The sequence below is a fragment of the Falco biarmicus genome, chromosome 4 (genome assembly GCF_023638135.1).
Source record: "Falco biarmicus isolate bFalBia1 chromosome 4, bFalBia1.pri, whole genome shotgun sequence".
NCBI classification, from domain to species: domain Eukaryota; kingdom Metazoa; phylum Chordata; class Aves; order Falconiformes; family Falconidae; genus Falco; species Falco biarmicus.
In genome coordinates this window covers 52,654,326-52,942,683 of record NC_079291.1, presented here as the reverse complement: position 1 = coordinate 52,942,683, position 288,358 = coordinate 52,654,326, and the positions used below count along the sequence as shown (strand labels likewise).

The 288,358-nt window shown below is 39.6% G+C and overlaps 2 protein-coding genes and 1 long non-coding RNA gene across 6 annotated transcripts; 1 reads left to right on the top strand and 2 right to left on the bottom strand.

Annotated features, from left to right (window-relative positions):
- Nucleotides 1-172,405: 172,405 nt before the first annotated feature.
- On the bottom strand, nucleotides 172,406-248,634 carry LMBR1 (limb development membrane protein 1). Of its 3 annotated transcripts, XM_056334927.1 has the most exons (17): nucleotides 248,312-248,633; nucleotides 233,347-233,419; nucleotides 230,810-230,849; nucleotides 228,543-228,682; nucleotides 221,939-222,042; nucleotides 201,897-202,023; nucleotides 201,398-201,466; nucleotides 198,960-199,024; nucleotides 197,797-197,869; nucleotides 191,325-191,405; nucleotides 190,216-190,292; nucleotides 189,913-189,990; nucleotides 188,964-189,037; nucleotides 188,639-188,729; nucleotides 187,047-187,113; nucleotides 182,695-182,856; nucleotides 172,406-180,088 (listed from the first exon to the last, which is right to left on the bottom strand). In XM_056334927.1, the coding sequence occupies exons 1-17, from the start codon at nucleotides 248,372-248,374 to the stop codon at nucleotides 180,006-180,008; spliced, it is 1,467 nt and encodes a 488-aa protein (XP_056190902.1). In that variant the 5' UTR covers nucleotides 248,375-248,633; the 3' UTR covers nucleotides 172,406-180,005. The 3 variants fall into 3 exon arrangements, with proteins under 3 accessions (XP_056190902.1, XP_056190903.1, XP_056190904.1); XM_056334928.1 differs by lacking the exons at nucleotides 228,543-228,682; nucleotides 230,810-230,849 and having other exon boundaries at nucleotides 248,312-248,634; XM_056334929.1 differs by lacking the exons at nucleotides 228,543-228,682; nucleotides 233,347-233,419; nucleotides 248,312-248,633 and having other exon boundaries at nucleotides 230,810-230,839.
- Nucleotides 248,635-249,670: 1,036 nt separating this feature from the next.
- On the bottom strand, nucleotides 249,671-269,701 carry LOC130148716 (uncharacterized). The gene is made up of 3 exons (XR_008821632.1): nucleotides 269,626-269,701; nucleotides 262,542-262,643; nucleotides 249,671-250,897 (listed from the first exon to the last, which is right to left on the bottom strand). It is a non-coding gene; the product is annotated as an uncharacterized LOC130148716 (long non-coding RNA).
- Nucleotides 269,702-272,069: 2,368 nt separating this feature from the next.
- NOM1 (nucleolar protein with MIF4G domain 1) lies at nucleotides 272,070-287,264 on the top strand. Of its 2 annotated transcripts, none has more exons than XM_056337028.1 (11): nucleotides 272,070-273,077; nucleotides 273,825-273,949; nucleotides 274,937-275,132; nucleotides 277,107-277,430; nucleotides 277,960-278,070; nucleotides 279,334-279,501; nucleotides 280,087-280,208; nucleotides 283,738-283,870; nucleotides 284,239-284,370; nucleotides 285,102-285,211; nucleotides 286,210-287,264. In XM_056337028.1, exons 1-11 carry the CDS (start codon nucleotides 272,103-272,105, stop codon nucleotides 286,385-286,387), a joined length of 2,574 nt encoding a protein of 857 aa, XP_056193003.1. In that variant the 5' UTR covers nucleotides 272,070-272,102; the 3' UTR covers nucleotides 286,388-287,264. The 2 variants fall into 2 exon arrangements, with proteins under 2 accessions (XP_056193003.1, XP_056193002.1); XM_056337027.1 differs by having other exon boundaries at nucleotides 272,070-273,082; nucleotides 273,827-273,949.
- Nucleotides 287,265-288,358: the final 1,094 nt, after the last annotated feature.

The window sequence follows — 288,358 nt, the reverse complement described above, 5'->3', positions numbered from 1 at the left end:
TACACGTTCAACCTGCCACCTAGGTCAGAAGCAAAATCTGTCTTAACTGCCAGCAGAAAAATAAGTTAGCAAAAACCCCTTAAAAGACATCATTAAATTCTGCATGGTCTTTTTGACAGTAACTGCTAGCAACAGGAAAACTATTGTCTGCCTCTTCTGTCAGGTAAGCGGGGTTTTAAAGCAAAATACTGACAAGTTTATCCCTTGCCAACGCAGCTATGTAAGAAGTGGAACAGAATGTCTGATCCTGGTGAGTGTGAAAACAGGCTTACACTTAATATTCTGTAGGCAGAATCCTTGTGAATGCTATGGCTAGCAATCCTGAAAAATATCCTACGGTATCGTACCAGGTACCTTAAAGTGAAATTACTTTTAATTATTAATTTGCCTTAGTTCAGTTTATAGAAATTAAACAAGATCAAAACCTAGAAATTAATCAAAACATTGACACTGAATTTTTAAAATCAGTTGAAATTTTTCAGTCTGCTTCAGAACTGAAGAGTATTTTTCCCTGACCATCTCAAATTTTCCAACACATAGATTGGTCTACATAGAGTCACCTCGGTGAGCCCTTCCTAGTGGCTATACTGAACCAACCTAATGTCATCCAAGGGCAACAGTCACAGAGCTATATGCTGACTATTCTTATACATTTTTGGTGCAACACTTTGGAAAGGTGTATTGATCTGTATCTTGGGATAGGGTTTATGTGACAGACATTTTGGGGAAACATGGTGCATGGCTGTCTCAATATCTGAACCTCATAAAGACAAATCTTAAAATGAGAACATAGATATCTGCTGTGTCTTCCAAATTGGGTTCGAAATTTCTAATGCCCACAAAATTCTTCCATATATATGTACTTCAGCTTCTGTATTTACTCACCACAGCCCAGTTTCGATGGCCTGCAGATCACACTATGTATGTTCTACCTAAACAGTGCATGAAAAAGAATCTGAATTATTTCCCAGTGAGACAGTAACATAAAATCAAATACAATTTCTCTTGTGCTGCAAGGGCATATACATATATATACATATATTTCTTTTTCTCTCTTACTTTCTTCAACTGTCAACTCAATGAGACTTTGTTGGTTTGACAGGCTACCCAAGCATTGCCAAACACGCAAGAAAGTCTGCCTGGGTACCTGGCAAACATGATCATGTGTAGGTTTTTTAGAGCAGGTTGGACAAACATCTGTCAGGAATGACGCAGGTAGACGTTATCCTGCCTTAGGGTGGGGAGCTGGACTAAATTACCTCCTGTGGTCCCTTTCAGCCTTTTATTTAATGACTTCATTGCCTTGGGGTAAGGTGACACATTGGGTCTGATCTTTTTGCCCGGAATGTCCAAAAAATTTTACATCGGTTACATGTGGCTACATAACATCATAACTTCATACCTTTCTGGCCACCAATTCTTTATTCCTCTGTCTTTCTTTTATCAAGGGACTATATGCAAACTCACACACTTCCTCAGACTTTTTATTAAACTATTATTAAACCATTCAAATGGAAATCATAATGAAACAATATGAATATTAGGAGCTGAAAAGAACCTTTGGCATTCCACTTATTTTGCAGTCTGTACCTTCCCTGCTGGAGTTTGCTGTCAGGAAGACTATTAGCATTTAGGATTTTGACACATCTTGCAATCTGCAGTGTCGTGTAGGTGTTCCAGCATTTGTGAAGTTTCCTGGCTGGTTCTTACAGTTTGCTTTGCATAGCCAGAGGTTTGTATTCTGAAATACCAGGAGACAGAAGACTGCAATTGGGTGAAGGTAGCTATTTGTCAAGGGGACTCTCTAAATGCTGCTTCTGCCCTCTTTTGGAAGAATTCATGCATCTCTAATGTCAGGAGTGCTTTAGGTGCTTAGCGCTGGGAGCAGAACCCCAGGTTTGACCCTGCTGGAACACCTTTCTCCCATCTCTTTGCAGTCCACAGCTGTTAGCATTGTTAGCACTGACTTCAGGGACTGCAGCAGGTTTCACTTACACCAGTTTTCTTATTGAGTTCAGCTACTGCTAATACAGAATTGCCACGAAACATCATGACTTCACAGAGTGCCACACTGCAAGCAGGCAAAAGAAAAAATAATAAAATGAAATTTTAAAAACCCATTTTATTCAAGAGCTAAAATATACCCTGTTTATTTCAGTTTGTAAAGTACCTGTTCATGGGCCTATCTGCAGGAAGGAACCTGCATCACACCATTTTCTGATGAGTGTTTTCTCTCTAACTGGTCTGCAGTCTGTTCGCCTTCAAGCACATGGTTATGAATATTCAGTTCTCACATATAGTGCCTGGTATCTGGGCTCTCATTCTGGGACTGGATTATTCTATCATCTCCCTTTTCCTTTAAAATACCTACTGTCCTAGGAGAAAAAAGGAAATTAAAGAAATTTACCATTCAAACTCATACAAACATCGCACTACAATCGACTGCTTCAGATTAAAGTCATAAAAGCCCACCTATACATCCTGTCCTGAAGGGAAATATACATTCCCTTTTTAAGAAACAAATAAGTGTAGGTTCATTTGCACAAGAAAGCAAGTTTATTTTGTTCTTTAATTCTTGATCCAACTCCTGATTAAGTAGTAACTGTCATTTCATTGAGTTCAACTACCCTTTGCTTCAGAGTACAGCCATTTTGTTAATGTCTGTATTTATTTCTATACTTGAGTCTTGAAATATGTCCAGTTCATGTCTGGTAAATGCTAAAACAGAAATATAGCAGGACAGGAAGACAGATTTTAAATGTAATATAGCTGCCAACAGCAATAGGTCAATTACTGTCTGTGTGGAACCGTTACTGTATGTTTATCCCTTTCCATTCCCCTTTATTTTGTTTCTAGATCACTGGAGAACTCACATCTATTTCTACTTTGATATTCGTAAGTGTTTGCAAAGTGCTTTTTGAGAACAATTTAAAGCCTACAAGTTCTCTCTCACTTGCTCCCTGTAAGTATTCACCAGACACTCTCTAGACTGAATTAGATGGGTAATCTAAGACATGTTGAATTATTTCTGCTCCCTGGCAAGACAATTTCCATTATTTAAAAAGAGGTAATAAAAAATTATTATCAAGTGACACGCTTTGCCTACCACTTGTAAATATTCATTCCTGGCTCGTATCCATGAATCCTACAGAATACACAGTGATTTCATGATCATGTGAGCAACAATCTGAAGATTCTCTAATACCCTGGATCGCAAGGAGCAGAGGAGTGAAGTGATTATATTTATGTGTGCTTTTTTCCCTCCATTTGTCAACAAGGTCTGCTTTTTAAAGTGTGATAAAAAGATACACAGATGCTCTGTGTGCTTATTTTCAGTATTCCCTTACATTCTAAAGCACTCACTGGAAAGGCACCTGCATAAAACAATATCTCAAAGAATGGTCAATAACGACTGAAAATAGTGTTAGTACAGGTGTTGTATGAATATCTTTGATCTTGAAAGCTCTGCTTCTTTTAAAAGCTTTAGGAAGAATGAATGTGTTTAAGTCAAAGAAAGAGCCTACGAGTATTGTTTTCTAAAGTAGACAGGAAGAAAAATCACTGACTTTACTCAAATACCTGCTACACTACAGCAAGAATAAAGGCTGAAAAGAAGCTAAGGCTTTTTATACATATAAAGAAATATGAGTGGATTAATTCAGCTAGCACTGCCTCACCAATGGCAAAAAGCATCATACATTTTTTATAACCCTCTGATGAGCTACTTCTAGGCAGCCTCAGAAATGTAATTTCTAGCATAAACCTGATATAGATATCCTTCTCTAGGTTCATATCTGTTAATTTTCTAGTAGTTTGCATAGTAAGTTAGCAAATGTGATTGCAACCTGAAATGCTGGCGCTGTTCCTGAGGTTGTAAGTGAGATCCACAAAGGATCTGTACATTTGCAAAGATCTCTGGGCTCACATGAAATCTTCTTGAGGCTGTGTCATAGCCAGGAGCTACATGGTTCATTTTTTTGGAAGCAGCAGGACAATACAGGTGTGAAAATAGCTGCCTGGCTTGTAGCAAAAGTCATGTGACCACTTAAAAGCACATAGCCTCAAATGTTAGAAGGCTCCTGGATGACCCAAGGTGCAGGTGTCTGTCCAGGGAGAGTCCTATTTTCTAAAAGCCATGCCCTTGGTAGGGGCCTGAGGTCAGGCATCTGACCACTCTGGGAAATCCACCTGCCTGTTTCCCCATTTTAAGGTAAGAGCACAGTGTTTAGTTCATGATTTTTGCAGGTAACTCAGCCGCAGAACACGGTGCCACCACTCACTGCACAAGTACTGCAGCACAGGGGGGTTATTCGCTCGTATCCTATTCATTTTCAAACCCACACTACTGCCTTTCTTCAATTAGTTCACCCTTATGAGTGGAGTAAAATATCAGAAGTTAAAAGAGCCAAACAGTGTGTAGCCAGTGGAGGGTGAGACCCTCGGGGCTCGGCAATAACCCGTGGCTCCACAACACGTCCCATCTGAAGGCTCGTTTGCAGACGGAAGTTATCTCTCCCTTGAAGAATGAATTCAGCTTAATTCTCACATCTCTTGACAGCAGCCTTGGCCAGAGAATAAAGGCAGAGGCCTTCTCCTGAGATATTTGATCCTTGATTTTAGTAGCTGAGATCAGGGACCAAACCCACACCTCAGACCAGTGAGCTGAGAAGGGTTTTTATTCACTTCGATCAGACAAGAGCACAATCTAATTCACAAAATGCAGAGGAGTTAAAAATAAAAGGCAGCTATAACGACAAGCTTCCCTGAGTCTATTCTGCAGTCAGACACTGGAAAAGGGCCTTATACATACAGATGCTGTTAAAAATTTGGATATTGGTGCTTCCTGAGAAGCATAACAAAAAATAAACAAGTAAATGGCGTTAGTTGGAGTCCAGCCCAGGTCAAGAACGATAGTCAGAGTTTCAGAAGAGAGGCAACGTTTTCAATCAGGGATAATGTTTATTAGAAAAAAATAGACTGATTTGGTTCACTGCCATAACGGAGCAGCGAAGTGTGTAGAATGTCCCTGTGCTGAGATCTGGCAGCAAATTACAGTGATGTTAGTGGGAAACGCAACCAAGCCAGCATCCAGCTTCTCAGCTGAATTTAGCCGCTATGGAAGAAATTTAGAGGGAAGGAGAGGAGGTGGGTGTTGAAACACACCAGCAATGATTCAGCAGCTTGTGGAGCTGGCTACTGGAGACCCCCTTTTAACAAGTCAACTGTATGATGACAATTTCATTTAAATGAATTTACTGTTATTATTTTATTCATATTTCTGCTGTAGGATGGAGTTACAGCTTCAATAAAGCTTAGAACAAAGTTCTACATTTTTAACAGAAACAATAACAGAAAAGAAGAAAAGGAAGGACTTTATCACTGAAATTTGTTTCAGAAGGAAAAGCAGGTTGGAAAACAAGAAATCAATTAGTTAAGATTTAACATTAAGTAGAACTTTCATCTATTTGTTTTTGTTGCCTTCAGAGCTGATATTTAAAACCTGCACTCCTCTCTATAGTTCAAGGAACTCTGCTGTAAGTTTCCCTTAGGAGAGACACTGCTTTTTAGAATCCCAGTAGTAACCCTGCTCCATTGTCACACTAATTCCCAACAATGAGATCCTCAGCCTCAATAGCAGGAGAAAGGTTTTACAATACCAAATTTTCACAAAACTGAAGTGGCTAAAAGCTACTGTAACTCCACATTCCCTGAGGTGTCTTGTGAAAACATTCAGAAGCTTAGCACCGTACTTAGCTGGGGGTTTTTTAAGTTTTGTCTACTCAGCCCATGTCTGCATTAAAAAAAACATTCAGCATCTCGGGATTACAAGAGCAACAATTAAAGTAAAGCCTAAAAGCTGACCTCTCTTCAAAACCTTGAGCTATTGCTGTGCAGGAAACTATTTTATACTTAGGTGCCAATCTTTGCATAAGCCTTAAGCTTCCCATAAGCAAACAAAGACTAAAGAAACATTCGTCTCCACCAAACACCAGTGGCAAACATAAACATAGGGAGGTTTTGTGTATCTGGTGAAAAGATGGTTTGGGAACGGAACCATAATTCACTCTAATTGCCAGATCTGACTTCTGCTCTTTCAGAACAAAAAGATAAATTTGAAGCCACACAATCTCTTTGGTCAACTCACCTACACCAGACATCAGACACTCTCATTTTCACATAGTCTCGTGATAAGTTCAACTTGAAAGTGTCCTTTAATGTCCTGGAAGAGAAAAGCAAAGCGAAGAAATATCTCTGACACCTTAATGCTAGACCTTTTAAAGCAAATGGTATAACAACTGAAGTTGGAAATAAACCTTGGCCATCAGCATTTCAAATCATGCCTTTGTAAGATAGAAACAAATTTTTATTTAAAAGTCCACTATAAAGTAGTTGCCAACTGCTTTAGTAAAATTGCCTCTTACTAATGAGACGGAAGCTCATAGAAAAATACTTTCACTGAGATATTATGATCAGGGAAAGCGTCTGCTGAGTTGCAGGTGTCGGTGTTTGAGAGCTATGAATTAGCTGGATGACTGGGGTACCTCGGTCCTTCACAGGGTGATGATACTGGGAAGGAAGGAGTTAAAAAACAAAAATACAACACATGGTTTTTAGGTTAATACAGTGGTGATCACCCACAAAATTTAAAGCAATCTGCAACTACTGGTAAAGTCAGGTTGAATTTGACAATTAAACCTGGATTCCCCACTCTTCTGCCAACAAGAAAGTCAGAATATTGCATTTCAACATCTTTAAATAAGCCATTTTGCTTATTCACCTGGCAACTTTTGCTGGTTTTGGTAACTGAAGAATTAGTCATTCACAGAGATTGAACTGGGCAGTGTTCACTCAGAGAAGGGAGCCCCCTTCATGGGGCTCAATCTGTCCAGGAGGTGGATCCACAGCCATTCTCATGCCCCACCGAAGAAGCCCTATAGGGGCAACTCCCCAAAATGACCAATTGCTGTATCTTGAGAGGCTGCATAATGATGTGCACCAATGTAAGCTGTAACAGAAAGGAGCTATGAAAACCACAGAAAAAAATCCAGGTAAAATCCAGTGCATCCCAGTGTAGTTCTAACTTAACCTGACTGGAGAAGGAAGAGGCAGAGATCAGAGAAGACAGGTGGCCCAGCAACAATACTTATCTTTCAGCTACTTCGTATAAAAAAAGAGATTGAAAAGAATAAATTGGACTTGGATATGATTTCATTTTTGTACTGTGAGTAGCCCAGGATTATAAGCAAGGTGCATTTATATACAATAAACTATCCCTGATGGACTGTTTGAGGAAAGGTTGCTTTTCCAAGTTATGGAGGAACAATAATTAGCATTTAGATAGCACTTCAAGTTAGCAAAGCACTCGTAGGAATAGTACACCAATATTAGGTGAAAGAGGTAAAATGTTTTGAAGGATTGCTTCATTCTGGAAAGTACTGTTCGAAATCAAAGGCTTCTATAGCACAACTAGCATATAGGATATCTGGCATAACATCTCATTTTGTTTCAGTTTTGTGATGCTTGTCTTCTGTATTTTTGCTGCAGGTAGTTTTTAGTCATATCAATCAAGCAAAGGAAGAAAAGATACTATAAATAACAACTTTTAGGTATGAAGCCACAGTGACCAGAGTAGGAAAACAGTCCTTTAACATGCAGTGTATGTCGTATGTGTTTAGTACATTTAATCTGGATACACAGTGGTAATTCTTCCGCGTATCACTCCAAATATCTGAGCTGGGGGATAAACAAGTGGGCAAAGGCTGCCCACAGGAATTTCCCCGGAGGCTGCAGGTTATTATATAAAACAGACTTTTAGGCATATTTTATAGCCAAGGAAAAGGAAACATTCTCAAAGGGCAATTAATCCCCCTTACTTGAGGTAGCTGAGGATCCTGGAAGTGAATGTGACTGGGAGTACCTGTCGCTCCCCACTAGCCGGTGAAGGAGCCAGATAATCTAGCTGAGGTGCCTAATTTGTGGAGAGATAAAGTCAAATCTAAACATTTTGGTTAACATTCTTGAGTTCTTGTTTGAGAACACGCACACACTGTCTTTAGCATGCAAGGAGGTGCTAGAAAAATTATCACAAAAATACAAGGTTTGCTTTTTTTTTTTTTTTAACTCGTATGATGACAAGCTCTCACAGTTCCCATGAAAAATCATTAAAATTGAGGATTTAACTTGGTTTTGCATGTTTTTTTCTGTCCACCTCATCCATGATATATGCTTGTCTGTATCAGATGATCCTTGTCACTAACTAAATCAATGCACAGATTTCCTGGTACTTCTACTTTAAACCAGCTCATACTGCTGTTACAACATGGCTTGATGCAACCATCTGCTGTGTTCAAATTGATGGAGGACAAAGGAAGGGTCAGGGATGCTCCCAGTGCCTGTCCTCACTCCAGAAGAATGACTAAGAGATTTCTTGTTTCTCCCCAAAGATTTTGCCCTGTTCCCTCTGTTCCTCTTGCATAAGAAAAGGAGGCAGAGCAGAAGGTAGTGCAGAAACGGTCACCAGCTTCCTGGGATCTCAGAGCAAAGGTAACATTTGATATATATTAATTGAATTGCATATATGATTTCTGTTGTAAAAGCTTCAGTATGAAAACCACGATACAAACATCTAAAAATTTCACAGAAAAGGCTATCTTTCTCAAATGTGCTAAAACATATTGAAGCAGTCTGGCAAACCAAGCAAACAGATAGCTAATAGGCCAACAGGATATCAACATCTTTCTCTTGACAAGTGAACAAGTGTAAAGGTAGGCAGGAAATGTGAGAAAAGCAAGAGGAAGGAGGAGAAAACACTCAAATGAAAGAAACAACAAAGGATGCCAATAAGGACATTTCCTCCCTCCCACTCTCCCTTTCAGAGAAGCACCCTTTAATTTTTTACGAGGAAGTTACCAGGATTAGAAGTCATCCTTTGAAAACAAACTAGGATGTTTTTGTGCAGATCTACCACCCTTCACATATCTAAACTGATAAAGGCTAGAACACTAAGAAATGTGAATATCGACACCTTATAGACAGTCGGCTGGCACTTTTTAATGAACACGTATGTAAGTAGACTGCAATTGCAGGCATGCTAAATTTAATCCTAGGAGCAGGGTCCCTGGGCAAATTTGAAGACCACTTAGAACTGGCTAGTCACAAACCATGCATTCAGTATTTTCACACAATCTGCAAAGCAAAACGAAATAGCTAGACAGAGTGGGATCCACTTACATATTAACTCTGTGTGTTACCATCTAAGCACATGCCCATGCTGCTCATAGTGATGGAGTCTGCAAAGATGGCAGTGGCAAAGTGGTTGCATTGAGATTGCTCACCACTTTCCACTCTGTAGCTTTGCAGAGAGACGTGGTCTATGTACCTGAGCATAACATCAAGCTTGTACAACTTTTCTATGACTGGACACTGAGCAAGTATCTCTAGCCAGAGGTGGAAAATGTCATATCACAGCCTGTGTGATGTTAGCTTGAAGATCTTTGCAGAGCGTCCACTGTAAAGTACAAGCATGACAAATAGATTGAGCCTGGATACCACTCCTCAGCTAGCTAGCATGACCTGGACATGCTTTCATCATATCTGCTCACATGTGTGGAATTAGACACTGTCTGCTCTGAGATTTGTCAGATGAAAACATACCTGTCTATAGCAAAGCAGACAGTCAAGGCTTCCCATCTCACTTTACCAGATAAAGCCACCACACTTTCGGTTGTGGAAACCCCAGTGTGGCACTCAAGTCAAAGAACACCAAGCTCAGAAGAGATGCTCAGCTGTATAACAGAACAAGGTCAGGCCCACTGGCCCCATCTGAACAAAGGACATTTCAGCAGAACATCCACAGACAAACATGGCTGGATGTGTTAGACAACCTAAGGTTTTCCTGAAATGGCCAGGATTCAGTACTTAAAGGTTTAATCCAGTGCTTAAATCTTTGCTAGATCGAATACTGGAATGCCCTCAGAAATCCAACAGTGAGTACACTACTATCAAAAGCCACATTTCAAGGATAACCTAAAATATTTTTGGCTCAAATCCTTGCATTTGCACCCAAGTTTTAGAAACTTAAAATGACATCATCAATCACCTTTTAAGCTGTTTCTCCTCTGTTGTACTCAGGACTCATTCTGGACTATGGAACCCCAAATAGGATGTAATTTTGGAAAATAAATGCCTATCTGCATATTTACATATATACAACTGTTTGGAAATGTCCGTTGTTTTAGGACAGTCACAGTTTCTGGCTGTCTGATCTAGCATCTTCATTAATAAGGTCAGAAACCTTCCTACTCTTCCACTTCACTCTTCTCTTGCTAAATCGCAAAATACGTTGACCCAAAAAGTGCCATACACAGTGCAGATTGCAGAGCTGCCTCAAGACTGCTCAGCTTGGAGTGGAGCGGTAAGAACTGGTATCTGTCTACAGTCATCTTTACCAATGTACCCTTCTGATGACATTCACCTCACATAATTTGAGTTATCTAAAAATTATGTGTCTAGTTCAAGCTAGGCCAAATCTACAGCAGCAAAGACAGCAACACAGCTATGATTAACAAATTAACTTCTTGAGGTGCTGAGTTTCAACTGTTGAACACTGTTTACTTAAAATTAAGGACTATTTTCATCCTGTTGTCTTTTTTGTGATATCTAGATAGCTTTGTAATTATTTTAGCTGAATGATCATGAACTTGTTTTGTAAAAAAACATCTTGAACCCATTTAGTCTTTAGGTACTGTAAATGTATAAATAATGGATGGCATTGCTAAGGAAGCCCATCAGCAAAGAAGATGATGCAGTCAATTTCATATCATTGGCTCTTGACTCAAATGTGGAGTTTGCTCAATTCTCCTCGATATTTTTTTACCAAATGAATCTCGAAGTTGGAAACAAAACAAAACAAAAGAAGAAGAAAAAAAAAAAAAAAGAAGAAGAAGAAGACAGAACACCAGCTCTGGCTGTGTTTACTTGAGAATAAAACACATTACTTGTGCCATCCATTTGGGTATGCAGACAGCAAAATCTCAGACGTCTCCATATAACTAACAGCAAAGACATTCACTGTGAAGTGGTCACAAAACCCAGTGTCAGAGCTGCGTGAACATCTCAGGTCTGTGGGAACTCCAGAGACTGGAGGTTGGGAGTAGGGGTCAAGGGGAATGTGGGGGTACATTCAGAAAATAGGGCCCTTCTATGGACAGCATTGCAGCTCTACAGTAAGCGGAAGATTTCTTGCACAACGGCTACAGTATTAGTTTTTTAATAAACAGTTAAAAGAGAATGAGTGTCTGTATAGAACAGGTAAGTAATTAAAATTCTTAACTGCGCAGTCAAACACATACAGCAGCACATTGCCAACTACAGACAAAAGTAGGGCTGTACAAGTCTGAACATGCACCTATTTATTAAATCTTATTTAAAATACTGAAGTAAGTGCAGTGTCTGATGAAATATTAAGGGTGCTTAAACGTGCCACAGCTGACAGAAAGCTTTCTTTTTTTTTTTTTTTTTTTTTTTGTTACTGGCACAAGATTATTTTGTTTTGCTTTTTTCTCTCTTTCAAAAAAAGGACAAGGTAAATGATTAGAGCAGCATCTAAGTACAACATAGGCTTTTCATGCCTCTAGTTTCAGCATGGGGCTTTTTAAAAGAAGTGCTGCTGATTAACTGAATAACTTTTTGTTTTGCTGGATGTTAATCCATAGAATTTCCTTTGTATTTCTAAAGACAGGAGCGTTTGCATACAATATGACATTGTGCTACTTAATATCACTGCATAGCTGTGGAATTGGCCTTAAGTATAATTTAAACCTAAACAAACTATTCTTTTGAAGTGGATGTCCTGGTAGTGTTTCTGGCAAAGTGCAAAAAAGGACATTGTATTATAAATTCTTTGAAATACAAAGATCTTACCACCCCCCGCCATTCCTTCAAGAAATAGTAACCGTTAATACTACAGCTAACAGTCCTGAACCTTGATATTGCCTTGCCATGGCATAACAGCCCTACTAATACTGTTTTGGTAAGTCTTCCATGACCTTCTTTGCAAAGCACATTATTCCCTTTGGATGGCACAACCTCCCACCACAGGCGCACATTTCCAAATAGCTATCTACTCATTACCAACCTACTATGCACACCAAGAAGTGAGTTGACCACTGCAGAAATTCCGTTCTACTACCTTCACCTCTCACCAGGCTTCTGCCCCTTGGCTGTCCTGGGTTTTGTGAGCTCAACCCAGAATGCCACCTCCTTTTTGACTTTGTGTAAAGCTCCAAGAACCCAGAGGTCGTTATCATACAACAGATAATAGTCTTTTCTGCTTTGGTAAGAGTAATTTCTTTTACACTGATCACTAGCTATTTCATGCCTCTATGCTTACAAAAGAGCTTCCAGCCAATGTAATGGTTGTCTTGGTGCGTGCATGCACACACACAACCTTCTATTTGCTCTTCCTTGCTACCTGACAAATCTGTAACAAATTATTCTTGATAAGGTTATTAACACATTGCATTTTAATGTCACGGTTTCGGTCACTGCATAATAATCACTTAGGTCCCCTCTTCAGTCTTCTAGTTACACTGCCCAGTTTGCAGGCTATTAAGCATGGGTGTAGTGCAAATTATGCAAGAAAGCACAGAATGTCTCTTAGGTCACTTTGTGTCCCATCCTATTTACTGAAATGTGAGCGGTCAGCCTTCTCGCCCATGCACATCCTGAGCAGCAGCTCCCACCAGCAGGAAAGGTAAGGAGGGGGAAAACCCTCAGTGAGCTCTGTCACATTATGTCACGGCCACTGCTGCTGGGAGCTGGTCTTATTTTGAGGACACAAACCCAAAGATGAGGCAAGGGCAAGTTAAGGTGGAGCAGCAGGATGGGGCTCAGGGAGGAGACAGGGATCTAAGGGATGGTGGAAAGCAAGCCAAGGTAGAAAAAGGGGGAAAAATAGAAATGGGAAAAGAAGATGGTAATGCCTATCCAAGCAGCACTGCAAAACAGTGATCTAGAGCTCCTTCTCCCATGACTGCCTTGGCTGGATGCAGAGGTAAGCATTACACCACACAGGGAAAGCTTTAGAAGAAGCTATGGCTGAGCTGAATGATCATTTCAAACCCATTAACAGAGTGCAAGTCTGAGGGAACCATTTCCACAGCTAAGTAGGACTCATTTCTACTCTTAGTGTGGTCCAAGGGAGTTGTGGCCTTCAGCACAGAACACCTGAAAGATGTTGTGTTGAAGGTCCTAAGTGATACCATGTACACCAGCACCAGTACCTTGGCAGAGCTGTCACTGAAATGCCATCTAGGAAAGGTGGTCCTAGTTCACCCCTGACATGCAGAATCACCAGCGGGCATTGCTGGTCCACTAAGTCCTATCCATAAAATTTGCCTTCGTTTTCCATCTTCATTCAATGCTTTGGAAGTCTGAATGAGCTTCTTAACAGCCTTGATCCCATACCTACTGGATTGAATGGAAGGATTTACTTCGACTGCAGCATGTATTGGGGCAGATCTTAATGGAACGCTCCACAGACTTTCCCAATTTGTAACAAACAACCTAGAAGACAAGTATTTACCATCAATCTTTTAGATGCCATCCTAAGATGAGTAAGTGATTTATAACTTATGCAGTTAATTATTTCAGCCCAGTGTACTAAAAGTTTGCAGTTTTCTCATGGTTGTTTATCCTTTAGATTAAAAAATATCTGTTCGTTCTTGGATTGTTCCACTGGCTTGCTTTTTATTGGGGTTGGGAATTTTGGGATTTTTTTGAAATTTGGGTTATTTTGTTCCGTTGTGACTAGTCATAAAAGTCACACAATCTGTGTAGTTTCAAATTCCAGATTGGGTAAGTGCAAAAGCACCCACATCTTCAGTTTTGAAACAGCTTTTATAGTTGGCTTTTCACAAACATTTCTACAAGACAATTGTCCATTTTAAACTGAAAATTAACTTCCTTTCCAAATTGCTTGATTATAACTAGCTGCCATAACAGCTGTTACCCAGAAAGTGTCAGAGATATACCACATTTTGTGTTTTAATAGCCTAATAAAAAATTCAGATTTTACAAAGTATTGAAGTGAGAAAGCAAAACTGATATTTCACTCTTGTAGTATGTTCAAGCACAAGAGTACATTTAGATTGTCATATGAAATATGAAATAGGCTGAAGATAACCCAGTTTTAACAGACATAGTAATAGTGTGCTGATGCTTGTAATTGCCGCCTCCGCTCAGAATCTGCAGTTTCAAACTCTCCTCTGCAAAGAGGTAGACTCAAAATTTCTTTTGTGAAAAACTGAAAGCTGAGAGCCTCACATAGTAATATAATGCCATGACTTGGAAATTTCAAAAAACGAGTCCACATTGAAATGGTGACAATTTAAAAAAAAAAATAAAATAAAAAATCCACTCTGCAGGAAGGGAGAAATTATTATCTAAGGTAGGTTGGCAAGACTTGGAGAGGAATCAGGTCTGCATGCAGGTTGGATCTTGACAGATGAGGGACTACCAAGCCACATCTACTCCAGTAAAACAATGTACACAACACGTGCCTTGATGCTACTCAAAATCGAATTTGCCGTGGGCCTTTTGGCAAGGATACTGGGCTTTGTACTGAAGAAGCTGCTTCTGCACCCCTCGCCCGTGCACTAGGGAGGGGGAGGCTTGGGTTGGTGGGCACTTCGGGGCTGGCAAACCCCTTGCCTCGCAGCCAGGGGGCAAATGCCTGGAAATTTGGGAGGCTGGGCTGGGCACAAGGAAAGGGGAGTGGAGAAGGGATTGAGAAGGTGCCACTGATCTCCGATTTACAGCAATCGTCACTGTACTTCACCATATTAAACAAAAAAATCCGGCTTGCCCTCCAAAGACTAATATTTTCTGCCTTCTTGGTAGCTTTGCAATGGGCAGAGCAGATACTGAGGCAAACCTAGCAGCATGTTTGGAAGGAATATGTGATGTTTCATTCGTGAAAGAATATAATATTGCTTAGACAATATGCCTGTAATTATTCATATTGGGGTAGTAAGGAGAGACCCTACTCAGAGAACCATGTCATGGTGGGTGACATGTGTTTTTTAATAATGCCAACAGTTTCTCCTCTAAAGATCTCACCATTTTAGTATGGGATGAAAACAACAGGTGGATACAACGAAGAGGGAAATAAAGGAGTCGGGATAACGGTGTATTTATCATCTTCAGTAGAATAAGTAGCAGCACACCAGCTGCTGGGCTATTGTCAGATGTTTTCCAGTCACCACAGAAAAAGTGAGTTTTAAGGAGGGGGTTGAAGGAGAATAGATTAGCAGCCTTATGGCATTATTATGAGGAGATATGCATATGCATAAGGAGTAGCTCTGAGAAAGTAAGAAGGCTCTTGGACTAACAAGCGCTGAAGAGAGGCATCATGGGGACGCCACAATGTAGTGCATATTGAACCTGCTTTCATATGTAAACATACAGCGTGCTACAGTCTCACAAGATCGCTGCAGCCTTTTATTCAGCATCCCAATGCTGTGCATAGTGGTGGCTGCTATGCCAGTGATACATTAAATACAATCAGTTAAATAAATATAATTTAACATGTCTCAGCATTTGAATAGTGAACATGGTGGCAGCATGAGAAAGAACAAGGAAGAAAGCGGTAACGATGACATTCTGGGCCTATTGGAAATAACAGCCCATTTGCTATTAAAATCGCTGGAAGCTAGATTTCACTCTAAGCGTTTTGGGAGGGTTATAAACCTTCAAGCTTCAGGGCACAAGGAAGCCTGCAGTTGCATGTAGGGAAGGCTCTCCTTACCGAGAGGTTATTTCACAGGTACCTTTTGCAGGTTTTCCACCTTCCTCTTGCACAGGAATGTACAAACCACAGCAAGCCTCCTGCTTCCAAGAAATTTATTGACATAGCTGCCTCTTAGCATAGAAACTTAGGAAAACATTTTGGAATAAGCTCCACAAGAATTAGGTGAAACTTCCTCCATTTTCCAGAGAAACCTGATTTATTTTTTTCTGTCAGTCCTTTGCATCAATAATATTAGGAAAATTAGGTGTTTTTTTGATGACAACACTTACTTTAGGACAGTGAATGTGCTTCCACACGAAACTCATGGGCCATGTCAGTACATGTCCATGTACTGCACATAACCTTTTCCTTTGAATTGTACATGTGTTATGAATATATTCGCTGGGGCTGCAGTAGATGCTGAACACTAATATTTGCACAGGAGGTTCTGTTCCTGCATTTATTCTGAGTGGGCAGGCTCCTGCCCTCCTTTGAAGGCATATAGGAGTGTGGTTCAAACAAAATGTGCTGCAGACTGAAATCACCTAGCACAAAATAGTATATGAAGGCTATTTGCTATACTGCCTGAGCCTGAGACTGGATCGTATCTCTGCGGGAAGCCATGGGGACTATGTTGTATTTTCATTATGTACTTAAATTTTAAATGATTTGAAAACTGCATTTCAAGTAGAGGGAAAATTTGCTGAATGGCGGCTTCGCCTACCTTGGGAAATCTGTGAGCTTTCCAGTATTTCAGATATTTCCACAAGCAAATAGGAGCTTCTAGAATATCTTTTATGATTTATCATCAGCAGTGCTCTGTATAGAAGGCCACTGGAGTGCCTTGGCATTCTGCAAACACCCTGAACAATTTAGAAATGTTATTTTGCCTCCTTATCAATAGATGGAATACATTACAAAGCCCAGCCCTGATAGGGAGCTCCTGCTCACACAAATAGTGGACCTAGCACTAAAAAGAGAAAGATTTTTAACTCTTTCCACTACCCCATTACCTACCACACTAAGTGCTGCTACGGGCAGCTAAAAAAACATCGAGAGATATCTGACAGGGTGACCAGCACCCACTGAGCCCACGAAACACACCGTGCTGGGCAGCCCACTCTAGGGCTCATGCCACTCCCCAGGAGGCAGATGCGCAGCAGGGAGGGAGGGCAGGGGTCTGCCCCCTTGCACCACCGGTGCACCGGCATGAGACCACAACTGCAAACTGAACAGGGGTTAACCTGCACCATTTAAAAACTATTTTCTGGACTTCTGTATTGTCTAGCTGATCTGACCCCTGCTGTGTTTCCTAGCAGTTAAAACACTTTTTCAAGGAGTTTGATTCAGTTTTGTGTGCATCTTTCAGTTTACTTCCAAAACAGTATGGCTTGCATTTACCTCTCCAATACACTGCCAGGGCGGCTGATGTATTGAACAGGATGAACTATGACAGGCTAGGGGATTAGATATCTCCCTTTATGTTTAGGAATGTTACTTAATTTCCCTCCAACAGGCTCAGAGGCAGAGTCCTATAGAAGGCTTGAGAAGGAAAACTGAGTTTTAGTGTGGACAAAACCAGTTCATCCCCATGTCTTGCACCGCTTTGTTTTGTTTTTTTCTTTTAAGCAATGCCATGGGCAATATCAGTGTGCAGCCTTATCAGTTTCTATGTGTTAAAAGACAGGGTGGATTTTCAAAGGATGGGTAGGAATCCAGCTCCTGTTGGCTTTCAGTGGGTGTCTTACCTCTTCAAATAGCCTTATAAAATATCCCCCTTCAGGTGGAAAACCTGTTGGGAAGCGAGGCACATTCTGTAGTCTCCTACACACAGTTTTATGCCCCTTTTTTAGCTGATTCCTGCCTGGCTGGGGCCAGAGCAGCCCAGCGTGAAAGGTGCAGAGTTGTGTGGCTGTGGCCTCGAGCACAGGCTCTGCTTCCAGGCAAGTGAAGGGCAAAGTGGGATAGGGAAGAAACAACATCCTTAAACCCCCTTTGTGAAATCCATACCAGCTACAGTGGGTCTCAGTTTGCGCAGAAAAGTCTTTTTGTTGTTCTACTGCCATGACCTCTGTCTGTTTGCCTGTCTGTCCAGCCAGAGACTGAAAGCACCAGCTCTTCCTGAAAGCCTAGAAAGTGCCTATAACATTGTGGGTACTACCACAAACAAACATTAGTAAAGACAAAGTCCTATAAGATGTTAATAGGAATGGAAAGGCAAATAGTCTTGCAAAATGCAGGAGATCGGACTCAATTATTCAGAGTCTTTCCTGGATCTCGTTGTTTGTCATTCCATGATAAGGGATATATTTATCTTAAAAATTCTTACTAGTCAAACAGAAGAGCTTTGCTTTCCCAAAGGAATGATTTTTCTCCATCCCGCTGCAAATGCCACTGCCTCCCTCCCCTCTTCCCGATACACACAGCTCCTGGTGCGTGGAAACAGCAGTGGGACATGTCAAGTACATTTTTTCTCCTTAAAGCACGTGTACCTGGGAGGTCACAATCTTTACAAAGTCAAAGTTTTGTGTGTTTGAGAGCTTTGCCCTACTACCATGTAATTGAAATCAAGCTTTTAAAAGCTCACAGCAATGTGTTTGTTCTTTAACCTCACCCAGCGAAAAGAGAGGGCTTTGCTGAGAGAACCCATTGTTAAGCTCCTGCACTTACCTGATAAGGCACTGATACAACCAGTAGCAAAGAAAGAAACTAATAATAATAATAATAAAAAAAAAGATTCACATGCCTTCCTTCCCCAGTACATTAATGCCCTGCCCAGATTAATTTCCCAAGTTCTTAACAAATGAGCTGCAGCATCTTTAATCATATTAAAATATTGTTATGAGACTTATTTAATAACAGGCAGATGTAATGAGTTCTTACATCAGAAAATGGAAGGTTTCGTGCCATTTGAAGGTCTGTTCATTATCCATTCTTACATTTTAATGATAGATGTGTCTATTACTCAAAAAAGCAGTGGATCTATTGGGGGATGCTGTGAGAATAAATGACTGGAACAATGCCTAAACCATCTTATGTCATCTGCCATGCATATGGGACACTTCTGCTGTTATGTGAAAAACTCTGAGCACAGGGGGATGCAGCACAAAGATTTAAATGGACCAGGGCTGAGGTGGTGTGTCTCTGATTTTGAGCACATGACATGCAGGTTGTGAGAGTGTATACAGCAATCAAAGCAATCACATCTTTCCCATCCAGGAACCAGGAGCCCATGAGTGAACTTTGCAAGCGTTCGGATTCCAATTTTTTAAATTCACGCCAAAGGCTATTCACAAAAACATTTGTGTCCTCAGCAGAAGGTTTGCAGAAGCATGATCCAGCTTTACCAAGTCACACCTCTGGTGTGCCACACAATTTACAAACCCAAAGAATTCCACTGGCATGAAAACACTTTGCAAGCGTTCAACCATTCCCACCTCAGCTAGCTTGCCGATCCACAAGTTTTCCTTTCCTTGCACAATGGTGTCTCTGTGAAAAAGGAACAGGATTTTAAAATATGGTTTCTATTTGCTTTGACCTTCGATAACACAAAAAGATGCCTCAGATACAGCAGTGAAAATCCTAGAACGATGGTATCTTTAAAGACAACAAGTTTCCAAGGACACTAATTGAATTCAACGGGCAAACATTTTTAGATGGAAAATTGCTAGTAGCCAAAAGGTTTTTCCTGGGAAACCACCCAAAGGTAGAACTTTGAGCTGACTTCATCAAAGGAGATTCTCAACTGTGAAAAATGATAACACCCCCATGGCAAGAAGTGCCTCAAAATCAAATAAGCTTTGGAACAGTAGAAACTGGAACATGAGTTTGTTGTGATACAGCAAATACGCATGTGCTGCATCTGCAAAGAAACTGTGAGATAGTCTTTGAAAGGGGAAATTTCCACATCAGTGTAAAGTTCTCCCAAAAAAGTAGAGCACACTAAGAACCAAGATGTTTTTACTGAATGGTAAGCCAAGCCACTTGGAGTAATGACAAAAGTCTATTCAAAAAAACATTTCTCTTAGCAGAGGTAACTAATAGAAAAGAAAGACAAAACCTAAAAACAAAGCCACTCCCAGTAGCTTGACCAATATTTATAACTGCAAGCTGCCCCCCACGTCCCTTATTTAAGGGCTAGTCACACTACTGAAGTGTTATCTTTTTACCTTCTTGGCCAGCAGGTAAGGAGCCATCGTCAGAGCTAGATCACTCCCTCCCAGAAAGCCATGATGGAGTGATGCTGATTTATGCAGCCAGAGAGGTATGCAGGGAGGCCTTTTTAATTCATGACTTTATTTGCTGTTTTATCATGGTGGCAGTCCAAACACAGCACAGAACGGTCTGGTTCTCACGAGGATGCCATCTAACTCCCCAGCACAGAAAACAGGTGGATGCAATAACCATCAAGGCTGTTTTGAGCAGCATATTAGGCAGCAATCACTTCATGCCACCTGTCTAAGTGTTATCAGGGATTTTAGTTGCATCATGGCCTAATGGTAAATAATTCAGCAGAAACTAAGAAGCACATACAAACACAGACAAAGCCAGAAATGCAAAATGAAAGATATCAGAGGAAAGATCCATTGCTAGATGTGAAAAGTTATCAGTAAAACCCTATTTATAGGTTTTTATGACCAGCTGAAGCTCTGTCCCTGGAGGTAAAAGCTCTCTGAAATGTCCCCATGTGGGCAGAGCAAACAGAGCCATTCTAACGAGTGAGGAAAGGTTAGGCTCAGGGATGAGTATGAGTGAAAAATATTTGGCTAGACTCCTGGTACAAACTCCCACGCAACGCTTTGAAAATCTACCCCTCTGTGTCCTCAGCATTGGTTTTCAAAGTACAGCAGCCTAGAGACAGATGTGCCATTATTGTTTATGGTTCAAAGGCAGAGAACTCGTTTGGTGGGGAAATAAAATCCATACTAATAGAGCAAGTACCAAAAAATGTTCTAAGAGGGAATAAGCATGTTCTAAGGTGTTTTAACAATCTTCTGGCTCCTAGCCCAGAACTCAGTTGGAACAGTTGTATTCATCTCCAGGCCACCACTCTTTGAACTTATGGAAACCTATCGTTATATTTAGCTAGTTAAAAGATATATGGCCAGCGCATTGTAACCCTTTTGTCAATGACTCCCCATTACAACTTTTAATTTTATTGCTTTTTAACCACAGTTGCTTAATTCATGGGTTCAGCTAAGAGGGACTGAAGGCAATTGATGGATGGTGTGACAATGGCACTCCTGGCTGCTGTTAAGGCACTCATCATCTTAGGAAGAAAAGGCGGCTTACACCACTCTCCTCAGTGGTTGATCTCAAAATTACACATGCTCTGAACCAGCTCTCTCTGTGCTTGTGAGACTATTAATAGATCTGTGGTCAATAAGGCAATTTGCAGGCAGAACATCTCCTTAGACAGTGTACACACGGCATTGCTGCTGGCCGATTTGAGAGCTCAAGCATGAAATTTAGCAGTCTCTGTGACTGTACAGGAGCTTATTTGTATGGGGAAAATAGAGAAAATCACTAAAGAAACAACAACAACAAAAATAACTTGTTCAGCAAGCCCACACCTAAAATTTTTCAGTTATAATGAGCTTCATGTTCTTTTGGCTATATGGGAATTAATAAGTAAAATCTTAATGAAGAGAGAATAAAGCAGAGGAGTTTCATAATATTCATAAGGCTGGCATTCCCTTCCTCTGTGATTGTAAAGATCAGCTCTGCAGATAATGTGCCAAAAGGTCAAGCAATTAAAACCACTGAAGCTCCTCCAGCCTGCTAATGGGTCTGGTAAAAGAAAAGTTCAAGTAAGTAAGAAGCCGTAAAAGTATCATAGCTGCTCTGCTGGGTAGACTAGGTTTCCAGCAACCCCAAAACAGCGTTACAGATAATAGGTGACAGTGAGAGCTTAGAGGGTAAGGGAAAAACTTTCTCAGTTTAGCCTCCCAGTTTCCAGTGGCGGTCTTGAACAGGTGATTTCATCCAGACCACTTGTGTTCTGTAGCCTCCAACCAGGACTGGAATGGCATCACAGAGGATGTAATGAAGATGAGGTTGAACGTGCCGCAGGATTGAGTGGCCGAATTATTTCCACCCTCCCTATTTTGAGTGCAAAGTATTGGCTGTGCAGTACCAGAGTCCGCAAGCATATACCCTCAGTCGGTCATGCAGGACCAGATGCCAAGCCCACAGAGGGCAATTGAATAACTTCCTCAAGTCATGCAGCTAAGAGGATTTCCCTGCAGCTCCTTGGCACTGTGTGTAAAAGCAAACTGAGAAGTGGAACATCAAAAAGCACATGCGCAAAGTCAGAGCACATTTGTGTTCAAATGGGTAGCCCTTAGGTTTTTATTGCAGCATTTTATTGTTATAAAAATAATTTTAAAAGTCCAAAGAAAGTGAGAAGAACCAGAGGAGAAGCACAAATTTTAGTTAGGGTGCATCAAGCACGTGGAGCAAAGCAGCTGAGGCTGGAGTGTTGAGGTTGTTTCAAGCAGATATAGTTGGAGGCCGTTGTCACAAGAACTTCCCTCTTTCCTCTCTCACCTTCCTCCTGCTGAGCGCTTGCATAGTGCCAGGACCAGCATCCATGCAGGCAAGTGATGAGACAGGGGAGTTCCCTAAAATTGGTTGGGGCAACAGGATAATTTTCAGCCCTCACCAGGGTTTGCATGAGTACGGGCAAAACGAGGCAGCTGGAACTTGTCTTTAGAGGAAGGAACAGACAAAAGTGCACCTTTCAGCAACAGCCCATACGCAGTTTTTCTTGAAGCAGTCATGAAATCAGAGCTTGTTCTTCATTAGACTTACAGATCCCTAGAGGGAAGAGTATGGTGTGAAAGGAACGTGCACTGTAATTCTTTCTGGTGGTTTACTGTCATTGCTCAATGAGGACAAGCTATTTTGCAGTCACCGTACACTGCTTGCCTTGAGAGCTGAGCCCACCACAGCACTCAGCGAAATGGTTATAAATAGGAGTTGGAGGCAGTCCTTTAATTCAGTGCCTAAGTAACAGAGCAGTTAGACATGTCGGCTGTGAAGACTGTGTCTGAGTGCCAACACCATGTTAAACTTCACATTCCCTGTTTCACTTCAAACCAAAGGGATCATTAGTTGTGGGCTCAGCAACTGCAGCTGTCTACAAGGTCTCCTGAACTGTGGTTTCCTTAAGGAAGCTTGGAGGCATCTGGATTTCATTTTCCTTAGGCCCTGGAGAAACCCAGCGAGATGTGCAAACAACCTCTGCAATAAAATCAGGTGTGAATGTATATCAAAGAATACAGCAACATATAAACATTTTGAAAGGGTATCAACACATTTAGTGCTTTCTATTTTCAAACGTTTAATAAGTTAACCCAAAGCGTTCCTGAAACTGCTTGCAAATATTTCTGCATATTAAATGCTTGCTCACTAGCCATCGTCTGCTGCACTTTCTAAAGCCCCTAGACAGCAGGTATTAACAGCTATGACAGGGATTTCACATGCAGCAACCTTGAGATTTAACCCCATGCACACCCCACAGTCCAGACTGTGCTCATCAGAAAGGCAAATTGAGGTGCAGGGAAAGGTGGACAGTGAAGGCATTGTACATATTCCAGCTCCCTCATACCCTTTGACTGCTGTGCATGCTTACTGAAAATCAGATTCCAAAACTCATGCGTGTTAATTAGTCTTTTTCTGCAATGCAGCACAGCATATGGCAAATGTATCCATCTCTCCACAGCTATCACTAGTAGGCAGCTGAGACCTGTCCTTCGAACCTTAAATGTTTTTCTCTAATTCTTCCATCCCTATTCCCTTCTCACTTCTCCGGTCCCACCTCATCTTCCTGACCTTCCTTCTCAATGCTGAGATAAGGACCAAGCATGGTATACCAGCCAACGCCATGTCATGATTTATCCCCCATTCAGCTTTCCTTGTAAGCTATCATTAAAGAAGGTGCCCCAGCAAGAGTTAAAAAAATTAATACTATCACTTTCTATCTGTCTACATATATATTAATGGATCAGGTTAGGAAAACAGATAAATATTTCAGTCCCTGTCCCACGCCCAAACCCTGTTTTTTCAGGAGCTGACAGCAGTGTGAAATCATGTTGGAAGAGAGCCAGAACCCTCACCTTTGGAGGTATGGGGTGAACATATGTCCTTCCTGGAAAACTTTCATTTTCTTGTGGATTCTTTCTAACCTGTCCGTAAGTATGTATCACATAATCCAAGTGGGAACAACATTTCCCTCCTCACAGCGTCAGACTAATGTATACAAGTAATTCAGTTCCTCCCTTCTCTTCTTTCCCCCCACGTGCTGTACACAGCAGCCAAATTTCTTCCTCACCAAACATCCCAGCAAACTGAGCAGGGATATAAAGAGCTGTGCAGCTCAACAAAAGATGAGAATATTCCTATGAGCTCTTAGCTCCTGTTTAACTAGCTGAGAGAAGAACTGCAGCAAGGATCTATTCTCCAATATCATTCAGAGCAAATCTGGCTATTTGACAACAGGCCCCTAATGGGGAGCTGTGACAGAATAGGTATTCAAAGGAGACGGGATTTGGAGTAATCACATCAACATCTTGTGGTGAGGAAAAACCTTTGGTCTCACCTGGATTATGTGCACAGCCTATGAAAGCAGAAACTGCTTCATGATTTTATAGCCTAAAACCAATTTTAAAAATACATAACAAAGGACTGTAACAACTCTATCCAAGTTAAACCAATGAAATCTGCTGCTACCGCACACTGCTGAGCCCTAGGGAAAGCACCTCCAGAACCCAGGATTTGAGTCCGAGACAATTAAAAAAAGGTTTATTCATCACAAGTCTGGGAGCACAGGGTGGGATTCAGCTGCCTAAACATACGTGTCTAGTGCCATTTTTGATGCCTTAGGGTATCGCATCTGGCCCCCAGCTGCTGCTCCAGAAGGCAGCAGGTCTTTCATAGATCATGTGTCATATCTGCCAGTCCTACGTGGATGTCTCAGGTGGCCTCAGGCACCGAAAATGACGCGACATGCTTATGTTTTGGCACCTGAATCGCTCCCGTGCTGTCTATAAGTAATTTCCGGTTCTCTTTATTGAGGGTTTATCCTTCTTCTGTTGTTGTTTTCCCCAGTCCTCATTAAATCATGGAGATTAATTGTCTCCCTTCTTCCGCACTGGCCGGCGCAGGCTGCCTCCATGCAGAAGGCTGGCAGGAGCAGCGCTTTGCCCCTTCCCGTGCTCCTGATCCCGAAAGAGCAGAGTGCCCTGCGCTCCCAGGGGCTTTGGTGGGAGCCGAGGCAGCTCAGGGCATCGCTGCAGCCCTCTGCCTAGCCCTGGGCTGACACGGAGGAATAATTCCCACATGAATCGCATGGGACAACATGGGCTTTCAATGCCATGGGGCTTCTTCTAGGGACAAAACTTTATTTCGGTCTGTGTTAAATACGGTTTGGGCATCTGCTGGTGACAAGCTTGACTTTCTGTTGGTAAAAGATGTCCCTTTCTCAGCTTTGTTATCAGATTCTCACCTTTTTGAAAGAGTAATGTTGACTAACCCTCTGTAGGCATTTAAGCCATCATGTTCTCCTGAAAATCTTGCTTTTAGGCGATGGATACACACTCTGGTGCAATCGGCTGGTATTGCAGCATGGGCACAGGGATTTCCCTCCTGCTCCCAGGAACATAGATTACACCTTTTGCTGCAGACTATTTAGGTAAGCTGTTGACACACAGGATAGTAAAGGGGCGGTATGGGGAAGATCTTCACCACTCCATTCAACCTATTTTTGTAGAGGGAATTGTTTTCCAACAGGGACTTTATTACATTACGATAAGGTAAGTTATGTGTGTGAAGCAGACATAACGGCAAAGATAGTTATTGACTCAGAGTAGCTTTTCATAGACTATTTCCACTGCAGATAGCTACAGGACAGTGAGTGCCTCCTCTGATCTGCTAGTTAATCACAGAACACAACACATCAGTCTCTGCTACAAATAGAACATGTTCAAAAGCAAACCCTAACACATCAGTGAGTAAACCCTCCATAAGCTGCTTCCGTATAATGGCGTGAGGACAGCTTTGTATCACCGCCTAGGAGTGCCAGTGAAGGATGCCGATGCATTGATTTGCCCAGACTGAAACAGAGCAGTGACCGCAGGTGCTTATTTTGCCTTTCTGCAGTTCATCAGTGTCGTGCAACTGTTGGCTCCGTCAGCAAATGTGTCAGCTCTTGGAATAACAGCTACTTGTGTAGCTTAGGTACACTGCCAAAAGGTAAGTGTTTTAAAGAGTAAAATCATAAAGTATTACAGACATAAAGCCTGTGATAGTAAAGGTGACTCCTCAGCGTTATGCACCATAGCAACACATTTTACCAAGGGCAGGAAAAGTCAGCTTTGTTTTCACCACCATCATCAGTGTTAAATATTGCATCCTCTGCAGTTTCCTTTTGGATTTAGGCAGATGTTTTTCCACACTCTCATTTTTGCTCTCTAGTAAACACAGCATTCCCAATTAACAATTATGAGTTGCTCTTTCATGGCACAGACCTGTCCAAAAAGCATGCAATGCTCCATGACCGTGCTCTGGGCAGCACCGTGTGCATATTGGTGTAGAAGCATGAGCTTAAGGACAGTTCAGAAAAGAGGTGGGAAGCCTGGAGAAAGCCAAGCAGAGGGGTTACAACACAGTCAAGGGCCAAGAGCACATAACTCAGAGGGAGAGGCTGAAGGAGCTGGGTTTCTTTAGTCTGGCAAAGAGGATAAGGGGTGATATAATAGCAATTGACATCTACTTGACAGAGAGTTACAAAAATGACAGAGCCAAACTCCTCTCAATGGTGCTAGACATCGTAACAAGGAGAAATGGCCACAGACTGTGGCTTGGCATGTTCAGGTCGGATATTAGGAAAAAAAGAGCACTTGAAGTGGGGTGCAGCAGTGAAACAGGTGCCCGGAGAGGTTGTGGAAACTCTATCCTTAGACGTTTTTAAGACTCTATTATAAGTCATGGTTGAACTCATCCTCAGCTGGCAACAGTCCCACTTCTTGTGGGAGGTTGGATGAGAGACCTCCAGAGTTTCCTCCCAACCACTGTTTCTGTTTCCTGTTTCAACACTTCACCTTTATGTCTCTGCAGGGACTTACACCTTAAAATTAATTTGCACCTTCTGGTTTTTTCACATTCTAAGTGAGCCTCTCAGCCCTTGAGATTTAGAGTAAGAAGGTCAGTGTTACTTCTTATTTTAGGTGTGGTGCCTTGCATGAATCTCCATAAGGTGGGCATGTTCAGAGGATGTCTTCCAGGGCTTTGCTGTGAGGGTGGGCTTGTGCTCATGTATAAATAAGCTGTCTTGCTGGATGTCATTATTAGGACCAGGATGCTTCTAATATGCCCAGAAGCAGAACTTCAGGTGGCTCCTGTTTTCAAGCACTTGCATCTTTAGGCAGTAGCAGTGCAACGTTCATGCAGTCCAATTTCTGAATTTGGGCAACTGATGAGCTTTTCAGCTATGTGTGATTTAGCAAATAATTTAACATGAACTCTTAGGAATAAATCAGTATATGAGAGCAGTTACAGCTGGGACCCTCTGTCTATGCCATACATGTGGTCTGGTAATTTTGCCTTGAAGAAGATGTAGCCTGATCCTCTGATCTAAATTCAACCACACAGGTGGTTTGAAGCCATCTGAAAGGTCACTCATTGGTTTGGACCTTCATGTCCTCATTGGTGGTTGGTGCATGTTAAAGGCACATGATGGAGCTTCCAGGTTCATCTTTGAAGAGAATGTGGGTGGTGTATAACAAACCCACCCTGCGAACTCCAACAGCAATGAGTGTGTTGCAGCAATCAGCATATTTGTCTCAAATCCACACCAGATTTCACTTCCAAAGCCCATCTCCAGACAGTCCCTGTTTGCTGCATTTATGGCAAGAGCATTCTCAGAGCAGAGAAGCATAAAAGCAGAGTGCACCTAAAGCATAGCATTTAGGTAATACCTAGTGGTATGTAACGTACCAAGCATTGTATTATGTGGCATTTTTTTCTTCCTAGTAAGTACAGAAAGACACACTTTGTTATTCATAATAACAGACCTTTATGAGTATTCTGTGGTATCAAATGGGAAATGAGAATAGCTATACAGTATCAAACCCATCTAGCCCAGTGTCCTGTCTCTGATGTGGTCAGTAGGGAACGGTTGCATGGATAGATGAAATACAGAGTTCTTCCCCAGCATATTTCATCCTCCCAGTCATTCTGGGTTATGGTCTCTTTGAAATGGTGATTCTATCAGGGCTGTCATGCTTAATAGTCCTGAGAGAATCTATTCTTCATTAATTTATGAAATTATCTTTTAATTTATACTTTTGGCTCCCACAAATTTTACTGTTGAGGTGTACCAAAATTTAATTATGCTTCCTAAAGAAAAAGCCTTTCTTTTCACGTCTTACACCTGCTGCTTTCCAGTTTCACTTCATACTCCCTAGTCCTTGCATTATGAGAAATCGTGAAGTAGTCACAGAGGAGTGCTGTGATGACTACACTGAAGTACTCAAGATGAGTAATTTTGAGTAATCCGTCCTTTGATTATATGATATTAAAGCAGAAGGAAAACCAGACCCTGCGAATAATTTATATCAATTTTCTGTTAGCTTTGATTTTCTGAGGAACATATTCTACAACTAGATCCAGGCTGACAGTGAAATTTCTCTCTTCATGCATGTCTACGCAACGCATGTGCTGGGCTGGTTAACTATTTTGGAGTGTTACCTTGGCATTATAAGATAAAAGAGAGCAGAGCAAACAGGAATGATGAGGATGTTGGTGCATTACAAACAAATCGCCAGAATGGCTTAATTTCATTTCAGAGCTGACACTGTGAAGTCATGCTGTAAAACCCTCTGGTGTCCTTTATTGTGCAGCTTTGTAAATACCACAAATCTTATCGACTCTCATCCCATTCTTGTAAGGTATATTTATATACAAGCTACTATTCTTGGTGGTTTTCTTCTTCCTGAAAAGCAATACAAGTTTTAAAGCATCCCTCTCACTTCCACACCAGGATCTGACCCTAGAGAAGGCATGGCACTCTTGAAGCAATACTAATAAGTACCAAGGGTCATGGTGAAACCTCTCTTCTGAGGTATCACCCGTATTTTGCAATTTTTTTCCAGCACAAGCTGAAAGCAAAGCGCATCCACATGACGATTAAAGGCCAGAATGATTCATGCCTGCTCTTTAACAATAAATTACCTATGGATTTCTGAAGACCCCAATTCAATTCTTCTTATAATCTCACAATAAGCACTGCCATCTATGCCCTTCAATGTTTGACATAAATTATTTGAGGTAGTATGAATTTCATCTTCGTTGATACAAGAAATTACAAGTGGCCTAATGGTTAGTGACAGAAGTTGACATATCAAAGGATTCAGAGGAACAGAAACAAAAAATAAATCACCATCCCACTGCCCCTCCCCAATACTAAATTCCTCGTTTTACAAAGACCATATAATCCTTTCATTTTCAAACAAATACCACTGTATCACTGTTATTCTAGCATAAGCTAGCATAAAGCTTACAATGAGGACATGTTTAATGTGCTTTTTAATAGCCCTGTTTGAAGGACTTCTTTCTGACATCATATCGCTGGGCGATCCAAAGGGGATTACATGTGTCAGCCCAATCAATTGGTGGTAATTGTAACACAAAAGACCTATCTGAGAGTCACACAGGCACAGTAAACTGTGCTTCTATATTCACCTACCTTGTTAAAAAAAAAAATCCAAAAACCACACCAGCTATTAAATTAATTTACACTAAAAGCATGTAATAGTTATCTAATCTATTAATTTTTAGTTTAATATTAACTAGGGTGTCTCCTATGACAAGTATGTGACCTGTAGAGAAAGAATGGAGCAAGATCACCCATGCAGTCTTTCAAGTTAACAAAATAGTTGCTTGAAGGAAAGAGGTGAAGGCATTCTTTAGCCTCTGCCTCGTACTCTAAGATTTTATTTGTTTTCATACAAGTATTGACTTTATGTGGGGCCAGCCCGGCTGTGCCTGACGCAGCATGTTTCTCTGCAAACTTCAGACCTTCCAGCCCAGCCCGAGGGATGGCGGAGGCCACACTGCCACTTGCAGAGTGCAGCAGGCGCATTCAAAGCTCACGTCGGCTGTTCAGTTGTTGAGCGGCACAAAGACGCAACTGTCATGCTTGTCAAGAAGCACTGGGTACCATTGGCTGGAGGAGTGCAATCAGGAGCCCTCGTCACCTCCAGAATGGCGATCTGTGCGCAAGGTCTAAGGATGTCAGCATCCTCTTCCCATCTCCATCACTTTGCTTGGCTTCTCTAACCTGGGGTTCAGGATAGGAAATCACCAGGGCCTGATCCTCAAAGGCGCTGGGAGCTCACTCTCTGTTGCAGCCATGATGAGACGCAGGTATTTAACTCCTTCCAGCAGCAGCTCCCTATGGCTTCACTCTGTTCCCAGCTCCGCCTGCAGCACACCCACCGCATGGGCCAGAGTGAGCTCGCAAAACCAGCACAGGTATTCTGATTTATATTGCTTTCACTGAAGTCAGGCTGTCCCACTTATCCTGAGCATTGCAGGATTAGACCTCACACAAGTCCAAAACCCCTTTAGCAGTCAATTAGTTCTAATTATGGCAAAAATCATTTGCCCCCTTCTACTCCCCTCCAAGGAGAGGTTTTGGGAAACCATCAGGAAGAGTGAGATAAATATACAGAACACAAATCATGATTTCACCCTTTTGAAAAAGTGCATCTAGGAGGCTGACATGATTTATTGATCCCGGTGAAAGTAGCGTTTCTGGCTGGAGTGCTCAGCTCCGGGGGAGTGGCTGCCACGGGCAGCGCGTGCACCTGCAGTGTTATCCGGCACGTCCCCAGCACTGCAGCGATAACATATCCTGCACAGTTCCTGTGCTGCCATAAAGTTGGCAGAGCTGCAGGTTAAATGCGGTACCACAGAAGTGAAGAGTTTCAAAGAGAAATTAATTTCCTAAGAATACTCGGTCACCAACTAATCTCTCCTATTCCAAATAGTTTTTTAAAAAAAGCATGTTTTATTTATATGCAGCTTAACTGCCAAGGCTTTTTAAACACCTTACAAAACAAAACAAAAAGCTTTAAAAGGAACCAAAGTGATTTCACAGGGCAAAACTTTCCAAAGAGCCAATGCAGCCCTAACAATGAAACTAACACTCATTTTTGCTCTGCCATTCTTGGACAGAGAAAGCCAACAAAGTGGGTTAGGAGTTACAACCTCTTTATAAGCCAAGTTAAGTGACCTTCTTTAAAATTATACACTTTCACATGTGCAAAAATATACACTCCTCTGCACTGGCATTGGCTAGGACAGAGCAGTCACTTGCGGTGAGTGCAACCACTGGCGATCTCTTTCACTGGTGATGCGCTAGCACATTTACCACTAACTTGCCTGTAGTGCCGAAAAATGAGAATGGAAGTTAGGTGTACAAGCACAACCTCTGAAAACACATCTTCCACTGCTACCCCAGTATGGTGAGAAGTAAAAATATACTGTAATTTTCAAACGACTAAGTTGATTCATATCTCTGAAAGCCCTCAAAGATTCCCATGGCACAGCAACCTTAGATCATTAATTCAACAAAAAAATTATTGGTTTTTTGGTGACCCCATCACCTGCAAAAGTACAATCTGATGACATTGTTCCAGTGGAAAAGGGAATTCAAAATAGAATCCAAGTATGGGCGCAAATGGGCCAACATACCAAGTGTACTGAAGAAACACTGAGCGCTGCTGGGATTGAGGGATACCAGGTCCATACGATCTGAACATAGAAATCAGAGCCACTGAAAAGCATTGTACCTGAAAAGCATGCATACTGAATAAACCAGATTAAATAAATGAGACTGAATAAACTTGTCCGGTAAAAGGAAAACCGAGAATTTAAAATTGGTTTTGTTCGTTCCCTTTAGTTAGATGGTAAGTTGTCATATTTCTTCCTACAGGTTCCTTCGTGGTGACAAGTTTGAGTGAATGGTGACTCTGTTCAGTGTTCAGGATTTGAAGGTGATGTCTCTATCAGTTGCACATTTTTCAGGAAGGAAACTGGAAGTATGGTGCAACAGTCAAAATTATTTTTATGTTTGTCCCATCTCCATTTAACTGTGTCATAGAAATTGCTTTTTCTAAAACTTGGCTGCTTTCCCATCTTGTCAGACTTTCCTTCCATGGACACCATCGTTCACCCCTCCAGAACCCAAATAACTGAAGAAGGAAAAATCATGCATTTTATGAAGACCAAGAGGAAATTTTTAAACTGTTTGTTCACCAGCTGCACAACACCAACCCAGCTCAGCTGGGCAGAGTGCAGAGAGCGTGGAGAGAGCAGCCCTTTCACAGCAAACAAAGATTTCTGCTAGGCCTGGCAACTCCCTTCTCGTTTCTTTCTGCGCATCTGTAGGGTGGGCAGATTACTGCCTGGACCATGGTTTGGGAGAAAGAGGATGAGTATGGGTCCAACCTTGACTACAGCCTCAAGGGCTACTGCAGTGTAGAAATAAAAATATGCTAGGGGAGGGGGGAGAAGGGCTGTCATCCAATTTTAGACCATTTAAAATGGAATTACAAACCCTTGTGGAATTTCAGCCTAAAATGTCAAGGAGCAGATTGCAAGACCAGCTATTCACAGCCACTAGAGTTTCGTTCACCTGCAATTAGCAAAGATGCAAGAACTATATTCCCACTGTTGGCTGTGCACATACAGCGTAAAAGCCAGGCTCCTTTTCTCCACTGACCCCCCAAGAACTGGGTTCACGGCCCTGGAGAGCAGCTAATCTGAACTGCATGTTCTTAGCTTGAGATTTGGTGCTGTGCTAAGCACCATGCCACTCTCAGCCAGCACAATAAGCGATTTAATGAAGACCATGGACTAACCATTTCAGCACTGTGTTTACAGGTCAGGTGTCCTTTCTTCATATCTTGTGGAGAAGGCTTTAATTTCTCTTCCCCACATTGTTCGTGTGCCTGTAATTTAGTTGCCAGCGACAGAGCTGTGTGTTTTATTACAGATGGCTGTACTAGAGACAGTCAAGATAAAAATTTAATAGTGTAAAATTCCTGCCGTTTCCCACTAGTAATGTAGCACCCAATCGTTACAACAGTTAGGTGCAAAGGGAGAGATTAACGTTATATCTCAAAAATCAATCAAAATCGACCTGATTTTTTGATCTAAATGACAAACATTATATTTTCTTTACGAGCATACAAGGACTGTCAAGCATCTTTGTCCTGCTTAGAATAGTTTCATTTTAACTTCCTATGAACAACAGGGCTAGGATCTCAGCAGTAGAACTTTCTTACATTCTTCTCTGTTGATTTGGTAGTGCTCTTGAGTGATAAAAATCATGATTTTCATAATAAGTGGAGTTAGTGAGGTATGTTTGGAATTTGAAAGATGTGTTGAGCTCATGGTGTGCATCTCATTCCAGTTAGGCAGCCTTTTGCAAGCGAATGAAAGGCTCAAATGCAAAGTACAAATTATTCCTTGTCCTTCACAAGTGCCTGACAGCACTGATCCCTTTGAGACTGCAGCACATCATTAGTTTCTTTGCAATACCAGTCCTGGCTGTGCAGTTGCCACCAAGGTATCTTGGTATGTTGACATTAGCAATGACATTAGCTAATGTCACTAGAACTCCAAAAATGTAGAAAATAAGACTGTTTTTAATCTTGGCAGGGTAAAAGGGCATAAGGGCTTTCTTTTTACTGCTCTTTAGAGATCTGAACACTTATTTTCTACATGGCAGAATTTCCCCACAACATGATGGGTCAGTGTGCTGTCTGTGGTCAACAACTGAGCATTATTTTACACAGCAAAAAGGGGAGGACAGGGAATACTGTGGTTAGTACACCACAGTACAATTCAGAAGACGTATGCACAGCTCCTGGTTCTACTGTAGATCAGCTTCTGTCATCCCAAGAAAATTCTTTTTCTTTTCAAAACCTGACTTCACACTGTTGTGCTAATGCTTTCTGCTCCTTTCTCCTAGTTTTTGCATGTCTGGCTGAGCCAAATTGTAGCTGAAGCTGAAACTGAACTTCAGATAGGTATATTTTTCCTATGTACCTCTTTATACAAGGCATCCCTTCCTCTAGGCACTGCTGTAGTACAAATTATCATTAATAATAATATGTGCTTTGCAAAGAATCTTAATTCCATAATTATATGGTTAATTATATCAGGAAAATGAGTAGTCTGAATAGGTCTTATTTTGTCCTGGCTAGAAAAGTATTTCTCAGACTGCCGAGCTTGCCTTTTCTGTCACAGGAGATGTCCAGGTAGGAACCATCCATAACCCACACCACACAGTAAGATGTGACACTGTCCCTACACAAGATCTGGATGCAAAGTGGAGCAGATAATTCCCAAGATAAATAGCAAGTAAGAAGTTGCCGCTGTCATTACCATGGAAATCCAGCTAGCCTACACTCCTTAAAAACAAACCATGAGCTGGACAATGTGCTTTGGCTAATAGCTGGAAATTAAGAACTATTACACAGCATAAAAATGTACTTTGACTAGTTTCCCTTTTCCTACCAGACTCACATAGACTCAGCTGCCACCAGCTGTTCAGCTGCCAAGAGTCTGACATTAAGAAAGCTGGGAGATGGCAGACCTTGAACTTTTTATTTCCAAGGCTGCACCTGTACCTACCTCACCAGCATTCAGAAAGGTTAAAGAGAGTTTGCTGTGATGTTTCCTACCATATTACAAGCACCCAGCTGTGCTGACCGAGGTTTTACACCTCTTCATCACACACAGTGGATGAAATGGATAAGCTGGAAGAGAGATAGGTGGCAACGAGTGTTAGTGAGGAACACTGGTCCTCAGCCAGTTCCCCCAAAGCCATCTACTACTTATTGAATATTAAAGGAGAAAGGACCAAAGGATCTGACCATGTAAGAGGGCTGGAAGTGGAAGAGCTGATAAAGATTTGGTCTGAATGAGTTTGGGATGTTTGCATTCACACCTATGGCTTTTAGGCATAAACTGAAAGACCAAGAGCACCAAGAACCATGGTGACGTTCAGCAAATTGAGCAGGGAAGTGATTTTCACCCACCGGTTAAGAAGCAAAAAAATGCAGACCAAAAGAGATCACCAGCATCCCTACTGTGTTGTGTTCTCAGCAGAGAGGTGACCAGGCATTGGTAGACCATAATTCAGAAGCTGAAGCTGTCTCCATTGTGAAGAGAGGGAACATTATCCGATCATATTGAAATGAAACATAATTTTATAAACAAGTAGCCTTATCATAAAATAAAACCAAATAAAATACAATAAAAAATACTTCTCAGACTTTTTACTATCAGAAATAAACTTTAACTATCCATTGTGATATCTATTGTCACAAGAAGACAGATGGTGTTGACACAGCATGTGATTACTGAGACAGATTTTCTTGGCCAAGACAAATATTTTAATTGAAGAGAAAAGAAATATAATTTTAATGTCTTTTTAGCACTGCAGTGGTTTGAAATCCAGTGGGGAAAAACAATTATCTCATTACTTTTTATCCCTGCTTCTTTTCCAAAGGAACGGTGACAAAAATCCATTAAAACTGTGAAAAATCCAACCACTGCTAATCTAATGTTTCCTCATGTTTCCCGTATTCCTGGATTGCAGAGGTGATGATAGTCAGATACAGCGTGAGAAGGGTGTGGAAAATGGAAACAGAACATACCCAGCCCTGCCTTAAAACATAAGGCTCTTCACCTGTGCTCAAAGGGAAGATCTAGGAAACCTGGCAGAGGAAGGTAACACATCTAAAGTATTCTGGCTGTCATGTAAAATTTGAAAGATATATAACACTGTTACAAAACTTCTGCATTGTAATGACCTACTTTCTTCAATTCTATTGGTTTCTGAAATTGTCTACAGACTTCTATTAAATGTATACTGGTACCTTCTTGGGTTTTGTTGTGGTTGAATTCCCTAGGATTTTCTACCCAAAGGAACATACAGCTTTCAAAAAAGATGCGGACCTGCAGCTCACATCCCTTTGCCCACTCTGTTCTGATGCTCAGAGCAAGCCTATCAGAGTGTACTGAAAAAGAGAAGACGGGGACGGTTTCCTCATCCTCTGCCACAGACTCCCATAGATGCCCTTATTCAAGTCACATAATCATATGCATCAGTTCATAGACTGAAAAGATTCATAGTGCTATTGTGAGGCTGCAAATGCATGTTTGTGCTCTTGCTGGCCGCTGAGGCTGTGCTAAGGAGCAGTAGCTCCAGTTGTCTCCGCTGCAGAGATTCCTTCTGCTTCATCCCACCGTGTCCCGTCTAGCAGCACCTGACAGGATTCCAGTCGGAGCTTGCACTTTCAGTCAAAGGCTTTCAAGTTTGATCCCTCCAAATCTCTGAAGTTCACCTGTACAATTACCTCTGTTGTTCAAAGCAACCCAGGGCTTAGATGGAAATAAAGAACACGAAAAGATTTCCCAGGGTACTCTTGGAAACTGAAAAAAACCCCAAAAAAACACAAATGGGGAAAAGGAAAAAAAAAAAAGGAAAAGAAGCTGTATTACACCTTGGAGCTGTTGCAGTGATGGCAGTTCATCTGACATTAAAAGGCCAAATTCTGTTCTTGGATGGCTGCGGCCAGCCTGAGCTGTGCTAGGCTACCATAGCTCTCAGCATACACCCCATGAGTCCTGATCATTCCCATGTGCGCAGCAAAGACAGCTTCTGGGACCCCTGAGGATCTGGCAACTGAATTTGCTCTAAAAAATCCCTGAGGACCTTTGCTGGCAAGCAGACACACCTCTCCCAAAGTGTGTGTCACCTTTTCAGCTGGAGGCACCCCCTCTGCAGAATTCAAGCTCTGTCAAACTGAAGCTCCAGTCCAGTGTTTCGTTAGAGATGGACTGATGTAAAGTTATCTATTTACAGGACATATCAGATGTTACACTGTATGCTATATCACAAGTAGCACCCTTTCCTTTAAAATTGTTACCGGTGAACCACAGATTTGAAATATTGCCTACACCTTATTCCTTTCCCAGCTACATTTGTCCCTTTTCCAGCTTTGACCTTACTTCCTGCATTTCTCTTTCTTCTCTTGCTAATTAGGGATATTTGTATTTCTTAGGAGGTCATCTGATCTTGCTGCTTATTTCCCACTTGGATTAAAACTCTTAAAAAAAAGTTTCAGCTTTTAAAACACATTTTACGAGATACCTATATATATAACTAACCTCTTAGGATCAGTTTTGACCTATATCTTTTTATTCTATCATAACAGGCTTATCTTTACCTGATACTTAAAATATTCCTTTCACCTGAGTGATTCTGTCATTTACATTTTCTTTCTCTTTCTGTCTGTTAAAAAAACATTACAAGGGAAAGGAAAATCGTCTATTGGATACAGCCTGTTTGCACTGGGCACACATGTTTATGAATCAGATAAGACCTTTGTGTGTCAGGTAGGTGGTGGCACTAAAAGCTTTATATATCACGACATCAAAGCAGCGTGGAGATGAAAGAGCATATTTTTGCATCATAAACAATATTTACATATTGTGATATTCCAAGAATCTTTCATTTAAACAGGTGGAAAAACAGGGAAGCAAGCACACATAAAGCAAAGTCTTACTTGTGGTTGATGATTAAATTTTATATGGCTTTGATATAAGCACTGCAATTAAGTGCAGTGATGAGCAAGGACTTGTTTTGCTCTTTATAGGGTACACATTGTTTACTAATCCCTGGTTCATATGATAAATCCATCATCATCAGGGCACAGCTGCAAATAAAATTTTAAAAGGACAATTTTCACCCTATGGAACAAATTTCAGACCTTTTTATCTCTCCTGTGCACTCTCTGTCTCTTCTTCCCCTCCTTCCTTGAAATGTGCTATTCTTTTAAAAAAGCAGCTTTTAGATATTCAGAATTTCCGGACAGTGGTAGCTATTTTATGTAAGAAATTCTACCATTTGTCAAGCTTCAGATAACATATATGCAACGTAAACAGCCTGGAGTTTCATTTACCATTTCAGTCGAAGGTGGCTGTTAAAAACGGGAACATGCTCAATCACTGCAAATCAACGCACTGTAATTTTCACTTTTCCTGATTTTGAGCATTCATCACCACTTGCTCATCACCCTTGAAAAGAAGGGCAAAAAGACAAATTACTTTAATTAGGAATTAGTTATGAGAGAATGAGGTGTTCTAATTATATCTAGAACCTCTTAAATAGTTTCACTGAGGCTTATGTGATTTCTTAATTACTGAAAGAGAAAAGCCGCACACAAATTGCACCAATTTTTGAAAACAGAAATGCTGTCATTCATTTGATATTATGGATTAGACTACAATGATCGGTGGTAAGGCAATAACACCTCCAAGACATCACATGCATTAGCACAGGATAATTTTTTTTTTTGTTGAAACATTAGATAATCACCTTCTTCCATATCTCAAAATACATAATTTTATACACTACGGTGTGAAACCATAGATGTGACAGTCTGTAATGATTTATTTATGAGACATTATTCTTTGATGCAAGAATACATTAGGTTATAGATTCCATTTCCACAAATATAATATGTCATGCACTGCATCTGAGCTCCCGTAAGATACTGTAGGCTGTGAGGTTCATTTTGTATAAATAAAACTGTGTATAAATATACATTTTATGACTATATCAACAGCCAAAGTTGGACAACAGTTCCCCTTTCAACAGATCCTTCAAAACATATTTTTCTCAGATTCATCTGAAAATATATATCAAACTGGTGATAGGGTCTAGGAGAATGTGTCAAGGACAGCATTCGCTTATGAATGCTTTGAATAGTTTTCTTTGTTATAGGTGTTGAATGTATCTATTTTATCTATTTCAGGACTTTTTAGATTATTTTGGAAATAACTATTGTGATTATTAGCAGCGTTTTTTTCAACTATACCTTCTGTTGTCTTAATAACATGCCCAACTACATCTGGATCAAATATTGGATCAGAAGGTGCAGCTCAGATTTTAAACCTCTCTAAAAATGACTCATTATTTCTTTTTTATTATTATTCCTCTGTTCTATTACTGAAGGGAAAGTCCCCAAAAGTCTCAGCACTGCCCGGACTCTTCTCCCAGCAAAGACACTGGGCAGCATTTATCACATCTGCAAGCCCGTTTAGGCTGGATCAGGACTTGATGGCAAATATCTCTAAGATCAAGGGTGAGGAGGGACTGCAAGGTCCCAGTGTCTCCTCTCTCATGGAATAGTCCTGTTTGAGCAGTGGCTGCCTCTGGCAGATGGAAAAGCTCATAGCAAAGTGATTTGTGCAAGGGGAGGAAAAGGGGGCTAGGAAAAGGTCAGGCACATGCCATGCATCTTACAGAAATTCTTCAGTCTTTTGAAAATTTTTTGGAATGCGTGAAGAATTCAGGATTCAGGGTCAGGCCCACATTTACTCAAAAGATCTCTAAACAATTAGTTTTCTTTTTATGTGTGTATATGACTTGTGCTAGCAAAGCCTGATTCAAGGGATGTCAAGATCAGCTACTTCCTTTTTCACCAATTGTCATGATAAGCAATATATTCAAATGGAGGCATGTATTTTCAAGCCTAACGTAAAATAATCTTTATTCTTTCAACATGTCTAAGGTCTAATAATTGCAGTCATTGATTCTAAATGGCTAAAACTGTTAGAGAAATATTTAGGCTTTAGAAAAAACAGATATGCCTAATAATAGAGGGGGAGATGTTCAGGTTCCCTCCTTCATTGGAGCTGCATATGCAGTATAAAAAAACTGGTGAACCTGAAACGTACAGTTGTGCAGGAGAAGGCACTGCAAGGAGACACAGTCAGGAGAGAATGAGGGATTTGCAGCAGCAGCTCTGACATGGGGACAATCCCATAATTAAAAATCTGGAGTTGACTGCAGACGAGAGCTAACGTGGCTGAATGAGGCAGCCGTGTGCCATGTTTGTGGTACGTACGTCTGTGCCGGGTCTGCAGATGGGGATGAGAGCTGATTATGAATTACTTTATCTCATTCTTTTGTTGGAAAAATATCTTTTTAAAACTGATTTTTTTGCAGTAGAATTCTGATTTTTATTTTTTTGCTTTGCTATTTTACTAAGGGGGGGGGGGGGAGTTGCCTTCAAAACAGCTTCATTTTTAAATGTAAGTTACTGTATCCATAGGAAAAATATCACTAATAAAAACTGCACTGCATAGTTGTCTAATCAAAATATTGTATTTATTCGTTATTGACTCTAAACTTACTGCAATTTCTGTTTTTATTGCAGTTCAAACAGGAACATTCTCCATACGCAAAATATTTTCCAGTTACAGGAAAATTAATTCATCTCACAGCTTAAAAGCCTAGAGGTGAACCAAGACCAATTTATTGTCCCCATTAAAAGCTTCCTATGACAAACTTCCATCTAGCCATCTCCTAGAAACTTGTACTGTGACTCCAAGCTCTTTGGAGTTTATACTATGCATTAACTTAGTTTTGGGGTCGCAACCTCTCTGTTACTGTTTACCTAAAGACCTCACACCTAAATTTTGTGTTTTCCCAATATGTCAATCAGGCTAATAAAATCTATTTCTTCCTCCTATATAGATCTTGCCCTTATTCATATCTTTAAACCCTCATTACTTCATTAATGCCACTATATTAAATATTATGAACCTTCACGGTGCAGTTTAAATTAAAAATAATAGTAATAATTCATTGGAAACTTTTTTTCTAGGCAACATTTTGGGCTCATGAGGAAATTTCTGTTTTCCCTTGAAGGAAGTTGTTACAAGGATGATGTCTTATTCATTAGGTTATCTAACTGTACACATAATTATAAAGTGTTCCCCTAAAAGAGGGTCATCCAAATTCTCTGTTTTATACTTTGGAAAGTATACATTGAAAAGTGTAAAACACAAGCATGGGATACAGAAAATTAAAACCAAACCCAAGGCAAATAACTGCATGCCACCACACACCACCTGATACTTCAGGAGCCCCACGCTGAAGGAAATGGAGAGGGGCTTTGGGGAAAGGAGGCCAGAAGGGACCACCTAAGTATCTGAGGGTGAGGAAAGCAAGCTCAGAGGTGGAAGCTGGGGTTTTCAAAGAGGGGAAGGTGAGTGTGGGAGTTGTGAGAGAGAGGTTTGAGGAGCCTGTGAGAGGGAAAGAAGGGCTGGGAACAGGCAATGGGTCACAGAGATGTTCCATGCCTCTCCATCTGATCCTTCAGTGCATCCCCAGACAGGTCACCCACCTCCCTTCAGGAGTTCTTCAGGAGTCAGTTCACTATTGTGTCCCTAAACTACTTCTGGGGTCAGTTATCTCATCCCACAGTACACACTGTTGCCGCCTACCCAACAGCCCCTGTTCTCACATTTGCACTTCCCATAGGGGATGGAAAAAGGAAGAAGGAAAAGGACACAGGGAGGAGGTTCAGGCCCCATTCCTATCATGAGCAGCAGCTATGGGCTGTAGGAGACCTGCTGTTCCTGCTCCGTGAAGGGGAGATGAGGAAGATGTGGCTGCTGTAACTCATCCTTGTGCATTTTTATGCATGGGCTCCTCCTGTGAACAAAGATGCTTCTTCCACCCCATGGAAAGAGGATGCTCTACTGCTTTCTTCAGTCTGCTGTACTTCAACAGAAATTGCCTGTGTCACCTCTATACAGAGCCAGCTCAGTAACGGGCAGTGGGTGGTTTTCATCTAATTAAACAGAGGTACATAAATGCATGTATAGAGTGCATTTAAACGAGTCACCCCAGGCTGTCGGTGTAGTCAGTGAGAACCTGGGCAGGCTACGCACAGGAACCTTGGGTGTGATCCATGTCATCCTAAAGTAAATGTCTATAATCAGTCAGGCAAATTGCACCCTAAAAGCACTTATTTCTCTTCCTTGACTATAAAGGGAACCTAGAGTGATTAGCAGAGCTGTAGACATCTACTTTGTAGGTGTTGAAAGATAAATGACACGAGTCCCACCCTCACATCTGTACAAACATCTGAAGAATTCGCCATAATGGTGGTGGTTTAGCTGTGGCCTGCAAGGTGTACGACAGCCACGTGTGGAGGTGTCTCTGGCTGCTCTCGGAGGACTGCTCAGCATCAGCAGTTTGCAGAGGCATCTCAGGGCACCTGTTGCTGCAGTCATAAACAGATGATGGGTAGGAAGGATCCTAAATGTCAAAAGGCTTGGAGATTCCTGAAAGGGATTCAGTTCTAAGACTATGCAGGACCACATTAAGGCATTTTACATTTCAATTCCAGGTAGAGATGTCAATATGTTGATCAGAAAACAAACATTTTTCTTCTTGAGAAGTCCAAGGCAATTTCTCAGATGGAAGAACAAATTGCTAGTACTTCCAGGAACCCAAAATGGAAAAGAACAACCTCAGTCTTAGTCCTCGGGACTGCTTCAAGGATGTGACCAGGGGTGCATCCTGCAGCTGTATCATCCCCTCTCTGAGGAGCTGGGGCCTGTGTGGATACAGTGAGTCAGTCTTACCAAATAAACGGTAGAAAAGAAAACCCTTCTCATGGAGTTCCCAGCTACTGCCTTTCAAGCATCATTAAGTAGTTTACAATGATCTTTTCCTTTTTCCTTTTAAGCCTACAGTCATGAGAGGCTCTGGGAACCATCTACCAACTGCTATTTTTCATCCCTTTATTTTTAATTTCTCCAACAGCTTGTACCTTGATAATCTTCCCCCCAAACAAGAGCCTTTGCCCGCGGCTCCCCACTGAGCCCTCGCAATGATGTCTCTTCATTTAGATGGGGCACTCAATAAAGAGAGACATAAGGCACTCCCTTCTCCCTGGGAACCGCATGCATCGACTCCGGAGCATATCCCAGCTCTTGCCAGCACAGTAAGTGAAAGATTTCATCGTAATCATTTTAATATCTTTCAAATGGCTGCATGGATGGATAGCAGTCCTGGAAGAATATACACTAGAGGGTAGTCAGGGAGCATGATTAGTATTGGGAACAAGTATTTTTCTTGGCAGAGGACGAGCGTGCCATTTAATAGATAGTGAAACACGGCAAGAATGCTGCTCAGTAGCAGATGCCAAACATTCTCTTGTGTGTATTGAAGAAAATTAGTTTTGTTTTGATTTGTTTTTTAAAGCATAGGGGAAGGGAGGGGGCTTCCCACTGTCTGCAATAGCACACATGGTAGTACCTGCCTCCTCACTGTGGTCACAGCATCTGGGAGCGTTTTCCATGTGTGATACTGCTTCTCCCAGCCTTGTTTTTCAGGGTTAATAAACCATTTGAAAACAGTGACCTGGCTTTGGTTTTGTTCTACAATCCTGTAGAGCAGTGCAGACCTCTGCCACACTCATCTTTCACACCTTTACATGCACAGCATCTTGTTTTCCAAATCAGCACCTTTTAGATGTGAAGATTTGCAAAGGAAGGGTATTTCTGAGCAGTGTGTGTACTCCTTTAAAGCAAAGCTCTGTGTTGACAAGGTTTTAGTTTGGCATGTTTGAATTCATCCCCATATACTTTGGAACAAAGTCTTCAGGTATCTGAAGAGAAAAAAAACCAACAGTTACTTAATTTTCAGATAGTGTCTGGTGGGCATCCAGAGCAGCGAGCTTTTGATAAATATTTCACAAGGGTTTGTAGTGATTGTGCATCATCTGCTTTACACTACAGACCCAGACAACTTCTTGTCCATGGTGTTGATGACTTTTAACCTAAGGCATCTCAGAGCACAACATGACATGGTAGCCCGCCACTGCTCCTTTGGATTAATTGCAGCTTATGCCAAGAAGTTACGGGTTAGCTATAGCATTATAAAATATAATAGACCTGCAATAATGCACGTTAGAGATCCCAGGTATATATTTATCAGTAGTATCTAATACACCTTGATTAAACTAGCACAGGCTGTGAAGGATGTCTCCTTGAAATCACTGTGGAAAACCACTAATGAACCACAGTATTTCGAAAGCCATCACTGGGACTTTGCCATTATATTAATTTGCTGACAGTATCTTATTTCATATGAAACGAAGGGCCAGGATGAAAAAACCAGCCCTTGGCCCAGGATGGGGATTGCCTGCTCAAGTGCAATGCAGCTGTTCTGAATCACTCAGGCAAAGCGTTTCACTCTTGTCCCGAGTTGGCTTTCTCAGCTGTGGCCTTTTCCTCGTGAGGGGACAGCTAACTATGCTTTCCTCTGAAACACAGATTAGTGGGGAAATCTGGAGAGCTAAACAAATCCTTCTTCCTTTTGAACTAAGCCCAAGAGAAACATCTGGGTGAAAGAAGAGCCATAATAAAGCTCTTCCCCCAATTCAGACTCTTCCAAAGTTTGGATACAACATTTCGTTCTTCCTTCTTTTCTTCGGGCTTGTGAAAGTAGAAGTGTTTTCTCCTCCTCTTGATTTTACATGTTCAGTCATGCTACCTGCTACACTCGGAACACATCCTTTCATGAAATTTCCTCCCACCTCTCTGCACAAAGCACTCCCACAGCAATGCTTCCCCTTCTTTTCCTCCAGAATCACTGCCCTCCCAAGAATGTGCATTACTCGCAACCTGCGGCAGCATTCTTCCTTTTCTCCATGTTAACCTGTGTGTTCCTCAAGGATGCCTGCCTTGCCACATTATTTCATTACCAGAGAAGTAAAACGAAGCCCAACTGAAGTTAATGGCAAAATTCCCATCATCTTCAACAGAGCCAGGATTTTGCTCAAAGTATTCAAATGAAGCCTCGGTTGGACGTCTGTGATGCAGATATTTCTGTGTGCAAGGGCAAATCACATCTGCTGTCTGCATTTAAAGCACATTGAACAGCTGATATTTTCAGCACCGTGTTTCTTTCTAAAATAACCAATTTCATCTGACAACAATGTAGAATTTTATATAGCATGAAAAAAACAAATTAAGAAACAGCCTAATTTATAAAAAGGTTTAATTTTTTCTCTTCAGCTGGCAAATCTATATATTTGCAGATATCTTATCTACATGTTGCTGTTTCCTTGAGCACCTCAAACAATAATTCGAAACATGCCTCATGGTAACATTGTTGGGTATTTTTCTCTCACCCACGTACATACCTACAGAGGTTTAAAATACAACTTTTGAAAAGATTCGAGATTGAAGGGGGAAAATAATCTTATTATGCAACAATTTATTGTCCTGCCAAATGTGGGTGCCTTGGAAGCTTCAACAACCCGCCAACACACCTGTGTACATTGGCATTAAGTTAAATCAATAACAAAAACCAGGCCTGCAGCCAATTACCTGTCACATGGAGATTCATTTTAAGTGGAGATTTTACAAGCATAACTTGAATCATATCTGAGTTCTAAGATAGTCCACATAAGATATTTACAAAGATGTTTGAATTTAAAATAACATTTACCAAAAAGCCATGTATAAGAATGTTATTAAAAAGCACTCAATAGCTATAATAACAATTGATTTTCCTTCACAGCAGAGTAATTTACAGTAATGCAGGTATGAGAAAAAAATAAATAAATGCATTTTTCTTTAAATTACAGTTACTTGTGATCATCTTCTTATATCAGATAGGTCAGAAAAATGTCATTCTCTGCTTCCAGCATTTCATTGCCTTGATGCATATACTTCACATACAAAACATTTATTGCTTTGTAATGATTTTTTCAATTAGTTCTTTGGTTGCTTAAGAACAATCAAGATCCCTATTTATTTTTTTTCCCAGTACATGAAGAAGTCATTGACCAGCATTCCCTCATTTACAATAGCTGGAATCCAGAACAGGTTCGTGAGACACATGTAACTAATGTGCAGTGCTGGCTGCCCTTGCAGAGAAGGGTGAAAAGGACTCAGAACCACGGGTCTGCCCCTTCCAGCCCTGCGCACACAGCATACATCAAGGCACACCGGGATATTCTCCACTGCCAAAGACAAGTATCGCAGAAACCTGTGGTATGTCTTTCCATGACCCATGCAAGAAATCAATATAGCTGGTATGCTAGTTCCCCTTCAGCACAAAGAGGTTCTGCTATACTCTGGTTTTCACGTGTAAGGGACTTCATCTATAGGACATTTAGCAAGATTCAGATGGGATGCAGAGCTAAGTCTTGTCACATAGCAGTTTAAGAATGGTCTTGGTACTCAGTTTGCAAAAATGGGAAAGGCACCAAATAACAGTTGGTGACAAAACCTCTGCCTGTGAGATGCTATATGTGTCTTCAACTCCAATCAATTTCTATAGACGTTGAAGGTGCAAAGTTCATGGTGTAATTCATCTACTTGCCTTTCTACTTACTTTTCACGACTGAGCAACTCAGACAGTTACTGTAGGTTTTGAGCTGTTCTCTGCAATCCTGTATGCTAAATACTAATTGCTTAAGGTCTATTCAGTTATTTGTGTGAATCATGGTGGATTTAAAAAGCAATAGCTTTCACGTTAAAGACGTTACTCATAAAAACTATAACTGATACTTCACCTAGCACCCATTTGCCTGGAATCCCGAAGGCTGGTTTTAAACATGATGAATCAACAGTTCTTTTTGACAAAGCACTGTTTCTCCACCAGGGTCACTGCGTGTCATCAGAGCAGAACAGGTTTGAGGATTTCAGGACATGCTGTGACTTGAGTTGCTTGGAAGGGAGGACATCCTATTACTGCCCCTTAAAGACTCTCCCAGCTATCCTCCCACTGTTTCAAAGTCAGCTAATTTGATAAAAATGCCACCTGGAAATTTATCTTATAATGAAGCACTAATATTCACTATTCCACTAATACCATAGAATTTTGGGGGTGATACAGTGCTCATTAGATGCTGGTATAACTATGGAGTACAGAGAGATGGGAAATCTTGTTTTGCAGTTGGTTTAGGGGTTGTGTTACTTTTGTGAGCTGGGAAATTTTTACTTCGTTACCCTAAGAATTTTATCAAGTTTAGATCTAATCTAGATTAGTTATCAGGAAGAAATTCTTCACTCTGAGGGCGGCGAGGCACTGGCCCAGGTTGCCCAGGGAAGCTGTGGGTGCCCCATCCCTGGCAGTGCCCAAGGCCAGGCTGGACGGGGCTGGGAGCAACCTGGGCTGGTGGCAGGTGTCCCTGCCCATGGCAGGGGGGTGGGAACTAGATGATATTTAAGGTCCCTTCCAACCCAAACCATTCTATGATTCTATGATTCTTAAAGAAAAATAATGATAATGTAATGTTGAAGATATATTAAACAGGATCACACTGCAATAAGTGCTGTATCTACTGACCTGAAAGATCATTTTACCTTCTTTTATACACCATTTATCACTTCCATAGAAGTAAGGATGAAAGTACATAGACAAAATGAAAATGTCAGTCAGAAAGGCTCTGCATATCAGTGCCCTAACTTCCGTTTTTCAAGCATCATAGAAAAAGAGATCTTAAAATTAGAGATATTAAAAAAAATAATTGAACTGTTTGTTTGTTGGGTTGTTTTTTTTTGTAGGATGTGGTAAGAATTTTATCCCAAGTATTAAAATTATCATAAGCAAATTTATTTCATGCTTGTGAATTTGAAGAAGGGAACTCAATGCTGATGCTTGGGAACAACTGAAGGTGCTTACTCACTGGGATGAGGGGTAGTAGGTAGGCAGTAACTGTTTACAGATGGCTCCTGAAGTGAACATAGATTTCATCTGAAGTAATTCAGAAGAGGTAGGAAGTAGGACGCAAAGGAAAAATTGCATGGTTTAAAGCTGAGTTTAGACAAATGTTGGCACAATGGATGTAAGAAAAAAGAGTAAAAGAGTTTGCATTTCTGATTGCCAAAAAAAAAAAAAAAAAAAAAGAGGACTTGTCAGGCACAACTCATGACAGGAAAGGATGTTATGGTTCAGAGTGGGATACAGTAAAATGTGATCATGAGGGAACCAGATTAGAGATGAGAAGAAATGAGGAATATCTGGTGGAGTTGAATAGAAAGTTAAAGTCTAAGCATTGTGCATAGGGGAGAAATTAAGTAGAAATCAGCAGGAATTAAGCAGATGTTGATGGCAGCAATGAAGATGTGGAAAGAGAGAAGAAAAAGTACTGGAAGCAACAGGAAAAAGAAATGCCCAGACAGGCCCTGCATAGTCTGGGAACACGAGACAACAAGAGGGTGTACTAAGAGAAAAAGAGTCCTGGAAGCAAGGCCAGGTGAACAAATTCAAGCCTCTGGGATATTCAGGATCTGGAAGGAGAGGGTATGAAAAAATTCCATATATCATTACAATTTTTACACCAGGAATATTGCTGCAGAGTTAATCAAAGTGGCTGCAGACAAAAGGCAATCCATGGCTGGGGTGAATAGCAGCAGGCACAAGACTGCAGGGATGTGTGAGGAGAGTGAAGGTTTGGATGAAGATTAGGGAAAAAGAATGAGAAGATGTGGTGGACACTGGAGAGAAGTGGAAGTAGGAAAATAAGGAAAACCATGAGCAGCCAGCACAGAGGAGCGGAAGCAGATGACAAGTGCTCTACTACAAAGCTTCGGTTTTGTTCCAATGAGCGCACCACTAATTATTAAGAGGATTTTTTTACTTCATTATTTATTCTATTTTCCTTATTTTCTTGTAAATGTAGATGTCCTCAGTGACTCTGGATTACCACAAAAAGTAACAACTGAAAGGACATTTCCAATTGTTTGCAAACCACTGGTTTCCCTGCCAAACCTGACTGTACGTTCTCAGATTTTTTTATCATAAACTCTGTGTTTTATAAGATTGTCTGCCTATTTGGGGATTCTCTCCTGAAAATTGTGTTATTCTTTAAATATTTAGATGAAGGAAACCAAACACATTTAGATCTTTCCTCTCAAGCTGACTGATTCTTCAATAAACATTTAGAACAGTGTGAATATTTTGTAAATATATGTCATTTGCACCTTGAATTGACTGTGAATGGGTAAATACATGAATTCATTTTCCTGTTCTAATATACCCAAAGCTTAACTCTAATAGAGCAGTTACCTCAGTTACTTTTTCCTTTTTCACTATTTCAGATCTTAATTAGTGTAGGTCATTATTGCCTAACCATTATCTGAATAATGATAAAATTTGCTCCAGGATCAAGTATGTCTCCATCTGTAGTTGGTCTTTCACTCGACTTTACAGCACCTGGATCCTGTTTCTGAACTAGGACTACACTCCCAAAGACCTTAGTTTCCAAAACAGTGCCGAATTGTTTCATCAAGGGATGAAATGCAGTGTATTATTGGGGTTCCAATTTTTATAGCATTTCTTGTAGGTCCTTTCATCTCAAAAGCAACTGTACTACTTCTTGTTTGCCCTCTGCATATACTCCCCTAGCTAAGAGGTGCCTCTGCTTTTCTGCCAGGCAAAATGCCTGGCTGCTATTAGCCAAAGCATAAACCTAGGAGAACACAGGAGAAAAAAAAAATCCAAAAATTAAAAATCAAATAAAGATAAATCTTTTGAAGTTGATCTTTTTCCAAGGGAAAAAAAAAATTATAAGAAAACCCTTACAGTTTCCTTTCACAGCTTTAACACTGGAAATAATTAAAAGCCTACATCTCATTACCAGGTAGCTTCTTTGAAGCCTCTATTTACTGAATGCAATAAATACTTCGGAGTTATCAGTATCTGTTGTAACCTAGCAGTATTCTCAGATAGAGGATTACTAATTAATTAATGGAGAACTACTGAGTCAGAACTACTTCAGAGAGTGCCCCAGTTAGAGTGTTAATACTGGTGTAATCCAAGCAGAGGGCAGGAATTTATCCTTGAGACCCAGCTCAAAGATGGCACTGAAATGCCAATGGCTCCTTCTGCCATGATTCAAGTTAAAAGGGTTGAGAGCTTTTGCCTTTGAAAAAAAAAGCCAACAGATAAAGATGCTTTAGTTCAAATATGCCAAGGTTATATGTAACACCCCCCAAGCTAGAAAGATTTCCTCATTGTTAAATCAGACCTTGACCTGAGCTATACTATAATACACACCAGTCAGGTACAAAATGGGTTTCAGCTCTTAGATTAGAGGTATCTGCTAGGCAATTACACAAAAAATTATGGTCAACATTATGCTTATGGACTGGTCCAGAGCTTTATTTGAAATCAAAATTTCCTAGTTGTTTTCTTGAAAACTGTTATCGAAATGATCTTCTTATCCTTTCTGTTCATTTGATGCTCATGAAGCAGGTGCAATTTGAAGCACGATATCAGCTGCAACTAAAGACATTTTTAAATAGCAAATGCTTCATGTGTCATTCCTCTGTAAGAGGCAGGATTTGATTTCAGTAGCAGGTGGTATAGTAAAATTTTTGAGTGAAGTACCTGTATGTGGACAAACACAACCATGCACCCTAAGAGAGGCAAAAACAGGCAGAATATTTACAATTACATGTTAAAAAACTTGGAGATGCTTTCCATGTTTTGCATCCCTCGGAACAGTACCTGTAATGATAACACAAATGTATGTGTTTGTATTTATATTTGTGTGTGTATAGTGCACTGAAGTGGAAAAAGTCTGGGTTTCTGAAGTGAAACTGATATTTAATTTTTCTTGTGCATCTATGCTGGGGCATAATTTTCAGTATGATATAGATATCACCAAGGCATTTAACATTAAGCAGTCAATGGTGAAACTACAGACACTTTCATATAAAACACCATGGAACAAAGTTATTGCATTCTTCAATATTCTTGTTTGAGACCACTTCTGACTTTTACGATCACCCTAAATCAAACTTAAGTAATAGAGAATGTGTCAATACAACTTTCCCTTTAAGTATTGCTAAGGAGCATGCAGGAGCCCACATGTTTGCTTAACTGGCCCTGCAACCAACACGGCTAACAATAAAACCAGAAGTTCAAACTCAGTTCCTTGCTTTCAAGTATGCCCTTCAAACAGCAAATACCAGTTTATCATCCCCCTAAAACAGGGTGCATGTTAACCAGGAATAAATCCAACGTATCTACACCAAGGTGCTTAGCACACAAGATACCAAATCATTTTACTGATTTTTTTTTAACACGCAATTTCTACCAACAGTAACAAATATCCATGACATATATGTGTGTGTGTGTGTGCATGTGTAAGTGTGTGTCTCAGAGACATACAACCTCCCCCACCCTGTATTTTCAAGGACCATAATATGCCTGCTTCCTAGTCCTGCAAATACCCTTGAAGTGGAATAATGTTTAACAGAGGGCAATGCTGCGGGAAAACTGCCAAAGAAATGAAGGGTGGGGGAAGTCAGTCAAAGCATTCTGATGAATATTTTTGTACCTCCAAAGACACAACTATTATACAAACATTGACCTATTTGTCAAGCAATCACAGTTTACTATTGCTTAAAGGTCACAGAAGTTTCCAAGATTATTAAATAATGCATGGAGCCAAAGACCAAGGATTTTATTTAAACAGTGGAGGTAACTTTTGTTAGTGAAGGACAATACAATGACAATGTCCCTTTATTTTCCCTTGAAATTTTGTAGTTTGCAGTGTAATATAGTAATGGCCCATTTCAGCTGAAAGAGGGAACTCTGCTGCGGAAATGGGGCTCAACACAACAATAAAATATTACCTGGATTTTTCTCCCCTTTTGTGTACATTTGTCAGTACATGATTTATATTTTTTTACAGGCATTTCTATGGTGCTAGGGAGTAGCAGCCTATCCACATACATAAACAAATGCAATGATCTGTCCCTATTTGTCTTTCCAGCGTGGGTTACGAGTCAGTGCAAAAAGTGCTTTGCAACAATTTAGAGCATGTGTTGTGCACACATGGACAAGAATCAGTAGAGGTTTGTAAAACCCAACATCTACTTAGGCTCCCGTTAAGTCAGCCTCAATCTAATAAACACTGCACCTACTGCTTCCCAATGGATGCAGTTCCTTCAGTCTTCAGTAGGTCTTCCAGGTCACCTCTTCAGAGACCTTCAGAGACGCCTAGCTCTAGCTATTCCCCTGGCCCAGGGCCCAAGGAGAAATAAGGCTGTGCACATACAGCCCAGCATGTTTTCTACTCCTCTGACAGGCCGTAAGTTTCTTCTAAGTGACAGTCATTGTCCTGCTATCATTGCCCTGGAGCAGAGCCACAGCTCAGGGAGGAATGCCTTAGGAAAAAATAATATCTCAAATAGCTCATCATCAAATTATCCTTGTTCCCTGCCCAGAAATACCTCTCAGCGTATTGCCCCTCCAAATGTGCCATCTTGATGGTCCATTATACTGCGACACTCTGCAATGGCCTCCAAAACAGGTAGTTATCCAACCTCTGCTGGTGCTTCCCAGCACTATAAAAGGAAAGCTAGCAAGGGTCCCTCTGCCTTGCAAGATCCACATCCTTGATTCATCACCAGTTACAACACAGAAATCAATGTGGTCCTCAAAAGGCAGAACATTCTGAGAAAAATGCCTTTGCTAAATAACCTTCTACCTTTCATTACTGACTTCTACATCGCAGGAAATTGGTTAATCAGGTCCATCATCAAGAAGAAGTCTAAGAAGTCTAAGCAGCAGCCAGAGCACTACCTTCTCATAGGAGCAGTCCCATCTGATGCAGAGGATAGTGCTCCATGAGCACCAAGCTCCAGGCAGCTGCCTTTTTGACAAAGAGATCAAGAAAGACATGTTTCCCCATCTCACTAAGCAGCTACAAGGCTGTTTTGAGCTCTCCAGTGGGCTGGACTGGGGAACTTTACCAAAAACCAAAAGTAAGACAATATAAAAGGTTTTGTTCCATTGCTGATATAATCAATAGATCTCTTTACATTTAAAAAGTGTAGCTGTGTATAAATTGGAAGATTATGAAAGTGAATAATTACTGACAGAATATCTGATTTAAACAAAATTCCAAGAGCAGAGTCATGAATTTCAATGGATTCTAGCACTAAGTGTAATATTTCTGCTTGATGGTGCTTGGCTACTGTTAGTTCATTTTTATGAACATTTATTTTTGGAGGAGTTATCATTAATGGTCTGCTTGATTGCCAAAGTGAAAGGGTCTTCAGTGACAGATTCAAGAAGGGAAAGAAAAAGAAGAGTCTTCAGAGGTCTAGTGAGAACTAAAATTTCAATCTCATTACTCTGCAAATCATGGCTGTGAATATAGACTCCTATCAAAATGTCTATATGTCACTTAAAATAAGAGGAATAAAAATGTTATCTTCTTTACATGAAAGACAGCTAGCTGCCAAGAAACTTTTGGTCACATCATAGGGCACTTGAGGTTATCATAAAGAACAAAAATATTCTTTAAAAGAATCACCAATAAAAAGACAGTATCTTTGGACAATGATTTCACATTACACATGTAACTACCCCAAAATCACAGAATTATGGAATGGTTTGGGTTGGAAGGGACCTTAAAGATAATCTATTTCCACTCCCCCCCTGCCACGGACAGGGACACCTGCCACCAGCCCAGGTTGCTCCCAGCCCCGTCCAGCCTGGCCTTGGGCACTGCCAGGGATGGGGCACCCACAGCTGCTCTGGGCAGCCTGTGCCAGTGTCTCACCACCCTCAGAGTGAAGAATTTCTTCCTGATAACTAATCTAAATCTCCCCTCTTTCAGTTTAAAGCCTTTCCCCCTTGTCGTCACTACATGCCCTTGTAAAATGGCTCTGTCATTCCAAGAAGCACCATTTCTCCTGGAAATCTAGTCATTAGCTCAAGAGATTTGTGGAGCTGGCAGGTACCTACAAAATTGGTGGAAGTTTTGCTAGAACCAGAACCTTACCTCTGACCTTATGGCTGAAGCAAGATGCCTTCAGAGGCAGGAGAAGAAAGAATTTGTTATTAATGAGACTGACAGTTATAGAATTACACCTGGTAAACCCAAAATGGTCTTGAGAGTCACTTTCCTTCTGAAAAGGTACAGGCGCTTGAAATGGCGTGCAGTAACTTTATTCCTTATCCCAGTGTAACACAGGAGGTTAGCATTCATTTGTATACCCTGCAGACTCCTCAAACAAACCATTGCCCAGGGCACCGTCTGCCAGACCCACCCTTGCCTTCCCTATGATCTAGGGGAGAAAAGCATGAAATTAAAGCCAGAAAGTTCACCTATCTGGATGCAACCTAATGGGACTGCAGTGGGCATGTCTATTCTGGCAGCAACGATCCCCATACCAGCTCCCGCCTGAGTGCAATGCCAGGAGGAGATACCGTATCAGGTCATGAAGGCAGGAGAACCCTATTCCTAGGCTGTTGCACCCAAACAACAAGTCTTCTCTCTCAACATCCAGCAGTAACGTGTGGCACGGGCCCGATGCAGCACCACGCTCCCAAGGAAGGGTCGTACGGCTGTGTGTGGTACCTACACCTCACTGCCACCAGCTCTGCAGTGTCTCATCTCGGCAAAGACAGGGATATGTCTAAGAAGGTAAACTGATGCAGGGGAATTTAATAAACCTTGAACCTACATGAAAATAAGACCGGGCTTCCCTCATTCTGTGTTATCCTCAATGTTCAATTAAAAAAAAATTCTAAAAACCCAAGCAATCTGTAGAGTATAAATCATGACTTGATAAATGTAGGTCCTTAGAAGCCAGTTGTGTAAATACAGATACACCTGCAGGCCCTGATAACCAGATTAGCAGCAACAGCTGCCAGACCACGCAGCAACAACCAAGAGATATTGTTGTGTCCTGGCCAACGAAGTTTCCAGATTGACTCTCAGGTGCTTCCCGTGCATCACTGTTAGTGAGAACAATGCATCATGAGAGTAGATGATCCTCATTGATCCTGAGAAATTAACGTTTTTCTCCTCAGATATATACAATGAGGTTTAACACTAACGTTAGTACCTCCACTGTACAAAGGGATTGGACTTTGCTAGCAGCTGGGAAGGATTTCTGAACAGAGAGGAAAAAAAAGGCATCTGGGTTTGGTATGACCTCATATTTAAAAGCATATCCTTATTGGATAAGAACCCAGATCGACTGATGCATAGGTGTCCTGCCACACCTGTTCTTATTGATGATTAGGAACTAAAATTAACGTTTCAACTTGGCAAAACTCCACTTGAATCACACAACAAAATCTGATGAGCCTCAGAGCAACTAGTGATACAAGCTAGACCTAAAAGCACACAAAGGAGGCACAGACCTGGGTGGGGTGGGGGAAAGATAATGTCTGTGTTTAGGAAAGAAGCTGTGTGTCCCTACAAAGCTTAGAAAACAGGTCTGATGTTACTGATTGCACTTCAGCACTGCACTTGCTATTCTTTCTAGAAATAGGGAAAGCCAGTTTACATTTTACAGAAAATACTATAAATTCTGGATGCTTCTGCACTGTTGGGGCTGTGGAGCTGAGCAGGACCTAGCGCGGCTCGGTGGTGTATCGGGGTTGACGTGGTGGGCAGAGCCAGGGGTTGGTAACAGTGACCATTGGCCCCATCACACCAAGCCATGGACCAGGGCTAGGGGTCACCCAAGGGCCCCAGCCAGGAGCAGAAGAAGATGGGTCCAGAGAAAGAGCTGGAGACCCTCACTCCTATGGCATTGCTGGGACACGGTCTGACAGCCCCAGGCTGGGCTGAAATGGAGCTCCTGGGCCGTGGGCAGGGTGGGTGGAGGCTGGGCGGGGCCAGTAAGTGCCCTTAGGGTCCTAACAGCTTTTCTTTTATAGGAAAATATTTGAACACTTTTATAACCTGGTACATGTGAGAATCCTCCCACAGAAGACCCAGGCATGAACTTATCTTACATAATGGAGGTGAGAACTTAGACCCAAAAATTGTGTCTCTAATCTCTAGTGATTCAGAAGACTCCCTTCTTGGCAAGAACATCTACTTCAACTTAAAACAATGCAAAAATGGTACAAGTTAAAATGCTGACAGGATAGTAAAAGCAGATAGGACACTCGGTCAAAGCAAAATAACTGAAAGAATTGCAGGATTATTGGGTGCTGGATGTCTACGGTCTTTGTCTGAGAGCTCTGGGGTGGAGATCCCTGAATATGGGCTATCCTCCACTGGTGAGCTGGTGTGAGGCCAGTTCAACCCCCACATTTCCAATCAAGTGTCACTGCACTACAGACATGCTGCTGGAGAATAACAATTAATATGCAGCAGAGAAATTACTTTATTATAAGATGTATTATAACATGTTGTAAAGACACATAAAAAAATAATTTTAAAATACTTAAAAGATGATGCTAGCTTGTTGTGGCCTGTTGCAAAGCGTTTATAAATTGGAGTACTTACAATAGTTCATGCATGTCTCTGCATGTTAGAACAGCACATCAGAGGATTTATTTATCGGAAAAAAACTCAAACTCTGCTAAGTCATTTTCATTCTTATAAAGGTTACTGCCATTTACAATTTTGCCAGATTTTATAAGGTGCAATACCAGATTGTCACATGGGAAAGGCTTGCAGATTCAAGTCCTTATTCTTCCCTCTAGCGAGTGCTGGAACCAGCACATTTGGGACACAGAGGTTACGTCAAAGCCTTCCAACTCTTTGAAGGATAATTACCATACCTGCATAATCACATGGTCTACCTTCTATGCATTCATGTTAAGGAGAGGACATTAATCTAACAAACGCCCAGCGGCTGACATTTTTTTTACATATATCTAATAGTTTTCTAAAAGATATAGCGCTCCACCTAACAGCTGCAGAAAACTCCTTGCCACATTCTCAATTCCTCTGTGGAAATGGCTGCATAATATTTTTCCAACCTGCCGTACTAGGTAGGAGTGTTCTGCTGCAGGATATGATGTTGTTGATTGTCACTTTCTCTTGTTTCAGGTAGACAGTCTAGACCACTAGTTTATGATAGGTTATATAAGAATTAGAAAAGGTAGCCAATAAACAACACCCTAATAGAGAGATTTATACTCCAAAATGTTTGAGAGTACTTGTAAGTATGTCGAGGTCATCTAAAACAGCTGTCTGGTTCAAGAGGATGGTGTGTGCTGACATTTATGGTCTACGCAAGACTCCTCTCAGCAAACAAACCACGAAGACAAGTGTATATAGGAATACCTGCAGCTCTTGGTGTGGTAGGCTTAGAGGAGCCATTTCTTTCTTCATCATCTAGCTCATTATCCAAAAAGACTGTAGTGCCATGCACCAGCAATGTGCATGTATTCCATGTCCGTATAAAAATGTGATTGATGGGCAGGGAAATGGTCAAGTCCAATGGCACATACCAACTGGCCCTTTCCTGACAGCTGTCCCTCTTTTGTCAGTCCAAGTTTTCAAAGCTGGAATCATATGGAAATCTCAGCAATGCCTGGATGTCCAAAAAGCATGGTGAGCCCTGTGCTCTCTATCCAATACACCAATGGACAAGAAGCTGTCACCTCTCACAAGTTGCAGACGCTTACTGCTGCCATTTGTGCCTTTGGCTCCTTCCACCTGGATTGACAAGGTCTGCTCCGCTTTGGCCCTTAGTAGCCTGGACCTGCTTTCAGTCTTTTTCTGGGTGTAATTCCAAATATAAGGCTTTTTCTCTAAACTCTTCACCTGCCTTGTGTATTAGAACTTTCACAGCGCTGAGCTGCCAGGCTGGTGAGCTTTGGACACTAGAAGCAGGACACCACAGGAAGGGAGTGCACTTGGGTGCAACTCCAAGCATACTCACGTACCCCAGAAAGTGATGGGACAGGAGAAGTGTTTTGGCGGAGGGAGCAAGAAAATAACAGTGTACAAACAAATAAATACAAGACGTAATTCTTGGTCTGCAACCAAAATCAATAGCCATATGTAGCTGGACTGAGATCAATTTATGTTCCCATGTTTCAGAGACCTATTGACAAAACCTGCGTTATTGTAATACTGTGTTTTCTTAACCTATGTCCAGAGAAGCTTATACCTCATTAAAAAGCTATCTATAAATGGATAATACCCCTAATGAATTTTATTACTTACTGTAAAATCAGTAACATAAACAAAGCACATTAAGTAAGTCCTTTTACCTACAGAAAGCATATCACAACTATTTTCCTCCAAGATCTAATTAGATTAAGGTTTGATTTTCAAAACAGAAGAAAATAAGCCTTTTACCTGGGGGAGATCTGGCTATAAGTCAACAACATACTTGTTGTGTTTTTTGTTTGGTATTCTTGTTTATTTGTTTTTTGTTTTATCAAATGGCAAATTTGCCCAGGTAATAAACAAAAGGAGCACACTAGTAATAGTACCTACTTAAAAGTAAAAACTCAGCTACACATGAAAACATCAAAAGACCAATTGTTTGCATTTTTTTAAACAATTATATGGTTTTCTTTAATGTTTCGTACTGCACAAATATTTTTACAAACATGGTTACCAACCCAGTAATATGCATTTATGCATGCAAATGTTAAGAAGCCATGGATCCTAATGTCAGTCTCTTCATTTCATATGCTTATGACACCTAAATAAATTCTAAACTCAAATCCATCCTATACAGTCCTTGAAACAGCATTTTGATTTTGGGGAAATAGTGCTTTGGGTTAGTGCAGCAACAGAGGCATGAAGTCACATAAACTCTTTGAGATTCAGTTTGATATCTGTAAAATGGGAGATTAAATTCCTCCAACTTCTGAGCATATTACTGATGTAAGAGATCACAAGTCCATTGAAACCACAGAGAGTCCCCACTGTGTTTGGCAGGGCTTGGGCCCTTACTGTTTAAGGAGGACAACAAAAGGAATTTCCTTGGTAATTAATATGCTGCCATTGCAGCAACAGACTGACGTGACAGGGTGAAGGATTTTGGCATGAGTCTGATCCAAAGATGATACGATATCTGGCTCCACACTCTGGTCTACATGGTGAATGCAGTGATTGACTTTGATTGTGTCGTTCTGGGACCTTATCATCCATGACCTTAATTAATGGACTCTTGGAAAGCTGTGCATGCTACTGATGGGGCAAGCTCTGCCTGTCCCAGCATTTCACCCTGAAGGGGGCTATAAGGCTAAGCTCTCTGGTTGCCCATTTCTATGAATGCATCACTTGAGCACTTGAGTGGCTGCTTTAACCTTTTCCGTGAAGAGGAAGACATTCAGCTAGCCTTAACACGAGAAGGAAGCAATAAAGAACCTTATTGATCTTCTGGAGGGAGCCATCTTCCATGTCCGCATGTCCAGGTTCCAGCATATCTAGGAGCTTTGTAGCTCATCACTGGGTCTGCACTCACATGACTTGATTAGAGCCTTTATTAGCCAGAGTGCAGCTCCTCCTTGCAGTTTCAGTCCCAAGCTACCTTGCATCCCACTAACTGGATCACAGGAAAAGCCATGGTGGAGTGGTCAGCACCACCTGTCTAAATATGCTTGTAACACTCTCAGATGTGTCCAATTCACATCCAGTGTGCCCAAGTCATTTTTACTGAGGTCCTCTAAGCAGTTTCACCAGATTCTCTTATTGCTACTGAGACAGGACAAGAATTTTTTCTTGAAGTCTGCTTAAAAGAAAGCAGTCCTTCAGCTCTGGTAGGAAAAGAATATTGTCTCCATAGCTGGGAACTGCTTCAATGTGGTCTACCTATCCCCTCGTGATGCCAGAAGCAGTGTGGCAAATGCACAGTCCCCTGCAATGCTGCAGGATGGACTCATGCCCGGGACAGTGAAGTACAGTGTGTGTTTACTCAGAGTCCAGACTTCCTCATTACTCCCACATTATCATTAATATTCCAGATCTCCTCAAAGTCAAAACACCGGAACATCTTTGTTCTCATGAGAAATCCAACAGCTCAGTGGGGGGAAAACACCAGCTGGGGAGAAATCCAAACTCGAGGTGTTTAGCTGAAAATAAGCTCTCCTTTCATTTTAATTTACTCATCATATAACTGGGGGGAAAGGGATGTGGGAAATATTGGTGAGTCGTGAAAAAGGAAGAAAGGCAGATTCCGTACTCTGCTGACTGAAGGAAAGGACGATATGAAGGGGAAGAATTTCCCTGCACTGCGGCTGGTAGGGAAATAGGAGTTCCTCTCTACGGAATATTTAGAGGGGGAAATCTTTTTTTAAACTTTTAGAAGGTGGTAATGTTTTGAAGTGCTTTTCAATAAAAATGTTTTATTTTTGGTCTTCAGGCTTTAGACAAAGTCTGAGGAGGAAGTGATGGAATAAGTGAGATGGAAGAAGCCCCTGTTAATGCTCCAGACTTCCTAGAAGTAAAAGTGACAGAACAACCTTGTTCTTACGATAAACCTAACAGGTGACAGTAGAGGAAATTTCAGCAGAAAACAAATCAACCAACTGTAAGATAATACTGTATGGGGATGGATTCTTCCCTCAGGACACTACACAGTAAAGAACTTAACATCTTGTTTTATTCTTGCTGGAGATGTGTTAAAGCAGCGGTCCAAAGCTTACAAAAAAGAAAAAAAATAAAAAAGAAAGAGTGGTTTTGGAGCAGGTCTCTGCTGCTTCAGTTTTCCTGTTTATCTGACCCAAAACAGAATCCAGGCTTTTCAAAATCACTGTCCATACTGAGCTCTGGATTTCAGAGTTCCACAATGATTCCTCCACTCATTCCTATTTCCAGCAGAACCAGACATTTCTCTAAAGCCACGTACTATGCAGGTACCCTGCCATCTCAGCTTTCCTGCAGTACTGTACTTCAGGCTGTAAATCACTCCCACTGCCCAAGTCTCACTGAAGAGAGGTTTCAACCCATAATGTGAAGCGGTCTGCTGCTTTTCTTAAAAGCAAGCATAAAAATAACATTTGAAAATTGTCTATAGCGTATCTGCAGTGGGGCAAGAGTGCCACTCCTGCTTTCACTGTTGCTTTGTATCAGCACCCTTCACAGCCGCACACAGCGTGTGACCCCCCTTGCATTCAGCTTTGTGAAGGAGAGGAGCCGGCATAACCCAACAGGGCTGGAAGGAGCCCCATGACATCACCTGCGCTATCTTTCTTCCCCAAGGTATCAAAAGAAGTAATTTAAGGGCACCCTGATAGATCAGAGATAGCCACCCAATTTGTTTGGAGAAAGTATATGAAAGCTTTCCTACTTCAGAAGACCAAAGACCCAGGCTAAACCTTTCCGAGCAACAGCCTTATTTCCTGGCACTTCCTTTTCTTATTCAAACTCTAAACTACAAGACCTTTCTCCACATGACTTTTGGTCTAGGAATCATGTAAAAGAGAGAGGCATTGAACCATTTCAAACTTACAGAAACTATCTGTGCAAGACTAAACTTAGGTGAAGATACAAAATCAGAAGTGGGCAGTTGTGTTCTTGTTTATCCCAATCTCACCCCACCCACATGGCAGCAAAACAGGCACCGTGCCGAAACTTTGCGGCAAGAGGCTATTGTGTGGGCTTAGAATCATTTTAAAATTGATTGTCAGCCTGTTTCTTGGCTTCCAGCTATGAAGTAATACTCTAACTAGAGTGTGGTACGCTGAAGGACTTGTTACAGACTTTAAAGCCATCTCATTTTCAATTATGAATATTAAAAAGAAATGCTCTCCTTGACTCCTGTGTAATAATTAATACTGCAGGTTTTGGTTTGGTTTGTTGTTCTTTTGAGGTCTATTTTTAAAGACATTTTCATAACTTATTCCTGAGTTAGTTCCCAAAAAATAAACACTGTTCCTGTTTATATCAGTGGGGAAATTCCCAGTGAAAAAACTAATGAGACCCAAGTTAATGAAAACAACACCCCCATTTAAAACAAAGCCCTAGCCTTAAACAGTCTTCTAGCATTGCCTACTTGTGTACATCCAAGACAAAATTTTATAGCCTGCATGTTCCAACCTTAAAAAAAAAAAATCCTGATTATTTATTTATGCCCTTTTTGTTTAAGAAGTTAAATCCCCAGAGCATCTCAATTTAGATCAAAAGCAAGCTACCAAACTTCACCTGGCACACCTGTGCCGTGTGATTTCTTAATTACCTGCCTAACATTCCCAGAGCTATGAGGCAGAGATGCAGGACTCGTTTAGCACATATTCAGATCTCTGAAATGCACCTCATGTAGCAGAGCCTTTCCAGAACGCCCCAGGTGGTAACCAGCACTAAACGATCCTGCATCTCCACAGACACTTGCCTTTCAGCAAATTGCTTTCTCACAGGTTTTAGAAGGCAGGGAGCTAGCATGGGGTGAGAAATCTGGGGGAAGGGAGGGTTACATGAGTTTCTTGATGTAGGTTTTCCCCTGCCTAGCAGATGATCATGGAGTAGCCATATGCTGGCAGACTCGAGCCTCGTTCCATTAAGACCAAAGATCAGGACTAGGCTTGTTAACTGTGGTAGCTACAGGTTGTTGTCACCTGTGCTTGCTCTGCAACTTCCTAGAGACCAGGGGAGTGTGGCCACCTGTGTTAGGCACCAGACAAGCCTTCAGCTGGCAGTCTTGGGTACGGAGAGCACCTAGCTTAAATAGACATACCCAAAACCAGAGAATGTAGCATGACAAGGCTGATCTGAGGGAGCACACATCAAGTTTTTGCTGAGATAACTCTTCTTCTGGGCTACAGGATGCTTCTACACAATGATATCTAGCTCGTGTTAGATGTGACTGTCACCTTGCTCAAATGCAGGACTGGCCATTGACATGCTCCTTGTCTAGCTGAGGAACGTGCACACTTGATCACAGGTGAGCTCAAACTCACCTGTAATGTCCATTTTGCATATGCACCAGCAGTTACGTACATGCAGAAGATCAGTCATGTCTTCAGCCTCCCTGACACCAAGCACCTGTAATGGTGTGCGCAGTTTTGTATTTTAATAGGCAATTCGCTATAATTTCTCATTTACAGTGGTTTGGATAGCAATTAGGCATTAAATGTTACAGATACTTTGGCAATAGTGTGATTTTATTAATTGCCCAAAGCACTGACTCTCTTACCCTGAATGTAATTTAAGCTGCTAAGAGCTGATGGCATCTCTGTTGGTACAGTGAAAATATACAGCTCTGGCAGGAAGCTAAAGGTAAGCATTAGTATTAATAGTTTATGTGTCTCTATAATAGACAGAAGCCTCAGTAGCATCAAGATTCTTTATACATAAGAGATAAGACAGATGACTTGAACAATACACAAGCTAAACAGATGCAATAAGTATGACAGCAGCCTTTCACTTACAGGCAGGTCATTCTTTGTGACCCCCATTAATGGAGACAGAAAACATTAAATTTTATTACAAAAATGTGTGTCTTCTTAAGAAAGTTTTCAGGCGAAAACATTTTTAGTTATTTACTTCAAATTTCAATTTTTGATGAAGAAATATTTTCATTGCCAAGAGAATTGCCAAAAAATTGCGAAGTCCCAGCTGGGATCAGAGACACGCTGAGAAGGCCTGGTGAAGGACCTGTTTCAAGCAAAAAGAAGTCTCCAGTCATATCCACCTTACTGATATGACTACAGGAGCACATGAGCAAGTAGATTTTATTTTGCAAAGTCCTCAGTGAAAATTTCAAATAGTTTTCCAAGGGACATTGCAGGGCCTCTTACAGTTAATAAAACCAAGGAGAGGTTCAGACACATGAAGATGTGGTTAATCAGGAAACTACTTAATATTCTACAATTAATTTTAGCACTTCAGTACACTCTTGAAGACTCAGCCAACAAGATTTATCATTGTACTTTGAAAGTGGAGTATTTTTCAGAAATACTATGAAACATCCTGGGATATGGAGATGTGTTTTAAAAGCTGTGCTTCACAGCAAGTCACTTCCCAGCTTCCTCCATGCAATGAAAAAATAACCTGAGTTATCAACAAGAAATCTATCTGCTAAAAGTTAATGAGGAACATCTGTTGGTCTACTGGGGGAGACAGTGGAAAAATGGGTGGGAATTTCCAGCTTTAACGATGCTGCCACTCCCACAATATTCAAGTCAAGAGAAAAACCTGTCAGTAGAAGGTCAAAGTCATTAGTAGATTTTTATTTTTTTTATCTACAGAGAGATAGATGAGATACCCATAATTTCAGAGACATTATTTAGGATTTTCCAAAGTTCTCACATTAAGCTAATTTATCATACAGAGCCTATCTTTTGGAGCTGTGTTTTAAAGGCTTGTGAGACTACTGTGTACTCAGGGCTATAACTAAGCAAGGGCTCAGACTGACAAAATAATTCAGTTTAAAAAGCTTCCTAACATCAGCCAATTCAAAATAACTGGCAATGTCCCATAGGATCATGATCCCAAGCCTATTGAAAGGCACATTACCTTAGGTAACAGAGTGGGAAAAGTCCTCATATTTGCTACTGACTAAGGCCATACACATGAGCCATCGCTGCTGCTTAACTGATGCATGGTGGTTTGTTAGATTACCGTAATCTGATTGCGATTCTGAGTCTTAAGAAGTCATGATCTAAGACAATTACATCTCTAGATGAATGGTAATGCAAAATGCTTCCAGCACACAGAGGTGGTCAACAGGTGTGTTAATGTGAAGTTCTGCAAATACTTTTAGAAAGCCTGATCTGAAAAACACTGTAGAGAAAGTATTTTAATAAGTGAAGGTGAGAAATGTTGATATGCTGTGTTTCAAGATCTTAATAATTTTAAGCAATTCAAAACCTTTTTTATTTATCCACCGTTTATCCAAAATTTAGCCCTTTCAACCTGTAAACCAAGTTTTCATCTCATTTTTAAGTAGTATTGACTACAGTGTGATTAAGACTAAACCAGAAAAAAATCCCTTGCTAGCTTTCCAGCTTTCTTTCTTACCAAACTACTTATTCAGGAAACAAATAGCATCAGCAGATACTGTTCACAGGCATGACAATAGGTTTTCCTACCTCTGGGATGACTGTTGAAGCTTACATCTGTAAAGATAAGACTAGGTTTAAAAACCCTCTTGAAAATGTTTGTGGGATTCAAACAAGTAACTGCAGGGATTTTTTAAGCAGACAAACCATTCTTATTCATTAACATTTTTGCATAAATATCATCTGTCATCATTGGCTGTTATTCCTATCAGATCTCATTAATATTCCACGGTTCCCATCATCCTGTACTTCTGTGGATTTAGATTGTCATAAAACTGAATAAATGTGAAGCCGAATTAGGCACAATGCCTATTAGTTTCACAGGTATTGCTGGTAGCACCAACAATTATTGAGGTGACTTGATTCTTCCCATTTTAGGCTCCCGGGTGTTGCAAAACTTCAGATGACGAGGTTGAACTCTGACATGTCAGACACCTGTCTGAACTTGAAAAAACCTTCTTTGGAAAACTTCAGCCAAAACAGTTCAGCTATTTCCAAGAACAAAACCATGGAAAAATACCTGCCTTGTCCATGTTAAAACCCTGTGGTAACCCCCGTTTTTTCAGAACTTTAATGCCTGTATGCTTTGGACAAGATACTTGGATTTTGGCATTAAATGTAGTTTGTCCCTGAAACACAACCTTTATAATTTCTGTACAAATGTACTCCAAGGAACTATTGCAACCATTAGAAAACCGCAGGTCACACCTGGCCAGTGGACACTTCTGAGACCTCAGTCATTCCATGAAGGTACATCCACAACACGAATATTTCAGGTTGGAGCTAAAGAGATCTGACACTGTTGCTGCTCTGAGTAACTACAAGCTATTTCCAGTCATTTTTTGGTACTCAATGTACAAGAGGACAGTTATCCCATGATTTCAACCTGCTTGGTGGAGATTATGGAAATAGCTCTCTGAACTGAAAGTGACGGAAGAACCGAGAGAAGATTGGGGCCAGTGAAGAAAACCAAACTAAGGAACAGACTGGAAACCTAAACTGGAAACTGATGTTTGTTTGGGGAGGTGGAGAACATCAGGTTAGAGCTTACTGCCAGTTGTGTAGGAGAAAGCACAGTGTGGGGAGACAAGGAGAAAAGGGACTTTGAATTATGGCTAAGAAATACTATTAAAACCATGAAGATCTGAGGGAGGACTAAAGATGATGGAGCAAGAAGGCTGGGACTTCCCCAGCAATAGAGAAAGCTGAAGGAAACTGGAGGTGGCTGGGCAAGCAGCTTAGGAATAGTTAAGTGTTCCTGACCCAGTCTTGTTTGGATAGGCACAGTAAAAGTGATTGTATCTAGAAAAATAGGACAACATCAAACTCTTTTCCCAAACTTGGAGTGGAAAACACACTCTGGGGGCTTTGCCCATCCCCTGCTGCTCTGAAATACCTGCAAGATCCACTAACAATTTGTCCAGCCTGCCTCATAGGAAACAAGTCTCTTAGTGTTTTCAGCAGGACACTGGTAACTAGTGATTATTAATGTTGCTACTCTATTAACCAAAATTAGAGAGCTCTGAGTGGCCAACAGGGACCCCAGCCCCGCTGGCTCTCCTGGGGGTCACTGTGATCCTGCATAACAAAATGCCTGTTTTGCCAGTCTACTTTTAAAAAAAAATAAGAATATGGGAAACTACACACCTCAAACTGCGTTAAAAGAATCTTGCAGTTGCAATCAGGTGTAAGGAAGTGCCAGAACGAAATTGCCTCTCCAGCCTTGATTCAATCCCTTTTTGCATAGACATTACCTTTAATAGCATGATCATATACTTCTCCCTCCTGCCGGTCACAAAATGGACAGCTCTGATGATAGGTGGGAGGGTATAACAAAGGAAGATTGCTGCCTATAGGATATGGACTTCAAAAGCTAGATGTCTTATAACAGCAAAAAATAAAAGAGTATTCAGAGAGAGTCATAAGAGACGCACTGCGGCATGGCCATTCCCCAGGTAGGACCTGGGCTACAGGTGCCGCATCGGGGAAGGTGATGGAAAGTGGTTACAGCTCACAGCTTCTCTCACTAAATCTGCTCCTAGGGCTTACCAGAAGAGGGAGGATGGCTTCACCATTGCCCTTGAGAGCTGGTTGTATTTCTGCCGTTCAGCTCCCATGCAAAGCTAGGCAAGCAATTTAAACCATGCCCCTTTCTCTCCCAGTTATAAATTTTACAGCTTCATTTTCTGGGTCCCTGACTAGATACTGTGGGGACCCTGCGCTGCAGAAATGCTGAGCACTCGCCGTCAACTATCACATGAAATACAGCTCCACGCTGTGGGAAGTGAAACTCTAACTAGCAGAAACTGGGCACTCAAATTCAGCAAGCATTTCTGGCCTGCCACCATGCCCCACCTGCAGAGTCAAGCTAATGCCATATCTCATCTGCTGGGCTGCTGTGAAAATAAATCCATTATTTTTTGTGAAACTCACAGACAGCAGAGAGCTGAAAGCCTAGAGAAAAATAATAATGCTGAATTCAGAACAGGAACTGGCAGGAGGGAGCAAGAGAAGACTTGAGGTCACACGATGAATAGCAAAAAGAAAATTAAATACTACTTACTCATTAAAGGAACACAGGCCAATCTGTGTACTGAAAGAGGAAAGGAAGCAGCAGGGGGACCAACATGTAGATCTATAATTAAGAATTACGGGGCACTCATTAGACCTGAAGTAACCAAATTAAGACTGCAAAGGTAACCTTAATTCTGCTATTCCTTGACTTTTGGGGCTTCACTTCACAGATTAGAGAGTACGCTTTTGACAAAGGCTGGTGTTTGGGTTTTCATTTGTCTGTGTGTGTTATCTACAACCATAATTTAAAGAATGTAACATTTAAAAGTCACTGAAATTTATCATTAAAATGATCAGCATGAATTAAGATACAAAAAATATAAATTCTTTTAATTCAACCCTCAACTAGCAATTGCAGTTATAAATTTTCCTTTATTATTCTTCCTAATAGTGGCGCTTGCATTGTCACATGGAACACTTGAGGAATGGGATTTAAGTTAAAGAGAAATCAGGTTTTGATAAGTTAATATCATCTGTAATTAGGAAAAATGTGCAAAACTCTGAAAAGAAACTTTTGATTTGCTTAAGAAAATGAATAGCTATAATAATAAGAATTATAACTTCATATCCAAATCTAGTTTTAAAAAATTGAGAAGATTAACAGATTTATTGCTTTTCCTGTTTTCTGTTGTTGCAGCTAATATCTATATTATTACATTCCTTGCAGCTACTTTTGGCATCCAGCTTGTTAGTACATGACTTTAACTGTAACTCCCATTGAAAGCAGTATTTTTTTAGGATTTTTTGTCACATCATTAATATCTTCATTCAAAGATCATACGTCCTTACTTCAAATAAAGCATTTAGCCATACAGTAAACATCTTGTTGACCTCGCTTACAAACAACCATTGACAGCTAGTAAAAGACTGAAGGATTGCATAGCACCTGCCCTAACCTTCAAGAATATTTAGTTATATTTCATGTGCTATCAATTTTAACTCTTTTCCTATATGCACAGCGTTAGTGCCTGCGCCTAGCAGCAGTGGTCTTTTGCAGCCCTGTTAGATGTCATCACCTTTCAGTATCCAGATTCGTTTTGGCTTTTAAGCATTTCTCTAATTCTCTTTACAAGGAAACAAAATCCGATCCTTCATAAAACTTCAGCTGTTAGGATGAAACTGCATCTGCAAAAAGAGGAAATTAATAGCAAATGTTTATCCAGGCCACCGGTGAGTGTGTGGTGGTTTCCCTGCCTGTAGCCAGTCCTTAAAGGATTTCAGGTTTTATGGCTTGTTGCTGTTAAATCTTGGGTCTTCAGATAATATATACATATTAAGCATGTATATTCCCTTAGCCCACTTTAGCTCTTAGGTTTTAAGATGTACCTTAACTCCCTTTGACTGTGGCCAGACCTTCACTGAAAGCAATGGTGCTGACAGCTTAAGTTGTTAGTGGCTCTTCAGCTGCTTGCTCCTATTTTTCTCACCATTACCACCTCCTGAACGACTCCTGCAAGGCAGATTGGGTGATCAGTTTGAAATGAATGATGGGGAGGCATCTTCTGTAACTTTGTACAGCTGATATCCACACCTCAGGAGCATTTAGGTTCTTGCAAAACTCTTCAGAGCAACAGTTAGGGTTGATGAAGTCCATTCCTGATGTCGCATTACAGCCTTGGTGGAATCTCACTTTGAGGTCCTGGACCATTTGAGACAAAAAAAAGCAAGGCAAACAAAACCACCCATTATTTTTGGAACTGTAAATGTGGATTTGTCAACCTGAATTAAGGTTTCAGCTTTTCTTAGTGAAGTCAGCGCTAGTTTGGGGTTAAAAACAGGAGATATCTGTTAGAGGGTGGGATTATATTGTCCTGTATATTCTAGCAGCACAAAGTTTAGTTGAGGACCTTATTCTGGACACAGTTAATGGTAATGAAAGGTGGTGAACTCAACATAGAAATGAAATTTTCATGAGTTTTGTGTATGATATAAACACCGTTGCCTTCACATCTTCATCTCAATAGGTTACTGCTTCTTTTGAAGTAGAGATACTTGAATCATTAGCTAACACTCATTTTTGCCAAAATTTTTCACATCCATGAAAAGGTCTAGCAACAAAGTACCTTGAAAGGATCAGCAGTGGAGCGCTGATACTACCAGCAGGGTATTTGTATCCTTTGAACAAGGCAATCAAACTTCCACTCTCCTTTATCCTCTCTTACCTCTGCTCAGTTGGCATGGTTGAAATATTAGAGCCAATCTCATCAAAACAACCTGAATGGAAAGTGAGGATCCTTTCAATGCCCAGAAATATTACTGGAAATACAGAAAGCTCATCTTTACAAAAATTATTAGATCTCAAGTTTGCTTCCTGCAAAAAGGTTAAAGGGCCTACATCCAATTAATAGTATGTATCTACTTCAGTCCAAGACATAATTTAGTTGTGACTATACTTTATTGTACCCCATTCACTTCTAGTCTATAACTACTGTGGCTGTGTTTTTATTTCATCCTAAGTAAGTCTTTGGTCTAAGTGTGATTATTTTCAGGTTTATTTTGGAGCTCCATAAATAAACTCTGCAAAAGCAGTACTTGAATTGACATGCATACGAATGTTTGTGGGTTTTATTGTTATGTGAGATGTGTGTTCAGAAACAGGAACAAACATTCAATTTTTTTTTTATTGATTTAAGAACAAATTTGAAAGGACAGCTGCCTTAGCTAGAGAGATCATCTCCCCTTTTTTAATTATTTTCCTTTTTTATAGCAAACAATATCATGGTTGTAATTAAAGCTTCCACCAGTCCTCAGCTGCTTCTAAATGCAGGACAGGCTTCTTTTAGTGGAAGTTTTACCATTAGCTTCATTAGGAGTAAGGACAGACCTGTAAAATGAGCTGGGGCATAAAGCCTCACCTTGAAAAAAAAAAGAGGAGCAGATGCAGAGAAATTAAAGCTTGTTCTTTAGCACTGACAATCAGCCTTCAGGTCTGCAAAACACCCTCCGAGTCAGTATTTCCCATTTCTGTGTGGCTCCATGCCCGGAGGGCTGAGCAGTGCGGTGGCCCACACTGGCAGTAGAGGACAACCCCGGAAAACCCCACCTGAGGGACCAAGTACTGACTAATGCTACCGGGCTCCAGGGAGCTGAGGTGTTCCCAGACCCATCCCTTCACCCAGGTGGGAAGGAGTAAGGGGTGCTGACCTAGACTCAGCGTCGGGATACTTGGTGTGAAGGGAATGACAGTGTCTTGGCTTCGACTCACCTTGTCATCCAAAGGGACTCGCATGGAGGAGGTTTACATCCCTCCCATACTAAACAAGTCCCAGACCTTTGTCCCGAACCTTCACAGAGGAGCGTTTTGAAGGCTGCAAACCCCAGGACTGGCTCCTGGAACATCCAGCTTCAATGGACATTTAATTCCAGCATCAAACTCAGTGACATTGAGCAAATCGTCAGGAAACAGTAGTGAAACTCCAGACTCCCATCTATTCCCACTGGCAGCTCTCTTTCCAGACAGATTCCAGAATAAGCAAGTCAAATTGCTTATTCTGTGCCATACCTCTGCAGAGGGGAAACCAGGGACAGCCTTGTTCTCACCTGTAACCTTCAGAGCCAGCTCTGCAAGCTGCCAGACTATAAGGAGAGAGGCCAAGCCATGAGATGGATGCAGAAAGCTGGGGTGCTTTATCCCTTCCTACAGCACAGGGATCACGTCTTCTCTGAATTCCCATGCCTTCCTCCCAGATCTTCATCCTGCCAGACTAGGGGACAGGAAAAACAATGCCAGAAGCAAGCCCTTGTCCACAGAGATACGGCTCACTCTTCCCATACAGCTTCACAGGCCACCATGAAGATCAGTGCAACGATACAGCCCCATGGCTTGTGCATAGCAGTATTATGGATCTTTTTATATATTCTCTGTGATATCTCAAATAGATAACAGGGTTTGCAAAACCTACATGCATGGAAAAAAAAATACAATATATACACTTCATTCTTTGACAGTTCCTCAGCTCCAACACTAAAAGGAGAGACATAAAAAGCAGGTGTTCATGAACTGCAGCATTGAAAATGCTGTGTGGAAAGGATACATATTAATCTCTAAATTAGGTGCCATAGGGAGGAATATTTTTATAACCTGAGAAAATGTTAAAGTGAGTTTAAATTTTACCAAAAAGTCCACCTTGCCTATTTACTGTGCGAGGCGGTATATCACTTCTATGTGAGCAATAAAGATAAATTGTGTTTTAAGGCAGGACTATGGAAATCACAAGGTGGATACAATAGTCCCTTCCCCTTGAAGCATTCCATTTCTTCTTATCGTTTCACATACAAACTAGAAATGGGAATATTGCAAGCAATGAAGTGTTGTAAGAGATTGAGGCTAAAGAAAGTGAAGTTCTTTTCTCTCCCATGCAATAACTGTACTGAGGAAATTGTTGAACAGCTCCCATTCTTCCCTGGAGAAAATATGTAAATAATTATAAATGTTATTTATACCTCTGTGAAAGTGCACTTTGATTATCCCAAATGAACTAAGTAAGTCCTGGGGATTATTATTAGGTTCATGTATAATGCATATCGTGTAGTTATGGTCAACAAAAAAGCAAGTCAAATTGCAATCTATGGCACGGTGCTGCTCAGTCCCCTTGGTCAGAAATGGTGGCTGACTGCATCTTGGTGGGTTTTGAAGACCTTATCTCATATGAGGGAAGGGAGATGCACTAAGTCTTTCTTAAAAAATAAAAATAAATAAAAATTCAAAGAAAATTCTGTAAGCCATAATATAACAGAGTTTTATATTTTTCCTGGTTTGTTTTTTGGTTTTTTTTTTTTATGTGATTCTTGCAAGGAAAGAAAAGAATGCTTATCAACTGAAGGCTATTATACAAATTAAAAGGTTGCCGTCTGTGCCATTAATTGAACCTGCACACAGTGCCATCTGGTGCACACACAGAGGACATGCTGCCACAGGGAAGGACATTCGAGTTCTACAAAATACGTTTCATTTCTGCAAAGTAGCAGTTGCATTAGGCACTTCACTCCCTTTAATGAGATAAATCATCCCACAATACCCTTGTCAGTAAGACAAGTATCATTATCTCCTTTTGCAAATAGCTATACGGAGGCAAATTCATCAGGTAATCTGAGTTACCGAGCTGACAGAGGGAATCGGTGTGGAAGTCAGGATCGGATTCAGGACCTTGATTTATAACGTGGCCCAGCAACCACCCAGCAAGAGGGAGCAAGGGCAGGAGCATGGGTCTTGTGGTTCAGTGTTAATGCTTGAGCTGGGAAAATCTGTTCTGGCTGCCACAAACCCTAAGGAATACGGAGTGTTCAGTGAAACTAACACATGGCAAATTCAAAACCGTAAGAGGGAAAGACTTTGTCACCTGGTCTGCCTGTGGAACACACTGGCAAATAACATCTCCAAGGCCAAGAACTCAGCAAAATTCATTAAATTTTCAGACAGTTCTGGGGTCAGAATTTTTCATAGCAACCATTTTTACTGACAAATTATGAAAGGAATAATAATCCCACACATTCAAGTTTAATATGTTCTCTGATTTATAGAAAGTAGGATCAGCTGAGATACTGGATAAAGCAGATTATCCTATATCTGTGGGGACTCATCACTGTCCTTTAAACAACTTAATCCTGGCTGGAGCAATAGAAGCAAGATCCTGAGATGCTGGGGGTACAGCATTTTTCTTGCCCTTACAAGAGAGGAGGCCAGCTTTCTATTCTGCCACGAACTTCTCATGTGATCTTGGACAAGACACTTAGCGTGCAATCAGATGTCCTGGTTGATCCAATGTAATGAGTTGCCACCAAAGGGGACCCCCTCCTCCTTTCCCCTCCAATGCATGGTCTCAGGAGCTCTTCTCACCTTCTGGTGAGCCATTTCATCTCACCAAACCAGCAGAAATCTCCAGAAGTCAAGAGAGGAGAAGGAATCAGAAGCAACCTTTTCAGAAGAAATTAACTTGTATACCCAAGCTACAATTTAATGGCACTGGCACATGACAGCTTATTGCCACCAAAATAGAGAAGTTCCTTCTCTTCAGTCAATTCCTCATCCCCCGTAACTGCTGTTGTTCATCTGGCTGCATGTTTGGAGTCACTGATCCCTTTGAGCCAGTTCAACTTACTAACACAGTAGAAAGTAAACCACAAGAAAACCAAAATTACTTTGGCTGGGTTAAGGAGTTTTAACTGGTTTGTAGCAGAATCCAGCTATACCAATGCTGGTGTCAAAGTAGCTTGGGAAAAGGAAGGAGGAAGGAAAAAGGGCAGAAGGGAAAGAGAGAGTGAGGGAGGTGGTGGGAAATCGCCTTTCCTTTTGGTCAATCATCAGCTCAGCTCAGCCGTTCATGAAACCAAGCCCAAGACGTCATCTCACAAACAGCAGTTGTCAGATGGCCATGTACTATGAAAACAGGAGCATAAAAATCACATATATAGGTTTTCTGATTCCTTCTCTACTTTGACTTGTCCATTTGCTTTCTAATTGTACTGTATAAGATTTAAACATATCAGAAAAGTATTCTGGAAAATAGATTATTTTCCTCTTAATAGGGCTTTTTTGAGGTTTAATAAAGAAAATATAAGTAAATTCACTTACAAATGAAGGACTAAGCCTTATTACTGCAATGACACACAACCAGATTCAGGTCTGTTCTAATAATCTGTTGATGGAGCCTACATCTCCATCTTGATCAGAGAGAGAGACAGCTGAGATGAGGCGGTGAAGTATATGGCAATGAACTGTTAAAAATCAACATGAGTGAATAAATGCTTCCTCACCCTTCACATCATGGAATTTGCTAGCTAGTTTGTAAAAGAAAGAGAGGCACAGACAAGGGTATAAGAAGGTGTATGGAAAAAAGTCTCTGTGACAACTTTCCTATATTAGGTAAGCTACCTAATATATATTCATCAGTGCCTCTTAACCTCAGAAATAATTTATATCTTTATTTATACTGTGACTTCATTTGTCATATAGTTTCATCAGGATTATTGCCTGCTCCAACAAGAGCATGGGTAAACTCCAAGGAGGAGACACCAGTGACAAAACTCCTGCTGACTTCAGTAAAACCAGGATGTTATCCCAGGCACTTGAATGTCCAGGCTTCCATAACTCCTCTGGGGGTAAGGGAGACACATAGGTTTCTACTAGCTAAACAATTGGCCATGAACAGGGGAGAAAGGTCGTTTATTTTACACAAATAAGACAAATTTTCAAGTCTCAAAACTGAGCTTCCTCTTGTGTGGCCTAATCTATAATATCTCTTTCAAAGGATCTCCGTATTTTTCAGGAAGGAATGGCAGGTTCCTGTCTATAATTACAAAAAATTACAGCTCCAAAACCAAGACATAGGTGTAACATCATGAGTTACCTGCTGTTGTAACCATATGTCCTACACACGAGTTGCCCCATAGCGTTGCAAAGTACAGCCATGGGCAAAGACAGGCATCACCACAAGTTGTGACACCTTTCACGGCAGACAAAAAAGACTGGAGAAGAGTTGCAGGTTGTGGGGTGCTAACCTGTACTTCTCTGGACATTATGTGGGCTTTGGGGTCTGTGAAATAACATCAGTAATCTCAAAGAAGTCTTCTTTGGTGTTCTTTATCTACTTCCTCTTCCAGTTTGAACCAGCATCTGCAGCTGAAGACCAAAGTTTAGAGTTTTGGGGAAAAACGTTAGGTTGGTTTTTATTATGAGTAATAATATTTACAGTACAATAAAGCCTGGAGGCCAACAAGATTGGGATCCATTGTAGTAAATGAAAACCACTTGTCTCCAAGTAATTAAATAATTAAATTATTAAATCTTTTTTTTTTTTAGATCTTCTTTAAAAGTCCTTATTTTTATCTACACATGAAACAACCAAAACTCCTCCAGTATTGGGGTAAATGAGGGGGAAACATCTTCTGCAGACAACTCAGTGGCTGCCCTCAGGACCTCCACCACCATCGTGTGGCTCCCTCATGGTAACCTGCTCGCCCTCCCAGTCCCTTAGAAAAACTTTCCTGGCCAAGCCAGCCACACTGATGCAAAAACGGAGTGTAGACCAGACCAGAGATAGGGAAACTTTGCTAAACAGGTGTGGCTCATTATTAGACGCTTCATGCTTTCTATTTTTACCTTAATCTCTTTGCTCTTCCCTCAGGGCTTGTGTAGTCTAGAAAAGATTTATTTTAAAACTTATTAGCTCAAGCATTTGAGCTAATATATTTAAAACCCCTGGTTTCTGATCCGCACTCAAGCCATGGCTACTTTAATCTCCCCAGGCAGGGTGCAGGAGTCCCTTTTCCACTCTTAGGTCCTTTTACAGGACCAGGGTGTCCTAACGTTTCCCTCGGCTCCTTCACCTAATTAAGCCACTTTTCCATCAGTTGATAGAACAGAAAATACCTTGTGCTGCTTATTCCAGGACTTTAACAGGTGTTAATTAACACATTTTAGCTAGCACATTTTAAAAATACACCTTTTATCCTAGGGCTCAGATATGGGAGCAAGTTCCTGCAAGGCAGCTGAGCCCCCGTCTCTGCACCGGCGCTGTCAGCCTGCTGCCTCCAACCTCCGCCTGTCTCTCCAGCCCTAATCTCTGCAATCTCGACACACATATAATCCACAAACCAACAGCCAGACTATATTTTCTAAGGGAAGTAATTATTTAAATATTCCCCAATAAATTCTTGATCCCATTTCAATTAACGTATTTTAAACTAGCTGTAATGTTACCTGCTTAGCGCCTGTATCATTTTAAAACTGCGTAGCCACAGTTTGAAGAATTAGTTACTTGCCATTAAGAGAATAATTAAGAGAATAACGGCACATCTGCTACCTTGATCATTGTGTTTGTATTATCAACTTCTGTCTGAGTGCCAAGTAATTTAATCAAACTTGAGAGAAGAAATAATAATGTTTCAGTTGAACAATAGTGTGGCCCTTTGAAAAGGCAGAGATTTGCTCTAGGGTACACTAAAAGGAGAGAAGGTCTATAAACAAAGGGTAACACTGTGAAAAACTTATCTGTCAAATCTAGCTACTTTTTTTTTTTTCTACTTGCAAATAATTCTCTAGCAGATTGCAGCCACTATAAATGTACCACCCTTCAACAGATATGCTGTGTAACACATTGCTTATTTAGACATTGTTGGCAGTTCATTCAGTTGAATATTTACAGCTTCCTTTTTATGCTCTGTGATAGGTTTGCAGCACATTGCTTTGTTTCTCCGCTTCAACTGGACAGTCCAAAGGATAACACAGAGTTGTCTTGGATAAAGTGAAATTTTAAAAAATTCTTTTAAAAAAAAAAAAAGAAACAGAGGGAAAGAAAAGAAAGCAAGCAAGCTGAGGAAATGTTAAAATGTGTGAAATCTGTCCTTGTCTTTTACAGTGTCAGGAAGATCATTGTATCCGGTTTTGCTCCCAGATTGTTTAAACTATTGATGGAGGAAGAGAAGGCATAAGTCATATTTACTGACTGCCTGGAAAACTGTTCAGCCGATGTAAATTCTTTGCATGTGAGTGCATGTCCATGTGCTGCGTTGTTTGCAAAGGGTGCAGTCCCTTATCCTTGGCCCTTTTGTTTGAGCAAGTGCTTAAGTGCCAAGCCTTTGGCCAAAGACATCTGGAAACTGCTGCCTATCCTCCTTACAAAGCACACTTCTGTAGCTAAAGTCAGTCGTCTTTCTTTTATCTGGTGCTATCAGTGGACAAGTATGGCTAAACCAGAGTGGCTTCTTCTTCTGCCTCCTAGGCCTTCTCTGTTTCTGTAACCATCCATTGCCAGCCACATAATACAGAACTTGAGCTCCTGGAAAATATTACCCCAGGTTGTAGATCCGCACAAGCAGGGGATGACAATGTATTGATAACGATGGGGAGCACAGGCTGCAATCCCCTGATGGGTAGGCACTAACCGACAAACATCCAGGCTAGAGTCTGTCTGTCCACAAAGGAGTTTCCTCTGAAAGAGAATGGAAACCCCAATAGTTCTGAACAATGAATTCATAAAGGTAATGACTGCAAAAAAAAATTCTACCTTTGCAGGATGGTATGGCTGCCCTAAGCAAGCGACCCAGCAGTAATCAGCTTGTGCACCCCTATTTTGTCCCTTTGATGGTGTGGGTTATTAGGGTGGGAAATGCTTTATGGGGGTAAGAAAGCCAAATCCCAATGTGAAAATGCTTTCAGATGATCTGAAGACAGCAATATGAAGGTTAGACTGTTTACAAGAATGTTGTTATTACCGTGCTATAAAACAGAAAGGAATGTGACCAGACTAGTACAGAACATCAAAAGAATCGTAGAGTCATTTTAATGAGTTACTAGAAACTAAGTCAGGTTCTGCTGTTTTGAGGCTATATGGTTCTATTCTGTGCAATGTATTTAAGTCACTTAGCAACCTTTGTACAAGTTGGAGCATGTTGGGGCATGCTCCCAGCTGGTGTTTAATGCTCCCAGCATCCCCAGGTGGACAGGCTGTCCTACCTGTATTTTACAATGCAGGAAAAGACAATTAGAGCCAAGAGGTCTGCTTCTCTGCTGCCTCTGACCTTGTGCGGACAGTGACATCTAAGTAAGAACAGTGAAAAGTGGGGTTTATAGGTGCCTGTTCGGGCCAACAGCTTTTTCAACACTGCGTACACAGGAAAACGGCAGCACAATCAAGCCGAAAAATCAAGCCTATGTGGTTTTCATACCATGACGTAGCTACAGGAATGGGAGGCTTAAGCAGGCATAGTGGGACGTTACCAAAACGCCATTGTCACCATACATAACCTATTTTTAGCAAGAAATCTGAAGATATTTTCAAGATTAATAGGAGTTCATCTAACAGTTATTTTTGCATTAAAAACATCTCTGTCATGTTTGGAGCATGTTATTGCCCAGCATTTCCTGATTCCCTTTGTTTCATACGAGTAATTCTTCTTTATGACACCAAAGTGTCACCTACATACCAAGCAGACAATGCACCTCAGAAGCTCCAGAGATCTAAAATATCCACAATGACATTTAAATCAAAATGCAGTGTTCAGTACTACTCTGGGTTCTTAAGGTGATCCTATAACCACATTTTCAGAGCAATCTTGGACCAGATCCTGAGACAGGCTGTTGAATTTTTTTAAGTACAAATCTTGATGTATGAATGAACTAAAGGATACTGAAATGTGATGTCAGTGAGATAATGGCACTTGACATAAAATAGAACATTTTATTTCACTGAAGATAATGCTTTGTTACATTAACAAAGTTCATGTGAGTCTAAGATTGCAAAATGACTCTTTGGAAATCTAGGACTGGTCTATTCTTTAGTAGTTATTATGTAGGTTTTAACTTCCAAGTAGGATCCAGATTTGTATGAATTATGCGCTGTTAAATTATCAGGAGAGATTTTAGTACCTGTGTGGATGCTGTAGTTGATGGGCTTCAGAAGGGGATTACTACTCTCCCTGGGATAAAGAACTTCATCAGCCTGTGAGGAATGTCTTCTGGAAGCTGGAGAAGGATTTATGCAATTTGTCAAGTATTTGCAAAAGCTGTCACAAATTCACCTGCTGGGTCTTCTGTAGGGGCACGGAAAGCTCCTGTTCCAAAGGAACCTGGGAACTTACAAACATAAGTCACCAAGACCTTCCACTAGTCTGTCATGCCCTGGAGAAAATTTGTGTCAATTCAGCTTGTCCAATTTGCTCCACTGTAAGTCAAAAAACATTAAAAAGGGAAACTACTAGTGAAAGAGGAGGTGGTTCTATTACTGGTGCTGGCTTTTGCCACGTATTTCTACCAACATTTTAATTCCCCATAAAATATTGAGAGACACATTTCCCCTTTTGTCCTTTTTAACTGGAAACAATGAGTGCTAGTCATTAAAAAAAATGGCCATATTTGTGAATGTGTGCTTTTTCTCCACCCCTTACTTCTTGCTGAGATAGGCACTTACCCACCTTTCCCTTTGAAGGCAGCTGCCTGTGTTATTGCTCAGATAAGCATACATCTGCACTTCCGAGTGTCTCTGACCGGTCAGCAGAGAAAATACCAGTTAAGGCATCACTAAAACAAAATATGGGAAGAAAACTCATCCCTGTGCTACCTTAAGCCCTCTATTCTGTATCCGGTGCCCAGCTGCTATCTAATTGCTAATGTTCTCTGTTGGGTGGGATGGGCCATGATGGGGAGTCAGGGTACCCAGACAGATCACAGGAGTAGAAACTTGCTGGTACTGAAATGTCTGGTACTATGACCTTCATTTATAACTCTGTTGGGTCTCTTTTGAGATTTCACATTATCACCCTCATTTGGTGGATATTATTACTTTTTTTTCATTTAAAAGCATCTGAAAAAAATTGAAGTCTCCAGTCAAGTGTCTGGGATAGACTGTCCATGAACATTTCAGAGATACATAATAAATACAGCACATCAGCTGTTTAAGCAGTTTATGAAACAAATACAAGCTTGTGGGTGGTGTGCTGTGGAATATATGTGCCATGTTATTATACACCTGGGTTATATGGTGTACAGCAAATTAAATCTGAAATTGTCATAGACAAATATTTATGTTATTAACAGTCATATTTAGGACCATGGCACTCCCACAAATGCCACATAGACATTTCCAATTTCCAGTCTCCTATTTTCAAATAAGTACGTATTCGATCAGTGCCTGCTTTGGGTGTTCTTGTTATTCACATACCAAATATAACTGAAATGAAAATTTTCCTTGCAGTTCCTTGCTTATATGCCTCTGTCTTCACCCAAAAAATCACCTCAAACTGATACCCACGTTTCTTTTATTATGTTTTTCCAACAGTATACAGAAATAAATGGTTCTGACTGTGAAAATCTGTCCTGGGAAGCTGCTGGAAATGCAATTCTCCCTGACATTTGCAGCTGCCACCACTGGGAAAAGTTCCCGCACTGATTTTCACCTTTTGAAGTCCAGAAGCAGAAATCTCACTTCTCTGTCAGCGTGATGTTGCACCACCCAAGTGTAACAGTACAGTTTACTGCTGCACAGTCCTACCCCTGCCTAGTTGTACAAGAAGTGTCAGCCATCTGGTTTAAAAATATCATTTAAAAAAATACATTCTGTACACATCAAATATATAATTGAAAAAATATGTTAAGGTTCATATACATCCATAAAAGCAAGGATTTAACTAGTTTTAACAAATGCTGCATGCCTTAGTGCATATATGAGTCTATACAGGAGGATCTTGACACAAGCTGTAACCTTGTTCCAGATCCAAGACCCAGTATCAAGGAAAGTGCTCTTGGACTTGTCAAATCTCAGGCACTGAGCATCCAGGTCACCAGGTGGGCTCCTGCTTTGTGCTTCACCACAGCTGGGCCTGCATTTCATACTGCCCTGTGCTACAGTGTTTCTTCATGCTCTTTGCCCTTGCATGCCAGATGTCCTGGTTTGTGGTCCGGTACCCAAAGGCATGGGGAGCAAAGTGGTGGTGATATCCTGCTCCCATGGAGAGCAGGGCAGGGTGGGTGAAGGGCTCCGTCCTGTATCTACTGGTGGGTCTGCTGTCTCATCACACAACTTGATATAACACTTGTCATGTGATTTGAATAAAAGCTCCTAGTCCCACCTAGGCATGGGGCTTGCACACTCGGACAGAAGAAATTTTGCCAGATCTACCTGCTGGATGCAGTGTTTGGACACAGGTGGTTGAGGAAGAGGCTGGGCTGTTACAGAAATTAATCAGCTGCTCCTGGACCAAGCAGGATTTCCCGAGTTGCACTGCCTTCCCTTTGGTACATTTGGCCAAGGCAGGCAGGCTAGCTGTGCATGGGTCTCTGGCTCAGGGCAGAGATCCACATTAAGTTCACCAAAGATACCTATCTTAGAGCAAAGCTACAGGATCCATAACTTCAGATGTCCAGAAATCCTTGCTGTAATGTGTACTGATGGCACGGTAGCAGGTGTTCTGGCTGGGATGTGGGATGTCATAGCACTCCCAGAAGGTGTCCCAGAAGTCCCAGAAGGAGCATGATGCTTCACAGACAACTCTAAGTTCATTAAAGGTGAATTTCAAACCCTAAAAATTCTTTGGCATGAACATCCAGATGCCTGATTCCTGGAGCTTACCATTGAGAAATGGATGAAATCTTTCCTTAGAAATTTACTACAGTAAATTTGACTTAAATTCCTAGTGTCCTTAGGTGGCAACATCAATCATCAACATTATCTGATTGGAAGGTATGATACCTGGTCAGTTCCCCAGCCAGCTTTGAGCAAAACCCAATGGAGTTTCTAGACAGAATTTCTTTTTTTCCAGCTGACAAATGTTCAGTGTCCACCACTGTGCCTGCAAGAAGAGCTCAGCGTGGTTGTTATGCAAGGAGACACAGGACTGATGCTCCTGGAGAGTATATCAGGTCACGCAGACTTACACGGCTTCTCGCGTTTGAACACAAGTCCCAAAGAGCTAGTCTTGACCTGTTCCATGCATGAGTCTTGGGAGGGGTGGAAGAAAATGATGCCTGAAGCCCAAAAGAAGCGAGAAGGAGTGGGACCCCCAGGCAATGCAGGAGGCAGCTGGAATTCCAGGACGAGCTGGTCTGCCTGTGATGCACAACAAAAAACCAAAGCAGCTCCAGGTCACTGGAAGCTGCAAAGACTGGCAAAGGGCCTCTCCATCCCTGAAACTAGCTCTTCTGCTGGTTCCCTGGGGTTTGCAGCAGAGGTTCCCAGTGTATAAAGAAACGTCAGGGAAAGAGGTTTCCCTTTCTTTTTTTATTTACTACAGACATTTTGCACAGCTCTGCGTGAAACCACCTGCCCCACACAACCACAAATATTGGAGCAGTAGAGCAATTTTTCTACCACCCACAGAAGATAAGGAATCAGGAGACACAAAGCCTCATTATATCCAAACAAAACACTTACAAGAAAAACGTAAGTGTTAAGAGGAACCTGAAAAAGTAGCTGAAGAAATTAGTTATTGTGCAATCAAATACAAATTGAATTCCAGGGTGTATTTTGTTATTTAACACATCTGCTAAATGAAATCCATGTTCAAGTTATATTTTGAAACTCATAAAATCACCATCACCATCATAACCATCATCTCAGCTAAATTCTGACATAGTCACCCTAACACAGCTTCCCTGCCTTCAGTGGCCCTTCTTTAAACTTCCAGCATCCCAGATGTGAAGGAAGACTGGAGCTGAGCTAATGACAGCTTTTTTAACCCTAAAAAAACACTAAGCATGTGCCTCATCTTGAGAGCAAGCCTGAAGATAAGTCAGCTCCACACCACCACCGGTTTTCACATCAGGGGCTTCCTCCTGGTCCTGAGAGAACAGAAAAAGACGTGAGATAAGAGGTGGAGGTAAGAGTGCACAAGGCTTTCCCCACTTTCCAACTATAAATTGGTCTGCCTGGAAAGCAAGTCTCAGGGATGGATGTCCCAGTGTGAAACTGGGAGACAGCAGAGATGTGCACGGCTTCAGGGCTGCAGGCCATACTGCTTTCTTGGAGGTTTTGTAACCTTGTTCTTAAAGCAGACAATAAATTAAGTACTGCACTAACGAAGGGACAGCATCTACTGCTCATACCTTTGTGGATAACTAAGACCTTCAGACTGGCATTCGGTCAGATGCTATGGGACCACTTCTCCACCACCCAGGGAAGTAGTTTTCTGGGAAAGGGGGGCTTGGCACAAGAGGAGGGTTGAGTGTGGCAGTCTTGACAGCTCACACTTTTCCTGTACTTGTCCTGTAACCATCAAAACCTCTAAGACTGCTCTGAAATACTTTTTGACTTGGGGTAGCTAGAAAGTCAAGCAACTATTTCCCTACCTGCAAAACTTTTCCAAAATACCCCAGTGCCCAGAGCCTCTCTCTTGTGGAGAATAAACATGTACTTGGATGCCTATTCATTGCTTAGACCCCAGTGTCATAGCTCAAGTATGTTGACAATCAAGTCTTTTGCTCATCAAGAGTGAAACTTGATCCATCTTTCAAATCCATCCTTCTTTTCTTTCTCAAATCAACAAAAACACTTTTTCATTTACTTTTCTGCAGAATCATAGAAAACAAGCCTAGCCATGACTTTTAAAACCCTCTAATGCACACACCTCACCTGCTTTCCTAGGCAAAGCTGGAATTAAATACACCTAGCTTGCCCCTGACAGCAGCAGCAGCCAGTAAAGCCAGCCGTGTGCTCCAAAAAGCATGCCCCAGAGAAACACAGATTCTTACTCTTGCCCTTTGTAATTTGTAGTTCACTCCCCTTTTGTTGTAAATGATGACCTTAAAGTGCTGAATCATGCAAAACGTCATCTGAAGGCACCATTTATTTTGAGCATGATCTCCATAACACTTTGACAGGGAAGCACCACACTGCCATTTCCAGGATTAATAACGTGAGATGCTGAAATACAGAGCGCATCAAAGGGGGACTTCAGCTCGGCAGCTCTGCCTCCGAATAATCCTCCCCAGGGACTCCTGAAAGTCAACAGAGAGCTCTGCACCACACTGTGGGCTTGGGCCCACGATGAAAGGTGCTCTGCAAGAGTCAACTGCAAGGTCAATGTGCTTTACACCCACGTGTTGAAAAATAAGTAAGCATCAGTGTCCAATTTAGTTGTCATCGCGGAGTGGGACTCCAAGGCAAAGGAATGCTATAAGCTTGCAAGGACCACACTTCTCTCCTTCCCTTTGATGTGAGCCAAGGTAATGGAGATTCTGCCAAGGTGTGACTAATTCCTTGTTACTATATTGCATAATTTTCATATACTTTTGAAAAAAAAAGAAGACCTTTAAGAATTGGAGGGAAAGAGAAACTCACCCCTGACACATTCCACAGAACACAACCAGCAGTACAAAGCAGGTTTTATTAACAGATGGTGAAAGCTCAATTTAAAAAGTACTGTGGGCATTAAAGGAGATTGTTTTATGTCTTTGACATGAATACTCAGGCTAGATGAACTATCAGGAGTTTGGTTTAAGTGAGATTAATGCTTAGTACTTGGAAACCATCCAAACTGATTAAATCTGATTGAGTAAGAGAGCACAACTTTCTATATCATTTTCAAAGTGATATGATTAGGCTGTATATGTACTATCTGAAAATGTAAATATAAACAGAAGGGAAGAGAAAAATACCCTTCCCAGGTTTTAAATGCAAAAAATATAATAATGAACCAACTGTATAAAACACTTAAAATTTAGTTGACTATTAGAAGAGGTAGATAAGAAAAAGGGTATTAATGACATATAGAATGTTTACAGGAACAACAAGTCTGTATTCTGCCCTGGTGAGAGAGACTCATTCATCTCCTTTGAAGTTAGTTGAAGGGTGTCAGTTTGGGTGAGGAGAACTTGACTCCAGATCATTTCTTCAAGGAAGGTCAGGGAAACATGGAACTTTTCAGGTTGTCCATAGGCATGGCACCGATTTGCAGCCAGTAGTCTTAACTAGGAAGTTTGTAATTAATTAGAAGTACACTTTCTCTGTCATAACACATTTACCAATTATATATATGTATATGTATATTCAACATTTTTGCCAATATCACCCAGAAATACAGCTCCAGATTCAGGTACCTGTATGCTGGTGTTGTAAACTTTGTGTCTCACCTTAAAGAGAGATCTAACCAATGCAGTCGATGAAGCCTACGGACTCCCCATAAGCTGTGCACTTCTGACACGTAGTCGGGCAGCCAAATTCACTATTGACACCGCCACCTAATTGCCTATGTATATGAAGGATAAAGGACTATATCCTAGAAAATATTAACACTGAAAAAAATCTAGACAGTCCTCTGACCTTCATTTTTCATGCTGTAGCTAAGGGGGCACTGAGAAAGACCACTGCTGAAAGGCTAAAAGCACTTCTACAGTCCACACTGAGACAACTGGAGAATGTTCAGAGCAGGCCTGTAAAAACTAATTAAAGAAATCAGTTAGGAAGCCCAAAGGGTTTCATTTGGCAAAGCAGAAAAGATGAATCAGGGTCTATAAACCTATAGCCTTTAAAAGGAGAAGACAATAGAGTAATATGAGTATGTGCCAATGTCTAATATGAAAAGCCAAGTAATTCCAAGTCCAGCCTTACCATCTGGGTCTCAGGCTTGTGCAACTGGTAAGAAGCTGTTCTGAAGTGAGCACAGAGAGGAGCTCTGCCCTAGTGACTCTGTCTGGAAGCAACCCATGTGACCAAGTCACAATCTGGTGGCCAGAATCTCTGGAACTGCTCAGAGAAGAGGGGCTGCTGCCTTCCTCCTGAAATGTTGCCTCTGCCCTCAAACTGATGGCTGCATGCTGCCTTTGAGACAGAAGGGACAAATGGCAAAGCCAGACAATGCCTCTATCGTCGTAACCAGCAGAGCTAACACATGGGCTTTTCTTGCACTTAAATCTTCACGGATTTCCATTTTATTGCCGGTTGAAAAAAATGTTCTCTTTTTTAAGTGTATACGTGGACACCACTCACAGCCAACCCTTACTGCTGGAATGGACAGAAAGTTGCAACCAAGTTACTGAAGTTTTATAAGTTACCACCAATCAGCTATGACATGGTAACTGTATATATATGTTATATACATATATATACACACATACATATATGTATACATTGTATTAGTAGTATTAAATAACTTGTTCTTTTAAAACTACTACCATGAAACCAAACACATGTAGTAGCTTACTCTCCCAGTTTACTTCTCATTTGCTGTGGATGAGGAACAGGAATGTATTAAGCTGCAGCAACTTCCCTGTCCAGCCAATTTCACTAAAGCTTTCCTGTGTCTTGATGTGAAGGAATTGCATGTGAAGATACAGGAGAAAGTTTGGGATGGGCATGACACCCATATTATACTATGCAAGGCATCCCAGAGCTTTGGGAATTGCCAGAGGAAACTTTATCTCAAACCTCATCTAAGAAAATAGGCAAATTCCCCGATGCAACGTATACAAATGAGTGAGGAAGGAGGGAAAAAGCAAGAAAACACCATGTTAATCTCAGTTGCGACTTTGCAAATTGGGCTGAAACAATTTTCACTAAAGCCACTACTTTTCCCTCTCCCAGAGGATAGTAATTTCCTTAATCGGGCCAGTCCTGCCACCAGGACTTGTTGGGGTGGGGGAAACTGTTTCGCAGCAGATGCAGCCAAGGTGTTGGGATCACAGCCAGCAACCCAGGCACGTCATCTTTTTAGAAGCAACAATCTTCATTTTTAGCGCCATTGGGCGGCACCCCTTAAAGCGCTTTACTAATAACAGTCAAGGTCAGAGCACTGCCCTCCACTGAGCCTTTGGTCAATTTATTCCCTACTTTAAAAACAGAGGGGGAAAACCCACAGAAAATGGTATTTGGAAACTGTTTGGCTTTTGATATGGATTTTTCATGGAACAGCTCTGAATATCTAAATGCTGGTAGCCACAACTGAGAAGACAGAGTAGGAGTCAAAGTGCAGGCTCTGCGGTCAGAAGCTGACGTATCTCCCAGCTCTACCATGTACCAAACACTTATTATCAGGTAGACACAGCACACAAACAGGTAGATATCCTGATCTAGTACAGAGGCATACCTGGACATCTCAGCTAAGTAAGATAGGTATTGCGGATTAAAGGCAATATAATGAATCACAAGTTTTCTGCAAGTCAAAGAGCTCCCCGTTTGACAGCGTTGTTTAATAGGCAAGAGGCAGTTGAGGAATGCAGTATAGTCCCATGGTTTATTAATGAAAAAAAAAAGAATAACAAATGCTGAAAAACTCTGCCAAACAACAAAGCTTACATTTTATACACGCTCATCAATTTAACCCTAAAACCTTAAAAGCCTCAGGGTGATCCCAACGCCTTTAATACCAAAGGCCCTAACTATGCCACAGATCAAGCACCAAGCCCAAGCCTGCTTTGTCTAGAAAGATGAAAGCGCACTCAAACAGGTGAAGGCTTCTTTGGAATCATCACCTGCAATTAAGCAAAGGAAAACTAAGAGGAGAAGAGGTAAGCTGAACTTGCTTTAAAAAGACACCACGGGAGCAGGTGGATGCTTGCTAAGGATAGCTGTGGTGTCTGCTGTCATTCTTTCACCAAATGATGTGCATTCATTGGGATTTCCTGCACATTAACAATAGATCACTTGGTGGGAAAGTTGGGTGGGTGTTGCAAAAGCAAAAAGAAATCTTTTCTTTTTTCTTTTTTTCTTGTATATCAGTCTGGGAAGACTGTTCTTGCCAAGCTGTTATGGACAGAAATACCGTGGCTCTGAGTAAAGCAGAGCCACGGGAGATTTCATTTTGGTATACAGATAACAATTCATCATTCTTCATTCCCTTAAAACCAATAATTTGTAAATAACTAAACAGTTTAAAACAGGGTGTGTAATAACTCAATGTTTTCCTTCAAAGCCCAGCTCCTAGAGTCACACATACTATTTCAATTATTCTTTTTGGAAGAGAGGAAGCTTTTAGCCATCCTGCCAAGAAGAAAATCTTGCAAATGTAAGTAAAGGAATAAACACCAGAATGTACATTTAAACAATATTCTAGGTTTCTTACTACTGTTGTATAAATATTACAAGTCACAATAAAATAAGAATTACATGTAAGAAAGGAGAAAAGAAAGACAGCAGCTTACACTCTAATGTTCAGATCTTTGCAGCTGTAACCATCTTTGTGTTCTGCTTTCGGAAGGCACTTTACACAGACCCTGAGGATAGATACCGGGTAAGCTGATAATACTATTAATACTATTAATAATAATATTAATTGGGTTAATAGTGATCATAGTAAAACCCACGATAATATTTTTGGTGTTGTTAATAATTTTAAAGCTTTGTGGAATTACGCTATTCATGAGACTTAATTAATTCCGTACATACATTCAGAGTCTTCCTACAATTCAAGGAATCACTGCTGCCTCTTGTAAAAGTGCCAGGCACTGCTATTTCCATCAACATCTTCCTTTTGTCACATACCTACCCCAAAAATCCATCAAATTAACAGGTAAGACTGAATGGTGAGAAAATTCTTCTTTCAACTCAGCATTTGCAAAATATTTGTTATTCATCACCAATTAAATCCTCTCTCTTAACCCACTTCACCTCCTAGTCTATGGCCAAGGAGAGCTCAAGAGGACCTAAGGAGCATCCCACGCTCCTCCCTTCCTGACCAAAGTGAAAGGCTTACTACAGCTATGGTCCTCCCCACGGAACAGCAGCCAGCCCACCTGGGCTAATTAACTAGGTGGCTATGATTATTCTGGTAGCTCATAATTATTCACAGCCCAGGACCTCTGCTCCCAGCCATGCGCCGGTAGAGCAGCGTGAGCAGGAAAAAATCCCATACCCAGGGTTCAACCTGAACAGAAGATTCTCCAGAAAGTGAAGATCAGCAGAAAGGAGCAAGTCATTGTACCAATGCTAAAACTTTTATGCGCAGCTTCTTCCTCCCCATGTGGGTTTGAGGCAGGCAGAAAGGGAGAGGAGGAAGAGCTGTGTTTGAATTACTGGCCGTACGAACAAGACTGATCTGCACAATGACAGCACAAAATGGACAATCTGAATAAAACTTTCAGATCGAGATCATATAAAATCTATATGGTCAAAACAGATAAATACAGAATTAATGGAAAGGGCTTTTATGAAGTGCTCAGCTGCAAACTCACAGAACTGAGCAAAATATGAGAGGGCTTTATAATCCCTTTTTCTCCTTTGTACTTTTCAGGTCACCGTGGCTTGCAAAAATCAAGTTGTATTTCTTCTGCTTTGCTTCCTGTAAAATCAATAACAACAATCAATTAAAACTTGTTTTGTGCCAGCAGGCTATTGTTTGTGATAATAACGCAGGGAGCTGAAAGGAGATTGCTTTATTTCCTTGACCTCCTCAGCACCCAGATAAATACGGTGTCTGTTCCATCTACAACTTGAAACCACAACCCTGTCCCTGGGTTGGTTTTTAAATTATACGAAAGAAGATTAGACGCTCTCACACACTGCAAACAGTTTGAAGTATCTGTTTTCAGTATCACCGTAACTGGCTGGGAGATAACATCTAATTTATGCCTAATTCAGCAAAAATTCCCAGTATCAGGCTCAGCCCAGGTTTTATGTTGATTTGAATCTTCTGTGATCCCGCTGACTTTGGTCAGTTTTCATCGAATGGAAGAGGAAAGAGTAAAGGAAAAGACCTGGCAATGAGAAATCTTTCACAACTCATATCAACAGGGAGCTGTGTTCATCTCACAGCATCCAGGATCTCTGCTATGTCCTCCTGGTACCATGTACTGGCTATGCAAATATATACACACACAAACACACACAGATGTTTATAGACACATACATATATAGATGTATACATATGTAGTTGTATGGAGAGAGACAAAGAGGCAGATGCAGGGAGGGGCCTAGCAGTGAAATTCTCTTACATCTCTAGTCAGTACAAAACTCAGTCCTGAACATTTTCATTCGTTCATTTTCCCAAGAGCCCTGAACAAAGGGCCAGGCATTGCACAAATGATGGAGCAGCCCTTTCCTCAACAGCTGGTACTTTAAACATACATGGAAAGCAGGCAACAAACTGCAGGAAGAGCAGAGAAAAGAGGATGAGGTTAACAGCAAGATTAACTACAAGCCAGCTACGCACACAGCTTTTCTCTGTGTGTGTGTGTGTGTGTGTGTGCATTAGATCTGAAAACAAAGTTAGAAGGGTTTGTCAACTGGAGATGGGCAAGTTATGCAACTATGTGAGCATGAGCATGCCTGCCTGCTCAGAAAGGAGATTAGGGACTTGAGTACACTTTTATACCTACTAAATAATTAGTATCAAATAACCAAGTCCACTGCACTTTCCCTCTAAATAGCAAAATGTGATTGTTTGTGAATTTAGACATGAAGGCTGGGAGTTTTAAAGGGCCCTGACAGTGTTAGACACGCAACCCCCAACAGCTTTCCTTGAGATGTGGCTGTGTGTTACCAAAGTGGATCCACATAGGCTTACACTGCTTTTACACGCTCACCAAGGAGGCGTTACACCTATTCTGCCCAGGGAGACTCTCCTCCCCACTCCCCAGAGCCTGTCCTTACAGCCTGGTGAAAAGCAGCCCAAAAACGTCTCCCCAAAGCCCAGCCCTTGCCAGCCCTGCAGCTCTGAGGGTTGGTGGACACTGGCCACAGGACAACCACTTCAACGATATTCCTTTCAGAATGACTTGATGCTTGCCCTTTCTTACCACCCCCACACCCCCCCAAAACTAAATTCACATAATATTTTGTCCTATAATACTAGGGAAAAGAACAACCCCTGTGTTCTACCAAGGTCTGATGTTCAAAGGGTTAAACCTAGGAAAAAAACTAGAAAAAATAAACTGGAAAAATTGGAAGCAGAGTTGAAGAGACATATGCCATCAAAATGCATTGTCGGTATCTTTTTGACACGTTTAGCTCCATTAACAGCTATTATTTGCTGGCACGGCACCCTTAAGCTGTTTAGTACCGGGGTAGATCCCAGCACACATCGCACTGTCCAAACGCAGCCATGGTCCAAAACAACCTCATCGCCCTTCACCTGCATCACTCCCTCCCTCGTCCCACCACGTACGCAGGGTTACAATTCAACACAAGTGAACTTCCATCTCATTTTTCTTACAAATTTTTCAGCAAGTATTGCTTTGCTTGATGTCCTGAGGACTGCAAAATTCTTCTGATCACAGATTCACTCTCTTTGCTTCCCCACTCCAGGCTGCCTGCACTGGGAGGGTGCCTGAAGCTGATGCAAGGAGAAAGAGCGCTCCTTTCTAGCACATGTCCATATTTCTCTACTTATTGATTGCACATTGCACAGTGCCTTTGGTTTAATAAACTTCGTGAATGTCCCAAGAAAAAAATGAATAATCAACACCTCCATAACACCACTGTATTCAGCTGGCCTCCAGCAGTGGTTGGGAGCTCACCATAATCCATAGATGTAACGAACCACAGAGCAGAGAACGGACGGTTTATCACCATTTCCAGACACACTCTTAAACAGCCTGATTTTATTATACTTCCAGTGTTCATATGGTGAATCAAAGTGCTTTCAAAGAAACAAGAGTTACCCAATTAACCAGAATGAGAGAGCAGGAAAAAACACGGTAGATAGGAAAACAGCCTTGCTCCCGACTCCAGAGCTGTTAAAAAAGTCTGGGTGAACATTTGTATTTTTCCCTACTGTTCTTAACCTCCAAACTGAGGAAATTAGGGCTGGTATATATTCTTGGAGCCAAAGTCATCCTTCTTGGATGATTCCTTGACACTGTATTCCAGTATCACCCCTGCTATTTTATATAGCTGCCAAAACTTTCAGGGTCTTCCTGGGTGAGCCCCTAAGCAGAGCAGAGGCAGGGATAACCTGGAAGGAAAGCTTGTGAAGCTCAGACGTGGTAGACATCAGCAGACAGTTGTGGGCAACAACCTGGGTGGCTCCTGGATGGTGCTCCTGAGGGCTGACATTTATCAAACTAAGATCAGGAGTGCACAGGCCAGGCTGAACCCCACCTTTAGGGAGTGCTTTTTACAAAGACAAAAATATGCATTTTCCCAGCCTTTTAAGGTATCACAGACCATGAAGAACTGGGAAAAAAACCCAACTGCTATACCCCATCATTCTTAAAATCCTCTTGACTGACTGGCTCATCTACGCTATCTCTCTAATACCTCCTTTTCTTTCAATTTTGCTTTATTTTTATAATTGGTGGAAATGCTTTCTGCATGGATGCATAACAAATATCCTCATCCCCACTTCACTCATATGTTCTCCTGGCAGAAGTCCCAGGCATGGGAATATTAAGCCATCAAGCAGGTAACAGTATTGGTTTAGGACTCAGGGTCCTTGCAAGAACTTGTGCTGGGTGTATTTGAAACATTAACAGAAAAATCACTGGGAGAAAAGTTCCTGTAACCGAAACCCCATTTGACTCTCAAAAATCCATCAGAGCTGGGGACAAGTTGTTGTCAGGGGATGATGAGGGATTTTTTTCCAATGTTTATCCTTTCTTCCTTTTCCTGTCTTTTACTAGAATATGCTAACACCTTGCAAAAATCTTTCTTTGCTCACATTTTCTGATCTGTTAAATAGCCTGGGCACCTTTTAAGCTTTGGCTTTGTGTTAGGTTCATTGTATAACTCTGTTTCTCCAAGTTTTATTAATGATAAACATATTTCTAAATCATTCCTATTATATTTTTGTGAGGAAAGCTGTTCTGTTCAGGTCCTTTATTTGCACCGTTTAACTTACCTGCTTTTCAGTGTATTTAAATCATGCTACAAATATTTTTAAACAGACTTTCATTTGCCACAATTACATTTCTGAGAACTGGAGTATGTTTATGTCTGCCACATTAATTCCATAAAAGCTTGCAAACACATGTCTCCTCCTTGGAGTGAAAAATACAAGCCTACCATCTTCCACAGATTCTGCAATCACGGCTCACCAGTCTCTTTCCATCTGATCACAAATCAAGCATGCAGTGCTCCCAAAATAACAGTGTGTTTGATACATCACCTTTTCACCATGAAAAATATTATGGATACTGCCAAGCAAAGTTACCAAAACAGTATGTGACTTTGGGTGCTTTTTATTTGGGCGCACAAGCTCAGAGGCCTGAAAACAGTGTGATATACAAACTCCAACATGTATACCATTCTCCTGTTATTTTAGAGCATTCATTGATACTAATTCTCAGCACTTCTGTGGATATGTTTGTTTCTTTTCAAAAATTTTAAGTTGCAAGCTCAGCATATAAAGCATCTTTCCTTTTCTGCCATTTTTGAAAGCTTTTTCCCTCATATCTTTTTCAGCTCATAAAAATTTGTGTTGCTGTTGGTTGTTAGGCATTTTCTTCTACTTTTCCTGTACTTTGGTGTGTTAAGGAAGCAATGTTTATCCAGTTCCTCATAACCACTAAAGATGCTGGAAAATTTCAATCTTATCTGCAAGTGGTGCAGAGCCTCCAAAATGTAAAGTTCCTAAATGCCTTGAGGAAAGTGGGCAATCGCCCCGAGGGCAGGTACTTGAATGACTCTTTTGCTCCCACTGTGTGAAAGGACATAGCACAATTATGTTGGTGGAAAATCCAAAAGAAGGGAGGCATTACAAATGCTCCAGTGAAGAAAAAGCTCCAGTTTCGCTTGTATAAGCTGAGAGATGGGGCTGTCCATTGAAAAAAAATAAAAAATAAAAAATTAGACCTTATAAATTCTGCTGTTGGTGGAACTACTTCTTTCTCATTACTGGCTCCTCATTAGCTCATTTATATGTGATTGGCACAACCTTTTCTAGAAGACTGTCCACTTGTATTCCCCAAACATACCCAGACAACAAGAACGGAAATGCCTCTGTCTTGGTCCAGAGGTTTGATACACATTCTGCCTTGTCTCTGTAGATCAGGATTTACAACCTTACTGAGAGAAGCAGTACTTCCAACAAGTCAAAGTAATAGGCATGATAGATTTATAAATTATAAAGCACAAAAATAATAAATGTGTGCAGCTTTTTGAGTTGAGATTTCTCTTTCTTCTTTGGTTTTTGGTGTGGTTGGGGTTTTTTTGCCTATCATAGAGCTATATCATCTATATTGTATAGCATATTCTATATTCACAAACCCACAATTTATTCTAAGTCTTGAAGAAATACCCAGTCCACACTTGGCATGCCCACAGACTGAAAGTGGCGTTAAACCTGCTCACCACAATACCAAAGTTTTAAAATCTGAATTTAAGAAAAAACTGAAGTCTTTAAGAACTTTAAGAAACAGCTGTTTTGTTATTCACTCATGTCACAGGCTGCTCCAAATGTCAGTACATGAGAGGTTGCATCAGCTCCAGCTTTCTCCATTGATTTTGCATATGTGACTGTTCATATTTGTATAGTACACTCGCCTATGAACTGCATGCACAGTAAATAAGTGGCACACTTCAGTGGTGCCCAAGAACTATGGACATTGATCCTGGGTCAGAACTACCAATCTTCTGCTGTAGGAGAAAGATTGGCATCCTCAGAAGTAAAAGTGTTAAAGGATGCAGCATCACAGGACTGGTGGCTGGGCTCCACGCTCACTTTCTACCTTAGGATTACTGTGTCACATTTCGAACACAGGTATGGTGCCCCAAAAAGTCCTGTGTTTGCGAGGCAAAATGGAATCACACTTCTAAGTTTTATACTGCTTCTTTACATATATTTTCTTATTATAACATTTATATTTTGGGGTTTTTTTTCTTTTCTTAGCTTCCATTGTTTTGACTTATTACCTTTGGAATTTATTTGTTACCTTGTTAATCCTGTTTCACCATTTCTTTCTTACATCTCACCCTTTTCCTTCTTGGAAAAGGTTTGTAATTTTCAAACACATACAAACACACACACACACTTCGGTGCAGCGCAAAGCAATGGCAGACTTCTCCTTGATTACTTGCCTGAATGGTGTCAGCAAAGAAAAAACAGATGTTGGAGGCACAGCTCTTAAAGGCCAAACAGGCCAAATTAAAGGAAAATGAAAAGATGTTAGGTAAATTCACTCATTCTTCAAACAAACTCATATTCCCTATCTAGGTTCTAAAAAAAATTGCCGTTCCTGCAACAGAAATATTCAGGAGTGTTTATGGTCTGCCAGATGATTGGAGTGTAATAAATGTAATTTTGCAAGCTTGTAAAATATCTTGACATTGCCTTAAAGAAACCACAATACACTATCTGGTTGGACTGCTTTATTTCCATTTCTATACTTCATTAAACCAGTACGCAGAAGATGCAGAAGCAAAACAAGAGAAGTTTTCCTATTGCAACACTAGAAATAACTGAAAACAGCTTAAAAATAAATTCTGTTGTAGGTGACAGTCCATTAAAACCCAGTGTATACCTCTTTAAGCTTTGCTACAAGCCAGATCCTTATCACAGATGCAGGCAGAGTGCCCATTTACTTCAATGGGAGCCGCATGCTCATATTCTGAAACAGAATTTGGTCTGCTGTGTTCATTAAGGGCTTCTGAACTTAAGATGTTACTTTGACGTTCCAGAAAAGACCTGTAGTACAGATAAGCTTCTGTTGATTCTTGGTGAAGCTCCCTCTATTGCTGTTTCAGGGCAAGTCCCAACACTGTGCCTGCTAGTGTTCCCCTCAAGCATGACATGCACCTACAGAATAATGAAGACATTGAACTTTTTGATTGACAGAGCCTTATAGAAATGATGCACAGAAAAGAACAATTATTGCAACATCGTGGCAAACCCCGTCTTGGATTGAAATTCCCTTTTCATATGCGGGCTGAGGAGCATGCCAGGTTTCTACTTGATTTATAAATGGCTATTGCAGGTACACAAACACGCACGATGTCCTAGGAAGTTAAGCGATACAACTTCAGACTCAAGAGCCTCAGCAGTGCGTGCTGCTGGCAGCTCCCCAGATGTTCAGTCAGTGGCTGGAACTGTGGCAACAGCTGCCTGCACCTCTTGTCCACCTTCACCCACCCAAGGACAGGCTCTGTCATCGGGTGGAACACAGATCTGGCTGCTAGGTCCTCTCCAGCTTTGGGCCACCCCACAGCCTTGTGTCTCATGGAAGAATCTGGCCTCAGGAACCCCATCAGTAACCTCTCCTCTTCTCTTCCCAAGCCCGCCTTGGATGACCTTCCCATTATGAGAAGGGCTTCATCCCTAAGAGAGCATTTCCATAGAAACTGAAATACTGTCAAGGTTTAGGAACAAATAAAAGGATCAAGTAATTTTCCATGTTTGTCAACTTTGGCACAATTTGCACTGTTCCAATCAATGCTGATCTTGTTCTCTAAAAAGAAGTGGGTTTTTTTTCTAAGCAGAGGTACTAAATTTGTTCTCGTGCCCTAATTTATAAAGGCTTTGCATTGTCTCTCTTCTAGCTTTATCTGGGTTATCACAACACCTCTCTCTTCCTCTCCCCACCCCACTATCCTGGATAAGGGAGATTTTTTTTTACACTTGGGATTTCTGCACAGATTATGAATCTCAGACACTGGCACTGGCACAGTCTGAGCTACCCACAGGGCTCTTCTGCCACCAGCAGACCGCAGCAGCTATAGACAACTGCCATTGTTTACACCCTGGCACATCAGCTTCAGCTGAAATCAATGGTATGCAACACCTGATCTACAGAGGCAGCTGCCAAGAAGCTGGTACGTGGGCATCTTTGCCAGCCTTCATCCAAGGAGGGTGACCTCCAAAAGAAGAAAAAGTTGGGCAGCAGGAACTGGTGACTTTCTAGTTCTGGTGCATTTCAAGGAGCTTTCTGATGTAAATCACCCATCTAGCTCTGAACGTCTGGGTGTCTCCTCTGCCCCTCCATTAGTCCCTCAGGGAACAGGCAGAGCCAGTGGACAGAGGGTGCTACTTGTCCTTGCGGTTCAGGCCAGCAGAGCTTCAGAGCCCCCATCTAACACATCACCTCCAACACACACCAGAGGGGAAACCACACATTTAAAAGGGAGAGAAAGTACAATAGTCCTACTACTCAGAAGCAGAACGAGCAGATCACATCTCCCTATCCAACCTCCTTGGCTCACTGTCTTTGAAGATGCTGCAGTGCAAATGATCCTGTTCATGAAGCGTGAGACACCACTCCAGTCCTCAGCTGTGTGGGTGAACCAGCACAGCCCTCTAGGTTAAAACAACAAACGCGCACTCTAGCTATGGTGAGCCCTATCTCGGCACAATTATGCATCTATCTAGGAATTTGTTTCATCCCCATGCCAGAGATTCAACCTCTGCAGAGAGCAAACCTGCAGCAGCAGAATTTTTCCAATGCTAGGTGCTGAATGACACAATAAAATAAAAATTATCTCTTTCATTTCCCATAGCACCTTCTCTGGAGAGCCTGACATGAGAAGAATACACCTTATTATACCTCTGCGGTTTGTAATCCAGGAGATCAGCCTTTACACATGTGGAGAAAAAGAGCTATGCAGAGCTCAAAGGATTTCACTAAGACTAAACAAAAAGTTTATGATGGAGGCAGGAGGGAGACACAGCGTTGCAGAGTCCTTTTCTGTCTTCTAGTCTCTATATTATTCTTATTGTACAGTCCTGCTCTCCACAGATCCTGCTGCTCCTTCACCAGAGAAAGGAAATAGCTGTTTATATTTTTACACCATATCCCAGGCAGAGGCAACGAAAATGGACATCAGATTAATGTTTTAGCTGCAGTTTGACAATGGACTCATTAAAATGAAACGGCCTCGCAGATTTGGATTATAAACAAAGCAATTAACAACGACAAAAATTTGCAACTTATTAAAAATATTTTGGGAGCCAGGCCCTCAGCGATATCTCAGAAGGTCACCTCAGAAGGGCATACCAGCTGCTATCAGACCAGCCTGTGGCTCCTTGGCTCTGGTCAGTGTCAAATCCATCCCCCAGTGCCCACCCCAAAGCAGCTCTTGAGTCAATCCATGTATTTCCAGCTCCCAATTAATTAATTCGGCAGCTGGCTGACACCACACCCTCCTTTCCTGGCCACACTCATTATGCTGGACCCAGGGGGAGAGCAGGGCTGCAGATGCTGTTGCACTCTTTTATTTCTGGCATACGCCTGGAGTGCCGTGCTGGCTCACTCGTGCGGGGGACGCTCCCACCCCAGGGCCAAGACGATTTCAGCCAGCCCTGGGAAAGGTCAGGAGAAGAAGCCCTGACACATGCAGACCTGGCGATCATCTCTGTCCCAACCTCCAAAACCAAAGTAGGGGGGGATTCACTAATTTTCCACAGTCCTGTTGCCTCTCTGCACCTCGCTCTTGGGCTCTCCGGGCTGTCACGGTTCCCCATGCACCCGTCGGAACAGGGCGGGAGCAGCACCTGGCACATGGCTCCGAAATCTGCGTTCACCCAGGTGCACCCAACCTGGAAGGTTCCTGGCAGGCAGCGATAGCGATCATAGCCAGGCTTTTGCTTCAAATAGTTTTTAAGTATTTTAAAACCAGGACTTGAAATAGCGATGCCTGGACTCGGGTTCTGGCCAGTCCTTACCCATCACCTGTGGTTTTAAGAAATGCCAGCTCTGTGGCTGGGAGTCATGGACATGTGGCTTATTGTACACGTAGTTCTTTCAGCATCCAGCAACAATGCAGCTTACTGTATTTACTCCTCTTCTTTTTTCACTTTTTTTTTTCCTACAACCATTTGTCAAAATCTCACTCCTCTGTAAGAGCTTTGGATGCTCTGGCACAGCTCCAGTTACCACTTCAAGTATGAACTTACAGGTTATGGTACTCTAAAAGCTCTGCCATATACTCCTAAGTGCATATCATATACTCAGATATATAATTTGTTATATTATTTGCCTCACCTCTATATCCTCTATCAAGGATTCTCTTGAAAACTTTAACATGCCAGTGACTTTCATTTCGATGTATTTTCAAAGGATGCCAGTAATTCTCTGAGGCTGGAAATAATGCTGGAATGGCAGCGTGCTCCCTCCACAAAGGAGCAGCAAGTCAGTCAGCTCATAATAAATTTTGTAGTGTAATAGTCAGATAATAGAGATACTACAGTACATGCTTTTGTTTTAAGAAGTTTTGAATTTCTAGATAGCTATGTAATGCCCAAAAGTTCCTTATGTTTTAATCACAATACAGAACAGTATGTCTATTTACCTTAATTATTCATGTTGAGGTTGTCAAGGTTCTCTGTCTTTGTGTTCCCATCTTATTAACTCATCAAGCATCAAAGTTTGGAGGTTTTTTTTTAGCTTGTGTTCTGAATATATTACAGTTGGCATCACACCATCAAACACTTTGGCAGCCAAACAAATAGCTTTACATGAAATCCAACATAATCGTGGGTTATTGAAATATGTTTCCTGTACATGCCTGGAATTCCCCTCATTAGCAGAGTATTTTCTAATCTGTACAAAATGTATCGTGCCAAAACCATGATGCATTTTTCCTCTTGTCCACCCAGGGCAGTCAACCATTTTGCTCCATCAGTTTTGGAGAGCCACCCATAACATGAAGGGAAATGAATCACTCAGAATCACTGAACGTATGATTTTTTGTCCCATTGACTTCATACAGACATTACTCAGCCAAAAGTCTTTCACAGGGTAACCCAAAGAAATTACACTTGATAAAACACTACATATAGCCACCTTTGGGGTTTTACGAGGCTGCTTTGCCAGCCAAAACTACAACTCCCAGCATGCCACTTTGCAGCTCACACCAGCACATGTGGGGGTTTTTGTTTTGGTTTTTTTTTTAGATGAATTGTATTTTGGGAAATGTAGTTCTGACCAGCTATGCACTTCCCTTCCACTTCAAGAGAAAAAGTTGGTGTGAGACAAGTTAGACCTTAATTGTGGGACAGCTTACCAATGCAGCCCTCCACTGGTAAATGCACAAGAAATTCCTTTGTGAAAACAATTTAAAAAAATACACTTTTCCTTTCCAGTTAGCACAGAAAATGTCTGTCTTGGACACACTTCCATTATTGATACTGGAGAAAATTTCAACTATATAATCATTACTCTGTACTTCATTACTCACTGTGGACCTAAATTCCTAGGCAGAAGTAGCTCCAGCTTAAAAGCTTTCTGTGGTTTTCAGCACAGAAACAGGAAAAAAAAAATATCAACCACATGCCCTTGGTGACCAATCATGCAGAATAAACAGCAGAAACTGATAAACTGATTTCAAGGTAAGTGCAGCCCATTGGCTAGAATGTATTCAAATAAATCTTTCCATATAATGAACAAATGTTGAAGGTCAAAACCTGTGTGCAGATAACTCACAAATGGCAAAAGAGACTGAACCGTACAATAAGGTGTTCATTACAAATAAACCATCTCCTTTATTTATTAGATAAAGGTCTTCTAATAAAACATGTCATAAGTCTCCAAAATAAGAGAAACAGTCTGTGAAAATGAAGAGAAAAAAACTTTTCTTCTGTTGTGGTGAACACTACTGAAGTTCAAAAATATAATACACTTTGCAAAACCGGGTTTCCCTTCGTACATTAATTTTAACATTTTGAAACTGTGGACTAGTTTTTGAATATGCTGACCTAGAGTATTAGCTTGCATAATCCAGTTGATTTTAGCACTGATTTATGGTCTCAATTATGGAGTTCTAAATCAATCTAGAAATTAACGTTTCAGTCTAAACACCCTTTCACATTCTCCACAATATAACTTGTCACCATTAATCTCCAGCCTTGATGTTAAACATCTCCTTGCTATCAAACTGTAAGTACAACATGGACTATATTTTCTGTACTGCTGGAAAGAATGATTGAAGACTGAATTGATTGAAAATCTTGATTTATCTTGTCTACAATTTTCAGTAGTGTGCTGTGATTTATATACCAGAGAAGGTTCTTTGATTAGCTTGCCATAGCCTAGAAAGGCTAAACATTATGGGCATTAAAATTTCAACACAAATGTTCTCTCTGCAGTAAGCACAATACTGACATCTTATGCCTATCAATCCGTGTATTAACTGAAGTTCTGACACTTCTCAGTAGAGATTTACCTCCACAGCTTTGAGGTTTGAGCAATCAATATATAACCTACTTTGATGCAATCCACACACCAAACTACATTAAAATAACATTAGGGCTTACTTTAAGCTGACAACAGCCAGGAAATGCAGAGTTAAAGGCAAAACCTCTACCTTTATCCAATCATGACATAATTTCAGATGCTGTAAGAAACGTGTGGGTTTGTGCCACAGGAACCAGCTAGAGCATGACTGAAGTGCCTTAGTTTTCTAGGCTTTAGCTGTTACGGAGCTGGTCCAATTGTTTTCAACCAACTTTAACAGACTCTTTTATAATCCATAAAGGAAAGAGATCGGTAACGTCCTCTTGTACAACAGACATCTGCCAGAGGAAGGACTCCAGCTCTGCGTTTGCTCCTTCCTTACACAGGGCTTTGCAGAGTGGCAGCTGGGACCCCTCCGCTTCCCCCTGCTGTGGCTTCCTGACAGCCCAGCCCAGGAAAGACTCTGGATACCCTTCCTTACAGCCACCACAGAAGAACTGACATTCAGTCATTTCAGTGTCCTAAGAAATACAAATGCACCCTGTGAAATAATCACAGTGCATGAAAATGTTGGGTTTAAAGAACATGTGATTAGACATCCAAGGAATATGCCGGGTTTGGCAAACATATGCCAACTCCATTTATTTGAAATCTGAAGTGGTTTTCTTTGTACACAACTTTTCTAGCATATAAGTTCCACCAGTTCCACAGAAGTGGGTGAAAACCTCCACTTTCCCCTCAGGGGCAGAGAGTTACCTGTGTGGGCCAGGTACACAGGGCATCCATCTCACCCAGAGATCACCCAGAGCTTTGCCATGTAACTCCTCCAAATAGGTGAACTGTATTTCCCCCCTCCCTTGTCCACAAAGAGCCTATTCTGTCATGACTTTAGGATTGTTCATAACCTTCTAGTTTCGGATATACAATTTGCTTAAACATTAACAGCAAGACACACTGTGAGGTAAGAAACACACCAACAGAAGTTTATTGATAGAGGTATCACCTTCTCTCTCAAGCCCCAGGATGCTTTCCAAGCAGGACGCCCTGCTCAGCCCAGAAGGACCTTTTCTGCAAAACTGAGAAGCTGTTGAGTGGAATAGTTATATTTATTGCACCTTAGCACAGGGAAAAGAAGACAAATGTAGAAAAAAAAGACCACAAGACTCTCTGTAAGGTTTGACATGGTTGAACTCTATGATAAAGGTCTTGTCCAACCTAAATGATACTATGACTCTAATTAATAAAGTTGAATTCAGCCAGGGAAGCTGGGTTTGTCTATGGTGAAAATGTCTAGTGCCACTTGTGTTTTCAACAGGTTCTGACTCGGATCTGCTAGCAGGTACCCAGTGCCACCCTGAGACTATTTAAAAGCGCTAGCTAGAAGTAAGATTAACTCAGGAGGAACAAGGCAATGACAACCATACCTTCGGGCCTCTCAGAAACAACAGGGAAGCAGTATTGTTTCTGCCAGCCCTTGTAGAAACAATGAAGAAAGCCAATTTTCAAGGCCAGTAGATCCCATAAATGGTCCCTAAGTGCCCGACCCCAAAAACACCATTAGGCAAATATAAAGTGTTATTTGTTGAAACCTCAGCTTCTACACTTCTACTTAGTTACTTAGGAGGCTAGATAAGTTTTATGTAATCTGGTGAGGGTGCAGCCATACTTCTAAAGCTGCAAACCAGTCATCACAGTGCATGTTCACGTAGCCAAAATTTTCACTACTGCATGCAGTGAGTGCATGCATGTTCACCTAATAAAACCTGATTTTTTAAAAACTTCCACTCCCAAGTTTCTACAACAACAGAAGGAGATAACTTAGATAATGTATAAGATCAGCATATAACATTTACATAAATTGAAAAAAGATTAATAACTTTTTTGAAGCCTACAAATTCAGATTTATTTTCTTCTTACATTAATGTGTACTTTCTGCTTTCACACTTCACCTGCACTAAAGTTTGAGGAAGATAAATGAAATGATGGATGCTTTTGGCCCAGTATGCATTTGCTTGTGTAACTCAGACCTAATTGCAGGTCTGCACTGGAGTTCTTCAACTCTTTTGTACCGAGCGTGCATAATCAGCAGACTTGGACAATTCTGCTAATACCACAGTTAAATGCCTTGAGCAAACAAACTATTATAATTTTGCACCAATTTGAAAATATCCATTTAAATGTTAAATGAAGAGGAACTAATCAATAAAAACATGCATAGTGTCTCCAGGGAAGTATACTGGAAAAGACAACAATAATCTGCCATTAACATGCAAATAAAGACACAGCAGGAAACAATAACAGTATTGACTTCACTGTAATACTTTAGGAGGAATGTTTTGCTGAAATATGGGCCAAATTCAACTTTTATTTAAATCATTGTAAGCACAGACCATTTTGATTTGACATAGTGGGGAAAGGAACAGAACCTTTAAATGCTGGAGGCATGCAGATGATGCTACTGATGCTGCTGACCAGCCAGGCTGACCATATCCCCTGGGCTGTATTTGGTGTAAGGTGCTGTACAAATGTTTTTGATTAGATTGCCTAAAAAGCTTAGTATCTGAGACTGCGTACAGCCGAGTACAGAATGAAAGGAAGAAGTAACATAATGCACAATCAAAGACTTGAACTGGCCAAGACCCTTTTTTCTCCCCAGTCTACCTAATTATTTTTTATACTAACATAAACACTGCTATGCATCAATAGCTTTCTACTGAAGGCTTGTGAGCTAGTTCCCTGAAAGGTGCACATCAGAAATAGATCTTAAATAAGGGATTAAGTCACAAGAAACAGAGAGATATAGACCAGGATTCTCTGTATGAAAGAAGAGAAAATAAAACTATGGACACGTGGGAAAGTGGACTTGGCTGGCTTCAAAGGAAACTGGAGAAATCACAAGCATGAGCAGGTAGAATGGTCCTGACAGAGGTGTGAAGAAGGTTGAATGCAGAGTTTGAATTTTTTGAAGCAGGAAAGAATAAGCTCTTTGAAGAACAAAAAAGCTGGGAAGGTAGGCAAGAAAGGATTTTGCAGGGGTTGCAACAAAGAAATGGAATGCACAGGAAGAAAGTAAAGAAGCTCATAGTAAATAGAAAAGCAGAGAAGTAGACAAGCTCATAGTAATCGAGATACAGGAAGAAAGGGGATTTTGTTTGAGAACTAGATTCTAGCTGGTTTGACAGCAGTTCATCCTCAAATCCGCAATTCATGAATCCGTTGTGCCGCAGGATAGCACTTGGGTTGCCTCACGCAGCTCAGCTGCAGCTAAGCTACTGCCATGCTATTGCCATCAAAATGAAAAAAAAAGCTCGTTCAGGAGTCAGAATCAACACCTGGAAACTCCCTGTCAATCAATACTGGTTTGCCCTGGGAATATACAGACGCAGTAGCCTGGACCAGTCAGATGTTCCTGAAAGCAAAGATATTTTCATTCACTAAAATGAAAATGCATCTTTTAATTCAAAATTCTATTTTTTCACACTTTGTAGGGCCTCATCTTAGTTCTTGCTGGCAATGGCACAAACTCCCTAGTGTATATTGTGCTGACACTGGAAAAGTGAAAAAACTGCAGTGTACACCTCTGTGTTACACCAGACACCGTCAGTTGCAGGTTGTCATCTGCAGTCTGTAAAGAGCTCACTCCTTGCCTCTCTTGCTGTGCTCCTTTCCTGTCCTGAGAGCCTTTGCTTTGCAAGGGAGGCAGCAACAGTTCAGTCCTTAATCGCCGAGTGGTCCTGTCCTGCAGTTCTTCAAAACTAGCACAGGGGAAGGTCACATTTAAGTGAATGTAATGCCCCAGCACTGCTGTCATGTTGGAACAAACCATTCACCCTGAAGGGACTGAATGCTCGTTCAGCCAGGATGCTCCACCTGAAGGGGTGGGGGGGGGGGAAAGGACTCCAATATGATGAACAACCATTTGCAAAAGGGGCATAAATTCAGTCACCTCCCTGGTTTCTTTTCCCCACTGGCCAGGGGACACAGAGATGCAAGGTAAACCAGCAGTTTCTTTGCCAAAAAATCTTTGCCTTCCTTTAGTCTCAGCTTATGTTCTTCAAGTGCCAACAGTTATCCTTGGGATTCTGTTCTCCAATACTTTGGAAATAGTAATGTGATTACTGTTCATGACAAAACCCAAAGCCTCCTAATTAATCCATTCAGGGTAATATCTTGCCTAATTTTGGAATTATTTGACTTTTCTCTCTGCAGCCAGGTAACTCTGCTAGCAGGCCTGGACATCAGTTAGTGATCCACCTTCTATAGTTCACTAACAAGAACCAGAGCAAATCGGTCCGTCCCTATATGAGAATGTAAAGCAAGTGATGACTCCTTATTTATTTGCACATTTCTTTATAAAAGCTGGCACACACTCCCTTATCATGTCATTAAACAAAATCTCTCTAGTTACACAGTATTTTAGCAATCACCACCTTATTTATCTGTTCGACAAATCTTACTTTAGATGCTCAGCCCAGCTTCTACACCTGATCTCAGGGAAACCTTTAAGTTCAGCCTGAGGAGAAAATATTGAATACTCATCCTATTTATACACTTCGGTGACCACATTAAGGAAAAAAAAAAAAAAAAATCACCTGATGAATCAGAGGAAAGGAGCACTGGCATTGGCCCACGCTCTGATCTCACTCGAGCCAGCCTGCTGCTTGATTAATGAGCTGTGATATCATAGTCTGTGAGGAGGCATACATAAGTGGGAAGAGGAAGAACAGCATCAGACACTGTCAGGCTGTCTCTGTCTAAATCTGGGGAATGGAAAAAAAATAAAAAATGGTACAGGTTCCTATAAAAGAAGGAAAACCATATATCAAGACTGCTGGATTTTTGGAGATTTGTTGTTTGATTTTTTTAATAAAGATATCTGAAACTAGCCCTTTCCCCAAAGTGCTGAAAAATTTTATGAAAGTGCTTTAAACCATTAGTAGTTACTGGAAAAACAAAGGGTATTTTTTAACCTGAAGAAATCATTGCAGCTGACAGCTTTTAAAATTGCTTTGTGTTTTGCTTACAAACCGGCAAAAGGAATATCCATGTTTTCTCGGAGAAAGATGCTTCTCACAGCTATTGAAAATGAAAACAGATGTGCCAGGGGAGAAGGATATTTCAAGGTCACAGCTGGTCAGAGGAGACTCATTTCTGTCTTTTATGATGAATTTCTTAATAATTTTCAAATATGGTATCCAGTACATATTGCTAAAGTTTTCACCTAGCCCTACTGGCCCTTGGAGTTTGCAAAAGACTATGAACAGAAGAGATAAATAATTGCCAGTTAAATCATTGGACTGGGATTCAGGACTGCATTTATTCCTGGGCCTTCCACAGATTTCCTAAATTACTTTGAAGAATTTTTTTCTTCCACATCTCAAAGTTCCAGCTGCAAAACATGGAAAATAGAAGTGTTTTGCACCACATTCTTTAAAGCACACCTAAGGATTACAGATATTTGATGATGTTCATATGATAGTTTCAAGGCCCTCATTAGTGTTCATGTATTAAACCTTCTCACTGTGGTCATGAGCACCTGGGTTCTCCAGCTCCCAATTTCAATGTAACTGGCAAGCAAAGACACATGAAAAGTATGTGGAGAACTACTAGCAAGAACTAACGTGTCCTCAGCATGCAAACTGACTGCTGCTTCAGCCACTTGGGAAATGAAGCTGTCGGACATTGATGATAGCTGGAAGGAATGCACCAAATACCTGGAAAAACAGTGTTTGGAAGCTGGAATTGGGGAAGCAGTTACATGGGCATCTATTTATCTGTCTGTCTGTCTGTCTATCTATCACGTTAAACTAGAACTGGGGAATATGGTGGTAGGGGGGCATCCATACATCCCTGTTGTCAAGCCCTGGGTAGCAGTCAGGAGGAGATGTCTAACAACTGGTCTAGTACAAAATAATCCCTCTCCAAAAATACACTCTGAAACATCTGACAGCCCATAGCTTAGGGGCCTCCTCCAGACGTTCAGCAGGCTTTTCCCACAGTTGTTTTGGCAATCTCTCACCAGAAAGGGACCAAGTTCTGCTACAACAGAAGGATTCAAGTTGGAGAAGAGCCCCTTGTGCAGCAGGGAAGAACCATAGCATTCTTACCTCAGGCTTTACTTCCTAGGATTTTACCACAACTTAGTAAAAAGTAGTTACCTAGAATAAGTTATGGACCCAATGTGAATAAGAAAGGATTTCTTGGATACTTCTTGAAACCCTCAGCAGAAAAAAATGTGTTTGTTAATTAATGTTGTAAGGATATCCTTAAAATCTTGCACACTGTACCCAGCTATGTCTATGAAGAAGACACGGTCTTCCATGGAAGTATGTGGAAACAAAAAAAACAATTGTAGTATGAGGGCTATCATTTTACTTCATATTAGAAAAATGATGGAATTAAACTCCATATGCAAATTAATATAAACACAATAAAGCTCCATAGAAGTCTAGCAGAATAGGTAATATCTTTCCTTAAAACTAACCAGCTTCCAGGGATTGATTTTTACTGTAGAGATTCGAGTTTATAGCACCATATTTCTAAGAGATTCTCTGCACTAGAGTATAATTTAGATGATGGATCCCTCTCAATTACTGTCCATTAGAAGACAGGAAAACATTAAGTTCAAGTGAGTATTATGAGAATTATGGGTTACCCTTTAAGTGAAGAGATTGTAAGTGAAAATTAATTTTTAACATGTTCATTTCTGATGTTGAGTACCATGATTTTGAGCAAAAAGCTTTCCTACAAAGATTATTTTTTTCAAGTAAAAGCATTTTTCATTAAAGAAAAAAACACAGTGCAGCACAGTAAAACAATCTAACTGCAAAGGTCCTCAGACACCAAAAGGGGTAAAGTATTTCACATGACTTCCCTAACTGATTTTAAAGGGACCCTGCACCATAAGGGAGAAGATGGCTGATATATGCTACAGATGTTCTGAGCATGCAGATGTTAAAGGGCTATGAGAGAGCACAAGTATTGCCCAGCACAGGGGTAGCACCTTCAAGAAACACACTGGTGTTGCATGTGCACATTTTTGTGTAATTCAAGTAGAAGCTGAAGGCTCTTACCAGCAAACATTGTAGTAATAAAAAGTAAAATTTTAGATCAAATCACAAAATTTTAAACGAAGCTTTTCCTTGTGCAAATTCCATATTGGTTCATACAGACATGCCTATATTTGCAGCTTTTTGGTTTAGTCACCTATTTGTCAAATTTGCTTAGGAAATTCAGAAAGCCAACTCAAAATATGGAACCCCACTTTATACAATCTTGATACTGAGACTAATTTAGAGACATAACATGACCATCTTGCATCTGAAAGACATTTCTATGCTCTACTTTTTCAAAATAAAGTTAAGCAAACTTGAGGATTCTTTCAGACTAATTTTTTTTTTTTAATTGACAGTACAGCTTATTAAGAAACATCATGTGTTTACCCTTTGAAAATGACTGGAATAACTTCCCCAATACTATTAGAGAATAAAAACTTTCTCCCTCTGTAGATACCCATGTGGAAACAAGAGAAGATGAACATTTTGCATGACACAAAGAAGAATTGCTCTGCAGCTGCTGCCATGACCCTCAGGCTACACTAGAGTCATGGCCCACTTCTTTTCCCCTATGGGGATCTTTTGGTTAATGTATCCATTCAGTTTACAGCCCAAGTATAAATCCCATTTTATACCAGCTTACTGAGAATTTCATAGCAGGTTAATATCTATCTGTGCAGCCTGCACATTCCCATACAATAAAATATCTGCATTTAAACGCTTTCTGACACTATGTGAAATTCGAGGAATTTGTGTGGTGAAATCTTTATCTTCACAATGTGATTGATAAAACTCCTAGAGCCAGGAAGTCACCATAGGTCCATTGCTTCGTTAAGTGTATTTGGAACAAGTGACTTGGTCTGCCTATGTAATAACTTTGTTAATGATCAATAGCTAACATTCAACAGCTTTCAGAATTAACACGTAATACAAAATATTCCTAGGAATACAATGCAGACATGAAAGATTCCTTTACAGATATTCATGCATACGCAGTCACCAGTATTGTCCATGATTTGCATTCTCATGAAGCTTTTTATCAGGATTAGTTAAGCCTCTCACAGCACATCTACGAAGATGGCAAAGCTCTCAATGACTAGCACTGAATACAAAAGCATGTTACAGAAAAACGTCCTAATGCAGGGTGAAATATTGGCCTTTTCAAGGTCAAAAGATGTTTTCATTTCAACTTAAACAGAAACAGGAATTGAGCTCATTTGCTTTCTCTTTTTTTTTTTTTTCTTTTAACCTATGAAACCAAGGGTCCGTTCTACTCCTCCTCTCCTTTTGGCTGTACTCCAGCTCCTACACATGCAACAGGGATTTATGACAATAAAACATGCTGGTATTGAAAATCTGCACATTATTAATAATGTAGATGACTCATTACTCCCTCGATATGATGTTAACATCAGAATAAAGCTAGTCTTTTATTGCTATGGGGGTTTTGTTTGTTTACTTCAGAGCTCTGTTGCTTTTGCCAATGGTTTAGATCTGTAAGAAAGTGAGATCACCACAAGAGTGCTGCAGCGACACCCCTTTGACCCTGTCCATTCCAGACAGTGACAATTTTTCCATTCTTCTGAACTGGAGCAGGATCAACCCCACTGTAAATCACTGAAAACTTCCACATCCTCCTGTTGTTGTTTCACAGCATCAGATTAGACTCCTCCATAACTGTACAGTCCACTAAGGTTTCAATATACACATATGCTAGATGTAGGTTTCTTTGATGTTTTTACATAAAAGGTAGCAAATGCAAAGTCCATAATGCTGCCATGCCACAGCCCAGGCTGGACAGTGAGTAGCTACTAAGCCTTCTCCTCCCCTCCTCCCTGAATCCCAGTGCTCATTACGTGCGTATTTAGAGTAACTGCAAAACAAGAGTAAAGGGAGAGCAGAGACCGAGACCAAGAACGCACTGGGTTGGTGGTGGCAAACCACACAGCACCCAAGTATTCATCAGTAGTTGACCTCAAAAGAATGACATTCTATCAAATTAAGTCTGGAATAGTAATTTCTCAGATCTTGTGGCTTGAAGCAGTTTCTCAAATCTGTGGTCAGGATATTTTTGTTCGAGTGACCTCTGTTTACCAGGTCCTCATACCTACAGGTGAAGTCTGTGTATGTTATGCTCTTTGATTTAGGACTATCCAAAACCAAAGACATTATGAAATTTTGATTCATAGAATTTATTTTCACTCTTCACCAGAAAAGATGCAAACGTATCATGACTTCCATTTAAAAAATGAGAGGCAAGAGATTCTAAAATAGCCTATAGCTGAGTAGAGCAGGTACTTCTCTGGGACACAGGGAACCTACCCTCCAAATCGCACTCATTTATTTATCCACCAGGTCTTGTGTCTTTGCCTACCTTCCTGAAGATAAACCTGGTGAGCAAGCTGCAGTCTTCCTCTCCGTTATGGTAAAGGGGATCCTGCTTGTTATAGAAAAGCTTTGCCATTAAGTTAAAATATGAGAGGAAACTTCCCAGGCTGTATCTGAAATGAAGCTGGATATCTGGCAAAACCCATACATCATAAACTCTGCCTCTGAAATTGATACTCGCTTCTCCTCCTTATGACAGAAACCTAAGAATTCCTTCCTTCTACCAAACTGCAGGAAACATCTCGTCTCATTAATGCCACTCTTTCTTAGAATCTTTTAAATATGTATTTTTCATTAAAATTCTAATTCTTGATAAACTGAAAGCATGATCTGGTGACAAAGAGGTTATAATTAATCTAGCAAGAGCAGTCAGAGAAATCCATGTAATTGAAGGCGAATGTATGAATGAGGAGACTAATGCTACAGAACTTCCAAAGTCTTTTCTGTGGAATTAATACTACAGAGACCCATAAAAGATTAATCAAGATAAGCAATCAATAACTTCTCAAGTGCTAATAAGCACTGCCATGTTCCATGATATGTTGAGCAGTTTATCATGTTTAACCATATGAAGATTTATAGAAAATCCATTGTTAAAACCAAAGGATGAGGTAATGCACCACTTAGTAAATGAAGTGCAATTAAAATTTATGCTTGATATTACGCATTCAAAAGATCTGTAAAAATCATTTTGATTTCCTCTTTTTAAAGAAAAGAAATTAAGGTACTAGTTGCAGTGTTCAGTCAGTAGTCCTGGGAGAACAGTAAGGACAGCAATGATATTCCTCAAGTTAATATCTGCTTTCAAGTGAAAAGTGATGAAATGGCCTTAAAAAAATTGTTAAGCTCTCTTCCCATTTCATTTTACACAGTGATCAAACTTTGCTCGAAAATTTTGAAAGTTAAATAGAATACCTATTAGGAACATAAAGGTCTCTGCTATCCATCAATCTGATAGATTTGCAGGTCAGATGAGTGAATGACTTAATGGCTAATTAATAGTCCATAAACTACAGGTCTTGACCTTAGGGTCACTGTGACAGAACTCTACACTACAGCATATTATTAATTAAAACCATCAAATTATGTATTTAGTAAATCAATTCTTTAACAATATTAAGACCTCTCAAATGTATTGACATGATTTGTTATTTATTTATCTGTCATCGGGCAGCAAATATATTCTGACAACCACACCATAAGCATTTTTAGTAAACCTAACAAAGTTACATTAACAGAATGTATAACAATGATTTTCTTCTATACATAGCTGGTGTTTGTCTGGTTTTAGTTTTATTTGGGGGAATACTTTGTAAGTAAGATTCCCCTCCAAAGCTCAGAACAATTGTAATTTTAAAACCTTTATAATCATAGATGTTTCATACAAAAAAAAGATTCAGATCCTGCTTGCTTCCTTGATAAATTGCTAAGTCTTAAAAGGTTTGTATTAAAAATAGTAACACCATGTACATCACTTTGCCTTTGGAGTGTCCTATATCATATATTTAAGCTTATACCCAGCTGCATAGACACACACACACATATACATACACATCAAATAATTTCTATGCTCCAGTTATGGTCATTCCTAAAGCACAGGTGATTGATGTTTTTCTATGGCATGCAGATAATGACACAGCAGAGAAAATAAGCAAACTACACTTTGTCCCAAAGAGTGTACAAAACGACAATTAAATTCCAGCAAGCAAGAATAAGATTCTCAAGATACAGGTGACTGTCACCTTGTAGGACTGAAGACAGTCACATTTCCTAACAGGAGCTGGATGCAGAAAGAGAGAGAGGATGAGCTTAGGTGCCTCCATGGACACACAAGAAGACTAGGTGAGGAGTCATTGAATCCACGGCTCCATCAACTCATGAGAATGCCTAGTGATTAGTACTTATCCTTTTTTGTAAGATAAACTCTTTAATTACATCACTACTGCTCACAAGAAGGAGTGTATTCATGTGTTTAGATGTACACGCTTTGAGTTGCCCTCTGGAGGTACCTGCTGCTCTCCCCTAACATGGGAAACTGAAGTTCCTAACTTCTGGTGTCCTAAATCACACCTAAATTAGATTCCTTAAATAAACAGCATAATTAACCTCCCTTCATGGACAATAAATTATCCAGACAAATGTATCACTATAAATCAAATCAGATATATACAATTGAGGGTGTGTAACATCTAATCAATTAAGTGGCATATTCATCTGCAATTAGCAAATAAGCTCTCAAATCTTAGCATGGGTACTGTAAAGTGTGTAAGGCATGGCTGTGTAATTACAATGAGGTATGACTCTTTTTCATGGTAGTTTCTTCAGGAGAACATATTCATTCTAACTTAAATTCACAAATTGCTCTGAGTCACCAAAACAACTTTTTTCATAACAAATATACTATTCAGAAAAGAATGGAAGGATTATTAAGGTTATATTAGAGACACTTTGCTGGGACATCACTTTCATTACTAACATTAGCTGGCTGGTTTTAACCAGCTTTGCTTCAGAATGGTACAAATCATCTTGTACAACATATAATCGAATATTTAATACTTACTTCAGGAAGAAAGTGTTCAACAAACATTTACTGCTGAGGCAAGTTTGTTTGCAAAGTGGGACCATCTCCTTCCCTGATATGAGTAGCACAAGTGAAATGTTCTACAATGCATCACTCTGCCTGACACAAAAGTCCATGTTCAATAGTGATAACTTATCAGCAGACACTGAAAGAGCTTAGGGTGTCCTAACAGCTACAATCACACAGACTTGAAAGAAAAAAAAAAAATCCACCTAAATATTGCACAAGTCTTCCACTGATTGGCACAGAGCTGATGAAACTGCCTCTGAAGCAGTCTGCTTAAGCATGATACCTTTTGCAATATCTTCTTAGCAGAACACTCCTATCCAGCCACTATTGTCTAAGCAAGGAACCATCTAAAGTTATAGTGCCAAAACATGACAACAACACTTTCACTCTGAGCTTCAATTATTTAGTTCATTATCTGTAAGTCATGCATGAGTATGGAAGTCCATGACATGCCACCGTACTGAACCAAAGCAAAAATCATGCTTGAATACCATGCAGTCAGCGATACTCCAAAGAAATTCCATGACATTAATATGCCATGCTGGATGTACGACCTGCAGAAGAAACACTGCTCCCAGAGCAACAAGCATTACCTATGAAAAACACGTTCCTTCCTGGCATCTCTAGGACTTAGGGTTCACTGCATTTATAGTGATCATCTTAATGTATTATTATATTAAATGTTTCAGGCACTTTCACTTACCTTTCAGAATTAAAGATTAATCAATTCCATGATTGTGGACATCTAAACAAAATGTATTGATCGCATTCATTTTTAAAAGCAAGATACTGTGTTGTATTTCAATATGTCATATTTTAAGGCTAGCTTATTAATCACATTTTGAGAACTCTTGATATTCCATTGGAATTTAAGATACAGAGTAAGTGTAAGATTTTCTTTATGATGATGTGTCCACAGAAGCCACAACCTTGTGCATTGACAAGCTTTTGTTTGCGCTGAGATCCACCCACTACTCCTATTATAAGCAGAGGCTCAACCCGAGAACCATTGCCCATTTTAGTGTTTCTGCTGATTTCCCTGGAACTGCACATACACATTAGAAGTTCCCTTACATGCAAGGAACAGGTCCTAAAAACTGGGAGCAGAGTCACACAAATTTCACGTTACACGTAGTTTTATGCTGCAAGTCTGCAGAAGTTAGATTTCTGGGAGTGATTTACTAAATTCAATTATTGACTTTCACATTCATAACTTCAAACCAAGATCAGCACCTTTTTTTTCCTTCCTTAGTACTTAATGTTGGTCTAGTTGTCTAATAGAAGATAAATTTCATGGAACACCAACAGCTTATGGAATCCAGACACCACACTGAGGGTCTCATAATGCAGAAAGATTAAGCAAGAAGTTGCGTTGTTCCTCACAAACGTACGATCAAATCAGAAGTCTGGAGGCATTAAGCAATGAGTCGACACTCACTGGTACTGTTTTCTAGATTTATAGCTCCATACTATTCAGCCCTAGAATGTTTATAAAGCAGCAAACAAAACTTTTGGAAATTCAGCCTGATCACCGATACCAAACTTACATTCCTACATGGCTCCATTTTCTTGGATATGTATTTCTGAATGAATGGAAATTGAGATATATTTTCCTACTGGTATCAATAGAAGTACAAATGCTCAATATACACACAGAGAGTGTGCTGAAAACATGCCATTTATATCCCAGTTTGCTGAAATGGGAATAGACTGAGAAGAAAGGAATGAATCATTTCTGGATGCTGCTTGGAACTACCAGCTTCCCAAGATGATCTCAAAGAAGATGGCACACACCTTAAAACCACTATTCTGTGCATGCATTCCATGTTGTGGCTCTTCAGCATTACCAGTGAAGTGTGTTTCATAAGTAATAAATATTTTATGTAAACAAAAACACACATAAATAAATTCTAGAGCTCCAGGCAAAAAAGAGCTTATATTATAATACCATAAATTATGACGACGGTAATTGCTACAGCCAATAATATTTTAAAACAGAACTGTGCTGACAAATACGTGCAATAAAGCTAAGTAAGGCTTACTTAGTTTCAGAGTGGAGTAAATCAGTTGATTTAAGTAAATATAATTATAGGAGCAAGGTAATATGGTGACATCCTCAAAAAGTTTCCAGCTTTCTCCCAGTCCTTTTTTTAATGCCAAGAAAGAGCAATGTAAATGAAACCTTGTGAGAGAGGCTAAAAAAATTTATTGAGAACCCAAAAGATACTGAGTACCCACACTTCTTAAAAATACCTTTACTGCCTAGCTACTTTTAAGAAACCAATGCATTCTTTTCACAAGAAATCACAGACAGTGATCTCCCATTTACAAAATATAGGGGAGGATATAAACTATGGACTTTATGCTAGATCATTTCCTGAAATTTGGTGGTTTAGATTAAATATAAAGTCTATTTGAACATACCTACCACAAACAAACACACTCTGTAAAATAAAACAAAAATGCAGCCCTGTCCACCTTGATATGAGGTTTCTCAAAATGCATGCCAATTCATCAAAACAGACTGAGGCAAAACCAAACATTTTCTAAAATCCTAGAGTGTTGATGAAATGAGGTCAGGATTCAACTTGTTTCTGCTTTAACAGAAGATGTAAATTGACTTAACCAATTTTTAAAAACAAAATTCAAAGTGCAGACTGTCACCCATTTTTCTTGAGATGCAATTTCATCTAAACACCAGTCTTTCTGCTCCTCTATCTGCAGGCCACTAGCATAGCAGCAACTGCTTGGTGCAATAAATGTCTCTCACAAATCTTTATGAGAGGCAGAACTGATAAAAAAGAGTGACATTTCTCAGTTTGCATTCTGAAGCTGTTCATCTGATTTTCTCAGACAATTTCCTCAAGCTAGTTACCTCTCTCAGTCTCTTAGGTGACCCCCTCTGCCATACCCTAAAGGTTTGTCTTTCCACCTTCTGCAGATCTTGTTATACCTAAGATGTCTATATTTTTATTCATTAATCCTCAAGATCACTTAGTAGAGCACCTCAGTAGGTAAACTTTCTTTAGTAAAGGCTCAAAGACAATATGACCTAATATTAATAGTATCACATTTCCTTACTACTTGCTTGATAACATCAGCTTTTTTATTGCTGAAGTCCCCAACATTTTCCCTTGTGGAGTCCTCATATCCAGACCCTGAAGCTTCTCCACTTTCTACATCTCCAGCTGTGTCCTGTATTGTCATCCTCACTCCTAAGACTCAACTTAATTTCCCATTTTCTGTGACACATTTTCACTCTCAAGCCTTCCAGCTCAGCTGCACTTGAAACTCAGCTCCCTATGGCTCCTTTCTTTCAGTGTGTCTCCTCAAATCTCCCACATCCATGTTTCTTCTTCTTTCTTTCAAAGCTTTCTTTCAAAGCCACATCTCTACTTTCATCTCCTCCTACACTCCTCAGCTCTGGCAAATCCATCCTCTTCATCTTTCATGTATATTTCTTATTTTGTGCCACCCAATTTGTTTGGAACAAACTCAATTATTTATCAAATTCTCTCCCTCTCCTTCTTCATCTATGGAACAAAAATTTCACCGTTAGCAGAAATACAAACCATCCAGGTCAGCATGAGTGCATAGAGTCATGGGTATCTCTTATCTTACCCATAACATGCTACTGTTTGGGAAAGTATCTATGGCTGATGTGGTCTTAAACAGGGTACATCACAAAGTCTTGTTTCAAGAAATCTTGATCTTTGGAATAAAACCGTATCTAAGAAATAATCAAGCTTACCTCTAAGCACATTTATGAGTCTGTCATATTCCCTGCAACATTTAAAAACAGTTACATTCAAAATTTACTTCCATATACAATTCTTTATCAGAACTGAGAATTTTACCCACTCATATTTGTAAAAATAAACACCTAATTCTTCCCTGCAATTTACTGTCGGGGAACCGAAAGAATGTTTTAGGTGGGCCAAACTCATTGAACACATGATACTTGCTAGATTTCTTTAGCTTTCTGCAAGCATCATGCTATGCGGTAATACCAAGAAGTTGTCCTAAGGGTTTGACATTAGTTCAAATCTCAGAGCTTTGATTGCCATCCAGACCAAAAGCATTTTTTAAGCATGCCAAATTAATAAAAATGCCTCCTTGATACAATTCACCTGGCCTTGTATTACCTGTCTATACCTATTTACACCAGAAGACAATGTAATTTCAATTTTGAGATTCCAGAGAGAGTTCAAAAGATATTTCACTCCACTTGGGAATATTCGTTTATCTCTACTGCAGAGAAAACATAAAATAATGGTAAGAAACAGCTCCTCTGCTGTAACCTAAGCCTGTCTATGCAGGCAGTGGTTTGTTTTCTACTAAGTTTAAATGTAATCACATTGTAGATTCCACCTATCTGCAAAATATGTGTCCAGATTGTCTTTTCCTACCATTCTGCCTTAACATTTCATATTTACTCAGCCTAAATTGAACTCTGGATTTTTCACAAGAGGGTTTTTATTTATTAACTTATTTAAATCAAGAATGTGTTCTAGAAGATAAGTATTTGAATTACATTCTTTGTCTCTGAAGACATATCCCAGTATTTATTATGAAAAATGAAAAAAAGATTGCATATGGAAATGTAAATACATCAAAACACATTAGAGCCATCTAACTATAAAAGGAAAGAAAGGAGACTGTAGGTTAAGGAATAATAGGGTAACACCGGTCAATCTAAAAATATATCTGCAGAGGAAACCAGTCTAAAGGCAATGTGGTTTGTTGGTTTATTTTAAAGCGGGAAGAGGAGGGAAATGAAATAGATTTCAAAGACAGAAAGAATCCCACACCGTAAAGTGAGTGAAAATTAAAATGTTGGCTGAATCTAGATGTGCATGGAAAATCTGAAATATCTTCGGTTCATGAGTGCATTAAATATCTAAATCACTGGCATAGACTTGAATTAGCACAGCCATAAACCCCATAATTCTGCAGTGGTCTCATCCCTGAAACTCCAAAGTCAGAATGAATAGAAGCAAGAGTAAAGCATTGCCAGTACTGAAACTAAATCACATCCAAAACCAAAAGCTCTGATATTATAGGGGACATCCCCTGTATCTCATACACATTCTTGAACTATCATTGCCACTCCACTCAGTCAAATGCTTTCTCCTTTTCCAAGTGTAGCTTACAACTGGGATACCTGAGTTGCAGCTTCACAATTTCCACAGAAAATCTTATCTAGTATCAAGCAAGTTCTTCTATTCAAAAAATTCCCCTATAAAATATATAGCCAAAGATAATGCTATCAACTTTGTGTGCTGGTAGTCTGGTATAAATCTTATTCCATATAATGGAGAAACAGTAGCATGCTGTCAGGGCACTGCATGCTATTGTAGAGATACAAATCTACTTCAACTTCCATCTTATCCCTAAAGCTCATTAACATATGAAATTGCAAATGCTATGTAGGTCCTTATGCATGGTGGATAATCTTCTAATAATATTATTAATGTGTTGATATTAATAATATTGGCATATGGTCAGAAACACCTGGTTGCAAAATTCACATGCTTTCCTTCTGAAGGCAAGAGATAAAAGTCTACTTTGGAAGGGGGAGCATGACAACTTGAATGGAATGCCGATCTTCTTTCATACGGTGCCAAATTTATCTAATATCAACTCCAGAGTTTCACTAAATATCATCCAGTCCCACTTCTAAGGGCATTTCTACCTCTTCTTGGAGAATTTACATTACAGTCAATAAAAATTAATTTATTCTATTTCCATATGCATAGCTTGTTCTAAATCTCCCTAAATCAATACAACATTCAACTAATTTTATTCATTTCAGTAGGCTTTGGAGCCATCCTGTATTTTATTAATTTAAGACAAACATTCATTTTTACCAAAGATCTAAAATGGGCTTATTCTGTAACGCTATTACAAAAGATGTAAAATGGCATCACAAGAGGCTGACACGTTGAAGTAAGACTGCAGACATCACTGTTTACCCATCAATTCAAAATGTGCGAGAACACTGGTTACTGAAGAAAGAATTGCAGAAGGCAAGGGGACAGTATAGATGCCTGATAGTGATTAAAAAAATGTTTGTGTTGTGTAGAATTTTCTGTTGGCTGCTCCTATATTATCCTCTACAGCATTGTTTAGTGTTTGGCAGCAATAGATATTTCTTTACATAACTCTCAAACTATGCTTCATATAGTTTTAATTCCTTCATTTCTAATGAGTTCATATAAAAAAACCCAAACTTAAAATGTATATCAAAGTTAATGAGCTGATGCAAGAGCACAGTCTACCAGAGTAATCTGCTGATATTTCACTACCACTACAAACCAGAGACAAGCAAAGTTGAGTTTAACTTTCCTCACTTCTCCTCTATTGACTTTCAGGGCTTGATTCAGCTGACCAAGCACAAGCATCTAACGCCACCTGAGATACCACAGAGACTCTGAAGCACTCACCTGGCACCCGTCAGGTGTGACACTGGATTTGAGAGACCTGCACCCTTCAGGAGTGGCTGCTGAAGGCCAGAGATGATATCCTAAGGTACCTCAAAAGGTACTAGATACCTACAGCTAGGCAACTGAATCCCACCTCTTGTGATTTTAGCAGTATTTACCAGAAGACAGCTTTTGGGACAGTGAGCTGTCATAGGCTACTGCGTTACACTCTTTTATAAACCTAGCACACTCCAACATTAAGCTATTTAAATTTTTATCTCCCCAAAGTTTGTAATGCTTTAACTGCTCTTTCTGATACTTAACAAATGTTGTTCATACTGCCAGCCTTACTCATGGATGATTAAACCCATTTGGTTTAATGCCAGCATTATCTTCTATCTTCAATAGCACTAGCGTTTTTCCTCCCTTGACAGGTTTACAGAGAGAAACCATATACACTTACAGCACAGTGTTTGCTAGCCTGAACAATGCCAGGCTTTAACAATGCTTTTTGTGATGACATTAATACTCTTTATCGCTACTGGGAACAGTGTCTGAGACTCTCTTTGCCTTTTCTGCAGCCACTTTGGTGAATCACAGTCATCCTGTTAACTAGCAGACTCCAGCCTTCCTACCCCCTTTGTCATTTTGAGTGGGTGAGCTTCCAGATTACAGCAGATTTGTCTTTTTATTAACCCTGATTTATACTATGATGTTTTATTTCATTTCTTTCTCTTCCTTCTTATATATCCAGCTAGGTTATCTTTTCACCACTATTCACTATATCCTTTCTTCGATAAAACATGAGCTCCCACCTTCACTCTTAATAATTGCAAGCTCATCATTCTTTGGAACAACTGAGGAAGATGTTTATTAGTTCAGAATTTACATCCTGGGCCAAGAAGAAAACAGGGTCACTTTCTGTTGAGAGTATGTGAGCCAGAAAGGAGCAGGAAAAAGGAGATGGAAAGAGTCAACTACCTGCAGACAGACAATCTAGTTTCTTACATTTGGGTATTTAAATCTACTATCTAGAGAAAGTATTGTGAACAGCATCTAGACGGAGCAGGGACCAATGCTAAAAGCAATGACAAGACTCAACAATGGCACTACCATGCCTTGCATGTACTACAGTATATAAAGACGTACCTATGATAAACCAACCTTCCATTGTAAGACTCTTCCATTTGTGTTATTGTTTTCCAAGGAGCTGATGCATAATAATGGATTTTTCCTCAGAATGGGACCTTTTCCAAAACAGCTATCTTCATCAAGATTAAAAATATTGTGGGGAAGTGGACCCCATATCCAAGTTTCCTTTTCCAGCAGATGGCATTAGTAGTTGCCTACTGTTCAGTTCCTGGACAGCCTCAAGTCCAAGGAAGTCAAAGAACTTGGCAGAAGAATCTCAGAACCTGAGCTCTTGATCTCTCTTACTGACCGTGCAGCTTTTATATACCCTCCCTTGCCCTTTAATCTTCCCACCCAATTTTTGTATTTAATCTTTTATCTGGATCTAGCAATATTAACCTACTGAGGTAAATTTTTAAGTCAAAATCTAGTTACTCAAAATAATTATTTTTTATTTTATTTTGCATCATTGAAGCCTCACCTCAATTCCAGGGAATGTGATGGAGCAAATAATCCTGGAAACCACTTCCACATATCTGGAGGTCAGTAAAGTGATTGGGATTAGTCAGCATGCATTTATGAGGAAGAAATGTCTGACCAGCCTGATCACCTGCTCCCATAAGATGACTGGCTTGGTGGGCAAAAGGAGAGCAGTGGAGGAGAGCAGTGGATGATGTTCATCCTGAATCCAGTATGGCTTTCAGTGGTGCCTCCTACAACATCCTCACAGAGAAACCGATGAAGTACAGACTAGATAAGTAAACTGTGAGATGAACTGAAAACTTGCTGAACTACTGGGCTCAAGTGTTTATGATCACTGGCCTGAAGTCCAGCTGGAGGCTAATCACCAGTAATGTATCCCAGGGATGGATGCTGGGGCCAATACCGTTTATCATCTTCATTAACTGGAAGATGGGACACAGTGCACCCTCAGCAAGTTTACAGAAAATACAAAACTGGGAGGAGTGTTTGATAGACCACATGGTTGTGCTGTCATTCAGAGGGACATCCACATGCTGGAGAAATGGGCAAAGAGGACTTTCATGAGGTTCAACAGAGGGAAACACAAAGTCCTATCCCTTGGGAGGGATAACCTCATTATAACCTGGCTGACCAGCTGGAAAGCAGCAGGAAAGGACCTGGAGGGTCCTGGTGGACACCAAGTTTAATGTGACCCAGCAATGCACCCTTGCAGCAAAGGTCAACTGCATTCTGAGCTGCACTAGGAAGAGCACTGCCAGCAGGTCGAGGGGGGTGGTCCTTCCCCTCTAGTTAGTACTGATGAGGGCAGATCTGGAGTGCTGGCTGTAGTGCTGGGCTCCCCAGTATGAGACATGGACACATTGGAGTGAGTCCAGCAAAGGGTCACAAAGACGATTAAGGTATTGAACCATCTGTCATACAAAGAGAACTGGGACTGTTCAGCCTGGAGAAGAGAAGGCCCAGGAGTACCTCATCAGTGTGTATGAATACCTGATGAGATAGTGTATGCAAGACAGAGCCAGACTCTTCTCAGTGGTATCCAGGGAGAGGACAAGAGACAATAGGCACAAACTGAAATACAAGGAATTCCATTTAAATGTAAGAAAGACTTTTATACTGTAAGGGGACTGAACCCTGGCACAGGTTGCCCAGAGAGGTTGTGGAATCTCCATAGAATCATAGAGTGGTTTGTGTTGGAAGGGACCTTAAATTTCATCTAGTTACAACCCTCCCCCAACCCCCACCATGGGCAGGGTTATCAATCCTTGGATATAATAAAAATATCAAGGATATCCATCCTTGAATATATTAAAAAACCAACTGAATATAGTTATGAGTAACTTGCTCTAGCTGACCCTGCTTTGAGTGGGAGGGGTTGGACTAGACAAACTCCAGAAGTACCTTCCCACCTCAATCATTCTGTGATTCTGTAACTCTGGAAAGTAAATTGAAAGCTAAACAAGACTCAACTTTTGGCCAATTTTTGCTAAACAATAAAAACCTTATGGCTAGAGTTTCTTGAACTAATGCAATCCCTACTTCTCAAAAGTCTGCATCTTTCACCTCCCCCGTATTGACAAGCCCCTACTTTGAAAGGATCAAGCCCCTCTTGTTTCTTGCACTTCCTTTTATTCATATCTCGCAGATGGTTTTAAATGCAGATCTTGAAGACTATTATGTGTAATTGAAGCATTTGACATACCTCACTGCTGAGCTGTGACTAGCTCTCACTATCAGCTTGGAGGTGACCCATCCTCAGTGAATCCCTGCTGGCTGCCAGCACTGTTCACTTCCTTGCCAGTGTACACAGTGTTTGATCAAGGTCACCTTTCCTTGACAGGAAGCATTTCATTTCCTTCTCTTTCACCAATAAGGCTAGAAGGCCCAGTCCAAAACCCACTAGAGGAGAGTCCAGATGAATTAAATGGACCCTTAGGTCTCTCTCACTGGTTGCAATCAAGAAAAGAGACAGCACAGGTGGGAAATAACGAATTTGGGATTCATCTCTTCTGATTTCAGATGAAGCATCTAGTCCAAGCTGGGTCTCTAGGCTCCAACTAGACTAAATGTGGTAGAGCAGCATCTTCATAAGAGGATGCAATTCGTTTCTACAGACAGGAGGCACCAGTTGCTGTGTGAAGAAGCCACCCTTTACCCCTTCATTCTATTACTCCTAAACAAGAATTTCAGGCAAGTCAGGTGAGCTGAACCCCCCATTTCCTACACGTTACCTTTGTCCATTTCCACACTGATAATATTGCTCTTCCCCTTTCCCAGCCAAATGCAAGTCCATTTGAATTTGCTTCCACTATGTCTCCTGACAGTAAATCAAATCCATTGTAAGGCACAAAAGCAAAGGCTTTCTTCAAATCCAAATAAATTATGTTCAATGTCTCAGGATTGCCTCCCAATCTGCTAGTGTATATAATGCATTTAAATGAAACGTATGCATATGAATGGTGATTGCTCCTTATTGAAACACACATCTCTAAACACCCTGTAATCTTGTTCCTTACTAGTGTCTCCCAGAAATTATTCCAGCATAAAAGGCTTTCTTCTTCATCCTCAAACCAGTTTTAAAGCCATACAACACAAACTGTTACTCAAGCTCTTACGTTGTCATTGTATTTATTATTTATTCCCCTTGCTCACACACACAGTTTTAAGTGTTTTCCAAATGTATAAGGGAAATTCTTGAGACTGGAATTTGGTCACAGATTAGGAGAACAAACAATACATGAAAGACAGAAAAGAAAGTCTCCTAATATTCTTGTCAAAAATGAACAATTATTTAGAAGCCTCATCTAATGCTAACTGCCAAGACTAGAAGACTTTTTTCTTTTTCCAATGATTTTTCTGCAGCCTGAATTCTTTTCCCATCAGGCAGTCCCCCAGAACCATCTGATCTCGTAAATGAGCAAAGTAAATGAGTTGCCCTTTCTCTGCCTATGTCTTACGGATTCTGATTCTGTATCCACTGATTAAAACCCCAATTGCCTCAAAGAGGCATTAAATCAGGACACATCATCTCTGAAAAATATACAAAGGCTTTCCTAGATGATTTTGACCATACCTTGGGATATATTTTGACTGAGTCTCAACTGCTGTCAAATCGCAGTTCTTCCGATTTGTCTACTAACATTGTGAGTGTAAGTAAATTTCAGAATCCTATCAAAATGACTTAAAACCCTAAACTTTATTTCCCAGTTGACTTAGGTACTTCAGACTCAAATCACATTGAAAGCCTCCTACCTGCTTAAACTCCTTTTGAAAATTGACTATTTCTCTCCCAAAGAAACATACACTCTCACAGCTAAGATCTGGCTCTTTATTTTCTTTCAAGTAACAAGGTGAATTTTTTTTTTCAGAAAACAAAGATTTCATCACCAGAAAAAAAAAATAATCTTCTAGAATGATGACATTTAAAATATGCTAGTTGCTGTATGATTCTTGCATGAACGGGTGATGAAAGAAATGCATTTCTTCCTGCCAAAACTAACAGCTGTATTATCAAAAATATTGATAGGATTGTGCAAAAATCCAGTCAGATTACTATTGTGAAAAAATACCTCATCTGCTGCTTCTCTTTAATACAGTAGCAAATATACTGCCTGGTTTGGCTTCATGCCAAGATTAATTTTAAATTGGACCTCATGAAATATTTATGAGGTCCAATTTAATGGGATTGCTTTCCCTGGCATTAAGCCTGTGTGGATAGCATCTTAAACACTGATGTTTTTAACAGAACCTCAAGACAGACACAAAAAAAATCCTTGGGTATTAATAGACTTATTAATAAATTGTTTAACACTATGACAGTATATTTTATAAGTATTTTGACAGGCCCTTTGTAGTAAATCTTTACCTGCTTTTCTCTAAGCCTGCATTTTGCACTCTGTCAAACAAATGCTGCTTAGCATTTAGCAAAATGGTAAATCATCATTAGTTAGAAACAAGCTGAAGTAAGCGTGAGTAAAGAGCTAATCACCCTTAGATAGGCTTCATGGGGAACTGACACTGCTCAGAAAGCTACAGACACCACTCAGCTCCTCCACGGCTTTCTTGACTCACTGAGACACCATTTACCTTTGGTTTCTAATTACATTTAATAGTTCAATAAAAATACTGTATTGAGACACGTATACTTACAAAAAACCTCAGTGTTTTATACAAAGAAAACATCTTGAATAATTGATAAATCATTTTCCTTCCCTTTTTCAATTAAGAGCATGGACCTAATCTCTAGAGCCAATTATTTCAACTGCATTTGAACCCATTTATAAATAGCTGCTTCACTGCTTCTACTCCATCAGTGTTCACAATGCACCTTCAGTAACCAAAAATAGTGACTGAAGTTTAACTGTAAAGTCAGTACAGACCACAGCCAAATTTCATCTCAGTCTGTTACTACTAGACCCCACCATTGGTGTGTGTGACCCCTGTTAAACGTGAAAACAATACTGCAGATACAAAATGCCACCTAACTTTTTGGATCAGCTCTGCAAGCTGCTACATGATTGTTCAGAACAGAGTACAAAACGCATCTTCCTCCTACAGAGAGCTTTGGGAGGCCTGACCAAACAGATGTTTGTCTGGAGTGGAGGGCAATTGTATTCTGCACCACCAAATAAAAAATATATTCCTATGAGTTTCCCAGCATGACCCCTTTAGAAGGGCCATAGATAGCTCACTGGCCTTTGGAAAAAGCAACTGGTATGAGACAAGCAGCAAAAAGAGATTGCCCATCTGACCTGCTTGGTTCAACAAACCTTTGGGATGCTTGCCAGAAGGGTAGAAAGTATCAGGCAAGCAGGAGTAAGTAGCATGCAATTCAAAATTAAAAGTGGAGGAAAAATCACGTCAAATTATGTGCTTAGTTAACTGGATGAAAATAGCAAAAAGATACACCTTTCCATATGTGCGTCATCTGATTATAGTACAGTCACAGAGTATGACATGACATTGTAAAACGTCTCAGTTGCTTTTTAGTGGAGCTAGATGTATTCCCTCTTAAATCCTGTATTTATATCATTGACATTGCATTCAAAGAGGCAGAAAGTTGGCTTCACCCTTTGCCTTCTTATGAACCAACATACTCAGCAGTGAAAACTCTTTAACAAAAGTAAAGCCACGCCACTAAGAGTTTGGAACAAAATGTAAAGAGCTAATGATCTAAATAATGAACCTACAAGGGAGTTTTAGGAAGGCAGATTGTAATTAGCCAACTGGAATTTAGCCAGGACACCACAGCTAACACCTCTGTGACCTTCAATCAACGCTCCTTTAATATGCATGATGTTGCGTTTCTTTATCATTAATAAACTGAATGAAAATTCAATTGCAGCAAATACTCTGTTGGTTGATTTTCATCATCACAGAGCTGCTGGAATGATGAAATTCACGGGGGAAAAACCTGTGAATATTGAGTCTTAAATGCTTAGCTAGCTAGCAGTCTGTCCCTCTTCTAATACTTCCGATGCTGACAGCTGTTGGATGCGTATAGAAAATTTTTTCACACTCATAGCTGGGATGAATAAGCAACATGTTCACCTCAGATCTCTTCCTGCCAGAAGCCAAACCAGAAGCCAAATTCCCACTGTCGTCAGTCAGATGGAAGAAGAATCCATAGAATGACACCTTAAAATCACTTCCACACTCCTACGAGGCCACCTAAGCTCTTGCTATCTTTTCTGAACTGCAGCGCTGCACCCACCCACTTTATTAAGGCATAAAAGTGTCAGGTCAGAACAGCACAAAGCCGGTTCATTTTGTTGTTCCCACACAGATCAACACCCCCAGCATTAAAGAGAAGCTAATCACAGGAAGGCCATGATTCACAGGCAGCCATTTCAAATGAAGGAATCCCACCCCACACAAAGCAGTTCTATGGAATAAAACTTTGAACCAGTTACCCCTGTTTAGGAGTGTTGATAGCAAGATTAATTATCCTTCTGTTGAGAGGCAGAAGCTGCCACAATGATGTGTCACCAGCACTTACCAAGCAAGGATGTATTCATCACAAGTGACAAGACTGCAGAGAAGTGAAATTCTTGTTTAATATTTGTCTGTATGCTAATGCAGTTTGAAAACAAAGTTCTCTAAAGCTGGGTGAGAAGAAAAAAGAGAAGAGAAAAGAAAAGGAAGAAGAAAAAATGCTTTAGCCAAAGTAAACGACAGGAAGAAGTAAAGCAATTTAATTTTTTTACTCATTTTACAGACCTTTTGAGATTTAATCTGCACAGCCATTAGGGATTTAAAGAGGACTGATGTTTAACTTGTTTGCCCATTTGACTTAAGACAAATCCATCCGACAACAACAAAGCACTTTCTTTGTCTTCACCACCACTTAATTTAAAGGGGACATGTTTACTAACAGCTTAATCTGTTTAATACAAATAGTCTTTTACATTCTTTAATCCTGTAAAAAAAAAAAAAAAAAAAAAAGCACCACACAAAAAAAAAAAATCCTCCAGAAAACGTTTGTCCCTTCCAAAGCCCAAAGCCAGACTTTGGGGCAACCTGATATCAATAAAATATCTTAGCTGTACAAACACTGCATGAGCAATTCACATCTTCTTTATAAAAGCATAAAAAATATGTTGTTGCTAAAGTGTCCTCGTTCTACACTAAAGCTGAACACTATACACTTTTTTGTAACAAAAGCTGTCGATCTGCAGGAATGCGATAGCAAACACACACGTTTATTTCATAAAGCTGCAAGCACAAAACTTCAGTTAACATTAGTGAAGATTAATGTCAAAGAGCATAATAACCACCTCATCTCTCAACGTCACACTATTACTAAAAACTTTTCTCAGGAGAGTTCAACGGTTTTTCTTCAATGCCCATATAGCCTTGAATTACGCATGGAATGCCCTTATCTACATTTTTTTTTCTTAGTCTGTTCCCCTCCATGACCATCGGTGTCTCTTGGTTGTTTAATGCTAGTAAAGATGGAAAATATCATCTTCTGTAAATGTTAACCACCTGCTGGTCAGGTTTATTCTTTTCTAATAATTGCATTTTCTCATCTCTGCTGTTGATGTTACCCGTGATCTAGGAAGAGAGCAGAGTAGCGAGTATCAACAGATTCCAATAGTTTTGAAGCTGGAACTGACTGCTGTGTGACCTTAAACAAGCAATTCAGCCCCAGACCAACATAACATGTGAGCATATGTGTTGTTTTAAGTTAAAGAAAAATCCTTCATAATAAAGATGTGCTTTAGTGCCTTACTGCATTGGAGTCTCACCTTTCCTCTGTGTTTCAATTTCCCCATCTGCAAAATGCACTACTAAGAGCTATTCCAGTGAAAAGGCATTGTAAGTACAATGACAAAGGCAAAAAAGTCACTTTCCCTGAGGACTTTGTTCAGGTAGTGCCAAACTATCCCATAGGGTGTCCGAGGTTAAATTTTGTGTTTTGCAGTTTAAAATTAGTAATCCACAGGCTTCTGAGCCTTGCCGAGCACTGGTTTTAGATGCATCAACTGTGTAACCACCAACTCTTCTTGTGTTTCAAAAATTCCAGTAGCATACATCTTTCCCCATCTTTACATATGAAGGAGAAAATAGACGTCTGTAAAATACATTCATGACTTAGTATTTTTAATAGAAGATGCTATAAAAATCGCATACTGTTTTACTTAATATGTCAGTGTTCCTTCAGGAATTAGGCAGTTATTCAAATAAAGCCCTTTATCTTCAGATTCAAAAAGAAATGGAACTTAAAGACACCTGTGACAAAATACTCACAGTGAATACATTCATGAGTAAACTCAGCCATACGAAAGCTAAGTGATTATTAGTCCCTGGTTAAACAAGGACCTAGTGGAAGAAATGGAAAGAAGCCAATACTAAACATTTACATAGGCCTTTTCACACAAGAATTTAAAACATTTTACAATGAAAACAGCAACAAAAAAACCAGCACTTGATTCCTGAAACTCAGTCTTCTGCAGTTCTACTACACATCAATTTTCCCCGTAAAATGCTGGTTCTAACATTTATTTTGTTACACATATTTTCACCCCACCTCTCTACCAGGTATACTGAGTAAACTACAATCTTATACCAACACACACACTTTCTGAATTCAGATAAATATTTGAACTTCACTATAGAGGCTTCTATAAAACCCAATTACACGCAGTCCTGTAAAATCAAACCAATCTTTAATTGTAATAATAAAAAACATATCACAGTAATGGTATTTTCAAGTTAATGGCACAATAAAGACCTGCTAAAACGGCAGTCTTTATCAGCTTAATAACTATACTATTTTTAAAATAGACCATGGCCACAGAAGTTTATCTGAAAATTTGCCCATTAAGAAAATAGTTAAGATTTCAGATTCTTTTGGAGGGCAGCTGTCTACTTATTTCATGTTTGTATAGCACCTGGAGGAAAGAAGACCTCATCCTCCATGTCAAAATTGTAGAAATAATAAATAAAACTAACAATATTTGCATTAGTATTGTTAATGGACTGTTGAAAATATCTAGCTTGGTCTCAGAAATCTTAGTTTTAATCAGAGACACAACACCTTTCCCCCCCTCAAAAAAAACAAGCTGCCCCATGGCATTTGTGAAAGCACGACTGGGAGACCTGCTTGACTGTATCTGTAAAAAGTGCACCCCAGTTTTACAGCTCTCTTTTGAAAGCCTCCCTGGGCTATTTTTGAAAGCACAAAGAGAGTAACTGAGAAACTGTCTTTTCCTTCAGTTGCAAAGGTATACATGGAGGGTAATTAAATTGCAATTAACTTCTAACCACCTTGTCTCTCAACAAAGTGATTTTCTCCTATGGGAAAGGAGAAAGTAAACGGGATTTGGAGGTGTGGTGCACTTCCCTCCCTGCTTTCCAGAGCTGAGGAATGCCTACTCCAGCTGGAAAAACATCAACAGCTCCAGTGAATCACAGTGATTTGGACATTTTGCTTGGTTACTTGGTATCTGGTAATGCAGGCACTAATCCCCCACGTGCGTGGTGTTTCTGGACTCAGATGGAGTATGAATAGTTGGTTAGTGAACACAGGGACTTTAATTAGCCTTCTTTGTAGGGATTTGCAATTGTAGACTTTGCAAGTGGTGGCATTTAAATCTTCTGCCCGATCTCTCTCCACATTTTTCATGTGAACTGTAAGAAAAGCCTTGGGTGTCCTCCTTTCTCAAAGGCAGGCCAAAAAAGGTTCCTTGGAGTCAACTTCAGTGAAGGAAAATAGACATGGTAAAATAAAGAAAAAAATCAGGTTAAACTTCAAGAATTCTACAGTACGTAACCACCCCAAAGATATGGAAGCAACCAGGCATTTTCCAGACGTGACCTCTCCCAGTGGCAGTGAAGTGCTAGATGTCATGCTGAGAAATGGGACAACCTGAAGAGGAGGTATATGTTTTGTTGGGTTTTGATTAATAATGATGACTTCAGCTGTGCAGGCAAAAGGATATGCCATAGAAGTAAATGCAGGTGAAAGAAAACAGCTTTTTACTGTTTTTTTTGCAGTCCTCTAGTGCAAGAATCTTCTGTGTCTATATCACTGTAATGTCTTGCCGTTACTTCAAGGCAGTTGAAACTGGGCAGGTCTCCGCAGTGCAGGGGACGTCACTGTGAGGAAAACCCCTCTTACAGCCAAGATGCCCCAAATCTGTGATGCATTTTGCTGTGTGCTGCTTCGGGTTCACCTGAAATGGTACACCTGCAAGATGACCACTAAATCTGTTGTGCAAATGAAAAATGCTGCTTCTCTAAAAAAAGTCCCCCCTTCTTCAATTGTTACAGTGCCTGAAAGTTTTCTTGATATATTTTTCATTGCCTTTGGGCTTTATATTCTTTTTTCATTTAACATAAAGAGTGAACATGGATCAAAGACTCTTAAGTTGCTCTCTAATGCGCCACTAAAAAAAAACAACCTCAAACCTTGTGACATGAAACAGAGAATTAGGTATTGGGTGAGATAGTATGGGTGGGAATTCCAAAGTTTCAGCTTTCAGTATCCATCTTCTTGTGTCAAAATCCGTTTCATACTCAATATAACCTTACAAAATGTGTCTCAAATGATTCCCAGACCATTGCCAGCGTAGTCAGAAACTAGATCAGAATCAAGAGCACGCTGATAAGGATTAGGGGAAAGATTATTCATTTATTCATACCCATTGCATCGAGAACCAGGTATCCCCAACAAGGCAAATGCTGTATGTTTATTTTACAATGGCTGACCTGAGCATCACACTACAACCAAGCAATGTAAGATATATTAGAACAAAGTTTCTTCACCGAAAAACAACGGAAAGTGAACAATGCAGCTCGTTATTACAGCAAATAACCCAAATGACTTAAGGCCTCTCCTCGTACACTTCCTTTTGCTAAAGGAGTTTGTCAGGACATAGGAGGGGTATTTGCAAGTGCAGTGAACAGAGACCATAAAAATGGATGTTAAAGATACTAAACTTTGAAGATATCAGGGCTCTCAATCAGACATTCACTGTAAACCTGAGTGTACAAGCCCAGAACAGCCGCAAAGATGCTGAGACCTTTCAGCCCCTGATGACTTCGTTCCTAAAGGAATACTTTGTTCAGGGTGTTGCCTGTAGGAGCACATTTAGGTTAATTGTGCTCACTGTAACTATGTATTTATACCAGGACAGAATTCTACTTTCACGTGCTTATTGAAGAATATTATGCCAAGGCATCCAGAATAAGGTATGGAACCCTTTTACAATTTTGTAAGTAATTAAATATTGATTCATGGTAGGTCTTTTTCAATTGCGGGAATAAGTGAGAAGGTATTGCAAAAAATGTAAATTATATGTATGACTTCCTGGTGTTAATATAAAAAAGCAGAAGAGGTTCTGTAGAACCTTGCTATGCAGAATTTTATTTTAATATCTCCTTGTTTTTTCTTCAGGTAAGGAGCTAACATTTTGATGCAACTGTGTAAATGTAGCACAGAAAAAAAAAAATCAAATTATGGCTTTGGTTGCCATTTGTACCCTCTCTACTCTGTTTCACAACTCAGCTTCATTCAGCCTTCCCGTCTCATGATACACCAACACAGTTCGATCTTACCTCACTCCTGACAATTCAGGAAGGATAAAGAACTGAAGAGTTTGTCTCCTTGAGAAGACCGGAAGAAGGAAGTGCAAGAATTGCAGTCATTAAATCCTGCATAAGCATCTATTTACTTTTTAAATTCACATTTCCTTCTAGAAGAGACTTTTTAATAGGTTATAATAGTGACAGTATATGAATATTTTATAAAATGCAAAAGTAAAATTTAAAGTGATATAATACAAAAGACATTTCCTTCTCAAATGTGTATAGCATAACAACTGTCAGAAGCCAGCTACACCCAACCATCTGATTAAGCTAGGTTATGTCACTCAAAGTTTAAAGTCAAATAATATTGTAAAGCATCAGAGGTGATGAAGAGGTGGATGCAGATTAAAAGACACAAACTATAGGATGTCAGGTACAAGAAATGGAAGGTGCATGAAATTATATATAACATGAGACAAATAGATCAGATGAATGCTGAAAAGAGGCACGAATATTACGGATATGAAAATACATCACTGGCCTGATTCTCACATGTGTTATGGAGCCTTTACTCCTTTCTATTTGTTTAAAGTGGCTTTGAATAAGAAGAAAGAAAAAAAAAAAAGAAGAAGAAAAAACAAGAAATAAAGAAAACAGAGAGGTTCCAAGAGTTTTTAAGTGAAACACACAGTCAAACCATAACCTCACTGGAGTTACCGGCATGATCTCATCTACTTCAGTGCTGACAAGAATTTAGATCTTGTTCTTCAATAAAAATTAAATTGTTCAACACTGGAGCTGGTTAAATAGAGAAAAAAATATTTGTATTCCAAAAACTATTCATACTATGTTTCTAATGTCTTTATCCATCATTCATGTATATTCACCTGAACTCATTTCTATTTGCATGAGAATGCTTCAAAGACTCCTACTTGAGGCTAACACCTTGGGATGTGCATCAACAGCTGTATGTAATCTATTCAGAAAGCAAAATCATTAGCATGTCACAATGTTTTGGGGCAACCGAATAGGAAAATAGCCCAGAGAAGCCATAAAATGAAATTAAATTGCTATAAATGATTTGGTGAATACTTATGAAAAAGAAATACATTCACAAAATTGGAATCCATCTGCCAAATGATTTACAAAGGGGGAAAAAACATAAATTTAATTCAATAATGTAATTGCTACAGATACAAACAACTTCTTGTTGGGAAGGTTTAACTTGAGGTTTAGTTCAAGCTGCTTGAAACCGGAGTGCTTTAAAATTGCACAGACAAGTGCATGACAAGTGCATTGGTTTTGTCAGAAGAACAGGTGAGTTTCAAAGTTACTTTCAAAAACTAAACCCAAGTGGGGAAAAAAAATGTCACTTAACTGAAAATTTTAGATACAAACAAACAAATGGTACAAAACAAACAGATGGCCTCCCTTCTATACTCCTATCTTGCAGTGGTAAATCTGAATGAATACCAGATGTGTTAATATAAAAGTCAGTAAGCAGAAATTTGCTACACTCATACTACCCTGGCCAAACCTCTCTTATAAAGGAGGGAGATGGAAAACTGTTTTCGTCCCAACTTCCTCATGTGAACCTGTCAACTGAGTATCAACCACTAATGAAAGGTTCCTTCAGACTGCCTTGTACTCTACTCTGAATCAAAGTATCATGACTGCTTTCACCTGCTCCTGCCAGGATAATCATTTGAAAGTTGATCAAACATATCTGAACGAGTACAAGAGCAATAACTGATGGAGATGGATGCTGTCAGTTAGAAAAACATCTTCACGCGCTATTTGTTCAGCACTTGTCACCTTTGGATCACAGTACCTCTGTGTGCACCTTTTGTTTTTATTATGACAACACTACAGTCCAGTAGCTTTCATTCCTGAAAGCTTGATGAAAATATGTGATGATTTTTTGAAATATGAGACAAAGCTGCTTATCTCTGGAAAGATGTTTTCTTTGATGCTGGTGTAAAAATGCATGGAATGCATCTAAACTCAATTAAGGAATATTTGTAGTATCACTTAACCTCTTACAAATGCTTCCTGGCCAATTGTAAAGAGAACTAACATTTTCTTTGAACAGAAGAAAAAAAGGAGCAGGGAGATCTATATTAAAACATACTTCTTGTGGGAATATAGTCTGGGAAATTTCTTCCAGGAAGAGAAAAGTTTTGGGGCTGCCAACAAAATATAACATTATATAACATCATGTAATTGCTTAAGGGTTGGGTATAGGTTACCACTCATTACCCAAGCCCAATCTATCTGAAGGTACTGGACAGATCACAAAGGCATCAAAAATATTTCTGTATTTTATTTAAGATTGTTACTACCTAGAAATAGTGTTTCTTAGTTCACTTGTACGGCACAAATTTCCCCACTTCCCAACAAAAACATTTCAACAGCTCTCAAACAACAGAAAGCATCAAATAAGTGGAGATTAGGCTGTGTGAATCATAGATCTCCATATCCAGGTCCCTACTATGTCTCTCCAGTGCTGGTTTTAACATACAGTCTTGGAGGAAGCAGGAAGGGATAGTGTTTGCTTCCCGGACCTGTGCCCATATTACTCATCAAGTTGAGACTGAACAACAGACGTCAATCTCCAGGAAAGTAATTCTCAAGGGTTCAGCAAGCACTACATAAAAAGGTAACAGAAGCTAAATTGTTTTGTTTTTTTAAATGCAGGAGAACAAGGAAAAGTGAACATCAAAACACTCCATGCTTCTGAACTTCAAATCTCAGCTGTCACTTACATGGATGATACAAATATGACATCAACAGGCTTTTGGAAGAATGATAGTGCGTAACTACAGTCAGGAAAACTGAAATATAAGAAAATTATTTGACTGTTCTAAAAATGCTTAGAAAAGAAGGGTGTGTATTTATTCAGCCAGCACTAGGATAAGGTTGAAGGCCACAGATGAGGAATGAAGCGGCGACCTGATTATATCAGCATTATCCAATACTATTCACAATGACAAAGTGACAGCTGTCCTTGATTAACATTCAAGAATAGCAGTGGAATTGCTGGTGTGCTGTGGACAATTTTCTCCACCACACTTTTCCACAGTAGAGAAATGTGGTCAGTAATTAAATGAGTGGAGTTTATGGTAGCAAACATCTACTCAAATTTTATGTTCATTGGCACAGTGTCTACGCCACTGTCACTGCCACGCACATAGCCATACACAAGCTCCCCTCAATGAAGTTAGCTCAAATACTCATGCTAAATACCCAAGTATTTGCCAGCTTCCCTAGGAGGGATTTACAACCAATACTTCCAGGACAATATCGTTAGTACTGGCCATTATCTACTTCTCCGACAAAGGATACAAGCTGTTGACCAAAGGCTATTGTATCATGAGACAAATGACTTCCTGGAATTCCCAGGATAAAGGCACTGGGAGATAATGCAATACATAATAACCTCAGGTGGCCTTCAGACTAAGTCTAAGCTTCCATAAGCAGCAGAAACTGGAATTTCTTACACTATTTATTGAATGGGGGCATATTTGGGTACTTCCCAATCAGTCTGTCTTCAGCATCAAAGAAACGGAAGTTCAGTGGGATTTGGAATTTTAAGTTCCAGTTCCTTATAAAGCATTATTGCAAAATAAGGAGCAAACATAGTAGCATACATCTAAAATATATGTGCAAGTTGTCCTCTTTTGCCTTGTTCCTCCTGACAGAAACTGGCAAGGTAATTAGTGAACAGACTAAACCATATGAAAAAAAAAAAAAACCCTTACATATTTTTTTCCAATTTGTTTTTCCAAATTTTTTTGTTTTATTTGCAAAGTGTTTATTCATAAAGATTTATCAGAAGGTGAGCACCCACTTTTGCATTTTTCCCAATTCACGCTGTAAGTGCTCTGCCCTCTGAATATGCAGGCCTTTTGATTTTGTTCTCTAAGTGAGTCAGACTGGTCACTTTGTTGTTCAAGTTAAAATCCGAATGCATTGATACCTAATAAATACTTTATAGGTATACTTTAGATATTATACACTGCACTGGCAAAAGGATATTATGCTGCACTGATAATGTAATGAAGGAACAAATAGATTCCTTCCATATGAAGCTCTGACTTCTAACCATAAACCGTATCTATGTGGGAGATCAATAACTAGACTTCTCTGCTTTATCTTTTCTTTCATTCTTCCAGTTCCTTCATCCATGTAAGTTTTTCCTTCTGTAGTGCCTCCTTCCCCCATCCTTCTTGGAAAGAATGCTCAAATGCTTTCAACACAAGAATATACCATAAAAATAATCAAAAACTTTGACAATAGGGGATCTTATTTACTGGTGAGCTGAAAAAGAAAGAAAATCAGCAGGATGCAATCAGAAATAATTGAGACACAGAATGGGAAAAACAGATGACTATACCCAGTGTGGACCTGATAAACGTTGATATTAAACAGATTTGGATATAATTTGCCTGAGATTTCAGAAGGCCTTTTGATACCCTAATCTAAAAGTTAAATGTCCCCAACACTGGGAAGGAGCTGTTTATCAGACTGGGATGATATCAAAGAAAGAAGGCCTTTGTGAATGGGAAAGTGTAGGGCAAAGAAAAGTGATTAGCAGGTCACCACAAGGATCAGTATCAGGACAGTTTCTGTTCACACTGGATATAACATTAAGTAAGAACACAAAGCATTGCAGAAGAGCTCAGCAATAATTTAAAAAAAAAGGATGGAGCAATATTAAGTTTGGTGCCAATAATTTCAAAAGTGACCTCAACAAACTCAGAAAGCATATGGGAAAATTGTTGGCTTCCTTATTGCAACATGCAGAAATGGAGGTTAAAGAGATTTTTACAACAGTAAAAATTAATAAAACAAAAAATTTTCTATGCCACAGAACTTCACAAGAACACTCCTTCTGATGAGCAAGTACCGTTTATTCTCTCCTGACTGCTTATGTTTCAGTGCTCAGTGAAAAATAATTATAACAGTAGTAAAAACACATACATATCCTAATATTTACATGCAGTGAAGAATCTCCATCTTCACTTAACCTTCTCAAAGGGTATAAGAAAAATGGTTTACAAAATGGTCTTGGTATACCTACACAACTTACAAGATAACATTGCCTGACCAGTCCTTTAGTTGCAAAAAATTTCATGGACCTTATCAACAAAAAATTATCACATATGTGAAAATGTATAGCTACAGATAACCGTTATTCTTAGAATTAATAATTAAAAATTGTTTGAGAAGCTGTGATTTCATTCAGATTCTTTGGAAACAGAAAAACATACCTAATATTTGAGTAATAAAATTGAGACGCCTACAAACTTCAGTTGGGTCACCTCTAAGATTTATGTGGTGGGTTGACCCTGGCCAGACACCAGGAGCCCACCAAAGCCACTCTGTCCCTCCCCTCCTCACCTGGGCAGGGGAGAAGAAATATAGCAAAAGGCTCGTGGGTTGAGATCACTCACCAATTACAGCCACAGGCAAAAAAGACTTCACGTGAGGAAATCAGTTTAATTTATCACCCATCAGAGTAGGATAATGAGAAATAAAACCTAAATCTTCCCCTCACCCTTGTCTTCTTCCCAAGCTCAACTTTTCCCCTGAATTCTCTACCTCCTTCCCTGCAGTGGCACAGGGGGATGGGGAATGGGGGCTGCAGTCAGCTCATCACACGTTGTCTTCTGCCTTTCCTTCCTCCTCACAGGGAGGACTCCTCACACTCTTCCCCTGCTCCAGTATGGGGACCCTCCCACAGGAGACAGTCCTCCATGAACCTCTCCAACATGAGCCCTTCCCACAGGCTGCAATTCTTCACACACTGCTCCATCGTGGATCCTTCCACGGGGTGCAGCCCTGCAGGAACAGCCTGCTCCAGCGTGGGTCCCCCGCGGGGTCACAGGTTCTGCCAGCAGCCCTGCTCCAGCGCAGGCTTCCCACAGAGTCATAGCCTTCTTCGGGCATCCCCCTGCTGCAGTGTCAGGTCCTTCACAGACTGCAGGTGGGGATCTGTTCCATCATTAATCTCCATGGACAGCAGGGGTACAGCCTGCCTCACCATGGTCTTTATCACGGGCTGCTGCAGAGGAATCTGCTCTGGCGCCTGGAGCACCTTCTGCCCTCCTTCTGCACTGGCCTCAGGGTCTTCAGGGTTCTTGCTCTCACATATTCTCACTCCTCTTTCCAGCTGCAACTGTACAGGGTTATTTTTCCCTTCTTAAATATGCTATCCCAGAGGCACTACCACCGTTGTTGATGGGCTTGGCCTTGACCAGTGCCAAGTCCATCTTGGAGCGGCTGGCATTGACTCTACCAGACATAGGGGAAGCTTCTAGCAGCTTCTCACAGAAGCCACCCCGTAGCCCCACCCACTACCTTACCACTCAAACCCAATACAATATAACACTGAATAAACTGTCACAGCCCACCACTGAAAGCTCCTTGCAAAGACTATGCAAGCCATATGCCTCAGACACTGACCTCCCTAACTCACTCTCATTGCAGTAACCTGCCGTGATGCCACAGGGTCAAACCTGGAAGTGAATCTTACCTACATTCAGATGTTTAAGTATATGTTAAATGAACAGGCTAGCTCACAGGCTGGAAGTTAAGCACATGCTCAAGCATTTTTTCAGATAAGGTCCTGAGTGACAGTGCACCTGTTACAAAGGAAAAGTCAGTTTTAAGCAAACTAAAGGCACAGGTCAGACCCTAAGAAAAGAAGAGTTTGAGCATAACCAAATCTGACAACTCTTTTCCACAACTGAAGTATGGATACAGACGTGATTTGAACTGCTTTGTTTTCTACTCAGATGATGATGGGCTTGGTCACTGACTGCATTTTACTAGTCCCTTCAGGATAAATGATGTAATGGAGTAAAAGCAAGAGATTTGCTAGGAAATCTAAGGTTCAATTCCTTCACGTATTTTCTCTGCATCTGTTTTGTTCAAGTACAGATCACCACTTCAAATCCTCTTCCAACTCACTGAATATAAGCAAATAAACAAGCCAAATCCTTTCCTCTAGCACTACATTTAAGAAGAATATTATCACTTCTCCTAAGTATCTACCTAAATACAGAAATTCTTAATTTCTGTACTTAAAAGCCATGTCACAGTAATAATATCCTTAACATCACATCTTTATTCCTTAGTAGCTGGAAAGGAAGACCACCTTCTAGATCATCAGTAGCAAGAATGATATTAACTTGGCCTATAAGAAAATTCTATCATCGGATCTTCATCATCTATATAGATGAAGAATACAACTGTGAAAATGAACAATAAGCAAAACTTCCAGTTAAACACATTTGGAAGTGAAGCACACTGATTAGTTATAGTGTCAAACAAAAAAGATGGATAGTCTTCAATTTAGAAAGCCAACATTTTTTTATATTATTATTAGCATTTTGGGGGAACTCATCATCCTACACCTATTATAGCAGTAGCCTCAAACAATACAGAAGTTAAACTTTGGATTTCGAACGGCTATTTTAAAAAAAACCCAAACATTAAAAGCTTTTGATAATGCCAGAGGAAACCAAATTTGCATGTGGAGCAGAATAACAAGGACAATAACAGGTGGTTAGGAGGCACTATAAAAGTAATGAACAAAACATTATCACCACCAGAAGATTATGGTTTACAGTAGAGAATACACTGTCTGCAGAGGGCAGTTAAACAAGGCTGTCTCAGACTTCACATTAAAAGACCATCTTTTCAGGAGTTCACAGCTTCATCAAACTGTAATGGTTTGGGCTGAAAGTTTTGAAAATAGCTTTAAAGTGAAGTTTTTAAGAAATATTGACCTCAAACAATTCTGCTCTCTCTCAGAGATGAGAGAATGAATACGTTGCTTCCCCCATCCCCTCCCTGGTTTTGTTGGGGTTTTTTTAGAAAAAACACCTTTACAGCTGTTTGGTGGAGATGTTATAGCTCCCTCCGTGACTCAGTTCAGGATTTGGAAATGTATCATAGCAGTTGCCATAGTGTCAATATTCTGTTGTTTTCGTGAAAATGTCCAGAAATTCGGCCAAGTTATGAGCTTCTACAAATCTGCCCACACAGACTGAGTGGAAATTTTAACTGTATAGCAGATAATAGGAAGCAAGCTCCACCTGCTTAAACCTGTTGGGCCAGCTGAAGCATGTGTGCCACATCCTCCCAAATTGCAGGTCCATCCCCTGGCACAGCTTTGCAAGCCTTTCTGCCTGTGTGCAGCCACCAGGCCCACTGCCTAGAAATGAAAGCAGTAAATTTTCTCCCTCCTGTGCTTTTTATTGCCTCCATCTGTTATCCTTCCTCTCCTCAGTCATGATTAGAAAGGAATATTGCAAATTATCACAGTGGAATGAGGATCAGGCAGAAAAATTATGGTCTCCTTGAGGGCATGAAGGCTCTGCAGAGGGATCTGGACAGGCTGGGCTGATGGGCCAAGGCCAATTGTATGAAGTTTCACCAGGCTTAGTGTTGGCTCCTGCACTTGGGTCACAACAACCGCTTGCAATGATACAGGCTGGGGGAAGAGTGGCTGGAAAGCTGCCTGGTAGGAAAGGACCTGGGGGTGCTGGCTGTCAGCCGGCTGAACATAAGCCAGCAGTGTGCCCAGGTGGCCAAGGCAGCCAATGGCATCCTGGCTTGCATCCGAAACAGTGTGGCCATGAGGACAAGGGAAGTGATTGTCCCCCTGTACTCAGCACTAGCAAGGCAGCACATCAAATCCTGTGTTCAGTTTTGGGGCCATAGCTACAAGAAAGATATTGAGGTGTTGGAGGGTGTCCTGAGAAAGGCAATGAAGGTGGTGAAGCGTCTAGAGAACAAATCTTATGAGAAGCAGCTGAGTTGTTTAGTCTGGAGAAGAGAAGGCTCAGGGGAGACCTTGTCGCTCCCTACAGCTCTCTGAAAGGAAGTTGTGGACAGATGGGGGTAGGTCTCTTCTCCCAGATAACTGGTGACAGAACAAGAGGAAACAGACTTAAGTTATGCCAGGGGAAGTTTACATTGGATATTAGGAAAGATTTCTTCACTGCAAGGGTGGTCAAGCATTGGAACAGGCTGCCCAGGGAGGTGGTGGAATCACCATCCCTGGCAGTGTTTAAAAAATGCGTAGGACATGGTTTAGTGATGGACTTGGATCTTAAAGGTAATTTCCAACCTAAATGATTGTATGATTCTATGATTCTAAGTTTGGGGATGATTGGATAAAGCATCTCAACAAAAAAAAAAAGTACACAGCAGAAGCTGGGCTACATAACAAGGGACAATAAATGGCAGCAGACTGTCCAGTGCATCCAAGGATTTTGGCTTTGCCAGTGTCTCAGGATATCAGTATGCTTCTAGATGCAACTTTACAACGACATTTCCAACAATCTTGAAGTTTTATTTCCCCCCACAGGATGACTATTATAAATATTCAGGCTGGAAAAAAACACCCAAAGAAACACCCAACACTCTGGAATCCCTCCATAACTTTACTTTAGCACCTCAATATTTTTTTAACTATATAGTTGTTCATCAACATGAAGCCATTTCATTCAGTGTACCAAGAGAATGTACACCTAGGAACCCATCACAGCTACACAGAAAATAAGATACTCTCTCATTTACAGCAGGAGTTGAAAGACAGGCAATGTGTGAGGAAAGGAAAAAACATGGTCTTAAGGTTAAAAAATGTCATCCTCAAGTATTTGACCACAGCTTTGATCACAGCCTATATGATGCTGAAAAGATCACCCTGAATTTTCACTGCTGGACTCTGACTGTCTGGCCCTTACTTTCTGAAAATCCAGATCTTCTCAGATCACAGAATCTGATTTATGAAAGTTTGAGAATTCAGAACTGCACAAGAGTCAGCTACACATCTGCTTTCGCTACAAAAAGTGCACAGATTCTAAAATACATCAGGTTTAAGGGATCTTAGATTGGGTTGATAAAATTAGTGAACACTTCTACCTTGCAGTTCACCCTTTTTTCTGTCCCTGTGTGTTAAATAGCAAAAACACATTAAACAGTGATTAATCAAAGGATTAATAAACTACCCTCTTATGGTAGCACTATAGAAAGGTACTTGAGGAAGTCGATAATCATGCATTCAATGCCGGACAGAATGGTGTGCAGCAAATAACTCGGTGGCATACGCTGAGCAATTCAGATAAAAAGAAACATTTCATAAAGCTCCTATTCAGTAGTGTCTATTGTATACGTTAAAGGCGCAGACATCTCAGAAAAAAGTAGCTATGCAATCATGTAATTTAATATCCCTGTCAGGATGTGGATGAACAATCAGAAAAATTACCAGAATTAAGATTGCCTATGTATTTCCTGTTTTCTCTACACTTGACTTTACAACCTTAACACTCTTGTACAAAAGCATACAATATACCAAAAACCATTTTCCACTTTTGAGTATTTCCATGTCAGGGATTTGTAAACACCTTTTGGTATTGAAGTCCTACTAATATTAAAAAAAAAAATCAGGAACTTCAAAAAGTCACTGAACTTTATATTAAAAAATATTAGTTCATTATACATTTCTATTAACCTGGAATACTGAATCTGCCTTTCAAAAATACGTGGAAAATCTATCATTTATCATGTAAGGGTATAAGACCATGTTCAGTGACCCGTTTAGGAGGGTATGGGGGTAGAGGCCAGGAATCTGAAACTACCCACTTTAAAATGTCTCCCTTCTTTAACTTGAATCAATTAAGGAAATGGTTTGCCATTAAACTATGGCTCTCCCACACACCATTTAAATACACACTTGACTCCCATTGAAATGGTCAGTTCAACTTAAATTAGATTGAACTGTGCATAAACAAAAGGCTACCGGAGAGCACAAAACTCCCATAGCACCCTCTACTGATAAAGAGGGAATGGGATTAACATTCATACAGAGCAATTCCACAGAACAGGCAAAGTAACAGAGAAAAGTGAAAATGGGTTTTCATTGCAGTTCAGAATTTAAGCTGCTGCTTTATAAAGGGACCCTTTCAAGACATTTACACTCAAAGGCCCAGTCCTGTAGTCCTTACTCTGGCAAAATTCCAGCTGAAGTCAATGGGAATATTGCCTGTGTAAGGACTATTCAAAATTAGTCAAACTGTCTGAATATCATTCAATCAGCTCTAATCACTGCATTGAGAATAAAGGCCGTAATTTTGGCATTTTTTGTCACTTTAAATTCTTCAACAAATACTTGCATTATTCTCTGTAAATCATCTTGCCAAGCAGTATTTGTCAAATAATTGGACAATTTTTTTCCATCAACCATTGAATAAATTATGAATAACAAGCACTGATTTAACCATGTGACTCCCATCAGTCAACTCTTAAGTTTCCTATGAAGGGCTTTACTGAGGGTTTTATTGGTGGCTTAAACATTAGAGAAAATCTCATTCAATAAGAACTACTCAGCTACCTTTCCATCAGTATTGACAGTGTAAAGGCTAAACCTAAATTGTGATTTACTTTTTTAATTGTATGGACTACCATAAACATTAGCATATTTTTTGACAGAATGTCTGATTTTACTCATTCTTCCAAATTCAAAGTATTAGAAAAAAAATATGCAAAGCTCTACTTAGGAGACATGACATATAGAGACTTAATAACATTTGTTAGATGAACAGATATACTTGGAATAAATATTTATTTTCTGCCTCAGGCACATAAGCCTCATACAGGCACAATAGCTACAACACTACCACGTTATTAGCAACAGTGTTTGTTTCTCCTATACAACAAATCTTTTACTGATTCTTTACCTTTGAGATAAACTTTCATTAGAAATATCAAGGTCATTATAAAATTTTATATGGAGAATGAAAATGCAGTTTTACTACCTTTTAACTCTAGGCATTTAAAATAAAAATGTGAAATTTCTATGAAAAATTAATAGGGAAAAAATTAATTTAAATTAGAAATACTAGAGCATCAGAGTGCACCATAGTCAAGTGACCAGTCTCTGAAATATCAAGTGAATTCTATTTTAGAAGAAACAATCCCTTAAAAAAATCTATTATTGTGCAATACAGGGCTAGGAGAAAAATCTTGGGTTTATCTGAACTTGTATAGCAGCTGTAGTTACTATTAATAGGAACAAATCATTTTGGATACTAATGATCTCATCTGAAACTGCTCTTCAGTAACACCTATTGCTCCAAAACGGCTTATACTCTGTCAAGCTGGATACACACGCAAGGCAACAAGACCTATAAACAATGCCAAATAGATGCATAGTCAGAGTCTAAGGTATCCCTCTCCTCCTCTCCTCTCTGACATGAGCACATTGACTCCCTGTATGACTTTCCACTCAGGCCAAAACAAGAAAAATCAATGGTGATTGCTAAAATAAATTGAAGTTTTACAAGGAAAAAATTATAGAAGGAATTACTACTCTATGCAGCAGCAACATGGATTCCCTCTCTCTCCCCCATGTGGATGTATCTATATACATATTTTCTTGTATCTTATTAACTTTCATTAACTTTGTGTTTCCCTCTCATTAATTCACCTTTTATTTCAGGTAGTATCAGGAAGTGCAATTAGCTGCATCAAGCACATCTTCATTATGCAAATTATTTAGCTGGTAACTATGTTTATAATTAAGTGGTTTAACACCACTTTATTACATCTTTTCAGTTGCTTACAACCTTGCCAAACTTCAATTGTTTTCCGTGCCAGGTTTCTGTCTTGGCAAGAAAATTTTCTGGAAAATTTCTACAAAAAAAATTCTACATGAGTGGAAAAACTGTTTTGTCTACATTGAAAAACTTGTGCCTTTCACTGATGTTGTTGGTATGACAATTGCAGAAAAGAGATAAAATTTGGGCATGTCCTAGGTATCCTCAAGGGAGTCTTGTCAGAGTTGGCAGATTTAAAGCCTCTCTCTGTTGCTACCATCTTCCATCCTCCCAGAGCTCTCAAAATAAAACCACACTGGCCATGTTTTAACCCCAGCAGTTGACTGTTCTCTGTTCTTGTCCTAAAAGTCTATTGCAGGACTACTGCTGCAACCAGGGGATACCAGCGCACAGGGCCCAAGATCAGAAAAGGTGTGACTTTTAGTTTTACACTGCAGCCTAACCCCTCTGGATAAAAATCTGGGTGATACAACGCGGGTGGTTTAACAATACAGCCCAGTCTGGCCTGAGCTCAGTGTGAGACAACCACCTAAGTGTTAACTCAGTTTTCCGGAAAGATTTTACAGCTCCTGCTAAGCTGCATGTTGCAAAGACTTAGAGGCAGGAGGTGAGATCCCCAACCTAAAGCTGATTTGGGCATGACAGGAGATCATGGAATCATAGAATTATTTAGGCTAGAAAAGCATACTGATATCCTGAGACACTGGCAAAGCCAAAATCCTTGGATGCACTGGACAGTCTGCTGCCATTTATTGTCCCTTGTTATGTAGCCCAGCTTCTGCTGTGTACTTTTTTTTTTTGTTGAGATGCTTTATCCAATCATCCCCAAACTTAGAATCATAGAATCATACAATCATTTAGGTTGGAAATGACCTTTAAGATCATCAAGTCTATCCATTAACCCAGGACTGCCAAGTCCATCACTAAACCATGTCCTTAAGCACCGCACCTACGCATTTTTTAAACACTGCCAGGGATGGTGATTCCACCACCTCCCTGGGCAGCCTGTTCCAATGCTTGACCACCCTTGCAGTGAAGAAATCTTTCCTAATATCCAATGTAAACTTCCCCTGGCATAACTTAAGTCTGTTTCCTCTTGTTCTGTCACCAGTTATCTGGGAGAAGAGATAAGAAGAGATAAGGACAGCCCCATCTGTCCACAACCTCCTTTCAGAGAGTTGTAGGGAGCAATAATGTCTCCCCTGAGCCTCCTTTGTTGCAGGCCAAACAGTTCCCTCTGCTTATGAGCTGCTTCTCATAGGATTTCTTCTTCTTCTTGTTAGCCTTCCCTGGCACTAAGATCAGGCTGACAGGCCTCTAGTTCCCCAGATCTTCTTTCCTGCCCTTCTTGAGATGGGCATCACAGTGGCTAGCTCCAGTCTTCTGGGACCTCTCCAGTTAGCCAGGAGTCGATAAATGATGGAAAGCAACTTAGCAGGCTCCTCCATCAGCTCCCTCAGTACCCTTGGGTGGATCCCACCCAGCCCATAGACTTGTGTACGTCTAAGTGGAGCAGCAGGTCACTAACCATTTCCTCCTGGACTGTAGGGGCTTCATTTTGCTCCTTCTCACCCTTGCCTTCCAACTCAAAGGGCTGAGTACCCAGAGGAAAGCTGGTCTTGCTGTTAAAGACTGAGGCAAAGAAAGCATTAAGTACCTCAGCCTTTTCCTCATCCTTTGTGGCAATGTTCCCCACTAGATCTAATAAAGGATGCAGATTATCTTTGGCCCTCCTTTTGCTTCTAAGGTGTTTGTAAAATCATTTTTCTTTATCTTTTACAGCATTGGCCAGCCTGAGTTATAGCTGGGCTTTTGCCTCACTAATCTTCCCCCTGCATAAAACCGCGTGACATCCTTAGAGTTCTCCAGAGTTGCCTGCGCCTTCTTCCAAAGGTCATTAGCTCTCCTTTTTTCCCTGAGTTCCAGTCAAAGGTCTCTGTTCAGCCAGGCTGGTCTCCCATGCTGGCTCATCTTTTGGCACATAGGGATAGCCTGTTTCTGTGCCTTTGAGACTACCATCTTGAAGAATGTCCAGCCTTCCTGGACCCCTTGGCCCTTCAGAACTATCTCCCAAGGGACTCTGTTAGCCAGGGTCTTAAACAGGCCAAAGTCATCCCTCCAGAATTCCAAGGCAGCAGTTCTGCTGACCTCCCTCCTTACTTCTCCAACAATCAAAAACTGACATCCCATGATCGCGATGTCCAAGACATCCTCTGACCACCACATCACCCACCAGTCCTTCCCTGTTTGTAGACAGCAGCTCCAGCAGGGCATCTCCCTGGCTGGCTCACTGACCAGCAGGGTCAGGATGAGCAGACACATCTTGACAACAGTGTGGGCATTTGAGCTGCCTCCTGTGCTCTCACTGCTCCCTTTTTCACTCTATGTTGCCTAGGCAGAACAGTTTAAAAAAGTCCCTGATGCCAATGGAGTATAGAATAGGAACTGGGAGAAGGCAGGAGAAAGGGCTAGGCTGGAGCAGACTGGGATATAAGAAAGGAGAAATCTGCATTCTACAGCAGAAAAAAAAAAGGAAGCAACTTTGTATCGACTGTAAAAACTGATCCTAACCAACATTCAAAAAAGAACGCATCTCTAAAGTCACATGTAGTGTCAATTCTGGCACTTCCTAACCTTTGCAGCCTTGCTTTTGTAATTTGTTGGTCTTTTACTGTAGGTCTCTGCTATAATTGCCATGGGTTTTCATATTAAAAAGACATTGGAGTAGATTCTATGCTGGCGTAAACTGGCACAGTGCCATTGATTCTAGTGGAACCATGCCAATTTTCATCAGCTGCAAATCTGGACCATTCTTGTTAATTTACTTGTAAAGAAGCTCCCCACATGCCTCTAATCATTTCTATTTTCCCCCTTGACCCTTCCTGTATTTGATGTTGGGTTTTTATCTAAGAAACGTAGTGATAAAATGCTTTATTTTGTTTCATCAGCAAATTGGCATGTCATTAGTCACCACTTCTAGCCTCTCCTCCAAACACAGATTCACAACAGGGTTTAGCACAAAAAGCTCTGCAACAGCACTGTCCCAGGCTGCTGTACCTCCGTGGTTTGGCATGGTGCAGGAAGGGAAGCGCACAGTGCAGCTTGCACGGCATCTCGGGTAATAAGACCTGCTTACTGTGCTGCATCAGAACAAGAGGTGGCACGTGATTTATCTCGATGGCAGTTTAAACACATCCACAATGATCCTTGGACACTCCACTGACTGATTTATTTTTCTGACGAAATCTTTTGCTTTCTGCCACAAACCTAGCTTTTCCCCACTATGGCTTTATTTGTGTCACCTTAATTATCAAGATTTTTTTTAACCATTAGCTGTGTTACTAGCTACTTTCTAAAAACCTCTTCTAGTATTTTTTGTGGAACTCGTGTCTCTTTGATAAAACTATATATGTACTTGTATTGCCAACCTTTAAAATGTACTGTAAGGCTGGAGGAGCAAAATACACTGTTGCAACAGTAACAGTTATTTTTCCTTAGAATTGTACTCTATCCAGGTTCTTTATAGTTGTTTTTTTCTTTAAGAATTTTATCAATTACATTTCCTGACACCAAAGAAAGTTTACCATTCTAATTCTTGGAATCATTTTCAGAACCATTTAACCCAAAAGAGTTCTGTTCTGTGTGAAGCTGGCTACCTTCAGTTTTCCTCTGTTGTATCACATTTTGCTGATTAATTACCTAAGTTTTAATAGGAATTCAGCTAGCAGCTCTTGAGCTCCTTCAGATTCCTTGGATGACTGCCACATGTTCTGACTTTCACCGTCATTTAATTCCATGAGTTGTTGCAGACCCTGTATATACCTCACTGCTTTTGGCAACACTTGCTGTTTGTAAACAGCAAATGCTAAGGCAGGTAGTTTCTCATGATCAGCTCTGCTGAAGATGTCAGCAACCAAAATACTTAGTTTCTGCATAAGTTCTTTGTCTTTTCAGTTTGTTCCCTTTGTGCCCTGGTGACTCCTCATGCATTTCCTGCACATTATCACTGTAACTCTAAATATTCTTCAGATTTCCTCTAACTTATCTGAGATTAATTACACTTGTATTACAGGGGTGTGGTTTTGAAATAATAATTAAAACCTATTATTTAAAATACACACCAGCAGTTGCTTTCCAAGTTTTAGATGTGTTACAGACCTTAGGTTTATAAGGTGTTTAGTTTATATTGTGTAGTATATCACATTTTGATATGACACTGAATGATGTCACCTACCTCTACTCACACTCTCCTGAAAAATCCCAGTGGAGAAGAAAACAGTCTTTGCTTTGTGCTTAGGTCATATTTCACCTACTCAAGGTAGTATCTAGCCTGATATTCTCTCACGGTCCCATACACTCTTCAGTTTTCTTGCCTGAAAATAATCTATGGAACTTACAGAACAGCCTCCCACTTCCACATCCTAATCCATCTTTCTTACACAGTACACAGAAATGAATTATTGTACCTCATTTATTTTTTTATGAGCACCATATTTCACAAGTGATAAATCATACCTGTATTATCTTGATGCCAGACATTAAGCCCTACCCAGGGTTTCCTTTAACTTCCTTATATCAGTATTTGCAAGTTTTATTATTTTATTGAAATGTTACTCTTCAGAGGTCTCTTCTCACCTTTGCTGCACCAGCTGCAGTTGTTTACTGTACCTCCTATTCTTGGGTATGATGAAGGTCTGAACAGCACATAAGAAATGGGACATTTTCAACTGCAAATACCAAGAGGAGAAAAGCAAAATTATGGAAAAAATACTCTTTCTTGTGAAGAATATTTTTTTGCTGCATACACTTTTGTTCTACCAGGAAACATAGTAATAAGCCAGAATAAGAAATATTTTTGCTTTGTATAAGTTGTTGATGAAACACAGAACAGAATACTACATTGCTCAGGTATCTTAATTTTTTATAGTTGGAAATGTGTATAATGCACAGGGTGGAAAAAAGACGGGCAAATATTCTAGGCCTAGGCAAATGTCTCAAGAGTGGTCTGACAAACCCAAGCTATTCAGATTAGCAACTAAAATTGAGGGATGACTTGATGACATCATTAATGTATCTCTTCAAGGAGAAAATACAAGTTAATAAAGAGCTCTTCAGCCTAGCTGAGAAAGGCATAAAAAGAGCAAATGGCTAGAAGCTGATGCCAGACAAATTCAAATGAGATATAATAAAGAGTAACAGTCATGATTATTAACCACTTGAACAAACAACCTCCCCCAGGTTATGAAATTTTTAGATGAAAACTGAACGGCTTTCTGAGAGATGTGATTTAAACAAATGGCTTAAGTTCTAAACTTTGCTAACTGCATAAAATTCCTTGCACAATCTTAAAAGATCAGACTGGATTATCAAATTGTGCTTCAAATCTGAAAGTTTTAACATGTGGCAACATAACTTTCAGAATCACACAACCATTCAAAACAACTGCTTGTTTGCTACCATTGTCTTTTTTGCATTCTCTTAAAACGGTAATTTAGAGAAACAGTTTTCTAACCCTCTGTCTTGTTACACAAAAGGTTAATTTCCCTACAGACAGATGAAGTAAAATGCAGGTGAAAGTTGCATTTAAAAAAACACCCCTGTTTCAAATAGCATTTAACATAAAAAGAGAGAGGGGGACACAAAGAGACACAAATGCCAGTGCTGGAAGTATTAAAAGCACGCTCTGAAAACCTCTGTGATGACAGTTTGAAGAAAGCAGCTTTTATGTGCTACTGAGCCCACCTCTACAATGTCTTTTAATTGCAACTGTTTACCTAGAAAATATAAGCAAGGGCCAGAATCTGGACTAGAAGAGGCACCTTTTGATTGCAGACACTGAAATGAATCCTTAACTAATAAATTGTTCCACACCTTTGTCTGAAACAAGAAAAGCAAAGGTCTGCATTTTCTCACAAGAATGCACAAGCCCCCTCAAAAGCAATATGGTTTTCTACATCTAAGTCTCAGTATTTGTTGACTTAAAGAGTTTGTATGAATGACAATGCACATCACTGGTTTGTTACTTCTGTCATCTGTGCTACTGAGTGTACCTTGACTCAGATCAAAGTTGAAAGCTTCTTAAAAGATACACAAACCACAATGTGACAAATAGCATGCTTTGTTTGACACAGCAAACAAGAAATTACTTTCATCAACCCAGGAAAAGAATCCTGTGTTTTCAGTGCTAATTCTGAAGACCGCAGTGATGGAACCAGAGCTTTACTTCATCCCGAAGGAATGAGGACCTCTCCAAAGACAAATAGAGAGGAAGAAATAGTATCAGTGCATTAAATGCTGACAATGGTATGAATTCAAGGCTTGTACTCTACGGTACACATTTGTAAAAAATTCACCCTTTACATAATTAAATGGATTTCCCACAAAGTGGAAAATGTCTCCATTAAGCAAATATTCGTCTAACCGGAAATTACAGATTAGAACATATGCAACACTTCAGATACATCCAAAACTAAACATTCATATATCTACAGCATTATACAACCAAGTACCATACAGAGTCACAGTTAATACACAGGCATCACAAATATTGCAAATCAGATGGGTTTTTTTTTTACAGTAACATTACCTAAGTAATTTCCAATGAAGTCTTACAAAATATTTGAAAGTTTTTACAAATATAAAGCACTTCAGATCTATAAATCCTTACTAATATGTGCATTATTGGAGTAAAAAAATTTTCACTGACACATGCTCAGTAAAAATCAACAGCCATGCACAAAATCACATTTGGCTTAGAATCTAATTCATTTCAAAAATGCACATATGCAAATTTCCACTTAAATTAAGCTTTTCCTCCCTGAGAAGGAAACAATATTTACTTAACAGAACAGATTTTGAATTCAACTATAAACCAGTGACAGCTTTTTCAGACTTGAAAGGGCTTTAAATGGGACCTAATAACATCTCTACTACCCTTACAAACTAAAACTATGCAGCTTTCCTACTGAGTTGGAAGCACATGCCTGAAAGTTGGCAGAAACTGACAGAAAATGCAAACAGAAAACAAATTGCACAACGAAAAATACATAGTATGTGTGTGTACACATATGTATAAGCATATATATTTTATATATATGTGAACAAATAGTAAATTAGGAGAAAACTTTTCAAACTTCTGAGAAGAAAGAGCAGACACTGTATTTTTATAATTAAGGATGCCTGACTCAGCTCTCTTAAAAGAATTTTAACTGGGCAACTACAAAGCTCTGCAACACCGTGTTCCTTGCTGAGTCAAAGGCATGGCTCACATGTGCAGATTTGCCAAAACCTGCCTTACCCAGCCAGCAGAGAAGTAGTTCAAGCTGAAATTCCTTGGTAACCCATTCCGACTCAGCTCTCACCATTTATGACAGCAGTGCATTTGATTCTTAGAATTATTGGCTTGTACACTGGCTTATACACTTCCAGCAGCACAAATATTATTTCAGGGTGGAAAGCCGAATCTATATCTTTACACATGCAAAGGTCATTACCAATCCTATTCACTGTCCACACCCTGGAGCTTGGTTTGAAGACAGCAACACAGCCCAGCATCACTGCAACAATACTCCTAATAACCCTTTCAGAGATAAGCTTACAAAATGTATACCACTCATCATTCTGGCTATTTACAACACAGGCTTCACTTATAGCATCAATATATATTTTTATAACATGTTCTTTTAAAGCCACCTTTCAAATGTTGATCAGTTTGAAGTAATGTCCACAAAAGTAGTAGTACATTCCTTTCAAATATATTAATATTGTTATTGCACTCTAACATGGCAAAACGTAAAAACATACTATGGACAATATTATGGTATAAAGACCTAGTTTCAGTGAAGCTCGTTGCAGTTGCTATACTAAAAATTTTACTTTAAACCTTTGCTCTAGCATTGCTGTTTCTGTATCAAATTTATTCAACCTACACAATTTATTAGCTCTTCCTGAAATGTTACTCTCCTGCTGTTGATGGCAGCAGGCCACTGGCCTCTGCTAATTAGCAGTACCATGCTTAGTTGCAGCTCTGCAAGAAGAAAATGGATTGGCTCCTTGGGTAGTGAATTTTGTTCTAGAAAACCAGAAGCTCTTGAATCGGTGTCTTACTCCTTCAGAAATGCTCTAAAACTTCCTACACCGTATGGTACTTCAGATGTGTGCTTCTGACTTGTGGCTAAAATTCTCATTTTTCCTAAATCTTCTTAAAAAGAATTCTGTAAAACTCAACCATTATAGACAGATTCATGATTTCAGCACTATTTAAACACACAGTTAACATTTTAAAATTATACACATGGATAAAAGCAGGTACCATTAGTTAGTTATTAGTCACCTTTGAAACAGGCAGTGTGTTCATTATGTTAATGTCCTTTGAGTGTTTAAAGCAACCTTTTACATTTGAAGTGGAGGCTCTTGGTAAAAGGTGGCACTTAATAAGAAATAGCAATTACTGAGGCATGTTACTCTCCAGAAGACTGCAGTATGAATTTTAATTTCTTCCTCACCACATATCAGCTAAGGCTAATACAGACATTTCAGTCCAGAAGCAGTAAGAAGTACAGTAAAAGTGAAAACTAAAATAAGAGACGACACTAATCTCCGAGTTTCAATTAGGGCCCAGCACCTCTGGATTAAAGGGTTATTTTAATGAAAACCCTTAATTAAGCATACATGTGTATAGGATCACCTTAATGAGGTATGACAGAAATAGAAGAGACTGCAAACATTATTTTAAAAGAAGCTTATTAGCAACTTTAAGAAACTCAGTCAAGGATTCCTAATTTAAAAAAAAAAAAAAAAGTCATGCAATACTGAAAAGACACAAGAATTCTGGACCAAGTTCAAGCATAGAACAGTAAAACAAAAATAGGTATGAGTGAAGTATTTTTCAGTATCTTTATATTCAAATTGGTACATACTAATGATTTTTCTACATATCGATGGGTTTGTTTTTGCAAATATTACAGCATTTATACTATCATTTAAATTTTAGACAGCAGAAAACCAAGTTTTCTACTTTATTTGGTAATTAAAATTTATTACTAAAAATCTTTACATTTTATACTGTAAAATATACCTTCATGGTATTACTGAGTCACGTTTGGTGTCAGGCTAACTTGCAAGTTCGCTTTAAAAACCATTATTTTATCTTTTTATTCCTGTCTTTAGAAACAATCAGTGATTTAATGTCATTTTAAAGATAGCCACTTCAGTTGCTTTTTACATCTTCCCCTACAGTACACAGAGGTATTCTCATTTGCAGATTTGACTTTAAAGTAATTACTTATAATTACAGATAAGTGCATCCAGTGGATTAATCACTCCATTTATATGCTGCTCAAAGGATTACTCTTAGGACAGCCTCACTGCTTTTGCTTGGAAAATGTCAGTTCCCCAAGAAAACAAATCTCTCAAGTCAGTAGGAGCTAAGAAGGACTCTGACAACTATTTAAACCCAAAAGATTAAAGAAATGGCACACCTAGACTCGAGGCAGCATCTGTACCTGTCCTCCTCTTGGGAAATAAAGGGCCGCCAAGTGAGAATAACCAGGAAAATGGCCAGAGGAAGCTACACTCCTACTAGGAGCTAAAAGTACTTTTGCACAGTTCAGGATCTGAAGGAAACACATCAGTGGTTATTAAAAACAAGGTCAGTGCTTCTGGCTTGGGAAGGCACGCTCTGAAGCCTGGGAAATCCCTGAAGGAGCTGCTGCCATACAGTAACCCATCTTACAGTCTCCCCAAGCCATCTGCTTTTTGCCATGGACAAAGACGGGACACTAGCTGACAAAGATCTTTGGCTTGATCCATACAAATACCACTCATCTGTTCTCGTTGTGTAGATTTTATTTTATTTTTTTTAATGGTAACTCTATGAAGTTGCCAAAACCACAGGTCACCCAGAATGGCAGACATGTAGCTTCCCTTAAAATTTAAAGCCACCAGTGCATAACTTCAAATGGGCCACCCTGACTTTGCTAAACAGAGAGGAAAACGTAAGCCCCTACCGCACCCAGCCATGCTTAGGAAGAGGTGTAGTCATGACCACTGAAATAATCACCTTAAAGGTGTTTTTCACACCACAGCCACCCATGACTGTACTGATCCCCAGTGGATCATAGATCAACAGCCAGCTGGCACTAATGCAGCACAAATACTGACGCAGCGTTCATCACTGATAAGGGAGGCTAGCGGAGCAAATGGCCAAAGACTGCGCATCCCTGCCACCATTGCTGGGAAGTTTTGAGAAGGTGGAGAGCTCTGCTAAAAGGCCATAGAAGGCCAGCGCTGAAGGAGGTCCTTGCATATACGACAATTGCAGGGCCCACTTCTCATCCTATCACCAGCCTGGTTAAAAACAGCTCTGAAGTTAAAAATATTCATTGGAAATTGAAAAATGCAGAGACAAAAACAGGCTTCAAGTCAAAACACACATGGAGGGCTACCATTAATACGTATCAGGCAACCCCCACGTTACAACACAAGCACAGGAGCTAAAGGGGAAAGCTGACCAGCAAGGTCGAGATGCAGGATCAGTGTTGGGGGGAAATCGGTAATGAGCCATTGGCAAGGCCGTCCCTATGAGCAGCCGCTGGGGCCGGGCAAGGCAAATCCGTCCCCTCAGGCGGGGGGAGAGACACCGCCGCGAGCCGCCCTACCGCTCCGCGCCTTCCCGCGCTCCCGCCGGGGACCTGCGCTGCCGGGTAACGCGGGCGCTGCGCGGGGGAACGCAGGTGCGCGGGGCGGCCCGCGGGGCCGAGGTCTGTGAGGTAAAAAAGTGACGGGAGGTAAAACAGAGCAACAAGGACGCGGGCAGGGGGCTGGTGCAAGGCCAGGAGCAGGGTCCGCAGTGCCCTGAAGTGAGCTGGCGGCGGCACCCGGCTGGCAGGGCCCTCATCCTGCCCGGGCCTGTGCTGCTCCCTGTGAGGGGTGGTGGCAGTGCCAGTGCTGCCATGCTGGGTGCCCGGAGATGGAATGCAGTGCCGAGCCGTGGCCCGAGGAGCACACGGTTGGCTGTGGTAGCAGGAAGAACAACCACAGACTGAAAACTGAACAGAGTTGTTAGCAGCTGGCTTACAGTTTGCCACAGCCAACATTAAAGGGTGTCCCTTCACCCTCTAACAGCCTCCTCTCTGGTGCCAAGCCACGCCACAGGTTTTCCTGCTGCACAGATGATCATGAGAGCCACAGGTTTTCCTACTGCACCGATGATGATGAGAATGTAGCTTCAGCCCCAAAGGGGTTGCTAGGGTCATCCTTGCACTATATATCACAGGCTTCCTGGTCTGCAATAAACTAACCTGGCAGAACAGTTGTGTGGAGTTTATTGCTACAGCTGTACTTTTTCCTCAGTTCAGCTTGAAAATTCTGAATACTGCTGTTCAATTTGAAGCTATTTGGTGTGTGTTATGGGCAGTCTGCTGGAGGTGAGGGGAGGCTGACAGGAGAGGGGCCCTGTTGGTGGCTGGTGGTTAAGCTGTCTCCCGTGGTAGGCCTAAGAGAAAAAAAAAGTGAGATTGTAGGTTTGTCATCTGCTATTGATGAGGCCATTTTTGCTGAAAAATATTATTTAAGCTCTTGTACACATCTGTTTGTAGACCCACATGATGCTTGTAAAATCAGCTAAAGATTATCAACGGAGTCATGGGTTTTATAAAGTACAATATCACATCTTTTAAAATGAGACAGAAGGGTGGGAACAAATTGAGGCATAGATAAGCCCATTCCCTGTATAAAAATAATATATTATTGTTTATATTCAGTGTTCTGGAAGGCAAGGTTAGCCTTTAGGATTGTTTTCATTATATTGAAGTAAAAATGTATTTGGGCATGTCAAACTTTTATAGTCCATAATGATTTTATCACATATAATAATTATGGGGTCAGTAATTAAAAATTACTGCTATTGTATTTAATATAAATGATAAATCAAAGATTTTGTTTGATTTTTTTTAAGTTAAACCTAGGATGTGTCAGAAACATCAATCTTGAATTTTATATTATGGTAATTGTATGTTAGGCTTCAAGTACGGTTGTTGCATGTGTATAAAAGCCTTTGACAAGTCAAAAATAGTGGCTAAGAACAGAGTTTCTTTTAATTTAGTATAATATATATCGGTTTTAATCATTTATAACAAGAATTATTCAAGTAGTTGGGTTTTTTTTTCTTTTTAGGGCTGCTCCTCCAAACGAGAGACGATAACAGTTTCTGCAGTTGCTTTACAGGATCATATAATACACAGTCATCAGCTCCAGGTTCTTTCATTAGCAGACCCTTTTAAGTCAAGGACAAGGAATACCAAGAACATTTACAAACCCATGGACAAAGAAATGGACAGAGCAGTAGTAGATGCTGGACTAAGGAAAAAGAGCACTCACCACAAAAACAAGGAAGATGCAGAAAAGGGGTATGTTCTCGATCCCAGTCCTCTACAACTAACAACAGGTAACCAATTATATTTTTAATTGTGAATTCTTGTTTTTATTTTAAATAAACTAAGTTTTCTGTTCAATAAGATAATTTAATGCTAAACAGCATAAAATCTTGGTTTAGTATTTGTCAAAATTCAGCATTTTAGGCTATCAGGTAAACAATGGAATTGCAATCAGTGGCTTGAATGTGTCTCTTCATGTCTGAATTGGATTAAAAAAATATTTTTGTGGCAATGAAGTTAAAAATTAAGAAGGTAGTGCATCTTGATGAAGAAGAATTCTTCAATAAGAGGCAGGAAGTCTTGCACCTTTGTAATGTTTTGTATTTGTATATTGAGTGTCATAGCTCTCTTTACCTTATATTCTCAAGCAAACATCCATGATTCTAGCACTGTATTTATTTGGGGGAATGTCATATCATTAATATTTTTTTAGGTCTATTTGAAATGGTTTGGTTTATTCCTTATTCAGTAAAAAGACATTTACTGGTGCTGCATTAAACATATTCTTTGTTAGTAGATACCCACCTTTACTCAGAGTTAAAAGGTTTGGTTTTACAATGGTCCTGAGGCTAAACCCAGGAAGAATTAACACCTGTAGTTAAATACTTTTTTCAAATTTAGAAGCAAACATGCAACAAGATAAAAGTCACAGATGTGAGGGCTTGGAATGGTGCCTGGTGAGAAAACTCACTTTTCAATAGTATTATAATAATGCAATTGTACAGCAGCGACAGAAAACACTGCTTAAAAAAACAAAAGCAAGGAGCATCTTAACAGACCAGGAGTACAAATGTGCTGCCCACCTATCAGTTTCAGTCTTGTATTTCCCTTTTCTAAAGGTTTCTATGGTGTTCTTGCCATAAGCATCATCTTGTCTCCATCCTTTCAGCTGTCTTGATTAGGCATTTCTTAAAGGACCTGCCAGCTCCACAGTTTGTAGTTTCAAGCATAATAAACTTTCATAATCATTAATAATTGTTTTATTTATTCATTTTCAGAAAAATGCCCTTAGGTGCTTCTGAAGATTACGTTGCTTTTGCTATAGTAACTGTCACAGTAGTCCCAGCTCTAAAGAGAACCATGTAAATCAATGAGGCTCCATACAAGCACAGGCATCTGCCTTTTGGAATCAGCTGAAGGTTAAGAGGGTAACTTCAGATAATACACAACAAGTGAGTGTAACAAGTGATGGGACAAAGGTAGTAGGACAAGGTGATTATTACTATGTTTACATGGTTATAGTTCTAAAGATGGGAGGGGTTTTTTTGGTTGGTTTTGAAGAGGAATTTAAAAGAAGAGAGGATAGTGAGGCAGAAAAAACAGCAGAAAGGTACCGGGGTTAACGCAAATATAAATAATGACTGATTGTGGAAGCTAAAGGTGTGGTGAAAAAATGCAGCCCAAGTGTGAGCATGTTCTCTGCAATTATGAGAAAGACAAAGTATTTTCTCTTTAAATCATAGCACTGACTGAAATGTCCCATATGAATGCTGGTGGAAGTGATTTGAAAAAATGTGCTGAAAGATATTTTAAAATTGCAATTGTTTCTGGGTTTTGCCTATTAGTATTTTCACCTGTAGTCTCACATTATTTTAAAATGTGTGTCAGGCTTTCTCTTCTTCATAAGAATTGGGTGGTTTAAACCTTACAGGTGTGAAACAACTTTGAAAGTTTAATTTAATGCAACTTTCTCTTCTTGAGTTTGTGAGTAATCGGACAAATTTCACAGGCCTCTATGATTAAATTTTTAACAATAGGGACTTGAGTCCTAAAATCAAACAATCATAGTTTAAAGGTTAGTGTATGTAATCACTTTGGTAATGTTCATTTTAGGATAAATAACTCACTTGGTTGTAAATGGGTGTGTTGCTGAATGGGTTGAGCTTGTAAACCTGATGCATAAGGATGAAAACCCTTCGATGTCTTGAGCTGTGATAAATGTAGGCTTTCATTGCTTGTATTTATTCAAAGCACTACTTTGAGAATATCTTCCTAGAGCCTTTTGCTTAAACCACACATCCCTTCTTGTGTGTCCTGCTGCCAGTTTCCTTCATCGACTATGCTGTATAAAAGCTTTCCTTCTAAGCACCTGTATAACCTGTCTCTCACAAATATCCCATCTGGTTTATATTATTTAGAAGTTAGATTTTGCCGCCAATCTCTTCCTATTTGGCAGCTTTAATCATCCATTTGTGAAAGTTTTAAATAAGCATTTTTTCTTACCCTGGGGCTATACAAAAGGCTTTCCACAAAGCCATCTCATTGTCTTCCTTAAAACAGTTTCTGACCACAGTGCTTGGAAGAAAATCAAGGGTAAGCATATTGTATGTTGTGATACTGTCTTTCATGCTGTGACTGGTTTGCTATCTTGTTCACTCCCTGTGTATCCAGATTTTCTCATCCTAAAGACCATCTCTTGTGTATATTGGACTACCAAAATGAGATCTTGTCTCCTTACTCATTCAGTGGTATTCTTAGATATTACTGTCAGATGAAACTATATATGGTTTTACTGAAATTTGTATCATGTATTTATAACATGATTCTTTTTTTATAGCAGGAACACTGATCCATGCAATATATGCTCTTCAAGAGTTGAATGGTCAAGAGGGAAAGAACTCCTGGTTAGGAAAACTTCCTTGTCGCTCAGCTACCAATTTCAGCAATTCATGTGTAAGCTTTAAGCAAAATAGATGTTCTGGACTAGTTTTAAAACTCCAAAAATTTTGCAGGATCCTTCGTATTTCTCTTACAGCTCATACTATTTTTCACTATCAAGAGCACCAGATAACAAGGTTTTACTGGACCAAAATTGATAGCTGATGCTATTTTACGTTAATACAGTGTATATTTTACATTCTGAAATTACGGTGCTGGAGATACATACGTACGCGCTTTGCTGCTTGACACAAAGTGGTTTGAATTCTAGCCCATAGCCTGCAGACAGAGCTGTGAGCTCCTGCACATGTGGAGGTGCCGTACTTGGGTATCAAGTTGTCCAGGAACTGAAACAGCATGTCTCTTAAGACAATTCATATATGACCAACAATGTAATCTATGGCATTCGTTGATTCAAATTCTCTTTTGATACTTAGATTTACATGCGTTGCTTACCTTTGACTTGATACCTTTACAAGGGTAACAAAAATAATAAGGTGGGGTCTGTGTGAACCAAACAATATGTTAAGAAAGCACTTTCCCTGTTGTTCCAAAAGCATAAACTGGCCCAGCTTGAAATCTCAAAGCCATCCTGTTGTTCTAAGATACAGAATTAAATTAATTTACGTTTGAAGGATGTCATGACCTCACGAGGCAGTAGCTTTGGCAGATAGTTGAACTGAAGGGAAGAAAGTATTCCTTATAATTCCTTTAGCACCTCGCAAAAGTTCTTTAAGAAGATCAAAGACAGTTTTGTGCAAATTTTAAATGATTAACGATACACATCTGTAGATGGATAAGCTCAGGAGCAGAATTTTTGTCTCAAATTAATAAATCCTATCCTAAAATAATGAGATACTTGAGCAAGTGGATCACCAAAACCCCGTTCTTTGGTTTGTTAGGATTCCTTTTCTCTTCATGACTAATTAGTATAATGAGTTTGGATACACAAGCTGGGGTTTTGATGGGGTTTTGAAAGCTTATACAGAAAAAATAAGTGCTGCTTATTAATGTCTGGTTTATGCAAAGATTTTGGTATGAATTAAAGAGTTGACCCTTTCCTTCCCATTTAGAACTAAAACCCTCATCTAGGTCTCATCAGCTTGCATTCTACCTACTGCATGTCCCTCTTCTTTTCTTGCTTTAGCAAATACTATTGAGACTTCACCATGGGCTCATGTTACTGGCTTAGTACACATACCTTGGACATTCCTCCATTGACTTTGGTCAGTCAACACAAGCTGCTTCTTCCAGTCTTCACAGACGACAAAGATTATTCTTTGCTGTACCTACCAGCATCTTTTTTTTTTTACCACTGAGATACCGACACTGGACTTTATCTGCTATTCTTGGGGATGGGGGGGGGGGAGTGTGTGCTGGGGGTGGAGAATATTCTAAGTATTTTACTGGCTTTGAGAAGGCAGAGGTTTCCCTTGGACATGCAGCAAGGCACCTCACAGTTACCATTTGAGGTCAACAAGCTCAGCTATCAGTGACATTCTCAGTGGTGTCTTATGACCATCCCTTTGTTTCTTTATGCTCTTTATTTCTCTTGCATCTGTCACAGTCTCATTATTGCAGTATTTTGCACCAGCAGTGGGTTTTTATTATAACACTTTATTAATTTTTATTTTTAAGAATACAAAAATGCAATGCAGAAGAAACCTTCACAAATGACTTCTAGCAGAGATTTTGTTCATACTGATGATTTGAAATTGTTATCGTGCATCGTTACATTGTCTAGTTAATAATGCCATCTTAATGGCTATGAAAAGATATCAAAATAAATTCAAATTACTTGGCAAATAAAAGTTTACATTTAAAGAAATTTCCTGTATCTAAAAGAGTTTTTGACAGTTACTGAATAGCTAATTAATAGTAAGATGTGTGTTGCCTGCCAGTGTTTTGTCTGATGATAGATTTATATGAAGTATATGTATAAAGTAATCTTTAAAAGGTACATCATCGATTAGTTTCACAGGAAGAATATCTCCATTGTCTGCATCTGCCAATGGGTTTTATTCAGTGATTTGTTGTTGTTCTACGGTACAGAAATTAGGCCTAGTTGAGCCTCCTTCATTGCCGCTAACTGCTGAAGAATGGGTGAAAATAAAGCAGAGACCCATACAGCATGGAGACTCCTTACACCCTTGTGCAATATGCAGTGAGGAATTTGCACTTTAACCTCAGTTACATATATAACTCTAATTCTGTGGCCTACACAACTGTATAATTTTTTTTCCGGAGTTACTGCTAAAAATCATTAGCTGGAGGAAGAAAGGAAGGAAGGATTCTACCGTGAGACACCATTTAGCATTTAATAGCTGGACCCAGCTATCAGTGGTGAACTCTGAAAGTATTGTGGACATGACATGGTAGAGAGAGGTTAGCAGTGTTTGTTCACTTCTGAAGTTATGACAACAGAGGTGAAGATAATCGGCCTTTTTATCTGTTCTTGCAAAGCAGGTATAGGCTATTTTCTGCTTCATTTAAATTCCCATTAGATATGATCCTACCCTTCATTTATCAGAATGGTAAATATTCACTAATTCTACGATTCAAGATATATTTGGTTTTCTCACAAGTTTTGTTAATTGCAGTTTAGTTCAATAGTTATTTCTATTTGGAAAATGGAAGTAGTTGTACTCTTAATACCAATCAGTCACTTCCTTAGGTTGTCTGAAGAAATGCTTGCGTTTTACCTTGATGACTTTATTCGATGCATGAGTGCAGCATAAGCATAAATACATAATGCTTTATTAGATTCTCTCATGTATCATGTGGCAAATATTAAGCAAAAAGGACAAGTGACTGATGGAAGAAGAGTGCTGCTTCAGAGAGGTGATGATGGTAATTAGAAGAATTATCCCAACTGCTTGCAAGTTTCTTTCCACAGTGCATTTTTTAGGGTGGGTTTTTTTCTGCCTGTTCTCCCTTTTAATTTTTCTTGGAGACTTTTTACAGACAAGTCTGTGATGTGAATCAAGGTCTTTTAATAACCTATAATACAGGACTTTTGCTTCCTTTTACATCAACATTAACTGAAGGTGTACAATTGCCCACAGACAGGTGGGATGGATCTGGCGAAAGACCATTCTGCCAGTTTCTGGCTACCCTGAAAGTCTAAAGCTTGACAAGAGAGCAAAAGACAGCACTCATTAAAAAGGTTACTTTAGATTTGGCACAAAAAGGGAAATGCCTCTGGAATTCTTTTTGTCCTCAGTGTTTCGTTAGCTTTCCTCCCTCAAGGGAAGAAAGCGACTGTATCTGAAAGCTTTCCCTTCAGCTGGCTGCTAGCCATTAATCCTTTTGTGTTTGCCAGCTCAATAGTGCACACTACTTGTTCTGGTTTTCACTCCTTTCCCAGTTTTTCCTTCCTCTAAGAGCCAACTGCCTTTTTTGTCCAACTCTATATCTTTTGTCAGGATGGAGATCATCAGCATTTGGTGGGAATTTAGGTCAGATAAAGGTGAAGTTTTCTGGTAGCCTGTGAACATACTTTCTCTTTTGTTTTTTTGTATGTGTGAAATGCTGCATTTGATGTATATCACTTCTTGAAATTTAACGTCTCTGTGGGGAAAAGGGAAAAAAATTAATCAGCTTTCATGTTGAGTAGTTGGTTTAGAATCTTTTCCTCTAGTCAGTAACAGTTGGCATTTCTTGCTTTCTTCCACTCCATGTCTTGTTAACACAAAATTCACATATTGGTTTAGATGTAACATCTGCAGAAGACTAATTTTATTTTCACCAGAAAGGCTGCAGTAATAATAGAAAGAAACTGATGACCTTTCAGGCAGTCAGAATTTTTCCTGTCAGCATTTTTTACTTTTCAGCTTGTAGAATGGTTTAAAGTCAGGTTTGGTTGGTGCTTTTTTTCTTTTGAAAAACAGGTGCTGCTTTCATGTTCCCATGTGTTCCATAAAGTGAATACATTTTAATCTAACTGTTCAAACACATAATACATGAGCATTTTAATTAAACTATTTAAGTGAATATCTTAATGAATTAAATGTGATCACCTTGAAAAGTAATTTTGATTCCAGATTTTTATGATAAGAAATATAATTAAAGGCTATTTTATGATGAAGCACTTTATTCCATTTTATTACCTTTTTTTAAAACCATATGGGAAGACATAGTTTGTAGTTGAGCTATACATTTGTATACTAAGTGGGAGTAGTTTAATTCATGACATTACATGTGAATATATGGAGATTTACAAAATTCTCGTAACATTCTAATTATCAAAATATGCATCTTGTAGAGTGTTCATGGATTGATGAATAAACTGTTTTTACATTCTGTAATCTATCCTGTTTCATCTGTTCCAATGATATGAAATATATCGCAAGTAATTGCAATTATTTTTTCAGGCATGTCTGAAAGCCTTTGAAACATTTACAGGTAAAAAGTCCTGTCCTACATGTAGAAAAGAGCAGTATCAAACCAGGGTAATGCATGATGGGGCATGCTTGTTTAAAATAAAGTACGCAATGAAGTAAGCCTTACTTCTGCTACAGGTGTTGTCACTGGACAATATTTATGTCTAAATAATGTTCCAAATGTGTTAAAACTTTAATATAATAAACTAGATAGAATGCACTAAAAAAGTTAAAGTTTAAAAAACACTGTGTAAAATTGTTTCATATAAATAGTAAAATTATATAAATTTAAGTTTCCTTTTATTGAGCAAAGTTGTGTCTTACAGAATTCAAGCTTCCTGGAGGAGATACATTGTTAGAAAATGGTACAAAAACTTGAGAAAAACAGTGCCTCCTAAAGACAGCAAATCAAGAAAGCAATTCTTTGAGGAAAAGGTAGGTTGCATTTGTTTCTTTGGTCTGTTTCTTTGGTCTGATTCAGCTCCCTTAAATCAAAACTCCTGAACATCAGCTCTCTACTTTTTCATTTACTCCTTCTTATTCATATCAAACAGGCAGTTCTGGAGGCACTCAGTTGTTTTGTAAAGAGGATGGAATGAACAGACAAACAATGCAGAAGTAAGGAAAATAATTTAACTATTTAATTTTAAGGCCTGCCTTTTGCCTCGTCCAGCAATAGTGGGCTTTTTGTGAGGCTCTGTATTTCCCTTCTCTTTTTGATAAATCACAGTAATCTGTTTTCCTATAGAATTATATGAAAGGGGTATAGCAGGGGGAGAAACAAATCCATAAACAATCACAACTTCTATTCACTGTCATTGTTCTCTCACTGGACACTGAACTGAGTAGTTTCATTCCATAGCTTTGCCCTTCTCTAACTTCTGCTCAGATGCGAGACTGTAATAGATTAGGGTCCTGACCCCATGCAAATGAGGCCTACTCAGGTGCAAGCATTTTGCAATGACCCTGTTTGCCTTTGAGCACACAGCTGCTGCAGAGTCCCTGTGCAGTCCTCAGGTTCTCCTTTACCAGTCTTCCCACAGTTGAGTCACAGGTAGCCCAGTTCAGCTTTTCAGTAACAAAAACAGCTCTAGCACATCCCCAGCAATTACTGAACCATTCCTCAGAGAGCGAGAGAAGTCAGTCCAGATCACCCAACAGCCTGGTTAACACAGATGAACAAAGCCAAACAAAACAGCGATTTAAATGTAGCCAGTGCATGCAACAATTATACAATTTGCAGGCTAAATCAATGGTAGCTTTAAACCAATACTTAAATCAGCTGGTTGGGGGTGGGGGGGGTGGTTAAATCACTGCTTTAAACCAGGAGTGCTTGCAGAAAGAGGCTTGTTACTGTCTGTTGTTACTTCTCTTGTTTACTTGGTTGTATGTTTTTGGAGCTTTGGGGGCAAAGACCCTCTCTTGCTCTTATTATGCATTTATATATGATAGTGAGGTTGGTACCCTAGAGGTGATCTGGCAGGCTGTTGCAACCAAACTGGTACCACTGTTCTGCTTGTGTGGTAACAATGGCAGGAGAGAGGAAATACGGTTCTTAGCCTTAACACTGAGACAGATTGCTGGTTGCTATGCTGCCTTTGTCATCAGTGCAAAGTTCTTCCCTGTAACAGAGAAAATTAATATGGAGGTAACTGGAGAAAGCTAATGTTACACTTGAAAGTACTCAAACACTTAAGTTTGGAAGAAGCGAATCCTTTGGTGGATTGTGACTGTCCTCAAGTAGCTTGATGGGAACACACAACAGAAACACTTAGGTGTTTCTGCATGGAATACTGGGGAAACAGTTATATGCTTCTTTCTGAGGAAGGTAGTCAAATTTCTGTGGGCTGAAGATACCGTGCTTGGCTATAAACAGCGTCTCCATAAAGGGAAGTTGGAGAAGGCTTCTAAATATGCTGAAAGTTGCAGATGTCATTTGTTACAATTTCTCTCACAAATTCAGACAGCTACAGTAGCAGTCTACCAAGCTATCTACAAGGGGCTAGCTTCCAGGGCCCCTCCCTTAGATACCTGTTTTAGGGAGAAACAGACTGATAGATTGTCCATGGTTTATCACATGATTGTAAGCCATGGGAAGGGCTTCATTTAACATAGTTTCCCTATATAGCCTACAGCATTAGGAAATCATTCTCATATGGAACACTTCGGGATTTTGCAGAGAACAAAAGGGGGCACTACTTCTTCACCTCCTGTTGACAATAAATTTATGAAGTTTTCTCATATGGATTAGCCAGGTTTAAATTAATTCAGTACTAATTGTGATTAAAGGATATATACTTATTTTTCTCAGCAACTTTCAAGTGAGAATTGTAGATGAGTTTTCCTGCTGTTCGCTCTTATACTTTTAAGTGTTGGTTAATGAAAATGCTAAAGAAATTTTTCACAAGGAGCTATCCATTTCCAGATGCTAAAAAGCTTTTCTAAAATAAACTTTGCCTCTCAAAGTTGTGCTGTGCTTTTAAAATGTCACTCCCTAAGTATTAACATACTCAAATAGCATCACAATTCTGAAAAAAACCCCCAATTTTTAATATCCCTACCTCCTCTGAAAGGACCACAACGTTTAAATGTCAAATTTCATGTGCTTAAATAAATAATAAAAAACAAGGTCTGAAATATTAGTACTCGGAAGAACACATATTACTTGTTTCAGGGTGCTACAGTAGGCCTTATTTACACCTATCATTAAAATTTTTAATAATCTAGATCAAAGGAGATAAGAAAGGTCACTGAAACCGAAGTAGGCTACTTTTTTAGCACTACTATGCACAGAAAGCAGGGTGTTGCTTCAGCATGTTAGGTAGTGAAGTTCTTTGATCCTACCTATAAATGTCACTTCTATGCCACAATTAAATGACATACAGTCTTTTATTGGTGCAATTAAATCTTTTCAAATGCATTACATTATCTCCAACTTCGCTAAAAATCTTGCCATTGTTTAGGAAGCAAGGTAAGTCACTACTGTGAAATGATGTAGTTGACTTTAGTTTCTTCCTCCTCCCTCCACATGATTTTTCCCAACTATTTTAATTTAAATCTCACCAAACAGTATAATGGTCCTGGAATTTGTTTGGTCGTTTGACTTCCTTTATCACATGGAGATGGTAAACATTCTGTTGCTAACTTGAAGTGGCTCCGAGCAGCAAAACTGGGAGGATATTAAACCAGTAAAGGCTTATCAACTGATTCATTGATACGCTGTAAATTCCAGCCTTTTCATTTTACTTTTGAGGGTTGCCATAAGTCAACACATTAGTAAGCAATTTGCTGATATTGGATCACTTAAAAAGGCTTCCCTGTGGACAAAGTTCACCTCGGTGCTTTGTTTCATCGTTTTATTTTATCATACTCTTGTGCTGCTGTACAGATGACTGATGTAGTTTTGCATACCAACAGAGTGTTTCAAATATTCTGTTTATGCCATTCTTTTCAAGTTTTAAGAAGTCACAGACACAAAGCAGAGGTATGGTGTTTTCAGAATCACATTCAATTAATCAGTTTCAGTTGTTCTAGGAAAAAAGGATTATTCAATATTGCACATTAAAACACAGCAGGATTTAATATTTAAATCCTAGAACACACTGGCAGTAGCAAATTATACAGAATGCTTCTTTCTGTTCACATTGATCGTTTGCACTGATTTACCAGTTAGCAAAAATTCTGTGTTAAATTTCAGTTACTTTTTTTTCTTCCCAACCATAGACTTTATTTGCTGATTGATGGGTATGGGTTGGGCCAGGTCATACTGCAGAAAATACAGGAGTAGCTCAAAGCAGATAGTATCTTAGCAGCAGAGGAACTTAATAGATCACTGTCTCAGGCAAGAGAAGAGTTTTCCTCTCTTTATTTTTACAGTTTCTGCTCAAGGAGGCTCATGAGAGGACTTTCAGGATCGTTTAGTGAAATGGGGAAGAGAAACAACAGTGCAAACTCAGGGAAGAACTGGAGGGCTTCTCCCTGCTGAGGGAGAAAAGCAGGGGCAGTGCAGGCACAGACAGAAAGGCAGCGCTACCTGCTTAACGCAACTCCAGCCCCCTCTACCCCTGCTTTCAGTGCTCCTTGATTTTCCTCAGCAGCCCGCCTAGTCACAGTATAGCTCACAGAAAGAGGCCAGGTCCTGGAACGGACCACATACTGTCTGTGCTGCTCTCACATTCACAGGAATAGACACTGGATAATTGCAGAGAGTTAAAAGGTGGTTGCTCTTCCTCAAATTTTGCATCCTGAGAGTCTCTTAGAAAGCAGCATCATGGCTGCTCTAGCTTTCTGTTCCATCCCCCATATGAAAATAGTTCAAGTCTGTTCAAGCTTGATACCAATATAAATGAAGATCAAGCATAAAACGAGACCAAAAGTATTTTCAAATGGATCAGCCTTGACTTGATGTTGAACAGAAACCATGAATTATATACAGTTTAGGTGTAATCTTACCCTGTTCTTCCTGAAGTCAGATTTTAAAATTAAATCAGTAAGAGCAGTTAGGATTGCAATAGATACAGTTCTAGAACCTAGCTAACAACATTTCAGAGAAAACCTACTAGGACTGTTATTGTTTAATATTTTATTGTGATTATGTATTTAATTAAAGACATAATCTCATTAAAGTGTAGTGTATTAGTAGTTCGTGTCTCACTCAGAAAGCCCGCAGTGTCATCCTTTGGGATTGTTTGGAGACCACAAAGTGTAAATATTGAAGGAGGCCTGTGGTGGGATTCTTGTTTGTTTGTTTTTTGTTTTACACATACCACCGAAGGTCAGTGTGGATATTTGTGTGGGATGGAATCAGGTTTTTTTTCTTTCTTGTCAGTGAACAGTCATGGAGGAAGCAAAAGATTACCCAGGTGTTAGAAATGGAATTCTCTCAGAGAGTACAGAAGGGGCTGCTGCTTTTCCTATCACATTGTGATGTAAATACACTATATAAGGGGTCTCAGAGGATTTTTATTTTTTTAAAGTTATGTTCAGTTGATACATCAGCATTAACTAACAAGGTAACTAAATCTGATTTGTACTGACAAATGGAGATACATCCTTTCAGTATACTGTTGTGTTAGGGATCATTTGGAAATACAGCAAGTCATAACAGGTCTCAGTTAGCAGTGAATCAGACCATAAAATAAAAAAAATACACAGGATCAAATCTAACACCAAGAAACAACCAACCTGGTTTACATGATGGTTTTCACAATTTCCCTTATCTGGATGCTTCTAATGTTTGCCTCTAAAGTCTTTATTGAGAAACATTATGGGTTTCACTGGAAGATACTTTCATATTGCACATTATATGGACATAATTAAAAAAAAAAAAAACAAATGATGAGGTTTTTGATTGTTTTAGAAAAAAATTTAGAAAATCCAAAGTTAAGTGAGCTTTTCAGATAGTCTTCATGGGGATTTTCATTTGGGCTCCTGATTCCTTTGGGCCTAGAAATGTTCACTTTGAATATTCTGATATATGCTATGAACAGTCACTTTAGCAGCAGTAAGTGAGCACATGGTTATAAGGGAGCAGTTGTAAGGGAGGCAGAAAAAAGTGAAATGAAACAATAGGAAAGAGTTCAGGTACCATCAGGCTGTCTGACCTTGACAACAACCCTTCTACCACCTTACACTTCCCACCCCATTGTCCCAGGAAGGATGGCTCCCCATTTTCCTATCGAGTTTTCACTCAAGGAAATGCATGGAGAGAAGGGTTCACATTGCACAGTGATAATACAGGTGTAGAAATGTTCCTTAAAACTGCTGAAAGCATTTACGAGCAGAGGCACAAAAGACAAGTCTTAAGACTTGTGTGACTCTCTATGGGACTTTTAGATCCTGTGGTAGCAATGACAGGAAGTGACAACAGTGAGTTGGGATTGTGCTTAAAAGCATGCGTGGCTTTTAGGTATTTTTTTGCTGAGCACTGAAGGCATCTTCAGATATGACAACCAGATCACTTAGGCCCATGTGCAATATGCAGACATGTACTTAAGGCAGTAGCTCATAAAAGTCTGTACCAAGGGCAAATGCCTCTTGCCTCACTGGTTGTCACGCCTTTAACTAACCCTGCAGCAGATGCACTGGTTTCCCAGCAAATAACCAATGCTCAGCTAAGTTCTGTACTTCCTTTCTTTAACACAGCTGTGCCCTCTGTGCAGCACCCATAGGGGGTATGAATAGCACATCTGTCTTGGGGAAGTCCAGTGATGAAAATCCTGTGTTTTCTCTGAAGGATAATGGTCTATCAATGGAGTCTGGGGACCTGCTGCTTTTCACCTCTAAATCAGCAGTGGGCACCAGCTGCAAAATAGAACAAGATTCCACAGACCATGCAACTAATCAGGCTCATTTGTCCAATCGCTCACAATTCATCCACATATGAAATACCTCTATGTAACTCCCGATCTAACAGCAATCAATTTTCTTTTCAGGTTCAACAGATCAGCAATTGGCTGTTGAGTTTTTATGCCATCAACCTAGGTGGATTTTTTTTTTTTTTTGAGATAGTTTCCTTTATAGCTGCAAGTTAAGATGTGTTTCAGCAGTTGGAAGGAGAAGGAATATTAATAAGTGAAACTGACTGGGAGAAGATCCAGATGCAGGTTGGCGTAGGGGGGTTGTCCCCCCTCTTTTTTTTTTTTTTAAAGTAGTTTTGCATTTATAAGCTCTTTTATGCTGTTTTGAAGGCATAGCTGTCTTCAGCACAATTGAGTCTTTTCTGTTTTCCTGTATTTTGGTTCATCTGTTCCAAATCGGTAATATTAAAAAGTTTTTACGGTTCAGAAATTTACCTCAGCAGCATCTCTCTTCTACTCAGCTGAAGAGCCCAAAGAGGCTGTAGAAAAAATTGAGAATCAAGATGTCAATAGCGTCTCAGAATACGAGCCATAAGATCTGAACATTTGAATTAGCACTTTGCTGATCTATTTGCCTTCCCTTGTTTCACTACAGGTTTGGTCATTTCTTTGTTTTTCCTCAGGCATTTTGGCAAGAGATATTTGACTGTCCTACCTGTATCACGCCACTCAGTCCCACACTTCATCCTGCCTGTCTCTCTTCTAGTACCAGCCATTAGTTTTCACAACAGACTGTTCTGTTTTCTTCTTCACATGTGTTTCATCATACCTGTCTTAAAGCATTTGAAGTTTTCCTTGGGAGAGCAACATATTTGTCCTTTATGTTGCTTATATTATAAAAATAAAATCCTCAAACGTTGATACATATAGCTCATACACACACATACTTCTAACTTTGGAGCCTTTTCAGAGCCAGATCTTCCAAGAACAAATGATTTTGTATGGACAAATGGTACTTCCAGGCAATACTGGCAAGATCCATTTGTGTCATGCATCACGCGAGGTGGTCACCACAACACCAGCTGCATGGCTTTACAGTCTGAAGCTGGAAGGGGGAAAAGGCTGTACCAGAGAACCGTTAGGTGAAGTGTTTTACAGATCGGTTGCTGGTTGACTGAGCTACAGGACTGCCAGCTGGTTTGACTGCAAGATCTTGTGGAGAACATGTGACACTCCAAAGGACTAGGAGTTGTTAAACCTATCTTGAAACCAGGGAGGAGGGAAGAAAGCCTGGGGAAATGTGGACATTAGTGTCACTTCACTTCCCAGAAAAACACTGGTACAAACTAAAAGAACTAGTATTTGACATGGGATTTGCCAAGAAGAGAATCACACTGAGCCAATTCAGTTCGTTTTTGTAACAGGATGCAATCCTGCAGATGAAACAGAAAAGTGTCACAAAATATGAAAGTGCAAAATATACCCTTATATAGGAATAACTGCATGTATGACATGACTCACATCATCTATATGTAGCGACTTTCTGTAGAAAGACATCCAGAAACATATTGGAGAACGCAAGTTCAATACGAATGAATGATGTTGCAAAAAAAGATGCACCAAAAAGAGAAAAAAAACAAACCACAAAAAAGTGCTGAAGACATGACGCAGGGTAAGGGCTCAAGCTCTGAGATTTCTGTGTCCAGTTCCCAGCTCTGCATTTCTAGAAACATGTAAGGGTCCCCACAGGCAAGGAGGGATGATGGGAGGCCTACATCAAACAGCTGGGGGTACTGAGGGTCTCTTATAGTAAGATAAAAGGGAAATGGCACCTTTTCAGGTCTGGAAAAAGCTGGTGCAAGCAGAAATACTTGTCTTACTATGGACCTCTGAGAACCAGTCGAAAGCTTAAAGCATGGCAAGGGCCGCTAACATTTGACGTTTAGGAAAGCTTGGACAATAACGGAACACTGGCATACACCGCCCTAGAGAAAGCACAGGGCGTACACACATCATGGACAGGCCCTGCCGGGCTGGGATACACCTACGAGTAACGTACGCCCTTCAGTCAAACTATTAAATGACTTATACATACACAACAAACTATTGGAAATTACTTCTACATTACAACATCAGCATACTCTTCTGGAAACAAACCCCACTTGCCTAAAGTAGAGGGTTCAAATTAATCGTGTACCTGTCTTAAACACAGGGCTGTTATGAATGCCTCTGGATGTACAGAAATCTCCACCATGTATTTTAAAAACCTGACCATATGAGAATCTCAAATGCATGTTAAATTGCAGGGAGGAAGGAAGGAGAGAGAGGAATGCAACTATTCACACCAATGACTGACAGAGTAATTTAGAATGCCACCAGTAATTTTTTTTTCATTGCTTCAAATAACAAAAAAAAGCAAAACTCCACTATGAATCAGACTTCAACTTTATTGAAAACACAGTAAAAAAAAAAAAAATCCTACAAAACATTCAGTGTAACAGTTCAAACAAAGGAGAAAAAAAGCCACGTTACCACTGCTTTTCACAAAAAATTCAACCTAAGGTGGCAATACTTTCATTTGTTTGTAACACAGCAAAGTATCCACAATGGAGAACATTATAAAACATATTTTCGGGTGACCTAAAATAAGCCAGGAAGGATTTGGTGGGGAGAAGGTACAGATACAGAGAATTGCTCTGATTAAGTAACGCTAAAAGCATAATTTTTCAGCTATGTTTTACCTTGGTCAAAGACACACCCATGTGAAAGGAACATCAGTTGCTCAAGAATGCAGAGTTTACAAAGCCTGAAGTGCAAATAGGACCAAGAGGGGAGCGCAGATTCCATTTAGCATCTCTCAGCCTCTCATGCAGTTAAGATTGTGCATAATTTTTTTGTTTTGTTTTGTAAACTGGAATCTTAACCGGTAGTGAGAAATGTGAAAGTGCATGACACAAGCTACCTGCTGCTGTCATTAACAGTGCCAGCAATAGCAAAATCCATAGAAACACCAGTTCAGAACTGGGTTTTTATGGCTACATCACCCAAGTCCATGTGAAGCCCATCCCACGTGACGAGATGGTCAGCAGCACCCCGAGAACGTTCGTAGTCTCCTCAGCGGGGGTTTCAGAGACAGAGCTTCGTGAGGACACGAACAATGTGCATTTCGATTGAGGTAATGCAGGGCTCGGCTCGTAACCCTACAGGAAAGCAAAGGAAATCTAGGGTGGGGGTGGGGGGGTGCGTACACAGCACATGTTTCATACACTTTTAAGGTTTCAAATCCATGACCAAAACATACCTTCATTTTCTATCCATTTGTTTTTAAAGGAATAGAAGTCAAGCCACATAACACAAAAATACTTGGAAACCTATCTTTAAAAAATGAGAAGTAGCTCAACTTTGTTTTGTCATATAAAGCCAGGGAGGAGAAAGCTACTTGCACAGATTGTGTGAATCTGAAGTATTTTGGCCCAGACTAGGAAAACTTGTAGCTAGGGGGGAAAGACAGGTCATGCACCAGCTAATTTTCTCCTCCAGCATTTGAACACATCCATCATATTCACGATTCGGTACCACCACCATGCCACCCTTCTGAATGATTGTTCTACATAGAGAGAGAAGGCGCAGAACATGCCCATACACATGAAATACAAAGGTACAGAAAACACCCCAGGGCCCTTACCTTGGCACCCTGCAAAGTCTGACTGACCAAAACATGAGAGTTACACACCGGGATGACGCATCTCAATCTCCAACAGAGTACGGCAGCAAGACAAATCAGCAGCTGTGGCCTTGCTCTACAAGTTACAAGGAAGATAACCAAAGGGCAGGTCCACAGAACATCAGCTACTCCAGAGTAACTGGCATCACCACCAGCTCACACTGGCTGTACAAGCACGTTACTCTCTCACTGAGGAGTAAGCCGGTTGCCTTATGCTACTGAGAGTTACAAGCACATACATATGCAATGGCTAAACCATTTTCACCTTGCTCCTACTTCAGACTTACATGAGCTCTTGGCAATACGTTAAAGGACCCACCCTAATGTCAGAATTGTTTTAATGGAATCCAGTGGTAAAAAACAGATCAAGTATAAATGAATAAATAATTTTCATAATGGAAGAACATTTCTAACTAGGGAATGTCTCTTTATAGATTCTGTGGGAAAAGAAATATATTAAAATCAAAGCCAGTGCCCTCATACTTCAATAGCTGGTACCTATGGAAGCACAGAGTATCTGAAGAATGCAAAACAAAACACTGTTCATAGAAGGAGCTTCATCCAGTGGTGCAGACTACCCCAGCTTAATGGAAAGGAAGGGGGGGGGGGGGGGGGGGGGGGGCAGAAGCAGCAGCAACGCTTGAGGTTCACATACAACAAACATACAGAAGCAATTCAGAAGCAATATCCCAAAGTGGTAGGTACAAATGAATTGCCAGATACCTACAGCCTTTAAGAACTGGGATTTCCTAATCTCTAAGTTTACGTGAGGCCTTCCTACAGACACAGCTTTTAAATAGTCTGGAATTGGGTATGTCAGGATTGCCAACATTTACAGGATATTTCTGACACTATCCCTTTGACTGTCTGGAGTCACCTTCTAGACTTGTCAAAACATGTAATGCTATGTATGTTAACAAAAAAAACCCCAATCTACCAGCAATAAATGAAACTGAAAAAGTTACTTAGAAAAATACAGTAATTAACACAGAACTAGCAAGCATCCTCAGGTTTTCTGTTGCCGAGACAAAACTATCTTCAAAAGTTCACAGGCTTCTGTAAATGTGAAGTCAAGGATACTGTTGCACTGTGAATTACAAAACAGATTTTAAGAATTTATGAAGTTCTTTTCAGTGTTAGTGAATTACTGGCATATTTAGAAAACATACAATTAACTCACATATACTAACAATACATGTGTTTCTTCTCTTTGAGAGAAGAGTTTTAGGTGCTTCAGTTGTGACACATTTCAAAAAAAAACTTCCCATTTAAGTTTCCTTCTGGTATGCTTATAGATCAAACATTAGATCTACGTAGATTCTTCTTGTTCTGTTATTTCACATTTTGTCTACATCAAGAAGAGTATCTGTTAACAGCAACGCCACCGAATAAGATTATGACTTGAAAACACAAAGAAGGAAAGCAAGCAGAGATCTTAGATGTTGTCAAGAGTTAAGGCCTGATTTAGAAAAAAGTTTCATCACCCCCGACTTTCATGAAGTTAAGGATTTTAAAATGTATTTTTAGTAACACGGACTTTCGAAGATTGACTAGAAAAAGACTCAAAAACAGCCTGTCTACACAGGTGAGCTCCATGTCATTTCTCCCCTTCCCAGTTACCGGGCACAGTGGGGATTCTGGAAGTCACATTTAGATGTGCTCTGCTTCCTAAAATTCTGACCGATATTGTCAGGTTTTAATGGTTAAAATGAAACTTGTAGGAGATCCTCTTTGGACGTGGTCTGGGGGAACAACAGTTCCAGTCAGAATGACACAGCATTCTTGAAACAGCAACAAGCCAAACACCGAACGGGCTGCACAAAAACGTACCCCCAGCAAATCCTGAATTACTTTAGTCCCAACAAAACAGAGCCCAAAGTGAAAAGCAACAGTTCAAGAACCTGCACAGCTATCCCCTGGAAACCCCAGGAGCCTGCCATCCCAACCAGAAGTAACCCAATTCAGCAACTACAACTGCGTGCAGCAGGCGGACAGACCACAGGCTGACCTCCTCACGCCATGAACAGAAAAGGAGCATCACAACTTATGGCAGCACGAGAGACTCTTTGCCTGAGGTGAGGGGACGGGGCAAAGCAGAAAAAGGTGGCAGAGGGTCTCACCACCTGGGTGACAGCTAGTGACAGGGAGAGATTGCTCTCCCTGAACAGGATGGACTCAAAAACGGCATTTTTGGAAGTTCAAATGCTGTTAGTGCAACTGAAATAACTTGCCAGTTTACCAATAGTAAATTCAATATTCAGGAGCTCTAGGTTTCAGCTCCTGAAACACACAGGCTGGGGAGGGAAGTTAGTGTACACAATATTGTCTCAAGTCAGCACTAAAATAAAAAACCAACACAAATATTAACACTAGGGGGTAGGGGATCTTATTTCCTTAAAGCATTTAAAGGTTGACAGTTCACATCAACACTTTTTTAAACAAAACCAAGCACATTTCTTTTTGAAGAGCTTGTTAACGTGGCCTTAGTGTCTGCTTAAATGACTTTACCTAGATTAAAAATCAGAGTATATGTAAACCAACAGGATTTAGCTGTCTTCCTTCAAACCTGTAGATGCTAGCTAAGTGTAAGGCTCAGCTGCTGTACGTACACCTCCTGAGCTCATCCGCTTCTGAAAGAGGAGGAAAAGAAAGGAAAATAACCTAGAATGTTCTTACAAAATTCAAGAAAAGTCACACGCATGAAGAGGCCAACTGCTCTTTGTTTCCGCGTTACTCCTGTCTAAAGTAGATTGTAAGTTCTTTAAGAAGAGGGCCATCTTGTCTTTACTGCGCAGCAGCGGGAACATGTGAGCACCTGACGTGGCATCAGCTGCTTGCAGCGACATAGGGGCGAGCAGGACACACAGGGTGGGACAGACAAGGGCTGCAGCCCCCTTCCAACTGATCGCTCCTGGTGACACACTGGAGAAAGTGTCACCCTGCAGCATCCACTCGCGTGCCCATCCCATTAAGCACGGCTGCACAAGCTCCTGTCTGCACAGGCCTGATGGCAGCACACTGCTGCGCCTCCCTGCTACTCAAGGTGGTACTTTGGAGCCAGGCAAGGAAAACATTGACAAATCTTTTTAATTTCCATGACGCAAAAACAGTCAACAGGGTAAAAGGTAGTGGAGGAGCAAGACCAAAGATAAACATTACATTACAGACAGTAAACAAAGCTTCCTATGAATGCAAAAACTGTACAGTAACCAATACTATTACTTTTTAGCTTAAAGGGATAAGCATGTGTGCTTTACGCTTAGAAAACCCGCAAGATTACAGTTCTGCCACTGCATTTAATATTGTGCTACCAACACAGAATAAAGCTGAGAAACAGCTAACTTAAAACACTTAGTTTACATCTACTTTTTGGTCTTGTGTGGTATCTAGTTGAAGATGGAAGCATTTATGTGCTTTTTGCCTCCTGAGAAGTGAGGCAGATGTTAATGTTACTAAGATCAGCTGTATATACCTTGAAGGTATAGACCACCTGACTCTACATGAGTCAAAATACTAGGAATGTATCGAAATATCCATTAATGAATTACCAGTTGCTTGTATTTAAGTGACCATATGCTTCTGTTAAAAGTATATAGTGACCTGTATCTTACACAAAGTATATGGGGTAGCATTGTATCTGTAAAGAAGTTTTGCACAAGCATGTCATTTCAAAGCCAAAGGCATGTTTTAATGTGGACAGAACAAAACACTGTCAGTAGTTGCGCAGGGTAGTTCTGAATTTCTCATCCACCTTGGAAACCACACAGCACCTTAACCACCCTCCACAGCTCGGTGTAAACGCTTCCCTAACGCAGCCTGAGCCCACACAGCTGCTCAGATGGTGGAACCCCGCAGAAGGGGTGGGAGCAGGCAAGGCTGTAACATTCGTTTTGAACGAGAGTTTTACAGTCTTGCCTGAAACTCGTATGCTTGTCAGCAGGGACTGTCTCTGCTCAATTGAAGTAATTGCCTGACTCACTTTCAGAAACCACATACACATTGTAATCCCATCTTCTTCTGTGTTCTTGGGTCACTGATGCCAGGACAAACATCTCTCCAAAAACACGAAGAGCCAAGACCTATGCTGGTTCACACTCCCTACATTTATTCCTTAAATTCATTTATTCAGTTTCAGACTGTATTTAAATAACTGTCTTTAAGTTGTAATAGAAATATTTGAATAAAGCTACCTAGACTCACACACAAGTCACCAGCCCCATTAAAGACACCAGGACAATTTTGGTCACACAATCACTTGCATGGACAAGTGGATACATTTCCGTTATTTTTAACTATAACGCTAATACATAAGGCTACAAGCTCTGAGAATACCTGAATGACGCTCCTAATAGTAAATCTTCCAATATTTTAAATGTAAACACATTTTAAAATAACTTTTCGTTACAGCTCCCTGTTCTTGTTTACAGGACTTTGACTTGCATAAAGATTTCTCACTCAAACGTCAGCATTGAACTCAAACAACAGAAAAGATGCTTGTGAATCTTAGTGAAATCAAGCAATTTTACTTTGTCTTCCAAGACTCTACAACACATCAATAGTCATTTTAATAAGCCTTGAATTTAAAGCAACCACAAAAAAAAAAAAAAGTAACTCTCTAGCATCATATTTACCACAGCAATATTTACATTATGCCCCAGTTCAAGTCAGAAAAAGGCAACTGCAAAAAAACTGAGAAATCCTCACATCTACTGGAGCTTGATCGCTGAAGCACCCGCAGCAGGGCTGGGGGGCTCACACACCCACAGCCCAGACCAGCCACCTCCGAACAGCCAAAGGGTGTTTGACACAAGGTGTGGTTTGTTTGGGTTTTTTTTGGAACCACACTGGAAAGCTAGTTGTCACCTCTTGATTGCCTGTGAGACTTCAAACTACAGACACACTTGTTGTTTTACAGAAATGGGAAATACACAGGAACATTATCTGACTCGCTCTGTAACAGGCACACGGAAGGTGTCCCCTCTCCAACCTGTTTGAAGATTAATTGTGGCAGAGCAGAATGAAAGCGCAACCAGATTTTGAACACACACTTGGGTTTTGGTTGACGGGGGTTTTTCTTTACTATAAACTTTTTAAAGGACTCCTAAGGCTGAAGTAATGCTACGAAAAAGGAAATTGCCACCCACCAATGCCATCCTGAATCTAAGGCCTCTGAGCAGTTAAACTGTAACACAGAAATTCATACTACCAAGACTGAACACAAGTTTTACTTACCAAGACACCTACGTCATCTCTATAAGCTTAGAATTTAATTTAAGGTATCTACACATACAGGCCTATATACATGTTCATGTGTACATTAAAAAACGGGCTAGTGAAAGATACTGGATTATGCCACTGAACAGAAATCCTGGTAACTATAGTATAAATTCAGAGAAATAATTTAATTCAAATTAAAGATTGTAAAAAACTGCAGTTGCGGCCTCCTCGGCCTGTGCTACTTGCATTGATTACAAGTACTGCTTATACACAGTAGTTCATCAAGAATTTTACAGGGGTACTCGGTAGGGTAAGTGACCTCCGTGGCACAATAGCTTACAGAACTGTAAGAGCTGTGCCAAGGGGTCTACACAGCTTTTTACAAAGCATACTAGGCTCAGATTTAACACTGAAGTTAATCTTCATCTTGTACTTCACTATTCAGTAAGACACTGACTACCAGAGAAGCAACCTGGCATGTACAGCTAAGAGCAGAAAGCTGTGACCGCTGGCCTTCTAAGAAAGCTCTGTGACGTTAGACTATGAAGAGCCTACTGCTCCAGCATGGAAGGAACTGCGATTTTTTTTTTTAACATGTTCTTAGTGGAAGTGTTTATCTACTGTCAAGGATACCTACTCCAGGTATTTTACATTTCCAGTAAGGGTCATATTGGGCTTCAAGTGTATGTTTTTGGTTTTTTTTTTTAAACCAAGTCCCAAAGTTATCTTTTATAGCTGTGTCTGTACAACACAGGAGGTACTGTGCATTCAAATGGCAGCAGGGTTATATCTAAGAATGTGAGGCTTTCAACAAATAAAAAGGAATGCATTATTCTCTTCAGCTTCCAGTCTTCAAGGCACCTCCTGCATTAACTTACTGGGAAATAAACAAGCAGACCGAAAGTTCACTGGAAAGAGAAGAATCTGATACACGTAACTTCCTCAGAAGCACACAGCATCAAAAAAAATGAGACAAGGTTGGACCCAAATTATCAACAAATGAAATCAATATAAAAATGCTGATGAGATGACAGGAATGCCATGAGGTTGATGTTTTCAGCTCTGTTGATTGCAGGTGATTGTTAATCACAGTGTTTTCTGATGCCCATTCGCAGACGGCTTTGTCTCTGAGTCTCTTGGATTGTTTGACAGATGAAGTTTATCTAATCCTGCAAAACATTACACGATAAGGAAAAACTGAGATTCTCCCATGTTTCAAGCGTACAGGTATTCAAAAGAATACATAACAAACCAACTTCTACTTTGTGATTAAGGACTTTGGGTTTGCTGAAGACCAAAACTGACATTCTAGCTCAGGTAAGAATTATTTCTGGGAAATTCCCTCAGTTGTGTTTTAAGGGAGAAAAGTCCACTACAGTGAACAAGCATGGAGGTGACGGAAGCCTAAATTCACACTGCCTAAATCACAGGCTTAGATGTTAAAAACCCAGAAAGACTTGCAATACTTTACTCTGTCAGCCTACAAAGACCAAAATAATTGCCTACATTATTTATTTTTAAATACAGCATCCTTCTGAAAAGAATGCATTACTGTTCTTAAGATCACTGGTGATGACCACATCACTCCTCTAAATTGTTTGTATGTCTAATAATACTTTTAGGCCTATGATATTACCAATTTGTTTGTCTGCATTTTCACCCATTTGTTCTTATTGCATAGTTCTCTACTATGAGTGCTAATTATAAATTGTCCCATCCTGCTCCAGGCAATTAGTTAAACCACTCTTTTTGGTCAAGGAGAGATGGGGAAAGATGATAAATCTATGAAGTCTCTAAAATTAAGGATCAAAAATGGTAAAAGCTTCTTATTCATTTGGTGTAGAATTGTATTGAACATTTTACTGAAGTGCCATGACATACCAAGCTAAATTTCTTGCATCATTGGAATCCCAAATTTGACTGCACTGCTATATAAAAAACCCCCGCTTAATATTGTATTGTTGCCAAGTCCCAATATTATATGAATTCTCTTGGTCACAGGCCTGCAGGAGGCACTTACCTCCCACTAACGAGCTATGATGCTCCACCAACCTCTAGTCCTCAGCATCACAGTTTTCAGCATGGGGCAGTAACGAGCACACAGATTTTGGTTCTCATTCTCCGAATGCCATGTGACAGTTTTTAACAGACATTGTTATGTATAGTGTTGAAAACAAACCCAGCTTGTGTCAGGAACCTGCACTCTTCAGGATTTATAACTCCCTGCTTATGTCAAATGCAAACCTTTCACTAATTACTTTGCTTTTCCATTTTAATCACAATATTTATGCAAAAATCATGTAATACGTGATAGCAAGAGGCCAAAAAAAACCCCTAAAGAATCCGCAAGAATGATGCCATCCAGTGACCATTATCCTCCTATGCCTGCATTTTGAATTTTGTTAATCTGCCGTCAACATATATTTATTCAACATTGTGTTTAATACAGTATAGTGCCACAAATTATCAAGATAAAACTTTTACATGATTTGCTTTAAGACAGAAACTTTAAAGTTTTACTAGACCTGCTGCTATAAGCCCATGCTGACTGATGTTAATTTATTTCCTTCAGAGCTCTACAACAGCCGTTACATTATACGAAATAATCCCTTTACAGTCAAAACAGTTGCACAAAAAAAATAGGATTATGCAAGTCAACTGAAAGAGATGAATCAAGGTCTTCTCATAAAATGACCTTAACTAAAAGCTGGGGGATAATGTCAAATACATCATACTCGCACCATGTATCTGTCTCAATCAACAATGGAACTGCTCTGAAAATATTTTCAGCATAAAAATCAATGGACAGATTTACACACCCCTGGCCCACTAATCCGTTCCCCCGGAGCTTCAAAACGCAACATCAAAAGTCACAGAATGGTTTGTTTTAATCCTACACTATCAGTCATTTTGTATTTCCCTATTTAGTAGGTCTGGGTTTAACTTAATTGCCACCAGCAGAGGTGCACTCTAGGAAGCGCCTGGATTTTGTTTACCAGGGTCACAATTCTGGAAAGCAGTAATCGGTGAAAACTAACCTAAGTACCTTTTAGACACTACAAACTGAAACCGGTTATAAATAAACACTGAGGTTTTACCATTAGTCCTCTCAGTTTAAGCAAACACTACTCTAGGGTTCTAAAGAGGTAGGAGCTTCATTAATTAGTAAAGATAAAATGCAGTAACAACACAATTACTAAATTTTTACCCTCTTAGTATCAAATATTTTTCAAGCCTTTCTTCTATGGCCCAGAAACATGAACGCACAATTTGATCAAAATTTTGACTATATCAAGTACAGGTTCTACTCAGCCAGTTATAAAGATCCTGTGTATTCTCTACAAAGATCTTCTGAACATGTAGTGCTCAAAAAAAAGTATCACAACAAAGCAGCTAAGATTTCCACTAAAGCATTTTTAAGGAATTAATAAGTTGCTTTAAACAAAAAAGAAAAAAAGGCAACCCACACACAAGTTGGAGTTCTATTTTGGAATACTTGCTGAGTAGCAACGCGAATGTTTCTGTGCTCTCTAAAGGCTGAAAAATCTAACTGCAGATCCGTAAGTACACAGACGTCGCATTAAGATCAATGTTGCACCTCAGCTCCTGACTCTTCAAAAAATAACACAAACCTATGCATTCTCACCCTAATTTAAAGAAACTTCCACCGAAACAAGAGTTTTCTGCAAGTTTCAACAGAACTTTAACAGTAGCACAGCACGGTATCAATGCTGGAAACGTTCAAGCACAAACAAAGTTTTCAGCACTGTCTTACCTAATGCCTTCAGGAGCTCTTCTCGCACAGCAGAAGTGAACTTTCTGACCAGACACAACGTTGTCATGATAGCAAAGAGCAAGTTATAAGATAATACAATATAGAAGTTTCCCAGCCAGTTAAACCTTCCAAAGTCTCCAAGCAGATCAAATCTGGTGATTCCTGTTAAAATCACATTTAAGATATACATCAAAATCTTGATTACATTTTTTACAAAACACAATAATTTCATTCTATTAGTTTTTACACATGGAAGCAAAACTCTTTCAGACAACACACTATAGAACACGTGGTTAAACACACAAGACAATGCTCTCAAGGTAATTTGCTACTTCACTGGCCACTAAAACACACATATCAAAATGTTAGTTAAGTTTCCTAGTAAAATGTTTAAATAACGTAGAGCTGAACTACATTGTCTATTCCAGATAAGAATTCTGCTTTTATAATTTCAATAAATGTATCCAGGAAAAAAAAAAAAAATCAGTATTAGTATGAAAATGGCTTGAAATCTCAATTTCTACAAAATCCTTATCTAACCTAGTGAAGGATGAAAAGCACTGTGGGCTTGCTTACTTAAAAAAATACAGGCAACAAAAAGCCTTTCCACAAGAGCCACAGCATCTTAAACACTAAGCCTCTGTAACTGTTTTTTCAGACCTGCTGCTTTTAAACCAAAGTTTAAAGACATCTTTCCAGCTGCAGTTCTTTTCCTAGATCTACCCACCACTATAGCCACAGAGCATTTGCACAGGAGGAAAAGAGTTTGGCTGAAAGACAGTGCTGACAGGTCTTCTTCACACTGGAGCTCATAATACTGACGCTTGGGCTTTGTGCTGATCAAAGGCTAGTCAATCACTACAGCTAAGGGAGCAAAATTTTTCCAAAACGTGGAAGTGTCCACAAGCTGTAGGGTCCATCTGAGAGGGCAGAGGAGGAAGAACCACAGGTCGTTCCTTTGCCAGGTCTACATCAAGGACTGCACTGAGTAAAGGGCAGAATATTAAGATGACACCCAAACAGCAGTTGTCCAGGACCGATGAGTCATATTCCCCAAAAAATTTGGCACAGATGATGTCAAAGTGATGTGCGCTCTCACAGTTGAAAGCAATAGTGGGAAGGAAGGAAGTTTACCTTGCCCCAGAACTGAAATGGCAGCAGAAAACTAAGCAATCAGAAAACAACCCTGGCTCTAAAGTTCCTGGAAGCGAGTTTTCTATCAACCTTATTTTGAAAGAGTTTGGGGGCTTTTAAAAACTGTGACTTCAACAGTGACAATAAATTGAGAGAGAGAGAGAGAATTTAGGGTCAGTTACCATCCTTTCAAAGGGTAAACCTGGCACATGATTCTCATTGTACTTCGATACCCAAGACTCACAGCCAGCTATCACAACATTGAAAGATACACACGCCTCTTGTACTCAGCATCAGTCATTTAAATAAAAAACATGGGAATCAAATTTGGTATCCCAGGAAGACATGCCAAAATGAAGAAAATTAAAACAAGTGTCAAAGGATAAAGAAAACAAAAAAATCACTGAAGCTGATCAAAACAACAAGAGAAGCAGGGAGAAATACCAAAAAAGCAAAGGCGGCCTTAGCACAAAACCAAAAACTAGCTGACTGAATTAACCAGTAAACAGATGAAGGACAATAAACACAGAGATGCTTTCACACTTGAAGGCAAACAGTATCCTTAATATTTTTGAAGGAGTGTTTTATCAGACTGTAGAGCTACAGGAAAATTGGGAAGCAGGTTAAAATGTATAAGCTATAAGACCTTTAAAGGAAAAGAAACAAAACCAGGTAGAGCACTGGGTGAAGAGTTCTCTGGAAAAGAAATAATACTCCTTGACACAGAGAGGTTCAGAAGAATAGCCAGCAATAGAGCAGGCATTATAAGGACAAACAACAACGAAGCCTGACACTTCTGTTAGAGCAGGTGGGAAAAATATTGTCCACAAGTTACATTCATTTTCTTCTTATTAAAGAAAAAGCCACTGCTCATCAGAAAAGATCTGAGACAATATCATTTTGTAAATTTGTGGGAGAAAAGGGTCAAAAAGCTTTTGATGACTTTCTTACAGAAGTATCTACTCAGCCCACAGAGAAAAAAAATTCCCATGACTGCAATTTGAAAAACTATTCAGTAACCAAACAGAAAGCTACATCTCTAGTGAACACGTATCTCTCTCTCTCTCTCCAAGAAAGTTGGTGACAATTTACCAAACAAACTAAAAACCAACTATGTTTTCGACTGTACAGACAAATAAGTTTCAAATCACTGTTTACTTAAATGATAAAACTTCTGTACATCAGAAAATTCAATTTTGTTTGCAATTCTTTTTTTCTGTATTCTCGACAATTAAGTGCCCCGTTCCCAGTTTGTTTCTCAGTGGTTAGCGATACCGAGTTAACTTCTTTTAGTAAAAACTTTCCTGGAGTTCTAAAAGAATGACAATTAGACACATCCACCACCGACATATCTAATGAGAATGCTACAAAACGTATAAAAAAAAAAATTCCCCTATTTCCATTTTTAAAACTTGAAAAAGGTCAGTACATGTATTAGGTAACTTTTGCTTTTTTACCTTTCCCATAAGAATAAAGTCTAGTCTTTTCTGTATAGTCTAGAAACTCACTTTTTTAATAAAGTGAAAGACTATGAATCTGCTTAACATATTTATTTCTTTTTTATCTATTCAGTGCCACAGGGCGGTAGCATGTAGTGCAACACACTGATATTTTTGCAAAGCACCACATGACTCACTGTACTCTAACACACTCTATTAATCCTGTTTGGACAGCTGTGACTGCATTTGTTAGCTGTGTGTTAATTGTTCCATCTTTTTTCTTCTTTTATTTATCTCTATGGCAAACTATTCAGGAATTTCATTTGTTAGTCTTTTTTTTTTAAGAGAGTTTTATCATTAATCTGATTCCTATGAGACAACAATGCACCCAGCATGTATACTTACTTCCACAGAATCCATTTATTACCAACTGTTAATCTCGTAGATCATTAACAATGATTTTTTTTTTTTTTTAAACAAGTGATGAATGCAGTAACTTAGTGGACACAATACTAATGTTAAAAAATTTTCTAAACTAATTTTTCAACATAACATCTTGCTCTAAGTGCTAGAACTGGTTTGCTACTTAAATCTTTAGCATACTGGCTATATTTTAAAACTGCACTGCTTTAAATACTTGAATTATTCTTTTGCATTTTTGTGAAGTTTTACTGCAGACTTTAGAACATGAGATCTAGAAGGTGTATTTTAAGATTTAACCCTCCAAAATGCATTGGAGGGGGGCATGTTATAGGAATTATCTAGTAAATCTACTAAAAATCATCATCTGTAGATAGACACAGCATGAAAATATACAGTACCGGAAAGTATGAACTGCTCTTCATTTGACAGTATGCTGGTTGAAAGGAGAATCAGCCACAGAACTGCTGGGTACACGTTACTGGTCTGTGGGCCTGAGCTTAAACTCCTCAGCTCGTGTTTAAGACTAGTACAGCCCGAGGTGAAGATTTTTGTTTTGTTCCGTTTCATGTTCTCAATGAAACTCACATTAGCTGCAAGTATTCTGCACTACTTAAACATATAATAGCCTTGCAATCTAACTTCAAGAATTCAAGCTGATGATTACCTAATTAAACAAAGTGAAGATACAAAATATCTTCTCTTTCCAACTGGTTAAAACAGTTTTTCCACTTCAAATGCTACTGCCAGTTCTTAACAATAAAATCAGAACTGCTTCAGTTCTACTAGGCTGGGCTACGAATTTTTATACTTGAAAACTGAAGTAACAAAGAATGCAAGCAGATTATTTCAGGGAAAATGAGCGCAGCCTGGTATCATTTCTGATATAAATCTTAATTTATTAAGATTCATTAACTTTATAAAAAGACATTTGCACTCAGATTTTATACTGAAATCCCCAAACGTAGTTTTTCCACAAAAACTGAGCACTGTAATTTCGCAGTGAACATGAAACTGTTTTACACTACTGAACAAGCAGTCTCTGTATCTACTCTTCACACCATCTCCTGTTTTAAGTTTTAAATCTGACCTACCTTTTTAAATAATCTACTCTCTAGAAAATGCTTAGCATCTTTTTTTTAGCATGTATGTTCTGCAGTTCATGTACATAGAATGTATGTTCAATGGCTCATGTTGGGGCAAAAAAAGAAGACCACACATATATGCTCTTTTTATTGAAAGTGGTGGCAAATTAAATACATATTACGAAGGCTACAGCTACTGGCTGTTCTTTCTTCTTGTTTTTTAACCCAATTAAACATCCTTTATTACAATGTGTTATACTCCCATTTCACTTACCCAGTGTTCTTGACATCACTGGCAAAGCAGAGCTCAGCACCAAGATAGAGACACAGTTTCCAATGATCTGTTTGAAAATGACAAACAGCATTTAAATTATACAGAGGATTGCTGAAGGGCAAAAAACACAACCAAACCACACAAAACAACGGAAAACTAAAACCAGTAGTCAAGATGAAAAAGAATTCCTGGAAGTTACATTCTCCAAACTGAACCTAAAGAAACTTACAATAGCATACTTAGTCTTGCTTACTTCTGTCACATTTCTCCATACAGCGTTTCACAAGATGAAGATGATCCAAGAGACGAGTTAAAAACAAAAGCAAATATGTAATCATCTGCTTGTAATCAGTGTTATGTACGCTTAGATTCAAAATAATTCAAAACTGCCATGTTGCAAAGCATCAACTGTTTACTTAGTTCCTGCAAACTTTTATAAAAAGAACCATTCCATAGGCTTAGAATAGATGACTGATACATCAGCTTAAGCTTTGTATGTAACTGCTTGCAGGATTAGCATTATTTAAAAAATTACAACAAAGAGCTTCCTTTCAGTTGAATGCCTGTTGACTACTTTAAATAGTACGAAAAAATTCACAGCTGTTCGATTTTACTCTAGTTTGTGAAGCCTTTATAAAGAGTAATTGAAACTTTCTCTCACAAGGGATCACTTTCTTCAGCTCTAATTCTATCAGAATCCAAAAGAAAAAAACACAAAAAACTTCTTCAAAGTAAGTAGACAGTTGTGCATTCACGATTTAATTCTACACTATTCCTGCAGTACTGTAAACAATCAATAGGAAACATTAAGGACATTCCAACTCCCTACTACTTATTTACTATAACCGTGTTGTGTGTTTACCTACTTTCTCACTTTCAACATTTTATGGTAAAAATGTCTTTATCCATTACCTTAAAAAACTAAGCAAACCAACAAACAAACAAATCCCACAACACACAATGAAACACATTGAAAAAAATAATTAATTAAATTCAGCATCTGTTCCCTGGTTACCAATCACCTCCCCTTGTCAGCTGTGGGAATATTTTGCCAAAAACCTAAGCATGTTCCTCAGCCTTGGGTAACAGCACTCGTTATTCTGAAGCCAGTGCTAAATTGTAGAAAGTCAAATTAGCCTCAGACTGCAAAACCGTTGCTTGAATAGACCTCCTCAGTCTTAGTTTAATTATTCAAATTTGTATTACTTTGTCTGTATTACTTCTAGCAACCAAGTTCTTCAGATTTCAAACAAGCTCCCTGAAGTACAGTTAGCACAATCAAAGTTACTCATTAGCAATACGTTTCCTTTGAAAAAAGTTCTTTCACTAGCTTTTCTATAGCTAGTTAACAAGCTCTGCTACTCCCGGCTTTTTACAAGTGAATGGATGCCATCCAAACTAAACAGAGCACATCCTTTTTCCCACTCATTCAGCATTTTGAAAATCTTCCAGTTTGCATTTACGCAGCTTACAAACAAATACTGATCACTGCAAATGAGCCATTCAGGGCAATTACTAACTAAAAGAGTCAGTTTGTCTTGGGTGGCAAGAAAGACAGGAGGGGGCCATCACCAACACAGACTTTACCTTACCTTTGTCATAGTTGTGTCATCCTTCCTGGGAGTGAAATTTTCAAAAAACCGAAGACTGTAGAAGCCGACGACAGAGGATACCATAAGATAGCTGTGAGAATCAAGGAAAAAGGAACCTCCAAGGAATGCGAGTTTCACTCAGGTTCTCAGCAGTCTCCTAAAAGTCTTAAGAACCAAAGAAAAAAAAACAAAAACACTTCGAGTGCTTGAGAAGGACTGACCCATCTCTTTCTTCTCTGCAGGCAAGTGTCTTAGTAAATAACCAGTGTCCCAGAAAACTAGACAGAATACTTGTTAACAGACAGAATTCTTAAAGAAAGGATACAAAATCAGAATGATTTCAAGTGCTGCTCCCACAAAACCAAAGGTGGATAGAGAGGCATTTCCTATTCCAGGCCCCTACAAGGAGAAAAACACTTTGCATCATTTAGTAAGGTACACGCAACTGTTCATAAAGTTGATTTCTACCAGGACTAAAAAACCTAACATCTTACATGAAATACAGCCTTTTCTCAATTCAGTATTTAAGGGGCATTCTGATTTTCTAACATGCAGGTCTCCCACCCTATGCAACTACATCAGCTAGCTTTCAAACTGGAGTGAAGTGTATTCCTACTCACATTTTATGTATGCTGCATCTACCCACCATGCTGCATTTTATACATGCTCTACTCATTACTTTGGAAACTAAAATGTCTCAGAAGATGACACTTCCAGTTGTTCGCAATACTACAGACAGAGCGGACATCATCACTAAAAACCTTTTATAGCTCTGCAAGCTCATATACAGCTACATGCAGGGGAAAGCATTGCCAAGTTAACAAAAACACGCCCTCATGGTTAAAGACACTGCTACTCAATGTGCTGTTCTTTCTTGAACTACTTTTATAATAAAAGAAAAAAAATGTCATGTTTTCTAAGAGGAACACAAACCGAGACAGGCTTTTCATATTGGCTTTTAACATATTTTCTTAAATTGAAGATTTCTAGTCCATACAAAAGTAGGAGACATGAGTAAAATGCAAACTCCAGATTACTGATTTACTGAATCACCATATCTTGAAAAAAGATTCTGGACTAGTTTTATTAAGAACTCGCTGTAACAGGACATGTAACAAATGTTTATGTGTGCACAGGACTGAAACCTAGAAGCAAAGTCAAGGCTGAGGCACATTAGTTTCAATGTTATTAAAGCAGAAGTTCTCACTTGCGATTTTGTAAGGGCTCCAAAGCTTTACTGAAGTTATAAAATTCATAAGAGATGTTTACTTTACCCCTGATCCCTTTGGCATTGCAGTCTCATCAACCAATAGGTAAAGAATGTTGAGAGCAACTAAGAGGACTGAGATGGACTATAAAAAAGTAGAAACAGTTGCGTTATTTACAAGTATCCCACATTTTTTAAATTTGTATGTTTATCCCCACCAGATTTCATAATGTTAAGTTTTTTTAAAACGGTCAAGAAAAGAATATCAAATTTGTTGCTTAAACACACCATTCAAAAATGTTAAAATTATTCCCCCAAGTGACTGAAAAATTCCTTATAATTTTTCTTGGAAGGGGGGCAAAATTCTTACCGTCTCAATCAGTAGCAATATCATAACAGCTGGATACACTAAATTCCTTTCCCAAGCAGAAGCTTTTTTCTTCCGTTCTGTTCAGAAGAGAAAAACAGAAGCTTAATACCGTAAATCACCTTAGAATAAAACGAGTCATTTAGCTATCTGTGTAAGTTCTTGTTATAGCTATAGGTAACAAAAGTTATCCCAACAAAATCTTATCCTGAACCAACACCAACTGGTTCACAAAAACATCCACCCTAAAGAGCTGTACAAAGCAACGCCAAAAATATGAAGTCTCTTCAGAGAAAGGCTGGGGAGATAGAGAAGCAGATCCTTCTTTCTTGTTTACAGGCTTGTTTCACCAGAACTTTTTTTTTCCTCTGGCATACAGCAGTTCTGAAAAGTTTTAAATATAATTACTTTTAAAATATGCTGTTCGGATGTCTATTTTAATGTGTCCTAAAGGGACTGAACAGAATTTCAAATATTTAAACAGTATTTTCCTTTTAAAACATAAAGCAAGAAAGACACGACTAACTCACCAGACTTCACTAGTACGTCTAAAAAGAACACCCCAAAACTTTTTGTTACCAGTCTTAGTTTTGCACATAACATGTTGATACATGCAAAAATCCCTCAAGCCTTTGAGTAAGTAAGCTGACTCCTGCTGAGTGGTTACCATTACCAGAAGTATTACTTTTTAGTTATAAAAGAACAAACCTGCTGAGAATTATCTTACTGTTCTTAAACACAATTTGACTTTTACAGAAATAATTCAAAAACAGAGAGGAAAGTAATGTCTTAGATCATCCCAAATAATCATATCATCATATACGAAAAGACCGTGCTGTTGAGCTCCATGCAAGGAAGTCAAGAGCATTACAATTTCTCTTCAATTATGTTAAAAATAAGATCTACATTAGACTCCTTACTTAAATTTGTTAGAGGGACACAATGACTCCATGTAATGTATCTGGAGAAACTCACAATTTAGGAGTACTGGAAATGGACACATCTGTTTAAGAACAAAGTGGAATCCATCGACTGCTACGAGCTAAACACAGTGTCTTATGTGCATTTATTAAACTGCAATCCACATGAAGCAGTAGAAAGAAGTTTATTACCTAGATTCGTTTTCTTGCTTTTCACTTTTTCAAGCTCCCGTTCCAACTCTACCATCTGGCATTCCACCGTGGAAGATGTACCTTTTAAAAGAAGACGACAGTGTTTTCTTTTGAGTGAGACTAACTATAGCACTGTAAGACACACCACGACGATTCAGATTTAGGAAGCATCACATTAACACGCGTGGCTTTAAACTGCAGATGTTTGAGACTCTTCAACCACTTTTCAAAAAACAGAGTCTCAGACAAGGACCTTCCAATTCTGTCTAACCGGAAGAGTCCAACACATCCGAGGTTTCGCAGCGTGACCTGCTGGGACCGCTGCCTACGCTGCCGACCAGCTGCTGCAAGAACCGAGAGAACAGCTACTGCTGAACTGTCACACAGGTCCAAAACCCAGTTACCGTGTGGCAGCCTGACACAGATGCCTCAGTCTTGTACCTCTATACAATTCATATATCAAGATGTAACAAATTCTCTGGATGCCCTTCAAGGGCATTATTATTTAGCAACTTAAAGACAAGTGGTCCTTTGCCTCCAAACTAAGCAAGCTGATAGCCAGATCTCCAGTTGCAGCTTTCCCCAATCCTTTTTACCCAGCAAACTCAGTTTCCATACTGCTGACCTGCTTGTTGACACCTCTTCTGCTCATGTAAAGTTTGCCTGATTTGGTCAATCTCTCTGTGTCTCTGACAACCATAATCCCACCTTCCTCACAACCACCCCTGAAACCATATTCTTTCATTTTCCTTTATACAGGTTACAGCATGTGTGTGTCACTGTTGTGCAATTCCTCAAATTCTCTCCTCTACACCAGCTGAAAACCGACAACCACGATCTTAGTTCCTCTCTCTCTTGCTAAATCTCTGCCTAAAGTCGCTCAGCAACCCTTCCTCTTACCCCTACACAGGCTCTAGGAAATCCAGCCCATTTTCCCTCTCCATCCTTTTTCTCTTCCACCTCCCGCTCTCTCGCAACCTCCCACCTTTCCCAGTGCAAGCACACTGTGGTTTCTTCCCTTGATTCCAGTTCCTCTATAAACACTGCACAGTGTTCAATGATACAGCTCTGAAATGCTGACTGGAGAGCTGCTATCTCAGTTATCATCTCATCATTTCTACTTTAGCTTTTACTCTTTGCTATCACAAACGGGAACTACTCTTCCCGGATTAAGTTAGAGAAACTCTCCACTCATCTTTGCCTCACTCTCATCCCTTTTATTTCTGAGTAATCTCACTTGAAAATAAATCAAGAGGGCTCATTTTCCCTGTCTATTCCAGGCCAACCTCACTCTGCAAAAACACACCATGGTAGCGCCAAGGTCTTAATAAACCCGAAGTCCCCTCTGTCACCTTCTTTCTTTCTTTACACTGGCACCCTTCGCCTGCTGGTCGTTCCCTACCCTCGGCCTCACCTCTGGATGCAGGCTAACCTCTAACAGCACCACACTCCAGGGACCTTTTTTAAACACTCCCTAATAAATTTCTATGAGACTAATAGCCTTGTCCGGGCTTTTATCCCGTATCGTGATCATTTGCCTACAAAAACTAAGTAGCACTTAGGTTACTGGCACACTGACGCTACTTTATAGCCCAGTCTCATCATTCCCTTATTTTCTGTTGTCTGTTCATCCACCCAGCAATCTCAGCACAAGATAAGAAGGTATATTTCTAAGCCCATCCAGTCTGCGCATTCTCCATATTCCAGCACAGTGATGTCCTATCTGAAAGCCAAGAAATACACACGTATTTCTGGGATCGCATTTTTTTTTTTTAACTTTTACTCTTTTTATTTCAGAGTATTAATACTGATTTTTTTTTTCTATGCGAATTACCGGTGAGACATCCAACTGTTGAAAAAATTAATTTTGAATATTTAATTCCATGCTTCTTCCAGACACATTTTTGCATGTAACACACAGTCTTTGTGCTATGCCTAAACATTTACCTCTGTTATCAGTGACATGATGTGTATGTGGTACAAATACATAAATATCTCAAATCCCAGGACTAAACCAGTAAGACCTACAAATGCTGTTTTGTAATAACTGTTCACTTGAAGTACCTGCAATATGAGTATCAGCTTAATATCTCAGTGTCTTTTAAATAAGTAATCATAATACACAGGTTTTGAGAAAAAGTCGTTTTAAAAAAAAGCATATCTAATTATCATTATAAAAATAAGCTTTTGCACTGATGCATTCCCTCTGAAAAAAAGTCTAAAACATCTGTTTTATGGAATGACTAATTACTATGAGTTGAGAAAAAGGATAGCTATAGAGATCAGTGGAAAAGTCTCAAGAACTTTACTGGAAGCAGTTGAAAAAGAAAGAAAATTCAAGTTAACATATGACATTTTCTTCTTCTCCTCCATAATTTGGTGGGTGTCAGTCTCTTCTCCCAGGTAACTGGCAACAGGACAAGAGGAAACAGGCTCAAGTTCTGCCAGGGGAGTTTCAGATTGGATATTAGGGAAAATTTCTTCACTGAAGGGTTGTCGAGCATGGGAACAGGCTGCCCAGGGGAGTGGTGGAATCACCATCCCTGAAGGTGTTTAAAAAACACATAGAGGGGGTGCTTGGGGACCTGGTTTAGTGATGGACTTGGCAGTCCTGGGTTCACGGTTGGATGCGATGATCTCAAAGGTCTTTTCCAACCTAAATGATTCTGTGATAATTGATTTAAGGGTCTCTAGGAAAAGCTTTATTTAAGATATATGTTGTTTCCCCCCCCCAGTATAAAAATCCAGAGCTCAAAACACTGATATTCATTCACAGGAGTCTTTCCAACAAAGTCAACGTGATCACATTAGGTCTCTAAGAGACACTTCAGTAGAAATTCTGAATCACATTTAAGTGCTATTGTAGTTCCTCCTTAAAAATATTAGCAAACAACAGGTCACTACACAAAAAGATATTTTATGAGAGGGGAAGGCAGCGTTTCAGATCAGTCAAAAGAGTATTTGAAAAGGATGCAGCTAAATTCTTAAAAGCTCTATAACATTAGCTTTATTTCAAACACGCACAAAGTTCAATGTCAGCGCTGTCTAGCCAATAAATCAAATCGGTAGACGAGACTAGTTTGGACTAGCAATGAAAAGTTAGAAGGGATTCTCCAAGAAAGCCACAAAGCAGCTCATTTAAGGTCAATTTAACGGTATTATTCTGTTTTTCTTCCAGCCCCAACATAAGACTTCAGTACCTCAAAGGAAATTGTAAGAGTATCTATTTGCATTCCCCCTAGGTGATTGGCAGTTCAACACCAATTAGTTCAAAATTACACTGTTACTAGCGTGCAATAAAAACAACACCTTTCATCTTTCTTACATAGGTAAGGATACCTTCAGAGCCAATAACTTTGATCAAGTAAGTATTTTTGATCCTACCCCACCCGTCTCTTTGGATTCAGGAAAACTAATAGCTGAAGGCAACTTTTTTCTTTTAATATAAAAAAGTCCCAGCTTTATTCTTTAACTGTAGGAGTGATGTGGGTACTGAAATATAATACACTGGAAACAAACATTTTCCCAAAGCCCAGTATCTCTTCAATAGATAAAAATACTAGGGTAGATAACAGGATCAAACTTTCCCCTCCCCCCTCCTCTGATTTTCAGTTATACACTGTAGACCATCTGAGAAGGAAGAGAATTAGTTTCCACCAAAAAGATATGCAGTTTCACAGGTAGATTTGTTTTCACGTATGAAGAGCTTTACAGAATACTCTCATCAATTGCATCACCACCACAACAGTTACATCTATAGGAATCAAAAACAGCATCAGCTCACACAGCTAAATGTTCTTCCTCCTCTGAAAGCTGAAGCTTTACACAACCTATTCAGTGGAAACAGTGATTCATGTTACCCCCTTCCTACGTCCAGACACTGTCTCAGAAAACATTAATTAGAACATGGCAAAGCAATGCTAAGAGTGTGATAATAATTGTTCTAAAAAAAACCCAAAAAACAAACAAAAAAAACCCCACAGCCAAACAGCAAACAAAACACCAAAACCAAAAATGTCAGCATTGACAATCACTAAGTATTGCTTAAGCCTATGGTTTGGTTCTCTTCAGTTTTAATAAAAATTCAACTCTTTGGTTATATATTTAAATGGAGTATATACATCAGAACACTTTTCTGCAAAACTGTCCAGCAGGGTTGCTGGAGCACATGCATTTCCTCTACCACAACCGTGGAAGAGATGCAACAGCCATGGCCCAGGGAGCGTGCAGCCCAATACACCAGCACGGATACAGCAACAAAAATCCTTACCCAATCTCTGTGTTAAGTCACAGACTATGGCCTCTGACATCACAGCACTACATTTATTGATGTGATTAGCACCACACCTCCATTTGTAAACATTTTTTAAGAAGGCAATGAGCATGATAAGCATGAGTCTTCATAGTTCTGGCAAAAATGCTATCTATTTTTCTGCCATAATTCATATTTATTAGGAAGACTTCTGGCAGAGAATATAAAGCTCTGTATGCTTGCCACAAAAGTGAGAACAATACTTAATTAATTACTCACAAAAATCTTGCAGAGTACCTTCTTGAGCATAGAACATACTGCCTGCCACCTACATGCTACATCCAAGTTTAGATTTACTTTACAGCTTGTCCATTAATTTCCTCTGTACACCAAACTGTGGGTTTTCGAGCATTCCTTCAGCTGGTGGTTCCATACCATTCCCTCACCACGTGAAACAGAAGAATTCCGTTCCCTCTCCTGTCAAAGGACATTTAAGCCCCACGTCTTTCACCTCTTAAGAGTAGGCTGGTGAGAGCTCTGTGGAACATGGGTGGGTTGCAGTTCCACGTTACGTTGCATACTAACCGATTCGCTGAAAGAGAATCCATTCTTTTGGCTAGCGGTAAGGGGAGCTACCTGCACACATCCTAAATCCAGATCCAATTAATTAGTAGATGCCTACAAACAGGCTAAGTCCATCTCACGAGGGATATTGCTGAACTGCAATATAAACAACTGTCACATAGACTTCTATGCAGAAAAACAGCAGACACTCGGCACCTAAACAATCACATTCTCTACTTAAATAGTGGAAACTACTCTGAACTACGTCTAATAGATACCTGAATAACACTGGGTCATTCTTCTGTATCGCTTTTCCTTGTGCATAAGCACAATCACCATGACAACATAAAATATTCAGCAACAAATATTTTACAGTTGCTAGCTAACATCAAACACACAGAACAATTATAATTACCCCATCACAGCTTCAAAGACATCCACTGCATGCACCTTTTTGCTTGTCTGTGTAAAAGCATATTATATATATATATATATATATGCATGCATGTCAGTATAAAAACCTAAGCTTCCAAAACAGCAAAGGTGAACGTCACTTTTAAACTGAAACCATGGCTGATTTTAGCACAAAGTTGTCATTACTCCTTCACAAATTTTAAATGCTGGAAATAAAGAGAACCACAATGATCTACTGTTATCAAAGATATTTTCCCTGACCAAGCAACTTTGAAAGGGGACTTACTGAGACTTGAAAGAAGGAGAGATTGAGACGTATGACAGAAGACTGAAGACCAAGAGAGAAAGGCAGAAAATTTAAAAAATTAAGGCTAAAGTCAGTCATAAGACAACACAACAATGGATGTGTCATGACATTAATATTCTTTGGGTTTCCAACCTGAAGCAATTGTATAAATAGTGGATGGATGGCTTCTCCAAAGCAATTCAGAAGAGAATTTCTGCAACATGATTTCCAGGTTTATAGAATCGATACATTTTCTGTAATTGGTGCCTGCCATGCTGCAACACTCGTTCTCTTAGAAGCCAAACCTTCATACTGCTTTTGAAACTCTTCAGAACAGAAATACCTTATCAAGAAGTGCAAAAATTTAATACTAAATACAAGATGTCTAAAACATTTGTACAATTATTCATTTTGATTGTTCATTAACAGATTTCAAATTATTAAATCTACCAAATAGCTCCTAGAATATAAAGGACTGCTCCAATGTTTAATGAATTATTACCTAAGATTCTAAATATAATGAACTGAAACAGAAAAAAATCCTCTGAATAAAAAACCCCATTATGCAGGAAGTTGAGCCTCTTGCTAATCTAAGTTCATTGTTCTTCAGACAAGGTTAAAATACAGTCATTTACCAATCCAAACTATTTTGCAGTAAGGGTGGTGGGTCTGGTCAACTACTCAATTTGCTTTCTTAGGCTCAGAATATTCACATATTAGAGCTGATGAACATGCTAAAAACAAAACCAAAGCAAACCACACACACGCGCGCGAGCCAATCTTGAACACCACAGTGAGCAACGAAATGTTAGCTTGTAATGCTTGTTACACACACCCCAAGACGTTGAAATTTTCTATTTTGAGAGAAGAGGCTATGTAACAGTGAGATCAATAATCCTGACCAGAACCACTCTATTCTCAATACAGTATTTGAAGCACTATCAGAACAACCATACCATTAAGCCGCCTCTGAATCGCTTCCTCCTCTAAAGTGATGATATACATCTGCTCATCTAGGTCTTCGAGGATCTGTATTTGGAAACAGAAACATGAACTCACTGAGTATCAAAGTAATTTGTTTTTCCAACTGCACTAATCTAGTCAGGTTCATTTAGTTTTAGTAACCTATGTCTTAAATATGTAGTCTACAACTTTACAATGCTGATACAAATATACTCCACAAAAGGTTATTCCATTCCGCTATGGATTATTTACTGTAAGCAAACTTTCTGTAAAGTTTTCATTTCAGGTTAAAGCTCTTATATTCAGTTTCAATCTAAAGAGACTTACAGAACAGGGGAAGAGGCAGTACGCTGGACCTATATTCAAATCATATCAACCTATCGACATCCACACTCAATTTTATTTAAACAAAAATAACTGCAGATTTTGAAAAAGTATATTAAAAAGTGACTGCTGAAACCAAATAAATTTAAGCCTGTTTACCTTACTATTAGCTGTTTTGAGTTTAAAGCTTACAGATAGCAAAACAGTGTATATTTTCTTTGTATTTGCAGGGTTGAACTGACAAATGAAAAGGAGTGCACCCAAATTTTAGCAAACGCAAACTAAGAAACATGACATCGAAGTCACCAGAGCACTTGCACACAGTACAAGCTTTTCCCTTCCCTCACAGCATTCAGTCCAAGAACAGCAGAGTATCTACGTGTAAGAAGTTCTTACAGATGCCAACTACCTACATTTCACCCATCTAAGTGTACCCCCAGGTACCCTTCTGGCAGTCCAGCCTTGGTGTGGTCTTGTATCCTTTGCTCCTGACCTCAGAACAAGCCTGCACTTTTCAGTCATTTGCAAAACAGACATAATAGGCAATGCTGACTAATATTAATATTACTAACAGTTTTGCAAATCGGAAAATCAGAGGAAGTCCATACTATTTTAAAAACCCAAAGATTTTTCTGTGGAAAAAACAGGCTTTTGTACTCTATGAGAAATTTAAACAAGTACACAAATATTGACTATAGAAACCCTAATAAACTGAATAGAGAATTAAGTAGAAGTGCAGAATTAAGTAGAAGTGTAGGCATTCCAGAAAAAAGTTCCCTAATGGCATTCTGCCCTCTGACAGCACATGAGGACAGATCTGTATAACACTTACTGTTGGCTTCACCAGCAACTGACCCATTACTGTAAACATCCGTGAAAGTCCCACGGGCGTGCATACTGCAGAGGAAGAAAGATTATACAAAACAGTGATTTGTAAGTCAAAGACCAATTTTTATTTGGATATTCAAAGTGCTATTCCACATATAACCAAGCACAGTGTTGAAAAGAACTGAAAAAGCTTTAAAACTCCAATATGAACTTTAAAACATGTTGTTATCATGTGAATTTTGAACGAGACAAGCATCTCTCCCCCTCCAAGAGCATAACTGATTTTTTTGTCAACAAGGATCATCACATAATCAAGATCTCTTAAACTTGCTCAGGTAATTATTTATTCAAAGCATGTGGCACCAGAGGCTATGCCTGCACTAGTGAATTCAGCAGTGCCAGGAAACATTCCTGGGCAGTAAGACTTGACTGCCTGCACCAGTAAATTGCTAGAACTATCCCTGGCATGATTTGCCCTGGGCCAGTTTGCACTTTCCCAAACCATTCTCAGGCGCAGTTCTGGATTTCACGCACTCCAGGCACCATTACCGTGAGGCAATACGTGCGCAGCCACCGTCTGCAAACTGCAATATCGCGGATGGAATGACACTAGTTGGCCACAGTGCTGGAGAACACCTCAGACACATTTCACAGGCACAGGTATAGCTGTAAGGTCAAGCGATCATGAAGCTGCTTTGCTCTAAGTTATACTGCAACTTCAGTTAACAGCAGGCTCGGCTACCAGATCTTAGGCTACTTTTCTATGAAATACCAATGGGCCCTTTTTGATCATAGCCTGTGAGAGTTATCAGGTATGGTACATACCTGCTTGTTGGGAGAAAGGCTCAAACCACGATAATAGAAGATTATTAGTAAAACTCAACAATTTAGGGAGAATAGCCTTCAAATACTGAAGTGTGTAGGAGATGGAAGGAACGTGTAACAGCACCGATGAGTATACATTTATAGTTCCCATTATAGTAAAATGGTGTTGCCAAAAAAAGAAGCACACAAGATTTTATAGTGAGGATTACATTTATTTTATTAACCAGTGTTTCACACTACTATGTATTACAGGGAAAATACAAGAGTATTCAAAAGGCTAACTTCGGCTAGTCTCCCTCTGCTACAGGAGAAGCCTGCAGGAAAAGGAGAACAGGGAAAGGAAGCGGTACTCCAAATCACCGCTGCAGTTAGCCTTACTCGTACACTGCTCCAGCAGTTAAGCCAGCTGAAGATCTACTGAAGCTCTACCCCAGCACCTACCCCTTTCCCACCGCTGCACAGTGCCTTTGGAGGGCCTTACATAATTTCAGTGATGTCCTTGTGTAAGTTACAATTAACTCTTCCCAAAAATGGCCTTTAATCCCAATTAATGTATGGTTTACAACAGCCCCAGAACACACAGTGTTTTCAGCTCTGCTGAAACAAATTGTGAGACAGATGTAAGAAGTTCGTTAGCCAACTTCTCCATTAAAACATTCAGCAGCTATTGTGAATCTCACCCTTCAACAGCCTACATAAGACATGCAGAATCATCTTTTTCACTCCCCCTTCCTTGAATTAAACTGGACTTAAGAATCTCCACATACAGAGAACCTAAGGGGACTCTCTGATGTCCCTGTGAGCAACGCCTTTCACAGACAGATCTGCTTAGTTTTACGGACATTTCAAACTATCATTCCCCATCCTTTCTCCACAGCGACAGCCCTGTGTCAGCTGTAAACCTACAAAGCCTGGAGAACAGGTGAAACCATGATAACCTAGAAAGGGAGATGTTCTGTTCCCCTCTCGGCAATTTTCTAGAAAATATTCAGGGAGGAGCTGAAATTGCAAGTGGGATCTTCCATCATCTTCCTTATTCCCCTAAACACGGATGACTGAACTCTGGCTAGGAGCAGCTGCTGTAAGGTTAGGGTTTGCACTGCATTTGTTTCATATGCAATCATATAACTGGCCTCCAGACTGGCCAGATACCAGTTTTGTGATTAAGAAAGCTAATTGCATGGTGTTCCAACTTCTACCTGCATATGAACGTCTTCAATTAAAAAAGGAAGAAGCGCAGTTTACTGAATATAGAACAAACTAAATATTCAGAATACCTTTCTCTCCATATCACCAACCTCCTGCACACATTTCATTTAATAATTATGTTTTCTGTTGCAGAATGGACTCCCTATTTCTTAAAAACCTGCTTTAAAAAGTTAAAAGTTGGAATTATTTTGAGTAATGCGTGAAGTTCCTCAAAACCTGAAAATGTAAGGTAACATTTGTTCAAACTTCAGAACCCAAACCTAACAAATTTACATCTAAATTCAAACGTAATAATAATACAAAATTCAGTTAACATTCACAATCTTAATTTTCACAATTAAAAAGCCTCTTAATTTTTTTTTTAACAGAAAATCATTCATCTTTTGGAATAATCACAAAAATACTTACACAGAAGTAGTAAGCATCCCATCAGTGATATACAGGAATATAAATATGGGAGGTAGAATTCCCAGAGGTCTGTAACGAAAATATTGTGCACAGCCTTAGCTTATTACAAATAGGCTACTTAGGTCACAAACACAACTGAATTAACTTTTCTTAGGTGTTCAGGATTAAACAACTGTATTTCCAAGAATAAATTAAGAATTACTCAGTTAATAATCATGCAACAAAACCCCCAAGTACTTCAGCCTGAAAAATATCTTCAGCTTTTACTTCCATTCCACTTAAGTCACTTGTTTTTAGAACACATCATGTCCACATGGGCACAGAATTCTCAGCATGGTAAAAACGGATTTAACAGAAAAAATGGTAATGACTAAATTAATACAGCTTCTTCACAACCTGTGCAATACTCACAGAGCATTTACTAGAAATGCACTTAGTTCAAAACATCCATTTCCATAATTAAAATGAAACCAGTGTGGTGTTTTGTTGAATTCCATACCATACAAAGACTCCATACTGGCAGCATCATTGTCTATGAGTGCTGAAGCCACCCATACGATTCCAAGGATAAGCAGTGCAAGAAGAATAAGCATTACAAGGGTTTCCAAAATGCGTGCTCTGATGCCCTGTGGGCAGAAGAGGGGAGAGGGAGGAAAAAACACAGCCAAAAAACTTTAAATCAGATACTTTCAAACCTACAAATAAACAGCAGTTCCTTCTTTCTACACACATACTCACATTTTATCATGCAGACAAAAGCATAACAGTTGCACATTTTAAAGGCAGTGCATAAAAAAGGAAGTACTTATGGCTTTATAGTGCCCAGATGGCGTTTTTCCCCTTAAAACCATAGAAAACTGTTTTAAATTGCATATGCCTTACAGTTCTCATTAATCTCATTATTACATAAAGTATTCTTTATACCGTATGATTTTGCTCAAGCATTTTTAAAAGATGGATTACTTTTCTAATACTTTCAGCAAAGAAAGTGGATTAGCAAATTTTTATCTATGATTCCAATCAAGGGAATGGAAAGCCAATTATGGCAAATAGCCAAATGGCCCAGCAAGCATTAAACCCTGCGCAGGTACAATGCACCAATTTAGTTAAAATACATTCTTCAACTGCAACTGCTCCTGCACCATTCCTCTCAGTCTTCAGAGCCCTCAAGCGTGCTGTCGGAGTACTGCTCGCTCTTGGCCTACCCATGCGCTGCTGCTGCTGCTGCTGCATCCCTTACCTCCCCTCTCTGCATGCTCCGCGCTGAGCAAAGCATGTACTTCTCGCTTACAACACACACAAATCACAGGTCTACAAGGTTGTATGTCACAGCATTAGCTCGAGTCTAAAAATGTAGCAATGCTCTAGTAGTTGAACGTTAGACTTGCAAGTGTAAATATACCAAATAACACACAAAATCATGGGTTTTTTCCCTACTGGTGTTTTTACCACTAATTTTACTAAGTTCAAGCCACACAGTTACTGGGACAGTTTCTTCAGACATCCATGCATTAAGGGACCATCAGATTGCTGTTCATATAATTTTATTTTTCTTCATTTGCCAGTATACATCTCCACAAGCAAACGCAATCTCTTCTTTCTCACAGGCTAACCCCCAGCTTGGGCATATTCCACTGAAAAGTCTACTTTATAGTTAAATGCAGAAAGTTTGTTCTACTTTATAGTTTGGCTACTTTTCTCAACTCTTCCCTCACTGCTTAACACAAGAGGATATTCTTTCCATGATCGACATTCACCCGGAAAATCATGCTCCCTACATAACCGCTGCATCCCACCATGAAAGAGGACCTCAAGCATCCTAACAAGGAGCACTGATCTCTTCTAGCACACCAACTGCGCCACGCCATCAGTCCTCTGCAGAACAGCTAAAGTAGCAAGAAGGAAAAACAGACAAAAAGAGACCTTCACAAAATCCCCCTAAAGGTTTAAATGGGCAGATTAAGTCCAATTCCACAGAGGATCTTAAACATCAAATTTCAAATTAAAGGTAGCATGGACAGGATATGGATTTACTCCTAGAATGTATTTTGTGTATAATACAAGTCGCTTTAAGGTTGTTAAAAGTTAAATAACGTGTTATTTGTTTAGTACTCAGAAACCAGCTTTCAGTCTTCCATGATTTATTTTGAACGTGAGCATCTAAGCCAAATATACATATTTGAAGATTAAATAGCCATAAGTTTCATATTAAAGTTTTGAGCTTTAGCTGTAAATTACCAGGAAACAAACAGATTACACTAAGTACTGAGCATTGGTTCAGAGCCTTCACTTAACAACAGAAGGAAGTCACAGGATTAGAAGAAAACCTAAAATATTCAAGGATGCATGCACAGAGATCTGCTTCAAGTTCTCCAGAAACCCTGAAGACTCCCCTCCTCTCCTAGGCAAGGAAAATATAAAGCTAACTTCCGGGTTTCAGAAAGTCTTAGCCACAGAAAGTGGATTCCTTACTTCCCTACTATGAGACACACGCACAAATCTCAGCCTCTCTGACTTCAAGTTTCACAGCAACAGATTCTTCTGGACAAACCCGGAAAATATTTCATTTTACACGGTAACTCAAACAACAAGTCCTCCTCCCTTGGATGGAGTAGCGATACTGTCAAAACAGATAAGTACACACTGTGATGGAGATAGTCAACTGTAAATAACATTTTTTCATTTTTACTGCAAGTGTCTCTGAAGATTAGGACAATGCAAATAATACTTACTTCCAAAAAAAGGGAAATGACCACAGTAAGTACTCCAAAGTAACCACCGCTTTTGTCCAAAAGCTCCATTGGCACAAACTCTAGAAAAAAATCAGTCAGCTGCCTAATGAGCTTTCCCATTTTTTTTTGTTTCCATGCTAGTTTGAATAATATTTGATTCTCAAAAAAAAAAAAAAAACTATCAATCTCCTTTGGCTCCCACTAATTACACCTATCTCCACACCTCTGTGATACATCAACAATACTGCAGTCTCATGTACATGCTGAAAAGCAGGACTGACACTTCACTCCAAGGGCAGAACATTTTTTATATTACACAGTACAGACTATCAGATTCATACACTGACAATCATTTAAAAATAGTAAAATAGTAGTATTTTTAAGAACTTCAGTGAAGTGACTAGATAGAAACATTCTGTCACAGGCACTAATGAGTAGCTTTTAACAGTCCAGGATTAAAAAAAAAAAAAAAAAAAAAAAAAAGAATTAAGATGCTTAAAGCATATAGGTAAATACTTAATCTCAATTAGGCACCCATAAAACTCTGCCCTATTAAAACATTAATGTTCCAGGCACATTAGTTCATACTTACATACATTAGTGTACCTATCAAATAGCTTCTATTTGTAAGGAATGAAAGGTACAGAATTTACCCACCATGCGCACACAGAGAAAACCTCTGGAGAATCACAGAATGGCTGTGGCTGGCAGGAACCTCTGGAGATCCAGCCTGCGCAAGCAGGGCCACCTACAGCTGGTGACCAAGGACCACACTCAGGTGGCTCTTACATCTCCAAGGACAGAGACACCACAGCCTGCCTGGACAGCCTGTGCTAGCACCCAGGGCACCCTCACAGTATTTCAAAATAAAAAAAAAAAAAAAAAAAAAAAAAACCACAAACCAAAAACACACCCAACACACATGGTAGTGAAAACTGAGCCCTAAACACCTTTATTACTTCTTATTTTTGCTGGAGGTAGTTTTGTTTGTTACAAATTCAAAGCTTGACCATTACCATTAGGAACATCACCAATTTAAGAGCTGACAACAATCTATACTCCTGACCGAGAACAGGAAAAAAAAAAAAAAAACACAAACCAAAAAACCAAAAAACCCACACACCACCAGGTAAATGCAAGCAACATTTAATTTGATTACTATGAAAGCAAAGCTATGCAAATATATGTTGAAATTCAATGCTGAATTATCTTTTTCTGAGCAAAAACCTCTTCACTGACATTTTGGTTTTGGCTTAACATTTCTTGAGTCATTTCACTTCTCTCCCACAGCCCCATTATATTACTCACATTTCTTAGATGAACCAAATGTCACAGCATATCTTCATGGCACAGAAGATATTGCCACTTCTATTCCACATAATACTGGTTGCACTTTTTGAATCCATTTACTCCTTACATTTTTTTGTGTGTGAAAAGGAGCATTAGTCTGCCATCTTTAAAAACTGCAACAATCCCATCTAAAACTGGAGATTTCAAACCAGCTTGTGAGAGAACATTTATTGTTCATGTGCAGTCTACACCACTGTATCTGTCTTGAGCACAGAATTAACAAATAAATGCAATGTTAGAAAACGTGTAGCATAGGTACATAGGACTACTGCAAGTTAGCATTCTAACCAAGCAAGCAGAAGCAGTCATACAGCACTAAATCTTAGTGTCAAAACAGTTGACTGCATTTGAATCAATTGGAAGAGTTCTTTGATTCCTCACCATCAGTGTGCAACTGGAAACAAAGGGAATCTTCACCACACAAAGGAAGATGGCCTACCCAGCAAGTGAGGTGTGTGTACATGTGTGCATGCATGTACACGTGCTGGGGCAGGTAACGGAAGGAGGAGAGAGTAGTCACCTTGTACATCAGTTTTCCAGTTCAATTCTTTATCAGGAGAAAATGCCTCATGAGTTCCTACGATCACTGCTTTACATACATAGTTTCCTATGGAAACTAAACTGACTGTAAGAAAGAGAAATGGGAAAAAAATACTCTGTATTTTTAGCTTTCCATATTCTATTCGAGAAGGAAAATTAAGTTATCCAAGTCTTCATCTAGTCTTCTCTAATGGCTCTGACAGGGAAGAACAAAGAAAAGAAATAGGCACTATACAACTAACCAGCTTTCATCAGGTTCTTCAGAAAGTTGATCTAGATCTCCACTTCCAAACCTGCGTTTGACAACACAAATACTACTTCATTTTTTAGGTGCCCTTCATTACAAACAGAATGCATATAGCACAATAAATTCACTGTCTTATGAATTATTTTAATGCAATTCCACTTGCAGTTTAACCTGTTTTAAGGGAGGACAGATTTATTGACCTTCAAACCAAGCATGGATTGCACAGTAAAGCACTACGGTATCGCCAGGGTATTGACACAGGGGGGAAGATACCGGTTTGCACCTATCCTATGTTCCAGTACTTAAAGAATTCAAACATAAGATGCAAAGTGAAACAAATTATAAACATCTACACAGGTTATTAAAGGGGGGGTGGGGGCATGAGGAGAACCACCTTGACATCGCTATCAATTAAAATACCAAACTCAGATTTCAGTACAGCATTAACTACACAGCCTTAAATAATGTTCCCATGCTGTGGACGTATAAGCAAAACCGTAGCCTTTAGAAGTAATTAAAAATGTTCCACTTTACCTCAGGCTAAATTGTGTTGGTTTTAGATACTATGATAAGACAATTCTAAACAAGAAGAGTGAGCTCAGGCAATACACTTGATTTTCAGTAAGACAAGCTGACCCCTGCAGTACTTCTATTAGCATGTCAACTTCAAGGAGGTCAAATTCATTAATTTCTCCTGGCCAAATACTGCTGTGATGCTGGTTAGAGTTGGAGGGATAACAAAACCAAAAAAAAACCCAAACAAAACATAAAAAAAACCAACCAGTGCTACAACTACCAAATACCAGGAAGAAAAATCGCAAGCTACACAACAATTGAGCTTGAAGTTATAAAATTAAATGGGGAATAGAAATACATGTTAAGGTGGTGGGTTTTCATACTTTCACTGCTATACACTGAGGATATTGCTCTGACTTCAGCTTCCACTTACGTGCACAAGGCAAAGGGGTGAGAAAGAAATAAGGGAACTAGAAGGATCTAGAACAAAATATATTCCTTTTAAAAAAAATTTGTCTAGAATAAAGCCTGGGATTAGAAAGATTATTTCCCAGTCAGGAAGATTAGAAAATACGAATCTGAAACCAGGACACATAGTCCTCAAAGGTAATGGATGAAGCAATGCAGACCATGGTTACTTCTTCAGACACTCCCTGAAGATCTCAAAAAACCCAGCATGACATGAACAGATTAGGGGTTTTTATTATAGCGAAGGGGCTCAGAAAGCATCATCACTTTTGTAAGCATTGGTCCTCCCCATTTGTAAGCATCAGACTCCCCATTATTTGAAGGAAGGTGGCACTCTTGCTGGATAGTAATTTTAGTTGTAGTAGCCCAGTTTTGAAGTCTTCTTCCATGAAGGTATCTAGAACAAACCATCAATTGTCATTGCTTCCAGCACTACAAGTACCTAAGATGATCTTTGGTAACTGCTAAACAGGAAAACAAAACACCTCCAACAGCTTGCAATTTCCTCAAGTGAGTTTCAAATTATCCATAAGGCAAAACAGACTTCTGAAAGTGAATGACCTGCACGATTCCCTATTGTCAGGGAAGCAGAAGCTTGGCATCACACAGGCCAACTTGGCACATAAAAGGAGTCTTGTGGAAGATGGAAAAAACCCCGAACATATGGTCAACAAAAACTTTTGGAAGCTAGTAACTATAATCTGATAGAAACTAAAACTAAAAATTTTTATCAAGAAAATCAGGGGAAAAAAGACTGGCAGATTATACCCTCTAACCATCACCACTCCCTTTTTTCTTTTTAAACTTCAAGTTTCATACTTTAGACTCAACAGCTCACCTACAACTTTACTCACAGCACATTTTAAAAATCCACCCAGTTCTTCAACATCAGGATATCCGACTCAGACTTCCTTAAAGTTCAATTGCTGAGACATTCAGAAGTTTTTATATTGTTTAATACTGAGCTACTTAACGCTGCCTGGAACAGCAGGCATAAGGGTTCCTATTTCCCAAAAAGCCTGACTTTAACAAGAAAGGTTTCAGTTATTCTAGAAGCATTCTGACAAATTTTTAGTTGCTACTCTGGAAGGCATCACCGAAATCTTACCATGTTTCTTTCTTATTATGATTAATATAGGTAAGTCATCCAGGACAAATATCCAAAACATTAAAAAAACCAGCACATGCCAAAAAAAGGGTCATTCTTCAGCTGAAAAACCCAGTGAAGTACAAACGGCAACAGCAGTCCTGAAGGGATGACAGGTGTCATACAAGAAAGTCAAGAAGTGTAATTACTAAGGAAACCATTTCTCCTCCCCGGTACATTTGTTAAGCAGGATGACTACCATGCCACTTGTAACACATTAAGACTTTTCCCGCTATATGTATTCACACATAAAACCTAGAGGCTGGTTTTTACTTTTTAAGAGAACATACATTTGTTAATAGTTTCTTACAGCTTTTCAGTAAGGATTGATTCTTGAGAACGGAGACAGTAGTAGTGCTGAGGTTTTTCCCCATTTTAAATTCTGTAACTATTCCGAATGATGCAAATGTAGCAATACAAAACGCTTTGCCATTAAGCTAGCATAAGTTCACAAGCAAAGACTCTGCTGCATAGGCTGGTTGCCCAATGAGGTCTTGTGCAACTAGCAGTTAGCACAGGGATTTCTCCAGCCTACGACGACTCATAAGGACAGTGCATAAGCAAGAAACCTACTGACTGCTCCTCACTCCATTAAGAGTCGCGTGCAAGATGGAGAAAGGCTTGAAAGGAAATCTCTGACAACTGCCATTCTTGCAAAGCTAAGGTAAAACATGCACCATATATCCAGGAAACACTGTGGAAGATACGGTTATATTCTAAGCAGTGACACAACCCTGTGCCAGAAACTCACAGGCTGTAGCTTTTTGGGAAAGAATGATTACACAGAGGAAGGCAATCAAGCCATTTTTTGCCAATTTTTGCTCTGCTGGTTGTGATAAGGAACAAAAATATTATATTCCAACAGTTTAAGCATATTTTTTGACACTAACGCTGTAAGAATTTCAACATATATGTACAAATAACATTTACAAGATTTCTTGTGTTTTAACGCTGATGAAGGAGTAGAAGAGCTTGCTACATGGTACTTTCCCTTTCTGCAAGAGGCAAAATTCCTGGTAAAACCAAAGAACAACAGCCCCACCCCTACGTCAAGAGAAAGCATTTCTTTGCTGGAACATTTGCTGGTGATAGTGATTTTGATGAAGACATTATTAGCTCCTGGATGGACATTTTTGGAACCACATCACTAATGTATAATATAGTATGGCTTTTGTTAATTCTACATTTTAATTTGGTTGCAAATTGTGCAGAAAAAAAATTTAAAAAATTATCAATGAAGTAAAAATTACATTACACACAAAACCAGAGAGTCCTAACAAAGTTTCTATGGCACTGAATATTTGAACACAGTTCTGCTTGGACATCTTGACCTCTTGCAAGACAGGTAAACATTACCTTTTACACCAAGCCCTGACCCGTGGGGAAAGCCTGGGAAACATTTCTGCAATCATGGGACATTTAAAGTACACATGAAACCCATTGTTTTCACGTGACAAAAAGGAGTCTTAGTAACCTTAAGATTTGTTCAGCGAGAGGCTAACAAACACACATGCTAAAATCTGCAGAGGCACTGAAAAAAAAAAATTAGAGCTGGTATGAGGCTGGGGATTTTAATATATTAACAACAATTACATTTTTAGCACATCATATGCCCTCTTTCTCAAATTGTGAGCATTAGTGAAGAGATCAGCTTCAAGCATTCTAACCATTTCTATGGTTAGAAACCATACTTTGAGCAATCTTTATTCTGATCTATTCAAGGCAGTGCAGTAACAATTTTTTTTAATAAGCAAAGGAGAGCCATTTTCCATCAGGTAACATGGAAACACATAGTATATTTAGCACACTGATACTTAGTCAAGTGGTCATTACCTTATGAGATGACCACAAATTACTGAGTCAAAACCAGAAGCTGTAGTTTTAGGAAAACTCAGTTCATTTTAAAAACGTGTAAGCCAATGACTCAGAACCTTCACATAGTAAGCTAAAGAATTTTAATCAAGAAATAACATATTCAGAATCGGATTCATGAAATTGGAAAGAAAGTTTCCTTGCCCGTGCAAGAATGAAAGACTTCAGACTGTAAACAGTGCTGACTGCCTTCTGCCACACCACCTCTCCCCTCACAGAATCTTCCCAGCCTGTGGGGATTTTAGGATTTAAATGAATACTTTTCATCACAACACAATGAATTTATTTTAGAGTTTATACTTAAGATTTGTATCGTGTGGAAAATAAAAATTCACAGCCACAAAAACATTCCCAGCAACTTCAGCTGATTTTTGTATTAGTATCTTTTCCCCACATAATTCCATGGCAGTTACCATTCCATCAATGGAGCAAGGAGGCAGCTGAAAGAATTTAACTGTATAGAATCTAAGTTACATAGTACAAGTCACAAAATCGAGAAATTTCAAAGAGCAACTAGGAACTGGAGAGAAAAAAATGAAATGAGAGTTAAAGAAACTTGATAAAAAAAAAAAGATTAATTATTTGGCTACTGGCTAAAGACATATACCAGTGAATGCTAGAGCTACGCCTGCCAAGTTGGAAATGAAGGACCAAAATCACTCAACTAGAGGTCAAAAAAAAAAAAAAGTCTTTATTTAGTAGACTGGTGAAGACATCTATTCAGGATGCAGTACACCCACTAGAGTGACTCCTCTGCCAAAGAAAACTTAGGCCCTCTTCTCCAGTGTCCCAGCAGAGTACCCACACCACAGTGCTATAGTATATTTTGGGGTCTGTATCAGTCAGACTTTCCTGTTGACATCATTGCATCAGATGTATGCGACTACCCTACTGCAGTCTGCCCCTCCTTCCTTTACAGAAAGAAGCTATTACAAAAAAAAAAAAAAAAAAAAACAAAACACAACAGGATTATGTGTAAAGCTTTTATTAAAAAGGACAGATGCAGGTCTATTAACACTATAGTCAAAGCATACATCCCAAACCTTTTGCAAGGGAAGAAATGAAAGGATACACACAGTAAAGTAATGACTGTCCCAATGCTACCCCTTTCACCCACAAGTTTTCTCTGTTGTTCCATTTGCTAGCCCAGCCCTCGCTAATGAGCTTTTAGATGCTCCACTCCCTCCACCTACCAAGTTTCCCAGACTTTCCAGAGCCACCTGCAACAACATGGGAGCTGTGGGATTTCTGACACTATGAGTCTCCCTCTAATCATTTACTTTTGGATCAGAAAGAATCTTTCCTGCTAGACTGGAGTGATAGGAAGATAAATAGATATTTTCCAACTTCTTTGTAGCTTGGCAGAGGATTAAGATAAGTAACACAAAACCATAAAAGAGAGACTTGGAATTTGTGATTGTGTTTCTGGCAGAAAGAAACCACAAAGACAGTTCCCAAAAGCAAATGACACGTAGAAGCACACAGGTCACTATTAAAGTTCTAAAACCTGAAAGTTTTTTTGGTGTCCAAAAAAATAAAAAGAGAACACAGCAAGGGATGAGAGACAAACTCATTGGTCCTCCTTCCTCCCCTCCCTTGTAAATAAAGTTGTTGGCTGCCTTACAAATCCTCACTACAGATGTATTAGCTTATTCCTTGCATTGTCAATTCAGGATAAGTAATTCTTAATATAGACCAATCCTTAATGTGGAGTATTTCTAGTAATACTAAATAAATAATATAGACTAAAGGTCTAAATATCACATCGCTGGTTATCAGTATTAACGAAAAAAACCATTGTTTTCAGAGAGGGAATCATAAGTGGTATTTACCTGGTAAAGGCTCACTTAAAAAAAGGAGGCCTATTAGAAAATTGTTTAAAGCCTTTCTACGGTTAAGATATTTATATTAAAACTTGCCACTATCAATATAAAATTGTACGGCAATTTTCCTCTCTGTGAATTAAAATGACATTTCTATTAAATCTGCACAGTCTTTCTAAATTTTGTAAGAAGTAAAAGTGTATAAAGAGACTTAAAATATATACAATGGTTTTGCTTGTCCTGAAAGGTCACTATTTGATGTCAATAAACTCAAATGAAACACAGATTAATGTGAAAACATTTAAATATTCAAATCTTTATAAAATATTCCTTATGCATAAAACAGCCACTTTAATAAATCAAATCACCATGATAAAATAGCAGCAGACCAATTTAATTTCTTAGCATTTAATAAAATAAACACAAATACAGAGATGGGAAGGCGGTCACATTGCCCTCTTGAAGCCTCTAACTCAAGACATGCTAAATCCTTCAAGGCATCTGCCTTTTACCATTGACTAAAAGATAAGGCTTCTAGATTCCCTGAATCACAGCCATTTCAGGGATCCTGCATGTGTGCAATATTTACTTCTTTCCCAAAGAATGGCAAAAAGAAAAAGATCTAGTTTAAATGAAATAGTTTTATAAATTTTATTATAATCTGATAACAAAAACAAAATTAAGAAATACATCTCAGGCTTTTAGATATCAGCTATCATCTACCACAAACAGAAGGGCCTATAGAGGGCATTAAGAATGCTCCAGCCAAACAAGATGTGAAAACTACTCATTTCTGCCTAAAAAAGTGTCTTAGAAAAAAAAAAGAAGTATTTTAGAACCCAGTCCTTCAGTTTACATCAATGATCAATTAAGAGACTCAAGCATAGTATTGGTGGCTGTACCATCTGTACACTTTAGAAACAGTAGAGCTATTTAGCATGTCTATTTTTACTCATGCAGAACTCTAAGTTATCCTAAAAAGAAAAATAAAAGCTGTAATGTAAAAAAATGACTCAACTTATTAAATGAGAGCAGCAGAGAAAAAAATTCACATCTTATTGTTTGCATGCTACCAGCTACATGTTGAAGTTTTTAGCACAGAACCACAGAAATTCCACAAAACTTAAGCATGCTAAATACAGCAGAAAAGTACAAGTTCAGAATAACAGAGGAGTGGAGAAAGCACAAAAGTTCAGCAATATATTTCATTCCTGGCACAGATGAGGTGGAATAACTAATGCTCCAGTGCTAGCTTCTAAAACTAATTAGTTTTACAGATGACTACCTACTCAGAATGCATCAGTCATCTAATACAGTTTCTCACAGTATGCTAGAGAAGTAATGGTCAGAAAACCACACCTTGAAATAACTAAGCAAGTTTGGGATTTTCTTTGCACAGTGTTTTTACCCCAATATTACTAACAATCCTTGTTTCATCTTGTTACTCTACTGATTTCCATAGCTCAAATACATGAAAATGTTGCAGCAACACAGACTAACCTGACACATTTTGCTTTTCTGTCTGTATTAGGGTTGGTCAAAAAAAGTAATTATAATCTCAGTCCCATAAACTACTGCAGCAAGGCTGAGCTAATAAAGTTGCAGCAAGGCAGGTAGTGCAGAAAAGCTATGCTGAATAACCTATACCATTAGTTTATCTCCTGTTAGCCTATTTTTGTGTATGTTAAGCTGAGGCCTCTTTAAAAGAAGTACATTCTAATTTATGGAAGCAACCAACTGACGTTTAACTACTTCAATGAAATGGAGCGCAGATCACATCTCATCACATCTTGATCCAATGTGTGCAACAACCAACATCCACTTATTGCCCCCTCAGCTGTCCCCAAATACAGAACTGTTACATGCATTCAACAAACCGCAGAGCTCCTTATGGTGAAATCAAAAGGTCAGATCTTGCATCTAATGTCCCCAACTGACTGAAGCAAGACGTCTTATAAAACCTTATAAAATGTTTTATATTTCTACAAAAACAAATTCGCATTAAGCCATTACTCCTCAACAGTCGGAAGTTTCTCTCTTAGCCACCAATTCTTGAATTTATTTCTATCTCGCTCTCGCTGAAACGTGACATGGCCCTAAGCTGAAGAATACATACATGTTATTCACCTGTCCTGCACAGCCTTCTTTCCTAAATGTCTAAATACAGACACCAAAGTAAAAAAAAGCTATGCATGAACACAAAAATTAATACAACCAATATTCCAACCTCTTCTTGAACTATCTGTAGTAATTTTCGTGTCCTTAGGGTCTTTAACTTAACTTGGTCTTACGGTCATTGGGAACAGACAGAAAAACACATTCCTGCAACACCATTGCAAAGTTATTTTCACCTCATACTAACTTAAGTACAGTTACGTAGTCCAGTCACAGGTCCTCAAAAGCAGGCCAATACACTCACGTAACTTTCAGACTAATTCACTGAAATATACCTGTGAGGTTAAGAATATTTTCTTTTTTCCCCCTCTCTCTGCAGAACTGCAAATCAAGGACCTGGTAGTGTAAAGCTATAATTTTAACATGTTTTCGGAGTTTAATGTAGACACTTGTCAATGTGACATGCTAACAAGTACGCTAAACCTACTCATCTTCGATTTCCTGCCATTATATAAGCTCTTCTCAAATTTTAATATTAGATGTGCATTCTCTACATTACAATTATAAACCCACTCTACATTTAGCTGGGTACATGACATTTCTGAGACTTCAGCAGAAGCAGGAAGCATACGAAGAGTCAAGATACACACCGTTCTTAATACAAGGTTTACCACTAAATATAGTCCCTAACTACGCACCTTACATCTTACAGATTATGTTATGGGTTTGTATAACTGTCAGTTAAGTATGCTTTTATTTTAATAGGAAGGAGGAAAAACCCTGATCAAGCGACTGGCCAAATCAGAATCCCAGAATAATCAGGCCTTGCTTCTAAACAACAACAAAAAAAGTCTAGTAAATTTTAAGTGGTGTCATTTTAAATGACTGCAGCTTAAAGAACTGGACTTCGTATCTGAACTTAAGATGTTAGCATATGTCAAAAATACAAAACCAAACAGCTGCCTTTGATGTGACTGATTAAACAACTTTTGTCTCTGGTATTACTAATGGAATGAGTAAATGGGTTGTAATATAATGTACAATAATTCGGTTACATACTAGTAAACATTTCATGGAGATCAGAGCACTAAAGTCTCAGTTCATGCTGAATGATTTTATAGACAAATAAATATGAGCTTAAATGCCAAATAAACATACACTGTTAACAGGGTACCTCAAGACTATTTGGTGAGCCATTACACACAGTGGCCCGTGGGTATTGCAGTAGGAGGTACATGCAAGCATAAAACACAAAGTGAAATGCTACTTCAAGACACTTATACTCTCCAAATCACTTTTCCAGAAAAATCAACACAAATTTAGAGAATTGACTGGTTTTCGTTAGAGACAATCTCATATTAAAAAGGATTTCCAGGCCACTTTCCCCAGTATTTTGTATTATACGAACAACTGCTTTCCAAGGAATACCACTTGAGAGTAGCAAAGATGTCTCTAAAAGTAAATACTTCAAAACTAAACTTGAACATACTTCCTACATTGGCTTCATCACATACTGAAAATGTATTTTACAGTGTTCTACACCTACAGTTGTACCAGAGTTCTACTGGCACACACAGCAAAACTGGGGAGTACAGCTTTTCTACATGAAAAAATGCAATGATTACAATTTCCATACCCACCAAGAAAGGTAAGAGCTGCAGGCTTACTTTTTCACTTACGCTTATTACTATGTTTAATTATCTGGAGCTTGCAAATACAATGCACTGCAACACAACACATTAGAAACTTAAGTTTAGTCTCACTATATAGTAACATAACTAGAAAAAGTCATTACTATTGATAAATACAAAGTGTATCAAATCAACTCAAATATTGAGGAGATGGAAGACATGGCTGCTCAGCAAGTTAACAATCAAAAGCTTACCTTTACAGGGAAAAAAAAGCAGTTTCAAAAAAAATGCTAGTAACTATTCTTGCAAAGCTTCAATGTTCACTTCCTCCCCAAATAAGTAATTTTATTTACAAAAACCATTTTTTTAAAAGCCATGCACCAATGAAAGAGGGAAGGGAAGAAATCTGCTTTTAATAGCAGAAACCACTGTCTTTCACTATTTGGAAGGGAACCTACACACCACATTTTACTTGCACAGGCTAAGCTGCAACTGCTAACATAGGCAGGACTTTGCAGTCACGACAGCTAAATCTTTATACAGTAGCATGCACTATGCAATAAACTGTTCTGAACGCTGGCCCATCTCACCTGCCTTAAATGTATGAATAAACCACTATATTTCTAAGTGGTGTTTTTATTAAAATAAATTCAACGAGAATTTGGGAAGAGATATCAAGGAAAGGCAAGCAGATGGGGAGACTAGCTGACACATAACAATAGCTGGTGAAATATTACTCTTATTTTCTGTAATAAACACCAAGATCAAAACATTATGCAAGTTAAATTTCCTTGAAAGGTTCCCAGCAGGAGTTTTCCTTTTTGTTTGTGCAGTACGCGATTTCCTCTCACCCACAAAAAACATACCAAGAATGTGCATGTGCCACTAACACTAAGCAGCACTTCCTTAATCACTCATTTCCAACAATTTATGGATGATCAGTGGCAAAAACGAGCAAAAATAATGAAAGCATGCAATGAAAGCTCATTGAGACAAACCGGCTTGGACTTCCTACTCATTTCTGTGTCTCTTTAAGATGGGGGTCTGATACAAATTAGCCACTGGGAAAAAAGTCATCTGGTCATAAAATACAGTACAAGGTCACTTTTATGTAAGTTTGCCAAAAGGGACATAAACCAGGACAATTTCAAACTGTGACACAGGATAGAAGTATATTAAAAAAATCTTTGTTCCTCCTCCATTGTGCTGTCATGTTGCTCAGCTTTATAGACATTCTGAGCACCAGCTCTGGCCTCTTCGCTTCCACCTGGTCTACCTAATTAATTAAGCAAGGAAGTTACCTCAAATTTTTGTACTATTTGTTTTTATTATCATGCACTTCTTTTGATGTTCCAGGAGTCAACCTCTTAATCCACAGACTCTGTGTGTTGTGTTCTGAACATTTTGGGATGTCTGGATAATTTGGATAATTGGTCAGGATGTTGCTGTCGCTCATGTTAAACTTTATGCCATGACTTCAAGTTCAAAGATCAGTATTAAGGTAAAATACTTCATAAAGCCTTTTTAAAACTCTACACTCATGATTATGCAATACCCAGTTATTCCAGTTTCTCATGGCAGTAAATTGCACTATTTGTATTTTCTTACAAGGAAATTACTCCTAAACATCTTTATCTTTGTCAACTTCAAACAAATACAAATTTCAGTTGAAGTTACATCAAGAGAAAGCATATTTTAAAGGTCAAGAAAAGGTATAGCAATTATCTCCTCAGAAATGCTCGCCTCCTTCACACAGCAGCACACATGTAATTTTCTATGCAGTTTGTTATCACACATGGAAACATCAGCACCATGAACTACAGATGCAAATACTGCAATTTTCCTTTTTTGGAGAGAACGATAAAGAATGAGTTTAATTCTGACATTAAGAAATATAGGTGACATCTTTGTTTCGTAACTACACCACAGAATTTGAGAAGGCCAGTGACAAAGAACTGAAAGAGTACCTAAACAAAAAATACAACTTTATGCACAGGCTCTAAAAAAGAAGAAGACAGAAGAATACAGAAAAATACAACAATTTTTAATACCAATGCAGGAGATGAAAGTTACTTCAGGTACTCCAACAGCTCAGTTAATAGCACTGGCTAAGGTGTAACATATCACAATGACCTCCAACTACTTCAATAGTCTTGAAAAACCTAATTCACAAACGCGCATGAAAACACACAGATGGCATGTACACATATATACACATACATATATTACACACCTCCAATATTGCTTTTATAATGATCTTCCTGATAACAGAAGTCTGCAACTGCCACTAAATGGAAATAAACTATAGCAAGGAAGAGCACTTAAGCTCTTTAAAAGGGTATGGTCAACCCCCTTAGGCCCAAAATGCCTTTTTTTGAATTAACATAGTGTTGTTCATTAAAAACTAGGCAGAAAATCAGTTTGATTTTCAGTACAACACTGCATTCATCCATGGTGAGTGCCTAATTTCTGTATTTCTCTCCTCCGCACAATATGCAAATCCTTGGTTCTCTTAAACTGTTGCCCTGGGGAATCGAAGAGAGCCTATAAGAGGGGCCATGTGCCATTTAGAAAGTACACTGGCAACCAAGAAAAAAAGCCATAGTAAATTGGAAGATGGTTAATCAAACCCATCCTGATTCATGAAACTTAAACAGTTAAGGGGGCAATACTTCCTTATGAGAATATGGAAATAAAAGTGACACAAAGCTCATATAGAGTAACCTATGAGTTATCTGAAATATAATAGCTTGCAAAAATTTCACATTACAGTGAATACATAAAATCAACTTTTATAGCGTAATCTATGATAAACACTCAGATGACTAAAAACTTTGGGGGCTAGGCCCATATCTGATAACGACTAAAGTTACTGTTGCAATTTAAGCTGAACAAAGAAACCCATTAAAAGAGTGAAAAAAATCCATTCAGTTTCAGAACTGAATCTCTTTTAATCATTCATTTGCAGAACTTTATTTAAATCCAACAAGTAATTCTTAAATCAACACCTTCCAACAGACATCTTGACTGTGCACACCTAAATTTCAAGTGACCTATTTATTCATTAAATGAAGGTAATTCTATGACAAATTCAAGATGACCTGCATAAAAGCTTCCACTGGAAAAGTCTTTTTATCCAAATTTAGATCTGAGCTGGGTATCTACAATCAACTGCTTTCCCTATTCCTTGTATCCAGCTCCCAGCTGAAAGATTAAAGATTACACATCCTGTGCCAAACCTCCTTATTGAATGTCTTCACATTTACAGTAGATCACTCTTTTCTTAAGTGCTGAAGGTTCTGCCAAATGTACGAAATGTTTTTTTACATTGAGATCACTAAAATCTGATTTTCCCAGTTAATAGTAATAGTCTTTGCATGATGTTTTCCCTCTGGCCCATTAGTCTGATGTGATAAATAACATGATATGACTTAAAAAAAAAAACTTGCACAAGCATAATCAAAGACATAATAATTTGTACAAGTACCAGAATTCTACAAAATACTCATGGTCTCAGAGTCTTCTCTGAAAAGAGATAAGCCATGTGCCAAAATCTACGGAAAGTAAAAAAAATGGGAAGTACCCTTCACAGATTCTAAAACCAAAAATCTTACATGAAAACCTGAGTTCAATTAAACATAAATCTTCTCAGATTCTAATCACCCCATTGTGTGATGTAATTCCTTTAAAAGTACGTATAGTACTTAGTGCAAGTAGAATCATGTATCTGCATCAGAATTTGAACAGAACAGCACACTCAATTTTAACTATCCACTTAGTCCATCAGTGGCATTTGCCACTTTCTAAGAAAAGCAAGCCATGACAAGGTATGTTCATATTAAAAATGGACTAAAATTCCTGCACCTTTAGGGCTCACTCAAAGCTGGTACAACAATTCAGTACATCCGCATCCATTTCAGACACTTTTAAATAGAGCAACCAGGTAGAACCGATATTGGACAAAGGTCCCGAGTACTGTACTAGGTATTAGATGTACCAAAAACATCCAGAAGACAAAGAAAAAATAAAAATATTGCAAAAAATCGGGTTCCCCCCCACCATAGGCAGGTTTTTAATACTACCCCCATGAAGAAGCAACATGACTGTAAAGCACCAACAATCATCTTTTTCCCTGTATCTGCAGACAGATTATGGCTTTATCTCATCTGGAGTTACAAATGGTTCCAAGTGTAAACATGTAACAGTGATCCTATTTATCCTGAATGGGATTAACTGATAGCCAGCATCATAAATTTAAACATTACGCTATAACTTAAGACAGCTGGGATACATAATGCATCTGCTGGAGCCAAACAAATCTACAAGTCAAGGGGACGCACCAGCAGCACTGTACATGGTGCGCTAATGGAGAGAATCCTTGGGTTTGGTTGGACTGCAGGAGACACAAACCCCACCAAAATCACTTCTTTCTTTTTTAGAAGAGAAGTTATACATTAGCTGTGGCTAGATACTTCCGAGTCAAAAAAAAAGGAGCTGTCTCCAACAGAGGATAAAATGAGTTGCTAAATTTTCTTAGTCCTATAGATACCTGAAGTGAATGAAGAGGGGGAGGGGAGAGTGTTTTCCAGCCAAGTTGGATGAGCGAACACATTAGCCCCATCACCAAACCCCTCTGAAACTGAATTCATTAGCTTGGTCATCCAAACTTGTAACAGAAGTAACTTTGATACATCTACAGTTCAGTTAATGCAAACACTGCAGTAGCATCAACCAGCTCAGAACAGCCTACACCAAACAAGTATTTACACACCATCTTGGTGGGGTCCATCCTGCAGGTCCTTTCTGACACAGCTATATTGGTCACAGTCTGTGTAATCTCCTGGTAGCTTCAACTACAGAACAAAATCTGTTTCTTCACATTATTCTCTCCAAATTAAAATTCTCCTTCATGCTGTACTTACTAAGTTTCTTCCTTTTTTCTTTTTTTTTTTTTTTAATATCCGCCATTTTCTCTCTTAGGTGTCTACGTGAACCCTAAAATCCCAAGCTGAATGCAGCACTCCAGTTGAGTTTTCCCCAATTCCACCAAAAAAAAAAATGGCGACTTCATTGCCTCCATGCCAAGTCCTGTCAATGCAACCAGGAATTATGCTTTCCTTCCCACCACAATTATCCCCTCATTGATTTACGTTACATGCAATCCACCAATGACTCATAGACTTTTGCATCCATCTTTAATGCATTTCATTTTCCCAATTTCAGACCACTTTTCAAGATCCTTTGCTTTCTAATAACTGTCATCTAAAGGGCACAGAATTCCCTCTAGTGTAGTATCATTAAAAACAAAAGTGTAATCATTTTGATGATAAAGATTAATGCAAACGTGCTACAATTGGTCCCTAGACAGTCATTCCAGTTTAATTTATCTGAAATTTATGATTTGAAATTCATTTTGCTGTGCCTCCCATTATAGTAATTTTTCATTATATTTCTTTAGTTCACATATTAATATAATCATTACCATCTTATTGTTCAGAAATTGCTTTGCCAAATTCCGTGCTTCACTGAAATACTCAGCCCTCTCAATTTGAATGTGTTCAGCTAAGTTGAATATTTTTAGTTGTTCTCTACCCATTTAAGACAGTTTTCTTAACGTATTATTGTTAATACTGACCACACTTGAACCTTTGTTGGAAGGTTTGTAATCTTTAAAATTCACAAATCAAGCTTGTTTTCTCTGGGTCATCTGTTATTTTATCACCCTTCCCGTTAGTAAGAAGCCTGTACTTTCCCTTGTCACAGCATTTCTAGCATATTTATTGAACCTTTTAGCATCTCAACAAAACCATTTCCAAAAAAAATAATCTTGGTTAAAATATTTCATTATTTAAAAAAAAAAAAAAAGGACATTTTCCTGATCTCAGTATACACAGCTTTCCAAAGACCATTTTCCCCCCTTGTATATACACTGCATACTCACTTCACCTGCTTGTACAACGCACATCTGTATGAACACATTCACATAAGCATACACATTCCAGCACCAAATCCTTCCAAACTTTAAATTTCAGTTTTATAAACAAGGGCTGAAAATGGAATATATACTGTAATTACTCTGCATTTAACAGTATTATCCTACCTTTTTTAAGCCAGCAAATCCTTCCGATTCCAGGAAGAAAAAGGCAAAAGGCATCAACACAAACAAACATAAATTAGAAAAAAGAGAAGCAAGATTCCATAAACCTGCAACAAACGAGAAGAAGGTTTATATTATAATTTTCTCAGGTTTAAAATGAAAGATGCGGCATTTTTCTCTTACATATAACAACGCAGTATACATACAAGTACTAGCAGAAGCCAGGTTTTTACAAATACATAGCTATATACAGGTCACTGCTGAGAAACACCCATTTCTCTGTATGAGCTTTAAACAAAAATTGACTACCAACTTAAACAGCAGTAAGTTTCAAAAATCTTGGAGACAGACTGCAAACTCAGCTGCACTACTTCCACAACACCCAAGTGAAGGCTCTTCAGATAACCATTTTAAAAGTTTTCAGGACAAAAAGTATTTTACTATTATCAGTGAATGTCACAAAATTCAGTCCTGTGTACTTACTTCCTCGCATATTTGTTCCAAGAGAAACTCAGACAAATCATGGATTTTAACACAAGCAATACACAAATGCCATCACCACCTTCAAATCACATGGAGGTATCATGGCAACAGCAACGGCAGCCCTTCACGATAAGATGACTGGCTCAATATGCTAGAGGAGAGCAGCGGATGCTGTTTATCTCAGCTTCAGTAAGGCTTTCAACACCATCTCCCAAAAATCTCCTCATAGTTTAATTAACGAAGTATGAGCTAGGTAAGTAGACACTGAGGTGGACTGAACGCTGGCTGAGCTTCTGGGCTCAAAGGGTTGTGACCAGCAGTACCAAGTCAGGCTGGAAGCCAGTCACCAGTGGTATTGCCCAGGGGGGTCAATACCAGGCTTAACATCTTCATTAGTGGTGACGGTGGGAGACAGTGCATCCTCAGCAAGTTTGCTGAAGATAAAAGATGGGCAACAGCAGCGGCCTGCCACTCAGATGAACCTCAACAGGCTGGACAAATGGGCAGAGCACACACCAGGGACCAATCATTCAAAAAAAACATTTGTAGAAAAGGCCTCAGAGGTTCTGCTGGCCACCAAATCGAACACGAGCCAGCAGTGTGCCCTTGCAGCAAAAGTGGCCAACAGCATCCTGGGCTGCACTAGGAGAAACGCTGCCAGCAGGCTGAGGGAGGTGGTCCCTCCTCTCTGCTTAGCACTGGTGGCACACATCTGGAGCACTGCACCCAGCTGTAGGCTCCCCCTTACAAGACAGACGTTGCCATACTGGAGCAAGTCCAGTAAACGGTCACAAAGGTGACCAAAGGACTGGAGCACCCATCATACAAGGACAGGCTGCAAAAGCTCCAATTCTTTAGCCTTGAGAAGAGAGGACTTGGCGGAATTCATCAATGTATGTATCTGATGAGGGAGGCGAAAAGGAAAACAGAGGCCGACTCTTCACCGTGGTATCCAGTGAAAGGAGAAGAGTCAACAAGCATGAATTGAAAAAAAACAGAAAGCCTACTTAAATGTAAGAGGAAAGAAAAAAAAAACCAAACCAAAAACCACCCCCCAAACTTTTTCCACTAGGTGTAGTCAAACACTGCGACAGGTTGCCCACAGAGGTTTTGTAGCCTCCGTCCTTCAACATATTCAAAACCCAAATGGGTGATGCCTTGAGCAGCCTTCTCTAACTAACCGAGCTTTGAGCAGGGGGGGTCAGACTAGATTATTTCCAGAGGTCCCTTCCAACCTCAATCATCCTGTGATCTAGGTGAAAAAAAAAAAAGTCAACTGACTAAAACTAGGACATCTGTAAGACACATGTGACATCTGTAGGAAAGGAAAAGGTTTAGAAGACAACCTGAAGTGATAACTGATCTCCATTAAGGGTATCTGCTCTATTAAGATTTTCTAAACTAAACACTTTCTGAAGAGCCAGTTTCTGGTGCCTAAACAGGAACCCACCATCAATCATCCTATCAGAAGTTGTGCAGGATGCAGTGTTTCTTCTTTATAAAAGCAGAGGCTTACCTGCAATTTAGTAGCGAACAGGTTTAACTAGTGTCATTTATTATGCATCCTGAAAACACAGCTTTTATTTGGTAGCTGACAAAAACTGGCTTTGTCCTCCACCCTCCCCAAAACACACACATTTCCACAATTCTGCAAGACTAGACTCTCTCATCTGAAATCCAAAAAAAGAACATCCCCCACGATAAGAAAATTTGAACTAACAGCTTTGTTTATTTCTTTCTTCTCATGTACAGGCTTGTTCATTTTCTTCTTTGAAATTGTCCAATTTGGAAAGAATAGGGAAGGAGAGAGACATTTACTAGATGTCTGGGGAATTCATTATTGAGACATATTACTGTATTTAGTTTCAAATGTAAAATAGTTAGACATTATCTTCACCTACACCCCCTTGAAAAAAAATGCTTTCACCATATATACTTCCTTTTCCCGTAAAGGAAATTATTTAAATTTCAAGGAGAAATAAAAACAAGGGGGGAGAAGGGGGGGGCCAAGAAATCTACTTCTTCAGCAGTTGATACCACCAGGGCACCAGGAACCAAACTTAGCCAAATAAGCTACAGAAACAAAACAAGAAAATTCCAAAAGACACGTGAAATATAATACTCAATTGCTAAAGAAAACAGACTGCCTAAAGGTGGCTAAACTCCAGTTAACAAAGAGGGGGATTTTTCCTTTTGAATTTGCTTAGCCAGGAAGCTCCTGTTACCATTTAAGAAACATTTACACATAGCAACATCAGCAAGAATGTCATTAACGGCCCTTACTGGGGGGACATTACCTAAAGCACTCTGCATACCTCCCCCCCAAAAAAAATTACAACACCAGAGTTAGAGTAGAAATACTATTAGACAGGGGTAGGAATTTTATATCAGCAGTTTTCTCTAACTGAAGACAGAGAGCACATTCAGATACCTAATGCAAAGCTGAATACCTGGTCATCCTAACTTCAGCAGCTCTATTACATGTGTATCTACAATGTAAAACGGTGCTTAGGAGCTGCATAGTATGTACAGAGTATTTGAAGGGAGAGGAGAGTGGTGCACATCCAGGGTGATTTTTAGGAAGTTAAAATCCAGAAATGTACACATTAGCAGCTAAAGGCACCCACATTTACAGAAATCAAACTACAGAGCTACAGTGTGCATTTAAAGTTATGAGAAGTATGCACTGCTGTACTGCTCCTGACATACACATACACTTTCCTCAAAGTAAGGAACATACAGGGCCCTCTTCTTCCCCTACCATATTTCTTATCCTAATTTGATAGTTCAGAAATCAAATTAAAATAGACCCAGAAAAATAATTATTTCCTACTACACTAACTGCATCACAAATTGCATGAGAGGCTTCCACATATCAACATATATAAAAAGCTTTAAGCAGTCTGTTGGAATATTGTAAATTTTTTTTCTGTTTGTAGCGACTTAAGACTATCACCCATAAAACAAGTTAATAAAACATAAAAATTAAAAATCTCTTAGTCTTTGGCAAACAGGTTAGACCCACAGCAATTTTTTGACTGTCTTAGTCATGGCAGTTTCATTACATTTTACCCCCACCTGGTGGCTGTATCCAACAACACCACAAGCGAACATCCAGCGGTCAGAAGTATTTCTGAGCTTAGTGGAACATGCATTAGGTAAGAGTGTTTATACTGAACCCAGATAGGGGCTTTCTGCCTGCTTGCAAAAATTAGAGGCACATATTTTTTATTTTTCGATATGCTGCAACTCATGCTACAGTCTACATACAGTATAAAAAAACCTTAATATTATGGTCAAGTACCCTCGATTATATCTGTAACTCAGAAATCTAGCAAAACAAAACTGGTTTAAAGCAATACAAATCTCTCCATTTGATAACATTTCCAAAGCAGTAAGGAAACCGTACAGGAAGGTATACTAAACAGAGTATCCTGGAGATATGAACATTTTCTGAACTTGATGGCTTGTGATAGCACCAGCAGCTCTCAAAACTTGCACAGGTATTTCATAACTCCAAAAAGGTACTGACACTGCGTGGAACAGGGTTTTACAGAGCAGAGCAACACTGCCGTGCAACCCTAGTCCCTGCCACAAGAGGGCGTCCTTCCCCAAGCTAAGGTTTTGAAATCAAGCGCAAAGGTTTTCGTCAAGTTGCCGTTAACAGAAGCCCGCGGTCAGATCCAAAACAAAACAAAAAAAAAATTAAAAAAAAAAAATTGTTGATGTTTCTGAACATCTTCTCTCCGGCTGTGGTACAGCTTGGTTTAGTTCAGCCACGTCTACCCCTAGGATAAACTTTGCAATACACAGTTAAACTTGGAAACACCAAGATGCTGAATTTGCTTCCCCGCTAGCCATTACTACTGGCCTTAGGAAATGTAAGTTATACCGTGCATGCACAAAGCTGTACTTTCAAAATATTATCACATTAAAATCAAAATATCATGGTCACTGGAACATTCAAAGGCCTTCCTATGTGCCAGCTACTTCTTCCAGCAGATTTCTAATTAATCCAAGTTTTCTCAAGTACTGTAGCAACTCCGACAGAGTGAAAATTTCCGAATTGGTTGTTATGTAATTTTCATTCTCTGAAGTATTTTATTGTAGTTTTTCCAAAGCCAATTCAGGCACAGAAGGAAGGATTATATCTCATTAATTTTTTTTCCATGTTTGGGAATAAAGAATATAAATCTGTCTAAGCAGCTAAATCTGTGTAAAAAATGAGAATTAGCTGGGGGTTTCCTTCCATGTAGGAGACATACCAAATTAGCAATACCCCACATGATGTGTGACAAAGCAGATCACAGAACAACTCAACTAGAAAGAACCTCAAGTCATGTAGCCTGATCTGCTGCTTAAAACAGCTAAACTGCAGGTGCAATCTGGTTGCTCATGGCTTCAGCCAGCTGAGTTTTGGAAAACTACCAAGGATTTAGCTCTCCCAGTCTCTCTGGACATGCTTTTCCAGTGTTCAACCATACCCACTGTGAAGAACTATTGCTTTATGCCCGGTAAACATTGCTTCTTGCCTCTCACTGCGCTCCAGAGAAGCTGGCTCTACAGAAACCCCTCACCAGTTGCAAACCCAGCTGTGCCCTGGCTTTTCTCATTTCACACCAGGCTACCAGCCCAGGAGATGTTTCTATATCCATCCTGGGCAGCTGATACTTCTGCCTTCTGAACACTTTCTTTTTGGTTTGAGCTCAGGCTCCCCATTAAGCCAAGTCGACCTCCTATTACATCTGCTCATTTCCTTGCAAACCAAGGTGCGTATTATGGTCCTTGAAGGTTATCCTTGAAAGTAAGCATCTCTCCTGGCTTTCTCTGCCCTCAGACCATTCTCCAGTAAAGACCCACATACACATTTCCTGAAGAGGACAAAGTCTACTCCTTCAAAATCTAATGTCTTTATTCTACTGTTTTCCTTCCTCACTTTTCTCAGGTCTTAAACTACTCTGTCACCACAGTCAGGGTCACTGTCGACCACCACATCTACAGTCAGCTCTCCTTATTCATGGGTTTACAAAAAAAAAACAAAATTACTGTTCAGATAACACAAAAAAGTACTCAGTTTCAGAAAGATGACAGACAACAAGCATTATCTTGTCTTCACTTATCCACATTTAATTTGTTGTAAACTTCTTTAATTTGAAAAAACAAACACACACACCACACCACCTCTGCAAGTTAGGGATCTGGAAATCTATGAATTTGCTATCTGTGAGTATTCAGACATTTAGCAAAAAGTGTATATTTTTCAGAGAAACATCCTCCAAAGCCCGGTTACTATGTCTTGACAAGAACAGAAAAAGGACAGCACAGCTAACTTGTAAATTCTTTATTCCAGATTAAATAAATAGTACCTTCATTATCTGAAACAATCTTTCTCCGGCCAAATCTACAAATCGGTGGAAATAGGACATCTTTTATTTCCCTTAGACACATAAAGGTGTCCAAATTATTTTCAAATATTAGTATGCATTATATATGTCACAGTTGTAAGCATGTTAACCAATATTAGAAAGTATGCAAAACTCACTCTGCCAAACATCAAGGTGTCATCGCTGCAAGTAGTATTTTTCCTCGCATCGTGTTTTCCTTGAAATAGTTTGTTTACATGGTGCCTCTTTACCACACTCAATACACTGATACTCTATAATTTTCCTTCTTTACAAATAAATCACTAGCAGTGAATTTAACTATCTAATCCCATCTGCTCATAGCTAGCAAGTTTCTTAAAGACTATTTCTTATTTTGAGAATAAGTTTGTATGTATTATCATAAAGAGACAGACATGAATCTTGCACTGATCCATGAGGAAGAAGTTTGAACAGTGTGTTTTCAAGTTAGCTTCTAGTAGCTCTTATTCTACATTAATATTCAAAGCAGTGAATTTGGTTTAAATCCAGCAAGTCTGCTCAGTTCTTTAAAACAAGCCAACAGAACAGTTGTGACAGACTTTTGTGATATATCACACAGCAGCAAAAAAAACTAGCCAATAACATATTAACAATTCAATTAGCATCTTAAGTGAAAAGGGAGTTATACGTTTGAAAAGTAAGAACATCCATGCACATATAATGAAGACATCCATTTTAATTACATTATGCTGAGTACTAACCATGAATTAGTGAGCCATTTAACCACTGAATATAGTAGTTTTGTGGAAAAGAAAGCAGGATCTCATTGCTGATTATTGAGAAAGGTAGAAGCAGGACTGCACCAGCTGAAACTGCTAGAGTGAAGGTGCTCAAGAACAGCCTGAAATTTAAAGAAACGTGCCACTGTTACCACCAACATGCTCTATTTCTATATGCTTACTACATTCTATTTCTATATTCTTACTACGATTTTTAAAAGCTGAGCAGCTTTTTAATGTCTAAAAAGCGAGTACAATTATACATAAATCCTTAAACACCAAACTGAAAATACTGGTTTTCTTTCACAAAGCTGTTATTCGAGTATCATCTCATAGCTTGGGGTTTTCTGACAGCTGTAAAGTCAATCCAGAGAAATTGTCAGAATTATTTAAAATATTTAAGCTTATTCTTTTTAGATCCCAAACACAACTTTGATCAAATGCCATCTTGTGGCATTAACGAGAACTGCATCCTTAAAAAAAAAAAACACACCACAACCAAAAACATTCTTACAAAACTAATCCAATGCTAGAAGAAAATCAGAAATAATTCCCAAAATTGCATGACCAAAAAAATATAACCTGAAATAGATCATTCCTACAACAGGAATGTCAGTAAGTTGCTTACTGAGATCTTACTTTTCCTTAACAGTCTACAAATCCATTTTTCATTCACATAATACTTAACTTACAAAAGAAAGTCTGGGTGACTGATTTTATCAAAAAAATATTACTATATTTTTTTCCTGTTTCTGAAATTTTTTTGGTTTTATTTTATTTTAAGATGTTTAAGAATTCTAAGCCAGAATTGTGAAACCTAACGCGCTACTGCCTTTCAAGGTGCTAACAGCAGTATGGCTTTGTGTTCTCCCACGCAACATATCTCTCCAGTCCTGACAATTACACTATTGCAAAGAAATATCCATCTGCATACATCTGAGAGTTAACACTTTTTGGAAAATAACATGCATACTTATGGAAAAAGAAAGCTTAGGCTGAAAGAAAAAGCAGCATTTTATATTTATAACACCACTTTTAATGAAAGGCTCTGATGGAAGTGCTGATCTTGTCTTATCCTCTTTTCCCATGAAGAACACGGTATTTAAAAATGGGTACTTGTATTTTAAAGCTAAACTAGAAAACAGATGGGAGAATAACAGTTAACAAGACAAATTTTATTCTTTGAATACTGAAAAATTTAGAACCCAGGCTAAGAGCACCGCTCCTATGAAAATCACTCAATGTATAAGAGCCTCCAACTAGTCTTAAAAGCATAGGAGAGATGCTCCTCTACTTAAGGGAAGAGCTTCAGAGCATTTACAAGAATACGGTTTTCTCTAGATCTGAAGTAGACCTTGTGGCAAAGTAGTATTTCAAATTCATAAAAAATACTAGTATCAGACACTACTGGGAGAAGCACACCTAAGATTTATATCATCTTTGTACATCTTTCAAGCTTGCCACAAATGCACAACTAAAAGTGAACAGCTTGCAATGTACTCGGCACTTTCCCAGGGTACAAGGCAAATCAATAAAAAATTCAATGAGCTCTCCTTCCAAAAGGATGACAGTACTACCACGGAAGAGCTAAGAACACTGTAATAAGCAAGTAGCAAGTCCACACAGTTTAGCAGACCACATAACTGAGAGGGCAGCAACAGCTCACAAATGTTCCGTAAATCTTCAGACATATTTAAATAGGAGACATAAATATCTAGCTTTACAAAGGAACAGGAACAGGAGACAGAGTTGCTGGCAGACCAACCGGTCTGGCAAGGCTTGTCTTCCACTTGTTATTCCTTTTTAAGCTTTTTTAAGATGATCAAATGCAGATGTCTACTTCAGGATGAGCTAATTTCTTTCCATAACCCATTACCTCCCTTCACAGGGCTTCCATCAGCTGCAGTGGGAACTTAAAACACCGACTACCCATATAAACACATTTTAGAGACCTAAACTCAGGTGCAGGTCTTGCACTGAATTCCACCTCTTGCATCAGGTTCACATGCAATATTCTGTCCAAATTCATGCCTACCAGGAAAATCACAGGTGAAAAAAAACCCTAGACAAAACTGCCTTGCCTCTTGTCATGCCTTTCATAATACAAGGTGCCACTTGACCAAATCTTTTTCTTCTGCCCTCTAGCAATCTATTTGCTGTCACATTCAAAATGGACTGCTCCTTATCTGGAAGCATACAAGATTCCTATCATAACAATATATTCAGGACAAAAAGAGAGCTATACATACGATATTCTGTTAACAATAGCATCTTCATCCTCTTGCTCATCTGAAAATTAAAATACAGCAGGTTATATTCAATACTTAGTCATCCTTCTTCAGGCTAAAATGTATATATGTAGTGCTAATTTTGATTTCCAATTAAAATTTAGAATTACTAAAACAATTTAATAGCATGATTATTTTAAGAATGTTCCTACTAAAAATAAGTAATTTTTTTGCCAGTATTAAACTTTTTTTCAATCAACATAACTACAAAGTTATTTCACTTAATTTAAATAGGCAGATCAAAACTTCTTGGAAACATCTCCCAGAGGGCTTTACAGTAAACAAGCTTCAGACTACTACTGTGACTGCTGCTAGGAACTGTCCTTTTGAACATCCCAAACCACAAGAGAGCAGGCAAGCTAGAGGGAAGTCTTAGGGTCCATACTAACTACTACTATAAATCCCTAAATAGATGTTTCATTGTCAGAATTTACGCATTTTTAAGACAAGAAAGCATACCCAGAACAGTAGTGATGACCATTCAGTTGCTTCCCCTTACTCATCCTCCTCCTGACACCTGGGGATTTGGGGAGGCAGGGGAAGGAGAACTGTTGTTCTTGTTTGTTTTGGATTTAAGGTACCATGGCTTCTTTTCTGGTATTTCACATTTTAGACCATTTTTGTTCACTTACTCAATTAATATTCCAAATTTTTGAAATATTATCAACATATAACTCAGAGGTCAATCACTAGTATATCCTTCATTTATTCTCTACATACTTCTCTACACATATCTATCTGTACACAAATATACACATTTCTACATTTGAAATAATTTTAGTCAGCTTTTTTCTTTCAAGTCTCCCAGATTTTCTGTGAGAGGTAACTCAAATTTATTAAAAGTCTAAAAATAAATAAAGCCAGGTGTTTCAAGTTCTTAAGAGTCATGCACACACTTGAAATAAACATGTAGCCACTAACATCATACTATTTTCAAATTCTTCTTGGAAAGTACATTGAGTTATTGTTTCTGTTTATTTGATGGGAATCTCAGGGTGTTTTGAGAGACTAAGTCAAGGTCTCTTATGAATCATTTTGGCTAAAGAGCCTGTTGTAGAAACAGCAAACAGTTTGTCCTGAAAGAATTCCAGATGTGTTAACTCTTCAAACTTATCCTTTCAGGAAGATCCTAGCAGGCTACAAAGTTTGTCTACATAAATGTTCACACAGCTTTCATAAAGTTACGACAGCTGCAAAGCAGTTCCTCTCAGCTGATGAGAGCAGCTGCCAAAAGATAATAAAAGTGTCTTTACATCCAACAGTGTTTGACAAACCCGCTCCTCGTCCCTGTTCTTCCCTATCTCCAAATGGCAGCAGCTTCATAGTATCCAAAGTACATACCAGGATCAGAAAATCATATCCATCTTACTTCCTATGTTTAAAGAGATGCACTTTTTTTTAAAGGTATCACATTTCTTCAAGAGTTTACTTTTTTAAATGTGAATCCATCTATGAAAGCAGCTCTATCGTAACACAGGTCGTTATAGTTCAATAAACAGTTGCCCTTAAAGTTCAAAGTGCCAAAATCATAATGCATAAGAATGCTTCTCCAGTATGACCGACTCTTACCAAACAACACAGTCCCAGGTAAGCTGTCAAGAGTCAAAGATTCTGCCACCGTATACAGATTTTTATGCTATTTGTCTTTAGAAGAAATACAGAAGAAAATGACAGGGGTTCCTACAGACTAGTTTCAGGCAGACGCCGTTTCCAAAGTAAACCAAAAAAAAAAAAAAAAAAACCCACCACCAACCAACAGGGTTATCTCAAGGAGTAAGACTTCAGTGGTGAGTTCACAAGGAACAGCTTAAAAACACTGAATTAACAGTAACTGAGCAAAGCAGGATTTTTAGAAGAAATCTGCTGCTTCACTTCTGTATTACAGGCAGCCTTTTCACTTTACCAGCTAAAGCTCTGAACTTGATCTTGGTGCTAGAACACAGCCTGAAGATACTTATTCTGGAAAAGTTGACATGAAAGGAGAACAACAGAATCTAAAGGCAAGGGAGGCAGAAGTGTCTACTTGAAATTTTCCACTTTCTTCCCCCTCAAAACAGTTAAGATTTAGGCGCCCCGGCAAGCCACAACAGAACAACTGATTGTTGCCATCCACACCACCTCTACAAGAGCCACACACTCTCACTCAATCGCAGAGTGCCATGGACAGCACTCACTGATCCTCTTCTGAGATGCTTCAAGTGCACTCCCTTCCTCGGTTGCTGATGCTAGAAGGCACATTGAAGGGTCTGAGAATTGCCAGAGGAAGCACAAGGGAGATGACAGGAACTCATGGCTCGGGGACAAAGGGAGCAGAACAGAGGGCAATAAAGCAGCATATACAGTCAGACCAGTCCAAGCTGCCATAGACCAGCAGCCTGAGAAACACCTTTGTTCAGAGAGCTAGTTCTGCTTTCCTTGTGCAGGCAGAGAGAAAAAGCATCACCTATTTACTTGAAGAACAGAATTATTTTTGAATCTATGAAGAAGTCTGTGCTTACCTGCTTTCCTTTTGTATCTTGTGATTATAAAGTAGGAAACTATGTAGAGAACAGCAAATAGAAGAAAACAGATCTGGAAAAAAACACATTGCATTTATTAGGTTGTGAAGAAATGCCTGGATTATAATAAGAATAAACAGAAAATGCAGTAACAACAACTTAAAATTGAATTCAGATCGACAAAAGCGCATTCTATGTAATTCTATGTAAATGCCAACACTTACATTTTATATCTTATTAATAGAAAGTTAAGCCCATTGAGAACAGTTTAATTAGAATAACAGGCATTGGATCAATTATATGGCCAGCAAGTTTTACATTACAATTAAGAAGAGTGTCTTATTTACAGCGCAGTTTCTTGTTTGGGGGAGGGGTGGGTGGGGTGGGTTGTTTTTCTGAAGTTTGAATCCACTCGAGTTGTAAAAGTTAACACGCTTTGTATTCCCTTCACATGTAAGCTAAGGGTAATCTTCAAGAGCCCACTGCATAAAATACAATCTACTTTGGAGTAAACTATCAACATAAGTGGAAAGAAGAAAGCAGTTATGTTTATTATTTCCATCATGTCTTGAATCAAACAGGTTCCAGGTGACATTTCACCCAAGCGAGACTCATCTGCCTACAGTGGTTGCCTAAGCCAAGCATGAGCTAGTCAAACATGATGTTTCCTTTACGTTCAGAGACCAAGGGCACAATTTCCCTCCTCATAAAGTAGGTGGCTTATTTAGGTGAGAGGTATCTTGAGCCCACACCATGACTTCATCAAATTGTTTCCAAGATTTAGCATTTAAAATTCAATACAATAAGGTAAGACCAAAACACCTAAAGTATGTTGGAATGCTTAGAGGAAAGTAATTGAACAGCAAAACAGTTTAACCCTCCAAGCCTTTGTGGGAAACGAAAAAACACATTTATTTGCTCCTGAATGAGGCACCAGTGGCTTGACACTGCTTCCTTAATCTGGTTTGTTGATACCTATTAAAAATGTGAGTCAGTCAGAAATGAAACAAGAACGAAGCATGCCATTCAGCCCTGCTGTGGCCCTTAGCCTTCACTGGTACCTGAGCAGTCACAGCGCACAGTGCTGCATACCACCAGTGTCTCCTGCTTTCTGCTGGCTTGCAGGAAACAGATTACCTGCACACCACAAGCTGAGAAACTAGCTGAAGTAGCCCAAACTGCCAAGATTCTTTTGCTTGTGCTCAATACGAGGAGCGACCTAATAAGCCTGAACACACAGCAGTTAACCAATTGAATCTGGCAAAACTGTTCTAGCAGATTTAACCATTAAAGTGAGTTTCCCCTGTTACCCCATACAAGATTCTTATTTTTTTCAATTGGCCCTGCCTGGATCTGCAATTCATAATATTAGCACCCTAAATGGGTTCTGCTTCAGTCTGAGCTTTAATCTCCTTTGTGGTCTGAAATTGCAAAATTACTTTACCAGGCAATAGTTGATCTACTTCTTTAATCAACCATTTAAAGATCTGTTGTTTTAAGAACTCACTGTCTTAAAAAATTAAGAAGCAGAAGAGGTACCCTAAGTGAAAGGAAAACGTGAAAGTGAAGGTAGTGATGATAGCCCTTAAAAAGTTACATCTAAATAAGCATATTATATCCAAAGCAGAATCGGAGGGGGGGCAGAATATATCACCCAATCAAGAAAGACAGACTTTTTAAGAAATGCTAATAAAAATAAATGAGGAGTTATTTTGTGTAGTTGCGCATTTTAGATTTTAAAAATAAATAAATAAATAAAGGAAGTGTTTGAATATGGCATTTGGGTGCCTGCAACAGCCATACGGTTGTCTCCTGGGAGTATTACAGTGCCATAGGTCTGAAAGTGGCAGCTGAGCTCATTCTCTGTGCAGGCAACACACACACACTGGTGATACATATCTGAAATACAGATGCAGAAAGTTAGATTTCAGAGCTAGATCCGAATTCAAATATTTCATCTGAATACAGTTCACGACCCCAGTGCTCTAGAGGATGCCTCAAAGTGGAAAAGGTTTCACTAAGGAATTGAATTCTTTAAATAAATAATTTCATTAATAAAGAATGTTATTAAGATAACAGAACATTCTTTTGTACAGTATTTTTTAAACAGGAAAAACAAAATAAACTGAGAATAGCCTTGGGTTTTCAGAGTACTCTGACGCAGCTTGTCCCATCAGTATCAGAAAACGCAATGCCAGTGCTGAAAGAGAGTCCTTCTCTAAGTTTCCAGTTCCTCTGAAAATAAGCAAAAGGCTACGGATAGAAACACCTGATTTTAGGCATCCACTTTTGAAAATCAGGTATCGCATAAAAAAATAATCTGTCAGACCCAAATAACACTGTCCCTGTGCAAAATAAAGATCTAGTTAAGTTCATTTTTAGTTTACTTTTATTTAAGGCAAGAATTTACTTGAAGGGTTTTTTGTAATTACAATTACTGCAATCTTCTTGGTATCTTCAAATAAAATGGATGACTTCTATCTGTGATAGCAAGGATAGCAAGGTTACAATGAAAATGTGGGTCTGTACTTACAAGGTACCACTAAGATAACTGAGGTATTTTGATGGCACAGCAAATGAAAGCTGTCCAGTAACATGAACTGTCAAACATCGTATTTCTAGTTTTAGATGACAGCTACTTTGCAACTCAGCAATAAGGTGTAACTATATATCTTGGTGCAATTATCCGTCTACTTCTTTCAGAACTGAAAATGATTTTATAAATATTTGTTACAGTTGTTTATTACTGAAAATTCATGTAATTTTAAAATGACCGGCAAGAAAAATAAGTAAATTCTACTCAGTGAAAGCTTCAGAATCTTAAAAAAAGAGAATTCATAAATTACAAGTCCTTCATACTGACAAGTCAATAAGCAAACTCAGAAATATTACTTCAGTTTCAATTTATCCTTGGTGAAATCTACAATCCCGAAGTGTTTCTAAGCATGCATTCTGAATAGCTTTCTAAAGGGAGTAACAAAAGCCAGCATCCTAACTATTTTTAGAGTGGAACTCAGTTAAGTTGGGGAAAAGGAATGTGTTGCCCACGATAGCCAAAGAACAGACTCCACCATCCTGTCACACTGCAATCCTGAATTCTTACTCCTCTCACTGTTCTTTGTTTCAGGATATTTTTGTACTACCCCCAAAAAAAATAAAATAAAAAAAAATCCCTTGTTTGTACTTGTTCTAGCTTCAGTTCAGTTCACATTTCTCGATTATGAACGGCTGGGCTTGTATGCAACATTCCAGGTAAGCTCTTATGGCTATACAGAACAGCACTAAGCCCTTCTTTCTGTACTGAAAATACTTCAACATGTTCACCTAAGAATCACACTAGCAACTTGGCATTATCCTCTGATCACTGAATCCACCCATGCTGACCCCTCCAACTGCTTCCATCAGAGCAGCTCTCAAGTTACAGTAGAAACTTGTTTTTAGGGTTCAGGTTCATCACTGTGATGAATTCACAGTGCTGAATTCCAATCATACTGCAAACTATGTTTTCAACCAAAAAGCAGCGGTTTATACCATCACCTATCTGTACAAGAGCTGACAAAAGTTAAGGATGCTGCAAGCACAGCAAATTTAGGACAAGCTGTATTCCTCATAGACCCAAGTTCTCTGCAACGAGTTTGTCACTGGGGCTCAAATGAAGCTTTTCCAGGTTTGACTTGAGGAAGACGGGGAAGACACTGTGCAGAGAATGTACACAACTGATGAGATGGGATTTCTGACATTCCCCAACAGTGTTAATTAAAAAAAAAAAAAAACACCACACAATAACTTCCAATCTTTAAAATTATTTCCTTAAATCCATTCCGGCTTTAGAGAGAAAAACTAGTTGTGGATCTGTTGCTATAGGTAAGACTGCTCCTGAGAAGCTGCTTTAAACCCAGCTATGGCAAGTTTTCACATTACAGGGGAAATACACTCAGTCCACATTTGACCAGCTGCATCAAAATACAAAGGAAATTAAGAGGGGTTTGAAAATTTTATATGGTTATAGCCGGTCAAGCAAAGCATTTCTTAATATGTGTGTTCCCCGCTCCACACTACTCAGTAGTAACTGAAAACAAAATGCATAGATTCTATGCTGCATCTGTGGGCTGCCTTTTAACAGGACTCATATTAAGAAGTCTTCAAACCTCGAGCATATAACTTCACATCGCTTTGCATGGATTAATACAACCTTTGATAGGACGATCAAAAATAACGCTGTCTTTGCTTGGAGTTCTTCATCTTCATTTGGGAAAGGAAGTACCTTCTGCTCCCACTTAAGATTATACAACTAGACACGCTGAGAGGCTACTTTTGGAGATGCACTGCACTACATTCTTAGGCATCTTGTATCCAGCTCTTCCACAGAGTCATACTTTTGGATCTGTCATCCAAAGTCATCCAAGTATGATCCAAGTGATACTTTTGGATCTGTACCAGACAGTTCTCGGCTCCTCTGAGAATTGAGCTAGAGATAAACTGCACGCATTTCAGTTCATAACTATGTGCATCTAAGGGGCTGGCACTGAAGAGTCCAGCATCAACATGAGCAGTACAGATCTGAACTAACTCAAATTACATGGTACTTATCCCTACTGACAGTTACTGAAGATCAGCTTTAAAACTTTGGCACTGAAATTCATGCCTCAGCTTGATAAAGCATCATCTTCTGTTGCAAGTGCTAGAGCAACACTTTCATGCTAAGAAAGAACATGCTCAAAATATACAAGATTCTCTCTTTTTTCCCCTTATGCACAAGACACTACCATGTTTCACAATTGTAATTCATGTGCATTAAAAGCTGCATTTTTGTGTACAGAAAGAGCAACACTTTTTATTTATATAGCATGGTATTCTTCCCAACTGTTGTGCAGGGAATACAGCTGTAGTTTATACTAGGAAAAAAGCATACAGCTGCTGTGTCCAGTAATTGTTCAATATCTGACAACCAGCGTGCCCTGGTAGCAAACATTCCAAAGAGCATCCTGGGCTATATTACCAGAAGCAAAGTCAATAATCACAGGAAGTAATTATCTCTCTCCAGTCAACATTCACACGTAGTTGCTATGTCCAGGTTTGAGCCCCCAATATAGGAAAGACATCGGCAATTGCAACAAGGAAGATGACCAAGATGGTCAGCAGGCTGGAACACTTGCCTGGTTGCAGACAGGCTGAAGGACCTCTGCTTGTTCAGCCCGAGGGCAACAAGGCTTCAGGAGAACCTGGCAGCAGCTTGTCAGTACCTACGAGGAGATCATTAAGGTGGCAGAGCTGGGCTCTTGACAGTGGTGCATGGTGGGAGGATGAGACTGGAGGTGAGTAGAAATCCCCTCCTGAGGAAAGCCAAGCAGTACAACCAGTTGCCCAGCAAGGTTGTAAAATCTCCATCCTTGGATGTTTTCAAGTCCTAAGTAACCTAGTCTGATGTCATAGCTGATCCTCTTCTGAGCAGAAGGCTGCGGTCCAGTCAGCCTTCTTTTCTATTATCCTGAATAAATCAGCACCATTAGAAACTTTGTCACCTCATAATTTATACCCTTCTCCAGGTCATTATTAATGTGTTTAGAAGTATTAGTGTAAGCACAAACCCCTGCAGGACTGTGTCAGGGATGTCCTCCCACTATGAAAAAGCTGTACATCTTACAGAACAACAGCTTTTAGCAATAAGGAACCACCACAGAACTCTCTTGGAGAAAGAAGTCACAGACCTTAGCAATGCTCTTGGATTTAATACACTTCCAAATGCAAAACACAGATTCAAGATTTCTACTTGAAAAGCATCAAAGCAGACAAGTGATCATTTCCTCTCACTTGACTGCATACTAGCGTCTAGAACAGGGAGAGTAAAGCTGGCAGAGCAAAACAGACAAGTAAACAGCATTTTACTATGCTATGTATGAAATGAAAGATCAAGAAGCTCCAAAAAACTAAGGAATAAGGTAAGTAAAGAAAAAAAGCTTTCAAAGAAAGTGGCTGCATCAGTATTAAAAGAAAAAAGCGACTGCTATTAAATCCACCAGCATTTCTATGCAAAGGATATGCAAAAAATAGTAGCTACAGACATTATGAAGAATATAATGAAGAATATCTCCACTTCTTGCTGTTACTTTACGGAATGTGTTCTTTCCCCTAAATAGAAAAAACAGCGTAGAGAAAAGGTAGAGGTCACTCTTGGTAACACCACCCTGTAGAATATGTCTAAAGAACACATTTAAGAGTTGAAAATTGAACTGTCAGAGTTTTGCTTGACTGGGTTTACTACCTACAGAAAAACAGTAGTGTTGCACTTCTGGGGTTTAATTTCTGGAACAGAAAACAACTAAACATAGCATTATACACCCATCTTACTGCTCTGATGCTGAAGTATGTTAATGCGCATTAAAATGCCACACAGCAACTAAAAATCTTCCTCCTACTGTCCCACTTGGCAACTACTTTTGTTTACTTGTGGAAAGGACGGCAGGAATAAGCAGTAAGAAAACACAGGTGGAGACAAGTAGTTCTGCTTGGTTTATTTCTAATAACTCCATTGTCCCATCAACATCTATAAAGCAAACAAGGTGTTCCACCTGTTTTGGATGTGTCAACAGTAAGTTACCTGTAACAAACTATGCACACTAAAGAAAACTAAAATTTTTAGCTATTCTCTCAGTTTGAGCTTGGCATTCATAGTATCATCTGCTCTGGCCATCTCATTTTTCTCAAAAATGAGATATTAACTATTTATTCTTAAAAACTCTGTGCTCTGTGATTAAAGTTCCCTCTAATCCAGCCAGCCTGACAGGCTTAGCGACACACTAAATTCAAGCTTATGAGAAAATGTCAAATATGTCTTATGACTACAGATTAATTGAACTCATTAACACAGCCCTCCACACCTATGATTTCCCCCACGTGTATGGTCTCCTCTCAGGACTCCTCCCTGGCTTAAAGTATGTGCAAGAGGATGACCCATGGTTTTTTGCTGGTTACTAAATTATTAAGAAATCATAAGTAGTTCAGAGGCTGGGTGCCTAGACTTGCTCACCTAGGGAAAAATTCCAGGATCTAACAAAGTATGACATTTCCAAAACTATATTCTGTGTGCTAGAAATACTGCTAGCTGAAGATAAAAAAATCTAGAGCCCTTCAGCAGGTAGCTTCCATGTGTCATTTACTTAAACTACCTTCACGTTAATGTCACCAGCAGCAGAGCCTCACTTCAAACTAATGAAGGAATTCAAATCAACACATAAATTTGTTAGCTTTTATGTTCCCTTTTATATACTTAATGGGAATGTATTTATGTTCTGGGTAAAGGGGAAAAAAAATGTTACACCACCTCCATGATCCTTAGTAATAGGCCCAAAATACCTCTGTTCAGGGTACTGAATTCTATACCCAGTAATACACTCAAAATTCCTCAAAGAATGACTGCAAGTCATTTTTCTTTGACCTGTATGGGCTACAGCAACGCCATTAAAATCAGATTCAAGAATATTTTTCAGCATTAGTACATGATGTAAAAACACCCTCTAGAATTAACGCCAATAGCACCAACCTAGATCATACTAGCATTCTGCCACTGAATGAAAGTATTATTAAACATTTTACAGACAGGCTATAATAACCAGTTATATTGAAACTTCACAGAGTCATTCCATTAAAAACTCTTTTCTGAAAAAATAACCTCAGAAGTCTCATTAATATAACAAACTTGATAAACAATCTATTTGTGTTAAGGCAGCTTCTTTGGCTAATAATAATTTCCAGGGCAAGATGCCTATCTTAGAAGACAGAGCTAATGAATTTTCTCCTCCTAACTCATAGAAATACATTTGTTTGTCTTCTCACACATACATACATACCTTACGATTCAAGTAGCACACTTTTTTTTCCCCACCGCCACTGCCAAAACACAAGTATATTTAAATGGCAACACTTGCATTGTTTTCATAATTCTCACCAATTGTGCAGACTCTCTACTGGACATATCACAGTTTGAAACTCAGCCAAAATTTTAGACATGTTGCTGTAGTCAAACTCAACAGAAACTCATCGGCATCAATTCTTCCCATCAGCCAAATACATTGAAAGTACAGTTACAGGTAATGGAAAAGATGGGATACTTAGGGCATAAACAGGCACTTAAAAATCAACAGTAGAACTGTGAAGCACCACATTTCAGTGACAACTGTGAAGCCTAACAGTGGAAACCACACCACTGTAAACCAAGAAGGTGAAGGGGGAAAGAAATCTTAGACACATGCTGCTTCCATCCTCTATACTAAACTCAGCCATACACTGATTTCAATGCCATCTATACACATTCTACTTGCTATGGAGAGCACAAGTGATACGGAAACAGAGGAACTGAAACAATTTTCTGTGGAATAATATTTTCCAGTTAATCAAAATTTTCAAAGCCAAGTTATTATCAAAGTGCTCAAATATTAAAACAGTATTTTCTTGGAACTATGTTGATGGTAGTTAGAAATAATTTTTAACATATTCAGTTAATCAAGAAACTAGAAACCTCTGTGTGGGAAGCAGCTCAGCAATACTGCAATGCATATTCAACACCAAGTTGATGAAACATCAACATGACTTTTGTCAGCATCTTCATAGACCAAATTGGGCCCCAAAGAGCAACAGATCAAAGCTCCTGAACATATGAAGCAATTTCACTTGTCATGTGATGACTAATAAGGGGGTTACAGCAGTAACTTATACCAGGTCATCTCCACCTAGCTGTATGCTTACCTGCTAGAGTGATGCAACAACCAAGGCTGTTAATTATCACATGCATAAAAACATAAACTACAGTCATGACTTTCAAAGTCTCTCCTGTTCCTGTGTTATGTTATGCAAATTCTCGCACATTAATGTTACCAGGAAGTCATTTGACATGTTTATAGGAAAGCTTCAGTGGTTTTCAAAGTAAGGGGGAGAATGCAAAGAGTATTGCAGAAGTTAAGACCTTCTAATCGAGTTATCACTGCCCTCCAAAATGAGGAAAAATATCACATTAAATAGGGGATAGTGAAAGACAGGAAAGGAGAAAACCCTGCAGATAAAAAAAAAAAAAAACACTTATATAACCTTCAAATAAAAGCAGTCAGCTTATACCAAATGAAATGTTTTCTTTACATAGTCTTCCTTAACCCAAATTTCCATCTATGTCACCAGAACTGAATTCTCACTTATAACTTCACTGGCAACATGCTTCAGATTCAATCTCCACTCTGACATTACCACCATCTCCTCTGCTGCTCTGCTTTCTGCTTCACCCACCCCTCAACCCTCCTCAACATCTCTGAAAACGCTTCTTTCCAGAGAGTCTTGTGCTTATAAATTCAAACACATTCAGTATCCCTACATCACAGCAAAGATTAAGACGTTCATTACAAGCCTACGATCTCTCAGTTACATCCTGCCATCTTGTCCAGTCCCTCTACATGACCAGCCATCCAAAAAAACCCAAGATGGATATGCTTGTCTTGGCCTTTTAATCAATAGCAGGCTTTGTTTGCTGTCAGTTCTTTCACTTTTCATCAGATTTTCTCAAATCTACTTTACACCTTAATCTAAACTTTCTTAATCAGATGTCTGTACCTTCCACAAAGTGTGGTGTTGCCCTTTTGGTCAACTGATACCACAAAGCAGCACACCAGTGTTCAAAACGAATTATTTGGACTTGTAACTTAATAGTAACTTTTTACACTTCTGCCTTTCATGCTTATTTTACGTAAACAGAAAAAGTGGAACTCTACAAAAGTTGTTCCTGTTCGGGGAATACGCATCCCTCTATCCACTTGTCTTTGCCAAGTATTTGGAGATGCCTATTGATTCCAGATGGATTCACCAGGACCAGCAGCCAGAAGATGACTCATCACTTCTTAAAGTTCAGTACAACACCCATGTTTACAAGTAAAGATATATTTTTAAGATGACTGAATGATGCCAACATTGTATATACTTAATTCCATTACATGTGCACCTATCTTTGAGCCTTATATCTCACCCCACTACCACAAATACTTCTTCATTCAGTTACAATTTTTTTCTAAAATATTTAAGAAAAAAAAAGCAATACTGAGAAACCTATGCAAAAGTTATTTTTGAGATACAAGAAGCCATTTAAGATATAAACTACTCCAACATTTCAGCATATAGATAAAAAATTGAAAGGCATCAATTTTATTGATAAACTTGCATAAACATTCAAACAAAACTAATTCAGTATTTGTAATAGGTTTGTTCTTAAAAAATCACCCATGCTTCTAATCAGCATTTTCTTCCTGGCCCATTATCAGAATACCATCACTTCTGGTGTAAAAAATAGCCTGTGAAGATTTTGTCTGGAACATAAATTTAAGGAAGCAAAACTGCTCAGGAAGAAAAGCACACTACCAGCAGGAGTACAGTGCTCAAATCAGTGTTCTCATTTTATAGCCTATAGGGGACAAATGCCAGCAGGAACCACGCTGCATTAGTTCATACAGAAGAATCCCAAACACCTCTCTACCCCAAAACGGGACAAGAGGATAAAAGGCACAAAAAGAAACCAGAGAAGAAAACAGAGCCAGTGGTGTTAGTGTGAAGCTGCAAACAAAACCAAAAAATCAAAGACATGACACAGTTGCAACTACCTAAAAAGGACTTTCTGAACTGCTGCACATTATTTTTAGATTCAGATTGACACACATATACACAGCAAATAACCATTGTATCACTAGTAGCAAAAAAATAAAAAAAAAAAGCACCCCACATTTAATTTTTAAAAGTGGTATGGTACCAAAAAAAGCCTTCTTGTATAGTGAATTGCATTAAGAATTAGAGAAACTAAGTTTTGCTAAACATCTGGCATCTGAAGCCTACCTCTGAAAATATTTAGTCTTTCAAATGGAAGCGTTTGACACTAATAATCATAGAACTATATATTACACCAGCTTCAACATCTGCCTGGACTTCCATGGAACAATTATAATAACACTTTTGCATTTTAACTTATTCTACCAGGACTGATTTTTTTTCATTAGGTATTTATTAAGTCATTTCCAAACATACTATAGTAGTTCTTAAGCTTTCCAACTTGTAATTCTATAGTCACCAAATTGTTTTCTTCCACAGTTTTCCCCACACCACAAACGCAAGCACAGTGTGTTTATTTTGCCAAGGAAACCTCATAACCAAGCGTATGTGCATGTTTTTACAAACTCAAAATCCAGCATTTTGTAAATGGAAAACATAACATCAAAAGTTAGATCTAAATTTTAAAAATACAAGCTAATATTCCAGAATAGAAGACTCAATCTGGGAAAAGAGGAGTGTAAAAATATTCTAAAAAGAGTATACCCAAGGCAACGCAAAGAAACAGAATCACTGCACTTACTTGATTTGCGTTTTTCTGAAAAACAGCTCACAACAATACTAGCAGAAAATGGAACACTTTATAATTACATTGTATAAACAGACATACCAACAGGACACAAGGGAAAAGCAGTTTTCTAAAAGCTTAAATATCCTCCATAAATGTTCCAGGTCTCAGCGAACTATAAATGCATCTAAAGCCTAAGAAAGGCAAGCCAATTACGTGTACAAAAGTAACAGATAGTATCAGACCAGCACAGAACATTGTCTGGCCTTTAAATCTCTCTCATACAAATGCTGACAAAGTGCAGAACACAGACATTCCTCTATATTTTGTAATCAACTAAAGTTTCTTTTTAGAAATATGCCCTTTTTAGTCAGAACTGTGAATGATTCTGGCATTATTGAAGTCAAGGCTCTCATTGACTTTGAGCAAACTTACGGCTGTGCCATTCTCTTATACTGGGTCATCAGTTCTCCATCTCCACTTTTACTTCACTCAATCTGAATTTTAAAAGTTCACAGAAGTCTGAAAAAGTCTGGGTGTTCTCTGCAACTGTTTCAAACAACCGGTCCTCTGCATGGCAGACTCACATTTGAAATGCCGTGCTGAAACTAAGCTAGGGAGTTAGCCTTCTATAAGTAAAAGAGCATCCTCATGAAGAAACAAAATACATTATTTTCTTGCAGACAGACACCCTCTTGAAAAAAAACAGGTACCATACAGACACTCCAAATGAGGTCAAGCCTGAATGGGCCCGAATTAAATTAATCATTAAAGCACAGAGACAGTCACCTCGAAAGCAGATGAAGGATTTATTTTTGTAAAAAATCATCTTCTACTACCCTTGCTCAATCTATAAATGTGTCAAAAACGTTTGTCTTTTCAAGGTGGAATTAGCAGAAGTTGGCACCTACAGACAAGTACCACCAGCAGAAGGATAACAGGCCTTTATTTTTTTGTTACATAACACAACTTGATGGGAAACTTTGTAGCTTGTCAGTTCAAAGAATAGATGAATTCTTAACTGAAGTTAAACTTAGTGTGCCCTTAGGACTCCATCAGAAAGCACAATCTAGAAATTCTGTATCTATTCAAAGAAAATGAAGAAAAATTGTAAAAGAAAAGTGAAAAGGGTTTTCTTTTTAACTACATCAACTTAGTTTGGTTTCTCTTCTCCCATGAATATATCATTTTAGCTTCCAGTACAGATTGTGCCACACAACTAGATCTCCAAAGACAAAACTCCCAAACTGCACAAACCCAACTTGCTCCTTACAGGCATACAGACATTTCCTCCACTGTAAAATTATGCAACAAACATCAAATCCTTCTATTAACCACTTCACTTCCCCCAGCCTACCTGCAACTGGAACGAAAGTCTTGTGCATGTGTCAGAACTCCATGTTCCCTCCTCCAGCTGAGGGGCTGATGATTACACCCACTACCCGCACAACTGTCTTCTTGCATATTTTAAGAAATTATATTCACCATATAACTTCATGACCAGCAAGAGCATGAATGATTAGGACAGGATGTTGACATAATGGTACATGTAAGCAACACACTCTGTGTACTTCAATATGCTTAAACTAACCACAAGTGTAATCAAACTTGCAATACACTTTTGCAGCATGTGAGAGTCACAAGGACACTCAGCTGTGGATGGCAGCAGTTCATGCACTCATAAAACCCTGTGGTCTTCCAACATAAATTAAAGACAAGATCACAACTGTAACAACGCATGATTTAAAAGGCAAAATTGTCATTATTATCCCCACTGATTGAACAATAATATAGATGGTTTGTCATCAATATTAAAGATCACAAAGTACAGTTTCAAAAGCAAGAATATTCTGCCTCCACTGTCCAAATAAAGCAACACTGCACCTCTAAAATGAAAGTTATTTATGTCTATGTGATTTCTTATATGACTACCAAGGGGAAGAGTTACCAATTGCTTTAAATAGGCTAAAAAAGTTTTAGGGAAGTGACTGCAGCATAGATAGGCTACTTCTCCAAGAATTTATTAACCTTCACTGTTTGTAACAGTACCTGGAGAGGCTGCACACAGCCATTCCTTCAGACTCAAAATCTGTGCACCCTACCAGGTACAAAAGCACAATATGTAGCATACAATGTATCTGAACAAGACTGGTGGATGTAAGTAGGAGATAATTAGCACACAAAGAAATAAAAATGGAAGAACGGACACCAGGGAAAAAGATACCTGCTAGCATCCAGAAGGGAATGCATGATTTGTGTATACACTTGCATTTTCATAGCATAAAAGAGACTAGGATAATGCTTAGAGACTTCTTTAGAAGAAAGTATTTCCTTTTATGCCCCTCTCATGACATTCCACTCACAAAACACAGAAGATCCAGAAAATCTTGTAAAGCGACAGTTCTCTTCGTATGGACTTGTTTAGCGCTCCAGAAAAAATATTCCAGAAATTTAATACTTCACCAGAAGAAAAAAGGTCTTGATATAGGGATTTATAAAACATAGAAAAAAGACATTAACACACTAGGGGTCCAAGCAAGTCTCTGTTATCAAAGAACCTAGCCATAGGCCTACATAAATCAGTTAACAGTTGTATTTAATATTGTCTCCCGATACAGCTCAAAAATAATTATTAAAATAACTAAACTGTATTTGAATTCAAGAAACCCATTCTTTCTTAGAAAGCAGTAACTGCAAAGAGAACGCAATTACCCAGCTGAGTTTGGACAGCATGTGCACAGAAGACAACACTGCACGTCTCCTACGTGCAGCACATACTTCCTTCCTTGAACTGAAGCAGAAGAGACAGAAGCCCCATCAAAACACCTCTGTCAGCTTTGAATAGTCCTGAAAACAATTACGAGGCAGTCAGAGAGGAAACCACAACAGCCCTGTCCATCTGCACGTTGAAGTGTAGCGTTGCACTTGGCTACAGAAGGCTGAGTTAGATGGGACAGCACAGGGTTCTGCGCTCCGTATTGCTCCGCTTGGGGAGCCCAGGGCATGCAGCAGCACTGGGAACAACACGAGGGGTTAGGGAAAACATGAAGGTTACACACATCCGTGGCAAACAGCACAAGACAGGAGGGTCTCAGGGTCACAAGCGGTAACACGAAATCCCAGGCGCACGGCACAGTAACACGGCTGCACTCGAAGGCTGAGGTGTTGAACGCATATCGCAGGGCACAGGAACACACGTTCGGAAGCACAGCCACGTCCTGCATGTGTGCACGCTATTTCCCCTCCTCACGGCCGGCACAGCCAAACCCACGGCGGGGTAAGGCTGGGACCGCCCCCGCCCACCCCCGCGCCCCCTCACGCCCAGCCCGGGGCAGGGAGGCGCACACCGCTATGCCCACACGGGACAGGCCACCCGACCCGGGCTGGAAACGGGAGCTGGGGGGCAAGGGGGCAAAGCAGCCAAGGTCAGGCAGGGAAAGAGCGGGACAAGCCTGCGGCTGCCAGGCGAGGGGACGGGCGGGTGGGGGGGGGGCGCAGCCAGGCGGGGAAGGGGGGTCCCGCGGCAGCGCGGCCTCGGGGGCACCGCAGTGACAGGTCAGGGAGGAAGGCGGGAGGGTGCCGCGGGGGCCCGGCGGTGCCGCCTACCGTGTACTCCCGCACTTGGCTGTGGAAGTTCTGCTCGCGGATCGTCACCTCGTCCGCTTCCATCCTTCATAGTCCCGCGGCCCCCGCGCGCAATGGCGGCCGCCGCCGCCGCGCCTGCTCCTGCCCCCCCGGCGGCAGGCGGGCCACCATGGCCAGCGGCAGCGCCGGCTGCTCCCCCGGGACCTGGCAGCGGCTGACTGGCCCCGGCAGCGGCGCTGGCGGCGGGCTCCGCCGCTCTGTCACCGTCCGGCGGGGCGCGGAGGAGGAGGAGGAGGAGGAGGAGGAAGGGCGAGCGGCACCGCCTCAGCTCCTCCTGCTCCGTCACCACGCAGCGTCCCCGCGCACGCCCCGCCCCAGCCGCCCGGGGGAGAGGCGGGGCTCAAGGGTAGGAGGCGTGGTGAAACCTGGCGAGGCGGGGGCGGGGCTAAGGCTAAGCGGCGGGAGGGCGAACCGGCGCCCAGGGGAGGGGCTAAGAGGAAGGGGCGGGGCCGGGATGAGAAGCGGGCGCGCAGCGGGGTGCCGGTTTGACCTGCAGGTCCGCGGCCGCCTGGGGCCTGCCCCGCGGAGCCCGGAGGGGCGGGGAACCGGAGGCCCCGGAGGCGCCAGCGCTGGGTGGGGAAGAGCTCCGGGTGCAGGGCCAGGGAGGAGCCCCCCCCCCCCCCCCTAGTGAGGGAGGTCACCTGTGAGAGCCGCCCTGGCCCCGGGGGTCGCCCGCAGGGTTCACCCGCACCTGCCCGTCAAGGCCCCTCAAGGAGACGGGTGCGAGGAGGGGTCAGAGCCCCGCTGAGGGAGCAGGACAGCCGGCAGTGCGGGGGATCCCGTCCGGGGCCCTAGCTGAGCCTCCTTGAACTCGGCCCGCCCTGTAAATGCCTCAGAATTTTCAGTTTGAAAAATGGTACTTAAAACTCAAGTTACAACTCGTCTTCTACTTGTCTGGAGCAGCTTTTTGTGTTGGAGTGGTTTCTGCTGACAAGTTGTTGTGTTGGGTTTTGGCCAAGTGCTGCGGTAGGAAGGCACAACCCCCCAGCTGTTCCTTGTTCCCTCTATACACACGGGCAAACCTCTTTGTTTCTGAGTTTGCAAGTAGATCAGTTGTCTAAATATACACAAAAAACTATTAATCTAGGACACTATAAATTACAGATAGTGATTTAGCAAATCAAACACTTATTTCTATCCAAATATCTAACACTGTTCCAAGGAAGTTCCAAAAATAAGGATCCTTGCTTTCTGCCTGTTTACATCTATTGATACATTCATTATATATGATATTCATGCCAATTATAATTGAGATTATATTCATTCCCCAGCCTCCGGCTCATTTTCTGGGTTAAAAGCAAATGGTGAGGTATTTATGCAATTTTGGAGTTAGCAAAAGTAATCTTTGACTGTCTAACACATTTCTTGTAGTTCTGAATGGATGCAGAACTTCCTTCAGCTTCAGTATGACCAGAGTTTCACCCTGGTTCTTTTGATACTTGAGAAGATACAGACAAGGCACATTCAGGCAGAACCACGCCACAGGCATGTGATGGGCACTTGACACCTTAACCAAACTAGCGGTAGTTTGGTACAGACTGCAAAGGAGGTAACAGCCTGAGCCACAGCCAGGCCAAGAACTCCTCTAGGAAACCCACAAAAGGGCAGTGAGACATCGATGTATGTGAGCTTGGAACAGGGATCATGCAATTAACACATGAGTAGCAGTGTGTTTTTCCAAGATTCATTTATCAAGGAACAAAGAAAGTTGTGGGTACAAGAAGTCTCATGCATACCTTTCCCATTGCATGCAGTTGGAGTAGGAGCCAACCACTTTATCACGTAAATATGACAGCCTAAGCGAGCTGCCTTTGAGCTCTCCCTGCCTGGCAGCATGGCTGCATGCATGGCGCTGACCTCCCCTTTTGCTGGAACACCCCTCAAGTTCACTCATCAAGACAGAGACCTTCTACCCAAAGGTCTGTCATTACCGAGTTCAATTCGCATTCTTTCCAAGTTGCAACCGGACTGCCCACCCGTGACTCCCCTTGAGCTGGGACACCTCAAGGTTTGAGATTCCTTGCCTGAGACCAAGAGATCCTTCCTTACCCAAGGAGGAACCTCTCACAACAGATTCTTGCAAGTGACTGATAGCATGCTGAATTAATACTAATGAAATACATGTAGCTTATTCCATTAGACATAAACCATTGTCCAAGTCTGAGGCTAAGATTGGACCTAGCTGCACCTAAGCTCATCAGAAGTTTACAAAGCAAGAGGGTCCTCTCTGAAGCTCATGACTCAATGGGAGGGGCTCTCTTACCCTCTTGCATCTCCAGTCTCTGTGTAAATCGTCCTAGCCCGATTTAACTCTCTTTTCCTTTGTATGTTTTGTCCATGTAGTAAGTAATTGAATGACCTTTGTTAAGTCATGCCTTTACAAATTCATATTAAAACTACCTTTGCTAGATACCTTTGACTGTGATTCTTTGAGTAATCCTAAGTCACTCATCCGCAACAGGGTGCGAAACGGCAGAAATATCCCCACTTTCTCTCCTCCTGAAGTCCACTGCTTGAGGAGGGAGACTTTCTAGGTATTCGCTGAGGCTGTAGGAACAAGGGAGGACCATTAAAAGCAGACCTGAAGGAGCAGGGAGTACAGTCTTTTAGATGCTTCTTGGGAAAAGCTGTCCTGTTTTACAGCTATTCCCCACATAGCACTAGATAGTGTCTGATAGACAATATTATTACTCGTCTGTTTTTTTCTTCAACTATTCCCACTTATCTTCAATCAACTTTTCTTCTCAGGGTGCTGAAATTGGTGAAAGCATCCATAGCTCATCCAAGAGGAACTTTACATGAAATTTGAACTTTCGAGAGTGGCTAGGGCTGTTCCCCTCTCGGGACTTGGCCCAGAGAGCAGTTTAACTGAAGGTGAAGTTTATGGGTAGAAGTAATATCTTTTATTATAACAACAATATCTTTTTATTATAACAACAAACAGCTAGAAAAAATAGACAGCTGTTTGGTATGCAGGAGCCTGACCCTAGAGAAATCAAATTTTCTCAGAGCTGCCTATAGAAATGTTTGTGCAGAACAGATAGGTTCTCAGCTTCTGTCACCTTGTTTAAAACACCTACAAAATAAATTGCAGTGGTATTATAACCAGGGAGTGAGGAACCTAGCATTTAGACCTTCACTAGATTTGTAATTAAGACAGAAGTGGTGCAGCCAAAACAAACCAGATCTAAGAACTGGGAAGACCCGTCCCAGTCAAAGAAGGTCCCATCAAAGGGGAAAACTGGGAACAACCAAGAGATTAAGCCAGCAATCAGTATGTTAAATATACATACTAATGCCAAGACAAAGGAGTAGCATGGCTGGTGTTCAGGCTACAGTCAAGCAGCAAGTTGATCCAGGCAACAAGGATGATGCACAAAAAGCAGATAGAAAAGTGAAGCAGTTTGAGGAAGAAGAGACAGTGAAAGCCATAGTTAGGAGTCAAGAGAAGGAACTAAGATTAAAGCAAGGCAATCTGTTGGCTCTTTGGGAATCTCTGCCAATAAATACCAATACCTGCTGCCAGTTGCTTAGAAATCTAGGCCTGAGGTGAGATTTAGTTCCTGAGCTACCTGGGAAATGATTCACTCTCACGGTTTAACCCCAGCCAACAACTAAATACCAGGCAGCTGCTTGCTCACTCCCCAACCCCGGTGGGGTGGGGAGGAGAATCAGAACAAGGTAAAATCATGGGATAAGAACAATTTAATAATTGAAATAAACTAAAATATATTATTAATAATAATAATATAGTACTGAAAAGGGAGATAACAAAAAGAGAGAGAGCAATAAAACTCAAGGGGGGGGAACACAACAGAAACCCCCAAAACGAGTGATGCACAATGTAGTTGCTCACCACCCACTGACCAATGCCCAGCCAGGCCCCAAGCAGCTATCTCCCCCCTCGCTAACTCCCCCCAGTTTATATACTGAGCATGATGTCACATGGTATGGAGTATCCCTTTGGTCTGCTGTGCTGGCTGTGCCCCCTCCCATTTTCCTGTGCCCCCCAGCCTACTTGCTGAGAAGACCTCAGAAACTGAAAAGTCCTTGACTTAGTATAAACACCACGTAGCAACAACTAAAAGCATCAGTGTGTTATCAACACTATTGTCATACTAAATCCAAAACCATAGCCCTGCACCAGCTACTAGGAAGAATATCAACTCTGTCCCAGCAGAAACCAGGACAGTCACCCGCTGCTAAGGATGAGCTCATTGAATCTGAAACTAAGTTTATTTCATTAAGGAGGTCTGAGAGTCGTATCTAGGTGCCAAGGTTTTCATACATTTCTAACTTTATTTGCAGACTTACTAAACAGTGCTCTGAAAGAGAAGGTTGTATGGAAAATGACTTGTACTTTTGTAGCTGTTATAGAAATAAAATTAAGTTTAAGATTTAGCAGAATTGAACCTTTTGCTTCCACCTGGGCTGTATGTTTTCTTTTAATCTATTAAATTTGAAATACACCTGAGGAAGAGATACAGAACACGATTTGTCTCATACTGTGGACTGGCAAGTTCTTTCTTCCATTTCTAGCAGATGAATCATCAGAAACATGATACACATTTATATTTGCTAAAAAGATGGGGGGGTGGGGGGGTGGGAAATAGCGTCGATCCTTTCTTGGGCAGAAGTTATTGCTAGTTCCAAGGTGTCTGCATCACAAAGGAAGGTCATGGCAGCCACCACAGCAAAATCTATTTATATCGAAAGAAGTACAATCTACAGTAGGAAGCTCTTGCAAACTAACAAAAAGGGTGATCAATGAATCCATTGTTTTTTGACAGGAGTACAAAAGTCATATTTTGAGGCATACCAAAAGAAAAAAAAAATCAAAAAATAAGCCTGAGGTTCCTTGCACCAGAGAGTGGTTAAAAGACCTCTAGATGTTTTTCATCCATACTTCAGATAAAACTAAAACTGTGCTGGAGGGAATGTCCTCAGCAATCCTTAAGACCTCCTCAGTAAGCCTAAGGAGCTTGGTCTAGGTATAAGCTATACATGATTTAGATGTAAATAGAACATTTTCTCAAACTGTTAATGTACAGCTATACACACACAAAAGGAGTAATGAAAAACAGACTTAATTTAGACTTACATTTAGTGGTGCCTAACCCCTCAGCATAAAGGTTGGGAATTTAATAGATTTTCTCAGTTTATTCCTTTTCATCCTAGTTTTAAAAGTACAGTTTTTCAGCTTCAGGATAACTCAGTAAGTGTCTGGTATCCTGAATCCCCAAGGGGGAGTTTACGCGCACTGGGTGAACTCTGAGATTCTCCAGAAAAAAATGTTGGAATATTCAAGCTAATAAAATTTAGTTGAACTGGCTAAAACTGAAGTTGCTAAAGTTGGAACTGTTTCACTGGGAAGGTTCCCATAGAATTTGTCAATGGTTTTTAGATCCCTCTCTTTAACTCTAAATGTGAAATTGGCACCATGCCTTTAAATCTAAATTTATCTAGCAGCATTTGAATAAGCGATGCCTTCTTTTCAAGTCATTATTCAGCCAAATGCTGCTTGGACTAAACAGAAAATAGGAAGTTATTCTCTCAGTTAACATGACAACTTACATTATTACGCTCAAGATACTGCGTAAGAGTTGGCCAGATTGAAGCCTGAAGCCCAGTTTAGTATGTTGCTGAGAGTGACCATTGATTTTAAAGAAAACTTAGGGTAAACACACCACAGATAATAGCCAGCACCTTATATATTCAAAAGCAATTATGGAAGACAAAAAGAAAGATTGAAAAATTAAAATAACTTGATCATGATATAAAATAAATGTTATGCTAACATAATTATATACATTAAGATTATTTATTGGGTAATCATTTCAATGTCTTATATTTGGTAAGCTAAAGCATAGCAAGAATTACATTATAACTTGAGAAAGCCAGATCGATCAGTCTTGGATCTGGATTCAACCTGAAATATTGCTGACTGGTATTTCATTTCTATTTTCTCTTTGTTTGCTTTTTTAAAATACAAAAGCATTCTTTTTTTGTTGTTGCTCCAAATACTTCCAGCCTGTATCTTCATTGTGTCAACAAGTAACACTAACTCCCCATCTGAATGCTATATTAGGGCATTATATATGTATATGTATGTATTTTGAAATATATATATTCAAAATATAGCCAAGGGAAAGAAATTTAAATTAAAAATTAGAATGTTGGCACAAAAAATGTATATGAACTAGTTCCATATAGACTCAAATAGGTATGTGCTGGATTTTATATATATATATATATATATATATGTATATTCATCAATACATTGAGGAATCTATACCCAAAAAGTAGAAGAAAAAACGCATCAAAGTCATACAGTTTTGAACAAGCTTTTGAAATTAACATTTCAGTAAAGTATCTCCACTACTTTTGACTTAAAGGTTGGTCCAGTTATAAAATTCCGTCCAAATATAAAATTGCTTTCAATAACCAAGGAACTGGATTCAGTGATGAATAAAACTTCTAGTCCTTAGGTTTGCTTCACTGATAGGCGCCTAGAGTCAGAAGACCTCTGCAGAGTTTATAGTCAGAGGCATAAACTCTGCAGGAGTTCAGTGTTGTCAGGTAAAGGAATAAGGCATATGTCATGAAGCTAGAACAGTTTCAGTTCCATATCTAGGCAGCATGAAGTGACTAAAAGCTCAATTTTGTTTCCATTCACCTTTACTGTCTCTTTCATGTCCCACTGTGAGGATTCAAAACACTCCTCAAAGCAAAACAAAACAACAGAAAAAAAGAAAAGAAAAAAAAACCCACCATACTGCAGCTTAAACTTGGTTAGGAATGAAATAAAATTAAATATTCAAGGATATGTGGCTGCATACAAAAGCCAAAGTCCACCTACTACACAGATATGAAGAAGCCCAGGGACACGTGCTCCATGCTGTCTATCCGTGGTGGATTTGGCTGATTCTTCAAGTAGGTATTTATTGGTAAAATGCCTACACTCCTGCAAGGGTCAACATTGTTACAGAGTTGAAAAATCAAAACCAAACAAACAAAAGGAGAAAAAAAATAAAAGCCTCACTTTTACTAGTCTATGACTATTCCGAGCCCAGAAATTAGTGTTTGATTCAATCAGCCTCTGAAAGGTAGAGTGAATGGATCAAAAGAGTGAAAACTCACTACTTTATGATGTGTTTGATATTTAATTCTTCCTAAGCACAATTAACCTCAAAATCTCCTTTTCAGTCAGTTAAAAAGATACACTCCAAGTAAATTTGCTCTTTAAAGATTTTTCTCAACAATTAACTCAAGGGTTTTTTCTTCCTTCTCTAAATTATCCAAACTTTTTTTGTTTGGGTTTTTTTTTATTGTCTTATATATAAAAGATAAAATTTAACATACTTATTAAAACACAGGGAAAAGAACTGATAGCAGTATTCTTGGCTCAGCTTCAGCCATTCTATGAACAGATGTAAAGTCAACTCCTTATTTTATGCTCTCTATTACAGACCATTTTAATCATTAAAGAGGAAAATAGCACACAGTTTCAGAGGTGAAAAACATGATTACTTCCCAGAAGCAAATGGGATGTGCAATTGAAGAAACTTAAGTCTACTCCTGTCTTCCTGCTATCAGAGGTCTGGCTGTAGGTGAAAAGCTCCCTTGTGGCAGACCTAAAGTGAGATTAACAGCTCTCTACCTTTGTTTTGGGTTGCCATGCCCACTTATTTACTTACAAAAAAGCCAGGTTTAGGGACATTTTAATCCAAATGCTATAGCAATCATTCCCTTGAGGCAGAAAATAGTGGCTACCTCTGACCTTTGCTCATATCAACCAGCAGCAATCCATAATTTCTATTCTGAATCATTGTTCTCCAGATACAGCCCCAGTTCTGTAGATAGGACCTCAATTCCTTGTTCCTGGTGCATCCATGGGCATTTGGCTGAATTCAAACTCTCTTGTTGTCTGCTTCCCAAACATTTCAGATTGCTCTGTATGATTAACTCATCTTTGTAATTTACCACTCTGTGATTTCCAGTATTTGCCAACCTCCTTGTGGCATCAGCCAGCAGTATGATCAGTGATTTGTTGACCAGAATAAATATATTCTTAAAAAAAAAAACCAAACCAAAAAAAACCACAAACCCACAAACATTTCCATCCCTTTTTTATCCAAATCAATTTTTCTTAAAATTTTTCTCATAATTTTTCTCACCTTTGGGAACTTCCTGACATACTAAGTACATCTAATATTCATTTTACTGGTTCCAAGTGTTATGTTTGACCATATGGAATAAGAGCTTGCCAATATAATGGGTTGGTTCCATGGTAATACCATAATGGAATCCAAAAGAGTTATTTGAGAGTGAAGTTAATATTTTTTGTGTTAGCAAATAATCATTAGAAATTTAATGGGGTTTTTTTACCACTGGTTGAATAATAGTACCAGCATATGTCTCTAAAACCAGTGTCACAAATAATTTTTCTGTTCTTAAAGAGCAGATGCTTTCTTCTCTCCTGTGCTTTGTCTTCAGTTTATGTTTAGTTCTGATTCTTGAAGTGCTTACACACGACCATTTTAAATTACTCCATCCCCTGCTCCACTGTGGTTTGTTGTGTATGTAGCACTGTAGCATTACATCGACACAACATGCTGCACTACCTATAGAGTCTCACTCATCACTACATCTGTGCTTTCTCTGTGAGTTTGTTGATTGTTTCCCTTTCATTGTTTCTCTGTCCTTTTTGAATATTCTCCTTTCATTTGTGGGCCATTCACCATCTTTCATTAGACATCTTAGTCTGCCCATTACTATTGATTCTAAAACATGTGACATGCATTAGCTGCATTATGAATTGTGAAAATGCAAATATCCACCCAAAGCATCAGTTCCTGACTACTTAACATGGCTGTAATCATCATCCTTTAAAAAAAAAAAAAAAGAAATCATTAATCTGCTGAACCATCTGTGATCATTCTGAACTATCCTCAAGTTACATTTTGTAAGTTACATAGTTCTGAGAAACGAAATTTTACAAATTTTGGAGAAGATAAGCTGCACTGCCAAATCCTTAAACAATAAAAAAAAAAACATCTTTAGTATCAGTTAAATAATTTTATTTTTCGTTCTTAAATTCAGTATCTGACTCATCATGACTAAGATGCCTGTACTGTTAAATACCACACAGAAGGCATTTCTAAAATCTATCCAGTATTAAACTACAACCATTTTTCAGTCTGGTTGACAAAAATCACATTGTATAAATTTAGTCTTTGAAATTAAGCCATGCACTTTTTATGAAGGACTTTTATCCAAAATGCTAGAAATTTTAAAGGAAATAAATCATCTTAATTTCTAAAATTAATAGGTGCAAGATTTATTCTTAAATCATGGATACTCCTTTCTAATTAAATTCAAATGTGTTTAATGCATCTCAGGAGTGTTAAGATAATAAGTAATCCTTTTCTGGAACTTAACATCCCCGATCCCTGTCAATAATTATATTGGGTGACTAATAAAATATGATGCCAGGCATTTTTTAAATCTTTATCTTCTTCCTCTGTCTCATTAGCAAAATGAATAGGTTTGCTCCACAGGCACCACCTAATCTGGAGAATTCAATGTTGTTCAAGGACATTGCAAATAAATTTCAGCAGGTATTCCTTCATGCGACGGTCACACATAACACACTTTTACAATACTCACCAGTTGCCATGCTAAAGCTTCTCTTTGCTGTATAAGCTTATTGCTAGTGTCAAAGGCCAGACGGCCAAAAAAGGCCACTGCAACTGTCAAGTCTGATCTCCCAACCAGGAGAACCTTATGCAGTTATCCCGTCAAAGTCTACACTCTACATAGAGCTCCAATGATCAGTATTTGATCCACAGAACACGTAGCACTCACGCATTCCATCAGTGGTCTATCAGAAAATGCTGACATCGCAAGAAGAGATTATTTTATAACATAAGACAATACTTATTTTCAGAAACTGGACTCAGATCTAGCAGGCCTTTTAACAAAAATCATGCCAGTAATGTGAAATTAGCTAATTTGTTCTTGAGAGTTTAACTTCTTTTCTCAAGTAGATATTACATTACAGTAATTACACCTCCAAGTAACAAAAATGTGGCAGGATCATCAACCCCTGGGATGATATATCGTCCTCTGGCCCTCATATAAAAGCAAGAATCATCTCTAGTGCCTTTAACTTTTGGGTATATCTAAGTATTCAAATGGAGGACTACAGATATTTCATACTGTCTTGAAGGTAGGAGTGTAGAACAAGGAATAGGTTGTGATTCATCCAACTCTAAAATATTTTCATCTTCCTAATTTTAGGTCCTGTGAGCCACACACTAGATTCAAATTATACCCACCCTGCCAGAAACAGAAACTGCAGAGATACCCCATGCTGAATGTTCCAGATATGCCCATGCTACAAGGCACACATAAGATATTTGACCCTATTTTATATGTGGTGTGTCGCATAGAGTATCTTGAGTTGGAAGGAACCCATACTCCCTGCTTCTCACAGAACTACCTAAAACTAAACCATATGACTAAAAGCATTGTTCAGATGCTCCCCGAACTCTTGACAGGCTTGGTGCCATGACAACTTCTCTGGGGAGCCTCTTCCAGTGACCACCCACCCTCTCCATGAGGAACCTTCTCCTAACATCCAGTGTGAACTTCCCCTGATGCAGCTTCATTCCATTCCATAAGGCACAACTTTGAAAGTCATTATCACACTGCACCTGCTTAGGTTTTTTGCAATTTTATTGAGCCATAGCCCTTGGCCTGGGCAAGAAGAAAGGTCAATCTACGCAACACACAGTAAAGCATACAGCTGTCCTACAAACCTCCAAATCCAAGGTTTGCCTAGAGACTACTGTCCACATGCTTCTCGTCTGTCATTCACTTTCTTCACTTCCACCTAATCTGACTCACATACAGAGGTTGTTGCCAAGGACTGTGCCTTGAATGCCAGGCCAAACTTCAAAAGAAGACTGAAAAAAACACGTGAGAAAATATCTCATAAAGATCAGCCCTTCTTCCTGAAGTCAGCTCAAACTAGGCAGACACTTATCAGACACCGAAAGGCACAGTTCTGTACCTTCCTGTGTTCCTTGGGACACCTGGAATCTCTCAAAGTACATTCAGACTAAGTACAAGCAGAGACCATGCTTAGCCTGTTCCCTGGATCAGGCTGTCACTGCCCTGAATGTCCCAATAGGCCCCAGCTCCGCCAGGAACCTCCACCTATGCCACATCACCTCTGGGTAGGTGGCAGAGATTAGCCACATCCAGCTAAGAAAAGCCCTCACCCTGCCTGATCCTCACTGAAGATGCTGGGGAATAGGAATTACTCTGTGTATGAGGGTGTTGCAGAAGCTTTCAGGGCTGTGATCTGCCTCTGTGGCTGGGCTTGTATCCACCAGGATTCTAAAGTGAGCCTGGAGCTGTGGGCAACCCTGTGGGAAAGTTCCTATGCACACATCTCTCTAAATGAGGGACATGACAGTCTATATTCTCATTTTTTAAAAGTCTACTATCACAGTTTAAGAGTGGTGGAGTACAGCTGCTATGATGTCCAGGCATATCCCTTTCCCCTGATCTCATAAAGCTGAGGATGCCACCAGCTACGTTAGAAATGTTGCAGATGCTCTCTCTGCCCTATTTTCTGCCTGGATTGTCTAGTCAAATAGCATTGATACCTGAAAGTCTCTTAACAGCCTGATATCTGAGGCTGCTTTCTGGATTGGAGGATTCATGGAGGCCCCTGAATTCAGAATAGGTCAACTATGGAAGTTGCCTGTCAGTTCCTCCAGTGACATGGGTTTAGTATATGCCACCATGGATAACATGATGCCACCATCTTACTCTGTCTCAGGTTTTCCTATGCTCCAGACAGAGGTGTGCAGGTGAGGTCAGAAGTACTCCATGACAATGCCACTACTCCCTGGCCTGTGTGTTTGCTATTCCTGCACTAAATCCCATCCACAGCATGCATGAAGTCATCCCAAGCCCTCTCACTGTTGGCTGAATCCTACACATGCAAAAGACGTGTCTCCTGGTATTTCAACAGGGGAGCAGCAGAAGGGAAGGTCTGCCTACATTACTGGCCTTCAAGTTGCATTTTGAACTTGTAACTGTAAGATGTCTTCTTTGCCTGACCAGGTGTGCCCTGCTTTTCTACCTGCTGCTAATGACTGAAATGAGAGGAGTGGGACAACTCCCAGCCTTAACCACGTAAGGTTGAAAGTGTCAATATTCATCCTTTCATCTCCATCAGTGTATGATAATGGTCATTGACCCCATTTCTCATCAAAAATGTGGTCATGCATGGCTCAACCTGTAATAATGACTACCTGACATAGGAGAGCATCTTCTCCCTGGCCCAAAGAAATAACCATACCTTTGGCCTTGCTATAGGTGTCCTACAGCTTTATAACCTCTAGCCAGTTGCCCCGATTTTCCACATGTTCTGCATTGATATGGCTGTTGCAGTCAGGCTTTCCCAAAAGCTCACCTTGTAGAGAAAAAAAAGCATAGAGCTCCATATGGCTCCATCACGTGACAAGTTCAGAACTGCTGATGAGCTTAGCTCACCACAATATGCTGGCTCTGTATCATACATGGGAGGATAGAAGGCTGCAGAGTTTTTAGAGAAGCACAGAGACAAGGAGTTTCTTCAGTGTGAAAGTAGATAGACCATTCATTCATTCTTCTTTGAAGCATGCTCCCTACAACTGGTTAATGATAAACTTGCAGAATCTAGTTTTTCTATTTCAATACTGATAAGGTTACAAAGATGTCATCTGTTTGCAACAGATGGTCTTTTGTTTCTAGACCATGTCATTCTGCGAGTAATCACTTATTTAAACGGTAGGGATAGTACAGAGTTAAGTGTTTCTTAGCATACACTCATATTGTTTTGTATCTTTTGTGTTGATACCTCAACACTTTCTGTAAAATTGCTTTTAGAGAAACAATATTTTTTGTATTGTTCATTAATTTGCCAAAAGCTAAACATTAAAAGCATACATTAAAAGTCACCATAAGATACACTGGGAAACCTGGATACAAAGGAGTCACTTCACCCTAAATAGTAAAAACAAGCAACCACAGGAAATAACTCTGCAGTTTGCAGCCACTGGTATTGCATAGGATGTAGTTTTCTTGGAAGTACCAGTAATGCTGCATAGCATATGACTGAATTTTACTATCTAGGTAGTCACATCTGCACTGAACACTGTTTCTATAGCCTGCCAGGCCACCACCTCACACTGCATTCTATCCTGTTATCATTGTGGGTATCCAAGTGCCACAACTCTGGGCACACACTGACCTGATAGCATCGCTTTTTTAAAACCCTAGCCCACAGCATGCTTCGTTCTGTTTATAGTTCCATGCTCCCAGAATTAGCATAATTGTAATATAATTTCAGACCTATTTGCTGTCTCATTGTGTACTAACACCTGGATATCATCAACAAAGTAGGAAAACAACCAACATCTCTCAGATGGGTCATCTTCACACTTGAACTCTTTTACCAAAGTGACATTTAGTCTTAAACGTATTCAGGCTGCCAGGAAATCCGTGAAGGAAATCATTACTGAACATTGCTGTTGTCCCAAACACTATATGCTATGGCATATGTTTGGATTTTCTGTTGTAGTGGTAAAGGTAGCACAACAGTCAGCTCGTGACCTTTCCAAGTTCTCTTCACCTCACACACCACAGTAAAACACTAGCAGCACCTTAGTGAGAGACAATTTTCTAATGTCTGAAATGCCAGCCATACTCCTCCCTTCCTCTGTCTTACATGCCCACCATTGACTCCCATCTTCAACACCATCACTACGCAGCAGGATCTGCTGGTACCTCCTCTACCCTTCATACTTTCTGATTGTACCTTGAGTTGCGACAGGTTTGAGGAAAGATCAGCTTTCCTGTCAAATAGCTCTGAAGGAAGCCTCAAATTCCTTCTCTGTGGCCTAAAGAACCTTACAGAATATCTGAATAAAACCCTATTGTCTGTGTTATAAAATTTATCACATAATTTGGCACTTGTGAAGTAATCCCACAGCAGACGCTGTACAATTCCAACTTCCCTACATCTAATTGATTTTTTTATTACTTCAGGCTAATAATCTCTATAGAGCTTCTGAAAAACCCAAGTGAGAATTTCATTTTAGCACTTTGTAAAAGTACCTGAGGCAAGTACCTCTCAGGCTGTAGCACTGATCCTGTTCAGCTTTGTTCTTGTTCAGTTTGCTCCCACTATCCCTTCAGCAGTATCGACACAGCAATATATGGCCAGACAGACCTGGGGAAAATAAAGTAGCAGAAATAAAAAAATTAACCAGAATGACTTCTCTGAGCCAGTTCATTCCGTGTTCACACAGCAGGAGGAGTGAAATAAGTAAGCAGACTAAGCTACTCCAGCCACCACTGTAATAGAAAAGTTTGTGAGCTACAGTGTACACTCAAAACAATCACAAATATGTTCCACTATCTGGCCGATGCAGTTTTTAGTACTGAGAGTAACAGAAAAAGTGAGAAACTATATTGTCCTTTTGCTCTGCACATGCACAACCCTCATAAAGGATTCATGAGTCAAGAAATAACTATAGACCATAATTTTCAGATAGTTCTTCCTGCCCTATGTTATGGAGTAATACTTACACACAATGTCAGCAGGACAAATTTATTGCATTTTTGGAAGAATTTTTTTAAATATTCACTCACAAAATAGATATTAAAGTGTACATTTTCACATCATTAAATGAATGTACATATTGTATGCATACTTACACATAATGTATGTCTGTGTATTTATATATCTATTTATATGTATGTGTGCTTATTTTTAGTTAAAGTTCTCTGAAGTACAGTTACCCTGCCATAGTTCTAAAATGAGCTGGTGCAGAAGACAGCATTGCATAGCGTCCTCTACAGAATTCCTTTACAAGAGCCAAAATACACTGATTTGTATGCTAAGTTAATTTAAATCAAGGTACTAGTATTACCTTTTTTGTTTGTTTGTTTTTGACAAAATCACTGTCTATTGACTCTTCTGAAAATGGTATTTTTGCCCTTATAAAGGACCAGCAGCTTATAGTATTCTTTCATATAAGTTTCTGTGAGTATGTATATGAAAGAAAGAAAAGCATAGTTTAATTACTGTTGGAGTGTCTCTTCAGTTTATCATTTTATTATGGAGTTTATATTTTATTTACTTAAGAAGAGCATTGAAGCTTGTGCCCCAAATAAATGCTTTATTTTAACACAGAGGAAATACTTACATGTCTGAAACATTTAAATAAACTGAAAAAACATGATTATATACAAATCTGAAATATACATAAACTAAAGCATTACCTTAGTTATCTACCTCTGTTAGATGCATCACTGCATACACAAAGCCCCATACCCCTAATCAATGTCTTCACTGCAACTACACTCGGGGGGGGGGGAAAAAAGGGAGTTTTGACTGCATAGAAATATGGTAAGAACTTCACAATGTGACCTATAGTTTTTACTGAAATAAATTAATGGATGGCATGCAGATGCCAAGATTAAACAGAGTAATAACAAAACATTAGTAAGCACTTTTAATGTAATTAAATTTTTGATGTATTACAATTTTTAGTGTGTAATTATTTTTGAAGGAACTGAAGGGTAATACTGGATCACACCCTTACTCAACCTAGTTACTAAATAATAAAATGCAACAATGTTTTTAAATTCTATTGCAGAATAATAGTGTATTGTCCATCACAGATAATGATGGCAAGATTTTTCTCATCTGATAATCACTCATAGTGATTACCTAATAAAAGGACAATCCTTGGTACTGTAAGAACCTATGGTCAGTCCAGAATGTAAGCAAGCATGGAAACGTGCTATATAAAGCATCTCGGCTTGAAAGTGACCTTGAATCTCTGTTTCCTTATTGCTGGAGGTTGGGATTGTTCCATGGCTACATTCCCAGTCTGCATCAAGGGGCTGCTGGTAACATCAATCTTAAACACTGGCCTTTAAAACAATTTTTGATGTTGGCCTTGAACAGGTCTAATAATTTTGCTTAATCACTTCTGTTTCTACACAAAAGCTGGGATCTAGGCTGACTTCTAATTTTTCATTCTTGTGAAACCCAGCCACAGGCTTTCTGTCTGCCATCAAATATCTGGAATCACAATTAGATAAAATATGTCAGATGCCTTGTGACACCCAGTCATCTTTATTGTATAGAAGTTCACTTTCAGCCTAGAGCAGAATAAATTCCATTTGACTCAGAGGTCAGTACGTGGGAAGAAAAATAAGAAGTGTGTTCACTTGCATATTCAAATATGCTAATTTGGATGCATCCAATTTGCGTTATTTGTCTCCTAATGAGAATGACCTTTCTGCTGATAGGAAAAAGCAATTGAACTTGGGCAGGTGAAAGTTATGGAAGAATAAAAAATTCCAAATCTCTAACAAAAGAGGTCAACTGCCTGCTTCTGTGAATTAAAAAAAAAATAATTGAGGTCAAATTGAACCCTAAATCCCAGTGCTCTTTCATCTTTAGGGACACCCAGATTAGGGTCACTACCTGAATTTCGCTGCTCAGGCATATCTCTAATAACACTTCTTGCCTAGTACCCTTCCTCTTCACCATCCTTTACAAAGAACATCTGAAGAGTTCTCCCACCACTAACGTGGCAGGCACAGCTTAACGCCATAACATCTTTATAATTAGCTTACATAACAAAATTCGAAGCACCAAAACTCAAAGACTGACTAGCCCAAGGCTACAAAGAGGATGTTATTACATCAGGAATGGAACTTATTTGCATCTAGTCTTACATCCTGTGTTCAAACACGTAAGATCAAGTTTCTTTCAGTACTGAAACTGAAATGGAAAGAAGCCATGATCAGTTTACAAAGTAGCATTAGGATCACATAGCCTGTGTTCTACTTCTGTGAACACCAAAGAAGGAAACGAGTCCTGCACGTAGGCAGCTCACCTATAGACAGGTAACGTCATCATTATTACCATTTTACTACACATTTAACTGTCCTCTTCACTGAAAAAAAACCCCAAACCACAAACATATATGGTCAAATTGCCAGTATGCTTCTATTCCTTTCAAGCTTAATTTTTCATCTGCAGACCTGAAAACCAGGCAGTAATGTCATGACATAGTTAGTAGGTCTTAGAACTAGAACCACTCACGTGCAGAACTCAGGATTAATTAAAGAGCTATGAATTCAAACAAACATCTTGGCATGGCTTATAAGCAAGGGCACAGTTATTTATTCTTCTTGTTGTTTCTTTTTCATTATGGTGCTGCAGGAGTTGCCCATCAGGGATCAGGGCACCATATTGTGAGGATTTATTTATACACTTAATGAAAATATGGCACCTGCAGTTAAGAATTTACAACTGCAATTATAAGACAAAGAATAAAACTGTCTCTTCAGTCAATTTCTGCAATCATAATATTCTAAATGACACTAACACATACCTCATTTTAAGTGTGTGCTTTCCCATGATTATATATAGAATGGGCTGCAGTAAGCTTAACACAGCCACTCTGAAAGTGCATCCAGACAAACATGGGTTATCCTGAAAATAGATATCTTACCTTTGCTATCAGTAAGCAAGGAGGAAATTTCCACTTAGAAAACAAAATTCAAGAACCAGCAAGCTCTCTAGGCCTATACATACATATCCACTTGCATAGAACTTTGTTCTTAATGTTAGCTTACTTGCTAGTATGCTATTTTTTGCAAAATTACACAGGAGAGCAAAAAAGACAAACCGTTTCATGATAAACAATGTAATTACACGAAAAGGGCAGCTTTTGCAATTGTTCCTCTTTTCACCTGTGTTTCAAATCCTATTCCACATTGGGCACAGGTGCAACTGCTTACAGATTGGGCAACAGAAGGACCAGCTATAGTTGTTGGAGTAACGAATTCTCCTTTAAAGCAGCATGCGAAATAACTGTCCTGCTAGTAGGCTACTCTGATGTGGTAATGTTTGTAACCTGCTAATGGTGTAGTTTTGTAACTGATGTAGGGGGACCTTAGTCTGTGCTATTATTGGAAAGAGCAGTTCTTTTTCCTATTGCTAACTACTTCTTTCTGTAGCTGAACCAGGAAATTAATCCAGCTCAATTGAAAAGCTTATTAGTTTCATTTGAATCAAATTTTGTATTTGGTGGATTATGTTACAAGTCCTGGTGTTAACATAAAGAACAATAAGGAAATGTGTTACCTGGGTAAGCGTACAGCAGATTGAGGTTGTCCTAAAGTAGCTGCAAAACTGCAATCGTAAAAGATGGTGACTGTTTGAAAGGGATGTTAAGAGGTGTAGGAGTAGATTAGGGTGGTTTCTATTGTCAGACACATGCTAGGCACAAAATATGTAAATGTGAGGTTACCCAAGCTCATGTGCAGGTAGTTTTGTTTCACTGCTTTGTCTTTGCATACAAGTGGCCTAGGTATCTACAGTGCGGTTGCTTGCATCTAAGCCAGTTGTGCAAGATCCCTTTTGAATCAGTGGAAGTCTAACCATTGTGTCAATGGAGTCTGAGGCGCTGTCCATCTTTTCCTGAAGCAGAAGCCTAAAACGGAATAGATTTTTCTCTAAAACTCACTATTTCTCAGTTTGACTATAAACAGAGAACAGCGTGACTACCTTTGCTCTAGTGTCTGTCTAAACTGAGGGAGAAGAACTCTATCTTGTCCATCAGGGTCAAACCAATTTCAAAGTACTCTGAGAGAAGAGCCTTTAACTAAAGATATGGTATGCACAGTCCACTGCTGCACTCTGGTTATGGCCAGGTAAGTAGAGCTCTTGACCAGGAACTGTTATCTTAAATTAATACTATATTACAAACAGGTCCTACAACACATTACGTTATTGAGATTAAGATGTAGAATAGCAACCAATATGTATAAATTGATATCATTGTTATAGTACAAGTCACCAGATCCAAAGTTTGCTGTCATCCTGGAAAGACCTCCAAATACTTCATTGTATTTGGCTCAGATACATACTACATTTTGCATGTTTAACAAAGCCTCAGGAAAAATGCAGTAAGGTTTTGTTAAGAGCTAGGAGCACCCTCCTGAGCTAGAAAAAGCTGCTGGAAATTAATTTTCCCTGAAAACAATTACCTTGCACCATGTCTAAAAAAAGACAGTGTTAGTAGTGGGACAAACAGTAACACTGCACACTACTACTGGTACAATTTTTCCGGTGTCAGTGGCACAATACTTATTCTTGCCAGTGTTTTCACTTTTATAGATAAAAAAACAGGTAAAAGGTGATTTTAACAAAGTAGCAGTAACTTTAGTAATTTTAGGGGATTTGTTTGTTGAATTCAAGCATTCACATTCTGGAGTGTCACTCCTATTTCTGGCTATTTGGTTTTTTTGAAGTTGCCTTGAAAGAATTAAAGAAGTAGCTAATAAAAATAAAGGCTGATCTTCAGGGAATAGAATTATAGTTGATATGTTAAAGGTAAGCAATTACCAACAAAGGAGAAAGAACAGACAGAAATGTCCCTTGTTAAATATTTACTTTAAAAAAAAAAACTACCTTATAAATGACAGTATAATAGAAGTGCTCCTTAGATAAGGTCGGTGTTCAGCATAGAGTTAAGCCTCCCAAAGAGACTTACATTTCTTGGCACAGAAAGTTTGATTACATAAATTTCATATAGGAAATGCAAAGTGCCATAATGTGGGACTTTGATCAATGATGCTATGCTGATTTATAATTGTGGGGTTTTTAACTGTGATGTGCACATAGCACTAATTTAAAAGCTCATTTGAGTTGCAACCTACCTCTTCCTTTTAATAACAAGAAAGTAATCTGATTACATTTTTTCAGTCATCTTTGTGTCACGTATTAGATAATCTCCTTATAGTTTAAAACTAAAAATGCTAATGGATTGGGGAAATGGATTTTTGCTTTCACCCAGCATATCTGTCTTTTTTATGCTTGTCTTTTGGATCATTTATCTAAATAATAACCTTTAGTACTCACTCCTTCCTTCCAATGAACTAGATATTAATGATTAAAGTCAGTGAATAGACATCTTCTTCCTACTCTAGTTTTGCCAGCTGAGGTTACCACTTTCAGCTGCTCTTTTTTTTTTTTTTTTTTTTTTGAGAAGGAGGTGGAGCTACAGGTATCCCCTCCATCCCTTTGCAGAGCAACTCATATGTTTACTTCCTAATCTGTCAGTCAAAACAACCTAAATTAGCTTAAACTACCTGTAGGTCTCCCTTAATGAATATCACCAGCCAGCACTAACCGAAAGGGCATTGATCTCAGCAACTAGAAAAAAGCAATTGTATGAAAACTTAGCAAACAGCTTTCAGTCAGCAAATCTGTTGGGGCAGCCCCAGAAAAGAGGCAGTAATAAGCCCCCTCAGGGAAGGTGCGGGTGGTAACTTCTTCAGCAGGCAAACCTGGAGATACAGGAGGATATATTTGCATGCCCTTAATCTCAGAATGATGGAAGATAACTCATTTTGTACAAAAGCAGCACGGAGAAGATAAATAAACAGCCCAAGGTCAGGTACAAAAATTATGGCAATTGTGGGAGTAAGTGCCAGGACAGAGTTTTTGCTAGAGTATTTGTGTAGTGCAGTTCTCATGACGCCTGACTTAATCTGTACAATGACCAAGCTTTCAGAAACTGCCTAGTACATACCCTCAGGGGGGAAAAAAAACCCAAAACGAACAAGATTCTGAGCAACAGGGATGTATCCTTAAAACACTAAGGAAATCACTTTCCTCACCTACTACATCTTCTGAAACAGATGGAATTTGAAGCACATATGAAAAGCCAACAACTTTGTACTGCCTTGAGACTTCAGAAAACATTTTCCAGAGCAAAAGTATCCTTCCACAGACAATCTCTCCCAGCAGACCAAATTTCAGTCCTGCTGACCCCAGTGGTGACAGTATGACACGGGAAAACAATACCCCAAGTAGATGGATGCTGTACTGGAGACTCACAGCACAGTCTTCAAGTAACTTGCACTGTTCTGAGGCTCCCACTGCTTAGAATAAATTCATTCCGGCAGGAAGCTTTCCATCTGCATAGTCAAAAAAGGCTTTGGATGTAAAGCAATATTCTTACATGAATCAGGCTGTTTTCTCCATTGATAAGAACAAAGAATGACCCTTTGAGCTTAGTCTAAAAGTCTTTCTGGTGCTGCTTTGGTATTTCCTGTGGTGATAAATAGCACAATATTCTCAATAGTTGCAAATTACAAAAGAGCCAGAATATACATACCTATGTGTATTATGTAGTCACTAAATCACATTTTCATGGCATGTGGGAGGTGACCAGGAGACAATAGCAGATCTGCTGAGGGGAAAAATATATATATATATATATCCATGAGTATAATTTAATAGGAAGGAAATCTGTTAACAAAGATTATCTCAGCAGGAAGCAAAATTCTACTGGAGCAACAATTCTATATGAACTTCCATTTCCAGTGAATCATGCCATTATGTTCATTTTCATTATACATGCAAAACCTGCCCTTGCGGCTTGTTCTTTGCTGCAGGATCACTGTCAAAACAAAGAACAATTACAAAATGTTCCTTCAGTTCAGAATTCTTATTTAGTAAGTGATGCCCATATGATGCAGAGCTCTAAATGTGAAATTTGTAAAATGGAAACTGGATTTCTCCCCTTTTCTGGTATTTAGACAACACAGGAAAGTTGGAAGAGTAGTGGGCAGGAGTTTCTAATTACTCACATTTTAGATTTTAAGAAAACTGTATTTACCAGGTAATTGAAGACAAACTGATAAACATAAAATAATAAACCAAAGTATTGTAGAATAGTATCCAAAATATTTGTTACAATGTATTTACTTAGATATGGCATCACTAGATTTGAATGCTGAATTAGTCTCTCAAGCAGATTGATATTCCTTTCAATATTAAATTTTCTTGATTACATTTATATTGTCTGAAATATTGCTTTCATTCTTAGTGTTTTTACTTCACAAACAGGTGATAATAATTCTATTCATACTTTTTTTGCAAAAGTAGCATGCCCATTTTCACTCAAATTTGGAATTATGGAGTTCAACAAAACACATGTTTTCCACATATTGCTTTGTGACATGGAGTACTGAAGAAGGCAAATACTGACATTTTCTCTCCCTGAAGATATGTGAAATCTCCCATTACTGGGAAGCTCTGTTGCCCTGAATGACAAATTACATGATGAGACAGAAGGAAGATGCAAATCTTGGAGTTTTAAAAGCATCTAATATTTTCTCAAATTATATTCAGCTGTATTTATCTAGCATTCTGGCATGCTGCTGGATTACTGTTATCAATAAATCTATAAATAGGATGCAAAATGCATGTGAGCTGTCTGTGCATGAATAAAGAGCGGCCCAGCAATAAATTATAGCATAATATATAGTTGAAAATGTAGCAAAAGGAATGTCTTGACAAATCAATGCAACATATCTTGTCACTGAGAGTGAAAGATTCATTATGCATCAGCCTTGAGAAAGCTGCATTTCTGAAGAATGGGTCATCTAGGGCATATGATGTAATGAGAGAATATGGAAACATGCATAAAAAGACAAAAATAATCTTCTGAATAATAGAGCCATATTAAATTTTCAGGTGAAATATAAGTCCTATGCAGCACTTCGTTGTTCAAGAGAGGTCAGAAGCGCAACGCCAAAGAACAAAATAATAAAGCCTGACTTCCTATGAATTTGGTCCCCACAGGAGACTGAAGAGTAACCCTTTTTCTGAAACTGGGTTATGTGCACTGGCTTTCATGTGCGTTTTCTGGTGTTTGCTAAGGTCTAAGGTCATCTTGTGGCACTTCTTCAGCTGAGAAATTCCTTTCTCTACCCAGCTACTATTTTGATGAAACTTGGGGAAATTCAGCGTTTTGAGGAACTGTGGGCATCTGCCAGACATGACTGAAACTGGCACTAGATTTCAAAGTTGGTGGGAGGAGAGGACACAGACACAGGGCAAGGCACACACGGCAAGCAGGTTGCATAAGCCTAGAGTACAGCAAAGAGACTAAAAATAAGACCAACCAATTGGTTTTCCTGCTGACAGCAGCAAACTGCCGTGGGACATTTAATTCCCTCTGATCACATCAATGATAGACAAGTTGTCACCTGCTGTGCGTGCTGGGGAGGCAGAGCGGGGAAGATCCCATCCCTGTGGTAGGGGCCACTGGTCCCAGCAGCTGCGTCACCTTGTCCTGCACACTGCTGTGGATGGAAAGGCCCCATGAGAAGTTAGCACCAGACAGAGGCCATGTGGATGTTGTCCCTGGCATGCTCAGGAGGAGACACCACAGCTTGGCAGGATCGGAAGGGGTTTAAAATGGGGGAATGGGGAGGTGGAGAAGAGGCCAGGGGCCCTGACATCCCTCCGCTCCTGTGGCCTCGTGTGGCTCCTGTGAGAGCCTCGTGCCAGCGGGCATCAGGGCCTTGCAAGCGCAGCCAGGGCTGTGAGGGACAAATCGTTCCAATCCCTTCTGTAAGAAGAGGGACAAGCCTTAGATTTTCTTAAATGTAAAAAAAAAGAGAAGGGACCTCTACGGATTTCGCGTCTTTCGTACGGGTCTCAAGCGAGCTCCAGCCCGCCGGGCCCATCCCCTCAGGGCTGGCACCGCCTGAAGGGTCGCCCCGGCGGCCAAGGCCCAGCAGGGGGCGCTGCTCCCCGAAATGGCGGCCGCGCGGCGGAAGAGGAAGATCGGCTCTCCCCAAGATGGCGGCGCCCAGGCGCGGCGTGGCTGAGGGGAAGATGAAGAGGGCAGCGGCCGCCCGCGCTCGCCGCGGCAGCAAGTTAGACAGGCTGCGGCAGGCGGTGCAAGAGTTCGTGCACGCAGCCGGAGACCAGCCGCCGCTGGTCTTACTGAAAGACTCGGAGAGGCAGAACCGCAGGAGTCGCCGGGACGCCAGGAAGGAGAAGCGCAGGCTGAAGCGGAGCCGCCGCCGCCGCCGCCAGCGCGGGGAGCCCGTGGCGCCCGTGGCCGCGCCGGCCCCGGCCGCGCCGGCCCCGGCCGCGCCGGCCCCGGCCGCGCCGGCCCCGGCCAAGCCGGCCCCGGCCAAGCCGGCCCCGGCCAAGCCGGCCCCGGCCAAGCCGGCCCCGGCCAAGCCGGCCCCGGCCAAGCCGGCCCCGGCCAAGCCGGCCCCGGCCAAGCCGGCCCCGGCCAAGCCGGCCCCGGCCGCACGCTCCAGAGCCCCGGCCTCGCCCGCCGCCGCCGTCGGAAAGCAGCGGTCGGTGCCGGCACCGGCACCCCGCGCGGCCGCCGCCGCCTGTGCGCGGAAGCGGGCCCTGCTGCAGGCCAACGAGGAGGAGGAGAAGGAGATTCGGCGCCTGGAGCGGCGGCTGGGGCTCCGCAAGCGCCGCAAGAAGCAGGAGGCGGCCGCGGCGGAGGAGGTGCCTCAGAGCTTCCTGCGGGACGGGCTGGGCTACGTGCTGGGCGCCCTGGGCACCCGGGCCGGCCTCAGCGGGCTGTGCGAGAGCAGCGACGAGGAGGAGGCCCCGCGGCCCCAGGAGCGCCGGCCGGGGCCCGGAGAGCGGGACGAGGAGGAGGCGGAGGACGCCTCAGACCCTTCCGAGGGGGATGGTGGGGAAGGACAGTGGGAGAGCGAGAGCTCGTCCTCTTCCCCCGAGGTGCCAGAGGCCAGCGAGCCCCCGGGCGAGGAGGAGGAGGAGATGGAGAAGGAAGAAGAGGAGGTAGGGTGTTTCCCTTAGATAACGCAAAACCTGCTTCTCAGAATTACGCGGCACAACCTGAACATAAAGCAGAGTTCAGATCGCCTCTGTAAAGCACAGGTGCTTGCTGTCGGGGCAAGCCATGCGGTGTGCTGCGGGTCCAGCAGCAGTGCTGCCTGCCGAGGCCTGGGGACAGCGGCTGGGCCTGCGGGGTGGGTGTCCCCGGGTCAGGCCTCTGGCAGGTGATAAATACCCTGAAGCACAAGGCGTGTGGCCTTGTCTCTATGGACAGGATCAGCAAATAAAGGGAGGTACCCCGTTGCCGTTAAAATGAGCAAACTGAAGTGTTACTTTTTCTGGGTGAGCCCTGAGGTTCTGCCTGTGTTGGGTCTTGTAGCAGGGGTGGAGGAGAGGAGGCCAGACAGGTTATTTAGCCTGGGTGGCACTAACATTAACTGTTAGTACATCTGGAGCTGGTAACATCTGGATAAAGCCAAGACCTAAGATGCCAGGTTTCAATAAAAATAACTTAAAAGAAAATTTCATGTAAAGCGTGGAGGAGTTTTGCTGCTGTTATATCGGTCATAAAGGGTAACTCATTGCATGCTTCTTTTCTACATAAAGTTGTTCCTTTGGTGTTAGTTATTAGATGGTAAAATACTTAATTAAAACTCTGTTGTATTAATCTTAAATAGAAATGTATATTTGTGTTCAAATATTTAAGATACTAGCCTCATTTGGTATCTTATTTTACTGTTTTCCTGAAAGAGTCATAATCACAGTGCTACAAAGTATGTTCCCCCTCAAGTAAGGAAAGCTCAGGAGACACTAGATGACAAGAAGAGAGAAGAATTGGGGAGACTGAAGAAAATGGTGAATGGCCTTATTAATAGGTAATGTAATAAGGAAAGTCATTAATCTTTCTGGTTCAGTGTGACTGCTCATCATTCAAAGAAAAGTGGCAAGGATGTGACTTTTCTCTTCACAAACTGATTTTAAGTTGGCAATCATGTCTGCTATCCTTAATAATTATTATCTTTGTTGATATAAATTCTTCAAAGTTGGTCACTAGAGAAGTTAAAAATCTGGAAAATAAATTTAAGATTGGGCTGAATTCCACACAGCAGTTGTCTGCAAGTGCTAGGTGTAATTCACTGTCGGTTGGAGTGTGCCTATTAAAAACACCTCAGTGTGAGTTATAACTTCCCTCCCCAAAAAAGCATGATTTTCTTTTTTTAATTAAAGAAATCTAAATTTCTCCAACATTACAACTGAGGAGGAGCAACACTTAAAGTAGTGTTAAAGCATAGCTTAAAGTACTGAAGAACAGAAAAAGTATTTTAACGCTTTCACACGTTTTAATTTTAGAGTGTTTGTAAGATAAGAAATCTATTGGTATTTTTGTATCTATGTTATCTGTAAAAAGCAGGCTATGGTTTGCAGTATGTGGTTTGTTCAGTCATTTAGAATTTTATGTACCTTATATGTTAGAAGAGTATGAGGTGTTTTAATACTTAATTTCTCCAAAGACTGTGATATGCCATAGTTACAACTGCTTAGAACAAAGTCGGTCGTCTTAAGGAGTCTGTTCAGTGTGACAGTAAGGACACTGACAGTGCTTTGTGAATACCGCTGCCAATCTGTTTTTACATGTAAATATTAAAAAAAAAAAAGGCAAAAAGACCTAAACATATTTTGTCAGTTTTTAGTTTAGTGAACACAGCAAAATACAAAAGGTCCCTTCCAGTCATCTTTTCCATCTTTCTTCTTAAGCCAAGCTAGTTTCTCTAAAAAGACTGGGTTGATGGTTGGGTAAATTGAAATTTGGGGAATCATGTAGAGAGAAGAAAAAGTGAACATTGCATTTTGTTTCTCAATAGGTTGAGTGAACCGAATTTGTCCTCCATTAGTGGACAGCTGGAAGAGCTCTACATGGCCAGCAGCAGAAAGGACATGAATGAAACTCTGACAGATATTCTCATGAATGCTTGTGTTACTGCAGTAGCCATGCCTGCAAGATTGATGATGGAGCATGTCCTTTTAGTCAGCATTCTTCATCATAATGTAGGAATTGAGGTAATTCTTGTGGTTGGAACTAGTTGTGTTTAATAATACATATTGTACAGTGTTTTCCTGTTATTTTGTTTGAAAGGCTTTTTAGTTTTTCATTGTGTGTCACTAAAAAGCATCTCTAGCTGAATTTCGTCAGTATTTGTAGCTTATTTGCCAGGTGTCCACAAGTGCAAGGGACCAAGTCTGTTGCTTTATCAGTTTAATTTATTTCTTCCATGAGCTACCACTGGTCAGTTACAAAAATATCAGAGTTTTCATCAGAATCTTTCTACATCCATAAAACTGAATTTTTTTAAATTTCAGTTTTCTCCTCGTTAATTACACTAATCCATTTCTGTTCTCTTGGGCCTATGAGGGCATTGTTCTTGAACAATGTGTATCCAGATAAGAAAAGCACTACAGTTACGGAAATCCGTTTACATCAGTGGAAAAAGTCCTTTTTTAAACCCAGTCATGTAAATCATCAGTGGAAGTAACTAGGTATGTCAAATATCAGAATATAACAGAATATCAAAACCTTCAAAAAACATGGCAAATTTTTTGGAGGTTTTTTCTTTTGTGTTTTTAAACCTTATGAACGATTGAGATAAAATATCTATTGCTTACTGTTAGGAAGAAGCTGAAACTGCTGTTGTCAAAAGGAAAGATTTTAGCTAGTTTCAGTGAAATGTCTCTCAGGAAACAGCTGTTTCAGCACCATGTTCCCACCAAGTTACATTTTCTTTGTACATCTCAATGCAAAAGGTATATTGATGCAAGTTCTTCAGTTTGTCACGTAGTGACCTGAATGCTATCTCTGAAACCATTTTAAATATCAGATGGATGCAATTACAGCAGTTTTCTCTATGCAGCCTTGCCATTAAACTTTTTTTTTTGTTCCTTTTTGTTGCTTGAAAGGCTGTTCTGACTGCAAATATAATGTAATATTACAATGCTTGGTAATAGGTTTTAGATACTAGTATACTAATTGGTATTAGAAATAGATGATATCCAGACTGTCCTCTGTACTACTGACTCTGTTACACAGCATCTTTAAATGTAAGACTCTAAGTATACCATAAATCTCCATTGTCTCTCTGTAAAATAAATGCAATATATGCTTTATGTGGAAGTGTGATAGCACAGCTGCATTTAAGATTAGTTTGAGCAGTGCAGAAGTTGGGATTCCAATAACTGCGTTTAGGTATTTGTGCAGTATGATCATTGGATAGTTAAAACCTAAGCTGCTTGAGGTTTGTAATGCAAGCCAGTACTGCTACTGGGACTTTGGGTTTCATAAGAAAATTGGTAAGTACTAGCACCAGAATAATGGCGTGGGTCTAGTTTAGCAGTAATGTCTTCATTACCTACTTATATTTTGCTATGCTTTCTAATTCCAGTCTTTACCATCAATTCTATCTTCACAAATATAAAGATACCAAAATTTCTTCTCCCAACTGCACCACTGACAAATTGCTAAGACTTATCCCTGCCTGCTTCAAAAGCAGCCTAAGCTCATGCTCAGCAGCTGTGAAACTTGGTATGTTGGGGGTTGTTTTACAGTACTATTTTTTACCCACCTGCTAAGGATTTTATTCTGAAATGCTGACATCTGTGATGTGCTTGGGTTTTGACATGCCACTTCTACTGGATGAGTGACTAGCAGTAACAGCATGCTAGCCTGGCAGCTGGGAAGATGCTAATATGTGTCCATGAAAATTATGTAAACAAATTCTGATGTATGTGTACTGTAAGTTCATAACATTTGCTTTTCTTGCATAGAGTTCACAGGGCAACGGGATGTCATTTAACACTTAGATATTTGTGTATGTAAATGTAGAACATCCATATTGGTTGGGAGGAGCAACAATGTTTCTTTAAAATTATTAGTGGCAGTGCCCCAAAACTGGGTGTTTTACAGATTTCTATAAAATCTACTTACAGTTAACTGCTGGATTTTTTTTATTCCCCCCCACCCCTTAATGGAACTGTTGCCAGGTCGGTGCTCATTTTTTGGAAGCTGTGGTGAAGAAATTTGATGAACTCTGTAAAAGTGATGCTGAAGGGAAAGAATGTGAAAATCTGCTTGCCTTGATTGCTCATCTGTATAACTTCCATGTGGTTCATTCCCTGCTGATCTTTGATATTCTGAAAAAGCTTATTGGCACTTTCACTGAAAAAGAGATTGAGTTGATTTTGTTTCTTCTGAAAAATGTGGGCTTTTCCTTAAGAAAAGATGATGCGTTGGCTCTGAAGGAACTGATCACTGAAGCCCAGAAGAAAGCAAACACAGCAGACAAGAAACTACATGATCAGACTAGGGTATGTGTGTGTGTTTTAAAGATTTTCTGTTCTGAATAGACCTTAATAAGCACTTAGATACATGTGTTTATTTAGTTTTCTGCTCCACTGCATTTGGGTTCCAAGTTACCATGAGTGTTCAGTTGTTGCATTCAGTTATTTGCCTTCCTGTCTGCCTTTCTTCATTAGTTCTTAGGACACAGACACCAAAATGCTTGTAATGAGTAAGCCTAGGAGCGTTTTGTGTCTTATGCAATGGACAGTGCTTCTGTTTTGTAATACTTAAAAGTATTAAAAAGACTTTAAAAAATGTTCACTGAGGCATGGTGTTTAGCAAATTAAGCTTTGCATTGAAAGTTGAACACAAACAGATATAATAGGAGTTAAAGTAATCATCCTTCTCTGTATTTGTATTCACGTAATCTAAATTTTGATGTGTATTGCCAGCTGAGCTGCTTACTCTTGCAAAATAGTAACTTCAAAGTACACTCTAGTTTATTAAATAAACTTAGAGGACATAATCCACAGAAATTTTTCTTTTCCCTAATAGGTTCGTTTTATGCTAGAGACTATGTTGGCATTAAGGAATAATGACATGCGTAAGATTCCTGGTTATGATCCTGAACCAGTTGAAAAACTCCGCAAATTGCAAAGAACACTGGTGAGAACTTTCTTGACGTACTTAGTATAGTTATTTTTAAACCAGAAGTAATTATTTACATCGTGCATAGGCTTGAGGGCTATAGTATTTTTTAATTCATTTAACAGGTTGAAACCCTTGTGGACAAAAATCACTTCTTAGATCATTATCTCCTGTGTCCAAGTTAAGTCAGGAGTCAACCAGCATTCTGCAGAACAGTTTGAGAAAGGACATAATACTTAGCCAAAGACTTTGCCTCAGAGTCCTATCCTTGAAAAAGAGATTGTGGGATGTTTAATGATTGTGCAGAAGAAATGAGTCATTATGACAAATTCTTTTTTCCATGGATTTGGATGCAGGCACCCACTTCTAACTTGACCAGAATCACTTTGGAAGCCTAACGCTTCTGAAAACCTAGATATTTTTTCTTTCCTGGGTTTTTCTTTGGGGGTGGGGGGGTGGGGATGTTGGCTGAGAGAGGGCGGTTTGTCTAGAACAGCCCAGTACAAAATGCATGAATGTAACTGTCTGTCTAGACTGAGAATGAGTTCACTTTCACAGGACTTGAATCTGGTTTTAGATTCCATGTATCTCCAACCTGAAAATAACACTACTTGTCTACAACACCCAGGGCATCTTATTTATCAGAAACTTGTAAATTCAGGATGTCTACATCAGAGATAATAGGCCAGGCAACAACAAGCTAGGTAACCTAGTTCTGTAGAATTTCCTCTCTTCAGTTTTCATAGTCCTCCTGGTATGCTTCTAGACTCCTTTGTTGAAAATTTCTTACTTTGTTCAAAGGGTTTAAACTTTTTGTTGTTTGAGTTGTACGAAAGTTAAGGCAGTTTGTTGTGTAATTGTATTTGATCACAAGTGTTCAAAAGGAAAATCATGACCAGATTGTAAGATGCTGCAACTGATTTACAATGTCAGCTTCAAGTCTCAATTCTAATAAAGTTTTATGAGTAGAAGATGGCTACTTTTTTAATTTATTATCTCTTTTCTTTAAATAAAAAATCAAGAGCTTTTAAATGTAGATTTAAGCAACTTCTTGTATTTGAGAAATTAGAGGACATAGGAAACTTGTAAATTCTCTTCAGGTAGCTGAAACTAAAGGGAGCAGGGGCATATATGCAAAGACCTGTATGGAGATTTAAGATATTTGTTTAAAAATTTGTTTAAAAGTAATTTTAAGTAATTAAAGTATTTCTTTTTTTTAAAAAAAAAAAAAAGGAAGCCTCAAAAGCTTTTATTTGAGTTTTTTGGGTTTTGATATTCAAGGTTCACAGTGGTGGTTCTGGAAAAGAAACTCAGCTCCGCGTCTCCCTGGAATCTCTCCTCAGCGCTGATCGGGTTGGTCGCTGGTGGATCGTAGGGTCATCCTGGAGCGGAGCACCAATGATCAATGATACAAACAGCAAAACTCAGCAAAAACTGCATATAGGAAAGGTAAATCCAAGCAGTACTAGTTATAAGTCTAAGTGTTTGTGATCTTTTGAATGTTCTGCATACAAGTGAATAAGTTCATTTCCAAGCCCACCAAAAAAAGACTCTTGTAAGACTAAGCTTTTGGACTGTGAATTCTGCTCTTACACTTTTCAAAATGTTGTACTCGTGCTTTGTAAGAGTTGTTACTGCAAATATTATAGCTCATTTTTTCTTATCCTGTAGAATTACAAAAGTAATATATGTAAGTGGAAGAAGAGCCTTGATTTAAAAGTGAATTTCCTCGTATGAATTCTGACAGGTAGCGCTGTCTGTGGGTGGTATATATCTGAGCTGATTCTAAAAGTAGTGTGGTGAGATGGTCTTGGTGACTTATATTAGAGAAGCACATCTTAAAAATAATTGGCACACTTGAAATATATAGTTGAAAAAGCTCCTGATGATACCTATGCCTCTGGGCAAAAGCTCAAGACCTTTAGATTGCTGCTTCATAGTTTGACATCTTCATTAATGGTTTTATTCAATACTGCACAGAAATAGCTTTCTCAAAGCAAGCATAAATAAAGTAGCAATTGGATTTTTTTTCAGGTGAGTTCAAAGATAATGGAGCTTGCTCGTAAGCAGAGAATGAATACTGATATCAGAAGAAGTATATTTTGTGTCTTGATGACAAGTGAAGACTTCCTGGATGCCTTTGAAAAACTTCTCAGGTAAGTATAGACTAACGCAGACAGCCCAGAACTAAAAACAGCAATAGCTGGGTTGGAAAAATAACATTGCTGGTCTAGGTTTAAGAGCATTTAGTTGATAATACAATTAAAAAAGTGCATAGCTAGGGATCCACATAGGGTAAAAGCGTAAAAGAGGGACCAAAACCCCGGGGTAAGGACTAGTAGGGGGCAGGCAGAACTGACTGGCAGTCAGAGGAAGGGAGTAGCCCCTGTTACTGTCACTCATGTCTGTAGCTGTGATTTGCAGCATCTTGACTTCAGGAGCCTGTATCTTTTTGCACTGAAGATGTGTATCCTGGTCTAGTGGATGGAAGTCTGTTGCAGGCTTGCTTCCTCACAAGAGGCAGACTAGAAAGCCCCTTCAATCTCTTGGTTTTGTTGCTAGATTTCCATACTGCTGCCACTTCTTTACATCTTGCCACCTTGTTAAGCCATCTTGTAGGTCTCTGTCCATACTTGCATGACCTGGTAGTGTTCTAGCACCTCCACTTCTTTCTTGCAGAATTTATTAGCTTTGGATTTGCTCCAGGGTCACATTTCATGTTAAGACCAGTTGCCTTACCACTTGGCAAACAGCTTTCTAGAAGGTGTGATCAGGGAAAAGCTCAAACTAAGCTGTTCTTTGTGTTTGTCAGAATATTAATTGTAAGTCTTAGTAACTGGGAGGGGAGGGATCATGTCTGAACTTTTCTGTTGCAGCCTTGTAATTCAAGGGACTTGTCTTACCAGGATGGCATGCAATTATTTAATTTGCTAACCAAACCAAAACAGACTTCGTAATAAAGTCAACTAATATTTGATTAAATGCCACTTCTGCAAAACACAGATTGGATTTAAGGCTGTGATGGAGTCATTCCAATATCTTAATATGGCCTGTTCAATTAAAAGAAATTAGCTGCTGCTGCTGCAGTTCTTGCCAAGACCTGGTAGCTCAATTTGCAGATTGATCCTTGACTGTCATCCGTGCTATCCAAGCTAGTATACAAATCTGTATACATATAGGCTTGGCAGACAAACTGCCTGCGGATTGGTGTGTGTTGATAGTGATTTTAAAACGGCAAACTCAGAGAGGGGAATTCTCAAGTCTGCCCACATATGGCAGAATATAATGGGAAGTACACAAAATTGTCAGTGCAGGAATTATTCAATGTGAACATGTGTTCCAGAGTGTGTGGGAATTAATAGTCATATGTTCGATGTCAGCCTCATGAGGAAGAGCATGAGAAATACATAAAGAAGTATTTTAACTGTAGTTGTTGGTTCATCTGGTGCTAGGTCTCTGGCAGAGTTTAGGTGTGGTTAAATGGTAATTTAAACTCTTTTAAAACCAGGCTGCTGTAGTTTTGCTTGCCTTTCTCCTTACAGCAAAATAGTTAGTTTGAAGCCAAACCAGCTCCCTGAACTGGCTCAGCTTGTGATTGCAGAAGTAAAGGGAGGTTTGGGAACATCCTAGGAGACAAAGAAGAGAGAGACTTGATCCATTTCATCAGCTGAAAGGCCACACCTCTTTCACAAACCATAGATTCACAAAGGAGATGGATTGAATGCTTCTTAAGTTTGATGGAGGAGCAGTTTTTAAAGCTATTTCATAGACATCTCACAACAAATGGAAGCTTGTAAAAGTCTTCAATATCCTGTTGTAGTGTGATGTGTAATTCAGGGTAGCAAAAGTGATCAAGACGGGAATACTGTCACTCATGAATGATTTAATAGATGAGGTGGTTGCTTGTTCTTTATGAAAGAAGATCAGGCTTATGAAGTCTGTGCAGGTTTATGGTGAAGCTCAGCAGTGAAAGACAGTCCTGACTCTTAAATTTTAGATGTCTGGAATGCTAGGTCTGAAAAGATTAAATACTGCTAAGTCTATGAAGAAGTCTAGGTAAGAACAAAATTGAACATTGAAGTGCTGATGTACTTGGTTACAATGTCTAGCAACGTGCATATTTCCTAAATAAGCAAGTCATGAAAGAAGTGATGATGAACAAGGGAAGAGACTGCCAGATAAGTGATTGCAATGTAACTTCCAGTGTCTGAAAACCTGTGTATTTAAAAAAAAACCCAACTGTTGTTACTCTGTAATAAAATCAGATAGAACTTCACTGATGAGAGAGCAAGTGAATTATATCACAGACACAGTACTTACAGTGCTGGCCTCTTGGAGAAGCAGGCTTGTAAGTTTTCACCACTCATTAGCATCAGCCCAGATTTTCCTATTGTAAAACCTTAAATTCTGGGGGCGATTTGGCTGAAAGGCAGTATTTTCTCTGTTAATCTGGTGTGTGTCCGTGATCAAATGCAATGGCAGATGTCTGGAGGTGTGTACAAACAAGGGACATTAGAATTGAGCAATGACAAACTACTCTACAGACGGTAGAGCAAGTTCCAGTGGAGTCAAACTTGGTTAGAAAATACACTTGAGTTATACTAATGCCATATGAAACTTGAGCTTGAAGCAATGAAAAGAATTTTGTTTGACATTTTTCAGATTATAATATGAAGCATTTTTCATTTTAATTGGTTTTAATGCTGCCAAGCATTTGGCAGCCCTGGAAGCTAAATCATATTATTCACAGAACAGGTGCATTGTGAGTTAGTTACCATTCTCTGCCAAAGCGTCTCAGCCCTCTTTCAGACTGGTCAGCTGTTCAAGTGGGAAGGCTGTTCAGTCCTTGGCCTTTATGCTGAGGCAGCCAACAGAAGTACTCATTGATACTGTTTTCTTCAGGCTTTTTTTTGCTTTTTTTTTTTTTTTTTTTTTTTTTTTAAGGTGCTTTGAAATCACTGGCTGCATCCTTTTAGGCTACTATCAGACAATAGTGAATTTCAAGTATTACGTAAATGGAGTTGATCTAGAGATTAAAGCATTCATATCACCAACTAAATAGGAAGAACATCTTTAAATATTTTCATCTCTAGTGACTACCACAGAAGTGAAGGGCCCTGGACATGCTTCTCTAAATAGGCTTATGCTCGTCCACAGGCTGTTTTTCCTCCCATGAACAAGTGTGAAATAACTGCAAGGGGATCCTGCAGTTCTTGTTTCACTTTTCAAGCTTTGTACGCCAATGTACACCATGCAGCAGTGCTTGCTGCAGTGCTGCTGCTACATTCAAAGGCACAAGACTCCATGATGACAGTGCCCTCTCCTGTTTTTCTTCATGGAGAGCTACAAATGTGGAGCGCGCTACCTTTACTCCCACAGGGGTAATTGTACTTGTATCATTCTACTTCTGTCTGTCGAGGTCTTGCTTTTGCAGCCACTCCTTTAACACTGATAATACTCTAGCATTTTTATATTGCTGTACCAGGACGCTGATTTAGCCCACAGTCTGAAGGGTTTGAGGCCATTCAGTGTTTTAAAGACTTGTAAGAAGCTTCTCAAAGTAAAATCTAATACAGTGTTAGGGGTTGTTTTTTAAGTATTAGTCTTGGATGTTAACTGTAGCTTTTACTTTGTGGTAGTAATTTTTCCCGACTAAACGATTCTCATTCTCTCACTAAATTTTAGGCTTGGACTGAAGGATCAGCAGGAGAGAGAAATCGTTCATGTTATCATTTACTGCTGCTTACAGGAGAAGACATATAACCCCTTCTACGCATTTTTAGCTAATAAGTTTTGTGAATATGAAAGACGATTTCAGGTGAAGAAAAATTTGTTTCTATTTTGGTTTAGTGTCGTTATTGTGGTTAGGAAAACAGTTATTAAATACCTGAGAGTGGATGCATGCCTGTTAAGATCAGGATCCTGAGGAAATATTCTGCTGGTATAGCTGTGTATTCAAGTAAGGCATGCTCATGGTCAGATCTGAACAGGAAATAAAATAACTACTGCAGAAGGTTTACTTTCCCCTGTTTTATGCATTTGAAAAGAATTGAATAGTCTGTTCAAGCATCTCTGTTAATTATCAAAGGGCTCATAAAGAATAGAAGGTCAAAAGGTTTTGTTACATTGTTACTCATTTAAACAGCCACTTGATTTGTAGGTTGTTTTTTTTCCTTTGACGCCTAGGTCACATTTCAGTTTAGTATTTGGGACAAAATCAAAGACTTAGAAAACCTCTCAGCTGCTGCCATCTCCAACTTGGTTTCACTCTTGGCTCACTTATTAAAGACAAAATCGTTGCCACTTTCAGTTCTCAAGGTTGGTGTGTTTTCTTTCCAAAATACTTCTGTGTTTGCGTGTGCTTGTTCTATGGAAAATATGTTTTCTTGGTTACCTAGCTGGTACTTTAGCTGTTCATGGTCATAAACTAAGACAAAACTTGTTCTTGAATTGCTAAATTAATCCAACTGATTACAGTAATGCTATCATCTGAGGAAAAGGGAACCTATGCTGACCCAGGCATTCAGAAAGTCTACAGTTCTATATCTAGAGCAGTGGTAAGATCATTTTCTTTAGAGTCCGCAGAGTTGGAACTGAGGCCCCTTCATTAACAAGCTTTGTCAGTGGATTTTCAGCTATGCTTTTGAGCTGGTGTTGATTTTTATTAGGCACAAAAGAAATCTACTGAGCACTTGGATTTCAGAATGGGGAGTCCATAGAATTTTATTAGAAGAATAATTGAAATGTGTTAAACAGGCAATTATGTGGATATTCATAGGTATTTCTAAAGTATGTATCTAATAGAGAAATTATATCCAGTATTCTGGTATTACTAGACAGGTTTATTCCTTAAAAAGTTCTCTGCTTTCCTTATTAATTAGCTTTTGGAGGCAGCGTTCTCAGCTAATTCTTCTGTGCCAAACTTAAGACTCTGTATATATGGGAGGCCAGTTGATATGCTAATGACTATTCATTTAGAAGAGAATTCAGCTGTTTGAAATACTTGAATTAATCTAATTCTCCCTCTCTCTCTCTCTCTCTCTACTTAGGTAATTGAATTCAGCGAACTAGATAAACCCAAAGTCCGTTTCTTGCGACAAGTATTAAGCATGCTGTTAACCAAAACAGATCCTGAAGAACTCGGCGACATTTTTGTGAGGTAAGTAATCAGAGACATCTCCAGGGAACCCTTGGTGAGTAGTAATTAAGAAGATAAGAAGTTTGCTTATTTTGTTTGGAAATTACACAGTGCCTATTCCAAAATTCAGCCATCCGTCCCTTAAAAAGTAAGCTCTCCTGGGTGAGTGGGGAGAATCACTTCTGTGTTAGTACAGGCTCTGATAGTTACAACTGTGAGAAGTGTTACACAAAATAAGGCTTTCAGATATTCAACGTATAATTTGTCATAGGATTTTCATGAGCAGAGCTCTGTAATTACCTACTTTCCATACTGATTTACCATCTGTGTGCAGTAGAATTACCTTCTAGCACAGACTACTGGTAGAGTGGTCTTTAGTGTAAGAAGGAAGAATTAAAAATAGTAATGAGGGAAAGGTTTGGGTCCTTTTCATTTCTTTAAATCAGCGTTGTCTGGAAAATCTGATTTTTGTGTATGGGATAGGATTGCCTGGAGAGGCTGGGAAATCTCCATCCTTGGAGATCCTTGAGTGGATAGCACTGAGCAACTTGACTGCACCTGGATGTTAGTCTGGCCTTAAACAGGAGGTTGGACAAGATGACCTGCTAACATCCTTTCTGACAAATTATTCCGTGATTCTGTGATGTTCTTGTATTAAACTTGCAATGTCACATGAAGTTAGAAAAAATTAGGTGGTGATGTTTCAACCATTACACTGCAACACAAGGAAGCTCAAACGTGGCATTTGCCTCATTTTTTGCTGTGATATAATTGTTGACATAAAGAAGTTTAAGGCTCCAATATTCCATTTTGTTGTTGGGGGTCAATTGTATGTTGAGTGTGTTTGGGCTGCTTGCCAAACTAATATAGACTTGCTGGTAATTTGAAAACCTCTTCAGAAAAGCTCCTTTTATAGGTTGGATTTTTTTCTATGTCTCTGAAGTAGATAAAGAAAAAAAATAAAGAAATTTCTGAAACAGTAGAAGACTAAATACTATTTTAAATCTGTGTCTTTACAGGATATCTGACAACCCCAAACTGGGATTGCTGCGGGAGGGCTTGAAACTCTTCCTTGCCCACTTCATACTAAAGAATGCACAAGCTCAAAGGAGCGCTGAAGAAGCTAGCTTATTAAAAGAGAGAGTTGAACTAGCAACCAAGGCTTTGCAAGCAAAAGAATCCAAATTGAAACTATAGTTCTGGTTTTCTAATAAAACATACAGAAAAACAAAGTCTGCATGAAGATGCAGAGCTTTGTTAGTCTTTCAGACCCAAATAATTGAGAATGAGGAGAGCCATCAAGGATCCATCTTTGGTCTACACACTGGTTACAGGTTTAATCAAAGGTGATATAAGGCCTTTTTGAATAAAGGGGAAATGTATTTTTTGTCATAACCCTTTTTAGTATGAGTGCTTCATGTTGATGGTTAGTGTCTGGAGAAAAAGAGTAAATTTCTGTGATACTCCCAGTCAGCATTCCGCGTTTCATATTCTAACCTTTCATTTAAAATGATAGCATAATGCTGATCACCGTATGTTAAAGAAGCAGCCTTAACCAAAGGCTTTTAGTAACTAATCATTGTACGTGCCTGAAGAAACAGGCCACTAGATGGCACGAGGACTGGTGAGTCGGTTTTGGAAGAAACAGACTTTATTTCTTAAAAGTGTTGAAGTTGTATGCTAATTCTGTGAATTGCTTACCTGACACTGTGTCAGGAAAAGATCTTCAGTCGGATTCTAAGCCGTAGTAAAATGACTCGAAGATCTGACTTTGCCCAATTATATTGGGTTTAGTGATAACAGCACATTTTTATTGCTCTTTTAGCCTGTTTTTCACAGCTTTAAAACTGGAGTTGGCTAATCACTTGTGTTGATCAGATTTTTCTAGGCATAAAGAATAATATCAGCATGAGTCTTTTAATAACATAATACCTTCCTTCAGAATTTGCTTGCATTTTCCGTTCAGATGTTTAAAAAAAAAAAAAAATGTACACTTCTTTTTGTAACACTCGGTGTTAATGCTTTGTTTCTTTTCTCACCTTAGCACTACACATTAAACGGTAGTTTTTCTAAAGATTTGCTGTTTGTATTAGCTTTACCCTAGCTGGCTGACCAGGAAGGGAAAGACTTTAAATTGCAGGGAGGGGGGGGGAAGCACTTTCTCATCCACAGTATCATTGCATCTGCATGATCTACCTTTGCTAGAGAGCTGCGAGCCCTGTTTCTATAACCAGGCTTGCCCTCTAGCGTGCACTAGCCCACTCGCTTATGGTGCTTCCTAACTACATTTGATACCAATTGATCTATTCAGCTACTTTGTTTGAATCTGTCCCTGCTGGGAAAATTTGCTCCCAGTAGGCATCCTCCAGAAAATTTTCAGTTCTGCAGCAAAAGAGGTGGATGAAAAATGTTTAAATATTTTTATTTTTTTAATCAAATAGTTGAGTGTAGAATACTCTGCTTGCTGAGCTGTAGGAGTAATGTTTTCAGGCAGGGGAGTGCTTCTTTCCCCAGCAGCCAGAGAGCTGATTTTTCCCACCTTTCCTCTGTTGGAGAGGGCAAGTTGTGCGTGGGAGCAGAGAGACCCGGTTTCAAAATCCCAGGTTGTACTAGCAGGGTAACAACTAACACAGAAGAGATTCCTATCAAAAGAACAAGGCAAGATGCTTTCTTCGGCCTGTTTCATACCACTGGCAGCTCTCAAGGATAGAAAAGTGGCCATTTCCCCTCAGTTGCATCTTACATGCAATAGGCAGAAGAGGAAAAACATTTAATTCAAGTATTTCTAATATGCATACCAACGAACAAAAGTATGGGCAGTGGAACTGAGACTATTTTGACAGACACAAAAGATGCAACTTTAGAGAGTGCATGTAAACGGCTCCTTTGCAAACAACCATGCCAAACCTCATATTTCAGTGTTGAAGACAAGACTCGGGAGAAAATCTGTGCAAGCCCTTAGAAGCTGCCTGCTGTGGAGCGCATGGGACCTCAGTGAGGAAAAATTGCTCCCCGTAGACTGCAACAGCCACCTAATTAATTGCCTTTTTTGCAGGAGTTTAGATAGACCCAGCTTTTCAATGTGTTTGTGATTTAATAATACATAAATGGAAACACATTGCTCTAGCTGGGAGGTTTAGGCAACTTTGCTCCTCAAGATAAATCTTG

Coding starts and splice junctions, on each gene's coding strand:
- LMBR1 (XM_056334927.1), bottom strand. CDS start 248,374: ATGGAAGCGGACGAGGTGACGATCCGCGAGCAGAACTTCCACAGCCAA. Junction 199,025..201,397: donor GGGATGCTTACTACTTCTGT/GTAAGTATTTTT, acceptor CTTCCTCTGCAG/TATGCACGCCCGTGGGACTT. Junction 182,857..187,046: donor AGTGATGTCAAGAACACTGG/GTAAGTGAAATG, acceptor TGATTTTAACAG/GAATCACCAGATTTGATCTG.
- NOM1 (XM_056337027.1), top strand. CDS start 272,103: ATGGCGGCGCCCAGGCGCGGCGTGGCTGAGGGGAAGATGAAGAGGGCA. Junction 275,133..277,106: donor ATCATAATGTAGGAATTGAG/GTAATTCTTGTG, acceptor AACTGTTGCCAG/GTCGGTGCTCATTTTTTGGA. Junction 285,212..286,209: donor CTCGGCGACATTTTTGTGAG/GTAAGTAATCAG, acceptor GTGTCTTTACAG/GATATCTGACAACCCCAAAC.